Genomic DNA, 237,818 nt, shown 5'->3' with positions numbered 1-237,818 from the left:
GTGACCATTTCCCCCTGGTCGCACCCCTTCTCAGTGAATGCTGAACACCACAGAGAAGCCAACAGAGACAGATCTGCTGTGAATTGAGGGGAGAGTAGAGCTAGGGATTGTAGGAGGAAGAAGGCGCTACAGTGGAAAGAGCACAGGCTCTGCAGGGTGAGGCCCTGGGTTCAAAGCTTACCTAGATAAGGGCTCTGTAATTTCTTTGGCTGCATCTGCCACTTATTGCAGTAGGACCATGGATGTTTATGTTAACTTTGCTGGGCCTCAGTTTCCTCATTTGTAAAATGAGGGAGGTGGAGTGGATGACCTCTGAGGACCCTTTGTCTGAGAGGCTTGGACATGGCTCAGCCTGGCCCTTCTCTCTCCAAGCCCTAACCCTTGGGGGTCTCATCCCAGGCTGTGGGTTCCAGTCCTGCAGCTACAACTTTTAAAGCAGGATGGCCCCTGGGCCTCCCCAGCTCACCATATCCCAGGGTAACTCAGCATCTCCCCCAAACCCTCCCTGATTCTGAACCCAGCTCCTTCTGTGGAGGAGACCACCCTGCTCCAGGTGCCCCAGGCTGGCACCCTCACTCTTCCCTGTGAATGCTCCCTCCCTCTCTCAGGCAGGGACTCCCTGTTCCTTTGAGGATTAATACCCCTGCTTTCTTCTTCTTCTTTTTTAAAGTGAGGCAATTGGAGTTAAGTGACTTGCCCAGGGTCACACAGCTAGTAAGTGTTAAGTGTCTGCGGCAGGATTTGAACTCAGGTCCTCCTGAATCCAGGGCTGGTGCTCTATACACTGCACCACCTAGTGGGCCCCTTTTAAGAGGTAATTGGTGGATCCTTTCAATGACAGTTATCCCTTTCAGACCTTGGCATTTAGGGTTTTGGTACCCCCTCAAGCTAGAAAATCCAAGTAGAATTTTTAGTCCTCTCATCATACCAGAAAAGTCTGAATTATTATGATATAAAAAGAAAAAATGTTTATGTTGTATAATACTATACATATATTTTATGCATTTCTGAGTTTCTACACTTTTTCTGTGTTGTCTGCTGGCCTGCGTGTTATCTACAGTTTCCAAAACTTCCCCCCCCAAATTCCCATTTAATTTTTTAAGTTGACTCATGATATATCAAAACCAAGGTGCATAAAGTCTCGATGTGAAGGGAATAACTGTACTGTTTTAGCCCCTGGTTCTAGGATGTCAGGGCAGTTTTCCTTCATAATTTCTTCAAAGATGCTGTCCAGGGGCAGTTAGGTGGCGCAGTGGATAGAACACCAGCCCTGGAGTCAGGAGTACCTGACTTCAAATCTGGCCTCAGACACTTAACACTTACTAGCTGTGTGACCCCAGGCAAGTCACTTAACCCCAATTGCCTCAAAAAAACCAAAACCAAAACAAAACAAAAAAAAGGATGCTATCCAAGGGGTAGCTAGGTGGCACAGTGGATAAAGCACCAGCCCTGGATTCAGGACGACCTGAGTTCAAATCCAGCTTCAGACACTTGACACTTATTAGCTCTGTGACCCTGGGCAAGTCATTTAACCCCCGTTGCCCTGCAAAAAAAAAAAAAAAAAGATGCTATCCAGGTTCTTTTTTTGATTGTGCTTTTCAGGTAGTTTGATAATTCTTAAATAAGCTGTTCTGGTTCTATTTTCAATGTCAATTGTTTTTCCAACAAGGGATTTTACATTTTCTTCCATGTTTTTTATTCTGATTTTGTTTGATTGATACTTGATATCTCATAGAGTCATTGATTTATATTTGCCCAATTCTAATTTTTAAGGAATTATTTTCTTCAGTGATCTTTTATACCTTCTTTTGCATATGGCCAGGAATTCTTTCCTTCAGTGGATTTTTGTACTTCCTTTTACATTTGAACAATTCTACTTTTTAAAATTGTGTTCTTTTTTCAAGCTGTTGACATTTTTTCCATGATTCTCTTATATCACTCTCGTTTCTTTTCCCAGTTCTTCATCTACCTCTCTTCTTTGATTTTTAAAATCCTTTTTAAGCTCTTTTAAGAGGACTTTTGAGGCTTGAGGCTTTTCATGTAGATATTGTTATTGTTTAATATCAATAGGTACAGAAAAATCTATAATAAAGTACAATACTCGTTTAACATTTGGTTTCAGGACCCTTTACTTTTTTTTTAATGTAGTAAAAATTTTTATTTATAATTTTGGGTTCCAATTCTCTACTTTGATCCCTCCACTCCCTGCTGCCTCCTACATTGAGAAGACAAGCCATTTGACATAGGCTATACATGTGCAATCCTGCAAAACATATTTCCATGTTTGATATGTTGTGAAAGAAAAAAGACAAGAAAGGAAAATGTATGCTTTAGTCTTCATTCAGGCACTATCAGTTTTTTCTCTGGAGATGGAGAGCATTTTTCATCATAATTTCTTCAGAATCTTCTTGGATCTTTGCATTGCTGAGAATAGCTGTCATTCACATTTGATCATTGTACAATATTGCTGGTATTATATACAATGTTCTCCTGGTTCTACTCAATTCACTTTCCATCACTTCATGTAAATCTTTTCAGGTTTTTCTGAGAGCATCCTGCTTCTCATTTTTTACAGCACATAATGTTTCCATCACAATCAAATACAACTTGCTCAGCCATTCCCCAATTGATGGACATACCCATAATTTCCAATTCTTGGGCACCACAAAAAGAACTGCTATATGTTTCTACAAATAGTCCCCCCCTCCCCCCTTTTTAATCTCTTTGGAATATAGACCTAATAGTGGTATTGCAGGACCAAATGGTATACACAGTCTGATTGTCCTTTGGGCATAGTTTAAAGTTGCTCTTCACCATCAAGCCCCCAAGGAGCTTACAATCTAATGTGAGAGACAGGTGAACAAATATACACAAAGGAAGCTTTATACCGCATAAACAGAAAATAAATACACAAAGGACATCATCTCTCTTGATCTGGTGGTCAGTCCCAAACTAAGGAAATTTCCACCGTCAAGTTGGGCCTAATTCCAGAGACGCTGTTAGAACATTTATCTGTACTTTGTGTTACACAACAGAGACCTCAGTGCTGTAAGCATCCCCAGGAATGAGGTCACTCAGGTCCTTCACTGAAACAGGACTCTTAGTCACCTTAGCAGACTACAAGATCCATGGGCTTCCTGGCACAGACCAGATCAATGGGGATGAGTCAGCCTTCCACTTAAGACACAAAGGCACTGAGATAATGGGAAGCAGTGTGGATGCTTGTCACAGACAAGATTTGGGGACGTTTTGGAATTCTGCAGAGCATATGGATCCAAGGGGAAACCATGTGCCAAACATTGTGCTAACTCCTGGAGAAACAAGGACAAAAAAGAAAGTCAGTGCCCCTAAGGGAGCCAGGCATTTTATTCTTTCTTTCTGGTCCCATAGCCTATCATAGTGCTTGGTACATATCTTGGCTTAATCAAAGTCTGACTGAACAACATTCTATAAGGGTGAGAAGCTATACACATATTGGAATGTACAAAATGAGTACATCCACCACAAAGTATATTTTTTGAACAGACCTGTGGATTTGTGCTAAAGAACTTGATCTGCTGATACAGGTAACTCCGTGCTCTGCACACTTATCCTCTGAAACTTGCTTGGGGCCTTTGAGGTGTTCAGTGACTTCTCCACACTCACAGAAATTGGAGGTGTCAGAGATGGAACTAGAATGGATTTCTCTACCTACTCTACCACACAGTCTCTGCCACAGAGAATATAGCATTCTGAGCTTTCGGGAGGCAGAGATGTAGAGCGGAATTGCTCTTTCTTAAACACAACATCCCATAGCCCTCTGTGTGTTTTCACTGGATGTCATCCATCATGCTTTCTCTTAGCTTCCTCTTCCCTATCTTCCTGGAAGCCTCAGGTCACATCCTGCCTTCCACAGTGTTAAGGACTAAAATTCTAGCTAGTCTGTCTAAAATCTCTAATGAATGGTCGCCGATAAATTATAAGCTTTAGCAAGAGTTAGACTTTTTTTTTCTTTTAAGTAAGGCAATTGGGGTTAAGTGACTTGCCCAGGGTCACACAGCTAGTAAGTGTTAAGTGTCTGAGGCCAGATTTGAACTCAGGTACTCCTGAATCCAGGGCTAGTGCTCTATCCACTGCACCATCTAGCTGCCCCAAGAGTTAGACTTTTAAGCATTTATTAAGAAGAATAAGAATTTTGTAAAGAGAGAGAGAAAGGCCTAGATTCCTCTATCTATTAAAGGGAGAGCACATTTGTAGCTCCCTTCTCCACCAGAGTCCACAGGAAAGAGTGTCAGCCAGCGCGCCAGTCTCTCCCTTCTTCCTCCCACAAGCAAACGTCACTTCCTGATGCCAAAGAAAAGATGTATGGTCTTGCCCTCAGAGACCTTCACCTTGTGGCAAAGCTTTCCTACAGTAAGTCTCCAGTAGGTGGCGTCATTCCAATCTGCTCTGTATCTATCTTTTCTGCATCTAACTAGTTTCAGGTCACCTGCCAATTATACTGTAAGATCCTTGAGGACAGGGAGAGTTTTTGCTGTTCTTTCTACTTCCTGCCCTTAACTCGTGGCTAAATGCTGGGTAAAGACTTGTGGTCTAATTCACAGAAGGCATGGGGCATACCAAGACAAAATATACAGCCTCAAGGAGATTTCATTTTCCTGGCAAATGTAATCAAAATACAGATAAATCAAAGATGATTTGTAAATGAAAAGAAAGGACTATAGGCATTGGGAAATGTGTCCAGGTAGGTCAGCTTTGAAGCCCTGTGCTCTGGGTCAAGACTTGGACTTGTAGTGAAGAATACCCAAGTTCAAATCTGGCCTCAGACACTGTGTGACCCTGTGGAAGTCACTCACCTCTCTCTGCCTCAGTTTCCTTAATTTCACAGTGGGGGTCATCATGGCACCTAACATACTATTGTTGGTAAGGATCAAATGATATCTGTAAAGCCCTTAGCACAATACCTGGCACATAGTAGGTGGTTAAAAATGCTTGTCATTTGCCCCTAACTCCTGTGAGGAAAGCTCAGGATGTTCAGAGGGGAAGGGGAGGAGGGTATGCTTTTCAAGCTTGGAGAATAGGTGGGACCTGAAGTGTCCTCAGGGTCAGTTTGACTGGGAGGCAAGGCCTCCTGATGGAGATAGGGGGGTTGTATTGAACAGATACAGAGGTAAAGAAGGTGAGGGGGATGTAGACAAACAAAAATCAGTGTAATACATATGTTAAGGGCTAAAATTCTAGCTAGTCTGTCTAAAATATCCAATGAGTGGTCGCCAATAAATTATAAGCTTTAGCAAGAGTTAGACTTTTAAGCATTTATTAAGGAGAATAAAAATTTGGTAAAGAGAGAGAGAGGCCTAAATTCCTATCTATTAAAGGGAGAGCACATTTCTAGCTCCGCTCTCCACCAGAGTCCCAAGGAAAGAGCTCGAGACTGAGCGCCAGTCTCTTCCTTCCTCCTCCCACTAGCCCGCGTCACTTCTTTTCCAAAGAAAAGACTCCTGGTCTTGCCCTCAAAGACCTTCGCTTCATGGGTGGAACTCTTCTACAGTAAGTCTCCAGCAGGTGGCGTCATTCCAATCATTACACATACATGGGAGATGAGGGGGTGCTTGAGCAGCTGTAGGGTTTCACTTTGTTATTGTTCATTACTGAAGAGGACCATGGCATCAGGATGTCTTCAAGAGAGAAGGACAAACAAGGGTCTCACCTTTTCTTCCCTGTCCTGGGGAAATTGGAGACATGACAAACCCCAATCCCATCTGTGATACCCAGACAGCCAAGCACCTTCCTCCCCCCACACACACACCCTCCCCAGTACCTCAGTTCACTTCCCAGAAGGTTTTGCAAAGAACACCCTGTTATTCTTTTCTTTCAGGTCAATGTACCCTCACCTTCCATCAGTAGCTGGAACCTCTCCTAAGTCCTGATCCATCAATAAATGTAATATGCTTATTTATCTATGCCTTTAATAATGAGATTACATGTATATGGTGCTTTAAACTTTACAAAGGGTTTTATCTCAAGCCATTGGTAGATTTTCACAAGAGCTTAATAAAAAAAGGAACAGGGCTAAGCACAAATCCATAAGTGACTTCAGTGCTGATTTCGTTTTTTTAGCTTATATATGTACAATCACATCAAACATATTTCCACATTAGTCAGGTTGTGAAAGAATTAGAACAAAATGGGAAAACCATGAAAAAGGAACACCAACAAAAGTGAAAATAATATGCCTCAATCTGCATTCACCTGCAATATTTCCTTTTCTGGATATGTATAGTATTTTCCATCATGAGTCTTTGGGTATTGTCTTGGATTATCGTATTGCTGAGAAGAGCTAAATCTATCATAGTTGCTCATTATGCAGTGTTGCTGTTCCTGTGTACAGTGTTCTGGTCTCCTCACTCCACTCAGTATCAGTTCATGCAAGTCTTTCCAGGTTTTCCTTAAATCTGCTCAGGGTCACACAGCTAGTAAGTGTCAAGTGTCTCAGGCTGGATTTGAACTGAGGTCTTCCTGAATCCAGGGCCAGTGTTTTAACCACTGAACCACCTAGCTGCCCCTAAGCCTTTCTTATAAAACTGATCCCACAAAAAGAGCTGGTATAAATATTTTTGTACATATGGGCCATTTTCCTTTTTTATGATCTCTCTGCAATAAAGACCCAGTAGTGGCATTGCCAGGTTAAAGGGTAGGCCAAGTTTTATATTGTTCTCCAGAATGGTGTTAAGGGCTAAAATTCTAGCTACTCTGTCTAAAATATCTAATGAGTGGTCACCAATAAATTATAAGCTTTAGCAAGAGTTAGGCTTTTAAGCATTTATTAGGGAGAATAAGAATTTGGTAAAGAGAGAGAGAAAGGCCTACATTCATCTATCTATTAAAGGGAGAGCACATTTCTAGCTCCCTTCTCCACCAGAGTCCCCAGGAAAGAGCATGAGACCAAGCGCCAGTCTCTTCCTTCTTCCTCCCACTAGCCAACGTCCCTTCCTGACGCCAAAGAAAAGACTCCTGGTCTTGCCCTCAAAGACCTTCACTTCATGGGCGGAACTCTTCTATAGTAAGTCTCCAGCAGGTGGCGTCATTCCAATCATTACAGTTCCCCGCTTTGTTTCCTCAAGAAACAGTATGTTTCCTTGATGAAACAGTCAAAAATAACAGAATATAATAACCTATGCTAACTAACAATATGTTAATAACAATATAGAAAAAGGAGAGAGGAAAGTTATGTCCAGAGGGGTGATTTTTTGTCCTCATGAACCGACGCTTTGACATTGGTCTTGCAAAGGGAGGGCCTCTGCAGAGAATACATGTTACAGATGGTGTATATTATAACAGAAAGAGAAAAAAACAACAAAAACAACAAATCAAAACTGTTCATTTAAAGTCTCTGAAAGTCTTTTCTCAGATGTCCTCTAGGTGTAGTTGTGGAATGGAAGTCTTTTCAGGGGTTGATGTGTGGATGCTGGTAATCAGCCAGGAAAATTTCCTACAAAATTGAGCTTAACACAACTTTAAAATAGCTTTGTCAATAATCAAATCAAACAATGAAAGTTCTCAAAAACATGTGTCAGGTAATTCAGAATCTTAGTTGTTACACATGAAACATAATAAAACAAAAATTGAAACATTCTTTAAAATTACAATATTACTATAGTCCCCCCCCCCTTATGGAGAGTAATTGAGAAGACAATTGCTGTGATATTAATTTTTAAAAATAATTTTTATCTTTGTTTCATCACTTTTTGCATCATCTGCCTAATTATCCTCATGCCATTATGAGAAATTTAAAAATCTAATATAATCGGTACACCTGAGATAATTATGGGGGTTACCATAAAAGAACAGAGAAATGATGGGATATGAGCATTCCCACACTTGAGCAATATGTACTGCCCATACAGTATGCCAGGCTTAAAATAGATGGATGGAATATATGTCCATGCCACTGAATATATTGGAGGAAACTGAGTCAGACTTAATCAGATGCATGGGATTCAGATGTCCATGGCATCAGGCATATAGGAGGGGCCAGGTGTAGAAATGAGATGGGTGGGATGAATACTTCCAGCCATCTGTACAATATTGTGGGGAAAAAGAGAATAAAATATTAAACCAAGAGAATCCAACCTCAACATTTGTCAAAAGCCATTCCCTCGGCCATACCTTAACTTCATGCATGTCTCCCCTCATGTGACAGTTCAGTGTCTGCTCTTGCATGTATTCCTCTTGTGATTGGATGGCATCTTGGCCAACTGGCATCTGATAACTCAGAATAAAGGCAATTAATGTCTTAAATGATAAGTTCCCATAATTCAAGTCTCATATGGATTTAAAAATTGAGGATAATAAATGATTGCAAAAAATACGAATACATCTTGGACTCAGAATATAACATATAATTATGCAACAATTTCAAATAATAACTTTTTTTTTACTTAGTATACAATTACTTTTGTGAACAATCTGAACATATTTAAATACAAGTTAAAGCACAACACAATCCTAAAGAAAACTTTTTTTGAAAAAAGAAAACTTTTACAAACATTCCCCTTTTTTTTTTAATATGCTTATCAAAAATAATACTTCTATTGAGGGGGTGCCCATCCATTGGGGAATGGCTGGACAAGTTGTGGTATATGAATACAATGGAATACTATTGTGCTATAAGCAACGATGAGCAGGAGGAGTTCAGAGAAACCTGGAGGTTCTTGCGTGAGCTGATGATGAGTGAGATGAGCAGAACCAGAAGAACATTGTACACAGTATCATCAACATTGAGTGTTGATCTACTGTGATGGACTATATTCTTCTCACCAATGCAATGGTACAGAAGAGTTCCAGGGAACTCGTGATAGAAGAGGATCTCCAAATCCAAGGGAAAAAAAAAAAAACTGTGGAGTATAGATGCTGATTGAACCATACTATTTCTTTTGTTTTTGATGCTTTTTTTTTTCAATTTTGAGGTTTTTCATCATTGCTCTGATTTTTTCTCTTATAACATGACTAATGCAGAAATAGGATTAATGTTATTATGTGTATATATATATATATATAACCTATATCAGATTACCTGCTGTCTAGGGGAGGGGGGAGGGAGGGGAGGCAGGGAGAAAAATCTGAAGTTGGAAAGCTTGTATAAACAAAAGTTGAGAACTATCTTTACATGTAATGGAAAAAAATAAAATACTTTATTAATTAAAAAAAAATACTTCTAGAATCAATTTACACTTGCCATGGCAACCAATTTGCCAAAGAAATGCTTTAAAGAGTTTGATCAAATAATCAGTTGAGAGAAAAAAAAATAGCAAAAACAAACAACTCAGAATATGGGAGCACAATACTCCTAGAATTAACATTGTATTATGAAATCAAAACCATATTTCAAAATTAGATAGATGAATGAATAGAAGAAAATACATGTGGAATAATAAAAGACAATGAAATTCAAACTAGGGAAATCTAAATGAATATGAACTTAATAAGAGTCTTATAAAATATAAACTTGATCACATGACTATAAAAAGCTTTTACAAATACTCTCCTTGTTTTAAAAACTAAGCATAAGACACAATCTCAAAAGCATGAAAATCTCTATGAAAATAAACCCATACCATTAATTCCAAAATGTAGATGTAATAGCATAGAAATCCTATGTAACCTCTTAACTGATACTATTACTCTGAGTGAATTCAGAACACTTTTGATTCCGATTTCTAAAATCCCCAATACTCATTCTAAGGTTGTCTCAGAAGCACAGCCAGGCTGGGGAAGGGCTGAGCCTGAAGCTGCAAATGTAGTTAGAGAAAGTTGAGCATGCGCATCAGATCTCTGGACTTCCCAGGCAGGGGAAGCAATGGGCTTGGCCATGGGAGGAGTAGAGGGTGGGGTCTGGAGAGGAGGGGAGGGACCAGCGCAATTTGAATGAGACTTGATTTTGAACTCAGGCCTGGATTCCTCCTCCCCCACTTGGCCTCCAGGCGCTAGGGGATTAAAAGCTTCTAAAGGGTGGGTCCTTGCCTCCAGGCATGCAAAATTAAAGCAACAATTAGTGTTAGGACTGGGAAAAGCACAGGAATCTCTTCAGGTTTCTCTGAATAAGCATGGTTGGGAGAGAGGGAGTACTTTGCTGGCTCTTCTAACAAAAAGAAAAAGAAAAATAGAAAATCCACAAAAACAAAGCATTAACATGATCTTATCCCCCATTTGTCTGGTTAAACAGACTAAAATAAAAAATAGGGTAATTAGGGAGTTTAAAAGGTCCATTTGAAAACATTTTAAGGGAAAACACCCTGCAATTCAGCAGTACTTTGGATTTAAGGGGATAGGGTAGGGGAAATTTCTTACCCAACCAGAAGATCAGAAGACTGAGGTTTAGCTTTCCTCTTCATGGTCACCATCTGTTAAGGGCTAAAATTCTAGCTAGTCTGTCTAAAATATCCAATGAGTGGTCGCCAATAAATTATAAGCTTTAGCAAGAGTTAGGCTTTTAAGCATTTATTAAGGAGAATAAGAATTTGGTAAAGAGAGAGAAAGGCCTACATTCATCTATCTATTAAAGGGAGAGCACATTTCTAGCTTCCTTCTCTGCCAGAGTCTCCAGGAAAGAGTGCGAGACCGAGCCCCAGTCTCTTCCTTCTTCCTCCCATTAGCCAGCCTCACTTACGCCAAAGAAAAGACTCCTGGTCTTGCCCTCAAAGACCTTCGCTTCATGGGAGGAACTCTTCTACATTAAGTCACCAGCAGGTGGCGTCATTCCAATCGTTAGAATGGTTGAATCACATATTCTCCAACACTTATCAGTTTCCTTTTTTTGTCATATAAGCCAATCTGACAGGTGTCAGGTGGTACCTTACAGTAGTTTGGGTTTGCATTTTTCTTATCAATAGTGATTTAGGATCTTACAGTGTAATAGTCAGGCAACCTGAAACTAGTTAGATAGAGAAAAGATAGATACAGAACAGAGGGAAGACCAGCCCCTGAATGTGCCTGGAAAACCTGCCTATGGAGAGCAGGATGTGACCTGGGGCATTCAGGAAGACAGGAAAGGGGAAGCTGAGAGAAAGCAGTAAAGACAGCAGTAAACACATGTAGGAGGACCATGGGATGTTGTGTTTGAGAATAGAAATGTGCAAGTATTGTCTAAGACATGACTTGTGGTGGAAGGTCTTTTCATATTCAGTGCATTCATAGGGTTTCTCTGCAGTATGAACTCTGTTGTGATCATTAAGAGTACATTTCTGGGAGAAGGCCTTCCCACATACACTGCACTGATGAGGTTTTATTTCTGGGTGAGTACTCCGGTGCTGAGCAAGGTTGGAGCTGAATCAGAATGTCCTCCTACATTCACTGCATTCATAGGGTCTCTCTCCAGTGTGAGTTCTCTGATGTCAAGTCAGTGTCGTACTATGGGGAAGGGCTTTCCCACCATCACGGCATTTAAGATGTTTTTCTCCAGTGTGAATCTTACAAGATCTTCTAAGATCTTTCTTCTGATGGAAGGACTTGCCATACTTACTACATTTGAAAGGTTTCCCTCCATGAATTCTATAGTGCTGTGTGAGATTTCCTGACCACTGACAGACAAGGTGGAGACAACACTGTCCTCACAACCACCTTGGGAAGACCAGGCTTCTTCCTTCCTACTGTATAAATGATCAAACTGAGGCCAGGAAAGGTTTCCTGGATTGCTCAGGGTCACACACACAGGATCAGAGCTGGGGCTCCCATCCCTGTCTCCAGACCCTGACCAAGGTCTCTCCACCAGACCATGAGGCCTCCTACTCAACAGCTCAGGGTCCCCAGTGCCAGTCTTCTCCCAGAGGCCCCAGAACCCAGCAACAGGCCTTTGTTAAGGGCCATCTCTGTGCCAGGCACTGGGGTCCATGGTGGGGGGATGCAGAGGAAAAGCCCCAACAGTCCTCAGGGGGCCAGCAAGGCACCAGCAGCTGAGGGGCCAGGAGTGGGCCCCTGTAAAAGGCTGGGCTTGAGCTGAGCCTGGAAGCAATAAGCCAGTGACTGCAGGAGGGACAAGGGGAGGGGAAAAGAGCATTGCAGGCAGGGAGGAGAGATGGGGGGTCAGGTGTGAGTCAGAGCAAACAGGCCAGGCTGGCTGGAGCACAGGAGGCATGGAGGAGGTTAAGCCACAAGACAAGGGGAAGGCAGGAAGTGCTCAGTGTATGCAGAGCATTGAATGCCAAAGGAGGGTTTTATCTCTGATCCTGGAGGGAATAAGGGAGGTAGAGCTGACATGGGGGAGAAAAGCCACAAAATTTCCTGAGCTCTCCCCAGTTTTCCTCAGAAACAAGTTTAAATCAAGCATTTGGGTAAATTCTGAGGCTATAGAAACAAAACAAAACCAAACCTGTGTGAAACAATTTTCCAGCCCAAGAACACACAGAAAAGTCTGCAGGAAACACTGAACTCACTTGGTTAAAAGGAGAGTGCAGACTAGCACAGGCAGTTTCTGGGAAGCCAGTGGAAGCCTCTGTATGCCAGCACACATGATCAACTGGGGCCCCAAGGTCCTACCTGGCTCAGCAGGCCAACTGCCAGCCCCAGAATCCATGGCATAACAGGGAAAAGTAGGCCAGGCCACCCCAGTGCAGTCAACAACTTGGCACAAAAGCCAGTGACCAGCTCTCTCACCCCCAGTTTGAGAAGCATGAGACGGTGCTCCCTGTACTCCAGGAGCAGAGTACAACTTTAAAAATCACAAAATAGGCTGGAAAATAAGCAAAAAAGAAAAAACCCTGACCATAGAAAGCTACTATGACAACGGGGAGTATCAACACAAACTCAGTAGAGGACAACAATATCAAAACAGAAACAAGAATAATGAAGTAAGCAGAAGCAAGAGAGCATTGTGCACAGAGACAGCAATATTGTTTGATGAAGAATTGTGAAAACCTTGACTATTCTCAACAATACAATGATTCAAGACAATCCCTAAGGAGTATCAATAAACATACTATCCTCTTCCAAAGAGGGAACTGACATTGATGGGACACAGATTGAAGCTATTTTTCACTTTCTTTCTCTTTTTTTCAAGTTTCCTCATACAAAATGACTAATAGGGTAATATTTTTACATAATCATACAGTAGAACACATCTGATTGCTTACTGCTTCAGGGAGGGGCAGGGGAGGGAGGGAAGGATAAAAAATGGAACCCAAAATTATAAATAAAATTTTTTATTACATTAAAAAAGTAAAGTGTCCTGAAACCAAATGTTAAATGAGTGTTGTAGTTTATTATAGATTTTTCTGTACCTATTGATATTAAATAATAACAATATCTACATGAGGTATAAAAGATCACTGAAGAAAATGATTCCTTAAAAATTAGAATTGGGCAAATATAAATCAATGACTCTACTCAAGTATCAATCAAACAAAATCAGAAGAATGAAAAACATAGAAGAAAATGTGAAATTCCTTGTTGGAAAAACAATTGACATTGAAAATAGAACCAGAACAGCTTATTTAAGAATTATCAAACTACCTGAAAGCCATAATCAAAAAAAGAACCAGGACAGCATCTTTGAAGAAATTATGAAGGAAAACTGCCCTAACATCCTAGAACCAGGAGCTAAAACAGTAGTTATTCCCTCCACATCGAGACTTTATGCATATTGGTTTTCATATATATCATGAGTCAACTTAAAAAATTAAATGGCAATTTGGGGGGAGTTTTTGGAAACTGTAGACAACACACAGGCCAGCAGAGAAAACAGAAAAATTTAGAAACTCAGAAATGCATAAAATATATGTATAGTATTATACAATATAAACATTTTATCTTTTTATATCATAATAATTCAGACTTCTCTGGTATGATGAGAGGCCTAAAAATTCTACTTGGTTTTTCTAGCTTGAGGGGGTGCCACAACCCTAAATGCCAAGGTCTGAAAGGGATAACTGTCATTGAAAGGCTCCACCAATTTCTTCCTAAAAGGGGCAGGTAGGTGGCTCAGTGGATAGAGCACTGGCCCTGGATTCAGGAGGACCTGAGTTCAAATCCGGCCAAATCCTTTGTCATACCAAGGAGATTGGTCCTTCAGCCTGGAGTGCCATGGTAGACAGGGCCCAGGCTCAGCCCCCCAAGGGGGGTGTTCTAGCCCAAGCAAAATAGCCCACCTACTCTTGTCTCCCAGACCCTTCTTACTTCCAACTGATCTGGAACAAGGGTTGAAAGGGTCCTCAGAGGTCATCCACTCCAACTCCCTCATTTTACAAATGAGGGAACTGAGGCCCAGCAAAGTTAACATAAACATCCATGGTGCTACTGCAATAAGTGACAGATGCAGCCAAAGAAATTACAGAGCTCTTATCTAGATAACCTTTGAACCCAGGGCCTCACCCTGCAGAGCCTGTGCTCTTTCCACTATAGCGCCTTCTTCCTCCTATAATCCCGAGCTCTACTCTCCCCTCAATTCATGGATCATCTCTTATTCAGGCCTTTCCAGAAACAGCAGATCTGTCTCTGTTGGCTTCTCTGTGGTGTTCAGCATTCACTGAGAAGGGGTGCGACCAGGGGGAAATGGTCACAATCAGGATAGCTCAGTTACAAGCAGCCCCCATCCCCCTTTCCGGTCTCTGCAAATAATCAGCAATGGGCACAAAAGACTCTCTTGCATCATTTCAACTTAAAATATAAAATCTAATTTAAAAGATCCTGTAAATACAAGCCAGATTTCTAAGTAAAAGACAACACAAGGGGGCAGCTAGGTGGAGCAGTGTATAGAGCACTGGCCCTGGAGTCAGGAGTACCCGAGTTCAAATCCAGCCTCAGAAACTTAACACTTACTAGCTGTGTGACCCTGGGCAAGTCACTTAACCCCAATTGCCTCACTAAAATAAATAAATAAATAAACAAACAAACAAACAAACAAACAAACAAATAAATAAATAAATAAAAGACAACACAAGCCTCTGTACTGGGAGCCATCCCCTTGCTTCACCCACAGTCCTGCCCTGCCTCTAGCACCATAAGAGAGTGGGAGTTAAAGAGCAGATTTGCATGAAGGGTTGGGGGAGGAATATGGGAGATAAGAGAGACCTGGCAGGCCCAGCTCCAGCTCAGGGGCCTCAGGGAGCACAGCTGGGGGAGGGGGGGGCAGGGGTCTCCACCATGGCCTGGACTCCCCTCCTGCTCAGCCTCCTCACTCACTGCCCAGGTGCCAGCCTGAGGGGTCTCAGAGGAAGGGGCTCCCAGGGCCCAGAGGGGAGAGGTGGGGGGTCCCTGGCCCCTGACTCACAGCTCTCCCTCTCTGTCCTTCTAGGTGCTTGGGCCCAGCATGTGCTGACTCAGACAGCATCAGTGTCAGGGTCTCTGGGTCAGTCAGCCACAGTCTCCTGCACCAGAAGCAGTGGCAGCATTGGAATGGACAGTTTGCAGTGGGACCAACAGCACCAGGGCCAGGCCCCCAAGCTCACCATCTATAGCCCTAATGGCTGACCCTGGGGGTTCCAGAGAGATTCTCTGGCTCTAGTGACTCTGCCTCCCTGACCATCTCTGGTCTGCAGCCTGAGGATGAGGCTCATTAGGACTGGCCATCTAATGACTATAATCATGACCCCCACATACACAGTGGCCAAGGCTTGTACAGAAGTGAGACTAAAACCCCTGAGCTTCCTTGGTCTGGTCCTTCACTGACCCAGTCAGCACCAGGGTCTGAGAGCTGCTCCGTGTCCTGGTGTCCTGGGGGCATGTGAAAGCCTTTCCACAAGGATTACATCCATAATTACTGGAGAGAACAGTGTGGAATCTCTGATGTTTATCAAGACAGGAGCTGTGTGTGAAAGTCTTTCCACACTGTTTACATAAATAAGGTTTCTCTCCAAGGTGGATTCTCTGATGTGCAGCAACATCAGAATGCTCTCTGAAAGCCTTTCCACACTGATTATATTCATAAGTTTTCTCTCCTGTATGGAATCTCTGATTGGAGCTGTGGGTGAAAGTCTTTGTACACTGTTTACATTCATAAGGTTTCTCTCCAGTGTGGATTTTCTCATGCTTAGCAAGATGTGAGCATTGTGTGAAAGTCTTTCCACACTGATTACATTCATAAGGCTTTTCTCCAGTGTGGATTCTCTGATGTGCAGCAAGACTGGAGCTTTGTGTGAGTCTTTTCACACTGTTTACATTCATAAGGCTTCTCTCCAGTGTGGATTCTCTGATGTGCAGCAAGATTGGAGCTGCGTGTGAAAGTCTTTCCACACTGTTTACATTCATAAGGTTTCTCTCCTGTGTGGATTCTCTGATGTTCAATAAGACTGGAGCTGTGTATGAAAGCCTTTCCACACTGATTACATCCATAAGGTTTCTCTCCAGTGTGGATTTTCTTATGTGCAGCAAGACTGGAGCTTTGTCTGAAAGTCTTTCCACACTGTTTACATTGATAAGGCTTCTCTCCAGTGTGGATTCTCTGATGTTCAGCAAGATGGGAGCTGTATATGAAAGCCTTTCCACACTGATTACATTCATAAGGTTTCTCTCCTGTGTGGATTCTCTGATGTGCAGCAAGGTAGGAGCTTTGTGTGAAAGTTTTTCCACACTGTTTACATTCATAAGGTTTCTCTCCAGTGTGGATTTTCTCATGCTTAGCAAGATGGGAGCTCTTTTTGAAAGTCTTTCCACACTGATTACATTCATAAGGTTTCTCTCCAGTGTGGATTCTCTGATGTTCAGCAAGATGGGAGCTGTATATGAAAGCCTTTCCACACTGATTACATCCATAAGGTTTCTCGCCAGTGTGGATTTTCTGATGTGCAGCAAGACTGGAGCTGTGGGTGAAAGTCTTTGTACACTGTTTACATTCATAAGGTTTCTCTCCAGTGTGGATTTTCTCATGCTTAGCAAGATGGGAGCTGTGTTTGAAAGACTTTCCACACTGATTACATTCATAAGGTTTCTCTCCAGTGTGGATTTTCTCATGCTTAGCAAGATGGGAGCTGTGTGTGAAAGCCTTTCCACACTGATTACATTCATAAGGTTTCTCTCCTGTGTGGATTCTCTGATGTGCAGCAAGACTGGAGCTGTGTCTGAACGTCTTTCCACACTGTTTACATTCATAAGGTTTCTCTCCAGTGTGGATTTTCTCATGCTTAACAAGATTGGAGCTGTGTGTGAAAGTCTTTCCACACTGTTTACATTCATAAGGCTTCTCTCCAGTGTGGATTCTCTGATGTGCAGCAAGATTGAAGCTGTGTATGAAAGCCTTTCCACACTGTTTACATTCATAAGGCTTCTCTCCAGTGTGGATTCTCTGATGTGCAACAAGATGGGAGCTTTGTGTGAAAGTATTTCCACACTGATTACATTCATAAGGTTTCTCTCCAGTGTGGATTCTCTGATGTGCAGCAAGATTGGAGCTGTGTATGAAAGCCTTTCCACACTGTTTACATTCATAAGGCTTCTCTCCAGTGTGGATTCTCTGATGTGCACCAAGACTGGAGCTGTGTGTGAAAGCCTTTCCACACTGATTACATTTATAAAACTTTTTTCCATTGTGAATATTCTGATGCCTGATAAGATCTGAGTTCCATGTTAAGGCCTTTCCACAGTCATAAACTGCATATCTTTTCATTCCATGGTAAATTTGAGAATGGCAAGGAAGAGATGAGTGTTGGGATGTGGTTGCTTTAAATTCATTATATTCAACACCCTCCTTTCTAACGTGAATTTTCTGAAGACTAATGAGTTTAGAGTTCTGACTGAAGGCTTTCTCACCTTTGTTACTTCCACAAAGCATTTCTCCTGTATTACTTTTCTGATAGCCAATGAGATCAGAATTCAAATTCAGCACCATTTCCAGATGATTCCCTTGACATATTTGCATTTCATGTGACTTCTCTTGAGACTGAAAAGGCTCCACTTGTTTAGGAAACCATTCATGATCTTCAGTGTCCTGAAAAGACTCATTCCATGAAGTCACTCCCTTACTGTGATTTAGGACTGAGGACTCTATGAATCCCTTTCCAATTTCACCAAACTCATAGATTGTCTTAGGATTTTTCTCCATCTTGGTAGGAGAGTCACAGATTTCTCTTGTGTTGTCACAGGCACCATCACTCTCAAATCTATGTTGGCCAAATTCTTCCACAAAAATGTTCACCTTTGTAGCCTTCACCTCAAGCTGGGTCTCTCTACCTGAAGAAAACAATTATGTATTAATAGAAAGACACATACACATAAATATATATTCTTTTCCCTAGTGGCATAATGTAAACTGATGCATATTCTATTTCCTCAGTCAAAATGAAGAATGTTCACATTAAAAGAGGCACAAACAATCTTTGGAAACACCTAAAAGATGGCTTATTTTATTTTAGGAGTGTTTTTTTCCAATTTCATGTAAAGATAGCTTTCAACATTCATTTCCCATAAGATTTTAAGTTTCCAAATGTTTCTCCCTCCCTTCTTTTCCCTGCCCCTCTCCAGGATGGCAAGCAATCTGATATTGCTTATACATGTGGAACCATGTATATACATTTCTACATTTGTCATATTGTGAAAGAAAGGGAAAAACTTAAAGAAAAAAACAGAGTCTCCAAGCCAAAAGAAAGTAGGTTTATTGAGAGAGGGATCCTGCCTCACAATAAAGCTGCTATCACATCTAAGACCTGTGGGGGCCAAATTTAATATAGGGAGAGTTAATTGAGTGGCTCACCATAATAACGGCATCCTGGAAATAATGAGGTACCTCTAGTTCCAAAGCTCCCTCCCCTCTAAGCTCCCTTTTTAGATATTTCTCCCAGGCCAATAAGAAAGGAGCCTAATAGTCTCTTTTCCCCAAATGAATCAGATTTTACTAATGGGAATAAAATAAACAGCAAAGGTGAAATTAATAAAATCAAAGCCAAGGGAATAGTGAAAAAGAAATACAGCTAATCCCCCTAACTCTAACCTTAGTCTATACAATCCCCAAAATTGCTTCCAGTTCAGCTAATTCAAAAGAGCAGGGCTTGTATGTTAACTCACCACCTGGGGTCCATAGCTTCAATGGTAAAACACCTTTGCAGCCAGTACCTACAGGACTCATCTGCTCCTGCGGCTCACACAACCCAAAAATAAATGACTCTGGAAGATCCTGAGCTCCCCTCAGCGAGCGTTTACTCTCCCTCCCCCAAAAGGGGAGGTCCTTCAGAACTGCCTGTGGAGAGTGGTTTCTCCTGCAGACATCAGCAGCACACATCACTCAGGACAGGACAGGTGTGGCCCCTCCCAATCAGTCTGCCAAATACCAATAATCTTACCATAGACCCAAATAACCCAAGCCTCAGGATTTAGGGATATTTATACACAATGGCTCCTTCCACTATTTAACATAATCCAAGGGGTACAAATACAGTAAGGATGGAATAGGAAGAAAGAAACCATCAGTCAGACACTAGCATAGTCCCTTGCCATTCTATATATCCTACTTAAAATAATCTTATTACTACTTAGCAGGCTCATGTAACATAAGAAGCCATCTACTGGACTGTGTCTTTCCCATCTTGCATGCAGCCTCTCTGGCCTATATCAAGACTTTCTACCATATTGGTTAAGCTTGGCTTTTCAACTTGTATCCAGCTCTGACTGGTCCCTTATACCTCAGAAGTTACTTTTAGGTGTCTGACCTTTATGTTGATTGGTGGGTATACCTAACCACTGTTAAGGCTAAAATTCTAGCTAGTTTGTCTAAAATATCTAATGAGTGGTCACCAATAAATTATAAGCTTTAGCAAGAGTTAGACTTTTAAGCATTTATTAAGGAGAATAAGAATTTGGTAAAGAGAGAAGAAAAGGCCTAGATTCCTATCTATTAAAGGGAGAACGCATTTCTAGCTCCCTTCTCCACCAGTGTCCTCAGGAAAAGACCCAGTCAGAGTGCCAGGCTCTTCCTTCTTCCTTCCACTAACAAACATCACTTCCTGATGCCAAAGAAAAGACTGATGTCCTTGCCCTCAAAGACCTTCACCTCATGGGTGGAGCTCTTCTGCACCACAATTGAAGTCAGGCAATTGAATCTTTGCTTAAGCTTGTAGAGTAGGCAAGTTTGCATTTGCCTTAGCTCCTGGATCCAGGGCTGGTGCATTGTCCACTGTATGACCTAGCAGACCCATGATGACATTTTAAAAATAAGCTTGAGGGGTAAGAGAAATTCACTGGAGGAAAAGGAGAGGTGGAAGGGTGTAAAAAAGCTAACATAGGGGCAGCTAGGTGGCACAGTGGATAGAGCACTGGCCCTGGAGTCAGGAGTAGAAGAACTGTGAATGACTTAACCATTCTCAGCAATGCAATGATCCAAAACGATCCCAAAGGACTGACTAATGATGAGGCATACTCTCCACCTCCAAAGATAGAACTGATAGTGAGTGAACACAGACTGAAGCAGGTTACATTTAACTCTTTCATTTTTTTTGTTTTGAGTTTTCTTATACAAAATGGCTAATATGGTAATGTTTTACATAATTGCACACGGATAACATATATCCGATTGCTTTCTCCCTCTGGAAAGGGGTAAGGAAAAAGGGGTAGGGATGGAGGGGTACCATTTGGAACTCAAAACATTCAATAAAATGTCTATTCCAAATTATTTAATGGCATTTTATGCAGGAAAAACCTGCCAAGGTTTGTTTCCAATATGTAGAGATGCATGTTTGAAGCATTAATATGGTTCATTGTGTAGTGATGCCCAATGATCATCGTTAGGCATAAAATGATGCTATTTAAAGGGAAAAGACTTTTGCTCGCCATCGATGCTCCAAGTCTCTCACCAATCCACGTAATCCCCCACCCACTGTCACATTCATCTACTCCAGGACACCTCTGATCCTGTCACTGCCCACTCAATAAAGCCTCTTTCTCTCGACTCCCTATTACCAGGATCAAATAGAAAGTCCTCTGCTTGGCTGTGAAAGCCCTTGATGATCAGCCCCTCTCCTCCCTTCCCAGTCCTTGTTCACCTTCCTTTCCCTCCACATGTGTGAGAATCAGTGGTACAGGTTTCTTTGTTTCTGAGCCCCAGTTTCCTCTTCTGTAATACAGGGGAGCAGGTCAAACTCCTTGGCCTTTAAGTAGCCTTGTAGTGATAGAACTTTGGTGCTATAAGAAGTCATCCTTTTGAGCTTTGAGGCATAGAACACTCCTGAAAGCCTCTAAAATGGGCAACATCTCCTGACTCCATGTTCTCTCTGGCTGCCCCGAGGTGCTGCCTAAAATTCCTCCTTCGACTGTAAGGCTTCTCCAATCTTCCTTACCCTTGCAGCCTTCCCTCTCTCCATTAGCTCCAATTTATCCTGAATATAGTGGGTTTGTAGATGATTGTTTACATGTTGGCTTCCACATTAGACTGAACTCCTTGAGAGCAAGGCTTATCCTTTGCCATTCTTGGTATTCCTGGTGCTTAGCATAGTGTCTGGAACAGACTAGGTGCTTAATGTTTATTGACTGGAATAAAGACTAGGAAAGAGGAGCAGCTAGATGGTGCAGTGGTTAAAGCACTGGCCCTAGATTCAGGAGTACCTGAGTTCAAATCAGGCCTCAGACACTTGACACTTACTAGCTGTGTGACCCTGGGCAAGTCACTTAACCCTCATTGCCTGCAAAAAACAAAACAAAACAAACAAACAAACAAAAAGACTAGGAAAGAATTCATCTTGGACACCCTCAGCCCACTTTAGAGGCTTTCAGGAGAGTTCTATGCCTCAAACCTCAAAAGGATGACTTTTTGTAGAATCAAAGTTTTATCTCTACAAGGCTACTGAAAGGCCAAGGAGTCTGACCTGCTCCCCTGTATTACAGAAGAGGAAACTGGGGCTCAGAGGATCAGTCACTTGCCTAGGATCCCACTGATGAAATGTGTCTAAAAACAAATTCCAAATCAGACCTTCCTGCCCTCAAGTCTAGCCCTCCCTTGACCACAACACTTAGAGACCTCTCATGATAACAGCCCTCAGACACATGCTTTTACGTCACTCACTTGGGCAGGAGTTCCTTGGACCTTTTTGTTCTGCCATCCCTGCTAGTTCCCCTTCCTGGAAAGGGGAGCTCAAATCTTCTCTTGAAACTGGAATTCCTGGGAATATAGAATAAGGAAGGGATGAGGATAGAGAGAAATATACAAGTTACTCCTCTTTAGGGAAAGGAGACATGGAAGCAAAGATGACAGGCTGTTTCCCATGGTATTGAATGCTGGGATCTTTGGAGGTGGGCAGACATCACACAGCCCATTTGGAATCAGAAACCTTCACCTTTATTCACCTCTTTCCCAGAAGGATGGGCACACAGTGCCTACCTTCCAGTACCTAGAAATTGGAGGCTGCTGGTAGTGCAGTGGTACCAGGCCTGGGCCTGGAGTCAGAAAGACCATTTCAAACCAGTGTCAGACACATGGTAGCTATGCCCTCCTGGACAATTTACATAACCTCTGCTTGCCTCAGTTCCCTCAACTATGAAATGGGGATGACAATGGTAGGAAAATCATAGGGATGTTGTGAAGATTAAATGAGAATAAGTAGAATACACTTTGTCTAGTGCTGGATATAAAGCCAGTATGTATGAATGCTTATTCCTTTCTCTTCTTTTCCCAACATTTGGATGGGAATTTGAGGGAACAAAAGAACAAAGAATCAGGATGAACTCACTATGCCTTGGCAGGATGAGGAGCAATGAGTTACCATGTTAGTAGCTCAGAGTCACCAGAGGCAAAGGTCCTTACCCACAGAGAGCAGGTTCTGGGCATTCTCCAGCATGACCTCCTTGTACAACTCTTTCTGAGAATGGTCCAAGAGGTGCCACTCCTCCTTGGTGAATTCCACAGCCACATCCTTGAATGTCACCAACTCCTAAACCATCAAAAGTCACATGACTTAGAGCTGAAAAAGACTGCAGAATTCATCTAGTCCAACCTTCATCAACTTAGAGAAAGAAACTGTAGCCCAGAAGGGATTTGCCCCAAACTCCTATAATCTTGATGAGGGTCAGAGACAGCACTTGAGACCATATCCCATAAGAGTCCAATGCAATATTGAGAAAAACATTTTGTATTTGAAGTGAGAATCATTTTGGAATTTGGAATAATAAAAGTTGGAGAAGTGTCTTACTATTAAATGCTTCTCCCCATAGACTCAGACAGAAGGTATGGGCTCTAAGAGTGAGGTATGAGAGTCTATGGAGAAGAAAGCAAGGTGATATGAAGTTTGTCCTCACCAGAAGGGATGTTACATGTCACAAAGGGAGTGTCAAGAAATTTTATAAAAAGGTTGTGAGAAATTATCAAATGCTGCATCCTCTGGGGTGAAACACATTACTAGTCATCACTGAGAAGAGAGGAAAGAAAAAAACCCTAGTTAATTTCCTAAAATGCTAAAATAATGTCCTACACAATTATGAAGGGGATTTTCCCCCCTTTTTTGCAGTGCAATGAGGGTTAAGTGACTTGCCCAGGGTGAAACAGCAAGTAAGTGTCAAGTGTTTCTGGCTAGATTTGAACTCAGATCCTGCTGAATAATGGCCAGTGCTTTATCCACTGTGCCACTTAGCTGCCCCCCTATGAAGGGGATTCTTAAGAAATATTGCTTACAGGGCAGCTAGGTAGCACAATGGATAGAGCACTGGCCCAGGATTCAGGAGGACCTGGGTTCAAATCTGGCCCCAGAACTTGACACTTACTAGCTGTGTGACACTAAGTCACTTAACCTTCATTGCCCCTATATACATATATGTCTGTGTATGCATACACACACACACATACACACATACATCTTGTGGTCTGTGAAGAGAGAGTTAGGGGAATGTTTCCAGAATAGTGAAGAAAAGTTATCTATTGTAATACTGAGGGTGTAGGGTAACACGGGGTATGATGTGTCATAGCCAAAAACATCTTATGTCTTTGCTTTATGACTGCTTTCAGTAGGTAATGGAATATATTCTTTCATTTTAATATTTAGTTATACAGAATTAAAAATAACTATAATGGGGAAAGTAGAAATCATTCATCCATTAAAAATAATTTTTTATTGACTGGGTTTGGAGATGGCGCCAATCCATAAGACACTGACAATTTGTTTAAGAAAAACAAATGATCTCAACATGCCCCTAAAGCTATAAAACATTTGGGACCAAAAGTCAAGACAAAGAGTTGAGAAGCAGACTGATTAATAACATGAGAGCAACTCAATCTGCAAATCCTTTGATACTTGGGCAGGGCCATCTGTTTTTCCAATTGGCTACTTTCAGAACCTGAGTTTGGCCAATGCACCTGGTTTTTGATGCTCTTCCATGTCAATCAGAATGTTATGATCCACTCTTTGAGGTTCTGTTATTTTGGAACAATCCTTTTTTTTTCTTCTTAAATAATCCTTATTAAAATAAAATATTTACTTATTCAACCTAAATTTTTCAATTTCTATTTGTTTAATTATTTATTTAATGGAGCTTATTATCGTGGAGCTTAGCATCTTTATTTAAACATCTGAGTTCCAAGTTCTTCCCCTCCTTGCTTCCCTCCCTCCCTGAGGAAGCAAGCCATCAGATATAGGTTATACATGTGCAATCATGTAAAGGATTACCATGTTAGTCATTTTGTATAAGAAAACAGGAATAGGGTCAGCTAGGTGGCCCAGTGGATTATGCACCAGCCCTGGATTCAGGAGGACCTGAGTTCAAATTTGGCCTCAGGCACTTGACACTTACTAGCTGTGTGACCCTAGGCAAGTCACTTAACCCTCATTGCCATGCTAAAAAGAGAAAAAGAAAAAAAAAAGAAAACATGAATGAAAAGAAAATGAAAGTGAAAAATAGCATTTTTCAGTCTCTGTTCAATCAATATGATTCAGTCAGTTTCTTTTGAGGTGGAGAGTACTGCTTTATCCTTAGTCCTTTGGGACTGTCTTGCATCATTGTACGCTGCAATTCTTTTTCACACAGATAAACATATATTTGTGCTTTTTGCCATTTTAATTTTTTCCTCAAAATACGTAATTGTGGCACAGTTGATAGAGCACCAGCCCTGGAGTCAGGAGGACCTGATTCAACTCCAGCCTCAGACTCTTGACACTTACTAGCTGTGTGACCCTAGGCAAGTCACTTAACCCTACTTGACCCACAAAGAAAACAGCCAAAAATATATGTAATTTATGTCCTACTTGGAACCTACATTTCCCATTGTTTCCTTTCTTTCTATTATTGAAAACTAGAGCAATTAAGGAAGCGTCTTTAACCATTTTTTAGCTTGCCCACAAAATTACCAATTTTCCTTTTCAGGCGGAGTCCTGTGACATAGTTGTTCACACCAGTTATGAACAATCCTGTAGGAACGCCACCCTTTTATAGATTGATAATTAATGGAAAACCCATTAATCTATCCAGTCCCTCTTTAAATCCATTAAATCCCTAACTTGTTTTTTCAGAAGATCTTCCACATCTTTTTCATTCTCCCTCCTCTCTCATTCTCCCTTCTCCACCATGAGGGGAGGCCATGTACTCCAAACCTCCACAGATTGGGAGGGTCAGCTCACCATCTCCCTATTTCTTCCCTGGGTGCACTACTTTGGGACTAATGACTGACTTCCCCATGTCCCAGTGTGTGGTGTCTTTTGCCAAAAATTGGTTCCTTTTTCTGTTGGCTTCCCCATGAAAATGAAAACTCCTTAAATACACCAGAAGAAAGACTGCCCTGTGCTTAACTCCCCAGGCCTTAACCCAGGGCCTGGCCCAGAGATGGGGCTTCAGAAATGCTTCTTGAACACTGATGACCCAATCACACTCATCTGAGTAACAGATACAGCAATATTCTTTGATGAAGAATTGTGAAAGACTAAAGTATTCTCAACAACACAATGATCCAGGCCAATCCCAAGGACTCATGATGCAGCATACTCTCCTCCTCCAGAGAAACAACTGAGAGCGATGAAGCAAAGAAGAAGGTGATTTTCCACTTTCTTTCAGTTTTTTCTTTTATTCAGTTTTCTTATACAATGAGTAATATGGTAATGGTTTATATAATTGTACATGTATAACCTATACCTGATTGCTTACCACCTCAAAGAGGGGAGGGAAGGAGGGATAAATATTAGAACCCAAACCTGTAAAGAAAAATGTTTACTACTTAAAGAGAAAAAAAAACTTTTGTGATGAGGCTCCAATGCTTTGGGTGAGCTAGCCCTCTCCCCCAATCTAGGTCACAAGTCCCCCAACACTCATGGTGCCAAAACCCAGGAAAAGTCATCAGACAGGTAAAAAGGAGGGCTGCTCATTTGGCTCTTAGTTTCCCAGGTGGGGTGTACACTGTGTTTTCTCCTGCTAGGAACCTCACTCTTGGTAAACAGCTCCCACTGTCTCAGGTTTGCATAGCCAGGCTACTTCTGGATTCTCTTTTCTCTACAGTCAGATGACTCCCTGATTTGAGAAACTCTCAGCTTCTTGTTGGCACCCACTTGGAGAAAGGTGTGGTCCTCACTCCCTGAGCTCTGGCCCAACCCCCATGATAAGGGACAAGGAGAAAGCATTCCCTGTGACCCTCCCTCCTTGCATATATCCTCAAAACCATGGACAAAATTGGACTGAGGTGAAAAGAAACAAATCATTTTCTATTTTACCACAAGATTCGTGAAGAGCCTGAAATTCTTTGGGTGAGCTAATCCACAGATCCAGGTCACAAGTCCCCCCAACACTGGCTTCCTTCACATCTCAGCAAAACCCTCACCTTCTGAAAAGCTTTTCCTGGTCCCTGACACTGCTAGAGCCTTCCCTCTGAGGGGGCCTCCCATCTATATGGTGGAGACACCTTGTGTGCACCCAGCTGCTTCCATGTCATCTCCCAAGTAGACAATAAACCCCTCCAGGGCAGGGCCTGTTACTGTTTAAGCCTCCCTTTGCATCCCTAGTATTTGGCACAGTGCTTGGCACAGGAGCCACTGTCTAAATGCTCACTGACTTGACCTAAGAATAACAAAAGAGGCATGATTCAGAGAGACCAGGGAAGACTGGGGTGGTCTGAGGCAGAAGGAAATGAGCAGATCCAGGGGGACCATGTCTGCTCTGCTGACAGCACTGCAGAGGACAGCCTGTGTCTAACAGGGTAAAGCTTCCTGGGCTCTGTTGGATTCCACCTTTGCTGAGGCTGGTCAGCTCTGTGGATGGGCTACTCTCACCTGGGATGAGGGTGTCTGGGTCCCAGGGACCATTCTCTCTGGCTCCAGGCTCTCTCTTGGAATAGCCTTTGGTTATCTGCAAGCTGACCTGGGGAGGGAGAAGGATCTCAGAGTGAGGGAGACATTGTCTTTGCCATTTTCCTCCTAGGATGGACACTGGGCAACATGGAATTACAGAGCTTGAAGTCTCTGAGCACTTACAAAGGCCCTGTCCTCTGGGGAGAGACTCTAACCAGAACGGGAGGGCAGCAGAGAGGGTCAGGCTTGGAAGTGAACTTGGTCTGAACAGGAAGGGGACTTGACCCCCCCCCCTTCCTGTTGCCCTCATGCCCCTCCCCCATCCTCCTGCAGAGACCCAGGAGGCAGGAGGGGCTTGGGATCCCAGATCGAAGAGACCCGGCAGTGCCCCATTGACCCCAGACCTAGAGCTCTACCTCCATCTGATACCGGGGTGAGATATGTAGGTCAGGCAGCTGTGACCTGTGGCATTTAAAATTACATGTGGGCACCTTATTTCTGTCCCAAGGTTAGGGAAAATTGCTACTTATAAATTAGAAGCTTTAGCACCATTTTGGGGCATTACACATTTATGAAAGCATGCCAAATATTAGTCGAGAGAGATCACTTGGCTCAGCAAGTTAAGCAGGCCTATCTAGCCCAGAGGAGAGAGAGCTCCACCTGGCCTCCTTCTTCCATGTCCTCCACCATGAGCCCATCTGAGAGCCTCACTACCTCCCTCCCACTCTGAAGCAGAGACGGTCCTTCCATACAACTCCAAGCTAATGGGCTAGCATCCTTCTAATCTACTGGTTTACTAGACTTGAGGGTGGTCCATGAGCAGACCTTGCTGAGGTCAGAATTCAAAGAACACACACTCTGAGGGCAAGGCTTTCAGGTAGGTGTGGTTTTAAGTGATTTCACCAGCAAGGTTAATCCAATTAATCCTTTTTTTTTTCAATACTCAGTGACTCAGTTTCCCAAATTTTGTCTTTGTTTTGTTATTTTGTTTGTTTTTAATGAGGCAATTGGGGTTAAGTGACTTGCTCAGGGTCACACAGCTAGTAAGTGTTAAGTGTCTGAGGCCAGATTTGAACTCAGGTACTCCTGACTAGGGGGCTGTGCTTTATCCACTGCACCACCTCACTGCCCCTTTTTGTTTGTTTTTAGTGAGGCAATTGGGGTTAAGTGTCTTGCCCAGGGTCATACAGCTAGTAAGTGTTAAGTGTCTGAGGCCGGATTTGAACTCAGGTACTCCTGACTAGGGGGCCCTGCTCTATCCACTGCGCCACCTAGCTGCCCAAAACCAATTAATCTTTTTTGTTTGTTTGTTTTTTAAATAGAATTTTATTTTCCAAAATATATGTAAAAACAAAATTTTAACATCAATTTTTAAAAAACTTTGTGTTCCAACTTCTTTTCACCCCTCCATTCACAGCCCCCTCCCACAAGAACTCAAGCAATTCAAAATAAGTTATACATGAGTAGTCATGGAAAAATTCCCATATTAGCTAGTTGTGAGAGAAAACAGTCAAAAAACCCAAAACTTCATATTAAGGAATTGTCAAAGAGGAAAAGAAAAAATTTTTTTTAAATGTGTTTCCATCTTTTTTCAGATGCTATCAGTTCTTTCTCTGTAGATGGGCTGCAATCTTCATAAGTCTTTCAGGGTTATATTGGATCATTGCCTTGCTGAAAATAACCACATGCTTCCCAGCAGATCGTACCCCACTATTGCCATTATTTTGTATACAGTACATTTCACTCTGCTTCAGTTCATGTAGGTCTTTCCAGGTTTTCCTGATAGTATCCTGTTCATCATAACCTGTATATAGTACCTTAAGCTTGACAGAGAATTTTCTTCATAAAAGCCCAGCAAAGTAGGTACCATATGTTTTGCCATTATAATCAATCATCATAACTATTTCCCTCCATCCCACTCCCTTCAAATGACATTTACTGTATCTTCTTTTTACCTATTCCTCCTCAGAAGTGTTTTACTTCTGACTATACTCTCCCTAGCTCTGCACTCCCTTTTTTCACCCTTCCTTCCTTATCTTCTTCCCCTCCTACTTTCCTTTAGGGTTAAATAGATTACTCCTCCCAATTGGGTATGAAAGTTATTCCCTCCATGAGCCCACTCCAATGAGATAAGTGTCCCCGAGCTAATTCTGTTTTCTAAATTTTTCTTCCTCCCTCCCTCCTCCAACCCTCCCTATGAGATCAAGAAATTCCATATGTCATACTGGTGCAGTAATGCAGAACATCTTCATCTTCTTTGAAAGTGTTTTGCTTTTTACTGCTTTCTCCCCCAATCTGCCCTTTCCTCCTTCTCTTCTTACCCTCTTCCTTTTTCTCCCTTCCCCCCTCCCCTCAGGGCAAAAATATATTACTCTACCCACTGGAGTACCCCACTGGGGTGGGACAGTCGAATCCTTCCCTCCAGCCCACTGGTACCCCTGCACTTACACCCACCCCCGACCCTGGCCAGCCGTTCGGTCCGACCACGCGCTCAGTTCCAGAAGACTCCACTGCTGCAGCTGATGCAGAGGTACTGGGGCAAATTCCTATGGCGAGTGTCTGGTGTCGGCCAGATTTTGGGGTTAGGCTTTATTGGTGGCCCAGCACAGCCCCCTGAAATTTATCTATAGGTAGAGAAAATTCTTAGCCTATATTTTTGTGTGTTTTTCTGCCCCAAGGGTTCTTTTATTGCTATTTTTGGGGTGATTCTTTCAGGAGCCCTGTGGGTTTAATATCTTTCCCCCGCCATCTTGGCTCTGCCCCCAAACCAATTAATCTTAATATTAATTCCTCAAATGGGGGCCTCTGGGCATCCCAAAACCCGTTATTTGTTCACAACCCCCCTGTGCTTTGTTAAGAAACATGGTTTCCTTAAATGAAGCAATAATATTACAAAGACTTATAAAGGGTTCTGTGATGACTAACAATGTCAAGGGGAATGAAAAGAGAAGAAAAGAGGCAGTCCCCTTCAGTAGGTGGATATTACAAATAATGTATACAATAGAAAAAGGAAAACAGGAAAATGCCCATTTAAGTCTTTGGAAGTCTTTTCTCAGATGATTCTTGGGATGTCAGTTGGGTTTTGGCACTTCACTACCTCCTTTCTTTCTTTCTTTTTGGTGAGGCAATTGGGGTTAAGTGACTTGCCCAGGGTCACACAGCTAGTGTTAAGTGTCTGAGGCTGGATTTGAACTCAGGTCCTCCTGAATCCAGGGTCAGTGCTCTATCCACTGCGCCACCTAGCTGCTCTCTGTCTCCTTTAAAAGTGGATTTTCTTCTGTAGTTGGGGTAGACGAAATAGAGGGAGAAGGTGGGGTCTCCTCCTGTGTAAACTCCTTGGCACACTCTACTCCAGAGTTCACAAGAAGTTAAATCTTTGGGACACATAAGGTAAAGGATTAATGGCAAATCTCTCAAAGTTTAGGGATCAAAAGACCCAGACTCTGGCCACTGGTCCCCTAATAAACTAAAATATACTTCATGCCACCTAAAGCAGATTTTTCTCCCTCCCTCCCCCCTCCCCTAGACAGCAGGTAATCTGATATGTGTTTTATATATATATATATACACATACATATATATATATACATATATATATATAGTAACATTAAACATATTTCTGCATTAGTCATGTTATAAGAGAAGAATCAGAACAATGAGGAAAAACTTCAAAATAGAAAAACAAGAGCACCATAAACTAAAGAAATATTATGGTTCAATGAGCATCTATACTCCATAGTTCTTTTATTTTTCTGAATTTGGAGATCCCCTTCCATCATGAGTCCCCTGGAACTCTCCTGTACCATTGCATTGGTGAGAAGAATCTAGTCCATCACAGTTGATCAACACACAATGTTGATAATACTGTGTACAATGTTCTTCTGGTTCTGCTCATTTCACTCATCATCAGTTTATACAAGTCCTTCCAGGTTTCTCTGAACTCCTCCTGCTCATTGTTTCTTACAGCACAATAGAATTCCATTACATTCATATACCACAACTTGTTCAGCCATTCCCCAGTAGATGGGCAACCCCTCAATTTCCAATTCCTTGCCACCACAAAAACAGCAGCTAGCTATAAATATTTTTGTACATGTGGGTCCCTTTCCCCTTTCCATGATTTCTTTGGGAAAAAGACCCAAGAGTGGTATTGCTGGGTCAAAGGGCATGCACAACTTTATACCCCTTTGGGCCTAATTTCAGATTGCTCTCCAGAATGGTTGGATCAGTTCACAGCTCCACCAACAATGCATTAGTGTTTCAATTTTCCCATAGCTGCCCCAACATTTATTTTCCTTTTTTGTCATATTAGCCAATCTGATAGGCATCAGGTGGTACCTCAGTGTTGTTTTAATTTGCATCTCTCTAATCAATAGTGATTTAAGAGCATTCTTTCTTAAGTCAATAGATAGCTTTGATTTCTTCATCAGAAAACTGCCTGTTCATATCCTTTGACCATTTCTCAATTGGGGAATGACTTGGATTCTTATAAATCTCTATCTCCTTTCATCCTGTCCCTCCTCAAATGTGTTTTGCTTCTGACTGCCCTCTCCCTCAATCTGCCCTACCTTCTGTCACACCCGCCCCCCCACCCCCCTTCCCATTTCCCTCCTATTTTCCTGCAGGGTAAGATTCCTATACCCAATTGAATGTGTATGTTATTCCCTCTGAGCCAATTCTGATGAGAGTAAGGTTCCCTCACTCTCCAGCACCTCCCCCATCTTCCCCTGCACTGTATAAGCTTTTTTTGTATGAGGTACTTTACTCCATTCCACCTCTTCCTTTCCATCTCTCTCGGTGCATTCATCTCTCACCCCTAAAGAGGATGTTCTCCTCACTCTCACAAAGTGGACAACCTTCCCCACCTAGCATGGGACCCAGAATGGTGTTCCCCTCCTTGTCTCTCTTCTTCCCTTCCAGTAGAGGTGGCTCTTGCACACTGATCAAAGCTAATTGGCTAGATTCATTCAGTTTCATTGGTTGATGTGACCTGAGGGGAGGCCATGTTAAAATGAGCTCTAGCATGATATCAGGATCCAGTGAAAGAGAGACCTACTGAGGGCAAAGGCTCTTTCAAATAGGTGTGGTTTTCATCTCCATTTCTATTGATTGGAGACATGATAAACACCAGTCTCATCTGTCATACCCAGACAGTCAAATACCACACACACACACACACACACACACACACACACACACAGACACCAACCTCCCCAGTACCTCAGTTCACTTCCCAGAAGGCTTCGCAAAGAACACCCTGTTATTCTTTAATTTCAGGTCAATGCAATCTCACCCTCTGTCAGTAGTTGGAACCCCCTCCAAGACATAGTACCCTAGAGGACATGTGTATCTCACCTACTCCCCATGCCTGAAACACTCTCCTCCCTTTCCCTCTGAGAATTTCAAGCTTCCTTCAAAGTTGTTGAGGAGAAAGGGACAAAAGCAAGTTACCTTTCTCCTGATCCATCAATAAATTTTATATGCATATTTATCTAGTTATCTATGTACAATCATATTAAACATTTCCACGTTATGTTGCAAAAGAGAATTAGAACAAAAGGGGCAAACCATGAGAAAAAAACAACAAAAGTGAAAATAGTCTGCCTCGATCTGCATTCAGCTGCCATAGTTCTTTTTCTGGATGTGTTAAATTTTTTCCACCGTGAGTCTTTGGGTATTGTCTTGGATTATTGTATTGCTGAGAAGAGCCAAGTCTATAGTAGTTGCTCATTATATAGTGTTGCTGTTCCTGTGTACAGTGCTCTGGTCTGCTCACTTCACTCAGCATCAGTTCATGCAAGTCTCTGTAGGTTTCTCTGAAGTCTACCAGCTCACCCTTTCCTATGTGCTTTCCACAGAACAGGAGGACTCGCTGGGCACCAGTTGGTTTTCAGAAATGCTAGGCTCCCTGGCCGGGCTGGCTATTGAGGTTCTTGCCAGTCTTCCCATAAAAGTTTAGGAAGGATTTGATTGGCACAATCTGAGGGTCTGGTGACCATTCACCACGTGGCTTAGAGACGAAGCCAGGACCATCATCAGCCTGGAATGACTTGGGAACACCAAAGGTAGGAATTATTACATGAGAAGGGCTTTTATTACATTCTGCCCTTTTCTGTTTTGCTGAGAAAGGCTTCTGCCCATCCAGTCAAAGTATCTACAAAGGACCCTATCCATTTTGTAAGGTGGTAAGTGAATAAAATCTGCCTATCTTCCCCTGGTAGTTCCCATGTCTTTGGATTGGCTTTAGGAGAGGGGAGGTTTGAGGGTCCCAATGGGATTAGTTTGGGTGCAGAGGGCACAGGAATTGCAGACATCTTGGATGGTCTTAGAGATGCCCTTGCCTGGAAAGAGAGACTTTACTAAAGTGGTTGGGTCTGCTCTGGGACAGCCTCAGCTGACCTGTACTCCACTCTCACCCCAGTACAACAGACCTTTCCTGCCAACCCTCTATGTGGTCTTTGGCTGGAAAACGATTTCACTCCATCCTTTTGTGGGTTCTGCTGCTCCAAGAGTTGTCTTATGGCACTATTTGAAGGTATGTGAAAGGGTCTTGGGGAGAGCTCAGGCAAACCACTGCCTTTGCTCTTCAGTCTTGGCTCTACCTCATCCTGTTGCTCATCGTTTCTTACAGCACCATAGTATTCCATTACATTCATATACCATAACTTCTTAGCCATTCCCCAAATGATGGGTATTTCCTCAATTTCCAATTCTTTGCCACTAGAAAAGAGGAACTATAAATATTTTTGTACATATGGGTCCTTTCCCCTTTTTCATGATCTCTTTGGGATATAGACCTAGTAAAAGTATTGCTGGGTCAAATGGTATGCACAGGGGGGCAGCTAGGTGGCACAGTAGATAAAGCACCGGCCCTAGATTTAGGAGTACCTGAGTTCAAATCTGACCTCAGACACTTGACACTTACTAGCTGTGTGACCCTGGGTAAGTCACTTAAAACCCCACTGCCTGCAAAAACCCCCCCAAAAAACCAAACAAAGGGTATGCACAGGGGCAGCTAGATGGTGTAGTGGTTAAAACGCTGGCCCTGGATGCAGGAGTACCTGAGTTAAAATCCAGCCTCAGACACTTGACACTTACTATCTGTGTGACCCTGGGCAAGTCACTTAACCCCCAATGCCCTGCCAAAACAAAACAAAACAAAAACCCAAAAACAAACAACAAAGGGTATGCACAGTTTTATAGCCTTTTGGGCATCCCATGGTTTATTCTGCAACAAATATGTTGGCATTTGCAGTGATGGTGCAGAATCAATAGCAGGTAAAACTTCTGGTGCTTTAGCCAATCAAGGCAGTGGAACCAAATCTTCCTAGTACTTCACTGCATTATACGTGGAGTTTTTTTAAGTGGCCATTTCCCTTAAGAATGTCCTGGGTAGAGCAGTGAAGATGATTCATTGAATTAAAGAGAGGGTTCTCAGTGCCTAGGGGGGCTCTTAGCCTGTCATCTAATTTAAAAGAACCTGTAAATACAACAAGCCTGATTTCTATGTAAAAGAGGACACAAGATTAAAAAAAAAAATGCAGTGGTAACCTTGTAGAAAAAAAACCAACAAATTACAAGGAGAATCTTGTGAGGTTTTGGCACCTTGAGAGCAAGCACAAAAGCACTTTGACCTTGGTGCCCTTACCATTCATAGCAGTACTTGGACCAGAAAGGGAGCCATCTGGGAGCGGACCACCAGCCCTGATGGAGGCTGAGAAAATGGCCAAATATGTTCAGGTACTCCACAGTTTGCTTATGATGGTGACTATGTAGACAACTGCTGGACATAGTCCAGTTTCTTCCTCTCTCCCTCCAAAAATAGCCTGGTGTCACAAAAGCTCTAACATATATACCTGGTTTAACTTAACTTCTTTTCTTTTTCTTTCACTCAGTCTGATGGCATGGTCAGAATCCATCTACCTGGGGCCTAGCACAATTACTGGATGTCTCGGAACCATGAGATGTGGTATGGTTACCTTTCCATATTTTCAGGTGTCATCATGGACACATTACTAAATTTGGCCTTGATCCAGACGCATGGTGGTAACAAGTGTTATAGATTGCATAACTACCTCAACTCTGTATTATATGGGCATAAGTCCTCCAAAAGGGGTGTGTGTGTAATATGCTGTATATAACAAGTTTAAATGAATTATATTTTGAAGAACTCTGTTTAATTTGATCACTGACAATGCTATACTAAGGATTAGTGAAAATCCAGCAGTTCAAAAGCTAAAGAAGTAAAAGAATCCAGAGACAATCAGTCAAGACCAGAGTCCAGTTTCCCTGATGATATCTCAACACTCAAAGAAGACAAGATTTTGTAAAATAATGGGATTTAGCAGATACTTGAAGGACTACAATATGACTGCTGCCTATTCTCCAAATATGCTAGATATTTAAATTTCCCTCAATTTGTTCACTGTTCCTTATGCCTACTATTTCAGCGCTTAATGCCCAAAGGCTGGTGCTAAAGCTTTTAATTTAAGGTGACCACACATTTAGATTTTAAACATCACAATTTCAAAGACTTTAAATGAACAGGGTTTTTTTCCTTCTGTTATTATATACATCATTTGTAATATGTATTCTCTGCAGAGACCCTCCCTCTGTAGACAGTGTCAAAGCACAGGTTCATGAGGGACTAACCCTCTGGATAAAATTTCCCCTTTCTCCCTTTTCTATATTGTTATTAACATATTGTTTGTTAGCATAGGGTATTATGTTGTTATTTTTTTACTGTTTTATCAAGGAAACACTCCATGTTCCTCAAAGAAACAAAGTGGGGAATGTGGTAAAATAATGGAATTTGGCAGACTGATTGGGATGGGCCACACCTGGCCTGTGCCAATGACATATGCTGCTGATGTCAGCAGGAGAAACCACTCTCCACAGGCAGTTTGAAGGACCTCCCCTTCTGGGGGAGGGAGAGTAAATGCTTGCTGAGGGGAGCTCAGTCTCTTTCTGGTCCTAGTCTCTTCCTTGGCGGGTGAGCTGGCAGGAGCGGACGAGATAGAGATTTTTCCTGGCAGTTTGTCCTCGGGGGCCCTGGCTGCATAGCTGTTTCCCATTGAAGCTATGGACCCCAGGTGGTGAGTTCATAAGCCTGGCTCTTTGCAATTAGCTGAGCTGGAAGCGAGTTTGGGGATTATATGGGCTTTTTGTTATAGTTAGGGGGGTTATCCATTTGTCTTTTTCCTTATTCCCTCATCTTTGATTTTATTAATTTCACCTTTGCTGTGTATTTTATTCCCATTAATAAAACCTGATTTGTTTGTGGAAAAGAGGCTGTTAAGCTCCCTTCTTATTGGCCTGGGAGAAATATTTTAAAATGGCAGTTTGGAGGGGAGCAAGTTTCAGACCTAGAGGTCCCTCATTATTTTCTGAACCCCAATATTAAGGCAAGTCACCCAATTAACTCCCTACATAATAAATTTTGCCCCCACAAAGTTCTTGAAACAAAAACTGCTGGGAAAACTAGAAAATAGCATGGAAGAAAAAAGGTATAGAACATCTCATTCTGCTTAGTAAAAGGAGGTCAAAATGGGTACATGATTTACACATAAAGGGTGGTACAATAAGCAAATTAAGAGAGCATGGAATCTGTCAGATTTATGGATAGAGGAAGAATGTAGAACCAAAGATGTAGACAGTGATATAAAATGTAAAATAGATCATTTTAATGATATGAAATTTAAACGTTTTTGCCCAAAGAAAACTAATGTAACCAAGATTATAAGGGAAGCAGAAAACTGGGAAGTACTGAAACAAGTATCTGTGATAAAGGCCTCATTTCTCAAATATATAGAGAACTGAGTCAAATTTATAAAAATACAAGTCATTCCCTACTTGATAAATGATCAAAGGATTTGAACAAGCAAGTTTTCAGACAAATCACAGCTTGGGGATGGGGAATGGAAGGGAGACAGACAAATTTGAAAATCAAAATATGATAAAAACAAATGTTGAAAACAAGCTTTACATGTAACTAGAAACTTATTAAGATTTTTAAAAAGCAAAGGAAATTGAAAAGAAAAAAATCAAAGCAATCTACAGTTACATGAAAAAAATCCTCTAAACCACTATTGATCAGAGAAATGCAAATTAAAACAATTCTGAGGTATCCCCTCATAAGTATCAGAGTGGCAAATAAAACAAAAAGGGAAAATGTTGGATGTTGGAGGAGATATGGGAAAACTGGGACACTAATCCATTGTTGGAGTTATGAATAGATCCAATCCTTCTGGAGAGCAATTTTGGAAGTATGCCCAAAGGGCTACAAAACTGTGCATACCCTTTGATCCAGCAATACCACTGCTAGGTTTATATTTGAAAGACATCCCCAAGAAAAGAAAAAAAGAATTATTTGTACAAAAAGATTTCTAGCAGCTTTTTTTTTTGGTGGCTAACAACTATAAATCAAAGGAATGTCCATGAACTGTGGAATGGCTGAACTAAAAAATGACAAGCAGTGTGATAAAATAATGGGATTTAGAAGATACTCAAAGGCCCACCTGGAGATTAAACTGATTGAATTAAGTGAGAGTGATTGACTCTCAAATTCCAAAGGACTAATGATGAAATATACAATTCACCTCCAAAAAAAGAAATGATATGGACTGAAACACAGAAGGAAGCATGCTATTTTCACTCTCTTATATTTTTTCTTTTATTCAAGTATTTTTGTAGAAAATGACTAATATGGTAATGTTTTACATAATTGCACATGTGGGGCATCTAGGTGGCGCACTGGATAAAGCAGCAGCCAGGGATTTAGGAGTACCTGAGTTCAAATCCTGCCTCAGACACTTAACACTAACTAGCTGTGTGACCCTGGGCAAGTCACTTAACCCCCATTTCCCCACAAAAACAAACAAAAAAAATAATTGCACAAGTATTACCTATCTGATTGCTTACTGCCTCAGGGAGGGGAGAGGGCAGGAAAGACAGGAGGGACCAAATTTGGAACTCAATCCTCTAAATAAAATTGTTTATTTTAAAAGTCATTCCCTAGTTCACAAATGGTCAAAGGGTACGAAGAGGTAGTTTTCAAATGAAGTAATTCAAACTATAAACCGCCATGTTGGGGTGAAATGCTACAAATATTTAATAGAGAAAGCCAAATTAAAGGAACTGAGGCTCTACCTCATACCCATTGGATTGGCAAAGTTGACAAAAAGGAAAATGACAGATGTTCGAGCATATAAATGCACCACTGATGGAGCTGTGAATAGGGTTAGTGATTCTGGAAAGCAATTTGGATCTATGCCCTGATAAGCAGATTTTAATAAACTGACAGAAAGTGATTTAAGCACAACCAGCAGAATAATGTATACAATAAAAACATCATAAAGAAAAATAATTCTGAAAGATGTAAGAATTCTGATGAGTGCAGTGACCACCATAATTGCAGAGGATTAATGATAAAACATGCTTCCTTTCTCTTGGCAGAAAGTTGCAGGGTTCAAGGGGCAGAAATATGAATGCTTTGAGGCATGAACTATGCAGTTTGTTACAAGAATTTGGGGGGTTTTCTTTTTCAATTGTGGGGGGGATGTGCTAAAGATGGGAAGGAAAGAAAAATATCTGTTAATGGAAAAAATAAAAATTTTAAAACAATCTATTCAATGACAGAAAAATTTACAAAGTGTTTTACAGATTATCTCTACAGGTATAAAAATGTTCAGCACAAATCCCTTAAGTATTTGAATGCTGACCACTTTCCAAGCTACAATTAAACCATACATAACTAATCAAGCAGCAACTAAACTGTTCTAATCTCATCTTCTTTACTATGCTATTGTCTCCCCTTCATTCCTCTTTCACATTGGAAGCAGTAAGATATTTAGGAAGTTCTGTGCTTACAGGTTTCCTTTTATTAATGGTCCCTTTGCTTTTTGGATACATTGCTGTCACTACAGAATCTCCCCTTCCCAATCAAGAGTTCCCTTGTAGACCCTGGCCCTGGCCCGTCTGCACTGATCCCTCTGAGTCCACCAGCTCCTCCCAGGAACTCAGCTCTCGGGCTGTGCCCCTCACACACCTGTGCTCTGTGTGCCCCGGGGCAGGCCCAGGACTGGAGGTGAAACATGACCAGTGTACAGTCCAGCGAAGGCACCATACTGGTGCAGGGACAGAAGCTCTTCTACCGGGAGGCTCGGCCTGCTGGTGGGCAGACCCCTGGCCTCTCTGTGCTCCTCCTCCATGGCATCCGCTTCTCCTCTGAGACTTGGCTCAAGCTGGGCACACTGGACAAACTGGCCCAGGCTGGCCACCGGGCCGTGGGCATTGATCTGCCAGGTCTAGGCCACTCCAAGGAGGCATCTGCCCCCACACCCATTGGGGAGCTGGCTCCCAGCAGCTTTCTGCAGGCTGTGTTGGAGGCTCTGGAGCTAGGGCCCACGGCCCTGGTCAGCCCATCTCTAAGTGGAATGTATTCACTGCCCTTCCTCACAGCACCTAACTCCCAGCTCTGTGGCTACGTGCCCGTCGCCCCAATCTGCACAGATAAAGTCAGCCCTGCTGACTATGGCCGTGTGAAGACCCCCACTCTGATCGTGTATGGAGACCAAGATCCCATGGGGGAGTCAAGCCTCAAGCACCTGCAACAGCTGCCTAACCACCAGGTGATGGTGATGGTGGGCGCAGGACACCCCTGCTACCTGGACAAGCCAGAGGAATGGCACTCTGGACTCCTGGATTTCCTGAATGGGCTGTCATAAGGGCCTAGGCCAGTCCCGACCCTGCCCCTACTGATTGGGGGGAGGGGAGGGCACTGCTAGCCACATAGCCCAGCCCCCTTTACCTGGCCTCTTACCCTTCTTTCTGGCTGGCCTGTCTGTCCATCTCTCCACCTGCATGGCCATCTGTCTATCTCTGCACCTGTCTGTCTGCTCAGGGAGCTGTCTGCCTAGCCTGCTCTGTCTTTCTTTCTCTCTCTCTCTCCTCAGCATACAGGTGGATAAGCAGAATCAGGAGAATTAAGGAGGTGCAAACCTGGGATCTCATCCACATGGAGGGTAATTTATTAGAAACCTCTGTCTCATGGTGCTTCCTCTGCTCTCTCCCCACCCCCCAGCTATAGCCTTTGCTAGGTCCCTTCTTGTAGGCCTCTCCATACCCCCTCCCTTTTCCTGTCTTTACCCACATAGGATTTCATATGTGCGTGCACGCACACACACACACACATACATTTTTCAGCTGAGATCTCATGGGACAAAGGAACTCCTTGGGATGCTGGGGAAGGTCCTGGCCCCATGGGGTTCTGGGAGTGTGCAGCTCTAGGGTTCAGGTGCCCTGGAGTGGGGGGTAGGGGCTCAAACCTCCATAAGTGCTTCTTTCTGGCCTCTGTCGAGGGAAGGAGGATACTGTAAACAGTTGTTGAGGGGATCTCCTTCCTCTTTCTATTCTGACCCCTGAGTCCCTGGCGCCCATAGTGACCACCTCTTCCTGCCCTTCAATCACAGGGGCTTAGGAGAGAAACAAAAGAATAAAGAAATCAGACCCTCAAAAAAAAAAAAGAGTTCCCTTGTAACAAATATTATCAAGGTAAGAAAATAAGTGAACATGTTGGTTACTTGTGAAAATATATTCCTCACTTGCATCTCTAGTCAGCGACCCATCTACTGAAGAGAGATGGTTAACCACCATTAAGAGAAGGGCTTTCCACATGCACTGTATGTCTATGGTTCCTATCCAATATTAAGTAAATTTGTCAAGAAGTCTCTTCCAGATAAAAGTATGGTTTCCAGGATTTTAATGATGAGGTTTCTTATCATCACAAATTCTATAATGTTAGGTTAATCCTGTGATTTCTGGGAATGGCTTCCCACATTCATTACATTCCTAGGACTTCACTCTAGCATGTATGCTTTTAATATGTAATGAAAGACCTTTCTGAGTGAAAGTCTTTCCACATTCATTGCACTCATAGGATTTATCTCGTGTGAGTTCTCTGATGACCGGTCAGTGTTGTGCTCTGTTCAAAGGCTTCACCAAAATCACTGCACTTAAGTTTTCCCTTGGGGCAGTTAGATGGCCCAGTGGATAGAGCACCAGCCCTGGAGTCAGGAGGACCCGAGTGCAAATCTGGCCTCAGACATTTGACAATTACTAGCTGTGTGACCCTGGGCAAGTCACTTAACCCTAATTGCCTCACCAAAAAAAAAAAAAAAGTTTTCCCTCTAGAATGAATGTTGCGGTGTCTTATGTGACTTTTGATAGAATGCCTTTCCACATACTCTGCATTCATGAGGCTTTATTCCTGTATTAATTCTCTGGTGCAAAGAAAGTTTGGAGCTTGATCTGAATGCCTTCCTACATTTATTGCATTCATAGGGTTTCTCTCCAGTGTGAGTTCTCTGATGTACTGTCAAGGCTGTGCTCTGGGAAAAGGCTTTTCCACAATCACTGCATTTAAAAGGCCTCTCTCCAGTATGAATTCTGTAATGTTTTGCAAGGTTTGATTTTGCAGAGAATGCAAAAAATGTACTGCACTCATAAGGTTTTATTCCTGTATGATTTCTCTGGTGCAGAGAGATCTGAATGTCTTCCCACATTCATTGCACACATAGGATTTCTCTGCAGTGTGAGTTCTCTGATGACGAATCAGTGCAATGCTCACTTCAAAGGCTTCACCACAATCAATGCACTTAAAAGTTTTCCCTCTAGTGTGAATACTGTAGTGTCGTATAAGATGTGACTTTCGAGAGAATGCCTTCATGAGGTTTTATTCCTGTATGAATTGTCTTGTGCAGAGAAAGTTGAGCACTTACTACAAATGCCGGCCCTTGCATTTAGATAGCCAGCCAGGATTCCACAGATTTAGTCCCCACTCAGTTAATAATATTTTTACATTTGAATGGCGACCCAGATGGGACTTACAACCCAAGTATAATTTTTCAGCTATAGCTATAATTTTTCTTATGGATATAGTTTATCATATAGCCACAGTTATAATTTTTTCAGATTAGTTATAGTTAAATACATTTTTTTTACAATTGAATGCCAAAGGGAGAGTTTTATCTCTGATCCCAGGAAGAACAGGGAGCCCCTGGTAGAGAGAGGGAGGGAGCAGTTACAGGGAAGAGTGAGGGTGCCAGCCTGGGGCCCCTGGAGGAGGGTGGTCTCCTCCACAGGAAGAGCCAGGTTCAGAATCAGGGAGGGTTTGGGGGAGATGCCCTGGGATATGGTGAGCTGGGGAGGCCCAGGGGCCATCCTGCTTAAAAAGTCCTATTGTTGTAGTTGTAGCTGCAGGACTGGAACCCACAGCCTGGGATGAGACCCCTGAGGGACAGAGCTTGGAGAGAGAAGAGAGAAGGGCCAGGCTGAGCCACGGACAAGCCTCTCAGCCAGAGGGCATGGCATGGATGGGGACCCAGCCAAGGAGACAGAGAAGGGAGGAGGGCCCCAAGAGGGAGCAGGGTCAGGACCCTGAGCCAGGGGAGAGAGGAGGAGGCCTGAGAAGAGGCCACTGCATCTGGACATTTGGGGAGAGGGAGGGAGGGAGCAGTAACCATGGGGAACCTCAGGCAAAGTCTCCCAGGAGATGCCTCCTCTCAGGGCTGCCCCAGCTGCTGAGTCAGGTCGGGGAAACCAGCATTTATTAAGTGCCTCCTGGATGCCAGGCAGCTTGACTGTGTGACTGAGTGGCTGCTGGGCCCAGGTGCCCTGATGACAGAGAGCACTGGAGAGAGGAGCTGTCTGCTCCCTGTGACACCATGTCAGGGAGAGGCCAAGGCTGCTTACCTGGGGGGCTCTGGGGGCCAGGAGCCTGGGGCCCATTCTTCCCTCCTTCCTCCTCCTTGCTCTGACTTGTACCCAGGCCCGTGGGGTCTCAGGGGGCTGAGCTAGAAAGGAAAAGGGAGCCGTGGGGAGGGGTCGGCCCTTGCCCCCTCCCAGCTCCCAGACCTCCCTGGGCCTTGGAAATGCCCACAGTCCTCCCTGCTCCAGGGGACACCAGGAGGAGCTCCTCTATTTCCAGGGCTTGGGGCAACTCAACGTGCATTGATGAAGCGCCTACTGTATGCTTCACTGCATTCCAGGTGCCAGAGATGCCAAGGAGAAGGAAAAGCCCAGACTGCGGTGGTCCCGGCCCCGCCTCCCCCAGCCAGGAGTCTTGGGAGATGCCTGGTCATATGAGGAGGGAGGGGCAGTGACACCTGGGGGAGGGGGTGAGGAGGGGGCCTTCGGCGGAGGCTGGGGGGGTCCTTTCCTGAGGGAACAAACCCTAAGAATGCAGGGGGGCAGGGGCGTGTGAAACCCAATAAGAAGGGGGGAGCCCCAGGGCATTTGGGGAGTAGGGGAGGGGGAGATAGGAGGGGAGGAGGCGGAATAGAAGGGGTAGATGGGAGGGTAGGAGGAGCCGGGGATGGAGGGAAGGGGCACAAAGAAAGGGGGAAGGGGAAATAAGGGAGGGGGGCATCCTCACTCACCCCCGCCAGGGTCCACGAGGCTTCCCCCCATGTCAGAGAATAGCCAAGGAGCGGAGGGGAGACGCTGGGAAGGGCAGGGGGCCAGGCGGGGGGTCCCCGGCGCCCCCCTCTCCTCCCCTCCTTCCCGAGCCAGGACCAAGAGCCAAGAACCCAAACCACAGCTCAGGAACACAGAAGTAAGAAGAAAGTTCTGAGTCTGCGCACTCTCTTACCTCACCTAGGGAGGCGCCCATTGGCTGGATCAGGGAGGGGGCGGAGCGTCAGCCAAGGTTTCCCTCTTCTCCAATGGGGAGGGGGAGGCCACTCTAGAGGCGCCTGCGCATTCTACACCTCCCTCCTTGCCCTCCCTTCACTAGACCCTGGATATTTAAGCCAATCAGAGGCGTTGCCCTGGCTCCCCCCCGCATCAGTGGCTCCCCCAGGCCTGCACTGCTGCTGGTCCTCCTATGGCGTCCTCTGGGGGACCCAGGTGCCCTGCCTCGCCGCCCCTTTGGCTTTGCGGGTGTTCTCTCCAAGAGCACCCCCTTCCAACCTGTGGAACTAGGTAGCGCCTCTCATGGCCCCCTGCTCCTCCCCAGAAAAGACCCCTGCTTTCCCCAAGTGGGAGGGGGACAGGAGAACAACGAATGACCCCTGACCTTCCCCAACCCCAGGGACATGGGACCCTGGTCCCTCCTCCGAGAAGAGTCACCTCTGGGGAATATGAAGAAGTCAGGGCTAGGTCAGTAATCGGTAAAAAATCATTTGATCTCCAGAGAAAGAACTGAAGGTATTTGGATACAGATTGAAGCATAAATTTTTTTAAAGTTCCTTTTTTCTGAAGTTTTTTTTTTGTCTGTTTTCTTTCATAACCTGACTAATGGGGAAATGTTTTGCACGACTGCACATGTAGAACTTAGACTGAATTGTTTGAGTTCTTAAAAGGGGGTGGTGAAGGGCAGCTAGGTGGCGCAGTGGATAGAGAACTGGCCCTGGATTCAGGAGGACCTGAGTTCAAAGCCAGCCTCAGACACTTGACACTTACTAGCTGTGTGACCCTGGGCAAGTCACTTAGCCCTCAAGAAAAAAAAAAGAAACGAATGTGATCTTAGGGTACACTGACATGGCCAAGGCCTGATGAGATGTGACAGGCCCACTGCCTTTTTTCCTACTGAGTTAAGATGGAGAGCACTGCGTTCAATTCTGCAGGTCACATTTTAGGAAGAGAAGGACACAGGGAAGATGAATTATACCCAGAGGGGAGGGGAATATGTAGTTACATGTATTGGAAAATGACCAACTTTAATGAAAGCAAGACTACAGAAATTATTAGAATGGGAAAGATCAATAAAACAGAAGGACAATCAAAGTGATAAATAAAAGAACTTGGAAAACCAAAAATTACTGATAAACTATTAGTAAAATCTGATTTTTAAAGAACCAGCAGAAAGCCAAATGATCAGAATCAGAAATGAGAACACGGAGATCGAAATGAATGCAGGGGCAGCTAGGTGGCGCAGTGGATAGAGCACCGGCGCTGGAGTCAGGAGGACCTGAGTTCAAATCCGGCCTCAGACACTTAACACTTACTAGCTGTGTGACCCTGGGCAAGTCACTTAACCCCAATTGCCTCACTAAAAAAAAAAAAAAAAGAAGGAATTAAAAGCCAAGAAATAGGCAGCCAGAACCCCTCAAAAAGAGGGGAGTCCAGGGCCTCCAGGGTACAGTAGAGAAATCAGGGGCACCTCCAAGGTACTCCCTCTCCCCCAACACAAGCCAGCCCCATGTCTTTGGCCTGGGTCAATCCATGCCACTCCCACCACCATGCTCTGTCTCAGGGAAGGACTCCAAGGGCCCAAGGGCCCCCTGAAACTCATGGTGGACAGGGGATCTAGACCATCCCTCAGCCATTAACTTATAGTAGAATCAGTATTGTCTGAGCAAATCAGTCACTAGCCCTAACTGGGGCCTCAGTTTCCCTTGAAAAACAGAGACACTAGACGAGGGCAGGAGTGGAAAATAAATACAGAAAGCTTTACTCTTCCAGATCCTGAATTTGTGAAACCCCTTGTACCAATCCATTCACCTCCCCAGAGTAACGAACCCCACATAACCCTCAAAGTTGGGGACATGTATTATGATTGTCTGTTAGATACAGGAGCCTCTACATCAGCCTTAGTGCATAAACCAGACCCTGGATGCAATGCTATTGGATCTTTAAATGTGGTAGGAGTCTCAGGTAAGGCCCAAAGAGTGGGAGAATTAACCCTTTGCATGGTATCTATGGGGCCTTTAACTGTAGAACATTCATTTTTACTTATGCCGGATGCCCCTGTAAATTTATTACGTCATGATCTCCTTTGTAAACTTAGAGCAACCATATCTTGTGCTCCATATGGGGCTGTCTCTCTGTGATTGCCAAAGGATACTGTTCATTTATTACCAATTTTGATTGCAGACGCTCAAGGAGCAATAGGGGATACATCCAAAATCCCCTGACATTCCTGAGTCCCTATGGGCCTCATCCACTACTGAAGTGGGGCTCCTTAAATCTGCTATGCCTGTTACTATTTAAGTTAAAGGGGGAACACCTCCATCCATTCCACAGTATTCATTGTCTAAAGAAGCTATAGAAGGAGTGGATAGAGCACTGGCCCTGGATTCAGGAGTACCTGAGTTCAAATCCAGCCTCAGACACTTAACACTTACTAGCTGTGTGACCCTGGGCAAGTCACTTAATCCCAATTGCCTCACTAAGAAAAAAAAAAGAAGCTATAGAAGGGATCACCCCTATAATTGAGGCTCTGAAAAGTCAGGGTATTATTGTCCCATGCCATCATTCTCCATGTAATACTCCCATTTTGCCAGTTAAAAAACCCAAGCCTGGGGGCAGCTAGGTGGCATAGTGGATACAGCACTGGCCCTGGATTCAGGAGGACCTGAGTTCAAATCCGAACTCAGACACTTAACAATTACTAGCTGTGTGACCCTGGGAAAGTCACTTAACCCCATTGCCTCACCTAACAAAAAAAACAAACAAAAAACAAACAAACAAAAAAACCCAAACCTGGCCCAGATGGCAAACCTGTTTATCGTTTTGTACAAGATCTTAGAGCAATTAACAATTATGTTATTCCAAGACATGCTATAGTCCCTAATCCTGCCACCATAGTTTCTCCAATCCCATAAGAGGCTACATGCTTCAAAGTGGTAGACCTCTGCTCTGCCTTTTTCTCTATAGCAGTGCATGAGGACTTCCAGTATTTATTTGCCTTTACCTTGAAAAATACACAGTGGACCCGGACTAGACTCCCACAGGGATTTGTGAACAATCCTACATTATTTTCTCAAATTTTACAACAGGACCTGGCCTCTATTACTTTTTTTTTTTTCCAAAGAAGAGAAGGTAGAACTAGTCACCTTTTTCTTTTCTTTTTCTTTATTTTTGTGAGGCAATTGGGGTTAAGTGACTTGCCCAGGGTCACACAGCTAGTAAGTGTCAAGTGTCTGAGGCCAGATTTGAACTCAGGTCCTCCTGACTCCAGGGCTGGTGCTTTATCCACTGTGCCACCTAGCTGCCCCATCTATTACTTTTAAAGGTTCCACTTTAATGCAGTATGTTGATGATTTACTTTTAGCCTCCCCTGATGCTGACACCTGTCAGGAAGACAGTCGTCATTTATTATTAGAACTATACAAGACAGGCCACAAGGTCTCTAAGTCAAAGGTGCAATGGTGCTTACCTCAGGTAGAATATTTGGGCTTCATTCTGGCTGCTGGAACTCGCTCTATCTCTCCTAAGTGAGTCCAGGCTATTTGACAACTTGCTGCTCCCTCTATTAAGAAACACTTAAGGGCCATTCTGGGAGCAGCTGGGTATTGCAGACAATGGATACCCTCTTTTGGCGAAATTACTAAGCCTCTTATAGCTCTAACTAAAAATTCTGTCCCAGAACCTTTACAGCTGGATTCCCAGCCTCTCTCAGCTATATCAGAATTGAAGCGGGCATTGTTGTCAGCACCTGCACTAGGACTCCCAGATTACAGTAAGTCTTTTACTCTTTCTATGCATGAACAGAAGGGAGTGGCTTCTGGGGTCCTGACACAATCATTGGGACCTGTCCAGCATCCAATAGCTTATTATTCCAGCCAACTAGATTCTGTGGCCTCTGAGGTGCCACCCTGCCTCAGGGCAGTGGCGGCTACAGCCCTTTTGGTAGAAAAACCCTCTGATTTGGTCCTAGGTAATCCTCTTACAGTACAATGTCCCTACGAAGTAGAGGCCCTCTTACCACGCCATAGAACCCAAGACTTTTCAGATCAAAGGCTGGCTAAGTATGAAGAAACCCTGCTAGGTCATGAAAATATCACTTTAAAACACTGTACAGGGGCAGCTAGGTGGCGCAGTGCATAGAGCACCGGCCCTGGAGTCAGGAGTACCTGAGTTCAAATCCGGCCTCAGACACTTAACATTTACTAGCTGTGTGACCCTGGGCAAGTCACTTAACCCCAATTGCCTCACTAAAACACTGTACAGTCCTTAACCCAGCAACACTGCCCCCTAACTTACCACTCTTGGGGGAGCCATTGCATGACTGTGCCTCTTTAGTTGATATGGCTAAGAAACCCCGTGATGACCTTTTGGATACACCTTTAGAGAATCCTGATATTGTCCTCTATACAAATGGTTCTTCGTTCACCCGTTTCACTGGAGCTTTTGTAGTCTCTGATTATGATATTATCTGGGCAGCTTCTCTGCCTTTACATTTTAGTGCACAAGCTGCTGAACTTGTGGCTCTTACACAAGCCTGTGACATAGCCAAAGGGAAGAGCGCTACCATTTATACAGACTCCAGATATGCCTTCGGTGTATGCCATGCTGTAGGCATGCTTTGGCTACAGAGGGGGCTTTCTAACATTCTCTGGCAAAGCTATTGCTAATGGAGACCTTATCAAGGACCTCCTATCTGCCCTGAAACTTCCCTTTGCTCTAGCAATTGTACATTGCCCTGCCCACACAGGGAATAATGATCCTGTTTCAAAGGGGAATGCACAAGCTGATTCGGCAGCTAAGCTTGCTGTTTTAGAAGCCCCTGAACATGTATTTAACCTCTCACCTTCTGAGGATGTTTCTCTCCACCTAACTTATGATGATTCTGAAGTAGAAAGGTGGAAAAGGAGATTCAAGACTAAACAGATCAATGGAGTCTGGATGTCTTCGGAGGGAAAACCACTTCTCCCCCGGAAATTCTATCACCAGGTATGCCTCTCTATTCACAAGAAAGGCCATTTTGGCACACGGGACATTGTGGACTCAGTTAGAAGAACCTGGTTAGCACGAGGTATAACTAACACAGCATCTCGAATCTGCTCAGGCTGTTCCACATGCCAGTCTTACAATCAACATGCCTTCTATGCTAAAACATATGGAGGACGCCCTTTGACATATACACCTTTTGAACACCTACAAATTGACTTTATTTCTATGCCCAAAGAAGGACAATATAAATTTTGCCTTGTTATTGTTGACTAGCTCACTTGATGGGTAGAGGCTTTTCCTGCCCCACGAGCAACTGCTGGCTTTGTGGTCAAAGCTCTCCTTAAAGAGATTGTTCCCCGCTTTGGGCCACCAGCATGCATTGACTCTGATAGAGGTACACATTTTACAGATTCAATTCTCTCCCAGATTTATTCTTTCTTGGGAGTAACCCCTAGATTTCATACTTCTTACCACTCTCAAAGCTCAGGCCAAGTTGAACGTATGAATAAAGAGCTTAAGAGCATGACTGGCAAATTATGTACTGAAACCCATTTAAAATGGCCTGATGTTCAACCATTGGCATTATTCTATCTGTGCAGTGGACCAAGAGGTGAACTCCACATATCTCCTTATGAGATGCTTTTTGGTCAGCCTCCTATCCAAGCTAAAACTTTTTCCCCAGTCTATACATCACTGGTGGGAGGTGATACTTCTGTTGCTTCCTATATACAGGAACTACAAACTAGGCTACGTGAACTCCATGAAACAGGAGTTGCTATACAAGCTGGTCCTTTAGACTTTTCCTTGCATGATTTAAGTTCTATAGATGATGTATATATTAAGAATTTTCAGTGGACCAGTGGGACCCAGCCCACTTGGGAGGGACCTTTTCAGGTATTATTGACAACTCCTACTGCTATTAAAATTGGAGAAAAAGAATCTTGGATTCATTGTTCCCACATGAAACCCGCACCATTCGTGGGTAAAGTAATTTCAGATAAAACTCAACCAGCTGCTAAAGAGCAAAGAAACTGAACAGAGCCCAAGGGTAATAGACAGTTCCAATTTGCAAGCATTATTACTCAATTTTAAACCCTGGGACTCAAACTCTGTAAGGTATCAGGAGATGGAAATTGTCTTTTCAGAGCCCTCGGAGACCAGTTAGAAGGTCATTCCAAAAACCATCTTAAACAAAGGCAAGAAACTGCTAATTATATGCTCAGTCATAAAGATGACTTTGGGTCTTTTATAAAAACAGATATTCCCTTTGAATACTATGTTGCTGATTTGAAAAAAGCTGGTACTTGTGCTGGGAATGACGCCATTGTAGCCTTTGCCAAAATAACCAACTGAATGTAATCATTCACCAGTCGAATGAACCTCTATGGCAAATTTGTGGCACAGAAAAAGCCAACGCTAAAGAACTCCATATTTTCTACCATAACGGTCATTATAACAGCATTAGAAGAATCAATGATAATTCAGAAACCCCTGCCACTTTGGCATGCAGAGAATTGGGGAACCAGGTTAAAAAATGTGGTGTACCCCAAATTCTAGCATTATAAGCTCTAACCTTAAACAAGCTTTTCCTCCCACAAGAACTTCTTCACCAAGTGCACATGGCTCTGTCTTCTAGAAAGGGTTATTGAACCTTATTGCTTGATTTATAAGACAATTAATGAACATATTGAGTCTCGCTGATGTTTTATTTCCTTTAGATAAATTGTTTATCACTTCAAGTATCTGTTATTGTCATTGTACCAGATAGAGAATTCATGGACAAGATGATGTAGTTTACTTGCTTAATGAAGATTCTATAATAATGTTTAATAATATCAGCCATTTACATCCATTTATCACTTGTATGTCATTCTGACTATGTATACTCTGGGTATTGTTTGGAATTATATATACATATTTCAAGTATATCCTAAATTATGCAGTGTAGCACACATTTTTACCATCATATTATCTTTGGTGAAATTAATAAGAGATTTATGATTTATGGAAACTTACCATTTCAGAGACTAATTGCTCTTACAATGAGCTTGATGGAGATGGTTCAATTCCACATTGCAGGCCCTGGAAAGAATATATGTACAACAGGAGGAGAGACAGGTACATGTAAGATACCCTGATGGAGGCTGAGAGAACAGCCAAATACATTCAGGAAGTCCATAGTTTGCTTATGAGAGCAACTATGTGGAGCACAATTGCTGGACATAGTCCAGTTTCTTCCTCTCTCACTCCAAAAACAGTCTGGTGTTATGTTAGCCTTAACACATGTACCTGATTTAGCTTAACTTGGCTTTTTCACTCAATCTGGTGGCATGGTCAGAATCCATCCACCTGAGGCCTAGCACAATCTATGCACCACGAGATGTGGTATGGAAACCTTTCCATAACATTTCCAGGTGTCATCACACCATAGCAGGTCGGATGCTGGGGTCTCTTAGAAATAGGTTTTTACCTTTCTCTCTGATCATTAGATCCTAATGCTCTTTAATAAATACTTAAATACTCTTGCTAAAGCTTATAATTTATTGTTGACCACTCATTAGCTATTTTAGACAGACTAGCTAGGATTTTAGCCCCTTACACTCTCCACTGTGAGTTCCTTGATGTAGAGTCAAGGCTGTGTTGTGGGAAAAGCCTTTTCCACAATCACTGAATTTAAAAGGCTTCTCACCCATATGAATATTGGAGTGTCATATAAGATGTGACTTTACAGAGAATGCCTTTCTACATACTGTGCATTCATATGGTTTTATTCCTATATGAATTTTCTTGTGCAGAGAAAGTTGACAATTCTGTCTGAATGCCTTCCCACATTCTTTCTATTCACAGTATTTCTTTCCAGTGTGAGTTCTCTGATGTAGAGTCAAGGTTGTGTTCCTAGTAAAGGCTTTCCCACAATCACTGCATTTAAAGGGCTTCTCTCCAGTATGAATATTGTAGTGTCGTATGAGATGGGACTTTACAGAGAATGCCTTCTTACATACTGTGCATTCATGAGGTTTTATTCCTCTATGAATTCTCTGGTGCCTAGAAAGTTTAGAGCCTTGATTGAATGTCTTCCCACATTCTTTACATTCATATGGTCTCTCTCCAGTGTGAGTTCTCTGATGTAGAGTGAGGGTTGTGCTCCGTGGAAAGGCTTTCCCACAATCACTGCATTTAAAAGGTTTTTCTCCAGTGTGAATCCTGAAATGTCGTATAAGGTCTATCTTCTGGCAGAAGGACTTTCCACAGTCACTGCATTTGAAAGGTTTTTCTCCACTATGAATTCTGAAATGCTGGGTAAGACCTGTTTTAAGGTGGAAAGCCTTTCCACACTCACTGCATTCATAAGATTTGGTTTTCCTCTGACTACCAGAATGTTGATTAAGATCTGCTTTTTGAGAGAATGTCTTCCCACATTGAGTCAATTCATAACACGTTTCTCCTGGATCAGTTCCCTGGGGTAGATTAAGTTCATTATACACTATGAAAGAATTCCCACTTTCATAAAGTCCCTCTTCACCATGAATTTCTTGTTTGTCAATGAGGTCAAAATCATAAGAGAAGGCTTTCTGACATTTGTTAACCTCAGAATATTTCTTCTGTGAATAGATCTGATTACAATATCTTTGGTCTGACTCCATGGTGAAGCTCCTTCTCTGATCAGCACCTTTGTGGAGATTCATTACTAAAGACACTCCCTGCTGTGGCAAAAGGACTGGCTTTGGGTTAGAAGTTTGGTCATATTTACTGTAATCAGAAGCTCTGACTTCACCACCAGTTTCTGTCTGGATTACTTTTCCTTGCCTAGAAAGTTTCTCCTCATTGCTCTGATCTCTCTTTATTCTGTCATAATAATCCCAGATTTGTCCCATCCTGGAGATGCATGGGTCATCCCACAAGGTCTTTTGCTGGGATAAGTCTTCCACAGAAATGCCCATCTCTGGAGAAGACTCCTTGGTCTGAGGCCTGGCATCCCAATCTGAAAGAAAGAAAAGTATAAATATCTCTTTCCCATGGATGAATAAGCTTTGCCTATGCTTTTATAAGCAAGGTACATATTATTTTCATCAATTCTTCTTTCTTTGAAAATATTTTTGCATTCACTATATATATACTTTAATGTAGCGCAATAATAGTACATAGGTTAATAGGCCAAAATTGATAAGAGATGGGGCAGCTAGTTGGCTCGGTGGATAAAGCACCGGCCCTGGATTCAGGAGGACCTGAGTTCAAATCCGGTCTCAGACACTTAACACTTACTAGCTGTGTGACCCTGGGCAAGTCACTTAACCCTCACTGCCCTGCAAAAAAAAAAATGATAAGAGATGATACACAATTAACGGAAACATGGAAGATTGCTGGCCCCCCTGAACCAATACAATGTGCTGTGAAGTATTTTTTTTTCTTTGGTGGAAAATTCTTCATCTGAATATCACCCTTGGGGAATCTTACGAATGTGATCAGGGTCTAAGAAGGGGAAATGATGTGGCTCCTACACTGCAGAATTCTGCCTTGCTCTCCCAACAGATAAGTCACAGTTCCCCCCACAGTGGAGCAGCGCTCCTGCATCCTGAAGCAGCAGCATAATCTGGTCATTTCTAGCTGTCTACACCAACTGATCCTGGTGTAAAAGTTGACCACATCTAAATACAACAGAAGAGTTAGGAAGAAATGACCTGTAAGATCTACAGCTGGGAGAAGGGTTCACAATGAAAAAGTCTTTGAAAGGATCACCAATGCCCATTTCCCAAAGGCCCACAGATGGATGACCAACTCAGCACTGGGGTGTCATGTACTCAAGGGCCTGACACTCACTCACCTGGCCTGCAGGTGTTGAGGACACTGTCACTTAGACTCCAATGTGCTTCCCCTGGCTCCAGCTGAGAGATCACATCCATGCTGGAATCTACAAGGCCTAGTCATAGGAAATGGCAAAGTGACAGAAAGGGTGAGTCACCTCAGAACTCAACCCTCATAGGCCCCTAGGGGTAAACTAGGAAGGTCCAGGAAGACTGGGGGCATGCAGAATGAAACAGAAAATATCTGAAGCATGATCTGATTTGTTTTCCTGGGAAGACACAGGAATGGGACAAAGAACAGAGTTGGGTTCAGAAAGACTAGGAGTCTTCTGGCCCCTTTAAACTAAAATACATGGGACTTTCATGAGTTCCCGTATTCGCTGTGGGACTTTAGAAAGCCCCACTGGCCTGAGAAAGCAGAGCTGGGGGTCATTCAATGAAGCAGCCAGATCCCAGACATACAAAGCCAGAGCCATTCAGATGGGACCAGGGAGAGCACAGGGCCCCCCTACCTTGGGCCTCACTGGGATAGACAAGGCCTTGGGTTTACCAGGCCTTCCCAGAGGAGCCTCCTCACCCAGGCTGACCAGGTTCCTGTAGTTCTCCAGCATCACCTCCCAGTAAAGCTCCTTCTGGGAAGTGTCCAGGTAGCCCCACTCCTCCCAGGTGAAGTCCACAGCCACATCCTTGAACTGCACTGAGTCCTGAAACGACAAATATATTTGTGCTCAGCCAGGGACCCTAACAGGGGCAGGAATGAGAGGGACTGATTGCTCCTACATTCAGGTTTCCTTGTCCCAAGGCAGATCTTTGGGGGGAGCTCCTACATGCCTCAGGCTGTGCCAGATGGGAATCATGTAAGAGAAGAACAGTCATCCTCCAGGCAATAAGCATTCATGGAGGGTCTACCCTGTGTCAGGCTCTGTGCTGAGCCTGGAGATACAAAGCAGGACAAAAACAGTCCCTGCCCTCAGGGAGCTCACAGTGAAAAGGGGGAGACAAGAGGCCCCTGGCCACTGACAGACAAGGTGGAGACAACACTGTCCTCACAACCACCTTGGGAAGACCAGGCTTCCTCAGCCCTACTTTACAGATGATCAAACTGAGGCCAGGAAAGGCTTCCTGGATTGCTCAGGGTCACACACACAGGATCAGAGCTGGGGCTCCCATCCCTGTCTCCAGACCCTGACCAAGGTCTCTCCACCAGACCATAAGGCCTCCTACTCAACAGCTCAGGGTCCCCAGTGCCAGTCTTCTCCCAGAGGCCCCAGAACCCAGCAACAGGCCTTTGTTAAGGGCCATCTCTGTGCCAGGCACTGGGGTCCATGGTGGGGGGATGCAGAGGAAAAGCCCCAACAGCCCTGACTTTGGACTGGAAAAAGCCTCCTGGAGGAGGCACAACTTGCTCTTGTTTTGAGGCAGGCAGGGCCTTTTCACTCCCTGAATTTCCAGTTAGGTCTTTCAATGGAGTCAAGGAGCTTGGCTCTCTATGTGAGATGTTAGAAACACAGCTAACCATTCTTCGTGTTGGTCATCTCTAGTGTCAGCAGCTCAAGTGTTGGCAGTCCTAGGGTTGCTAGCAGGTTGCTGTTCAAAAATCCCAAGTGGGCAGCAGTTGGTGAGTGAAGGCTTTATTCATCTTTGAAAAGATGGGCCCTCTTCTGAATGTGTCGGAGAGTGCCCTGAAGTGAAGTCCCTCACCTCTATTTATACCCCTCAAGGGGTCCCTCCAAGCAATCACATTAAGGCCTTCTGATACCCCTCATTTATATTTCAGTTATTACAGTTATTATAGTTGCTATTTATAAAGAATAACAGTAACAGTCTAAGAACCGATCAGGTGGTACGAGTTAACCAATCAGATTTTACAAACTACAATACCGGCCTTAACCTATACTGGGAGTGTCACCCCCCCCCACCCCCCAGAACAATACCATGTTAACATACATAACTCTTCAAGAAAGAAACATGTCTTGGGGTTTGACCAATCAGATTGTTCCATTTACTGACCAATCAGATTGTGACTTTAGGTCCCAACCCTATGCTGGGGTAAGAACGTCCCCATTCCCCACTAAACAGTGCTTGTATAAACATAGTTTTTCAAAACAAAACTCGAGTCAGGGCTTGAGCTCCAAGTCACGTGGGGATCACCTGGGGTACCTCAAGGTGCACTCCCAGCCCAGCCCTACTCCCACAAAACCTAGGCCCTTCTTCAGGCCCCGCAGCCTTGGCTGGAAGCCTCCTGTGCTGAGCAGGGAGGTGGGGAGGGGGGGCACAAAACTGGTGGGCCTGAAACTGGACTCACTCTCTGCCTTTAGGGCTCTGAGAAAGGTCCAAATAGGGTCTTTTCTCTCAGTGAGCACTATGACAATCTCTCCTTACAGCATGAGGCCAAATTAGCTGTGATCTGAATTTTTGCTTACGAAGCATTTTCTACAAAGTGTTCGTGAAGTGCCGGTGCTGGGATCCGATTTCAGTGCCCTGGACACAAGTTAGGGAATGTGCACGGCTGGAAATTTCACGGGAAGTTCAAGCAGAAATGTTAGGAAATGCCAGTTTTCCTGAAGATGCCAGAGAAGGGAAAGCAGAAAACCCCATCTGGAGAGTAAGGATTCTAAATCTTAAATGAAGTAGTTTGAATTTTTTTTTCATTTATAGAAACCCAACACAGGCTTTGGTTTTGTTTTGTTTTGTTTTGGGGGGGGGCAATGGGGGTTAAGTGACTTGCCCAACGTCACACGGCTAGTAAGTGTCAAGTGTCTGAGGCCAGATTCAAACTCAGGTCCTCCTGAATCCAGGGCTGGTGCTTTATCCACTGCACCACCTAGCTGCCCCCAGGCTTTGGTTTTAATGAGAAAATAATCATATACTTGCATTGTTATGTCTCACGGTTACTATAAAACAGAAGCAGAATAATTACATTTAAGAAGTTAACATACACAAAAAGCCAGGTATACAGTATGATTGACAGGTCATAACAGGTCATAGCCAGCTGCTCAGGGCTGTTTTGTAGAACAAAAGTATTGTTCCTCTTTTTTTTTTAAAGGTTTTTTTTTTCTTTTTTTAGTGAGGCAATTGGGGTTAAGTGACTTGCCCAAGGTCACACAGCTAGTAAGTGTTAAGTGTCTGAGGCCGGATTTGAACTCAGGTACTCCTGAATCCAGGGCCGGTGCTCTATCCACTGCGCCACCTAGCTGCCCCTTTTCTTTTCTTTTTAATGTAATATGAATCAAGAGCAAGACAAAAATCAAAGTTTGGCAGCTCCATGAGTAACAGTTAAGGAAATTAGTGCTGTAACCAAAACTGGATATATTTACTCATTAACGCTGAACCTATTTTTTTTCCCCAATGCAATTTCATTACATGCATCTTTTGGCTAGAGAAAGGTTTTATTTTTCCACAGAGACAGTATTAACCTTGTAATAGTATTCCTTCTTGGAATTTCATATATATGTATGTGTGTGCGTATGGATGCATACATGTATGTATATATATACACACATACATACTATATGTATGTGTATACACACACACACACGGACACTTATGTGAGAACATGCAAGTGATACTGACAAGGAAAGTAAACTGCATGGCTTGATCCAAGGGGCACACAGCCCATGCCTCCTACTGTGAACAAAATCTTGTTTCCATAATTTCTGGATGAAAAAACAAAAGGTAAAGAGGCAAGAGTCCCATCCTGTCCCATCAATAACTAAACTGATAGCCCATCAGAGGATTCAGTTTTTAAGTGACTTGTTTTAGGGTCACACCAAGTCATTCAGAACAAAGGCAGGATTTGAACTCAGGTTCTCAGATTCCAAAATATGTGTTCTTTCCACTGTGTACTTGGAGGGGGAGAGGAAAAGACTGCTTTGATTTCATCAACAATACAAATATTCTATATTGTCATGGGGAAAATGGGGTAGGTATTTGCAGTATGGCTTAGGGGTTTGGGGTAAGGGTAGGGGTTCGGGGTCCTTAGGAATTCCTCTTTAAAGAATTACACCCGGGGGCAGCTAGGTGGCACAATGGATAGAGCACTAGCCCTGGAGTCAGGAGTGCCTGAGTTCAAATCTGGCCTCAGACACTTAACACTTACTAGTTGTGTGACCCTGGGCAAGTCACTTAACCCCAATTGCCTCACTAAAAAAAAAAAAAAAAGAATTACACCCTCTTGCACACAAAAGCAGTTAGAATAAGATAGTAGTTTATTTCAGGCTGAGGAAGGGAAGGGAAGGAAAACCATGAAAAATCCTTGGACTTCTCATGGGGAGAAAGGCATGGCACAGAGGTGGCTCTGAGATACCAATCTCCTCGAGCAGGAGACAGGCAGGTACTTTTTTTTTTTTTTTTAGTGTGGCAATTGGGGTTAAGTGACTTGCCCAGGGTCACACAGCTAGTAAGTGTTTAGTGTCTGAGGCCGGATTTGAACTCAGGTACTCCTGACTCCAGGGCCTGTGCTCTATCTACTGTGCCACCTAGCTGCCCCAAGGCAGGTACTTTTATAGAGGACTGATGGGGGTGACCATCTGACTGTGGAAAGTTCCTTTAGTGAGGGAGGACCATCCCCCACTGGTGATGGCTGGAGGAATTGGGTGAAGGGTGGCTGCAGATCTCTCAACACAAAGGAAACAGCCACAACTAATTTTATAGTCCCAGGGTTGAGGAAGACTAGAATGAAAGGTGGGGGTTTCGGAGCTAGCTCAGTCTGATCTGGTTCCACTTATCTCTCCAGGTGTGTCTGTCTTCTGGTTTAGTTTCTCAAGGAGAAGGTTCTTTGATGTGCCCCAGAGAACTTCTGGGGTGCTATGGACCCATAACATATATACTTGAGTATTTTCCTGTGGGTATTTAGAGAAAAGATAAGAGTTTGGGGTGGGGAAGGGAGAGCAAGCAATTCTTATCCTTTTCACTTAAAAAAGTAAAATAATTTATCTTCCTCAGTGACCAAATCTCCCCCTGGGGTTCTTACTGATGGAGCCTAGTCTGGAGCTATGCAAACAACAGGTGCTCAAGAATGCTTAATTGCAAAATGAATAAATATTTTGGAAAATCCAGATTCTCTAAGGGAACTCTAATTTGCAGTCCTCCCAGAAAGGATATTTTTGGGTGAGGAAAGAGAACAAATAGCCAAAAAGGCAGCACTCAGAGCAGAATATATGCTGGATAAGGAATCAAGAACTTGAGATTCAAATTATGAACCATTTGGTATAATTCTGGGCAAGCCATTTTAGCCTCAGTTTTCTAATCCATCAAAGGAAAGCATTAGCCTAGATGACTTCCTCCTTTTCTTTTAGCAATAAAATTCTGTGGCCCTTGGAACAAGAAATGTCTTCTGAAGGATTTCAGGCTGTTAATGCAAACCCAGGTGCATTAGGCCTGTTTAGAAGCTTACCCTTCTACCTGTATATTTTCTCAGAAATAGTCTGAATGTGTGCATAGGTTCTTTTGAAAGAAAGAAAGGAAGGAAGAAAGAAAGAAAGAAAGAGAGAGAGAGAAAGAAAGAGAAAGAAAGAATGAACACCACCAAAAAATCCAAAAATTCAACTCAAGTTCAAGCCAGTCTTAAAAACATCCAGTAGGTGCCTAATTGATACACTTAGGAATTGTTTGCTGATTTCTATGGACAATGTAGGACTCAAAGAGATTTCACTTTATTACTCATAGAAAACAAAACAATACAAAATCCACAGGTCCAGATACATCAGGCACAACAGGTGCAATTTTTGGTTCACATTTCTAAAAATTGGCTTCAAACAGACAGCTCTTTAGCAGTCTACTATTTCCATCCCCTTTGCTAATACCATTTTTGCTTACATTCCCCGCCTTCCCCCTCCACCAAGTCAATACTTATATTATCTACTAAAAACAAAACAAAATAAAAATGAATACATTGTGGAATTTACCATGTGCTTTAAGTGGAAATTGCTCCCTGTTAGAGCAACACATGTCATATCATGTGACATACCAGGAACAATGTAGGAGTGAATTGTAGCGAGACTAAATTTAAGTGTTGCCTTCAAAAAATAAAAATACTAGTTATGAAGAAAAGGAAGCAGGTTATAGTTTCCTCATTGTCAGATTAAAAAATCTCCAGATATTATGACCCCAATTAGAGAATATCATGATTATATAGCTTTAAATGAAAGAGTAAAACCAGCATTCTCTAGTCTACCTGTGAATACAATGCACAAGAATAACTACCGCAATCCTTTTCCTACCATTGCAATTGGGCTTCATGCAAATACCATGTTGGGTGAATTTAATATTACAAATACTGCCTCGACTTGGTGCCTTTATATTCCTTTTCATAAAAAAGAAATTCTCAATCATTGAGCAAACAGCTCAGGAGAAAATAATTTTCATTCTGGAATTTTAACACACACACACACCTGAGCCAGGGGAGAGAGGAGGAGGCAGCTGCTGAGTCAGGTCAGGGAAACCAGCATTTATTAAGTGCCTCCTGGATGCCAGGCAGCTTGACTGGGTGACTGGGTGACTGAGTGGCTGCTGGGCCCAGGTGCCCTGATGACAGAGAGCACTGGAGAGAGGACCTGTCTGCTCCCTGTGACCTGAGATACCAAGTCAAGGAGAGGCCAAGGCTGCTTACCTGGGGGGGTTCTGCGGGGCAGGAGCCCAGGGCCCATTCTTCCCTCCTTCCTCCTCCTTGCTCTGGCTTGTACCCAGGTCTGTGGGGTCTCAGGGGGCTGAGCTAGAAAGGAAAAGGGAGCCGTGGGAGGGAGGGGTCGGCCCTTGCCCCCTCCCAGCTCCCAGACCTCCCTGGGCCTTGAAAATGCCCACAGTCCTCCAAGCCCAAGGGGACACCAGGAGGAGCTCGTCTGTTTCCAGGGCTTGGGGCAATTCAACGTGCATTGATGAAGCACCTACTGTGTGCCTCACTGCATTCCAGGTGCCAGAGATGGCAAGAAGGAAAAGCCCAGACTGTGGTGGTCCCTGCCCCGCCCCTCCCCAGGAGTCCTGGGAAATGCCTGGTCATCTGAGGAGGAAGGGGCGGTGACACCTGCGGGGGGGGGAGGGGGAGGGGGGGGGGGGGAGGGGGAGGGGGGGGGGGGGGGAATCCGGGCAGGGGATGGTGGGGAGGCCTGCAGAGCTGAGGCTGGGGGCTCCTTTCCTGGGGGAACAAACCCAAGGAATGCAGGGGGGCAGGGGCGTGTGAAACCCAATAAGGGAGATGGGGGGAGCCCCAGGGCATTTGGGGAGCAGGGGAGATAGAAGGGGAGGAGTGAGAATAGAAGCCGGGCATAGTTGGGGGGGCAGGGGGAACGCGATCCCTCCTGACACTCGCTCCCTCCTCCCCTTAAGGTTCTAGGAGGCTTCGCCCCATTTCAGTGAATGGCAAGTGAGGCAAGAGAAGCGGGAAGAGGCCGGCAGGGGTCCCAGGGCCTGTCCTCTCCTCTGCCCACTCCCCGGCTCCCCTCCCTCACCTCCTCCTGCATTCAGGACAACTGTCCAGGAAACCTGGGGCCGAGACACACGTGGGAGAGGAAACTCCGGCGTCTGCGCAGTCGCTCTCTCACGGGGGGGGGGGGGGGGGAGGAGGGTAAGGGGGGGGGGAGGAGGGTAAGGGGGGGGAGGAAGCGTCCATTGGCCAGGCCGCGGGAGGCGGGGCTCCTTCTCCGAAGTCAGCTCCCGACGCGCCTGCGCGCTCTGGCCACGGCCGCCTAGAACTTGCAGCCAATCAGAGGAGCCGCCCTGGCGCTGCCCCGCCCCGCAGCCGCTTCCTGGGTGCTCTCCTGGTACCTTCCTGTCCAGTCCACACTGGGTGCGAGCCGTGCTTCTCCCCAGGCTGTGGTCTCAGTGTCTCTCTCAGGGAAATGGGCCTAGGCTTGCCCCGGATCGGCGGTGGCTGGGTCCCCTCGGTATCTGGGCGCCTGGGGGGACCGCCCGGGGTCCTGGCGCTGATTCCCGGGGACCCAGGTTCTCCCCACCCCTGCCGCAAGCACCCCTTCCCCCTACGGAACCGGGCTAGCCCCTCCTGGGAAGCAGGGAAGAGGGTCCCACGCTCCTGGTGCAGAGGGAAGGTTCCCCTTCAGCCTCTGGGGGGGGGGAGCATGGGGCTGCTTCTGCAGGGTTTGAGGTGTCCAGTTGATGGAGGCAACCAAAAGGGGTTAAGCGATAACCCGAGGACATTTTAGTCCCTGGCTCATGCTCTGAGAGGAATGGTGTGTCCTCCTCCCTTGGCAGGGAGAGAAAAGGCCCAACAGCTTTGTGGCCCCAACCTCCCAGCAGGGGGCCGCCCACACAGGGGGCTTCCAGCCTAGGCTTCTGGGCCTTGGGCCTGAGCTGGGCTCGAAGTTCAGTTTGAGGTGCCCAAAGTGATCCCCCCATTACTCAGAGCTCAAGCCCAGACTATTTTGAAAGGTTATGTTTACACAAGTTTAGTGGAGAATGGGGACATTCTTACCCCAGCATAGGGTCCTCGCCTAGTCACAATCTGATTGGTCAAACCCCAAGACAGGTTTTCTTTCTTGAAGAGTTATGTGTGTTAACAGGGTATTGTTCTGAAGGGGGAGCCCACACTCTTGCCCAGTATCATAGTTTGTAAAAGCTGATTAATCAACTGGTACCTGACTAGTTTCTAGCACTGTGCCTGGTCCATTTGGTACAATCTGATTGGTTCTTATTGTTATGCTGTATATTGATGGGGGGGTATGTAAATGAGGAGCATTGAAATGCCTTAATTTGACTGGTCCAAGGGGAGGGACCTCACTTCAGGGCACTCTCCGGCACATTCAGAAGAGTGCCCATCTTCCTGAAGATGAATAAAGCCTTACCTCACCAACTTCTGCCTGCTTGGGATTTTTGAACAGCAGCCTGCTAGCAACCCTAGGGCTGCCAACACTAGAGCTGCTGACATTAAAGCTGTGCAACACTGTGTGGTTAGCTGCCTTTCTACCAGCAAGACACAGTATTCAAGTCCTGGAGGCTTCTTCTCCACCCCCATCTCCCCCATTCCTTTCTTTTTCCTGCTGAGTTAACAGTTAACCAGTAGAGCATGTTCCTCTCAGATAAGAACAAACTACATAATTCACCATTCCTCTCCCTCAAGGTGCTACCAGGTCAAGACCCCTCCTTTCTGCACCAGGGACTGGAGGAGGAGGAAGACTCCCTTGAAGAGGCAGAGCATCCTCCACCCCTCACCCATCAGGCCTGTGGCTTTGAAACAACGTTGCCCTCTAGATTGAATTTCCTTAGCCATTCAAACAATGTTTCCCTAAACTCATGGATTAAGGCCTGGCACTAAGACTGAAAGAAGCCATCAGGGATAGCAAGGTGGCCCAGTGGATAAAGCACCAGGCCTGGATTCAGGAGGACTTGAGTTCAAATTCAGCACTTACTAGCTGTGTGACCCTGGTGTGGTAAAAAGTTTTAACAGTTGGTTAGCGATAATGGAGAGATACCAGTTTTTGAAGGACCACCCTTTCGGGGAGGAGACCGACGGCCGTGTATGGGCTACGCACGTCAGCCCGGCTGCTAGCACTCCACTTCTGGGGTGCGAGCTTAAAAGGCAAGGAGAGAACGGAAGTGGGATCTCTTTCCTGCTCCCCTGGTCCGAGGACTGGCGCGACACACAGACAGATGCTGACTGGAGTTGGACGCGGCCCGGCTCGCCGTTAGCAACACGTGCCTGACGCGGCTCTCCTCCCTAAAGGTGGCCTTGGGCTTTTGGTGAGTTTTATACGGAACATAGACTAAGCTTAGACTTAAGACTATTTGTTTTGTATTTCTACTTTCCTATCCCTCTAATCAACATCACCTTGTAACTACCAAACAATAAAAGCTCTAACTAGAGACCAGAAGCTTCTTCCATTTACTAGTCTGGGAGATCAATTAAGGGAAAGGTTAAACAGGGGAGATTAATGCTCTAGTATCCAATTTTAAATCTCACACTGGTGAAGTCATTTAACCCTCATTGGCCATCAAAAAAAGAAAGAAAGAAACCTTCCCTGCCCTCCTGGTCTAAAGGGGGAATCTGTGTGCAAACAACTATCTGAGAGCTAGCTCTAGGCCCAATAAGTAGGAGGTAGTTATCAGAGGGATGGGCAAGTCTTCCACTGGGGGGGGCGGGGGAGCGGTATGTTTAGTTGGGACTTAAAGGAAGAGGGTCTGAGGAACAGCCAGAGAAAATGTCCCGAGCCGAGAGATGGTGGCGGAACAGCCTGGAGGCCGGTGTCACTGGATGGAGTCCTGTGTTAGGGAGGATTGGGAAGAGGATAGGACAGGCACTAGGGAGCCATGGAGCTTACTGAGAAGGGAGATGTGCTTGAGAAGAATCTCTTTAGAGGCTGAATGAGGGGGTGCATTGGAGGGGGAGAAGCTGGAGGCAGGCAGACCCCCAGACCCCCAGCAGCTACTACAAGAGTCCAGAAGGGAGGTGATGAGGAACATAGGACCTGATGAGATCCCCAAGGAAAGATCCTTCATCCAATCCACCTATTGGAAATGGAGGACAGTCTCCCCACTGGTGATGGCTGGGGGAGGTTGAGTGAAATGATCTCTCTCTCTCTTTTTTTGGTGGGGCAATGGGGGTTAAGTGACTTGCCCAGGGTCACACAGCTAATAAGTGTCAAGTGTCTGATGTGAGATTTGAACTCAAGTCCTCCTGGATCCAAGGCTGGTGTTTTATCTGCCATACCACCTAGCTGACCCCCAGTGAGACGATCTCTCTAGCCATATCCATCCCTCACTCAACTCAGGCCATAGCCTAATGGTCTAATCTCTCTTGATTCAAGGTGTGTGTCAAGGAGAAGACCCCTGTCAGCTGGCCAGGTTAGACTTTAATAGTCCTAACTCTATAACAATTCCAAAGGTAACACGGACTGCCACTCCCTCAGCGATCTTTGTAAAGTTGGGGTTTCTGTAGTCGTTTGTTTCATCTTCATTAGGTTGAGCTGAAACACACTGTAAGCCCCCCACCCAAAGATTTTACCTTGTAAAGGGATCTACCTTAAGCTGGATCCTTCCCCTCTGCAGCCCTGCCTGGGACACCTCACAGGAACAGCAGGGAAGCCCCTTTGCCTCTGTGTATTCCAGGCTGTTCTGGTGCCAGACTTCCTGGTGTCACAGGGCTTAGACTTCTCTCTCCTCCCCTTGAGCCCAAGTCTTCCTACTGATCTTGGCCTTCTTGGCCTTTAGCTCCTTCTTACGGTGAAGCTGCTTCCAGGACACAACGCTGGAGCTACAGAGAGACCCAGGGGGTCATTGGGCTTCTGCTCAGCCTGCCTGGCCTGTGAGTGACCACGGCCGCTTTCTGAAGCTAAGGCTTCGACTTGTCTCTCCACCACTTTCTATAGCGCCCAATAAGGGTCAAGGACCATTTTAATTCTAATTGGACTGTGTGACAGAGTGTAATTCTTTATCGAAGGACCCCCACCATCTATTTCCCCATGATGCTAGGGTTTGTCTTTGCAAATGTGGTGAGAAAAGCACTTTGTAATAGGGGAAAGCTGAAAAAAGGATCCCAAGACTGGCCATGGGAACATATCATCTCCAATGCCAGGCCACCCAGCACCAAGTCCAGAGCAGGAAGGAGCCCTGAATGTTGTGATCAGGCTATGAAGGGGGCGAGGGGGAGCAGGGGGACAGGAGGGAACCCTAAGTAGGGATGGCATCAAGGCCAGGAGGCTCCCTAGGGAGGGGCATGAGGGGCAGCAGGGGGAGTGCGGGACCTAAAATCACCTCCATCCCCACACACTCTCCATCAAGGATGCCTCAGTTTTCCCTCTGTGCAGTGAGGGCAAGGAGAGCTCCGACGTGCCCCAGTTAAGGGGAGGGCACAAGGACACAGGGCATGTACGGAGCTTGGCAAACCAATGCGGTCACCCGTGACCCTCCTGGGAAGGGGGAAAGACGGTTCCACGCTGCTGGGAGAGGGGCGGTTATTGGGGTCACTTCTTCTGCTCTTCCGCTCCCCCTTGGGGAAGACAGGGGCTTCGAAGGCGGCTAAGGAGAGGTGCTAGCCCGGTTCCGTAGGGGGAAGGGGTGCTTGCGGCAGGGGTGGGGAGAACCTGGGTCCCCGGGAATCAGCGCCAGGACCCCGGGCGGTCCCCCCAGGCGCCCAGATACCGAGGGGACCCAGCCACCGCCGATCCGGGGCAAGCCTAGGCCCATTTCCCTGAGAGAGACACTGAGACCACAGCCTGGGGAGAAGCACGGCTCGCACCCAGTGTGGACTGGACAGGAAGGTACCAGGAGAGCACCCAGGAAGCGGCTGCGGGGCGGGGCAGCGCCAGGGCGGCTCCTCTGATTGGCTGCAAGTTCTAGGCGGCCGTGGCCAGAGCGCGCAGGCGCGTCGGGAGCTGACTTCGGAGAAGGAGCCCCGCCTCCCGCGGCCTGGCCAATGGACGCTTCCTCCCCCCCTTACCCTCCTCCCCCCCCCCTTACCCTCCTCCCCCCCCCCCCCCCCGTGAGAGAGCGACTGCGCAGACGCCGGAGTTTCCTCTCCCACGTGTGTCTCGGCCCCAGGTTTCCTGGACAGTTGTCCTGAATGCAGGAGGAGGTGAGGGAGGGGAGCCGGGGAGTGGGCAGAGGAGAGGACAGGCCCTGGGACCCCTGCCGGCCTCTTCCCGCTTCTCTTGCCTCACTTGCCATTCACTGAAATGGGGCGAAGCCTCCTAGAACCTTAAGGGGAGGAGGGAGCGAGTGTCAGGAGGGATCGCGTTCCCCCTGCCCCCCCAACTATGCCCGGCTTCTATTCTTACTCCTCCCCTTGCACCTGCTCCCCAAATGCCCTGGGGCTCCCCCCATCTCCCTTATTGGGTTTCACACGCCCCTGCCCCCCTGCATTCCTAGGGTTTGTTCCCCCAGGAAAGGAGCCCCCAGCCTCAGCTCTGCAGCCCTCCACCAGCTCCTGCCCAGGGTCCCCTCCTCACCCCCCCCCCCCAGGTGTCACCGCTCTTCCCTCCTTCCCAGGACTCCTGGGGGGGGGTAGAGGAACAGGGACCACCAGTCTGGGCTTTTCCTTCTCCTTGGCATCTCTGGCACCTGGAATGCAGTGAGGCACACAGTAGGCGCTTCATCAATGCACGTTGAGTTGCCCCAAGCCCTGGAAACAGACAAGCTCCTCCTGATGTCCCCTGGAGCAGGGAGGACTGTGGGCATTTCCAAGGCCCAGGAAGGTCTGGGAGCTGACCCCTCCCTCCCAGGGCTCCCTTTTCCTTTCTAGCTCAGCCCCCTGAGACCCCACGGGCCTGGGTACAAGCCAGAGCAAGGAGGAGGAAGGAGGGAAGAATGGGCCCCAGGCTCCTGCCCCCCAGGACCCCCCAGGTAAGCAGCCCTGGCCTCTCCCTGACATGGTGTCTCAGGTCACAGGGAGCAGACAGGTCCTCTCTCCAGTGCTCTCTGTCATCAGGGCACCTGGGCCCAGCAGCCACTCAGTCACCCAGTCACCCAGTCAAGCTGCCTGGCATCCAGGAGGCACTTAATAAATGCTGGTTTCCCTGACCTGACTCAGCAGCTGCCTCCTCCTCTCTCCCCTGCCTCAGGGACCTGACCCTGCTCCCTCTTGGGTCCCTCCTCCTCCCTGTCTGACCACTCCTCCCTTCTCTGTCTCCTTGGCTGGGTCCCCATCCATGCCATGCCCTCTGTCTGAGAAGCTTGTCCCTGGCTCAGCCTGGCCCTTCTTCTCTCTCCAAGCTCTGTCCCTTAGGGGTCTCATCCCAGGCTGTGGGTTCCAGTCCTGCAGCTACAACTACAACAATAGGACTTTTTAAGGAGGATGGCCCCTGGGCCTCCCCAGCTCACCACGTCCCAGGGTAACTCAGCATCTCCCCCAAACCCTCCCTGATTCTGTTTTTGTTTTTGTTTTTTTAGTGAGGCAATTGGGGTTAAGTGACTTGCCCAGGGTCACACAGCTAGTAAGTGTTAAGTGTCTGAGGTCGGATTAGAACTCAGGTACTCCTGACTCAAGAGCCAGTGCTCTATCCACTGCACCATCTAGCTGCCCCGCCCTCCCTGATTCTGAACCTGACTCTTCCTGTGGAGGAGACCACCCTCCTCCAAGTGCCCCAGGCTGGCACCCTCACTTTTCTCTGTGACTGCTCCCTGCCTCTCTTTCTCAGCCCCCAGATGAAATCAGCTGTCACCTGAAGGGATTTCTTAACCTCCTGCCTGCATACAGCACCTCTCCCCTGTGAGGGTTGAAATTTAATATATGGAGCGTTAATTGGGTGACTCGCCAAACTATTGGGGTCCCAGAAATAGTGAGGGACCTTTAGATTCAAACCTCCCTCCCTTCTGAACTGCCCTTTTAAATATTTCTCCCAGGCCAATAAGAAAGGAGCCTTTAAAGCTTCTTTTCCACAAAAGGATCACATTTTATTACTTTGAGAATTAATTAAACAACAAAGGTGAAATTAATAAAAATCAAAGGTAAGGAAGTAGGAAAAAGAAAATACAGATAAATTCTCTTAACTCTAAACTTAGCCTATGCAATCCCCAGATCCTTTCCAATTAAGATAATTCAAAGGAATTTGCTTTCACTCACCACATTTGGGATGTCTCCAGTTGCTGGTGCCACCAGAAAGGCAGAAGCCTGAGAGAGAGACCTAACATTCTGGAAGCACCTCCTCCTCTCTTCAGGGAGCGTTCAATCTTCCTCCCCCAAAAGGGGAGGTCCTTCAAAAACTGCCTATGGAGAGTTCTCCTTCTGACCTGAGTAGCATACCTAACTTCAGGGTGGGCCAGGTGTGGCCATTCCCAAATGAGTCAGCTAAAACTCCCAATAATTTCTTACCACAGATAATTTATTATTATTATTATTATTTTGTTGTTGTTGTTGAGGCAATTGGGGTTAAGTGACTTGCCCAGGGTCACACAGCTAGTAAGAGTCAAGGGTCTGAGGCTGGATTTGAACTCAGGTCCTCCTGAAGCCAGGGCCAGTGCTCTATCCACTGCCCCACCTAGCTGCCCCTTTCCACAGATAATTTTTACCACACTCCAGTCACACATCCTTCCCCCAGTGCAGGCCCTGGCCCTGGTCCCCGGGGCTCTTGTTTGAGTTTGAACCTTGGTCTCCCAGCCTCCAGTCTCTTCCCACACTCATTCAACCTCCACTGACCGGCCTGTCATTGTCGTTTTTCTTTATTAAAATTCAAACTACTTCATTTAAGATTTAGAATCCTTACTCTCCAGATGGGGTTTTCTACTTTCCCTTCTCTGGCATCTTCAGGAAAACTGGCATTTCCTAACATTTCTGCTTGAAGTTCCCATGAAATTTCCAGCCGTGCACGTTCCCTAACTTGTGTCCAGGGTACTGAAATCAGATCCCAGCACCGGCACTTCATAAACATTTTGTAGAAAATGCTGCGTAAGCAAAAGTTCAGAAGTTCATGAAGTTTGAGCAGCTAATTCTCCTCTTGATGTAAGGAGAGATTGTCCTAATGCTCACCTAGAGAGCCAAGCTCCTTGACTCCATTGAAAGACCTAACTGGAAATTCAGGGAGTGAAAAGGCCCTTCCTGACTCAAAACAAGAGCAAGTAGGGGCAGCTAGGTGGCACAGTGGATAGAGCACTGGCCCTGGAGTCAGGAGTACCTGAGTTCAAATCCAGCCTCAGACACTTAACACTTACTAGCTGCGTGACCCTGGGCAAGTCACTTAACCCCAATTGCCTCACACACACACAAAAAAAACCAAGAGCAAGTTGTGCCTCCTCCAGGAGGCTTTTTCCAGTCCAAAGTCAGGGCTGTTGTGGCTTTTCCTCTGCATCCCCCCACCATGGACCCCAGTGCCTGGCACAGAGATGGCCCTTAACAAAGGCCTGTTGCTGGGTTCTGGGGCCTCTGGGAGAAGACTGGCACTGGGGACCCTGAGCTGTTGAGTAGGAGGCCTCATGGTCTGGTGGAGAGAGACCTTGGTCAGGGTCTGGAGACAGGGATGGGAGCCCCAGCTCTGATCCTGTGTGTGTGACCCTGAGCAATCCAGGAAGCCTTTCCTGGCCTCAGTTTGATCATCTGTAAAGTAGGGCTGAGGAAGCCTGGTCTTCCCAAGGTGGTTGTGAGGACAGTGTTGTCTCCATCTTGTCTGTCAGTGGCCAGGGGCCTCTTGTCTCCCCCTTTTCACTGTGAGCTCCCTGAGGGCAGGGACTGTTTTTGTCCTGCTTTGTATCTCCAGGCTCAGCACAGAGCCTGACACAGGGTAGACCCTCCATGAATGCTTATTGCCTGGAGGATGACTGTCCTTCTCTTGCATGATTTCCATCTGGCACAGCCTGAGGCATGTAGGAGCTCCCCCCAAAGATCTGCCTTGGGACAAGGAAACCTGAATGTAGGAGCAATCAGTCCCTCTCATTCCTGCCCCTGTTAGGGTCCCTGGCTGAGCACAAATGTATTTGTTGTTTCAGGACTCATTGACGTTCAAGGATGTGGCTGTGGACTTCACCTGGGAGGAGTGGGGCTACCTGGACACTTCCCAGAAGGAGCTTTACTGGGAGGTGATGTTGGAGAACTACAGGAACCTGGTCAGCCTGGGTGAGGATGGCTCCTCTGGGAAGGCCTGGTAAACCCAAGGCCTTGTCCATCCCAGTGAGGCCCAAAGCAGGGGGCTTCTGCTCTCCCTGGTCCCATCAGAAGGGCTCTGGCTTTGTATGTCTGGGATCTGGCTGCTTCATTGAGTGACCCCCAGCTCTGCTCCCTCAGACCAGAGGGGCTTTCTAAAGTCCCACAGCAAATACTGGAACTCATGAAAGTCCCATGTATTTTAGTTTAAATGGGCCAGAAGACTCCTAGTCTTTCTGAACCCAACTCTGTTCTTTGTCCCATTCCTGTGTCTTCCCAGGAAAACAAATCAGATCATGCTTCAGATATTTTCTGTTTCATTCTGCATGCCCCCAGTCTCCCTGGACCTTCCTAGTTTACCCCTAGGGGCCTATGAGGGTTGAGTTCTGAGGTGACTCACCCTTTCTGTCACTTTGCCATTTCCTATGACTAGGCCTTGTAGATTCCAGCATGGATGTGATCTCTCAGCTGGAGGCAGGGGAAGCACATTGGAGTCTAAGTGACAGTGTCCTCAACACCTGCAGGCCAGGTGAGTGTCAGGCCCTTGAGTACATGACACCCCAGTGCTGAGTTGGTCATCCATCTGTGGGCCTTTGGGAAATGGGCATTGGTGATCCTTTCAAAGACTTTTTCATTGTGAATCCTTCTCCCAGCTGTAGATCTTACAGATCATTTCTTCCTAACTCTTCTGTTGTATTTAGATGTGGTCAACTTTTACACCAGGATCAGTTGGTGTAGACAGCTAGAAATGACCAGATTATGCTGCTGCTTCAGGATGCAGGAGTGCTGCTCCACTGTGGGGGGAACTGTGACTTATCTGTTGGGAGAGCAAGGCAGAATTCTGCAGTGTAGGAGCCACATCATTTCCCCTTCTTAGACCCTGATCACATTCGTAAGATTCCCCAAGGGTGATATTCAGATGAAGAATTTTCCACCAAAGGAAAAAAAATACTTCACAGCACATTGTATTGGTTCAGGGGGGCCAGCAATCTTCCATGTTTCTGTTAATTGTGCCTCAAATATCAATTTTGGCCTATTCACCTATGTACTATTATTGAGCTACATTAAAGGATGTATATGGTGAATGTAAAAATATTTTCAAAGAAAGAATTGATGCAAATAATGTGTACATTGCTTATAAAAGCCAGAATATTGGGGAAAGTGAAGCATAGTTAAAACTTATTCATCCATGGGAAAGAGATATTTATACTTTTCTTTCTTTCAGATTGGGATGCCAGGCCTCAGACCAAGGAGTCTTCTCCAGAGATGGGCATTTCTGTGGAAGACTTATCCCAGCAAAGGACCTTGTGGGATGACCCATGCATCTCCAGGATGGGACAAATCTGGGAGTATTATGACAGAATAAAGAGAGATCAGAGCAATGAGGAGAAACTTTCTAGGCAAGGAAAAGTAATCCAGACAGAAACTGGTGGTGAAGTCAGAGCTTCTGATTACAGTAAATATGACCAAACTTCTAACCCAGAGCCAGTCCTTTTGCCACAGCAGGGAGTGTCTTTAGTAATGAATCTCCACAAAGGTGCTGATCAGAGAAGGAGCTTCACCATGGAGTCAGACCAAAGATATTGTAATCTGATCTATTCACAGAAGAAATATTCTGAGGTTAACAAATGTCAGAAAGCCTTCTCTTATGATTTTGATCTCATTGACAAACAAAAAATTCATGGTGAAGAGGGACTTTATGAAAGTGGGAATTCTTTCATAGTGTATAATGAACTTAATCTACCCCAGGGAACTGATCCAGGAGAAACATGTTATGAATTGACTCAATGTGGGAAGACATTCTCTCAAAAAGCAGATCTTAATCAACATTCTGGTAGTCAGAGGAAAACCAAATCTTATGAATGCAGTGAGTGTGGAAAGGCTTTCCACCTTAAAACAGGTCTTACTCAGCATTTCAGAATTCATAGTGGAGAAAAACCTTTCAAATGCAATGACTGTGGAAAGTCTTTCTGCCAGAAGATAGACCTTATACGACATTTCAGGATTCACACTGGAGAAAAACCTTTTAAATGCAGTGACTGTGGGAAAGCCTTTCCACGGAGCACAACCCTCACTCTACATCAGAGAACTCACACTGGAGAGAGACCCTATGAATGCAAAGAATGTGGGAAGACATTCAGTCAAGGCTCTAAACTTTCTCGGCACCAGAGAAATCATAGAGGAATAAAACCTCATGAATGCAGAGTGTGTGGGAAGGCCTTCTCCCAGAAGTCTGATCTCACTCGTCATGGTAGTGTTCATACTGGAGAGAAACCATATGAATGCTCTGAATGTGGAAGGTTCTTTCGCCAGAAATCAGGTCTTAAACAACACTTTAGCATTCATAGTAGAGAGAATCCTTATGAATGTATCTATTGTGGTAAAGCCTTTCCCCTTATTGCAGAATTAGCTAGACATCAAAGAACTCACACTGGAGAGAAACCCAATGAATGCATAGAACATGGGAAGACATTCAGTCAAGGTTCTAAACTTTCTCAGCACCAGAAAATTCATAGAGCAATAAAACCTCATGAATGCAGGGTATGTAAAAGGGTTTTCTCTCAAAAGTCACATCTTACACAACACTACAACATTCATACTAGAGAGAAACCTTTTAAGTGCAGTGATTGTGGAGAAGCCTTTGCACAGAGCACAACACTGACTCAGCATCAGAGGACTCACACTGCAGAGAAATCCTATGTGTGCAATGAATGTGGAAAGGCCTTCACTCAGAAAGGTCTTCCAGTACATATTGCAAAAATACATCCTAGAAAGAAATCTTAGGAATGTAATGACTGTTGGAAGGCATTCTCAGGGATCACAGCATTAACTTAACCTCATAGATTTTGTTATGGTGAAAACCTCATTAATAAAATCTTGGAAAGCATACTTTTATCTGGAAGAGACTCCTTGAAAAATTTACTCAATATTGAACAGGAACCATACACATTTAGTGCATGTGGAAAGCCCTTCACTTACTGGTGGTGAACAGTTTATTTCTATTCAGCAGATGGGTCATTTGACTAGAGATACAAGTGAGGAATATATTATCACAAAGTAACCAATGTGTTGACTTATTTTCCCATCTTTTTTTTTATTATTATTTTTGGGGGGTGGGGCAGTGAGGCAATTGGGGATAACTGACTTGCCCAAGGTCACACAGCTAGTAAGTGTCAAGTGTATGAGGCTGGATTTGAACTCAGGTCCTCCCGACTCCAGAGCTGGTGCTCTATCCACTGGACCACCTAGCTGCCCCCTTATTTTTCTTTCTTGATAATATTTGTTACATGGGAACTCTTAATTGGGTAGGGGAGATTTGGTAGTGAGTGACAGCAATGTATCCAAAAAGTAAAGGGACCATTAATAAAAGAAAACCTGTAATCACAGAAGTTCCTACATATCAGATTTCCAATATCAAATAACATAGATAAAGGGGACACAATAGTATAGTAAAGAAGGTGAGATTAGAACAGTTTAGTTGCTTATTGATTAGTTATGAGTGGTTTAACTTGGAAAGTGGTCAGCACTTAAGTACTTTAGGGATTTGTGTTGAGCCCTAATCCATTGAACATTTTTATCAGTCTTGAGAGAACCTGTAAAACACTTTGTAAATTTTTCTGTTGTTGAATGAATTGTTTTAAAATTTTTATTTTTTGAATTAACATTTTCTTTTCCTTCTCAACTTCTCCCCTTCCCAATTGAAAAAGAGAAGAAGAAAATACAAAATTCTTGTAGGAATTTGGATAGTCAATGAAAACAAATTCCCACATTGGCCATGCCTCAAAACATTCAGATTTCTGCACCTCAAATCCTACAATTTTCTGCCAAGAGAGGGGCAGGATGCTTTATCATTAACCTCCTGGAAGTATGGTGGTCCTTGCATTGATCAGAATTCTTAAATTTTACAGAATTGTTTGTCTTTACTCTGTTATTATTTACATTGTTCTCCTGGTTCTGCTGAATTCACTGTTTTTTCTGCATGCATACCTTAATTTTTTAAAAGAATTTTATTTTCCAAAATATATGTAGAAACAAAATTTTAACATCAAACTTTTTAAAACTTTGTGTTCCAACTTCTCTTCCCCCCTCCATTCCCACCCCACACCCACAAGAACTCAAACAATTCAAAATAAGTTATACATGAGTAGTCGTGGAAAAATTCCAGTCAAAAAAACCAAAACTTCAGATTAAGGAATTGTCAAAGAGGAAAACAAAATAAAAATTTTTAAATGTGTTTCCATCTGTTTTCAGATATCAGTTTTTTTCTGCAGATGGGCTGCAATCTTCATAAGTCCTTCAGGGTTATATTGGATCATTGCCTTGCTGAAAATAACCACATGCTTCCCAGCAGATCGTACCCCACTATTGCTGTTATTTTGTATACAGTACATTTCACTCTGCTTCAGTTCATGTAGGTCTTTCCAGGTTTTTCTCATAGTATCCTGTTCATCATAACCTGTATATAGTACCTTAAGCTTGACAGAGAATTTTCTTCATAAAGCCCAGCAAAGTAGGTACCATATGTTTTGCCATTATAATCATTATAATTATAATCATTATAATTATAATCATTATAATCAATCCTCATAACTATTTCCCTCCATCCCACTCCCTTCCCATGACATTTACTCTATCTTCTTTTTACCTATTCCTCCTCAAAGGTGTTTTACTTCTGACTCTCCTTTCCCTAGCTCTGCACTCCCTTTTTTCACCCTTCCTTCCTTATCCTCTTCCCCTCCTACTTTCCTGCAGGGTTAAATAGATTGCTCCTCCTAATTGGGTATGAAAGCTATTCCCTCCATGAGCCCACTCCAATGAGATAAGTGTCCCTGAGCTAATTCTGTGTTGCAAATTTTTCTTCCTCCCTCCCTCCTGAACCCTCCCTATGAGATCAAGCAATTCCATATGTCATACTGGTGCAGTAATGCAGAACATCTTCATCTTCCTTGAAAGTGTTTTGCTTTTTACTGCTCTCTCCCCCAATCTGCCCTTTCCTCCTTCCCTTCTTCCCCCCTCCCCTTTTCTCCCTGCCCCCCTCAGGGCAAAAAGATATTACTATACCTACTTGAGTATGTAGGTTAGTCCTTCTTTGGGCCAGTTCTGATGATATTAAGGTTCACTCATTCCCCAATTCCTTCCCCCTCTTCTACTCTCCTCCATAAGCTTTTTTCTTGTTTCCTTCATGTGAACTACCTCTCCCCAGACCATCTCTCTACTTCTCCCTCTCCCAGTTTATTCCTTCTACTCTTCAACCCCATTTTAATGATGTCATCATGGATTAGTTAGATGGCACAGTGGACAAAGCACCAGCCCTGGATCCAGGAGGCCCCAAGCCCAAATCCAGTCCCAGACATAAGACACCTCACCCTGTCTGCCCCACAAAAGACAAAACAAATGCTTTACAGATATCATCCCTTCATATTCAGTTCAGACCTGTGTCTTCTGTGAATTTCTTACTGAGATATTTCTTATGATTTCAAAGTATTATCTTCCCATGTAGGAATGTAAATGGTTTGATCTTTTAATAACCCTCATGAAGTCTTTTTCCTGTTTACCTTTGTATGATTCTCCAGGGTCATGGGATGCTTATTAGAAAAATTATTGAGCATTTTATCTAACTCAAAATTACTTTGGTATTTTTCTTTTTATATTGAACTTTTCAATTTTTTTTCAAGTATATGTATTTTTTTATTTTTGGAATAAATTTTATTGATATATTTTTTAAAAAACATCATCTAAATTTCCCCCTGTATCTTCTCTGTCAGTGATCCATCCAACAGAGATTTCAAATTAGACGAGAAAAAAAGTCAGCAAAACTAATCAATACATTGAAAAAAATCTTAAAACATACACAATGTCCCATGGACCACCCTGCCTCCCCACTTGTGCAAATGAGTCAGGTAAATTGTCTTCTTATAGTTCTTCTCTGGGACCAAACTTGTTCTTTGTAATTTATAATATTCATTTTTTGGTTCTTTTGCTGTGGTTTTCTTTCCTACATTGTTGTACTCATTGCATAGATTATTTATCAGGGTCTGATTTCTTCACTTTGCATCTGGCCATGTAAATCTTTCCATGTTGCTTTGTATTAATTACATTTGTTATTTCTTATAACACAATGACAGTCCATTACATTCACTTTTTGTTTTTTACAAAGAACTAGAAAAAAATAGATTCCCCTCTATGGGAGAATGGTTAAATTTAAGTATATGTATTTTTTTTGGGGGGGGTGGCGAGGCAATTGGGATTAAGTAACTTGCCCAGGGTCACACAGCTAGTAAGTGTTAAGTGTCTGAGGCCAGATTTGAATTCAGGTACTCCTGACTCCAGGGCTGGTGCTCTATCCACTGCACCACCTAGCTGCCCTAATCAATCTTATTGTTAACCCCTCAGATGGGGGCATCTGGGCATCCCAAAACTCATTCACAAACCCCCTTTTGCTTTGTTAAGAAACATGGTTTCTGGGGCAGGAGTATTTGGAAGTATAAAGAATTAATTGTTATTTAATGTTTTTATGACCCCATCTTTTGACTAGAGTTTTAAAAAAGCCTCAGTGCTCCACTCACCGGTTGAAGCCATCACCATGGCGCTGGCACCTCATGTCATCGCCACTCCCCGATGCCTACACGGGCCTGGCAAAATTATAATGATTGGAAGCCCAGTGAGGGCAGTCATGTGATTGTCAGAGCAGCCAGCCAATTGGTTGGGGGCTGTGTGTGGTCAGCCCGGGGTCTGCTGGGAAGAAGGGAGGTTTTTTGCCATTCTAGCTTGAAGCTGGAAGGCAACAGGATGCTGCTGTGTTCTCAGCTGATTCCTGGGTGGTGGTGGTGTTCAGGATTTATCATTTCCCTTCCCCCATTTTATTTCCTTTCCCTTAATCCTACTGATCCTGTTTGTGTTTTTTTTTTTTTAATTCTTTCTTGTTAAATAAATCCTGCTCTGTTTTGAGGGAGGCTGTTTGTCTCCTTCCTTGCCCTAATATTGCAGTGAGCCACCTGGCTAACACTCCCTAATTAAAAATTGGTTCCTGTAGTTTTGGTGAGCCAACCAGGTATTGATTAACCTAGTGAATGTCTTTAACCCACCCCCCTTCCCTCTTATTTGGCCAGGAGACAACTAAGCTGGGGGACCTTCTTGCCCCTCCCCCACTGCCCCCTGAGGCAAGCTCCCTTGCTCTTAAAAAACCATATTGTTTTTCTTGCTGGTCAGAAAAAAACAGGTCCATTTTGAACTGCACCATGATTGAATATTTGGCTCCCCCCTTGTATATTCTAATTGGCATACTTTGGGACAGCATATTGTCCTGATTTAAACTATTGGCCTGCTCAATACTTATTCATACCATTACTGGTTTCCTCCTCACAAACACGGTAAAAAAATCTTTGCAACAATGGTATGGGAGATGGGGCAGCTAGGTGGCGCAGTGGATAAAGCACCAGCTCTGGATTCAGGAGGACCTGAGTTCAAAGCCAGCCTCAGACACTTGACACTTATTAGCTGTGTGACCCTGGGCAAGTCACTTAACCCTAATTGCCCTCAAAAACAAAAACAAAACAAAACAATGGTATGGGAGAGTTTATCTTTCCCACTGAGCACATATCCAATATTACTGGAAGCATTACAACTAAATTCAAACTTTACTACTATAATCATAGCTCAAATGGCTATATTTTTTATTCTTGTTATTATCATTATTGCAATGTGATGTTTTTTCCAAAAAAGCTGTAAAGAGAGGAAGGGATATGACTATAATAGACCACGTGTTCAGAGGGATACCAGAACAGCTCCCTTTATTGGAGATGACCTGAGTTCAGAAACAGATTTAGACCAATCTTTAGAATTAGATCAACAGAAACTGCCCCCCCTGCAGGATGTTACAGACCATACTCTCAGAGGAGCACAGAGTAAAACATATAGCCCATTCAGTCCAAAGGATCTGAGTGCATGGAAGAAACTTATACCTAGGTTTGATCAGAATCCGAAGTCAGTAATTTCACAGTTAAAGTCTATATTTAATACACATCAACACACCTGGGCTGATGTCAATTGTCTTATGGAAATTACACTATCCCCAAGTGAAATTGCAGATATTGTCACAGCAGGAAATTTCTTAGTTGCTTCCAGGGAAGCTTCTACAGAATGGCCTCTCCAGGAGCCAAACTGGGATTATAACAATCCACAGCAATTCCCAGAATTAAAAAAATGCTAGGAAAACACTACTGAAAGGAATGGAATCCTGTTCTAAGAAATCTGACAACTGGCAAAATTTTTTAAAACTCGCTCAGCAGCTTAATGAACAACCTACTAGATTTTATGATAGACTTTATGAAGCTGCTAGGCAATTTATAAGACTGGACCCACTAGACTCAAAAGACTCCTATATTGTTCGTAATACATTTGTACATCAATCCTTGCCAGAAATCTGTGAATTTTTTATGACACAGTGTCCAGGCTGGAAAGATATGGGTATAGAAAGGCTTAAAGAAATTGCCACCTATATCTTTGAGGCGAATGATGACAATACGGCTAAGCAAAGCATTTTGGCACCAGCACTTTCAGGTCAGGCATTTAAAGGTCAGCACAAAACCCCTAAGGTGTGTTGGTACTGTGAAAAACAAGGACACTCATGGAGAGAATGTAGAATTAGAAAGCGAGAACTCAGGTGGGCAGTAACTGAGGGTCTAGAATATTTTCTCAGGAGAAACCAGAATAATTATGGAAATTTTTACCAGAAAGGAAACAATCAAAATAATTACAGGCCTTATTACAACCAGAATCAGTAAAAAGGTAGACTCTATCAGCGAGGTACAGAAGGACAGAATCAGAATCGGGGTAACTCTAGAATCCCTCAGAGGGAGACATACGACTGATGGTGTCCAGGGCAGGAGTGGAAAATAAATATACAAAGCTTTACTTTTCCAGATCCTGAATTTTTGAACCCCCTTGTACCAATCCATTCACCTCCCCAGAGTAACGAACCCCATGTGACCCTCAGAGTTGGGGACACGTATTATGATTGTCTGTTAGATACAGGAGCCTCTAAATCAGTCTTAGTGTGTAAACCAGACCCTGGATGCAATGCTATTGCCTCTTTAAATGTGGGAGGGGTCTCAGGTAAGGCCCAAAAAGTAGCAGAATTAACCCTTTGCATGGTATCTATGGGGCCTTTAACTGTAGGACATTCATTTTTACTTATGCCGGATGCCCCTGTAAATTGATTAGGCCATGTTCTCCTTTGTAAACTTAGAGCAACCATATCTTGTGCTCCAGATGGGGCTGTCTCTCTGTGGTTGCCAGAGGATACTGTTCATTTATTACCAATTTTGATTGCAGATACTCAAGGAGCAATAGGGGATACATCCAAAATCCCCTCTGACATTCCTGAGTCATTATGAACCTCATCCTCTACTGAAGTGGGACTCCTTAAATGTGCTATGCTTGTTACTATTAAAGTTAAAGGGGAGACTCCAATATGTTGTATATATCAAGTTTAAATTTGTGTTGTATATTTTGGAGAACTTTCATTATTTAATTTGAACATCTTTGGACAATTCTATGCTAAAGAATAATGAAAATCCAGCAGTTCCAGAGACAGCCAGAATCCAGGCAGAGTCCAGTTCCCCTGATGACATCTCAACCCTCCTTTGAAGACAAGATTTTAAGGACTTTAATTGGACATTGTTGGGTTTTGTTTTTCCTTCTGTTACTCTATACATCATCTGTAATATGTATTTTCCCTTTCCTATATTGTTATTAGTATATTGTTTGTTAGCATTGGTTATGATACTCTGTTATTTTTAAAATTTATTTATTGTTTATTATTTATTGTTCCATCAAGGAAAACTCCCCGTGTTTCTTGATGAAACAAAGGGGGGAATGTAAGGAATTAATTGTTATATGAGGTTTTTATGACCCCATCTTTTATTTCCTTTCCCTTAATCCTACTAATTCTGTTTGTGTTTTTGTTCTTTTTTTTTTTTGAGGCAATTGGGGTTAAGTGACTTCCCCAGGGTCACACAGCTAGTAAGTGTTAAGTGTCTGAGGCCGGATTTGAACTCAGGTACTCCTGATTCCAGGGCCGGTGCTCTATCCACTGCGCCACCTAGCTGCCCCTGTTTTTGTTCTTGTTAAATAAATTCTGCTCTGTTTTGAGGGAGGCTGTCAGTCTCCTTCCTTGCCCCAATATTGCAGTGAGCTGCCTGGCTAACACTCCCCAATTAAAAATTGGTCCCTACCAAAGCCTTTTCTCAGATGATTCTTAGGTTGTAATGTGTTGGGGCTTCTCTGTCTCATGTAAAAGTGGATTTTCTTCTGTGGTGGGGATAGAGGAAATAGAGGGAAAAGCTGGCGTCTCCTCCTGTGTGAGCTCCTTGGCTCACTCTACTCCAGAGTTCCCATGAAGTTAAATCTTTGAGACATATAAAGTACAGAATTAAATGCAAATCTCTCAATGTTTGGTGATAAAAAGATCCAGACTATGGTCACTGGTCCCTCAATAAGCTAAAATATACTTCATGCCACCTAAAGCACAGTTTGGTAAGCTTTCTTTTTCCCATGCCTGTCTGAATCGGTAGCTTATATGAATCCCATGCTGTGAGTATCTTTTCCAAGGGAGACCCCCGCATTCTATAGTAAGGTTTGGTATTTTTGGTCCCTATATTATAATTCAAAATTTGTCTTACTAAAACAAAAATAAAAATAGAAAATGCACAAAAACAAAGCAGGAATATGATCTTATAAAATTACAGCCTAAAATTGTCTCAAAAAAATTTTTTTTCCTCTTGTGAAAAGGTGGTTGGGGAAAGAAAATTCCTGAAGGAATAGCAGGAAGAAAAGGCCTTTGGAAATTTAGAGAGACACACTCATAAATTCAGTGAAAATATGAGAAACACACAAACATAGAATTTCGTACCTAGATGTTTTACAGAGAAGATCAGAAGGTTTCAGCATCCAACACACCCTTTGTGGTGAGCCAAACTATGGCATTTTAAATTTTATGTGGTAGCCTTATTTCTTTACTTTTCTTTTTTTGTGTGGGGCAATGAGGGTTAAGTGACTTGCCCAGGGTCACACAGCTAGTGTCAAGTGTCTGAGGCTATATTTGAACTCAGGTCCTTCTGAATCCAGTGCCGGTGCTTTATCCACTGTGCCACCTAGCTGCCTGTATAATGGTGGTTGCCTTATTTCTGTCCCAAGTGTAGGGAAAATTAGGTGGGGGTTTCTAATATAGTTTTACTAGTTATAGTTTTGGCGACTAAGAAAGAGGATACCAGGGCAGCTAGGTGGCGCAGTGGATAGAGCCCCAGCCCTGAGTTCGGGAGGACCTGAGTTCAAATCCGGCCTTAGACACTTGACACTTAACTAGCTATGTGACCTTGGGCAAGTCACTTAACCCCAATTGCCTCACACACAAAAAAAGAGGATAATGAACCCCTCAATCTTCTGATCTTCTTTGCAAAACAAGTTGGGTAAGTAATTTTATGTTTGTAAGGTTCTCATTTTTTCATTGATTTTATGTGCCTGTCCCTTTCAATTTTCAAATGGGTTTCTTCTACCTGCCAAGTACCTGCTAAGTACCTAAGTACCTCTTAAGAACCTGCTTTTCTCTAACTTTAGTCCAGAAACTAGGAATGAGGAATTTTTTCTTTTTTGTGAGACTATAGTGGGCTGTGATTTTATAGGATCATGTTAACACTTTGTTTTTGTGAATTTTGTATTCTTATTTTTATTTTTACTTTTCTTTGTGTTATAGTGAAGAAATTTTTGAATTCTGGGAAGGGGTTTAGAAATCGCATACCCCACAATAGTCCCCAGGACTCTGCATTAGGAAAGCTACTCATGGATTGGGATGAGGGAAAATGTACAGTGAAATCAGACATGACCAAGGGATAGATTATCTGACTGCTTTCTGTGGCATAGCTTATTAGAGACACAGTGGCCACAATATGGGTCATCTGATCCCCAAACATTGAGGAATTTGCAAACAATCTGTTCCACGCATCCCCCAAATATTTACTTTATTGAGAACTCTGGAGTAGGGTGAGTAAGAATTCACACAAGGGGATACACCAACTTGAGTTGCCCCAAGGCCAGGATATAGACAAAAAGCCTTCCCAGACCAGGACCCAGAAACCCAAACCTAGGCTTAGAAATAGAGAAGAGGAAAGTTCCGCGTCTGCGCAGTCTCTTCTTCAGCCAACGAGGTGCCCATTGGCTGGATCAAGGAGGGGGCGGAGCGCAAGTCACCGCCCCTTCTAAACCAGCTGGGGGGGGGAAATCCGCTTCAAAGGCGCCTGCGCATTCTGCACCTGCCTTCCTCCGGCTCCCCGACCCCCAGTTCAGGAGGCCGCTGGAATTTGAGCCAATGAGGAGCGCCGCTGCTGCTTCTTCCCTCCCCCACCCCACCCCCTACGGCCCCCGCAGCGGCTCGTCCCCTAGGCTGGGCCCCGTCTGAACCCCGGGCTAGCCCTTGCTCTACATCCCCCTTCTCCCAGGCCCTCGGGCCGCTCCCGGGGGTCTCTCCCTCCGACCTCTCGACTCCTGGCCCCTGCCGGGGTCCGTCTGGCTCTGCCCAGGGCCCCGGAGCTGGTTGTGGGGGGCCCCGGAGCTGGTTGTGGGGGGCCCCGGAGCTGGTTGTGGGGGGCCCCGGAGCTGGTTGTGGGGGGCCCCGGAGCTGGTTGTGGGGGGCCCAGCCTCCTTTGGCCTTGGGGGTGCCTCCTCCAGGCGGAACCGCGCGGTGACGTGGTCAGACCTCCCCTTTAGGAAGATGAGTCTGGGGGCTGATGGATTGAATGCAGAGAGACTTGAGGCAGGCGGCCCCCCTCCCCCAGCGGCTACTGCAGTGGTCCAGGTGTGAGGGGAGGGCGATTTCCTGAGAGCCCATTGAGAAGCCTTAACGTGCAGCGCAAACGGGAGGGAGTCAGGGTATTTTGTCGGGAGGGGGGGTGAGTAAGTGTGGGGGAGGCGGGGGGGGGGGGGGAACAGGCTAAAGGTCCCTGTCGCCTCCTCCCAGGCATGGAAGGGTCACTGAGATGTCTCTGGGGAGTCCTAAACCTGATTCCCTTTGGGGGAGAGGCACCTGGGATCACCCCCCAAGCCCAAGGAAGGAGGGGTCTGCTTGGAGACAGGTCCGCTTTTCTGGGGCAGGGGGGGCAGGGCTGAAGCCAGGCCACCAGACTAACCCAGGCTGGGTAAAGGCAGCTTTGGACATTCTGCCCTCCCCCCACCTGGGCTAGGAGGAGGCTGAGCAGGGTGGAGCCAAGTTTGGCCTTGAATGGCCAGGAAGGGTGAGGGGGCGGGGCAGAAGAGATGTAGATAATGGGAGGGTTGGGGGAGAGATTTCTGGAGCAGCCTCCATCTACCTTGTTTCAACTCTGGCTAGACCAAGAAGACACCAAAGAAGCCGGAGTCCAAGGCCAGGAAAAGTAAGTCTGGGTCTCAGGTGCTCCCCTCCCCCTCCCCATCTCTGGTGCTCACAGCCCCACCAGTATCTGCCCTCCTCCACACCCAGGACCCGGAAATGAAGCATTTTTCAGAATCTTTTTAGTCTCTGTGTCTTCCCTCCCTGAGAAGTCCTCACTTCCTCCCATGAGAGAACTCTTCTGAGGCCTGCCCCTTCCAGCCATGATAGGAGACCCTCTGGTAGAGTGAGGGCAAGAGTGCTGCATTTGGAATTGGGCCCTGGGTTCAAATTCAGCACCCCTGGGCCCCTCTTCTGGACTCTAGTGGTAATACAGTGCTTTCCACTTGTGATCTCCTTTGATCCTGACAACAACCCTGCCAGGTCGGGGCTATTATCTCCACTTTACAGATGTAGAAACTGAGGCTTGGGGTTGCAGTGACTTTCCTAGCACCTTATCTAGGACATGTCTGAGGGAGAATTCTTACCTGGGTCTGACTGACTCCAGACCCACCTAGCTCTGTCCACTTAGCCTTGGCTGCTAAGTCCCTGAACCTCAGTGTTCTCACCTCTAAAATGAGGGGGCTAGACATGGTGACCTCTGACTAAGCCCCTGTCAGGTCTCAAATATGCCTGGATTCCTGTGATCGGCTCAGAAAAACAACTACTCTCATGGATGTTCTGAGTTGGAAAGACGGCAGAAGATGATCTTCACATTCCCTGCTGGCTGTAAATCTGTGACCCAAGCTGGAATCTTGGCTGATCCTTAATGCCCCTGTGACCCTGGGTAAGTCACCAACTACTCTGAGCCTTGTTCCTCTAAGGCAACAGGAGGGCATGGAGTTCTGAGGTCCCTTCTGGCCCAGGGTCCTCTGACAGCTGGGCACTTGAAAAGAGGCCTCCAGCCTTGGACACCATCTCTGGCCCTACTCAGTTCCCTGCTTTCCTGCTACTGTCTGCCCTTGGGCAGCCAATCTGCCCCTCCCCACCAGTCCAGCCCTGGCTGGGCCCAGCTCACCTGGGAGAATCCTCCAGACACATTTAGGGGACCTGAATGAAGCCCAGTCACAACCACCAACTTTCTCCCTTGCTCCAATTTTCCCAGGCTGAGTAGATTCCTCTGGGGCTTTGTTCCCCATTCATCTATGCTCTGGCCTTCTCTCAGGGACTTTCTCTGGTCTCCAAGTCATTGTCTCTCTGCCATCTTAAACAAACAAACAAGAAATACCCTCTGCCCCTCGCCCTCGTACTGGCCCATTAAAAAAAAATTGCTCCAAGAAGCCTTGTTGGCCTTAGCACAGGGCCTGGCACAGGGAAGATGCTGTTTTCTTGTTTTCAAGGTTTTCAGGAGCATCTGACTCTTCAGGAACCCTTTCAGGGGTGTCTTGGCAAAGGTGCTAGAGTAATTTGCCATTTCCTTCTCCAGCTTATTGTACAGATGAGGAAACTGGGGAAAACAGGTTAGGTGACTTGCCCAGGGTCACACAGCAAGTAAGTGTCTGAAGTTGGATTTCAACTGGGGTCTGCCTGACTGCAGGCCAGGTTCTCTATCCACTCAGTGCACCACCTAGTAGGTGCTTAATTCATGTTTATTCATTGATTGGCCCATTCAGGAAAAAGAGACATGTCACTTAACATCTGGTCTCAACTTAATTGCTGCATCCTGTGCTGAGCCCTGTCCTTTCTTCTTGAGTATTGAATTGGTGGGCAAACTCCCTGACCCACTCAACAGGGACTGGGGTTCTGACACATTCTGAGCAGAAGTAAAAATACTGTTAATTGGCAATAAAACTTAAAGGAGACAGTGAGAATTTGACAAGCAATAAACTTCTAAACGAACTATACTGGGGCAGGGCTGGGTACCTTCCAGACCCCATCCTCAGAGTTTAATCTGACTCAAATCCATAATCATCTCATGCATGGATATTGGGGAGATCTCTGGGGCATGGAGTGCCCTGACTCCTGGGAGGTGGTGCCAGATCCTTGAGTGTCTGAGCTAGCCCGGATTCTGGAAATATTCCAGACCCTTAATCTTTTCTCTGTGACTGGGGAAAGTGTCCCTGACAGCCTGGGTCTGAGGCAGGGCTGGGATCCAAGCCTTCCTGAATCTGGCTCTCTATTGAAAACATGGAAAGAATTCCACAGATCAAGCCTGTAGAGAGGACACAGATGGAAGGTGATCTCTGAGAGGAAGGCACTAGCAGCTGGGGAGGGAGGAAGTAAACCAGGGCAGGCCTTCAGAAGGGGAAGTTTGAGTAGAGGAGGGGGGGGGCCCCTCCAAGCAGGAGGGAGCAGAGCTTGGGGGTTGTTTTGTTTGGCAAAGGGAGGGAAAGGCTAGTGAGTGTAGGAGATGCCTGGAAGGGGGAATAATGGGAGAAGGATAGGGAAGTCTGCAGCAAACCTGTATTCAATCCTATGGCTGAGTTTTCCAATTTGTGGAATTGGGGGCTGGTTTGCATGCCATAACATCCCATTTATATGGGGCATGGGGTTTTTAAAAGCCTTTGTTTCTGTGACAAAAGCCATACTATTAACTTCTCCATCATGAACAGTGTCAGGGTAGATTTGAACTCAGGTCTTCTTTTCAAGGAGGCAGCTAGGTGGTGACAGGGTGGGGGGAGCACCAGGGCTATGGTGCTGAGTTCAAATGTGGCCTCAGACACTTTCCAGCTGTGTGATCCTAAGGAAGTCACTTAACCCTGTTTGCCTCAGTTTCCTCATCTGTAAAACAAACTGTAGAAGGAAATGGCAAACCACCCTGGTACCTGTACCAAAAAACCCCCAAATGACTGAAAATGACTGAGCAACAGCTTCTTTTCAGCACTCAATCCCCTCAACTAACATTGAAAAACATGCAATGCCCAGACCTTCCTCATTCAAAAAACAAAACAAAACAAAAACCCTCCTCTTAACCCTATCATCCTTAAGGTATTCATCCTTTTCCCGCCTTTTCACAGGTGATTTCCTAGAAAAGACTCCCTGTATGGGATTGTCCTTCCTTTTTCCACCCCCTACTTTCTTCTCTACCTCTTGGAAATCACATCTCCTTTAATCAGATAAAAACAGTGGTGTCATTGCTAAAGACCCAACCCCTTTGAATGGCTTTTTCCTGACTTCTCTATAGCAATGGTTGTTGTCAAGTATCCTCAGCCATTGGATAAATACTTGTCCTTGGAGACTGGCCCCTGTCCTGGTTCTCCTACTGCCTGTTGGACTGATAACCAAGGGATCCATAAGTCCTCCCTCTGCTCTGATTGGATTCCCTTTTCTCCCTGACCACCTCTCTCCCCTTGTGGGTAACTCTCCCTCAGTCCCAGGCCTGCTTTTCTAAAGTTGCTCTCAGTCATCTCTCTGAAGGGAACTAGCTGGCTGATTCAGTGCAGTGAGTAGTGCTAGAGCTCAGTCAGTGTGAGAAAATCATGGATTTGGGGACTTCCAGGGGCCCCTGCTCCAGGGCCTAACCCAGAGAGCTTTGCCTGACCTTTCTTAAGGTCAGCCCGGTCAGGAGAATTTCAAAGGAAATATAGATTGACCTTGCTGATGTCTTGCTGATTAAGTGAACTCACTTGAAGCCACACCTACCTGAAAGCCTTGTCCCTCAGAGGGCCTGTCCTCTGAACTCTGACCGCAGCATGTTCTGCTCATGGACCACCCTCAAGTCTAGTAAACCAGTAGATTGGAAGGATGCTAGCCCATTAGTTTGCAGTTGTATGGAAGGACCGTCTCTGCTTCAGAGTGGGAGGGAGGTAGTGAGGCTCTCAGATGGGCTCATGGTGGAGGACATGGAAGAAAAAGGAGGCCAGGCTGAGCTCTATCTCTCCTCTAGGCTAGATAGGCCTTAACTTGCTGAGCCAAGTGATCTCTCTCGACTAATATTTGGCATGCTTTCATAAATGTGTAATGCCCCAAACTGGTGCTAAAGCTTCTAATTTATAAGTAGCAATTTTCCCTAACCTTGGGACAGAAATAAGGTGCCCACATGTAATTTTAAATGCCACAGGTCACAGCTGCCTGACCTACACATCTCACCCCTAGTATCAGATGGAGGTAGAGCTCTAGGTCTGGGGTCAATGGGGCACTGCCGGGTCTCTTCGATCTGGGATCCCAAGCCCCTCCTGCCTCCTGGGTCACTGCAGGAAGGTGGGGGAGGGGCATGAGGGCAAAAGGAAGGAATTGGGGGGGGGGCAAGTCCCCTTCCTGTTCAGACCAAGTTCACTTCCAAGCCTGACCCTCTCTGCTGCCCTCCCGTTCTGGTTAGAGTCTCTCCCCAGAGGACAGGGCCTTTGTAAGTGCTCAGAGACTTCAAGCTCTGTAATTCCATGTTGGCCAGTGTCCATCCTAGGAAGAAAAGGCAAAGACAATGTCTCCCTCACTCTGAGATCCTTCTCCCTCCCCAGGTCAGCTTGCAGACAACCAAAGGCTATTCCAAGGAGAGAGCCTGGAGCCAGAGAGAATGGTCCCTGGGACCCAGACACCCCCATCCCAGGTGAGTGCAGCCCATCCACAGTGCTGACCAGCCTTAGCAAAGGTGGAATCCAACAGAGCCCAGGAAGCTTTACCCTGTTAGACACAGGCTGTCCTCTGCAGTGCTGTCAGCAGAGCAGACATGGTCCCCCTGGATCTGCTCATTTCCTTCTGCCTCAGACCACCCCAGTCTTCCCTGGTCTCTCTGAATCATGCCTCTTTTGTTATTCTTAGGTCAAGTCAGTGAGCATTTAGACAGTGGCTCCTGTGCCAAGCACAGTGCCAACTACTAGGGATGCAAAGGAAGGCTTAAACAGTAACAGGCCCTGCCTTGGAGGGGTTTACTGTCTACTTGGGAGATGACATGGCAGCAGCTGGGTGCACACAAGGTGTCTCCACCATATAGATGGGAGGCCCCCTCAGAGGGAAGGCTTCAGCAGTGTCAGGGACCAGGAAAAGCTTCTTTTCAGAAGGTGAGGGTTTTCCTGAGATGTGAAGGAAGCCAGTGTTGGGGGGGCTTGTGACCTGGATCTGTGGACTAGCTCACCCAAAGAATTGCAGGCTCTTCACAAATCTTGTGGTAAAATAGAAAATGATTTGTTTCTTTTCACCTCAGTCCAATTTTGTCCAAGTTTTTGAGGATATATGCAAGGAGGGAGGGTCACAGGGAATGCTTTTTCCTTGTCCCTTATCATGGGGGTTGGGCCAGAGCTCAGGGAGTGAGGACCACACCTTTCTCCAAGTGGGTGCCAACAAGAAGCTGAGAGTTTCTCAAATCAGGGAGTCATCTGACTGTAGAGAAAAGAGAATCCAGAAGTAGCCTGGCTATGCAGACCTCAGACAGTGGAAGCTGCTTAGCAAGAGTGAGGTTCCTAGCAGGAGAAAACACAGTGTACACCCCACCTGGGACATCCAAGAGCCAAATGAGCAGCCCTCCTTTTTACCTGTCTGATGACTTTTCCTGGGTTTTGGCACCATGAGTGTTGGGGGACTTGTGACCTAGATTGGGGGAGAGGGCTAGCTCACCCAAAGCATTGGAGCCTCATCACAAAAGTTTTTTTTTTTAAGTAGTAAACCTTTTACTTTATAGTTTTGGATTCCAATATTTATCCCTCCTTACCTCCCCTCTGTGAGGTGGTAAGCAATCAGATAGACTTTATATATGTACATTTATGGAAAATATTACCATATTACTCATTGTATAAGGAAATTTGAATGAAGGAAAGTTAAAAATAGTCTACTTCATCTGTGTTTCATCGCTATCAGTTCTTTGGAGGAGGAGAGTATGCTTCATCATGAATCCTTTGGGATTGTCTTAGATCATTGTATTGTTGAGAATGATTAAGTCTTTCACAATTCTTCATCCAACAATATAGCTTTCTCTCTGCACATTGTTCTCTTGCTTCTGCTCACTTCACCATCCATCACTTCATAAAAGTCTTTCCAGGCCATTATCAGGATGTTTTCATCCTGATAATGGGCATCCTTGCTTCACTCCTGACCTGGCTGGCACAATTCTCTTTGCCACCTAAGTGCATCTTTCTTAATTTCTAACATCAGAAACAGGATGTTTTCCCTTCAAAAGGTATTGAGACTATCCTGCAGGCTAGGCAACTCAGGCAACTAAAGCCTGGGGCTCTTGTTTTGCTTCATGCTTTCCTGCATTTCATAGTAAGACACTTCTTCAACTTTTATTATTCCAAAATGATTCTCACTTCAAATATAAGATGTTTTTCTCAACATTCCCTTGGGCTCTTATGGGATATGGTCTCAAGTGCTGTCTCTGACCCTCATCAAGATTATAGGAGTTTGGGGCAAATCCCTTCTGGGCTGCAGTTTCTTTCTCTAAGTTGATGAAGGTTGGACTAGATGAATTCTGCAGTCTTTTTCAGCTCTAAGTCATGTGACTTTTGATGGTTTAGGAGTTGGTGACATTCAAGGATGTGGCTGTGGAATTCACCAAGGAGGAGTGGCACCTCTTGGACCATTCTCAGAAAGAGTTGTACAAGGAGGTCATGCTGGAGAATGCCCAGAACCTGCTCTCTGTGGGTAAGGACCTTTGCCTCTCTGAGCTACTAACATGGTAGCTCATTGCTCCTCATCCTGCCAAGGCATAGTGAGTTTATCCTGATTCTTTCTTCTTTTTTCCCTCAAGTTCCCATCCAAATGTTGGGAAAAGAAGAGAAAGGAATAAGCATTCATATGTAACGGTTTTATATCCAGTACTGGGCAAAGTGTATTCTACTTATTCTCATTTGATCTTCACAACATCCCTATGATTTTGCTACCATTATCATCCCCATTTCATAGTTGAGGGAACTGAGGCAAGCAGAGGTTATGTAAGTTGTCCAGGAGGGCATAGCTACCATGTGTCTGACACTGGTTTGAAATGGTCTTTCTGACTCCAGGCCCAGGGCTGGTACCACTGCACTACCAGCAGTCTCCAATTTCTAGGTACTGGAAGGTAGGCACTGTGTGCCCATCCTTCTGGGAAAGAGGTGAATAAAGGTGAAGGTTTCTGATTCCAAATGGGCTGTGTGATGTCTGCCCACCTCCAAAGATCCCAGCATTCAATACCATGGGAAACAGCCTGTCATCTTTGCTTCCATGTCTCCTTTCCCTAAAGAGGAGTAACTTGTATATTTCTCTCTATCCTCATCCCTTCCCTATTCTATATTTCCAGGAATTCCAGTTTCAAGAGAAGATTTGAGCTCCCTTTTCCAGGAAGGGGAACTAGCAGGGATGGCAGAACAAAAAGGTCCAAGGAACTCCTGCCCAAGTGAGTGACATAAAAGCATGTGTCTGAGGGCTGTTATCATGAGAGGTCTCTAAGTGTTGTGGTCAAGGGAGGGCTAGACTTGAGGGCAGGAAGGTCTGATTTGGAATTTGTTTTTAGACACATTTCATCAGTGGGATCCTGGGCAAGTGACTGATCCTCTGAGCCCCAGTTTCCTCTTCTGTAATACAGGGGAGCAGGTCAAAATCCTTGGCCTTTCAGTAGCCTTGTAGTGATGAAACTTTGATGCTACAAGAAGTCATCCTTTTGAGTTTTGAGGCATGGACATCTCCTGAAAGCCTCTAAAGTGGGCTGAGGGTGTCCAAGATGAATTCTTTCCTAGTCAATAAATATTAAGCACCTCGTATGTTCCAGACACTATGCTAAGCATCAGGAATACCCAAGAATAACTAAGGATAATCCTTGCTCTCAAGGAATTCAGTCTAATGGGGAAGAGAACATGTGAACAACCATCTATAAACCCACCATATTCAGGATAAACTGGAGCTAATCGAGAGAGGGAAGGCTGAAAGGGTAAGGAAGACTGGAGAAGCCTTACTGGAGAAGGAGGAATTTTAGGCAGCACCTCAGGGAAGCCAGAGCAAGCAGGAGGGGCGGCAGCCAGAGAGAACATGGAGTCAGGAGATGCTGCCCATTTTAGAGGTTTTCAGGAGAGTTCTATGCTTCACAGCACAAAAGGATAACTTCATATAGCACCAAAGTTTTTATCAGTACAAGGCTACTGAAAGACCAAGGAGTTTGACCTGCTCCCCTGTATTACAGAAGAGGAAACTGGGGCTCAGAAACAAAGAAACCTGTACCACTGATTATCACACATTTGGAGGGAAAGGAAGGTGAACAAAGACTGGGAAGGTAGGAGAGGTGCTGATGATCAAGGGCTTTCACAGCCAAGCAGAGGATTTTATATTTCATCCTGGTAATAGGGAGTCAATAGTTCCCTGTTTCAAGCTTCTTGTGCTGGGGTATAGGGGCTGTGTCACTGGCTTTCTACACTGAGGCATCTATGGCTTGTGGATTTCTCACTGCCCTGGGCTTGCTCCCAGCATGCTGGGCTGAATGGCCAGGCCTGGTCACACCTGTCCTGTGGGTGGCCCTCTAGCTGGTAGCTTGCCCTCTTGGCTGGTACTGGTGGGTTTCACCACTGGCCTGCTACACCACCAGAAGTCTTCTAAATTATCTCTGGTTGGAACACTGTCTCTCTCTGTCTCTTTGCAAGTTCTGTAGTTTCAGAATCTGTCTAGAGGCTTGATTTAATGTTCTTTTTGAGGGAACCCAAAGGCAACTCTCTGGCTTCTCTCTACCATCTTGGCTCGACCTCCCTCAATTCTGATTCTTAAGGAATTATTTTCCACAGGCAGCTCGTGTACCCACTTTCCATTTGTCCAACTGTATTTTTAAGGCATTGTTTTCTTTTTCCCAGCTACTGACTCTCTTGCATAACTCTCATTTCTTTTCCAATTTTTTCTTCTACCTCTATTGTTTGGTTTAAAAAATCCTTTTTGAGTGCTTTCAAGACGACTTTTTGGTCTTGAGACAAATTTAGCTTCTTCACCATTAAGGCTTCACATGTAGGCATCTTATCTTTTTTGTCCTCTGAGTTCTTGTTTTTTTCCCCCTATTGCTATAGTGATTTTCAGTTTGTGCCTCTTTTTTTTTTTTTTTTTTTTTTTTTTTTAGTGAGGCAATTGGGGTTAAGTGACTTGCCCAGGGTCACACAGCTAGTAAGTGTTAAGTGTCTGAGGCTGGATTTGAACTCAGGTACTCCTGACTCCAGGGCCAGTGCTCTATCCACTGTGCCATCTAGCTGCCCCTTGTGCCTCTTTTAATGTGAACATTCTTCATTTTGACTGAGGAAATAGAATATAAATCAGTTTATATTATGCCACTAGGGAAAAGAATATAGATTTAGGTGTATGTATCTTTCTATTAATACATAATTGTTTTCTTCAGGTAGAGAAACCAAGCGTGAAGTGAACGAGATGGCTACAAAGGTGAACATTTTTGTGGAAGAATTTGGCCAACATAGATTTGAGAGTGATGGTGCCTGTGACAACACAAGAGAAATCTGTGACTCTCCTACCAAGATGGAGAAAAATCCTAAGACAATCTATGAGTTTGGTGAAATTGGAAAGGGATTCATAGAGTCCTCAGTCCTAACTCACAGTAAGAGAGTGACTTCATGGAATGAGTCTTTTCAGGACACTGAAGATCATGAATGGTTTCCTAAACAGGTGGAGCCTTTTCAGTCTCAAGAGAAGTCACATGAAATGCAAATATGTCAAGGGAATCATTTGGAAATGGTACTGAATTTGAATTCTGATCTTATTAGACATCAGAAAAGTGATACAGGAGAAATGTTTTGTGGAAGAAACAAAAGTGAGAAAGCCTTCAGTCAGAACTCTAAGCTCATTAGTCTTCAGAAAATTCACATTAGAAAAGAGCTTGTTGAATATAATGAATTTAAAGCAACCACATCCCAACACTCATCTCTTCCTTTCCATTCTCCATTTTACCATGGAATGAAAAGTTATGCAGTTTATGACTATGGAAAGGCCTTAACATGGAACTCAGATCTTATCAGGCATCACAACATTCACATTGGAAAAAAGTTTTATAAATGTAACCATTGTGGAAAGGCTTTCACACACAGCTCCAGTCTTGCTGCACATCGGAGAATCCACACTGGAGAGAAACCTTATGAATGTAATCAGTGTGGAAAGGCTTTCACACAGAGCTCCAATCTTGCTGCACATCAGAGAATCCACACTGGAGAGAAACCTTATGAATGTAACCAGTGTGGAAAGGCTTTCACACACAGCTTCAGTCTTGCTGCACATCGGAGAATCCATACTGGAGAGAAACCTTATGAATGTAATCAATGTGGAAAGGCTTTCACACAGTGTTCCCATCTTTCTGCACATCAGAGAATCCAAACTAAAAAGAAATCTTATAGATGTAAACAGTGTGGAAAGACTTTCACACACAACTCCAGTCTTGCTAACCATCAGAGAATCCACACTGAAGAGAAACCTTATGAATGTAACCAATGTGGAAAGGCTTTCACACGCAGCTCCAGTCTTGCTGAACATCAGAGAATCCACACAGGAGAGAAACCTTATGAATGTAAACAGTGTGGAAAGGCTTTCACATGCAGCTCCAATCTTACTAAGCATCAGAGAATCCACACTGGAGAGAAACCTTATGAATGTAATCAGTGTGGAAAGGCTTTCACACATTGTACCAGTCTTGCTGTACATCAGAGAATCCACACTAGAGAGAAACCTTATGAATGTAAACAGTGTGGAAAGACTTTCACACAGAGGTCCAGTCTTGCTAAGCATCAGAGAATCCACACTGGAGAGAAACCTTAGGAATGTAAACAGTGTGGAAAGGGTTTCACAAGGAACTCCAGGCTTGCTAAGCATGAGAGAATTCACACTGGAGAGAAACCTTATGAACGTCACAAGTATGGAAAGACTTTCATGTTGAGTTCCATTCTTCTTGTTGTTAGCTCCAAGGAACCTGCACCTCTCCCACCTGGGCCACTACTACTCAAGCCTACTTCCTGGTTCCCAGAAGGGGTAAAACACCCAAGTTCCACCTCAGCTCTAGTAGTGAACACTGTAATCCTCCCCCTGGCTAACTGCTCAGCCTCTGGACAAGGCCAGGAGCTTAGTTACAGTCACCAGCAGTGCTGTAGATGATTCAGAGGCTCTGGGTCTGGCAAGGCCTGCTTGGTACTGGATCTGTGTCAGCATGACTATGGGGTTGTATTCCACTCCCTCCCTGGCATAGCAGCCCCCTCCTGCCAACCTTTGACCTAAATCCAGGGCCAGTATTTTATCTACTTTGTCATCTATATCTGCCCCAGCCTGGGAGTATTATGGCAGGTTAAATAAAGGGAAAAACAATGAGGAGAAACATTCTAGATAAGCAAAAGTAATCCAAGCAGAACGTGCCTACAAAATGAGAGCCTCTGAACACAGTAAATATAGTCAAACCTGTAGCCCAGAGCCAGTCAGTTTTCTGCATCATGTAGTGTCTGTAGTAATGAAATGCCATAAAGGTGCTATTAAGAGAAGACCTTCACCACATCTTCAGCCCAAAGTTAGTGTAAACTAATGTCATATCAGAAGAAGTATTCTAACATTATCACATGTCAGGAAACCTTCAGTTATGATTTCGACAGCCAGAAAAAATATGGAATTCATGCTGAAGAAAAACTTCATGAAAGTAAGAATTCCTTCCTCCCTAATCAATATAGGAGAAATAAAGTCTTTAATCGGGACAGAGGAGCTATAACTCAGAATATTGCAAAGCAAGATTGCTAGGAATAATACCCAAAGATGGGGACTGAGAACAGGGTTTATATGGGGTAACAGAACTACCTTTGGGAAAAGTAAGTTTCTCACAGATAGAAACTGCTTAATGTAAATGAGTCTCTTTGCATAGTAACCTAAAGTCCAGGAAGTAAGCTTGGGAATCTTTGGGAGGGGATCATTTGTTTGGGGGAGATCCATACAACACATCAAGAGTCTGAAATTGACAAAGGTTGGTCAGCCCAAGGTGACTCTTTGGCCTGGGAACGGTGAAGATTAGTCAGATCTCAGTAAATTGTGGTTATCACATCTTTGATTTTTTTCCCATTAAAGTATTTTATTGTTTTCTAGTTACATGTAAAGATAGTTTTCAACATTCTTAGTGAATTTCTAGTTCTTTTGTTTTGGTTCTTTTTTGCAGGGCAATGAGAGTTGAGTTGCCCAAGGTCACACAGCTAGTAAGTGTCAAATGTTTGAGGTCGAATTTGAACTCAGGTCCTCCTGAATCCAGGGCTGGTGCTGTATCCACTGTGCCACCTAGCTGCCCCATAACATTGGTTTTTATAATATTTCTAGTTCCAAATTTTTTCTCCCTCCTCCCTCCCCAAGACAGCAATCTGATATAGGTTTTATATGTACAATCACATTAAATGTATTTCTGCATTAGTCAAGCTGTGAAAGAAGAATCAGAACAAAAGGGAAAAACCACCAAAAAAAGTAGAAAAAGTATGTTTCAATCTGCATCTAGATTCCACAGGCCTTTTTTTCTGGATTTCAAGAGCATTTTCCATCATGAGTCCTTTGGAATTATCTTGGACCTTTGTTGATACTGTGGGAATTTATTGTGATTTGGGGACCCTGCCTTTGGGCTGAGATTAAAAAGCCTTAGGCCCTTGGGTGTTGTCTCTCTGTAAGAGGGAATGGTGCCCCTCCCCCTCTGCTTCAGCCTAGGGGAGAAGCCACAGGCCTTAGGGAATGCCATCTGGGCAGATAGCTGGGGAAATCCCCATCTCCCTCTGCCCTAATTGGAGCTGTCCCAGAGATCCCAGTCTTGTCTTGTCAGGCTCTGAGTGTGGAGCTGGCGAATTAGCTTGGTGTGTGAGGGGGCGTAGGGAGCCTGAGGTTTGAGGGGAAAGAAGGAAGATATATACAGGGGAATTAGACAAGGAGGGGGATGGAGAAAGTGAGAGAGGGCTGACCGGGAGCAGGGAGGCTGCTACAAGGACGCTAAGGAGGCTGAGGCTACATAAAGAGAGGGGCTGACAGATGGAGTAAGAGTACAGAAAAGATGCTGGGGAAAAAGGAAGGATGCCGGAGGACTAAAAACACAAGGAGGTCTGTGAGAGAGATGCAGGGGTTCAACACGGCAGTACAGAGAGGAAAGTTAGACGGTAAGGGGGTACACAAAGTGAAAGGGGCTTGGAGTTAGAAGAAAGGAGCTGAGCAGTAAAAGCACAGGGGTACTGGAGTGTAGGTTAAAAAGTGAAAGTTGGAGAGGACTGGAGGCAAACTGGTCCAAGCAGCATACCCTCAGGCAAGAGACAGCAATGGCCCTTATATTAAAAGCAGACAGGTTGGATAATTTGCATTTCTTTACCCTTTTCTTTTACATTGATTTTTATAAATAAACTCTGCTTTGATTATTTAATAAGAGGCTTCTTAATCTTTTTTTTTTTAATTATTTAGTGAGGCAGTTGGGGTTAATTGCCCAGGGTCACACAGCTAGTACCTGTTAAGTGTCTGAGGCCGGATTTGAACTCTGGTACTCCTGAATCCAGGGCCGGTGCTTTATCCACTGCACCACCTAGCCGCCCCTGGCTTCTTAATCTTTTGCTTGTCAATTTGGGAGAGGAGCAGTGTGGAGAAATTTTTAAAAGGCCCTAACAGATTATCATAGGAAATTAATAGTAGTCAGCCACCCAGTCAAACATCCACAGATTAGGACCCCAGTAAGTCAGTAAAATATTTTTACAATACTGTGTACAGGGGCGGCTAGGTGGTGCAGTAGATGAAGCACCGGCCCTGGATTCAGGAGTACCTGAGTTCAAATCCGGCCTTAGACCCTTGACACTTACTGGCTGTGTGACCCTGGGCAAGTCACTTAACCCCCATTGACCCGCAAAATAAAATAAAATAAAAACAAAAAAAATACTGTGTACAATGTTAGGGGGATAAAGGTTTCTAGAGGAGGCTGGGTCATGCCTCGAGGCATGCAAAAGAAAACCTTGAGTATGGATTGGAGAAATGTAAAGCTGTAGGAGTCAGAGGTTTCTCTGAAAAGGCATGGTGGGGAGAGGGGGAATGTTTATATTCACTTGTGTGAGCTCCTTGCTCACTCTTCTAACAAAAATCATGAAAATAGAAAATCTGAAAAAACAAAACAGTAACATGATCTTATCCCCCATTTGTCTGATTAAACAAACTAAAATTGGAAACAGAGTATTTTGGAGATACTAAGCTCCTTAGCAGGTAAGAGAAACCCAAATGAAAATTTAAAGGGACAGGCTCATAAGGAAAGTTTCTTACCCAACTTGAAGATCAGAAGATTGAGAGGTTCAGCACTCTTGGCTGGCTCACCAAATGTGATGATTAATATCTAATCTGTGTGTCATTTTACCTGCACCCCAGCATGTGTGTGTGTGTTGGGGGTGGGTAAATAGCTAAGGTTTACTTATAAATTCAGCAACAGTTTAGGCTTTTAAGCATTTATTAAAGTATATTGGGGTTAGCAGAGACACCACGATGACCTTAGAAACCTAAGAAAGGTCATTTCATGTCTTTTTCAACAGGAGATGGTGCCCAGGTTTTCACAAGATGGCAGCTGATTTCATCTGGGGGATGAGAAAGAGAGGGAGGGAGCAATCATAGGGAAGAGTGGAGGTGCCAGCCTGGGGCACCTGGAGCAGGGTGGTCTCCTCCACAGGAAGAGCCAGGTTCAGAATCAGGGAGGGTTTGGGGGAGATGCTGGGTTACCCTGGGATATGGTGAGCTGGGGAGGCCCAGTGGCCATCCTGCTTTAAAAGTCCTATTGTTGTAGTTGTAGCTGCAGGACTGAAACCCACAACCTGGGATGAGACCCCTAAGGGACAGAGCTTGGAGAGAGAAGAGAGAAGAAGGGCCAGGCTGAGCCAGGGACAAGCCTCTCAGATAGAGGGCATGGCATGGATGGGGACCCAGCCAAGGAGACAGAGAAGGGAGGAGGAGGGCCCCAAGAGGGAGTAGGGTCAGGACCCTGAGCCAGGGGAGAGAGGAGGAGGCCTGAGAAGAGGCCACTGAGTCTGGACATTTGGGGAGGGAGGGAGCAGTAACCATGGGGAGCCTCAGGCAAAGTCTCCCAGGAGATGCCTCCTCTCAGGGCTGCCCCAGCTGCTGAGTCAGGTCAGGGAAACCAGCATTTATTAAGTGCCTCCTGGATGCCAGGCAGCTTGACTGGGTATAACTGAGTGGCTGCTGGGCCTAGGTGCCCTGATGACAGGCTGCTTATGGGGGGGGGGGGGCGGGAGCCCTGGGGGGCAGGAGCCCAGGGCCCATTCTTTCCTCCTTCCTTCTCCTTGCTCTGGTTTGCACCCAGGCCCGTGAGGTCTCAGGGGGCTGAGCTAGAAAGGAAAAGGGAGCCCTGGGAGGGAGGGGTCAGCCCTTGCCCCCTCCCAGCTCCCAGACCTCCCTGGGCCTTGGAAATGCCCACAGTCCTCCCGGCTCCAGGGGACACCAGGAGGAGCTCGTCTGTTTCCAGGGCTTCCAGGGGCAACTCAACGTGCATTGATGAAGTGCCTACTGTGTGCCTCACTGCATTCCAGGTGCCAGAGATGCCAAGGAGAAGGAAAAGCCCAGACTGTGGTGGTCCCTGCCCCTCCCCTCCCCAGGAGTCCTGGGAAATGCCTGGTCATCTGAGGAGGGAGGGGAGGTGACACCTGGGCGGGGTGAGGAGGGGACACTGGGTGGGGGCTGGTGGGGAGGGCTGCAAAGCTGAGGTTGGGGGCTCCTTTCCAGAGGGAACAAACCCAGGCAGCTAGGTGACACAGTGGATAAAGCACCAACCCTGGCATCAGGAGGACCTGAGTTCAAATCCAGCCTCAGACACTTGACATTTACTAGTCGTGTGACCTTGGGCAAGTCACTTAACCCTCATTGCCCAGCAAAAACAAAACAAACAAAAAGCCTAAACTGTTACTGAATTTATAAATAAACCTTAGCTAGTTCTCCCCCACACTGTGGGGCAGGTAAGGTGAGCACATATTAGATTTTAACCATCACAAATCAGATATAGGTTATACATGTGCAATCATGTAAAACATTACCAGAGTAGTCCTTTTGTCTATGAAAACTGAAATAAAAGGGAAAAAAATGAAATAAAGAGGAAAATCGCATGCTTCAGTCTGTGTTCAATCATTATCAGTTCTTTCTTTGGAGATGGACGGTATGTTTCATCATTTTCGTCTCCAGCTGATTTTGCAGAAGATACTGAGGGAAAGAAGGTTAAGGAAATTGCCCAGGGTCACACAGTTAGGAAGTGTCTGAATCTGGTTTTGAATCCAGGTCTTTCTGACTCTAGCCCCAGCACTCTATTCACTATAACACATAGCTGCCCAAGTCCTCTGGAAGGATATAAAAAAGAGTGAAGTTTGCCAGTGCCCCCCTCGACAAGTTGGCAGCAACAACACGGCCCCGGTCGTCGTCGCCTTAACGGAGCGTCCCGGGTGGCGGAGTCTGTGCTCCAGCTCGTTCTCCTTCCGAGGTCTCGGCCGCCGCCCGGGGGGCGGGAAGGGGTGGGCTTCGCTACGGGTGAGCGGAGTGCGGTGCCTTCCTGGGAGAGGCCCCCTCCGCGGGTCGGCCGCCCGGGAGCCCGAACCGGCCCGGCCCGTGAGGAGAAGGGGGGGCGGCCCGGCCCCGCGTAGGGGCAGTGGGGCCGGGGGCCGAGGCGGCCCGGCCCGGCCGGGAGGGATCCCGCTGCGCGCCCTGTACCAGGCCGCGGCCGCGGCCCAGCCTTCGCCCCAGCCCAGGGGCGGGAGAGGGCCGCCGCCGCCTCCTGCCCGCGGCGCCCCGAACCCAGGAGAAGATGTGGAAGCAATAGAGTGGGGAGCATCTAGTGACAAAAAAATGAAGCCAGCTATATCCTAAGAGGTTATCGTGTATACCACATGTCTGTAACCGTTTTGCCTGTGGGCAGTATTGGGATTTGTTCCTGGCTGCCTGAACAATATCGACATTGCTCTAGGAATTTTGGACTTAATTGGTTTAAAAGAAAAAACGGTAACAAATGGACAATATGTCTATCACTAACACACCCACAAGTAATGATGCCTGTCTAAGCATTGTTCATAGTTTGATGTGCCATAGACAAGGTGGAGAAAGTGAAACATTTGCAAAAAGAGCACTTGAAAGTTTAGTAAAGAAACTGAAGGAGAAGAAGGATGAATTGGATTCTTTAATAACAGCTATAACTACAAATGGCGCCCATCCCAGCAAGTGTGTTACAATACAGAGGACATTGGATGGCAGGCTTCAGGTGGCTGGTCGGAAAGGTTTCCCTCATGTGATATACGCTCGTCTCTGGAGGTGGCCTGATCTTCACAAAAATGAACTTAAACATGTGAAATACTGTCAGTACGCTTTTGACCTAAAATGTGATAGTGTCTGTGTGAATCCATATCATTATGAAAGAGTTGTATCACCTGGCATTGATCTCTCAGGATTGACACTGCAAAGTTCTGCTCCATCAAGTATGTTGGTGAAGGACGAATATGTTCATGACTTTGAGGGACAGCCATCATTGTCCACTGAAGGACATTCAATTCAAACCATCCAGCATCCACCGAGTAACCGTGCATCTTCAGAGACATACACCAACCCAGCCATGTTAGCTCCATCTGAATCTAACACTACCAGCACCACGAACTTTCCCAACATTCCTGTGGCTTCTACAAGTCAGCCTACCAGTATATTGACAGGCAGCCATAGTGAAGGACTTTTGCAGATAGCTTCAGGACCTCAGCCAGGACAGCAACAAAATGGATTTACTGTTCAGCCAGCTACTTACCACCATAAGAGTACTACCACCTGGACTGGAAGTAGAACTGCAGCATATCCGCCTAATATACCTCACCACCAAAATGGTCATCTTCAGCATCATCCGCCTATGCCACCCCATCCTGGACATTACTGGCCAGTTCACAATGAGATTGCATTCCAACCTCCCATTTCTAATCATCCTGCTCCTGAATATTGGTGTTCAATTGCTTACTTTGAAATGGATGTTCAGGTAGGAGAGACATTTAAAGTTCCTTCAAGCTGCCCAATTGTTACTGTCGATGGATATGTGGACCCATCTGGAGGAGACCGCTTTTGCTTGGGTCAGCTCTCCAGCGTTCACAGAACTGAAGCCATTGAGAGAGCAAGGTTGCACATAGGCAAGGGTGTGCAGCTGGAATGTAAAGGTGAAGGTGATGTTTGGGTTAGGTGCCTCAGTGATCATGCAGTGTTTGTGCAGAGTTACTACTTAGACAGAGAAGCTGGGCGAGCACCAGGAGATGCTGTTCACAAGATTTATCCAAGTGCATATATAAAGGTATTTGATTTACGCCAGTGCCACCGTCAGATGCAACAACAGGCTGCCACTGCACAAGCTGCAGCAGCTGCTCAGGCCGCAGCAGTAGCAGGAAATATCCCTGGACCAGGATCAGTAGGTGGAATAGCCCCTGCTATCAGTCTGTCTGCAGCTGCTGGGATTGGTGTGGATGACCTGCGCCACTTATGCATACTCAGGATGAGTTTTGTAAAAGGCTGGGGCCCTGACTACCCAAGGCAGAGCATCAAAGAAACACCTTGCTGGATTGAGATTCATTTACACCGTGCCCTCCAACTCCTAGATGAAGTACTTCATACCATGCCTATTGCAGACCCACAGCCATTAGACTGAGGTCTTTGTGCTGTGGCCATGTGTCAGGATGGTGGACTGTAAAATACAATCCTGTTTATAACCTGAAGATAGATTTTACTTTTGTTCTGCTTAATCTTTTCATAAAAGGTTGGAAAATGTGTTTGCTGCCTTGCTCCTAGCAGACAGAAACTGGATTTAAAAACTTTCCCCCCATTTAGAAACTTGTTTCAGGTGTGAGGCATGACTCAGAGCTTGAAATAGGGGAAAACATATCCAGATGGAGTCCTTACTAGCTATATATGAAGGAATCATTCCAGTGCTGAAAATGTAACCTTTAGCACATACTAGAGCCTTTTGTGTGCAAAACCTATATACATAATCTTAGATGTTATTCTGCAGAATAAATTCAACATTGCTAATGTTTAAATGCAGAGAAAGTTCTCAAAGAGAATTCACCTCTATCTCATTCTGTATGTGAGTGGTTACTGTTAATCATATATCTTAATCAAAAATACTGTGCCATGTGGGTGAGTTAATATTATTAAGAGCAACTTGACTCTGCGGAGATTTGGTCACAAAAATTTCAGTGGAACCTCTTCCCAAAGTAATTTCTTTGAAACTTGAACAAGTGAAGACAACATTTTAATTCCTATTGTAGCTTGCAGCTTCGATTTTACATTTGCCAAGGCTAATATGTATATATTTTAAAAATCCTTACCGCTAGACAAAAACTTGTTTTAAATTACATTTTGCTCTCTGTCTGATAACTGTGATTAAGAAGAGGTATTTCTCTGCCCTGGTGAAGAATAGTAGTATTCTTTCTAAATTTCTGGGCATTGGGTCTGGTTACTAAAAAGCCTGGAATAGGGATTGCTTTCCTTCATTAATTCACAGGGAAAACTTTTGTATTTTTAAAAACACTAAAAGGAGTATTATCACTCCACTTAAATGTCACACTGTTCTGCAAAGCTGATAATGCTTAAACTAAATAATGAACAACTAGTATTTTGGAAACTGCTAAAAATCTGTGTTAAATACTGTGCAGAATAATGGAAACATTATAATTGTTCATAATGGGTAGTTTAACTATTTTTGTACTTGATTTGATGTGTGATTTTTCGTAGACAGTTTAAATCATGTATGTCATGACATTGTTTGAAATTCAGTTTTTGTATCTTGGGGCAAGACTGCAAACTTGTTTTTTATACCTTTTGGTTATTCTAAGCCCTATGCCATCAATGACCATATCAATTGGCAATGACTTTGTATAGAGAATTTAAGTAGAAAAAGTTGCAATTGTATTGACTGTACAAGAGAAACAATATGTATGCTTTTTATCTCGCTAGTGGTATAAATAAAACTCTGAAAATCTCAGTATACAAACTTGGAATCTAGGTTTGCTTTTTAAAAAAAGATCTTTTGCACTCAAGTCCATTAACTAAATGGTAAATCAATTTTCTACTAAATGACAGGCAAAAATACAGTAGTAAGCAAGCAACCGTGGTTGTTAATACTTTATACGAGACTTCTTCACTGTTCATTATGTCTAATGTGTAGAAGTTCAAGATCTTCTGTGAACTTTTTGCAGTAGCAGAAAAAGGCCTGGTTGTCTACAAGATAAATAATGTGAAATAAAATATAGTATCACTCACATAAAAAAAAAAAGAGTGAAGTTTTGAGCAAGTATGGATGAGAGGAAGAATGGGTGAAAAGTTAAAAAAAAGTTGTCATATCTTTGCAATGACAGTGTGAATGGAGGGTTAAAAAGTAGTGTTTAAGGGGCAGCTAGGTGGTGAAGTGGATAGAGCACCGGCCCTGGAGTCAGGAGGACCTGAGTTCAAATCCGGCCTCAGACACTTAACACTGGCTGTGTGACCCTGGGCAAGTCACTTAACCCCAATTGCCTCGCAAAAACCAAACAAACAAACAAAAAGTAGTGTTTAGAGTTTGGAAGGCATTTTGAGGAATGTTTTTGATCTCACTGAGATCATAATGATGTGAGAAACTTTTAAAAAAAATAAATGGGGGCAGCTAGATGGCACAGTGGATAGAGTACCGGCCCTGGAGTCAGGAGGACCTGAGTTCAAATCTGGCCTCAGACACTTAACACTTACTAGCTGTGTGACCCTGGGCAAGTCACTTAACCCCAATTGCCCTGCAAACAAAAGAAAACAAAAAACCAAAACAAAAATGCCTGTTTTGGGAGTATTTTATCCAGTTACAACATTTACCAAATGGAAGCCAGAGTGATAAATTTTCAGCATGGAATTATTTAAGGATACTGTGTTAAAATTCTGAACTCGAACGACCACTAGAAGGGCATATAGTAGTCATTATGTGAGGAATAATCATTCATGATTTCATTGCTACAATATTGAGGTCAAGTTTGCAGTTTCCATGTTTCAGAATAGTGTCATGGACCCTGAAAGGGGGTAGGTGGAGAACATACAAGACTGCTGCTTGAAAGCTTTGGGAGTAGACTAACTAACAGTAGCAGGCCATGTCATTGAAAGTGATGACAGTAGGGGGCAGCTAGGTGGCACAGTCGACAGAGCACGGGCCCTGGAGTCAGGAGGACCTGAGTTCAAATCCAGCCTCAGACACTTAACACTTACTAGCTGTGTGACCCTGGGCAAGTCACTTGACCCCAATTGCCTCACCAAAAAAAAAAAGAAAGAAAGAAAGTGCTGACAGTAAATGGCCCTTGGAAAAAATGGAGATTCTGAATGATATAATTGGTGAACATAGCTCTAGATGTGACTAGAATATAATTCAGTCCCACTTTAAGTGAGTTTTATTATCAAATTAGGGTAATTGTAATCTTCAATCCTCTTTAAGTTGATATAGTTAATGAAAAATGCACTGAAATTTGGCACTAAAGGCAGTATGATGTCCAAAAACTGGAAAAGAAACATTTTGTTAAAAAAAAAAGTATAAATGGATAAAAATTACTCTAGAGATGTCCCAAATGCAATCAGTATAGAATGCCCAAACAGTCAAGCTAAATGAAGTGATTTTCTAGGTAAGACAATTTGGAAATGCATTCTACTGAATCAATGTCATTTAACTCCATCCTATTGTATATGTTATTATTGTGTTCCTAAATTGTCTTGTCTTGTGAATTTTGGGGAACCATTGCATAAGAAATATTGTTAAGGGCATGAGGAATCTGTATCATTTATTTTTTTTATTTGAATACTATGAAATTATTAAGTTATTAGTAGCTATTGTCATAATGTTGAAACCAATCCAATACTTAATTGGCTTTATTTTCTTTGAAAAGGAAGAATAGGGGCAGCTAGGTGGCATAGTGGATAGAGCACTGGCCCTGGATTCAGGAGTACCTGAGTTCAAATCCAGCCTCTTAACACTTAACACTTACTAGCTGTGTGACCCTGGGCAAGTCACTTAACCCCAATTGCCTCACTAAAAAAAATAAAAACAAAAAAAATAAAATAAATTAGAAAAGAAAGAATAAAAAAAAAGAAAAGAAAAGGAAGAATAATATTTACTGGATGGGAAAAGTTAAAAAACAAGGCCTTGTAAAATTTCCTTATCTGGAAACTTCCCAAGTTCCTCATGACCTTCTACTTGGGTAATGTCAGAAAATTTTACTGGTTTTGTGACAGAAGTCACTAAAGGTCATGGAATTCTAAAATAATGAAATGATTTTTAGAGAAACTAGAATCCTCTCTTTTATCAGAAACACTCATGGCCAAAATGGGGTCAGGGTAGACTTAGAAACTGGCTTTTTGTCTAGAAATAATGATGATTTGTGACAATACAAATTATGAAATGACATCCAGAGTTGTATATATTGAAATTACATCTTTAGCCAACTTAGTCTTCACAGAGTCCAGTCTTAGAAATTTGTTTTTGCCTTAGGAGATTAAAATACCTTTACAGATGGATGACTACCTCTTGTTTTTTTCATCCCTTAATTTTTTGTGTTTTCGGGGCAATGGGGGTTAAGTGACTTGCCCAACGTTTCTTGCAGACTTTTCTATGTGTTCTTGGGCTGGAAAATTGTTTCACACAGGTTTTGTTTTGTTTTGTTTTGTTTCTATAGCCCCAGAATTTACCCAAATGCTTGATTTAAACTTGTTTCTGAGGAAAACTGGGGAGAGCTCAGGAAATTTTGTTCCTTTTCTCCCCCATCTCGGCTCTACCTCCCCTATTCCTTCCAGGATCAGAGATAAAACCCTCCCTTTGACATTCAATACTCTGCATACACTGAGCCCTTCTTGCCTTCCCCTTGCCTTGGTGGGTTAACCTCCTCCATGCTTCCTGTGCTCCAGCCAGCCTAGCCTGTTTGCTTTGACTCACACCTGATCCGCCCCCCCCATCTCCTCTCTGCCTTTGCTTCCCCTCCCTGCCTGCAATGCTCTTCCTTGTCCCTCCTGCAGTCACTGGCTTATTGCTTCCAGGTTCAGCTCAAGCCCAGCCTTTTATAGGAGCCCACTCCTGGCCCCTCAGCTGCTGGTGCCTTGCTGGCCCCCTGAGGACGGTTGGGGCTTTTCCTCTGCATCCCCCCACCATGGAGCCCAGTGTCTGATGGCCCTTAACATTTTGCTGAACATCAGAGAATCCACACAGGAGAGAAGCCTTATGAATGTGAACAGTGTGGAAAGACTCACACAAAGCTGCAGTCTTGCAGTTAGGCATTGTCTTTATATCCATTACGAATCACATAACCAGGGTAACTTGACTTAAAATCACACAGCTAACATTTTCCTGATAGAGTATAATAATAATAAAAAATAATAAATTCTCTTAACACCTGGATCTATTTTCCAAACGATGTCATACAGAACCTCAATGTATTCCAACTATTTGGTATTAGATTTTACACAAGGGTTATTTCATCAGTAATTCCTATTTTGGGATTTACTGTTGCCAGGTAAGCCACTACAAAAGATTTTAAAGTGACAATGTATAGCAGATTTTAAGTGTAATAAATCCAATCACACTTAGGAAACTCTTGTGATCAGATTCCTGCTTCTCCCCCAGGACAGAAACTTCTCAGTGGAACAAGAGAGGCTTAGGACATGTGGCTTTTGGGGGCCTTTTCCCCCTCCTCCAATCCCAGGTGCAGAAAGGAGAAGGGGTCCAAGAGCGTCCCCTCCTGGCCAATTCCCCCCACCCATCAAGTAGGAGGGAGAGCAGAGAAGCAGAAGCTTCCCCTTCAGCCTGGGGGATGGCTGGGGGGGTAGGGAGGGGGGTGTCGCTGGGAGGAGGAAAGCAGCTCCCACAGGGTTTGAGGTGTCCAGTGCACAAGGGAGAGGTGGGGCAGGGCACCTCTGAGCCCCCTCCTCCCTCCCAGGCTCCTTGTCCCTTCTCCTTCCCTCAGGTGACCAGTCTCTGAAAGGGGGGAAGGATCCTGAATCCTTACTGGGGCTGGGGCTGGGGGCGGGTCAGGGAGGCAGAATCGACCCACCCCCTCCTTTTTCTTCTCCTCCTTCCTCCCCCCACCCCCATTCCAGGCTCCTCCTCCATTCCCCCCCCTCCCCTTACATTTCCCTTCCCATCTTCCCCTCCCCGTTCCCCAAATCCCCTGGGGCTCCCCCTCCTCCCTTATTGGGTTTCACAAGCCTGTGCTCCCCTGCATTCCTAGTGTTTATTCCCCCGGGAAAGGAGCCCCCAGCCTGAGCTCTGCAGGCCTCCCAACCAGCCCCTGCCCAATGCCCCCTCCTCAACCCCCCTCAGTTGCCCCTCCCTCCTCAGATGACCAGGCATTTCCCAGGACTCCTGGGGGGGGGGCCAGGGACCACCACAGTGGGCTTTTCCTTCTCCTTGGTATGTATGGCACCTGGAATGCAGTGAGGCATACAGTAGGTGCTTCATCAATGCACCTTGAGTTGGCCCAAGTCCTGGAAAAAGACAGAGCTCCTCCTGGTGTCCCCTTGGGCAGAGAGGACTGTGGGCATTTCCAAGGCCCAGGGAGGTCTGGGAGCTGGGAGGGAGCAAGGCCTCCTTTTTCCTTTGTAGCTCAGCCCCCTGAGACCCCACAGGCCTGGGTACAAGCCAGAACAAGGAGGGAAGAATAGGCCCCAGGGTCTTGCCCCCCAGAGCCCCCCAGGTAAGCAGCCTTGGGCTCTCCCTTCTTTCTTCTTCTCCTCCTCCTCCTCCTTCCCCTCCCCCTTCCCCAATCCCCATCCTCCTTCTCTTCCTCCTTCATTTTTTAACTTCAGCTGAAGCATAATAGATTCTGCTCCAGCCTTTTACCTTTACTCCATGTATGTCTTTGCTTCAAAGTGCTTCTTGTAAACAACATATTTTGTAGGATTCTGATTTTTAATCCACTCTGCCATCCACTTTTGTTTTATGGGAGGGTTCATCCCATTTACATTCACATGTGTAAGTGTATTTCCTACTAACAGGGTTTCCCCCACCCCCATCCTATTTTTCCCCTGTTTATACTTTTTCAGTCTTTCTTTCACCCTGTCCATCCTCACCAGTGTTTTGCTTTTGACCACTGCATCCTTCAGTCTGCCCTTTCTCCTATCAGTCCTCCCTACCTTTTCTTTTCCCATTTCCCTCCTTCCCCATAGGGTAAGGTACATTTCTATAATTGACTGAGTGTATGTTATTCTCTCCTTGAGCTGCTTGCAGTATTTGCTCCTTACCAGGAAGTTCTGTAATTTAGCTATAATATTCCTGGGAGTTTTCATTTTGGGGTCTCTTTCAGGAGGAAATTGGTGGATCCTTTCAATGACAGTTATCCCTTTCAGACCCTGGGATTTAGGGTTGTGGCACCCCCTCAAGCTAGAAAATCCAAGTAGAACTTTTTAGGCCTCTCATCATACCAGAGAAGTCTGAATTATTATGATATAAAGAGATAAAATGTTTATATTGTATAATACTATACATATATTTTTCTGAGTTTCTACACTTTTTCTGTGTTGTCTGCTGGCCTGTGTGTTGTCTACCATTTCCAAAAACTGCCCCCAAATTCCCATTTAATTATTTAAGTTGACTCATGATATATCAAAACCAAGATGCATAAAGTCTCAGTGTGGAGGGAATAACTGCACTGTTTTAGCCCCTGGTTCTAGGATGTCAGGGCAGTTTTCCTTCATAATTTCTTCAAAGATGCTGTCCAGGTTCTTTTTTTGATTATGGCTTTCAGGTAGTTTAATAATTCGTAAATAAGCTGTTCTGGTTCTATTTTCAATGTCAATTATTTTCCAACAAGGGATTTTACATTTTCTTCTATGGAGGGGTGGGGATACTGCCTTAGATTGATTAGCCAATTCCATGCAAATTGTTACCCTTGAAAATGGGAGTGGCCATTTCCCAGGAAGGATGGGAAGAGATAAAAGGCCTGTGAGCCTCCATTTTGGGGTTCATTCCACAAGGGGTGGCCCATTCTCAGAAGAATCACAATAAATGGGCCTTTGATACATCACCAACACTGAGTTCCAGAAGTTATTGGAGTGATTTTTCTCATAGTTGGGGATGAGGTTCTTAGGAATTCCTCTTTAAAGAAGTACACCCTCTTGCACACATATCCAATTAGAATAAAATAATAGTTTATTTAGGTGCTAGGGAAAGGAAAGCAAGAGAGAAATCCTTGGACTTCTCATGGAAAGAAGGCAAGGCTCTGAGATATCTATCTCCCTGAGCAGGAGACAGGCAGATACTTTTATAGAAGTGTGAAATGTTTTTTTTTTCTTTTTTTTTTTTTGTGGGGCAGTGGGGGTTAAGTGACTTGCCCAAGGTCACACAGCTAGTAAGTGTCAAGTGTCTGAGGCCAGACTTGAACTCAGGAACTCCTGAATCCAGGGCCGGCGCTCCACCCACTGCGACACAGTGTGAAATGTTTTTGACTTGACTGGGCCTAATTTGGGGGGACTGATGCTATGGATGACTAAACTGGGGACTGTTGACTATTTGGCTACCTGAATTCGTTAATTTAATGTGGGCCGTTTATAAAGTTCCACCACACTGCTCCACTCCCAAATCGATAAGCACAGGATTAAGAAGCCTCTTAACTAAAATAATCCAAGCAGAGTTTATTTATGAGATACTATTTGAAATTAAGAATACAGGAAAATAAAATGTACAACCTGACTGCTTTCCTGTGGTCTCTTTCCCACCTGCTGTGCTTCGAATTTCTTTTTTTTTTTTTGCAGGGCAATGGGGGTTAAGTGACTTGCCCAGGGTCACACAGCTAGTGTCAAGTGTCTGAGGCCGGATTTGAACTCAGGTACTCCTGTATACCTTTTCTTCTCTCCACTCAAATCTCGGGGCTTCCTTTGCCCCCACAAACCAAGCTAAACCACCAGCCAGGGCTGTGGCTGGTTGGGGGGGCAGGTGCACTCCCACTTCACGTGCCTCAGCACAGGCTATCCGGGATCTTTTAGATAGCTCCGCTCAGGTTGGAGGGAGCTGGGGGCTTTTTTCCCCCCCAGCTGTCTGACCTGGCATCTTGTATAGCCCACGGGGCTTTTTTGCTCAGCTGAAGCTGAGGAGGAGGGGGAGAGACCCTGAGGGCCTAAGGCTTTCTAATCTCAGCCTAAAGGTAGGGTCCCCAAATCAAAATAAATTTCCACAGAAGACTGATGGTGGTCTGATGGAAGTGACCATCTGACTGTGGAAAGTTCCCTAATTGGGGGAGGACCATCCCCCACTGGTGGGGGCTGGAGGAAGTTGGGTGAGGGGTGGCTACAGATCTCAAGACATCCCTGTCCTCCTCATGCCACAAAGGCAGCAGCCATATCTAATCTTATCTCCCCAGGGGTGGGGGAGATTGGAATGAAGGGTGGTGGTCCTGGAGTCAACTCAGTGCAGATCCAATCAGTGCCCCTCATCTCTTTACATATGTCTATCCTTTGGTTTAGTTTCTCAAGAAGGATCTTTTGATTTACCCTACAAGTTTTTTTTGGTTTTACTTTACCCAGGAGCCCATACCACTGCGTGAAACCCTATTTATGCTTCTACTTTCCCTTGTTCTCTTGAGATGCTCCCCACAGGGCAGGCTGCCAGGGAGCTGAGGCTTCTTTATCTTCTGGGAGGGATTCCAGCTAGGTGGGCCTGGAGGCAGAAAGAAGAGTTCAAATCCAGCCTCAGACACTTTTCTCTGTGTGACTACCCCAAAGGCTTCTGAGAGGATTCCACTTTTCAAGTGCTTAGCAGTGCCTGGCACCTGGGTGATAAAGACTAGCTTTTTTTTTTTTTTTTTTTGAGGAGCAATGTGGGTTAAGTGAATTTCCCAGGGTCATAGAGCTAATAAGTGTCAAGTGTCTGAGGCTGGATTTGAACTCAGGTCCTCCTGCCTCCTGGGCCAGTGCTTTATCCACTGTACCACCTAGCTGCCCAAGGCTAGCTCTTATTTTTTTTTTTTTTGGTGAGGCATTTGGGGTTAAGTGACTTGCCTAGGGTCACACAGCTAGTAATTGTTAAGTGTCTAAGGCTGGATTTGAATTCGGGTCCTCCTGAATCCAGGGCCAGAGCTCTATCCACTGTGCCACCTAGCTGTCCCCTGCTCTTATTATTCTTATTGCTGTCCAGGTTTCACGATCTCTAGGCTGAGGAATTCCCAAACACTGACCTAAACTTGCTGAAGGAAAAACACTGATTCTCCTTTACAGCCCAGTGCAGTGTCTGGAATACAGAAGGCAAGACATCAAGTCACTAGAGAGGTGACAGGAACCTGAGGGACGTTTGGACTCAGGTCTAGCTGACTGAGGTCCAGCACTACCCACTGCACTGCACCACCCAGCTAGTTCCCTTCAGAGAGATGACTGAGAGCTACTTCACTCTTAAAAGAAACTACTTAATGTATGTAGGGGGACCCTTTTACATAATAACCTAAAGTCCAGGGAGGAAGGTGGGGAGAATCATTGGGAGGGGATGGTTTTCTTGGGGGAAGTCCATAAGTCCATCAAGAGGCTGGAATTGACAAAGACTGGTCAGCCCCAGGCAATTTCCCTGCCTGGGTGGGGACCAGTCAGTTCTTAGTAAATTTGTAGTTATCACTGCAAAGCCTGGAGTCTGTTAGAATCTGTTCATTAGAGCTGGAGAAATGACTTTTCTTTCATTCATCCAGACATTGGGAGAGGTGAGAGGAACTGAAAATTGTTGAAAATTCAATGTTTCTATTGCCTGTCTCCTAAAAAAAAGATATTTAATAGATTAGAGAAATTAATTGTATAATATCTCCTACAAAAAAACCTCCTGCCTCATGGAGTTCACTTAGCCAAGTTTGTAATTTCTGTATGCCTCTTATGAGGCAACAGAAGTATCATCTCCCACCAGTGATGTATAAACTGGGGGAAAAGTTTTTGCTTGGATAGGAGGGTGAACAAAAAGCATCTCATAAGGAGATATATGAAGTTCTCCTCTTGGTCTATTGCGTTGATAGAATGCCAATGGTAGAACATCAGGCCATTTCAAATGGGTTTCAGTACATAATTTGCCAATCATGCTCTTTATTCATATATTCAACCTGGCCTGAACTTTGTGGTAGGGTGTATGGAATTTTGGAGTTACTCCCCAAAAAGAGTATATTTGGGATAAAACAGAATCAGTAAAATGTGTGCCTTTGTCAGAATCAATGTAGGTTGGTGGGCCAAAGCAAGGAACTATCTCTCTAAGGAGAGTCTTGGCAACAAAAGCAGCTGTGGCTTGGGGACTGGGAAATGCCTCCACCCACTGAGTGAGTGGTTCAAATATAACAAGGCAAATTTTATAATGTCCTGCCTTTGGCATTGTGATATAGTCAATTTGCAAAGTGCTCAAAGGGTATATATACTAGAGCACATCCCCCATAAGCTTTGGTCTTGAAAGCATGTTGATTATAAGATTGACATGTGGAAAAGCCCGAGCAGATTTGAGATGCTATGTTAGTCACACCTGGTGCTATCCAGGTCCTCTTAATTTTGTCTACAATCCCTTGTGTGCCAAAATGGCCTTTTCTGTGAATAGAGAGGCATACCTGGTGATAGAATTTCTGGGGAAGAGGTGGTTTACGTTCCAGAGACACCCAGACACCATTGATCTGTTTTGCCTTAAATTTCTTTCTCCATTTTTCCACTTCTGAATCATCATGTTAGGTTGAGAGGAACATCTTCAGAAGGTGAGAGGTTAAATATATGTTCAGGAGCTTCTAAAGTAGGGAGTTTGGCTGCAGAATCAGCTCCTGTATTCCCCTTTGAAACAGTATCATTATTCCTTGTGTGGGAGGGGCAATGTACAATGGCCAGAGCAGAGGGGAGTTTCAGGGCACCTAGGAGGTCCCCATAAGGTCCCCATTAGCAATAGCCTTGCCCCAGTATGTTTAAAAAAACCCCTTTGTAGCCAAAGCATATCCACTGAGTGGCATATTCCAAAAGGATATTTCAAGTCAGTAAAAATGGTGGCACTCTTCCCTTTGGCTCTATTACAGGCTTGTGTGAGAGCCACAAGTTAAGCAGCTTGCGCACTAAAATAGGAAGGCAGAGAAGCTGCCCAGACAGTATCATAATCAGAAACTATAGCGGCCCCAGTGAAACGAGTCCCATCTTTCAAAAACGAAGACAGGACAATATCAGGCTTCTCTCTAAAGGCATTTTATCAGCCATATTAATGAAAGAAGCAGTCATGCAAAGGATCCCCTGAGAGTGTAATTTTTCTAATAAACTAGCATCCAAAAATAATTGAATTAAGCAGAACCAGCAAAATAATGCAAATAATAACATAGTAAAGACAAACAATTCTGTAAAATTTAAGAATTCTGATCAATGCAAGGACCACCATACTTCCAGGAGATTAATGATAAAGCATCCTGCCCCTCTCTTGGCAGAAAATTATAGGATTTGAGGTGCAGAAATCTGAATGTTTTAAGGCATAGCCAATGTGGGAATTTGTTTTCTTTGACTATCCAATTTGTTACAAGAATTTTGTTTTTTGTTGTTTTCTTCTCTTTTTCAATTGGGAAGGGGACAAGTTGGGAAGGAAAAGAAAATGTTATTTCAAAAAATAAAAATTTTAAAACAATTCATTCAACAACAGAAAAATTTACAAAGTGTTTTACAGATTCTCTCAAGACTGATAAAAATGTTCAATGGATTAGGGCTCAACACAAATCCCTAAAGCACTTGAGTGCTGACCACTTTCCAAGTTAAACCATTCATAACTAATCAAGAAGCAACTGTTCTAATCTCACCTTCTTTACTATACTATTGTGTCCCCTTTATGTTATTTGATATTGGAAACCTGATATGTAGGAACTTCTCTGTTTACAGGTTTTCTTTTATTAATGGTCCCTTTACTTTTTGGATACATTGCTGTCACTCACTACCAAATCTCCCCTACCAAATCAAGAGTTTCCATGTAACAAATATTATGAAGATAGGAAAATAAGGGGGGAGTGGATAGAGCACCGGCCCTGGAGTCAAGAGGACCTGATTTCAAATCTAGCCTCAGACACTTGACACTTGCTGTGTGACCTTGGGCAAATCACTTAAAACCCCATTGCCTTGCAAAAAAAAATTATAAAAATATAGGAAAATAAGTCAACATATTTGTTGCTTTGTGAAAATATATGCCTTCCTTGCATCTCCAGTCAATGACCCATCTGCGGAATAGAAATAAATTGTTCTGTACCAGTAAGTGAAGGGCTTTCCACATGCACTAAATGTGTATGGTTCCTGTCCAATATTGAGTAAATTTGTCAAGGAGTCTCTTCCAGATAAAAGTATGCTTTCTAAGACTTTATTAATGAGGTTTTCACCATAACAAAATCTATGAGGTTAAGTTAATGTTGTGATCCCAGAGAATGCCTTCCCACATTCACTACATTCCTAAGACTTCTCTCTATTATGCATTTTTGCAATATGTACTGGAAGACCTTTCTGAGTGAAGGCCTTTCCACATTCATTGCACACACAGGATTTCTCTCCACTGTGAGTTGTCTGATGCTCAGTCAGTGTTGTCCTCCTTGCAACGGCTTCTCCACAATTACTGCGCTTAAAAGGTTTCTCTCTAGTATGAAGGTTAAGGTGTTGTCCAAGTTCTGACTTCTGGTGAAAGTACTTTCCATATTCAGAGCATTCATACGGTTTCTCTCCAGTATGAACACTATCATGATGAGTGAGATCAGACTTCTGGGAGAAGCCCTTCCCACATACTTTGTATTCATGGTGTTCTATTCCTGTATGAATTCTCTGGTGCCGAGAAAGTTTAGAACCTTGACTGAATGTCTTCCCACATTCTATGCATTCATAGGGTTTCTCTCCAGTGTGAATTCTTTGATGTCTAGCTAATTCTACAATACGGGGAAAGGCTTTACCACAAGCACTGCATTCATAAGGTTTCTCTCTACTATGAATGCTAAAGTGTTGTTTAAGATCTGACTTCTGGCGAAAGAACTTTCCACATTCAGGACATGCATATGGTTTCTCTCCAGTATGAACACTACCATGATGAGTGAGATCAGATTTCTGGGAGAAGGCCTTCCCACATATACTGCACTGATGAGGTTTTATTCCTGTGTGAGTACTCCAGTGCTGAGTACGGTTAGAGCTGGATCGGAATGTCTTCCCACATTCTTTGCATTCATAGGGTCTCTCTCCAGTGTGAGTTCTCTGATGTAGAGTGAGGGTTGTGCTCCGTGGAAAGGCTTTCCCACAATCACTGCATTTAAAAGGTTTTTCTCCAGTGTGAATCCTATAATGTCGTATAAGGTCTGTCTTCTGGCAGAAAGACTTTCCACAGTCACTGCATTTGAAAGGTTTTTCTCCAGTATGAATTCTGTAGTGCTGGGAAAGACTTGTCTTAAAGTGGAAAGCCTTTCCACACTCACTGCATTCAAAAGATTTGGTTTTCCTCTGACTACCAGAGTGTTGATTGAGATCTGCTTTTTGAGAGAATGTCTTCCCACATTGAGTCAATTCATAACATGTTTCTCCTGGATCAGTTCCCTGGGGTAGATTAAGTTCATTATACACTATGAAAGAATTCCCACTTTCATGAAGTTCCTCTTTATCCTGAATTTCCTGTTTGTCAATGAGGTCCAAATCATAAGAAAAGGCTTTCTGACATTTGTTAACCTCAGAATATTTCTTCTGTGAATAGATCAGATTACAATATCTTTGGTCTGACTCCATGGTGAAGCTCCTTCTCTGATCAGCACCTTTGTGGAGATTCATTACTAAAGAAACTTCCTGTTGTAGCAAAAGGACTGCCTCTGGGTTAAAGGTTTGGCCATATTTACTATAATCAGAACCTGTGATTTCACCAGCAGTTTCTGTCTGGATTACTTTTCCTTGCCTAGAAGGTTTCTCCTCATTGCTCTGATCGCTCTTCATTCTGTCATAAGACTCCCTGGCTTGGTCCATCCACGGGTCATCACACAAGGACCTTTGCTGGGATAAGTCTTCCACAGAAATGCCGATCTTTGGAGAAGACTTCTTGGTCTGAGGCCTGGTATCCCAATCTGAAAGAAAGAAAAGTATAAATATCTCTTTCCCATGGATGAATAAGTTTTAACTATGCTTCATTTCCCCCAATATTCTGGCTTTTATAAGCAAGGTACATATTATTTTCATCAATTCTTCTTTCTTTGACAATATTTTTACATTCACCATATATATATCCTTTAATGTAGCTCAATAATAGTACATAGGTGAATAGGCCAAAATTGATAGAGATGATGCACAATTAATGGAAACATAGAAGATTGCTGGTCCCCCTGAACCAATAAGAACAATGTAGTCTGACCTACTTTTTTTCTTTGGTGGAAAATTCTTCATCTGAGTATCACCCCTGGGGAAATCTTGGGAATGTGATCAGAGTCTAAGAAGGGGAAATGATGTGGCTCCTACACTGCAGAATTCTGCCTTGCTCTCCCAACAGATAAGTCACAGTTCCCCCCACAGTGGAGCAGCGCTTCTGCATCCTAAAGCAGCAACATAATCTGGTCATTTCTAGCTGTCTATACCAACTGATCCTGGTGTAAAAGTTGACCACATCTAAATACAACAGAAGAGTTAGGAAGAAATGACCTGTAAGATCTACAGCTGGGAGAATGGTTCACAATGAAAAAGTCTTTGAAAGGATCACCAATGCCCATTTCCCAAAGGCCCACAGATGGATGACCAACTCAGCACTGGTGTGTCATGTACTCAAGGGCCTGACACTCACTCACCTGGCCTGAAGATTTTGAGGACACTGTCACTTAGATTCCAATGTGCTTCCCCTGCCTCCAGCTGAGAGATCACATCCATGCTGGAATCTGCAAGGCCTAGTCATAGGAAATGGCAAAGTGATAGAAAGGGTGAGTCACCTCAGAACTCAACCCTCATAGGCCCCTAGGGGTAAACTAAGAAGGTCCAGGGAGACTGGGGGCATGCAGAATGAAACAGAAAATATCTGAAGCATGATCTGGGAAGACACAGGAATGGGACAAAGAACAGAGTTGGGTTCAGAAAGACTAGGAGTCTTCTGGCCCATTTAAACTAAAATACATGGGACTTTCATGAGTTCCAGTATTTGCTGTGGGACTTTAGAAAGCCCCCCTGGTCTGAGGAAGCAGAGCTGGGGGTCATTCAATGAAGCAACCAGACCCCAGACATACAAAGCCAGAGCCATTCAGATGGGATCAGAGAGAGCACAAGCCCCCTGCCTTGGGCCTCACTGGGATGGACAAGGCCTTGGGTTTACCAGGCCTTCCCGGGGAGCCATCCTCACCCAGGCTGACCAGGTTCCTGTAGTTCTCCAGAATCACTTCCCAGTAAAGTTCCTTCTGGGAAGTGTCCAGGTAGCTCCACTCCTCCCAGGTGAAGTCCACAGCCACATCCTTGAAAGTCATTGAGACCTGAAACAACAAATACATTTGTGCTCAGTCAGGGACCCTAACAGGGGCAGGAATGAGAGGGACTGATTCCTTCTACATTCAGGTTTCCTTGTCCCAAGGCAGATCTTTAGGGGGAGCTCCTACATGCCTCAGGCTGTGCCAGATGGAAATCATGCAAGAGAAAGACAGTCATCCTCCAGGCAATAAGCATTCATGGAGGGTCTACCCTGTGTCAGGCTCTGTGCTGAGCCTGGAGATACAAAGCAGGACAAAAACAGTCCCTGCCCTCAGGGAGCTCACAGTCTAAAGGGGGAGAAAACAGGCCACTGGCCACTGACAGACAAGGTGGAGACAACACTGTCTTGACAAAAGAAAAACAAAAACAAAAAACCCCACAACAGACTAGGCCAATTGGGTAGAACAGGCACAAAAAGCCAATGAGAAAAAGAATGCTTTAAAAGCCAAATTGGCCAAATGGAGAAGGAGATACAAAAGCTCTCTGAAGAAAATAACTCCTTAAAAGTTATAATTGAGCCAACGGCAGCTAATGACTTTATTAGAAATCAAAAAACAATAAAGTACAACCAAAAGAATGAAAAAATAGAAGGCAATGCGAAATATCTCACTGGAAAAACAAATGACTTGCAAAATAGATCCAGGAGACATAAACAGAAAATTATTGGACTACCTGAAAGCCATGATTTAACAAAGAGCCTAGGCATCATTTTCCAAGAAATTGTCAGGGAAAATTGCCCTGATATTTTAGACCCAGGAGGTAAAATAAACATTGAAATCACCTCCTGAAAAAAATCTGAAAATAAAAACTCCCAGTAATACTATAGTATCTTATTTTTTTTTTTGCAGGGCAATGAGGCTTAAGTGATTTGCCCAGGGTCACACAGCTAGTGTCAAGTGTATGAGGCTGGATTTGAACTCAGGTTCTCCTGAATCCAGGGCTGGCGCTTTACCCACTGTCCCACCTAGCTGCCCCTTTCAGGCATTCTTGGTGAAAAGACCTGAGCTGAATAGAAAATGGGACTTTCAAATAAAAGACTCTAAAGAAGCATAAAAAGGTAAACAGGAAAAAGAAATCAAAAGGGCTATTAAAAGGTTAAATTGTTTACATTCCTACAAATAGAACATTCCTATTATTAGGGAGGCTAGATGGAGTTTATTTGGGCAGAGGGCACACCTGTGAGTTGAATATGAAGGGATGTCTTTAAAAAAATAAATTTAAGGGATGTGAGGAAGTAAATTATTAATGGGGTTTTGGGGGGACCCAGGGACCCCACTTCAGAAAGTGTAGTTCTTAGAAACTTTAGCTAATCCCTTCTGGGACCAGCCCAGAGGTAAATCAATAGAAATGGAGATGAAAACCACACCTATTTGAAAGAGCCTTTGCCCTCAGTAGGTCTCTCTTTCACTGGATCCTGATATCATGCTAGAGCTCATTTTAACATGGCCTCCCCCCAGGTCACATCAACCAATGAAACTGAATGAATCTAGCCAATTAGCTTTGATCAGTGTGCAAGAGCCACCTCTACTGGAAGGGAAGAAGAGAGACGAGGAGGGGAACACCATTCTGGGTCCCATGCTAGGTGGGGAAGGTTGTCCACTTTGTGAGAATGAGGAGAACATCCTCTTTAGGGGTGAGAGATGAATGCACCGAGAGAGATGGAAAGGAAGAGGTGGAATGGAGTAAAGTACCTCATACAAAAGAAGCAAAAAAAGCTTATAAAGTGCAGGGGAAGATGGGGGAGGTGCTGGAGAGTGAGGGAACCTTACTCTCATCAGAACTGGCTCAGAGGGAATAACATACACATTCAATTGGGTATAGGAATCTTACCCTGCAGGAAAAGAGGAGGGAAATGGGAAGGGGGCGGTGAGAGAAGGTAGGGCAGATTGGGGGAGAGGGCAGTCAGAAGCATAACACTATTTGGGAGGAAAAGGATGAAGGGAGATAGAGAATAGAGTAAATGTCATGTGGAGGGAATAAGATGGAGGGAAATACAGTTAGCAGTACTAATTGAAAAAATTTTGAAGCAAGTTTGTCTGACAAAGGTCTCACTTCTCAAACACATAGAGAACTGAGTCAATTTTCTTTAGTTTTTTTTGGTCTGTTTTCTTTTACAAAGTGAATAATATGGTTCATAAGAGAGGTATGGGGGAAGAGAATTTGGAAAACAAAGTTTTGAAAATGGATGTTAAAAATTGTTTTTACATGTAACTGGGGGGGGGGGATACAAATTCTAGATCTATTCCCCCTCCCCTGTTATAAGACCCATGTCTTATGACAATGTTAATGATCCACCCAGGGGTGTGTTATAGAATGTGCATGAGGCTCACTGATGTTCATTAAGTAAGCCCAGTAGCATTTTGGGGACAACTGGAGAGTACCAAGAAACCAGTGTGGGCTGGTACGCTAGTCTTCCTGATTCTGGGGAGAAATCATCCTTGTGAGACAAGGACTGATTCCAGGGCATCTTGTGGTTGTCCCGTGACCTCCTTAGGTAAGGGTCAGATTCAGCTCAGCAGGACAGAGGCCGCAGGGGCTTGAGCAAAGTGACCTGCTGGCTGAGAATGTTTTATTTCTCTCACCTGAGATACCATGTCAGGGAGAGGCCAGGGCTGCTTACCTGGGGGGCCCTGGGGGGCAGGAGCCCGGGGCCCATTCTTCCCTCCTTCCTCCTCCTTGCTCTGGCTTGTACTCAGGTCTGTGGGGTCTCAGGGGGCTGAGCTAGAAAGAAAAAGGGAGCCGTGGGAGGGAGGGGTCGGCCCTTGCCCCCTCCCAGCTCCCAGACCTCCCTGGGCCTTGGAAATGCCCACAGTCCTCCCTGCTCCAGGGGACACCAGGAGGAGCTCCTCTCTTTCCAGGGCTTGGGGCAACTCAATGTGCATTGATGAAGCGCCTACTGTGTGCCTCACTGCATTCCAGGTGCCAGAGATGCCAAGGACAAGGTCCCTGCCGCCCCCACCCTCCCTAGGAGTCCTGGGAAATGCCAGGTCTTAGGAGGAGGGAGGGGCGGTGACAGCTTGGGGGGGGGGGTGAGGAGGGCACCCTGGGCGGGGGCTGGGGGGGAGGGCTGCAGAGCTGAGGCTGGGGGGCTCCTTTCCTGGGGGAACAAACCCTAGGAATGCAGAGGGGCACAGGCGTGTGAAACCCAATAAGGGAGGGGGAGCCCCAGGGGATTTGGGGAGCAGGGGGGGGAGATGGGAGGGGAGGAGAAGCCTGAGATGGGGCGGGGGCGCAGAGAAAGGGGGAGGGGGAAATAAGGGAGGGGGCAGGGCAGCCGCACTCACCCCCGCCAGGGGCCACGAGGCTTCGCCCCATGTAAGTGAGTAGCCAGGGAGCGGAGGGGAGACGCAGAGCAGGGCAGGGAGCCAGGCGGGGGGCCGCGGCTCCTCGCCTCCTCTCAGACCCAGGACCAAGGGCCGGATGTGATACCTGGGCCTCAGGAACAGCGAAGGAAGAAACTTCCGCATCTGCGCAGTCTCTCTGTCTGGCTCTGTTTCTGTCTCTGCCTCTCGCGCTCTCTCAGCGAACGAGGCGCCCATTGGCTGGATCACGGAGGGGGTGGAGCGTCAGCCACCAACCCATTGCAGGGAGGGAGACCTTGGTTCACGCTCCGCCCCCTCCCTGATCCAGCCAATGGGCGCCTCCCTCGGTGAGGTAAGAGACTGCACAGACCCAGAGTTTTCTTCGGTGCTCCAGGGCCCTTGGTCTTGGTTCCTGGCTCTTGGTCCTGAATCTGGGAGGAGGCGAGGACGGGGAGGGGGGCGCCGCCCCCCCCCAAACGCCCCGCCTGGCCCCCTGCCCTCCTCCGCGTGTCCCCTCAGTTCCTTGGCCAATCTCTGAAATGGGACGAAGCCTCATGGCCCCTGGCAGGGGTGAGTGAGGCTGGGCCACCATTCCCTTCTTTACCCCTCACCCCCTCCTCCTCCCCCCATTCTCTGCATCCCCTCCCCCTTCCCCGGCTCCTCCTCCCCGCCCCTTGCAATTCCTCCCCTCCCATCTCCCCCTCCCCTGCTCCCCAAATCCCTTGCTCAGACATCTCCCCCCTCCTCCCTTTTTTTGTGTTTCACACACCCCTGGCCCCCTGCATTCCTAGGGTTTGTTCCCTCTGGAAAGGAGCCCCCAGCCTCAACTCTGCAGCCCTCCCCACCAGCCCCCGCCCAGGGCCCCCTCCTCAACCCCCCAGGTGTCACTGCCCCTCCCTCCTCAGATGACCAGGCATTTCCCAGGACTCCTTGGGGGGGGGGCAGGGACCACCACAGTCTGGGCTTTTCCTTGGCATCTCTGGCACCTGGAATGCAGTGAGGCATACAGTCAAGCTGCCTGGCATCCAGGAGGCACTTAATAAATGCTGGTGTCCCTGACCTGACTCAGCAGCTGGGGCAGCCCTGAGAGGAGGCATCTCCTGGGAGACTTTGCCTGAGGCTCCCCATGGTTACTGCTCCCTCCCTCCCTGCCTCTCCCCAAATGTCCAGATGCAGTGGCCTCTTCTCAGGCCTCCTCCTCTCTCCCCTGGCTCAGGGTCCTGACCCTGCTCCCTCTTGGGGCCCTCCTCCTCCCTGTCTGACCACTCCTTTCTCCTTTACTTCCAATTCCTTTAATCAGTGTATGTGTAATGTACAGCCCTTCAACATGTCAGCCATCCTCCATAAAGGGTCCCTCCTCCCTTCTCTGTCTCCTTGGGTGAATCCCCATTGATGCCATGCCCTCTGTCTGAGAGGCTTGTCTCTGGCTCAGCCTGGCCCTTCTTCTCTCTTCTCTCTCCAAGCTCTGTACCTTGGGGATCTCATCCCAGGCTGTGGGTTCCAGTCCTGCAGCTACAACAATAGGACTTTTTAAGCAGGATGGCCACTGGGCCTCCCCAGCTCACCATATCCCAGGGTAACTTAGCATCTCCCCCAAACCCTCCCTGATTCTGAACCTGGCTCTTCCTGTGGAAGAGACCACCCTCCTCCAGGTGCCTCAGGCTGGCACCTTCACTCTTCCCTATGTGAGGTCTAAAATTCTAGCTGTGATATCTAAAATCTAATCTGTGGTCTCCTTAGATTAGAATCTTTAGCAAGAGTTTAGGCTTTTAAGTATTTATTACAGTATATTAGAAATTAGAGAAGATAAAGAAAGATTGAGAACAGATTCCTTATATTATGGGAAATCCTAGTTTAGATCTACTGGGTATAGGCAGAGAGAAAAAAACCTTCCTTTCCTAGCTGCCCAGTGGCCCAGTGGTTAGAGCACCAGGCCTGGAGTCAGGAGGACCTGAGTTCAGATCCTGCCTCAGACACTTAACACTTACTGGCTGTGTGACCCTGTTCAACTCACTTAACCCCAATTGCCTCACCAAAAAACCCAAACAAACAAACAAAAAAAACCTTATGGGTGCAGTATATGTAGGAAGGCATTCTCTGCAAAATCAAACCTTATAAAACATTACAGAATTCATACTGGAGAGAGGCCTTTTAAATGCAGTGATTGTGGGAAAGCCTTTTCCCAGAGCACAGCCTTGACAGTACATCAGAGAACTCACACTGGAGAGAAACCCTATGAATGCAGTAAATGTGGGAAGGCATTCATTGTAAGTTCTCTACTTTCTCTGCATCAGAGAACTCATACAGGAATAAAGCCTCATGAATGCAGAGTATGTGGAAAGGCATTCTATCAAAAGTCACATCTTACAATACACAGCAATATCCATACTAGAGGGAAAACTCTTAAGTGCAGTGATTTTGGTGAAGCCTTTGAACAGAGCACAACACTGACCCGTCATCAGAGAACTCACACTGGAGATAAATCCTATGAGTGCAATGAATGTGGAAAGACTTTCACCCAGAAAGGTCTTTCATTACATATATTTTTTTGTTTGTTTGTTTTTTTGGGTTTTTTTTGTAGGGCAATGGGGGTTAAGTGACTTGCCCAGGGTCACACAGCTAGTAAGTGTCAAGTGTCTGAGGCCGGATTTGAACTCAGGTACTCCTGAATCCAGGGCCAGTGCTTTATCCACTGCGCCACCTAGCTGGCCCCTCATTACATATTAAAAGCATACATGCTGGAGAGAAGTCTTAGGAATGTAATGAATGTGGGAAGCCATTCTCAGAAATCACAGGATTAACCTAACATTATAGAATTTGTGATGATAAGAAACCTCATCATTAAAATCCTGGAAACCATACTTTTATCTGGAAGAGACTCCTTGACAAATTTACTTAATATTGGATAGGAACCATAGACATACAGTGCCTGTGGAAAGCCCTTCACTTAATGGCACCTACCTCAGGAGCCGCCTCCTTGACGTCACAGTACTCCACCCACCATTATTAGAAACCTGGTGCGGGCAGTCAGGTGACCTTAGGCATCTGGAAGCTGAAGGGGGGCTGGCACTTGTTAATTCTGTCAATCTGTGCTGCCATTCAATTAGCTAAGGGCTTCGTCCAGATGGCCCGAGGCGGGGGTTTCCTGTTGGCAGTCGGTTTTCTGGGAAGGAGAAGGGAAGAGACTCTCCATTCTGACAGGAGAGAGGGAGAGAGATGGGGCTGAGCATAGACGGTACTGTGATTGCAGGTCATATAATTTTCCTTCCCCTATTCCCTTTTTTCCTTTGTCCCTCGTTCTACTGACCTTACCTGTGTTTTAAATTTGTTCCTGTTAATAAACCCTGTTTGGTTTTTTGAAAGAGGCTGTTAATCTTCCTTACCCCAATATTACCCCAATTAACTTTCCTTGTCTTAAATTTGGCCCTTACAATTGTCAAGGTTAAAGTCAATCTTGTGTTTATCTAACAACATTTTATAAGGACCACTGCCTTATTTGTTGTATAAGAAATATGTAAACTAGTTAAATCACAATTTATCCACTATATGTTGATTATTACATCACAACTTGTAGTATGTGGGGGCAGCTAGGTGACTCAGTGGATAAAGCACTGGCCCTGGATTCAGAAGCACCTGAGTTCAAATCTGGCCTCAGACACTTGACACAGACTAGCTGTGTGACCCTGGGCAAGTCATTTAACCCCAATTGCCTCACCAAAAACAAAAACAATGTGTAGTATATGATACTGATTAGATCATTTATACCTAAAGAGACAAATCATACCTCTAAAGGTTGGGAAAATCTCATTTTATGATAAGCTTCAAGTCAGCTTTTACACTCCTCTTTCACCTTCATTAGTAAGGAAACTTATTTTCTCTCCACTTTCTGCCATTAGATTGGTATCATCTGCATATCCATGATTGTTATTTTTGTTTCTGGCAACCTTCATTCTTGCATCGTAGCCACCAGGTTAATTGTCCACAGTGCCTCCTAAGGCCCATTTGACTTCATTCTCCAGAATGTCTGGCTCTCCATCAATAACCGCACCAACATGGTTGTCAGTGATGTTAAGCTCTTTCTTGTATAGTTCTGTATATTCCTTTAACCTCTTTTAAATCTCTTCTGCTTCTGTTAAATCCCCACTATATTTGTCTTTGCCCATTTTAGGGCAGCCAGTTAGCTCAGTGGATAGAGTGCAGGTCTGGAGTCAGGGAGACTCATCCTTATGAGTTCAAATCTAGCCTCAGACACTTAATTCTGTGTGTCTCAGTTTCCTCATTTGTAAAATCAGCTGGAGAAGGAAATGGCAAACTACTCTATTATCCCAAATCTTGAGAAAAATAATATGTTTCTGTTCTTCAGTTGTTTCAGTCCTGTTAGACTCTTCATGACCCCATTTGGGCTTTGCTTGGCAAAGACACTGAAGTAGTTTGTCATTTCTTCAGGGCCAAACATGTTGAATAATCCCATTATTATTATTATTTTTTTTTTTGCGGGGCAATGAGAGTTAAGTGACTTGCCCAGGGTCATACACCTAGTAAGTGTCAAGTGTCTGAGGCTGGATTTTGAACTCAGGTCCTGAATCCACCCCATTATCTTTTTTTTTTGTGTGAGGCAATTGGGGTTAAGTGACTTGCCCAGGGTCACACAGCTAGTAAGTGTTAAGTGTCTGAGGCCCGATTTGAACTCAGGTACTCCTGACTCCAGGGCCTGTGCTCTATCCATTGCACCCCCTAGCTGCCCCCACCCCATTATCTTTTGATTTCCTACTTTAGTATTTCAATTTTCTATGATGGACCCTGGCACCCTCCCCCCTCCTCTTTCTCTGTGTCCTCTCCATCCCAGGCTCCCCTTCCCTTCCCATCTCCCCTTCCCCTTACATCTCCCCTCCTATGTTTCCCTCCCCTGCTCAGATATCAATGACCTGGGGCTTCCCCCTCCTCCCTTCTTATTGGGTTTCATAAGCCCCAGCTCCCCAGCATTTCTAGGGTTTGTTCCCCACTAAAAAGGAGCCCCCAGCCTCAGCTCTGCAGCCTTTCCCAGCAACCATCACTCAGGGCCCCCCTCCTCATCCCGCCCCCCCAGTGTGACTGTGACTGCCCCTCTGGCCTCAGATGACCAGGCATTTCCCAAGACTGGGGAGGTGGGGGAGGCAGGGATGCACATAGTGTGGGCTTTTCTTTCTCCTTGGCATCTCTGGCACCTGTAATTCAATAAGGCACACAGTAGGCACTTCAATGCACGTTGAGTTGGCCCAAGGCCCAGAAATAGACAAGCTCTCCTTCCCAGACCCAGGACCAGGACCCAGAAACCCAAACCCAGGCTCAGAAATACAGAAGAGGAAAGTTCCATGTCTGGGCAGTTTCTCCCTCCAAGGTGCCCCTTGGCTGGATAAGCGAGGGGGCGGAGCATAAATCATCATGCCTTCTGAACCAGCTGGGGGGGGGGGCAAAATCCTCTTCAGAAGTACCTGTGCATTATGCACCTCCCTCCTTCCTGCTCCCCGACCCCAGGAGGCCCTAGGAATTTGAGCCAATGAGGAGTGCCTTTGCTGCTTCTTCCCTCCCCCACTCCACCCCCATTGGCTCCCTCTCTTTTTTTTTTCTTTTTCAGGGCAATGAGGGTTAAGTGACTTGCCCAGGGTCACACAGCTAGTAACTGTCAAGTGTCTAAGGCTGCATTTGAACTCAGGTTCTCCTGAATCCAGGGCGGCTGCTTTATTCATTGCACCATCTAAATGCTCCCCCTCCCACAATGGCTCCCATGCAGCTGGTCATCCTCTAGCCTGGGCCCTGTCTGAACCCTGGGCTAGCCCTTTCTCTACATCCCCCTTCTCCCAGGTCTTTGGGCTGCTCTTGGGGGTCTCTCCCTCCAACCCCTGGACACCCAGCCCCCGCCAGGGTCCCCCCAGCTCCGCCCAGGGTCCTGGAGCTGGTTGTGGGGAACCCAGTCTCGTTTGGCCTTGGGGGTGCCTCCTCTAGGTGGAACTGGGCAGTGACTTGTTCAGACCTCCCCTTTAGGAAGATGAGTCTGGGGGCTGATGGATTGAATGGAGAGAGACTTGAGGCAGGCGGCCCCCCTCCCCCAGCAGCTACTGCAGTGGTCCAGGTGTGAGGGGAGGGTGTTTTCTTGAGAGCCCATTGAGAAGCCTTAATGTGCAGTATAAACGGGAGGGATCATAAGTTGTTATGAGAGGACTATGGGCCCCAGTTAACCCCAGAAGTTGTCTGGGGAGGTCAAGGAACTTTTCCCTTGAAACCCCAGGAGTTTTCTCCTGAGATCAGGGAGGCCTCTCCTTGTGCTCAACCAAGGACAGACACATCCAAAGGAGACAAGCAACACCTGATCAACCTGAGCCAGCTCCAGGACCACCACCCTGCATTCCAGTGCTCCTCACCACCTGGATGACATAATCCTGTTAGGCGGGGCTACACCTGGAGAGGACACAGGAACCGCCCAGAGCAGACTGCTTGGACCCACTGGGATGGAGTTAAAGCCCATCACCAGATTGCTCAGCACCCATCATCAAACTACCCCAACCCAGCGCAAGAGGACTTCCAGCCCATCGCCCGGTGAAGGGCACTTTACACAGGACATCTTGGCCCCATAAAGGAGCGCTCCCCAAGCTAGTGGCGGGGGAGAGTTTTTTAAACCTTTCTCCCAGCCAGTTTCTCTTATACCCCAAAAACCTGTTCTTTTATTCCTAAATAGGACTTGGGCAAGAGTGTAATTCTCTACAGAGGAGTCCTAAGGACCCATGTGCTTTCTCCCCATATCATAATTCACAATCATTTTGTGGGGAAGGAGGGAGGTTGAGTAAGTGTGTGTGTGTGTGTGTGTGTGTGTGTGTGTGTGTGTGTGTGTGTGTGTGTTGGGGGAGGGGGGGGACAGGCTAAAGGTCCCTGTCTCCTCCTCCCAGGCATGGAAGGGTCACTGAGATGTCTCTGGGGAGTCCTAAACCTGATTCCCTTTGGGGGAGAGGCACCTGGGATCACCCCCCAAGCCCAAGGAAGGAGAGGTTTGCTTGGAGACAGGTCCCCTTTTCTGGGGCAGGGTGGGCAGGGCTGAACCCAGGCCACCAAACTAACCCAGGCTGGGTAAAGGGAGCTTTGGACATTCTGCCCTCCCCCCACCTGGGCTAGGAGGAGGCTGAGCAGGGTGGAGCCAAGATTGGCCTTGAATGGCCAGGAAGGGTGAGGGGGTGGGGCAGAAGAGATGTAGATAATGGGAGGGTTGGGGGAGAGATTTCTGGAGCAGCCTCCATCTACCTTCTTTCAACTCTGGCTAGACCAAGAAGACACCAAAGAAGCCTGAGTCCAAGGCCAGGAAAAGTAAATCTGGGTCTCAGGTGCTCCCCTCCCCCTCCCCCTCCCCATCTCTGGTGCTCACAGCCCCACCAGTATCTGCCCTCCTCCATGCCTCCTTTGGGAGAAAAAACACCCCAGGACCCAGAAATGAAGCATTTTTCAGAATCTTTTTATTCTGTGTCTTCCCTCCCCAAGAAGTCCTCACTTTCTCCCATGAGAGAACTCTTCAGAGGCCTGCCCCTTCCAACTGTATGGAGCAAACTGCTTCAGTTTTACCCAAATAACTCGAGGAGACCAGCAAGTCAAGCAGAGACAGATTTATTACATTCCCATGGGAATGGGCAAACTCAATACCTGAGCCATGCTAGCTAATACATGCCTTGACGTTTTATAGGGGAAGTCCCCACACACACTAGGTCGAGCTCACAATCTAACATCCAATCCTGTCTCACCCAGGGTGTGTGTTCAGCTCGTGATCAATGTATGGAGACATGCATACATGTTCCAGGAACAAGGGGGAAAAGGGGAGGGGGAACAAGGTCAAACCTAAAGGAAGAGGAAACAGGGGAGTGACAGTCAGATGTTTCAGATCTCACAGTTCCCACTGACTCCCCTCTCCTGACCCCTGTCTCTAAAGATACTCAACCTGAATAACAGTGTATGGAGCAAACTGCCTCAGTTTACCCAAATAACTCGAGGAGACCACCAAGTCAAGCAGAGACAGATTTATTACATCCTCATGAGGACGGGCAAAACCCAATTACACATTGAAGTCTTGCAAAGATATGCCCAATCCTCTAGGTTTTTATAGTAATCTTGAAAAGGACTCCCCACGTACACCTAGGGTGGATGAGCTCACAATCTAACATCCAATCCTGTCTCATCCAAGGTGCGTGTTCAGCTCGTGATCAATGCATGGAGACATGCACACGTGTTCCAGGAGCAAGGGGGAAAAGGGGAGGGGGAACAAGGTCAAACCAAAGGAAAAGGAAACAGGGGAGTGAGAGTCAGATGTTTCAAATCTCACAGTTCCCACTGACTCCCCTCTCCAGGCCCCTGTCTCTAAAGATAAGGATGACAGGGTTAAAATCCATCTTCGGGTATGTTGGGAAAAAAAGAAATAATTGGCAATTAAACTTAAAGGAGACAGCGAGAACCTGACAAGCAATAAACTTCCAACAAACTACACTGGGGCAGGTCTGGGTACCCTCCAGACCCCATGGTCAGAGTTCAATCTGACTCAAATCCACAATCATATCACACAACAGGAAGAGTCACTCCAGTGCTTCAGCATTGTTTCTGTAGTCCTGTTAATTCCAGAAAGACCACAGGGTTAAAATTTATCTTCGGGCTATGTTGGGAAGAAAAGAATAATCCATTGTTGGGACCCCAGGGCCAAGGGGATTCTGCTCTGAGAAAAAGAGACATGTCACTTAACATCTGGTCTCAACTCAATTGCTGCATCCTGTGCTGAGTCCCGTCCTTTCTTCTTGAGTCCCGAGTATTGAATTGGTGGGCAAACTCCCTGACCCACTGACTGGGGTTCTGACACATGATGGATTGCAGACAAAACTAAGATGTAGCTGACAAGTGGGGAGACTGAGCAGAAGTAAAAATACTGTTAATTGGCAATAAAACTTAAAGGAGACAGTGAGAATTTGACAAGCAATAAACTTCTAAACGAACTATACTGGGGCAGGGCTGGGTACCTTCCAGACCCCATCCTCAGAGTTTAATCTGACTCAAATCCATAATCATCTCATACACAGGGAAGATGCTGTTTTTTTGTGGTTTTCAAGCTTTTCAGGAGCATCTGACTCTTCAGGAACCCTTTCAGGGGTGTCTTGGCAAAGGTACTGGAGTAGTTTGCCATTTCCTTCTCCAGCTTATTTTATAGATGAGGAAACTGAGGAAAACAGGTTAGGTGACTTGCCCAGGGTCACACAGCAAGTAAGTGTCTGAAGTTGGATTTCAACTGGGGTCTTCCTGACTGCAGGCCAGGTTCTCTATCCACTCAGTGCACCACCTAGTAGGTGCTTAATTCATGTTTATTCCTAGGGGCACCTAGGTGGCACACAGGCCCTGGATTCAGGAGGACCCGAGTTCAAATCCAGCCTCAGACACTTAACACTTACTAGCTGTGTGATCCTGGACAAGTCACTTAACCCCAATTGCCTCACTAAAAAACAAAAGTTTATTCATTAATTGGCCTATTTAGGCTTATTGACTGGGCTGTCCATGGAAGTGGATGAAGTCTAAGGTTCCTTCTTAGTCAGGAGAACCAGGAGCCAGGCACTTGCTTCTCAATCTCTCTTACCTCTCCCAGCCTGTGGGTGAATGAAAGAGAAGTCATTGCTTCAGGCCTAATGAATAGATTCCAGGAATTGCCCAGAGGAGCCTACCTGGTTACAGGTGCTGGCCACACTTCCCAGAAATCCCAGTCATTTGGATGACTGACCCAGCCCCAGAAAGCAGATGGAATTGGAGTGTGAGGGTTGGCTCCTCACCCCTCCTCCCATCTCTGACCCTTGCTCCATTCAAGTGCATTAGCATTCCTTGTTCCTTCATCCCCTCCCACTCCTGGATTCTGGAATCCCTTTGAATTGTCCCTCCTTCTTCTGGGTCTTCCTTCCTCCACCCTGCTAGCCGCTCTGCTAGGAGGGACTTGGGACTAGAACAGGTCCACTGAGAGGGCCTCCCTGGCTATAGGAGGCAGAGCCAAGATGGCAGAGAGAAGCCAGGAAATTGCCCAAACTCTACTAAATTTCCCTCTGAAACACCATTAAATTAAGCCTCTAAGCAGACTGTGGAGCTACAGAACCTAAAAAGGATGGAGTGAAACAATCTTCTAGTTTAAGGTGACCCAGAAGGTCTTCAGGAAAGGTCTGTCTCACCGGGGTAAAAGGGTGAGAGGGAGGACCAAAACATGAAGGCAGAGGAGGACAACTGTGATGAAACAGCTGCGTGTGAAGCCTTAAAAGGGAAGAGGGGTTGGTCCTGAGACCAAAAGGCCTCTTGGAAGAGCTCGACAAGGATGTGATAGAGCAAATACAAGGCAGAAGACAAAGTGGGTAGACACTGCTGCCCAGGTATTCAGTAAGCTTCCCCTAGCATCCCCCCTTACTTCTTCCTTGTCTGGAAGCCTAATTCCCCTCTTGTGTTCATCCATAACAAACAAGGAGCCCCTTCCCTTTAGGCTTCTTCCCTGGGGATCTGGTGGGAGTCTGACTTTCAAAAACTTTTGAAATGCTAATGACTGTCCCCAGAATCTATCCCGCCCAAGTCCCACCCATTCCCCTTCTCCAACCCCCTGTTGGGAGTTTTTCCATTTGTTTCTCATCAATAGCCCCATTGATCTCTTTCTGAATCCATAGCTCTTAGAAGTTCCAGTCTGCTAATTACAGGAGATTGTAAGACAAAAAGGGTCCTTATCCTGGGGAGTTTACACTCTAATGGGATGATATTGGAGTTGCCATGGTTGTGGGCCCAAAATACCCCAGAAGTTCTCTGGGGCACATCAAGGAATCTTGTCCTTGAGAAACTAAATCAGAGGACAGATACACCTAGAGAGATAAGTGGTACCAGATCTGACTGAGCTAGCTTCAGGACCATCACCCCTCATTTTGATCTCCCTCACCCCTGGGGAGATAAGTTTGTTTGTGGCTGCAGCCTTTGTGTCCTGAACAGAGAGGTGGCTGGAGAGATCCATAGCCACCCCTTACCCAATTCCTCTAGCCACCACCTGTGGGGTAGGGTCCTCCCTCACTAAAGGAACTTTCCACATTCAAATGGTCAAACCCCTCACCACCACCCCCCCCCCCATCGGTCCTCTATAAAAGTACCTGCCAGTCTCCTGCTCCAGGAGATTGGTACCTCAGAGCCATGTGCTTTGTTCCATGCCTCTCTCTCTGTGAGAGGTCCAAGGATTTCTTTCATGGTTTCCCTCCCACCCCCCCTTCCCTTCCCTTGCCCCTAAATAAACTACCATCTTATTCAAACTGCTTTTGTGTGCAAGAGGGTGTAATTTTTTTTTAAGTTTTATTGATGCTATGTGTTTCTCATATTTCTTTCTTTTTTTTTGGCAAGGCAATTGGGTTTAAGTGACTTGCCCAGGGTCACACAGCTAATATGTGTTAAGTGTCTGAGATAGGGGTGTAATTCTTTAAAGAGGAATTCCTAAGAATCCCAACCCCTAAGCCCAAACCCATACAATTTTAGGCTGTAATTTCAAAAAATCATGTTAGGGCTTTGTTTTTGGTTTTTTGCATTTTGTATTTTGATTTCTCTTTTTGGTTTAGTAAGGCAAACTTTGAAGTACAATGTGAGGGCTAAAAATGCCAAACTGTACTAAATAAGGGGTCTCCCCTAGAAAGGATACTGGGAGCATGGGATTCATATAAGCTACCAATTCAGCCAGGAATGAACAAAAGAAAGCTTATTGAACTGTGCTTTAGGTGGCATAAAGAATATTTTAGCTTATTAGGGGACCAGTGCCCAGAATCTGGATCTTTTGATCCCCAAACATTGAGAAATTTGCAAATAATCCTGTGCCTCAAGTCCCCCAAAGATTTAATTTATTAGGAACTATGGAGAAGAGGAAGAGGGCCCACCTCCCCAAAGCTCAGGCCACGACTAATGCAGAAATATGTTTAATGTTACTATATATATATGTGTGTGTGTGTGTGTTTATATATATATATATATATATATATATATATATATATATATATATAACCTATATTAGACTACCTGCTGTCTAAGAGAGCGGGGAGGGAGGGAGAAAAATCTGAAATTGGAAAGCTTGTGTAAACAAATGTTGAGAACTATCTTTACATGTAACTGGAAAAATATAAAATACTTTTATCAGAAAAAAAATACCAAACACTACTATAGAATGCAGGGGTCTCCCCTGGGAAAGATACTCACAGCATGGGATTCATATTAGCTGCCAATTCAGCCAGGCATGGAAAACAGAAAGTTTATCAAACTGTGCTTTAGGCGGCATGATGTATATTTTACTTTATTAGGGGACCAGTGGCCAGAGTCTGGGTCTTTTGATCCCTAAACTTTGAGAGATTTGCAATTAATCTTGTACCTTAACTTCTTGGGAACTATGGAGTAGAGTGAGCCAAGGAGCTCACACAGGAGGATACATCAGCTTCTCCCTCTTTCCTCTACCCCAAACACAGAAGAAAATCCACTTTTAAAGGAGACAGAGAGAGCAGCTAGGTGGCACAATGGATAGAGCACTGGCCCTGGATTCAGGAGGACCTGAGTTCAAATCCAGCCTCAGACACTTAATACTAGCTGTGTGACCCTGGTCAAGTCACTTAACCCCAATTGCCTCACCCAAAATAAATAAATAAATAGAGACAGAGAAGCCCCCAAACCCAACTGACATCCCAAGAATCATCTGCGAAAAGACTTCCAAAGACTTAAATGGACATTTTCCTGTTTCCCTTTTCCTATTGTATACATTATTTGTAATATCCACCTACTAAAGGGGACTGCCCCCTTTAGTTGTTTTGTCAATGCATTGCTCAAATTTTCTTCTCTCTTTTCATTCCCCTTGACATTGTTACTCATCACAGAACCCTTTATAAATATTTGTAATATTATTGCTTCATTTAAGGAAATTATGTTTCTTTTTTTGTTTGTTTTTAGTGAGGCAATTGGGGTTAAGTGACTTGCCCAGGGTCACACAGCTAGTTAAGTGTCAAGTGTATGAGGCCACATTTGAACTCAGGTACTTCTGACTCCAGGGCTGGTGCTCTATCCACTGTGCCACCTAGCTCCCCCTGAAGCCATGTTTCTTAATAAAGCACAGGGGGTTTGTGAGAAAATAATGGCTTTTGGGATGCCCAGAGGCCCCCATCTGAGGAATTAATATTAAGATTAATTGGTTTGGGGCTAGGTGGTGTAGTGGATAGAGCACTGGCCTTTGAGTCGGGAGTACCTGAGTTCAAATCTGGCCTCAGACACTTAACACTTACTAGTTGTGTGACCCTGGGCAAGTCACTTAACCCCAATTGCCTCACTAAAAAAAACCAACCAAACAAAAAAAAACAAAGGCAAAATTTGGGAAACTGAGTCACTGAGTATTGTTAAAAAAAAAGATCAATGGGATTGACTTTGCTGGTTAACTCACTTAAAACCACACCTACCTGAAAGCCTTGCTCTCAAAGGGTGTGTTCTCTGAACTCTGACCTCATCAGGGTCTGCTCATGGACCACCCTCAAGTCCAGTAAACCAGTAGATTGGAAGGATGCTAGCCCATTAGTTTGCAGTTGTCTGGAAGGACCTTCTCTGCTTCAGAGTGGGAGGGAGGTAGTGAGGCTCTCAGATGGGCTCATGGTGGAGGACATGGAAGAAGGAGGCCAGGCTGAGCTCTCTCTCCTCCGGGCTAGATAGGCCTTAACTTGCTGAGCCAAGTGATCTCTCTTGACTAATATTTGGCATGCTTTCATAAATGTGTAATGCCCCAGACTGGTGCTAAAGCTTCTAATTTATAAGTAGCAATATATTAGAAACCCCACCTAATTTTCCCTAACCTTGAGACAGAAATAAGGTGCCCACATGTAATTTTAAATGCCACAGGTCACAGCTGCCTGACCTACATATCTCACCCCTAGTATCAGATAGAGGTAGAGCTTCTAGGTCTGGAGTCAATGAGGCACTGCCAGGTCTCTTCCATCTGGGATCCCAAGCCCCTTCTGCCTCCTGGGTCACTGCAGGAGGATGGGGGAGGGGCATGAGGGCAAAAGAAAGGAATTGCAGGGGGGGGGGGGGGGCCAAGTCCCCTTCCTGTTCAGACTGAATTCAATTCCAAGCCTGACCCTCTCTGCTGCCCTCCCATTCTGGTTAGAGTCTCTCCCCAGAGGACAGGGCCTTTGCAAGTGCTCAGAAACTTCAAGCTCTGTAATTCCAGTTTGGCCAGTGTCCATCCTAGGAAGAAAAGGCAAAGATAATGTCTCCCTCACTCTGAGATCCTTCTCCCTCCCCAGGTCAGCTTGCAGATAACCAAAGGCTATTCCAAGGAGAGAGCCTGGAGCCAGAGAGAATGGCCCCTGGGACCCAGACACCCTCATCCCAGGTGAGTGCAGCCCATCCACAGAGCTGACCAGCCTCAGCAAAGGTGGAATCCAACAGAGCCCAGGAAGCTTTATCCTGTTAGACACAGGCTGTCCTCTGCAGTGCTGTCAGCAGAGCAGACGTGGTCCCCCTGGATCTGCTCATTTCCTTCTGCCTCAGACCACCCCAGTCTTCCCTGGTCACTCTGAATCGTCCCTCTTTTGTTATTCTTAGGTCAAGTCAGTGAGCATTTAGACAGTGGCTCCTGTGCCAAGCACAGTGCCAACTACTGGGGATGCAAAGGAAGGTTTAAGGTTTAAACAGTGACAGGCCCTGCCCTCAAGGGGCTCACTGTCTACTTGGGAGATGACATGGCAGCAGCTGGGTACACACAAGGTGTCTCCACCATATAGATGGGAGGCCCCCTCAGAGGGAAGGCTTCAGCAGTGTCAGGGACCAGGAAAAGCTCCTTTTCAGAAGGTGAGGGTTTTGCTGAGATGTGAAGGAAGCCAGTGTTGGGGGGACTTGTGACCTGGATCTGTGGATTAGCTCACCCAAAGAATTGCAGGCTCTTCACAAATCTTGTGGTAAAATAGAAAATGATTTGTTTCTTTTCACCTCAGTCCAATTTTGTCCAAGTTTTTGAGGATATATGCAAGGAGGGAGGGTCACAGGGAATGCTTTCTCCTTGTCCCTTATCATGGGGGTTGGGCCAGAGCTCAGGGAGTGAGGACCACACCTTTCTCCAAGTGGGTGCCAACAAGAAGCTGAGAGTTTCTCAAATCAGGGAGTTATCTGACTGTAGAGAAAAGAGAATCCAGAAGTAGCCTGGCTATGCAAACCTGAGACAGTGGGAGCTGTTTACCAAGAGTGAGGTTCCTAGCAGGAGAAAACACAGTGTACACCCCACCTGGGAAACTAAGAGCCAAATGAGCAGCCCTCCTTTTTACCTGTCTGATGACTTTTCCTGGGTTTTGGCACCATGAGTGTTGGGGGACTTGTGACCAAGATTGGGGGAGAGGACTAGCTCACCCAAAGCATTGGAGCCTCATCACAAAAGTTTTTTTTTTAAGTAGTAAACGTTTTTCTTTACAGGTTTGGGTTCTAATATTTATCCCTCCTTCCCTCCCCTCTGTGAGGTGGTAAGCAATCAGGTATAGGTTATACATGTACAATTATATAAACCATTACCATATTACTCATTGTATAAGAAAACTGAATAAAAGAAAAACTGAAAGAAAGTAGAAAATCGCCTTCTTCATTCTTTGCTTCATCGCTCTCAGTTGTTTCTCTGGAGGAGGAGAGTATGCTGCATCATGAGTCCTTTGCGATTGGCCTGGATCATTGTATTGTTGAGAATACTTTAGTCTTTCACAATTCTTCATCAAAGAATATTGCTGTATCTGTTACTCAGATGAGTGTGATTGGGTCATCAGTGTTCAAGAAGCATTTCTGAAGCCCCATCTCTGGGCCAGGCCCTGGGTTAAGGCCTGGGGAGTTAAGCACAGGGCAGTCTTTCTTCTGGTGTATTTAAGGAGTTTTCATTTTCATGGGGAAGCCAACAGAAAAAGGAACCAATTTTTGGCAAAAGACACCACACACTGGGACATGGGGAAGTCAGTCATTAGTCCCAAAGTAGTGCACCCAGGGAAGAAATAGGGAGATGGTGAGCTGACCCTCCCAGTCTGTGGAGGTTTGGAGTACATGGCCTCCCCGCATGGTGGGGAAGGGAGAATGAGGGAGGATGGAGAATGAAAAAGATGTGGAAGATCTTCTGATAAAAACAAGTTAGGGATTTAATGGATTTAAAGAGGGACTGGATAGATTAATGGGTTTTCCATTAATTATCAATCTATAAAAGGGTGGCGTTCCTACAGGATTGTTCATAACTGGTGTGAACAACTATGGCACAGGACTCCGCCTGAAAAGGAAAATTGGTAATTTTGTGGGCAAGCTAAAAAATGGTTAAAGACTCTTCCTTAATTGCTCTAGTTTTCTTTTCTTTTCTTTTCTTTTTTTTTCTTTTCTTTTCTTTTCTTTTTGTTTGTTTTTGCCGGGCAATGGGGGTTAAGTGACTTGCCCAGGGTCACACAGCTAGTAAGTGTCAAATGTCTGAGGCTGGATTTGAACTCAGGTCCTCCTGAATCCAGGGCCAATGCTTTATCCACTCTGCCACCTAGCCGCCCTCCTCTAGTTTTCAATAAGAGAAAGGAAACAATGTGAAATGTAGGTTCCAAGTAGGACATAAATTATATATTTTTATGGCTCTTTTTTTGTGGGTCAAGTAGGGTTAAGTGACTTGCCTAGGGTCATCCAGCTAGTAAGTGTCAAGAGTCTGAGGCTGGAGTTAATCAGGTCCTCCTGGCTCCAGGGCTGGTACTCTATCCATTGTGCCTCTATTACGTATTTTGAGGAAAAAATTAAAATGGCAAAAAAATACGAAGGTATGTTTGTCCATGTGAAAAAGAATTGCAGCATACAATGATGCAAGACAATCCCAATGGACTAAGGATAAAGCAGTACTCTCCACCTCAAAAGAAACTGACTGAATCATATTGATTGAACAGAGACTGAAAAATGCTATTTTTCACTTTCATTTTCTTTTTATTCATGTTTTCTTTTTTTTTCTTTTTCTCTTTTTAGCATGGCAATGAGGGTTAAGTGACTTGCCTAGGGTTATACAGCTAGTAAGTGTCAAGTGCCTGAGGCCAGATTTGAACTCAGGTCCTCCTGAATCCAGGGCTGGTGCATAATCCACTGGGCCACCTAGCTGACCCTATTCCTGTTTTCTTATACAAAATGACTAACATGGTAATCCTTTACATGATTGCACATGTATAACCTATATCTGATGGCTTGCTTCCTCAGGGAGGGAGGGAAGCAAGGAGGGGAAGAACTTGGAACTCAGATGTTTAAATAAAGATGCTAAGCTCCACGATAATAAGCTCCATTAAATAAATAACTAAAGAAATAGAAATTGAAAAATGTAGGTTGAATAAGTAAATATATTATTTTAATAAGGATTATTTAAGAAGAAAGAAAAAAAAAAGGATTGTTCCAAAATAACAGAACCTCAAAGAGTGGATCATAACATTCTGATTGACATGGAAGAGCATCAAAAACCAGGTGCATTGGTCAAACTCAGGTTCTAAAAGTAGCCAATTGGAAAAACAGATGGCCCTGCCCAAGTATCAAAGGATTTGCAGATGGAGCTGCTCTCATGTTATTCATCAGTCTGCTTCTCAACTGTTTTCTTGACTTTTGGTCCCAAATGTTCTATAGCTTTAGGGGCATGTTGAGATTATTTGTTTTTCCTAAAGAAATTGTCAGTGTCTTATGGATTGGCGCCATCTCCAAACCCAGTCAATAAAAAATTATTTTTAATGGATGAATGAATTCTACTTTCCCCATCATAGTTATTTTTAATTCTGTATAACTAAATATTAAAATGAAAGAATATATTCCATTACCTACTGAAAACAATCATAAAGCAAAGACATAAGATGTTTTTGGCTATGACACATCATACCCTGTGTTACCCTACACCCTCAGTGTTATAATAGATAACTTTTCTTCACTATTCTGGAAACAGTTCCATAAGTCTCTCTTCAAAGACCACAAGATGTATATGTGTATGTGTGTGTATATGCACACACAGACATATAAATATATGTATATAGGGGCAATGAAGGTTAAGTGACTTACTCAGTATCACACAGCTAGTAGGTATCAAGTTCTGAGGCCATATTCGAACCCAGCTCCCCCTGAATCCTGGGCCAGTGCTCTATCCATTGTGCCACCTAACTGTCCTGTAAGCAATATTTCTTAAGAATCCCTTACATAGGGGGGCAGCTAAGTGGCACAGTGGATAAATCACTGGCCCTGGATTCAGCAGTATCCTAGTTCAAATCCAGCCTCAGACACTTGACACTTACTAGCTGTTTCACCCTGGGCAAGTCACTTAACCCTCATTGCACTGCAAAAAAGGGGGGGAAATCCCCTTCATAATTGTGTAGGACATTATTTCAGCCTTTTAGGAAATTAGCTGGGTTTTTTTTCTTCTCTTCTCAGTGATGACTAGTAATGTGTTTCACCCCAGAGGATGCAGTATTTGGTAATTTCTCACAAATTTTTTATAAAATTTCTTGACACTCCCTTTGTGACATGTGACATCCCTTCTGGTGAGGACAAACTTCACATCACCTTGCTTTCTTCTCCATAGACTCTCATACCTCATTCATAGAGCCCATACCTTCTCTCTGAGTCTATGGAGAGAAGCATTTCATAGTAAGACACTTCTCTAACTTTTATTATTCCAAAATGATTCTCACTTCAAATACAAAATGTTTTTCTCAATATTCCATTGGGCTCTTATGGGATATGGTCTCAAGTGCTGTCTCTGACCCTCATCAAGATTATAGGAGTTTGGGGCAAATCCCTTCTGGGCTGCAGTTTCTTTCTCTAAGTTGATGAGGGTTGATGAATTCTGCAGTCTTTTTCAGCTCTAAGTCATGTGATTTTTGATGGTTTAGGAGTTGGTGACATTCAAGGATGTGGCTGTGGAATTCACCAAGGAGGAGTGGCACCTCTTGGACCATTCTCAGAAAGAGTTGTACAAGGAGGTCATGCTGGAGAATGCCCAGAACCTGCTCTCTGTGGGTAAGGACCTTTGCCTCTCTGAGCTACTAACATGGTAACTCATTGCTCCTCATCCTGTCAGGCATAGTGAGTTCAACCTGATTTTTCCTTCTTTTGTTCCCTCAAATTTCCATCCAGATGTTGGGAAAGGAAGAGAAAGGAATAAGCATTCATACATACTGGCTTTATATCCATCACTAGGCAATGTGTATTCTACTTATTCTCATTTGATCTCCACAACATCCTTATGATTTTGCTAGCATTTTCATCCCCATTTCATAGTTGAGGGAACTGAGGCAAGCAGAGGTTATGTAAATTGTCCAGGGGGACACAGCTACCATGTGTCTGACACTGGTTTGAAATGGTCTTTCTGACTCCAGGCCCAGGGCTGGTACCACTGCACTACCAGCAGCCTCCAATTTCTAGGTACTGGAAGGTAGGCAGTGTGTGCCCATCCTTCTTGGGAAAAGGTGAATAAAGGTGAAGGTTTCTGATTCCAAATGGGCTGTGTGATGTCTGCCCACCTCCAAAGATCCCAGCATTCAATACCATGGGAAACAGCCTGTCATCTTTGCTTCCATGTCTCCTTTCCCTAAAGAGGAGTAACTTGTATATTTCTCTCTATCCTCATCCCTTCCCTATTCTATATTTCCAGGAATTCCAGTTTCAAGAGAAGATTTGAGCTCCCCTTTCCAGGAAGGGGAACTAGCAGGGATGGCAGAACAAAAAGGTCCAAGGCACTGCTGCCGAAGTGAGTGACGTAAAAGCATGTGTCTGAGGGCTGTTATCATGAGAGTTCTCTAAGTGTTGTGGTCAAGGGAGGGCTAGACTTGAGGGCAGGAAGGTCTGATTTGGAATTTGTTTTTAGACACATTTCATCAGTGGGATCCTGGGCAAGTAACTGATCCTCTGAGCCCCAGTTTCCTCTTCTGTAATACAGGGGAGCAGGTCAGACTCCTTGGCCTTTCAGTAGCCTTGTGGTGATAAAACTTTGATGCTACAAGAAGTCATCCTTTTGAGCTTTGAGGCATAGAACTCTCCTGAAAGCCTCTAAAGTGGGCTGAGGGTGTCCAAGATGAATTCTTTCTTAGTCAATAAACATTAAGCACCTCGTATGTTCCAGACACTATGCTAAGCACCAGGAATACCAAGAATGGCAAAGGATAAGCCTTGCTCTTAAGGAGTTCAGTCTAATGGGGAAGAGAACATGCGAACAACCATCTACAAACCCACCATATTCAGGATAAACTGGAACTAATGGAGAGAGGGAAGGCTGAAAGGGTAAGGAAGACTGGAGAAGGAGGAATTTTAGGCAGCACCTCAGGGAAGCCAGAGCAAGCAGGAGGGGCGGCAGCCAGAGAGAACATGGAGTCAGGAGATGCTGCTCGTCAATCAACAAAGAAACCTGTACCACTGATTCTCACACACGTGGAGGGAAAGGAAGGTGAACAAGGACTGGGAAGGGAGGAGAGGGGCTGATCATCAAGGGCTTTCACAGCCAAGCAGAGGACTTTCTATTTGATCCTGGTAATAGGGAGTCAATAGGAAGAGGCTTTATTGAGTGGGCAGTGACAGGATCAGAGGTGTCCTGGAGTAGATGAATGTGACAGTGGGTGGGGGATTACGTGGATTGGTGAGAGACTTGGAGCATTGATGGTGAGCAAAAGTCTTTTCCCTTTAAATAGCATCATTTTATGCCTAACGATGATCATTGGGCATCACTACACAATGAACCATATTAATGCTTCAAACATGCATCTCTACATATTGGAAACAAACCTTAGCAGGTTTTTACTGCATAAAATGCCATTAAATAATTTGGAATAGACATTTTATTGAATGTTTTGAGTTCCATATTCTACCCCTCCATCCCTACCCCTTTTTTCCTTACCCCTTTCCAGAGGGAGAAAGCAATCAGATTTATGTTATCCATGTGCAATTATGTAAAACATTACCATATTAGCCATTTTGTATAAGAAAACTCAAAACAAAAAAAAAATGAAAGAGTTAAATGTAACCTGCTTCAGTCTGTGTTCACTCACTATCAGTTCTATCTCTGGAGGTGGATAGTATGCTTCATCATTAGTCAGTCCTTTGGGATAGTTTTGGATCATTGCATTGTTGAGAATGGTTAAGTCATTCACAATTCTTCATCAAATGACATCACTATCACTCTGCACATTGTTCTCCGGGTTCTGCTCATCAATTCTTGGTTTAGGTTTTTTTGTTTTTTTGTTTTTGTTTTTGTTTTTTTTGGCAGGGCAATGAGGGTTAAGTGACTTGCCCAGGGTCACACAGCTAGTGTCAAGTGTCTGAGGCTGGATTTGAACTCAGGTCTTTCTGAATCCAGCGCAGGTGCTTTATCTACTGCACCACCTAGCTGCCCTCTGCTCATCAGTTCTTAAAAGACTTAGTAGATGTTAGTGAATTCATCTAGCTTGTGATTTCTTCCCCCCCACCCCAATTTCTTTTTGTTTTTTTTGCAGGATAATGAGGGTTAAGTGACATGCCCAGGGTCACACAGCTAGTAAGTGTCAAGTGTCTGAGCCTAGATTTGGACTGAGGTACTCCTGAATCCAGAGCTGGTGCTTTATTCACTGCGCCACCTAGCTGCCTCTGGCTTGTGATTTCTTAAAGGACAATAATCCATTACAATCCCATACCACAGCTTGTTTATCCATTTTCCAATTGATGGGCATCCATTTGATTTTCTTAGCACAAAAAGGGCTGTTATAAAATTTTTGGTACAAATAAGTAATTTTCTCTTTTTGTGACTGTCTGGGATAGAAACCTACCAGTGGTAGTGCTGGATAAAATGGTATGCACAGTTTTATAATCCACAGGCAGTTTTGAAGGACCTCCCCTTTTGGGGGCGGGAGAGTAAATGCTCACTGAGGGGTGCTCACTCTCTTCCGGAGTCACTTTTTTTCTGGTGGTGTAAGCTGCAGGAGCAGATGAGTCCTGTGGGTCCTGGCTGCAAGGCTGTTTTTCCATTGAAGCTATGGACCCCAGCTGAACCGGAAACCAGTTTGGGCATTGTATAGACATAGCTTAGAGTTAGGGGGATTATCAGTATTTCATTTTTCCCTATTCTCTATTCCCTTGTCTTTGATTTTATTAATTTCACTTTTGCTGTTTATTTTATTCTCATTAATAAATCCTGATTCATTTGTGGAAAAGAGGCTATTAGGCTCCTTTCTCATTGGCATGTGGGAAATATCTAAAAAGGAAGTTTGGAGGGGAGGGAGCTTTGTACCTACAGGTTCCTCATTATTTCCAGGATGCCAATATTACAGTGAGACACTCAATTAACTCTCCCTATATTACATTTGGCCCCCACAGATCCTAGATGTGATACCAGCTTTATTGTGAGACAGGATCCCTCTTTCAATAAACCTACCTTCTTTTGGCTTGGAGACTGTTTTTTTCTTTGTCTAACACTACAACTTAGAAATTACAACAGAAAAACAGAAGTTTTTCCCTTTTGTCCTGTTTCATTCCCAATATGACTAATGTGGAAATGGATATACATGGTTCCACATGTATAAGCTATATCAGATTGCTTGCCATCCTGGAGAGGGGGAGGGAAAAGAAGGGAGGAAAAAACATTTTGAAACTTAAAATCTTATGGGAAATGAATGTTGAAAGCTATCTTTACATGAAATTGGAAAAAAACACTCCTAAAATAAAATAAGCCATCTTTTAGGTGTTTCCAAAGATTGTTTGTGCCTCTTTTAATGTAAAAATTCTTCATTTTGACTGAAGAAATAGAATATAAATCAATTTACATTATGCCCCTAGGGAAAAGAATATATATTTAGGTATATGTGTCTTTCTATTAATACATAATTGTTTTCTTCAGGTGGAGAGACCAAGCTTGAAGTGAAGGAGATGGCTACAAAAGTGAACATTTTTCTGGAAGCATTTGGCCAATATAGATTTGGGAGTGATAGTGCCTGTGACATCACAAGAGAAATCAGGCCTCAGAACATTCACATTGGAAAAAAGTTTTATAAATTTAATCACTGTGGAAAGACTTTCAGAGAGCATTCTAGTTTTGCTGCACATCAGAGAATCCACACTGGAGAGAAGCCTTATGAATGTAATCAGTGTGGAAAGACTTTCACACAAAACTCCAGTCTTGCTGCACATCAGAGAATCCACACTGGAGAGAAGCCTTATAAATGTAATCAGTGTGGAAAGACTTTCACACACAATTCCAGTCTTGCTGCACATCAGAGAATCCACACTGGAGAGAAGCCGTATGAATGTAATCAGTGTGGAAAGACTTTCACACAAAACTCCAGTTTTGCTGCACATCAGAAAATCCACACTGGAGAAAAACCTTATGGATGTAATCAGTGTGGAAAGACTTTCACAAAGAGCAGCAATCTTGCTGCACATCAGAGAATCCACACTGGAGAGAAACCTTATGAATGTAATCAATGTGGAAAAACTTTCACACAAAACTCCAGTCTTGCTGCACATCAGAGAATCAATACTGTAGAGAAACCTTATGAATGTAAACAGTGTGGAAAGGATTTTACAAGCAGCTCCTATCTTGCTAAGCATGAGAAAATGCACACTGGAGAGAAACCTTATGAATGTAAACAGTGTGGAAAGACTTTCACACCAAGCTCCAGTCTTGCTGCACATCAGAGAATCCACACTGGAGAGAAGCATTATGGATGTAAACAGTGTGGAAAGGCTTTCACATGCCCCCAGGACACCAGGACACTGATCAGCTCTCAGACCCTGGTGCTGACTGGGTCAGTGAAGGACCAGACCAAGGAAGCTCAGGGGTTTTATTCTCACTTCTGTACAAGCCTTGGCCACTGTGTATGTGGGGGCCATGATTATAGTCATTAGATGGCCAGTCCTAATGAACCTCATCCTCAGGCTGCAGACCAGAGATGGTCAGGGAGGCAGAGTCACTAGAGCCAGAGAATCTCTCTGGAACCCCCAGGGTCAGCCATTAGGGCTATAGATGGTGAGCTTGGGGGCCTGGCCCTGGTGCTGTTGGTCCCACTGCAAACTGTCCATTCCAACGCTGCCACTGCTTCTGGTGCAGGAGACTGTGACTGACTGACCCAGAGACCCTGACACTGATGCTGTCTGAGTCAGCACATGCTGGGCCCAAGCACCTAGAAGGACAGAGAGGGAGAGCTGTGTGTCAGGGGCCAGGGACCCCCCACCTCTCCCCTCTGGGCCCTGGGAGCCCCTTCCTCTGAGACCCCTCAGGCTGGCACCTGGGCAGAGAGTGAGGAGGCTGAGCAGGTGGGGAGTCCAGGCCATGGTGGAGACCCCTGCTCCCCCCTCCCCCAGCTGTGCTCCCTGAGGCCCCTGAGCTGGAGCTGGGCCTGCCAGGTCTCTCTTATCTCTTATCTCCCCCAACCCTTCATGCAAATCTGCTCTTTGACTCCCACCCTGTTATGGTGCTAGAGGTAGGGCAGGACTGTGGGTGAAGCAAGGGGATGGCTACCAGTGCAGAGGCTGTGACTCTGTACCATGGGAGGGGCTGGGGAGGAAGCAGCTGCTGGACCACATACAGCCCAGTGAGCAAGTATCAGGTCCAGGGCTGCCCTTAGTGTGGTTTGAGACCCACCAGTCCCTAGCCCCACACTGCCCCCCTGGTGGTCAGCTCTCAAATGTCACCCTCTCTGGTCCAAGTACTGCTCTGACTGGTGAGGGCACCAAAGTAGAAGTGCTTTGATGATCTCAAGGTACCAAAGCCTCACGAAATTCTCCCTGTAATTGCTTGTTGTTTTTCTACAAGGTTCCCACTGCATAATTTTTTAAAAATCTTGTGTCGTCTTTTACATAGAAATCTTGCTTGTTGTATTTACTGGATTTACAGCAAGTCCCAGTGCCCCAGGCATTGAAGAGGGAGCCACAAGTACCCTGGCTCTTGGGACCCCAGTCTCTGACCACAGGGCACTTAGAAGGAAAGCTGAGCAGGGTCAGAAAGGGGGCCTCCAAGGCTCCTGGCCTGAATGGGCCAATCAATGAATAAACATGAATTAAGCACCTACTAGGTGGTGCACTGAGTGGATAGAGAACCTGGCCTGCAGTCAGGAAGACCCCAGTTGAAATCCAACTTCAGACACTTACTTGCTGTGTGACCCTGGGCAAGTCACCTAACCTGTTTTCCTCAGTTTCCTCATCTATAAAATAAGCTGGAGAAGGAAATGGCAAATTACTCCAGTACCTTTGCCAAGACACCCCTGAAAGGGTTCCTGAAGAGTCAGATGCTCCTTAAATCCTTGAAAACAACAAGAAAACAGCATCTTATATTTATATTATTATTATCTTAATATATCATATATTTTGTTATTTCCTTAGTTTCTAGCTTACATCCTGCCAGGGACAGGATAGCTATGCCATAAATCTTAGCGTTGCCCTCCCCACCCCCAGCCCAACTTGAGCTCATTGTCAGCTCTTGATCAGAGTATTCTATAAGTCATGCCATTCTATGATTGGGTTAGATGTCACTTATAGATTCTAAGTCCTGATGACCAACCAGTGGAAGTCAGTGTGATGAAATAATGGGATTTAGCAGATACTCAAAGACCCACCTGGAGATTAATCTGGACTGATTGAATCAAGTGAGAGTGATTGACTGCTGATTAGCCTACTTCAAGTTGACTGGATTGTAATCACACCTGGCTAGCTCTTAAGAAGGTATTGTTCTCAGAAACTAGACTGTGAACTCAATTTGAGAACACCTTCAAAGCCAATGGATTTGGACAATGCCAACCAATCAGCTTGAAGCAGTGTGTAAGGACTGCCTCTGTTCCAGACCTATAAAAAGCTTCCACAATCAGCTTGCTAGAGTTCCTGATTAAAGCAGGCTCCTGGAGGAGGACTTCAGTAAGAACCCAACCAGGCTGGAACTCTAGGCTAGACTGGTGCTGAAGCTTCTGATTTAAGGCGACCACAATTTAGATTTTAAACATCACATCGGACAGAGGTGGGAAGGGATATTGCGTTAGGATCTGTCGAATATTAAAATATAGTTTTTGTATCTGCCTGTCTCATACAAATAGATCATAGAAATAATCTTTAATCTCTCCTACAAAATGAACAGATCAGAGAAATTACAATATCTTATAATATCTCCTACCAAAATCACATCAGAGAACATGATACCTGTCCTCCTATGAAACAGATCTGAGACAGAGAGAAAAACAATATCAATTTAATATTTTGTCCCATGATCATGTGGAGACTTCCCTAAGAGAGAAGCTCAAAGCTCCCCCTTCTTTCTAAGGGTTTTTAAGGTTTATTGGTTCACTGGTTACAGAATAACTTCCTTGGCATGATACAGATCAACCCATTAGAAATGTAAATCAGTTAAACAATACAAATCAGTGTAACTGCTCAACTTAAAGAAGATGCTATGGATAGACAGGTGGAAACCAGATGGGTAGGTCAGAGACAAGGAGGTCTCTCTTCACTTCCTGGGGAAAGAAGATAGTAAATGGGAGTTTTAAAGGGGCATTTGACTTTGTTTATTCTCTTGGAGAAAGTAAATAGGAACCCTCTGGTTCACTTTGAAGTCTTTGAGCGTTGTGCTCCCATTAATCCAGGGTCTCATAAAATCCTTTTGGATAGTCAGGTACCTCCATCAAGTCCAGGTGATTCATATATTCATATTAACAGATCCTATGTAATACTTTGTTTCTGAACTGGTGCATGCACACCCACCATACACTGGTATGTGCCTCTTTCTCGGGAAAGAAATTCAACTTTTTTTTTCTTTAACTCTCCGACTCCAGGTATTTATTTTGAGTAGGTGGTCTTTTCTCCCACACAGGTATCTCAGAGAACTACACCTCTGTGCCGTGCCTTTGCCCCATGAGAAGTAGTTCAAGGATTTCTCTCTTGGTTTCCTTTCCCTAGCGCCTAAATAACATATTAATTTATTTTATTTTATTTGTATTTATGTGCAAGAGGGTGTAATTCTTTAACGGGGAATTCTTAAGAACCCCAACCCCCCCACCAATTTCCCACATAACAGGATTCATGGCATGAGGGACAAAACAAGCAGAAAGAAGTGGCATTCCTTACCACTGGGGTCTCGTGAGCAGCCCATGCTACCTCATACTCCTCCCCCCACCCCTCTTCTCTAAACGTAGAAGGAACCTTTCCTGGGTCTCTTGGGAAACCAGGAGGGCAAGATAAGCAGGAAGAGAATTCCAGGCATGAAGGCAGCTTATCAAAGTCATTTGTCAAAGGCTCTAAGTCCCCTCTGCAGCCCTGCCTGGGACACATCATGGGGACAGCAGGAAAGCCCCTTTGCCTCTGTATAGCCCAGGATGTTCTGGTGCCAGACTTCCTGGTGTCACAGGGTTTAGACTTCTCTCTCCTCCCCTTGATGCTAAGCCTTTGACTTGCCTCTCCATCACTTTCTCTAGTGCCCAATAAAGGTAAAGGACTTTTAAAATTCTAATTGGATTGTGTGCCACCGTGTTATTATTATTATTATTATTATTTGGTGAGGCAATTGGGGTTAAGTGACTTGCCCAGGGTCACACAGCTAGTAAGTGTCAAGGGTCTGAGGCCGGATTTGAACTCAGGTCCTCCTGAATCCAGGGCTGGTGCTCTATCCACTGTGTAACCTAGCTGCCCCTACAGTGTAATTCTTTACAGAGGAATACCTAAGGACCCCCACCACCTTTTTCCCCCCACGAAACTGTCGTGGTCGTCGTCGTTGTTGTTTTGCGGGGTAAAAAGGGTTAAGTGACTTGCCCAGGGTCACACAGTAATTAAGTGTCAAGGGTCTGAGGCTGGATTTGAACTCAGGTCCTCCTGAAAGCAGGGCTGGTGCTTTATCCATTGCACTACCTAGCGCCCCCTGGGGTTTGTTTTCTTTGCAAGCTGTGTTGAGAGAAGCCCTTTGTAATAGGGGAAAGCTGAAAAGAAGGACCCCAAGACTGGCCCCGGGGAACATATTATATCCCCTGCAGCCCACCTGGCACCAAGTCTGACCTAGAGCATGCAGGAGCCCTGACTGTTGTGATCAGGCTATGAATCGTGGGGCAGAAGAGAGGGGCAGAGGGGAACCCTTAGCAGGGATGGCATCAAGGTCAGGAGGCTCTCTGGGGATGGGCATGGGGGGCAGCAGGGGGAGTGCGGGACCCGAATTCAGGTGTAGCCACAGACACTCTCCAGCAAGTGAGCCTCAGTTTCCCCTCTGGGCAATGAGGGCAAAGAGAGCCTTGATTTGCGAGGGTAGTGATTAGGGTCCAAGGACACGGGACAGGTACAGAGCTTGGCAAACCAATGCCAGTGACCAGTGACCCTTCTGGGAAGGCAGGAGCGGGTTCCCACGCCTCTGGGGGAGGGGCAGGTCTGGGGAGGTCAGGGGTCATCCTGATGTGGGCTGGAATTTTGGGTCAAATTGATTGTGAGTCGTCCCAAAAGAATTACAAGACTCAGTTTCCTAAGTTTTATTGCAATATTGTGGGTGACCACAGGGAGAGAACCAGAATATTGGAAAGGTATCTCTCCAATAAGGAGAGGAAAGACAGTTACATTTATAGTATGGATAAATTGATTATCAGTCTCATTATGATAATCTCCACCTTGGGGAGGTACAAGGGAGGGTCTGTTCTACTCATTATAATATTCTCCACTTAGGGGTGTTTCAGGGGAGGGCTTATCCTAATTTGGAGTTCCTGGGGTCCTAAGCCAACCCCGAGGTGGGTACCTTTTTCAGTGGAGGTGTGTTTTGGGGTTTACGCTTCTTGAGGTGAACCTGGGGGCAAATTTGGCCTTTTCTGCGCATGTCTCTTTCCGATTCCCATGGCTAGTTTCAAAATAGAATCATTTTTCATTAGAATTTCTATGGGTTTTCTTTTTCCTTTATTGTTATTTTGACCTGACCCTTCTGGTCTCTTACGGATGTTGATCACAATGGGTACGAGAACCTGACATAAGTTATCCATTAACTGGGATCTGACTCCCTTTTAGAGCTAATGTCTGTACCAGAGCTTGGGTCTTAGGATTTTCTATTAACTCTTTTTTTGCCTCCTACATCAGTCCCTTCCTCTGTGTTCTACACCCCAAACCCCTCTGGGAAGGCAGGGCCCGGACTCCCAGGCAGAGTTGGGGAGGAGAGGGGGGCGAAGCAAGTTCTGCCTGGAGGAGGCAACCGCAAGGCCAAAGGAGTCAGGGCCCCCCACAACCAGCTCCGGGACCCTGGGCGGTGCCCGAGGGACCCCAGCGAGGGCCAGGAGGCGGGGGATTAGAGGGAGAGACGCCCGCAAACAGCCCAAGGGACTGGGAGAAGCAGGACCTAAAGGAACGGCCATCATGCGGTTCCCACAGGACCAAGCCTAGGGGATGAGGGCTGCGGCCCGCGGGAGCCAATGGAGACGAGGAGGGGGAGGGAAGAAGCAGCAACGGCGCTTCTCATTGGCTAAAATTCCTAGGGCCTCCTGCACCAGGGGTCGGGGAGCAGGAGGGAGAAAGGTGCAGAATGCGCAGGCGCCGCTGAAGCTGATTTCTCCCACCCCCCCGTCCCACAAGCTGTTTCCGAAGGGGTTGGTGGCTGACGCTCCGCCCCCCTCGCTGATCCAGCCAATGGCCGCCTCGCTGGCTGAGGGAGCGACTGCGCAGACGCGGAAATTTCCACTTCTGTGTTCCTGAACTGGTTCTGCCTTATTAGCTCTTGGTCCTGGGTTTGGGAAGAGGCGGAGAGAGGTGGGGGGCCACGGAGACACCCCCCCCGCCCCCGCCCTGGCCTCCTGTCCTTCTCCGCGTCTACCCCCCCGCTCCTTGGCTACTCTCTGAAATGGGGCGAAGCCTCGTGGCCCCTGGAGGGGGTAAGTGAGGCTGCGCCGCCCCGTCCCTTATTTACCCCTTCACCCCGCCCCCTTTGTCTGCTCCCCGCCCCCCCTCCCCTTGTACCTCCGCCCCTCCTATCTCCCCTTCCTCTGCTCCCCAAATCCCCTGGGGCTCCCCCCTCCTCCCTTATTGGGGTTCACATGCCCCTGCTCCCCTGCATTCTTAGGGTTTCTTCCCCAGGAAAGGAGCCCCCAGCCTCAGCTCTGCAGCCCTCTCCCTAACAAACCCCCACCCAAGGCTCCCTCACCCCCCCCCCAGGTGTCACTGCCCCTCCCTCCTCAGGTGGCCAGCCATTTCCTCGGAATCTGGGGTGGGGGGAAGGGGCAGGGACCACCACGGTCTCGGCTTTCCCTTCTCCTTGGCATCTCTGGCACCTGGAATGCAGTGAGGCACACAGTAGGTGCTTCATCAATGCACGTTGAGTTGCCCCAAGCCCTGGAAACAGACGTTCTCCTCCTGGTGTCCCCTGGAGCAGGGAGGACTATGGGCTTTCCAAGGCCCAGGGAGGTCTGGGAGCTGGGAGGGGGCAAGGGCCAACCCCTCCCTCCCACGGCTCCCTTTTCCTTTCTAGCTCAGCCCCCTGAGACCCCACGGGCCTGGGTACAAGCCAGAGCAAGGAGGAGGAAGGAGGGAAGAATGGGCCCCAGGCTCCTGGCCCCCAGAGCCCCCCAGGTAAGCAGCCTTGGCCTCTCCCTGACATGGTATCTCAGGTCACAGGGAGCAGACAGCTCCTTTCTCCAGTGCTCTCTGTCATCAGGGCACCTGGGCCCAGCAGCCACTCAGTCACCCAGTCAAGCTGCCTGGCATCCAGGAGGCACTTAATAAATGCTGGTTTCCCTGACCTGACTCAGCAGCTGGGGCAGCCCTGAGATGAGGCATCTCCTGGGAGACTTTGCCTGAGGCTCCCCATGGTTACTGCTCTCTCCCTCCCTCTCCCCAAATGTCCAGATTCAGTGGCCTCTTCTCAGGCCTCCTCCTCTCTCCCCTGGCTCAGGGTCCTGACCCTGCTCCCTCTTGGGACCCTCCTCCTCCCTGTCTGACCACTCCTCCCTTCTCTGTCTCCTTGGCTGGGTCCCCATTCATGCCATGTCCTCTGTCTGAGAAGCTTGTCCCTGGCTCAGCCTGGCCCTTCTTCTCTCTTCTCTCTCCAAGCTCTGTCCCTTGGGGGTCTCATCCCAGGCTGTGGGTTCCAGTCCTGCAGCTACAACTACAACAATAGGACTTTTTAAGCAGGATGGCCCCTGGGCCTCCCCAGCTCACCATATCCCAGGGTAACTCAGCATCTCCCCCAAACCCTCCCTGATTCTGAACCTGGCTCTTCCTGTGGAGGAGACCACCCTCCTCCAGGGGCCCCAGGCTGGCACCCTCACTCTTCCCTGTAACTGCTCCCTCCCTCTCTCTACCAGGGGCTCCCTGTTCCTCCCTTTGGCATTCAATGCTCTGCATACACTGAGCACTTCCTGCCTTCCCCTTGTCTTGGTGGGTTAACCTCCTCCATGCCTCCTGTGCTCCAGCCAGCCTGGCCTGTTTGCTCTGACTCACACCTGACCCCCCATCTCTCCTCTCTGCCTTTGCTTCCCCTCCCTGCCTACAATGCTCTTCTCCCCTCCCCTTGTCCCTCCTGCAGTCACTGGCTTATTGCTTCCAGGCTCAGCTCAAGCCCAGCCTTTTACAGGGGCCCACTCCTGGCCCCTCAGCTGCTGGTGCCTTGCTGCCCACCCTGAGGACTGTTGGGGCTTTTCCTCTGCATCCCCCCACCATGGACCCCAGTGCCTGGCACAGAGATGGCCCTTAACAAAGGCCTGTTGCTGGGTTCTGGGGCCTCTGGGAGAAGACTGGCACTGGAGACCCTGAGCTGTTGAGTAGGAGGCCTCATGGTCTGGTGGAGAGACCTTGGTCAGGGTCTGGAGACAGGGATGGGAGCCCCAGCTCTGATCCTGTGTGTGTGACCCTGAGCAATCCAGGAAGCCTTTCCTGGCCTCAATTTGATCATCTGTAAAGTAGGGCTGAGGAAGCCTGGTCTTCCCAAGGTGGTTGTGAGGACAGTGTTGTCTCCACCTTGTCTGTCAGTGGCCAGGGGCCTCTTGTCTCCCCCTTTTCACTGTGAGCTCCCTGAGGGCAGGGACTGTTTTTGTCCTGCTTTGTATCTCCAGGCTCAGCACAGAACCTGACACGGGGTAGACCCTCCATGAATGCTTATTGCCTGGAGGATGACTGTTACATGACTTTTACATGACTCCCATCTGGCACAGCCTGAGGCATGTAGGAGCTCCCCCTAAAGATCTGCCTTGGGACAAGGAAACCTGAATGTAGGAGGAATCAGTTCCTCTCATTCCTGCCCCTGTTAGGGTCCCTGGCTGAGCATAAATGTATTTGTTGTTTCAGGACTCAGTGAAGTTCAAGGATGTGGCTGTGGACTTCACCTGGGAGGAGTGGGGCTACCTGGACACTTCCCAGAAGGAGCTTTACTGGGAGGTGATGTTGGAGAACTACAGGAACCTGGTCAGCCTGGGTGAGGAGGCTCCTCTGGGAAGGCCTGGAAAAACCAAGGCCTTGTCCAGCCCAAAGCAGGGGGCTTCTGCTCTCTCTGATCCCATCTGAAGGGCTCTGGCTTTGTATGTTTGGAGTTTTACTGCTCAGTTGTGTGATCCCACTGCATCTCTGTTGTCCCTCAGCCCAGACAGGCTTTCTAAAGTCCCAGGGCAAATATCTGAAGCCAAGAAAACTCCCTGGTACCTCAGTATTGAATGGCTCAAATGAACTCATTGTTGTCCTAAATCCAACTTCATTCTGTTCCCATTCCTTTCTCTTCCCAGGAAAACAAACCAGATCATCCTTGAGATGTTTTCTATTTGGTCCTCTTATATCCCCCAGACTAAGTGGGCCTTCCTAGCTTGCTCCTCTCAAGCTTGCTTAACTCACCCTTCCCATCACTTTGTCATTTCCCATGACTAGGCCGGGCAGATCTCAAAGTGGATGTGATCTCTCAGCTGGAGGCAGGAGAAGCACATGGGATTCCAGTGGATAGTGTCCTAAGAACCTGCTGGCCAGGTGAGTGAGGGACTGCTGGGGAATTGAGTACATGGCACACACCCCTCTGCTCCTCTCCATCATTCAGTCCACTCAGAATGGGCCCATTGGTGATCAGCTGCATGACTTTATGCTCATGAAGTCTTCTCCCTGCCATACATCTTTTTTTTTTTTTTTTACGGGGCAATGGAGTTAAGTGAATTTCCCAGGGTCACACAGCTAGTAAGTGTTAAGTGTCTGAGGCCGGATTTGAACTCAGGAATTCCTGAATCCAGGGCTGGTGCTTTATCCACTGCACCACCTAGCCGCCCCATCCTGCCATACATCTTACAGATAATTTCTTCCCTACCCTCCAGTTTGTTTAGATGATGTCCTTCCCCTATTATGCCAAAATCACTTGGTATAAATAGAAATGATCTCATTTTCTTGGTATTTTCAGAATTCAGAAGTGTTTTTACGCTTCAGATGGAACTTGAATTTTTCGGTTTTTGTTTTTCAGTTTTGGAAAGCCAAATGGACTCATTTAGAATGGGAGGTATAGAAAACCACCTGTTCTTTGACCCAGGAATCATACTCCCATGACTCTCACAGGTGTAATATTTAATGCTGAATTTTCCTCAAAACCAAAAAAAAAAATTAAGCTAAATTGTCCACATAGTTGTAGGAGTCAACAATTATCTGCATTTCCATTGATTGTTCATTATTTGGCTCTATTTCCCCCTCTTTAGCTAAGAATATTAATGGACCTAATGACAGTTTAAGCTTGGTGAATTCAAAGACATTTCTAAAGACCTAAGAATTTGTTTTTTTTTTCAAGTGAAAACAATATGTACATTCCTTATAACACCAGAATGCTGGGGACAGGGAAACACAGAGCAAAGCTTATTTATCAAAGGAAAAGGATTCTTTTCACTTTTTCTGTCTTTCAGATTGGGATGTCAGGCCTCATACCAAGGAGTCACCTCCAAAGTTGAGTGTTTCTGTGGAAGACTTATCTCAGCAAAGGTCTTTGTGGGATGATTCATGCAGCTCCAAGATGGGAAAAGCCCAGGACTATTATGGCAGGTTAAGGAAAGGGCAAAGCAATGAGGAGAAACATTCTAGACAAGGAAAAGCAATTCAAGCAGAACCTGCCCAAGAATTGAGAGGCTCTGAACATAGTAAATACAGCCAAACCTGTAGCCCAGAGCCAGTCAGTTTTCTGCACCAGGGAATATCTGGAGTAATGAAATTCCATGAAGGTGCTATTCAGAGAGAGACCTTCACCATGTCTTCAGACCAAAGTCAGTGCAATCAAATGTCTTCTCAGAAGTATTCTAACCTAATCAAATGTCAGGAAACCTTCAGTTATACTTTAGACAGCAAGAAAAAATGTGCAATTTATGCTGAAGAGAAACTTCATCAAAGTGGAAATTCTTTCCTCCTTAATAATGAAATTACTCCACACCACAGAACTGATACAGGGAAAAAGTCTTGTATGTTGAGTAAATGTGGGAATATAGATCTTAACCAACATTCTAGTATTCATGATGAAAAGAAAGTTTATAAATGTAGTGAATGTGGAAAGGACTTCCAGCATAAGGTAAATCTTAAACAACATTGCAGAATTCATACTGGAGAGAAACCCTATGAATGTAAAGAATGTGGGAAGACATTCAGACAAAGTGCTCATCTATCTCTGCACAAGACAATTCATACAGGAATAAAACCTCATGAATGCAGAGTATGTAGAAAGGCATTCTCTCGAAAGTCACATCTTATACGACACTACAATATTCATACTGGAGAGAAGCCTTTTAAATGCAGTGATTGTGGGAAAGCCTTTTCCCGCAACACAGCCTTGACTCTACATCAGAGAACTTACACTGGAGAGAAATACTGTGAATGGAAAGAATGTGGGAAGAAATTCAGACAAAGTTGTCAATTTTCTCTGCACAAGAAACTTCATACAGGAATAAAACTTTATGAATGCACAATATGTAGAAAGGCATTCTCTGGAAAGTCACATCTTATACGACACTACAATATTCATACAGGAGAGAAACCTTTTAAATGCAGTGATTGTGGGAAAGGCTTTTCCCGCAACACAGCCTTGACTCTACATCGGAGAACTCACACTGGAGAGAAACCCTATGAATGCAATGAATGTGGGAAGGCATTCATAGTAAGTGCTCAACTTTCTCTGCACAAGACAATTCATACGGGAATAAAACCTCATGAATGCAGAGTATGTAGAAAGGCATTCTCTCGAAAGTCACATCTTATAAGACACTACAATATTCACACTAGAGGGAAAACTTTTAAGTGCAGTGATTGTGGTGAAGCCTTTGAACTGAGCATAGCACTGACTCGTCATCAGAGAACTCATGCTGGAGAGAAATCTTATGTGTGCAATGAATGTGGGAAGACATTCAGATCAAGCTCCAAACTTTGTCTGCACCAGAGAAATCATACAGGAATAAAACCTTATGAGTGCAGTATGTGTAGGAAGGCATTCTCTGCAAAATCAAACCTTACAAAACATTACAGAATTCATACTGGAGAGAGGCCTTTTAAATGCAGTGATTGTGGGAAAGCCTTTTCCCAGAGCACAGCCTTGACAGTACATCAGAGAACTCACACTGGAGAGAAACCCTATGAATGCAGTAAATGTGGGAAGGCATTCATTGTAAGTTCTCTACTTTCTCTGCATCAGAGAACTCATACAGGAATAAAGCCTCATGAATGCAGAGTATGTGGAAAGGCATTCTATCAAAAGTCACATCTTACAAGACATAGCAATATCCATACTAGAGGGAAAACTCTTAAGTGCAGTGATTTTGGGGAAGTCTTTGAACAGAGCACAACACTGACCCGTCATCAGAGAACTCAAACTGGAGATAAATCCTATGAGTGCAATGAATGTGGAAAGACTTTCACCCAGAAAGGTCTTTCATTACATATTAAAAGAATACATGCTGGAGAGAAGTCTTAGGAATGTAATGAATGTCAGAAGGCATTCTCACAGATCACAACTTTAACTTAACCTCATAGAATTTGTGATGGTGAGAAACCTCATTGTTAAAATCTTGGAAACCATACTTTTATCTGGAAGAGACTCCTTGACAAAATGACTTAATATTAGACAGGAATCATAGGCATATAGTGCATGTGGAAAGCTCTTCACTTAATGGTGGTCAACCATCTCTCTTGAGTAGGTGGGTCACTGACTAGAGATGCAAGTGAGGCATATATTTTCACAAGTAACTAATATGTTACCTTATTTTCCTACCTTGACAATATTTGTTACAAAGGAACTCTTGATTGGGAAGGGGAGATTCTGTAGTGACAGCAATGTATCCAAAAAGCAAAGGGACCATTAATAAAAGAAAAACTGTAAGCACAGAACTTCCTAAATACCTTATTGCTTCCAATGTGAAAGACAGATGAAGGGGAGACAATAGCATAGTAAAGAAGATGAGATTAGAACAGTTTAGTTACTGCTTGATGTCTTATTTTTCTATCTTGATAATACTTGTTAGAAAGGAACTCTTGAAAAGGGGAGATTCAACAGTTTATCTAAAAAGTAAAGAAACCATTAATAAAAAGAAAATTAGTCCTTTAGCCAGAGCATAGTGTTGAATTTGAAGGCAGATTTAGTCTATTCTATTGGTAGTGTGGGGACCAATTTTTAATTGGGGAGTGCTAGCTAAGCGGCTCGCCGCAATATTGGGGCAAGGAAGGAGACCAGCAGCCTCCCTCAAAACAGAACAAGATTTATTTTAACAAGAACGAACTTTAAAAAAAAAACAAAACACAAACAGGATCAGTAGGATCAAGGGAAAGGAAATAAAATGGGGAAAGGGAAATTATAATACCTGAAAAAATACCATCTCCCAGGAATCAGCTGAAAATACACAGCAGAATGCCTGTCGCTTTCAAGCTTCCACCTAGAATGCCCAATTCTCCACCAAACCTAGAAACACCACACATAGCCCCAGCCAATGGGATGGCCGCTCTGACAGTCACATGACTGCCCTCTCTAGGCTTCCAATCATAATTCTGCCAGGCCCATGTAGGCATCGGGGGAGTGGTGATGACATGGGGTGCCAGCCTTGGCAAGGGCTACAACCAGTGGGTGGAGCACCATGCAGTTTTCGGAGCCCCAGGCCAGTGCGTGCTGAGGCATAAAAACCTCAAATAACAATTCTTTGTAGTAGTAACTGCCAGTTACCCTCTTAGAAAATAGGTAATTGTTCCAGAGGAGCTGCCTTTTACTGTATATTCCTAATACCTTTTTCAGTTGCATTTATATTTAGAAGCCCTACATAAAACAAAATGTACATAGAACTGTTAGTTCTTTATTATTTGACAACCATATGGAAATTCATAAATTTATCTTTGGACACTCTAAAAGAGGCAAACTTTTCCATTTCATTGTCAAGTTTAAAGTAAGAATTCTTCCTTTTCTGAATGTTTTCTTGATGCAAATGAAATGATAGCCTAACGTCGACAGGAGGGAGCAATGACTGAGATGAATGACTTTACTAAAATGCCAATAAGTTTGTGAAACTCGAAATTGTTTGTCTTTACTATGTTGCTGTTCTTGTATATATTATTCTCCTGGTTCTCCTTAATTTGCTTTTTTTTTTTTTTTGCGGGGCAGCGAGGGTTAAGTGACTTGCCCAGCGTCACACAGCTAGTAAGTGTTAAGTGTCTGAGGCCAGATTTGAACTTAGGTCCTCCTGACTCCAAGGCCAGTGCTTTATCCACTGCACCACCTAGCTGCCCCATTAAATCATTTTCTATCAGTTCATAAAAGTCTTAAGTTTTTTCTGAAACCTTCCCTTTCATTTATGAAAGCTCAATATATTTTATACCATAATTTCTTCACCTATTCCATAATTGATGGACACTACCAACCACTTGTTTTCTACTTCTTTGCCACCTCCAAAGACGAAAATTAAATATTTTTTTCTATATGGGTTTATTCTTATTTATTTTTTCTGATAAAAGTATTTTATTTTTTTCCAGTTACATGTAAAGATAGTTCTCAACATTTGTTTATACAAGCTTTCCAATTTCAGATTTTTCTCCCTCCCTCCCTCCCCCCTCCCCTAGATAGCAGGTAATCTGATATACATTATATATGTGTATATATATATATATATATATATATATATATATATATAACATTAAACTTATTTCTGCATTGGTCATGTTATAAGAGAAGAATCAGAGTAATGAGGAAAAACCTCAAAATAAAAAACTGACAGCACCAAAAACAAAAGAAATAGTATGGTTCAATCAGCATCTCTATTCCACAGTTTGTTTTTTTTTCTGGATTTGGAGATCCTCTTCCATCATGGGTCCCCTGGAATTCTTCTGTACCTTTGCATTGGTGAGAAGAATCTAGTCCATCACAGTAGATCAACACACAATGTTGATGATACTGTGTCTTCTTTTTTAAGTAATAAAATATTTATAGTTTTGGGTTCCATTTTTTATCCCTCCTTCCCTCCCTGCCCTCTCAAGGCAGTAAGCAATCAAAATATGCATTATATATGTATACTTATGTAAAACATTACAATGTAAAGGGGGTGGGGGCAGCTAGGTGGCGCAGTGGATAAAGCACTGGCCCTGGATTCAGGAGTATGAGTTCAAATCCGGCCTCAGACACTTTACACTATCTGTGTGACCCTGGGCAAGTCACTTAACCCCCATTGCCCTGCCAAAACAAACAAACGAAAACATTACAATGTTAGTTACTTTGTATAAGAAAATTTAAATAAAAGGAAAAAAATGAGAGTGAAAAATAGCATGCTTGAGTCTGTGTTTCATCAACATCAGTTCTTTCTTTGGAGGTGGGTGGTATGTTTTATCATTAGTCTTCTGGAATTGTCCTGGATCATTGTATTGTTCAGAAGTTAAGACATTCACAGTATTTCAAAAAATATTGCTGTGTGCACAATGTTCTCTTAGTTCTGCTCACTTTACTATATATCAGTTTATGTAAGCCTTTCTAGGCCTTTCTGAAATCATCCTACTTGTTATGGCACAATAATATTCCATCATCATCATATACCACAGCCTGTTTAGTCATTCCCCAATTGATGGGCATGCCTTTGATTTAAAATTATCAGCCCCTACAAAAAAGTCTATCCAGTATTCATCACCATGTTAAGTGCAGTAAGTAGTACAGCAAAAACATTCCCTGCTCTCAAGGATCTTACAGTATAATAGGAGGGGCAAGCTGAAACTGCTTAGGTCCACAGAAGATAGATACAGACCAGAGGGGAGGTCATGCCAAGTCATTGGCCCCTGAAGGGTACAGTACTGTCCTAGTGGAGGGCAGGGATGTGCCCTGTGAGTTCAGAAAGCAGCTGTGAGAAAGCATGGCAATTGGCATCCAGTAAAGATAGACAGGTGGGTCATGGAGTGTTGTGTTGAAAAAATAGCAAGGCAGCTGGTCATAGCTGTGTCTTGTTGAGAATGCTGTGTTATCTGTGGCAGGGATTGTGGCAGAGTAGATAAAGACAACCATTCAAGTTCCAACTCCTTATTTCTGTGAGTATGGGTAACTTAACACTTCAAAGGCTCCAGGCAAGTTTAAGAGGATAAGTGTGCAGAGCAGGGAGTTATCTGCATTGGCACACCAAGTTCTTCAGCACATGCTTAATATTCTGAGGAATTCACAGTTCTTTTCAAAGAATATCAATTCTGAAAGACTTTAGAATTATCAATGCAATAACCATCATAATTCCAGATTTATGATGAAGCATGCTGCCCCTCTCTTGGCAGAAAGATGTAGGATTCAAGGTGCAGAAATATGAATGTTTTGCAGCATGGCCAATGTGGTAATGTTTTGATTGACTATCCAATTTGTTACAAGAATTTTTCTTTTTCAACTGGGAGCTGGGGAGAAGATGGAATGGAAAGAAAATAAATAAAACCATCTATTCAGCAACAGAAAAACTTACAAGTATTTTACAGATTATCTCAAAACTCATAAAAATGTTCAATGGATTAGGGCTCACCACAAATTCCTAAAGTACTTGAGTGCTGACCAATTTCCAAGTGACAATTAAAATATTCATAGCTAATCAAGCAGCACCTAAACTGTTCTAACCTCACTTTCTTTACTATATTATTGTCTCCTCTTTATCTTGAAGCACCATGATATTTAGGAAGCTCTGTGCTCTGGCTGAAGGACCACACTTTTCCTTTCCTTTTAGATACACTGTTGCCATCCAATACTGAATTTCCCCTTCTCAGTTAAGAGTTTCCTTCTAACAAATATTGTTAAGATAGGAAAATAAAGCAACACATTGGTTACTTTTGAAAATATATACCTGACTTGCAACTCTAGTCAATGACCCATCTAATGAAGAGAAATGGTTCACACCACAGAGTATGTGAAGGGCCTTCCACAAGCATTATATGCCTATGATTTCTGTCTAATATTAAATAATTTTGTCAAGGAGTCTCTTTCAGACAAAAGTATGGTTTTCCAGGATTTTATTAATGAGGTTTCTCATCATCACAAACTTTCCCACATTTATTACATTCCTAAGACTTCTCTCTAAAATGTGTTCTTTTAATATGTAATGAAAGACCTTTCTGGGTGAAGGCCTTTCCACAGTCATTGCACACATAGGATTTCTCTCCAGTGTTGAGTTCTCTGATGCTTAGTCAAGGTTGTGTTCCTGGTAAAGGCCTTCCCACAATCACTGCATTTAAAAGGCTTCTCTCCAGTATGAATGTTGTAGTGCCTTGTAAGATGTGCCTTTCGAGAGAATGCCTTTCTACATACTGTGCATTCATGAGGTTTTATTCCTGTATGAGTTCTCTGGTGCACAGAAAGTTTGGAGCTGGATTGGAAAGTTTCCCCACATTCTTTGCATTCATATGGTTTCTCTTCAGAGTGAATTCTCTGATGTAGAGTCAAGGTTGTGTTCCGGGAAAAGGCTTTCCCACAATCACTGCATTTAAAAGGCTTCTCTCCAGTATGAATGTTATAGTGTCTTGTAAGAGTTGACTTTTGAAAGAATGCCTTCCTACAAACCGTGCATTCATGAGGTTTTATTCCTGTGTGAATTGTCTTGTGCAAAGAAACTTGAGAACTTTTTCTGAATGTCTTCCCACATTCTTTGCATTCATAGGGTTTCTCTCCAGTATGAATTCTCTGATGTACAGTCAAAGTTGTGTTCAAGGAAAAGGCTTTCCCACAATCACTACATTTAAAAGGCTTCTCTCCAGTATGAATTCTGTAGTGTTGTATAAGATGTGACTTTAGAGAGAATAGCTTTCTACATATTGTGCACTCATGAGGTTTTATTCCTGTATGAATTCTCTTATGCACAGAAAGTTGAGAACTTTCTCTGAATGTCTTCCCACATTCTTTGCATTCATGAGGTTTCTCTCCAGTGTGAATTCTCTGATGTCCAGTCAATGCTGTGCTCCAGGAAAAGGCTTTCCCACAATCACCGCATTTAAAAGGCCTCTCTCCAGTATGAATTCTACAGTGTCTTCTAAAATCTCCTTTTTGGTGGAAAGCCTTTCCACATTGATTGCATTCAAAAGTTTTCTCTCCAGTATGAACTCTGCAGTGTTGCCTAAGATTGACCTTATGCTGGAAGTCCTTTCCACATTCACTGCATTTATAAACTTTCTTTTTATCTTGAATACTAGAAGGTTGATTAAGATCTATATTCCCACATTTACTCAATATATGACACTTTTTCCCTGTATCACTTCTCTGATGTAGAGTATGCTCATTTTTAGGGAAGAAAGAATTCCTACTTTCACGAAGTTTGTCTTCAGCATGAATTGCATATTTTTTCTTGAAGCTTTCCTGACATTTGATAAATTTATAATACTTCTTCTGAGAAGACATTTGATTACACTGACTTTGGTCTGAAGACATGGTGAAGGTCTTTTGCTGAATATCACCTTCATGGAGTTTTATTGCTACAGATACTCCATGTTGCAGAAAACTGACTGGCTCTGGGCTACAGGTTTGGCTGTATTTACTGTGTTCAGAGGCTCTCATTTCATTGGCAGGTTCTGCTTGAATTGCTTTTCCTTGTCTAGAATGTTTCTCCTCATTGCTTTGCCCTTTCCTTAACCTGCCATAATAGTCCCGGGCTTTTCCCATCTTGGAGCTGCATGAATCATCCCACAAAGACCTTTGCTGAGATAAGTCTTCCACAGAAACATTCAACTTTGGAGGTGACTCCTTGGTATGAGGCCTGACATCCCAATCTGAAAGACAGAAAAAGTGAAAAGAATCCTTTTCCTTTGATAAATAAGCTTTGCTCTGTGCTTCACTGTCCCCAATATTTTGGTTTTATAAGCAATGTACATATTGTTTTCACTTGAAATGAAATAAATTCTTATGTCTTCACGTGGACAATAAAAATGTTGCTGAATTCTGAAAGCATGAAGAGAATCAGATCACTTCTAGTTATCTGTAAGATGTATGGGAAGGAGAAGAATTCATGAGCAAAAATCATGCAGCTGATCACCAATGGGCCCATCCTGAGTAGACGTACAGATGGAAAACCAGGTGAGCAGAGGGGTGTCATGTACTCTGTTGGCTAGTATTCACTCACTCACCTGGCCAGCAGGTTCTTAGGACACTATCCACTGGAATCCCATGTGCTTCTCCTGCCTCCAGCTGAGAGATCACTTCCATTTTGGAATCTGCTAGGCCTAGTCATGGGAAATGACAAAGTGATGGAAAGGGTGGGTTAAGCAAGCTCCTCTGGGAAGGCCCAGGTAATCTGGGGTCTGTAAGTGAAGCAAATAGAAAACATCACAAGGGTGATCTGGTTTGCTTTCTTGGGAAGAGAAAGAAAGGAATGGGTCGAAGAATAAAGTTAGATTTACAAGACAATAAGTTCATTTGAGCCATCTTTACTGAGGTACCTGGGAGTATACTTGGCTTCAAAGAACAGACAGCTAAAATGGGATCACACAACTGGAGCAGTCAGTATCCAGACATACAAAGCCAGAGCCCTTCAGATGGGACCAGGGAGAGCATCCGGCCCCCCTGCCTTTGGGGTCACTGGGATGCACAAAGCCTTGGTTTTTCCAGGCCTTGCCAGAAGAGTCTCCCTCACCCAGGCTGACCAGGTTCCTGTAGTTCTCCAACATCACCTCCCAGTAAAGCTCCTTCTGGGAAGTGTCCAGGTAGCCCCACTCCTCCCAGGTGAAGTCCACAGCCACATCCTTGAAAGTCATTGAGACCTGAAACAACAAATACATTTGTGCTCAGCCAGGGACCCTAACAGGGGCAGGAATGAGAGGGACTGATTCTTCCTACATTCAGGTTTCCTTGTCCCAAGGCAGATCTTTAGGGGGAGCTCCTACATGCCTCAGGCTGTGCCAGATGGGAATCATGTAAGAGAAGAACAGTCATCTTCCAGGCAATAAGCATTCATGGAGGGTCTACCCCGTGTCAGGTTCTGTGCTGAGCCTGGAGATACAAAGCAGGACAAAAACAGTCCCTGCCCTCAGGGAGCTCACAGTGAAAAGGGGGAGACAAGAGGCCCCTGGCCACTGACAGACAAGGTGGAGACAACACTGTCCTCACAACCACCTTGGGAAGACCAGGCTTCCTCAGCCCTACTTTACAGATGATCAAACTGAGGCCAGGAAAGGCTTCCTGGATTGCTCAGGGTCACACACACAGGATCAGAGCTGGGGCTCCCATCCCTGTCTCCAGACCCTGACCAAGGTCTCTCTCCACCAGACCATGAGGCCTCCTACTCAACAGCTCAGGGTCTCCAGTGCCAGTCTTCTCCCAGAGGCCCCAGAACCCAGCAACAGGCCTTTGTTAAGGGCCATCTCTGTGCCAGGCACTGGGGTCCATGGTGGGGGGATGCAGAGGAAAAGCCCCAACAGTCCTCAGGGTGGGCAGCAAGGCACCAGCAGCTGAGGGGCCAGGAGTGGGCTCCTGTAAAAGGCTGGGCTTGAGCTGAGCCTGGAAGCAATAAGCCAGTGACTGCAGGAGGGACAAGGGGAGGGGAGAAGAGCATTGCAGGCAGGGAGGGGAAGCAAAAGTAGAGAGGAGAGATGGGGGGTCAGGTGTGAGTCAGAGCAAACAGGCCAGGCTGGCTGGAGCACAGGAGGCATGGAGGAGGTTAACCCACCAAGACAAGGGGAAGGCAGGAAGTGCTCAGTGTATGCAGAGCATTGAATGCCAAAGGGAGGAACAGGGAGCCCCTGGTAGAGAGAGGGAGGGAGCAGTTACAGGGAAGAGTGAGGGTGCCAGCCTGGGGCCCCTGGAGGAGGGTGGTCTCCTCCACAGGAAGAGCCAGGTTCAGAATCAGGGAGGGTTTGGGGGAGATGCTGAGTTACCCTGGGATATGGTGAGCTGGGGAGGCCCAGGGGCCATCCTGCTTAAAAAGTCCTATTGTTGTAGTTGTAGCTGCAGGACTGGAACCCACAGCCTGGGATGAGACCCCCGAGGGACAGAGCTTGGAGAGAGAAGAGAGAAGAAGGGCCAGGCTGAGCCAGGGACGAGCCTCTCAGACAGAGGACATGGCATGGATGGGGACCCAGCCAAGGAGACAGAGAAGGGAGGAGGAGGGCCCCAAGAGGGAGCAGGGTCAGGACCCTGAGCCAGGGGAGAGAGGAGGAGGCCTGAGAAGAGGCCACTGAATCTGGACATTTGGGGAGAGGGAGGGAGGGAGCAGTAACCATGGGGAGCCTCAGGCAAAGTCTCCCAGGAGATGCCTCCTCTCAGGGCTGCCCCAGCTGCTGAGTCAGGTCAGGGAAGCCAGCATTTATTAAGTGCCTCCTGGATTCCAGGCAGCTTGACTGGGTGACTGAGTGGCTGCTGGGCCCAGGTGCCCTGATGACAGAGAGCACTGGAGAGAGGAGCTGTCTGCTCCCTGTGACCTGAGATACCATGTCAGGGAGAGGCCAGGGCTGCTTACCTGGGGGGCTCTGGGGGCCAGGAGCCTGAGGCCCATTCTTCCCTCCTTCCTCCTCCTTGCTCTGGCTTGTACCCAGGCCCGTGGGGTCTCAGGGGGCTGAGCTAGAAAGGAAAAGGGAGCCGTGGGAGGGAGGGGTTGGCCCTTGCCCCCTCCCAGCTCCCAGACCTCCCTGGGCCTTGGAAATGCCCACAGTTCTCCCTGCTCCAGGGGACACCAGGAGGAGAACATGTTTCCAGGGCTTGGGGCAACTCAAAGTGTATTGATGAAGCGCCTACTGTATGCATCACTGCATTCCAGGTGCCAGAGATGCCAAGGAGAAGGAAAAGCCCAGACTGTGGTGGTCCCTGCCTCCCCCCCCTCCCTCCAGGAGTCCTGGGAAATGCCTGGTCATCTGAGGAGGGAGGGGCGGTGACACCTGGGGAGGGGGGTGAGGAGGGGACCCTGGGGGGGGGGTTGGTGGGGAGGGCTGCAGAGCTGAGGCTGGGGGTTCCTTTCCTGGGGGGAACAAACCCTAGAAATACAGGGGGGCAGGGGCGTGTGAACCCCAATAAGGGAGGAGGGGGGAGCCCCAGGGGGCAGGGGTGTGTGAACCCCAATAAGGGAGGAGGGGGGAGCCCCAGGGGATTTGGGGAGTGGGGGAGGGGGAGATGGAAGGGGACGAGAAGTAAGGGGACTGGGAGGTAGTAGGAGCCGGGGATGGGGGGGGGCACAGAGAAAGGGGGAGGGAAATAAGGGAGGGGGGCATTCTCACTCACTCCTACCAGGGTCCACGAGGCTTCGCCCCATTTCAGAGAATAGCCAAGGAGCGGAGGGGAGACGCTGGGAAGGGCAGGGGGCCAGGCGGGGGGGGGGTCCCCGGCGCCCCCCTCTCCTCCCCTCCTTCCCGAGCCAGGACCAAGAACCACCAACCCAAACCACAGCTCAGGAACACAGAAGTAAGAAGAAAGTTCTGAGTCTGCGCACTCTCTTACCTCACCTAGGGAGGCGCCCATTGGCTGGATCAGGGAGGGGGCGGAGCGTCAGCCAAGGTTTCCCTCTTCTCCAATGGGGAGGGGGGAGGCCACTCTAGAGGCGCCTGCGCATTCTACATCTCTCTCCTCCCCGCCCCCCACCCCCGCTCCTCGGGAGCCATTCAGAGGCGCTGCTGGGGCTCATCCCGCCGCTCCCCAGTGGCTCCCCCAGGCTTGGACTGCTGCTGGTCCTCCTATGGCGTCCTCTGGGGGACCCAAGTTCCCCGCCCCGCCGCCCCTTTGGCTTTGCAGGTGCTTCCTTCAGGAGCACCCCCTTCCTCCCTGCGGAACTAGGTAGTGCCTCACCTGGCCCCCTGCTTCGCCCCAGGAGAGACCCCTGCCTTCCCCAAGTGTGAGGGGGACAGCAGAGCAAGGAATGACCCTTGACCTCCCTCAACCTGCCCCCCCAGGGGCGTGGGACCCTGGTCCCTCCTCCCAGAAGAGTCACCAGGTCATTTTCATTGTGTCCTGTGTCCTTGGACCCTCAACACTGCCCTGGCAAGTCTGGGCTCTTCTTGCCCTCATTCCACAGAAGGGAAACTGAAGCATGGCTTGTTGGAGAGTGTGTGAGATTGGACCTGAATTCGAGTCCCGCATTCCCCCCCTGCTGCCACCCATGCCCATCCCCAAAGAGCCTTCTGACCTTGATGCCATCCCCTAGTAATGGTTCCCCCTTCTCTTCTCCCCAAACATATATTAAGATCAAGGCTTCAGAATTTGAAAAATCCAGCAATATTGCAATCAGGTTCAAGGAGTTTCCATTCTTTTGGGAGTTCCAAAATGAATGAGTAAAGCATTTATGTGTTCTTATTATGTGCTGCTCACTAAGCATACAAACAGAAAAGTAATGGAAACCTGTACAATCCCAGTGAACTTAAATGGTTGGGAACAGGTGAATTTAATTCATGGGATCACTACATGCACTACTGGGGACAAGAATCCCTTAGAAGAAATGTAGCCCTCACAGTCAATAAAAGGGTCAGAATAGCATTCCTGGGACATAATATCAAAAATGACAGATTGATATCTGTTTAAAGCCAAGGCAAATTCTTCAGCATCACAGTTATACAAACCTATGCTCCAAACACTGATACTGAAGAAGCTAAAAGTGATCAGTTTTCTGAAGACCAACATCTTTTAGAAATAATACTAATAACATCATAGAGAATTGAAATACTACAGTAGGAAATCAAAAGATAACTGGGAGGGCTGCTAGGTCGTGCAGTAGATAAAGCACAAGCCCTGGAGTCAGGAGGACCTGAGTTCAAATCCGGCCCCAGGCACTTAACACTTACTAGCTGTGTGACCCTGGCAAGTCACTTATCCCCAGTTGCCTCACTGCCCCCCCCCCAAAAAGATAATTGGGGAAAAAACAAAAAAAATTAATAATTTAAAATTTTAAAAAATAAATTAAAAAAAAGATAATTGGAATATTTGCCATGTTTGGCCCTGGAGAAAGAAATGACAAACTACTTCAGTGTCTTTGCCAAGCAAAGCCCAAATGGGGTCATGAAGAGTCTAACATGACTAAAACAACTGACCAACAGCAACATATCATCATTATTTTTTCTTAGGATTTGGGATAATAGAGTAGTTTGCCATTTTGTTCTCTAGCTCATTTTACAGATGAGGAAATTGAGATGAACAGAGTTAAGTGACTTACCCAAGGTCATGCAGCTGCTAAGTGTATGAGGCTGGCTTTGAACTCATGAGGATGAGTCTATTTGACTCCAGACCTGCACTCTATCCACTGAGCTAACTAGCTGCCCTAAAATGAGCTTAATCAAAGGCAAAGATAGTTGGGATTTAACAGAAGCAGAAGAGATTAAAAAGAAGTTGCAGGAATATACAAGAAAGAGCTTAACATCATGGACAACCGTGTCGGTGTGGCTACTCATGAAGAGGCAGACATTCTGGAGAATGAAGTCAAGTGGGCCTTAGGATGCATTGTGGACAATTAGCCTAGTGTCTACGATGCAAGTCCAGCTGAAGTATTTAAAACCCTAAAAGGTGCTGTTAAAGGGCCGCACTCATATGGCAGCAAACTTGGAAAACCTGAGTGGCCACTGGATTTTTTAAAAAAATGAGTTTTCGTCCTAATCCTAAAGAAGGGCAATGCCAAAGAGGTTCAAATGACTCAAAACAGCACCCATTTCACCCACCATCAAGGTTGTGTAAGCCAGACTTCAGCAATAGGTAAACCAAGAATTACAAGAAGATCAGACTGTTTTTCAAAGAGGCAGAGGAATTAGGGACAAAATTCCTACCATTAGCTGGATTTGGGAGAAATCAAGGGAATTCCAGAAGAACATCTACTTCTGAATTTCTGTGGATCACAACAAATGTGCTGAGTCCTCAAGGCAATGGGAGTGCCAGATCATCTTATGTCTCCTGAAGAACATGTGTGTGGGTTAACACAACATTTAGAACTGAACATGACACAACTGGTTGGTGTAATATTAAGAAAGAAGTCCAAAGGCGTTGGGGATGCCAAAGCCCCCAAGCCCTCCCCCCTCCAATTGATTGGATTTACTGACTTTGCTGATAAACTTACTTAATTCAGTTAAAACCAGACCTGCCTGGTGTGTTCTCAGAGGGTGTGAACTCTGACCTCAATATAGGACCCCCCCCCTCAAATCCAGTGAACCAATGTATTTGGTTGATGCTATTCAATTAGCTTGAAGCAGTGTGTAAGGATCGCCTCTTCTTTGGACCCATAAAAACCTATACTCAGTTAGGCTCTGAGGTGCTCCTGGTGGCAGAGGACATGGAAGAAGCAGGCCAGGCTGAGCCCTATTCTCTCCTCTAGGCTGGATTGGCCTTTTCTTAACTTTCAGAGACATGTGTGCTCTCTTTACTACTACTTCATATACTTTAATAAATGCTTAATGCCCAAAACTGGTGCTAAGGCTTCTAATATATAAGTAACTATATATTAGAAATCCCCAGGGCAGCTAGGTGGCACAGTGGATAGAGCACCAGCCTGAAGTCAGGAGGACCTGATTTCAAATCTGGCCTCAGATACTTAACACTTACTAGCTGTGTGACCCTGGGCAAGTCACTTAACCCCAATTGCCTCACTAAAAACAAAAAAAAAAGACCCCCCCACACTTAATTTTCCCTAAACTTGGGACACAAATAAGGCAACCACATATAATTTGAAATGCCACAGTTTGGCTGATGACAAAGGTCATGTTGGATCCTGAAATCTTCTGATCTTCTCTGCAAACAAGCTGGGTAAGAAATTCTATGTTTGTGTCTCTCCTATTGTCACTGATTTTATGTGCCTGTCTCTCTAAATTACCAAAGGCCTGTTCTTCCTGCTTTTCCAGCAGGTGTTTTCTTTCCCCAGTGGCCTTTTCTCAGGAGGAATTTTTTTTTTAAACGGGGCAATGGGGTTAAGTGACTTGCCCAGGGTCACACAGCTAGCAAGTGTCAAGTGTCTGAGGCCGGATTTGAACTCAGGAACTCCTGAATCCAGGGCTGGTGCTTTATCCACTGTGCCACCTAGCTGCCCCCAGGAGGAATTTTTTAAAGACAATTTTAGGCTGTAATTTTATAAGATCATGTTCATGCTTTGTTTTTGTGCATTTTCTTTTTTTATTTTTGTTTTAGTAAGGCAGATGTTGAATTACAATATGGGGACTAAAAATACCAAACTCTACTATAGAATGCGGGGATCTCCCCTGGAAAAGATACTCATAGCATGGCATTCGTATTAGCTACCGATTCAGCCAGGCATGGAAAAAAGAAAGCTTTTCAGCCTGTGCTTTAGGTGGCATGAAGTATATTTTAGTTTATTCGGGGACCAGTGGCCAGAGTCTGGATCTTTTGATCCCTAAACTTTGAGAGATTTGCAATTAATCCTGTACCTTATGTGTCCCAAAGATTTAACTTCTTGGGAACTCTGGAGTAGAGTGAGCTAAGGAGCTCACACAGGAGGAGACATCAGCTTCTCCCTCTATTTCCTCTACCCCAACCACAGAAGGAAATCCACTTTTAAAGGAGACAGAGAGAGCAGCTAGGTGGTACAGTGGATAGAGCACTGGCCCTGGATTCAGGAGGACCTGAGTTCAAATCCATCCTCAGACACTTAACACTAGCTCTGTGACCCTGGTCAAGTCACTAACCCCAATTGCCTCAGGAAAAAAAAATAACAATAAATTTAAAAATTAAAATTAAATAAATAAATAAAGGTGACATCTCATCTGAGAAAAGACTTCCCAAGACTTAAATGGGCATTTTCCTGTTTTCCTTTTCCTATTGTATACATTATTTGTAATATCCACCTCCTCAAGGGGACTGCCCTCTTTAGTTCTTTTGTCAGTGCATTGCTCAAATTTTCTTCTCTCTTTTCATTCCCCTTGACATTGTTAGTCATCACAGAATGCTTTATAAGTATTTGTAATATTATTGCTTCATTTAAGGAAACCATGTTTTTGTTTTTGTTTTTGTTTTTTTAGTGAGGCAATTGGGGTTAAGTGACTTGCCTAGGGTCACACAGCTAGTAAGTGTTAAGTGTCTGAGGCCAGATTTGAACTCAGGTACTCCTGACTCCAGGGCCAGGGCTCTATCCACTGAGCCACCTAGCTGCCCGAAAACCATGTTTCTTAATAAAGCACAGGGGCTTTGTGAAAAAATAATGGGTTTTGGGAGACCCAGAGGCCCCCATTAGAGGTATTAATATTAAGATTAATTGGTTTGGGGCAGCTAGGTTGCACAGTGGATAGAGCACCAGCCCTTGAATCAGGAGTACCTGAGTTCAAATCTGGCCTCAGTCACTTAACCCCAATTGCCTCACTGAAAAACAAACAAACAAACAAAAAAGACAAAATTTGGGAAACTGAGTCACTGAGTCTTGTTAAAACAAAAAAGATTAATTGGATTGACTTTGCTGGTTAACTCACTTAAAACCACACCTATCTGAAAGCCTTGCCCTCAGAGTATGTGTTCTCTGACCTCTGACCTCAGCATGTTCTGCTCATGGACCACCCTCGTCCAGTAAACCAGTAGATTGGAAGGATGCTAGCCCATTAGCTTGCAGTTGTATTTATGTTAGTATACAGTGTGAGATGTTGGTCTATATCTAGTTTCTGCCATTCTCTTTTCCAGTTTTCCAAGCAGTTTTTGTCAAATAATGAGTATTTGTTCCAAAAGCTTGGATCTTTGGGCTTATCATATACTAGTTTACTATAACCAATTACTATACTGAAATTTGTACCTCTTTCATTCCATTGATGCACTACTCTATTTCTTAGGCAGTACCAGATTGTTTTGCATTAAATAATTTTTAGCTAACGCCCCTAGGACTTCATCATCATGAACCTCTAGAGAGTTCATAAACCACTCAATGGGATGCTGTCAGAGGACCGATAGAGAATCATGCTGATAACTTCCTAATAGAAGGTTGTTGGATTCAAGATATAGTTTGACACATAATATAAATATGGAACTGAAATGACTATTTAGTATATGAGCAGGAAGTGGCATGATATCTTGGGATCAGAAAAGAAAGTAAGAAAAGTTGGATATAACACTGAAATCAATACATGGGCATTTAGAGAAAGAATGCATGCACAGTCACAGACAGGGTTGGTGTTCTAGTGTCAGTGGCAGATATGCTGGAAAGGTTACTCAGACATTTCAGCTCATGGCCAGAGTTGTGAAGGCTACTAAGAATGCCAGGCTTTCCTGTGTAACAGGTTTGTTGTGAGGATTCAACGGTATTGGATGTTAAGCTCTTTCAAAAATCAGCCATCTTGGGGATGGAGTGAAGATATCAGAGAGAAGCTGGGATATTGCCTCCAGTTTCACTCAGAAATGTCATAAATTAAATCAAGCCTCTAAAAGAATCCTGGTGGGAAAGAATCTACAAAAAGATGGAGTGAAATAATTTTCTAGCCCAAGAAAACTTAGAAGGACTTCAGAACAGTTCTGTTTCACTTGCATAAAAGGGGAGGGAAACCCAGGAGAAACAGTGCCTGAGAAAGTCAGCAGGAGGCTTTTAGCCACAGCACAGATCAGCAACCAAAGCCCAACCCTCCTGAGCCAGAAGGTCAGTGGCACAGCAGGCTAGCTGTGAGAACTGCAGCCCCAGCACAGCAGACAAACTGCTAGCCCTGGAAATCCAGCACACCAGCCAAGAGTAGGCTGGGCCACCCTAGAACAGAGGCCAAGCTGCCAGTCCCAGAAGCCCCATTCCAGAAAGCCAATGACCAGACCTCTGGCCACCAGTGCAAAAAGCTCAGGACAGTGCCCTCTATGGCCTAAGAGCACAGCTCAACTTTTTTTAAAGTATTTTTTTTTTTAGTGGGGCAATGAGTGTTAAGTGACTTGCCCAGGGTCACACAGCCAGTAAGTGTCAAGTGTCTGAGGCCGGACTTGAACTCAGGTACTCCTGAATCCAGGGCCGGTGCTCTATCCACTTTGCCACCCAGCTGCCCCACACAGCTCAACTTTTAACAAATTTATTAAAAAAAAAAAAAGAACCTTTACTACAGAAATCTCCTATGGCAAAAGGGAAGATCAAAACCCAAACTCAGAAGAGAACAATGTCAAAATGGCTACATGTGAAGCCTCAGAGAAGAGGAATTGGTCTCAAGCCCCAAAAGTCCTCTTGGAAAAGTTAAAAAAGATTTAAAAAATTTAAAAAAGTGGTAGAAGGAAAATTGGGAAAAGGAATGAATTTTGCCAGAGAATTACAAAAAACAAAACAAAACAAGTCAACTTGTTGCAAAAGGAAGCACAACAATCTGATGAAGTAAATAATTCCTTTAAAGGTAGAAATTCCCAAATGGTAAAAAAAAAAAAGTACAAAAGCAAACTGAAGAAAATAATTTCTTAAAAATCAGAATTTAAGAAGTGGAAGGACTCTTTTAGACATCAAGAATCAGTTAAATAAAATCAAAAGAATGAAATAATAGAGGAAAATATAAAATACCTCTTTGAAAAACACCTGACCTAGAAAATAGATCCAGGAGAGATAATTTAATTATTGGATTACCTGAAAACCATGATAAAAAAAAGAGCCTGGACAGCATTTTTCAAGAAATTATCCAGGAAAACTCCCATGATATCCTAGAACCAGAGTGTAAAATAATCATTGAAAGAAACCACTGATCACCTCATGACAGAGATTGCAGAATAAAAACTCCAAGGAAAATTGTAGTCAAATTCCCATATTATCAAGTCAAAGAGAAAATACTGCAAGGAGCTATTCAAATACTAAGGAGCTACAGTCAGGATTACACTGGATTTAGGAGCTTGTACATTAAAGCATCAGAGACCTTGGAATATAATATTCTGGAAGGCAAAGGAGATTAAATTACAACCAAGAATCAAATACCCAGCAAAATTTAGAGATATAAAATTTCCCCTGTAAGGGGCTAAAATTCTAGCTATACTATCTAAAATCTAATGAGTGGTTGCCAATAAATTATAAGCTTTAGCAAGAGTGTAGACTTTTAAGCATTTATTAAGGAGAATAAGAATTTGGTGAAGAGAGAGAGTAAGGTCTAGATTCAACTATCTATCTCGGGGAGCTACAGTTCTCCTGCTCTGCTCTCCATGAGAGTCCTGGCAAAAGAGATCAAGAGAGCCAGCCTCGCCCCCTCTTCCTCCCACAAGCAAATGTCACTTCCTGACGTCAAAGAAAAGCTGCATGGCCTTGCCCTCAGAGGCCTTCTCTTCATGGCGCAGCTTTCCTACAGTAAGTCTCCAGCAGGTGTCATCATTCCAATTGTACACCCCTAATAACTGCTTTGGCTGCATCCCCTAAGTTTTGGTATGTGGTCTTATGACTGTCATTCTCTTGGATGAAGTTATTGATGGTTTTCATGATTTGTTGTTTGACCCACTCATTCTTTAAGATGAGATTATTTAGTTTCCAATTAATTTTTGGTCTATCTTTCTGGTCCTTCAATACACAGAATTTTTATTGCATCATGATCTGAAAAGGATACATTTACTATATCTGCCTTTGTGCATTAGAATGTGAGGGTTTTATGCCCTAATACATGATCAATTTTTGTGTATAAGCCACTGAGAATAAGTTATATTCTTTTCTTTCCCTATTCAATTTTCCTCATTCTTTCCCTATTCAAATTTCCTCATTCCCCTTTTACTTCCATAGAGGATAAGATAAACTCTATACCCTATTCAGTGTGTATCTTATTCCCTCTTTGAGCCAAATCAGATGAGAGTAAGGTCAAAACAATGCTCAACCCCCTCCCTTTTCCCCCTCTATTGTAATGGGTCTCTTATGCCTCTTCTTGTGATGTGTTTTACCCCCCTTATACCTTTTCTTTCCTTTTCTCCCACTATACTCCTTTTTGTTACCCCTTAAGGTGTTTTTTTTTTAATATTATCACATCAGAATCAATTTATACCCACACTTTCTCTCTCTGTGTACTCCTCCTATCTGCCTTGATAAAGATACAGTTTTCAAGAATTATCTTCTTTCTGTGTAGGGATGTAAACATTTTAACCCTACTGAGTAACATGTTTTGTTTTTTCCCCTTTTTACTTTTTCATGCATCTCTTGAGTCTTGTATTTATAGAATGAATTTTCTGTTCAGTTCTGGGCTTTTCTTTAAGAAAGTTTTAAATTCCCCAATTTCATTGAATGTCCTTCTTTTGCCCTGAAAGATTATGCATAATTTTGTTGGGTAGTACACTCTTGGTTGTAATCCCAGTTCCTTTGTGTGAGGGCCAAATTTAATATATGGAGAGTTAATTGGATGGCTCACCAAAATATTGGGGTCCCGGAAATAATGAGGGACCTCTAGGTTCAAAGCTCCCTCCCCTCTGAACTGCCTTTTTAGATATTTCTCCTAGGCCAATAAGAAAGGAGCCCTATAGTCTCTTTTCCACAAATGGATCAGATTTTATTAATTGGGAATAAAATAAAAAGCAAAGGTGAAATTAATAAAAATCAAAGATAAGGGAATGGGGAAAAAGAAATACGGATAATCCTCCTATCTCTAAATCTATACAATCCCCAACTTGCTTCCAGTTAAACTAATTCAAAAGAAAGCAGGGCTTTTATGTTAACTCACCACCTGGGCATTTACTCCTGCTGTTCGCACCACTGGAAAGAAACTCTGGCAGAGACCCAGACTTCCCTCAGCGAGTGTTTAATCTTCCTCCCCCAAAAGGGGAGGTCCTTCAAAAACTGCCTATGGAGAGAGGTTTTCTTCTTCTGACCTCAGTAGCATATGTAACTTCGGGTGGGCCAGGTGTGGCCCCTCCCAATGAAACAGCCAAATTCCAACAGTCTTATCACATCCAACTTCCAGAATATCACATTCCAAGCCCTCTGATCATTTGATGTTGAAGCTGCCAGGTCCTGTGTAATTCTGATTGTGGTTGCTTGATATTTACACAAAGCCCCAGTCTTGTTGCACATCAGAGAATTCACACTTGAGAGAAACCTTATGAATGCAAACTGTGTGGAAAGACTTTCACATTGAGTTCCAGTCTTCTTGTTGTTACCTCCAAGGAACCTGCACCCCTCCCCCACCTGGGCCACCATTACTCAAACTTACTTCCTGGTTCCCAGAAGGGGTAAAACACCCAAGTTCCACCTCAGCTCTAGCAGTGAACACTGTAATCCTCCCCTTGGCCAACTGCTCAGCCTCTTACCAGACAGCGAGCTTAGTTCCAGACACCAGCAGTGCTGTAGATGATTCAGAGGCTCTGGGGTTCTCTTTCTATGGCAAGGCCTGCCTGGTACTGGATCTGTGTCAGCATGACTGTGGGGTTGTACTCAACTCCCTCCCTGGTGCAGCAGCCCCCTCCTGCCAACCCTTGACTTAAATCCAGGGCCACTACTTTGTCACCTATCTGCCCCAGCCTGGGAGTATTATGTCAGGTTAAATAAAGGGCAAAACAATTAGGAGAAACATTCTAGACAAGCAAAGTAATTCAAACAGAACCTGTCTACTGTGAGGGCCAAATTTAATATATGGAGAGTTAATTGAGTGGCTCACTGTAATATTGGGGTCCCGGAAAGAATGAAAGACCTCTAGGTCCAAAGCTCCCTCCCTTATGAACTGCCTTTTTAGATATTTCTACCAGGCCAATAAGAAAGGAGCCTAACAGCCTCTTTTCCACAAATGAATCAGGTTTTATTAATGGGAGTGAAATAAACAGCAAAGGTGAAATTAATAAAAATCAAAGTCAAGGGAATAGGGAAAAAGAAATACGGATGGATAATCCTCCTAACTCTAACCTAAGTCTATACAATCCCCAAACTCACTTCCAATTCAGCTAATTCAAAAGAGCCGGGCTCCTATGTTAACTCACCCCCTGGGGTCCGGAGCTTCAATGGGAAACAGCTTTTAAGTCAGGGCCTGCAGGACTTGTCTGCTCCTGCTGCTCACACCACTGGAAAGAAAGTGACTCCGGAAGAGACCGAGCTCCCCTCAGTGAGTGTTTACTCTTCCTCCCCCAGAAGGGGAGGCCCTTCAAAACTGCCTGTGGAGAGTGGTTTCTCCTGCTGACATCAGCAGCACACGGCACTCGGGGCAGGCCAGGTGTAGCTCATCCCAAAAGTCTGCCAAATTCCAATAATCTTATCATACTACAATATGAGAGCCTCTGAACACAGTAAATACTGTCAAACCTGTAGCCCAGAGTCAGTAAGTTTTCTGCAACATGTAATGTCTGTAGTAATGAAATTCCATGAATGTGCTGCTTCACCACATCTTCAGCCCATAGTCAATGTAATCAAATGTCTTATCACAAAAAGTATTCTAACCTTATCACATGTCAGGAAGCCTTCAGTTATAATTTTGACAGCAAGAAAAAACATGGAATTTGTACTGAAGAGAAACTTCATGAAAGTGGGAATTCCTTCCTCCCTAATCAATATAGGAGAAATAAAATATTTAATCAGGGGGAACTTATAGGGACTCTCTTTGGGAAGTGTGACTAGAGAGATGATAGAGCTCTCTCTTGAGGGTAGATCTGAGATAGGGTTTTTCTATCTTTTTACAGGCATGTGTTCTTTCTCCCTTTACTAACTTCTAATATATTTTAATAAATGCTTAAAAAAGGCTAAATTGTTGTTGAATTTATAAGTAAACCATAGCTAGTTCTCCCCCACACTGGGGGGCAGGTAAGGTGACCACAGATTAGATTTTTTTTTTTAATTAGTGAGGCAACTGGGAATAAGTGACTTGCCCAGGTTCACACAGCTAGTAAGTGTCAAGTGTTCTGAGGCCGGATTTGAACTCAGGTACTCCTGACTCCAGGGCTGGTGCTCTATCCACTGTGCCACCTAGCTGCCCCCACAGATTAGATTTTAACCATCACAAATCAGATATAGGTTATACATGTGCAATCATGTAAAACATTACCAGAGTAGTCCTTTTGTCTATGAAAACTGAAATAAAAGGGAAAAAATGAAATAAAGAGGAAAATCGCATGCTTCAGTCTGTGTTCAATCATTATCGGTTCTTTCTTTGGAGATGGACAGTATGTTTCATCATTTTCTTCTCCAGCTGATTTTGCAGAAGATACTGAGGGAAAGAAGGTTAAGGAAATTGCCCAGGGTCACACAGTTAGGAAGTGTCTGAATCTGGATTTGAATCCAGGTCTTTCTGACTTAGCCCCAACACTCTATTCACTATAACACATAGCTGCCCAAGACCTCTGGAAGGATATAAAAAAGAGTGAAGTTTTGAGCAAGTATGAATGAGAGGAAGAATGGGTGAAAAGTTAAAAAAAAGTTGTCATATCTATGCAGTGACAGTGTGAATGGAGGGTTAGAAAGTAGTGTTTAGAGTTTGGAAGGCGTTTTGAGGAATGTTTTTTATCTCACTGAGATCATAATGTGAGAAACTTTTTTTAAAAAAATAAATGCCTGTTTTGACAGTATTTTATCCAGTTACAACATTTACCAAATGGAAGCCAGAGTGATAAATTTGCAGCATGGAATTATTTAAGGATACTATGTTAAAATTCTGAACTTGAATGACCACTAGAAGGGTATATAGTAGTCATTATGTGAGGAATAATCATTCATGATTTCATTGCTACAATATTGAGGTCAAGTTTGCAGTTTCCATGTTTCAGAATAGTGTCATAGACCCTGAAAGGGGGTAGGTGGAGAACATACAAGACTGCTGCTTGAAAGCTTTGGGAGTAGACTAACTAAAAGTAGCAGGCCATGTCATTGCTGACAGTAAATGGCCCTTGGAAAAAATGGGGATTCTGAATGATATAATTCGTAAATATAGCTTGAGATGTGACTAGAATATAGTTCAGTCCCATTTTAAGTGAGATTTATTCTCAAATTAGGGCAGTTGTAATATTCAATCTTCTTTTTTTTTTTTTTTTTTGGTGAGGCAATTGGAGTTAAGTGACTTTCCTAGGGTTACACAGCTAGTTAAGTGTTAAGTATCTGAGGCCGGATTTGAACTCAGGTCCTCCTGACTCCAGGGCCAGTGCTCTCTCCACTGTGCCACCTAGCTGCCCCCTTTTTTTAAAATTTAATATTCAATCTTCTATAAGTTGATAAACTTAATGAAAAATGCACTGAAATTTTGCACTAAGGTAGTATGATGTCCAAAAACTGGGGGAAAAAGTTTTGTAAAAAAAAAAAAAGTATAAATGGTTAAAAATTACTCTGGAGATGTACCAAATGCAATCAGTATGGAATGCCTAAAGGGTCAAGCTAAATGAAGTGATTTTCTAGGTAAGACAAGGCCATGGCTCTGCCCCCAGGACACCGAGCAGCTCTCAGACCCTAGTGCTGACTGGGTCAGTGAAGGACCAGACCAAGGAAGCTCAGGGGTTTTAGTCTCACTTCTGTACAAGCCTTGGCCACTGTGTATGTGGGGGCCATGATTATAGTCATTAGATGGCCAGTCCTAATGAGCCTCATCCTCAGGCTGCAGACCAGAGATGGTCAGGGAGGCAGAGTCACTAGAGCCAGAGAATCTCTCTGGAACCCCCAGGGTCAGCCATTAGGGCTATAGATGGTGAGCTTGGGGGCCTGGCCCTGGTGCTGTTGGTCCCACTGCAAACTGTCCATTCCAACGCTGCCACTGCTTCTGGTGCAGGAGACTGTGACTGACTGACCCAGAGACCCTGACACTGATGCTGGCTGAGTCAGCACATGCTGGCCCCAAGCACCTAGAACGACAGAGAAGGAGAGCTGTGAGTCAGGGGCCAGGGACCCCCCACCTCTCCCCTCTGGGCCCTGAGAGCCCCCTTCCTCTGAGACCCCTCAAGCTGGCACCTGAGCAGAGAGTGAGGAGGCTGAGCAGGTGGGGAGTCCAGGCCATGGTGGAGACCCCTGCTCCCCCCTCCCCCAGCTGTGCTCCCTGAGGCCCCTGAGCTCCTGGAGTTGGGCCCCCAGCTCTTCATGCAAATCTCCTACTTCCTGTTTGCTCAGCCTTCTTAGGACCCATCAAAGGGGACTAGAGTCAGGGCAGGACTGAGGAGGAAGCAGCTGCTGGGCCACCATACAGCCCAGTGAGATCAGTGCCCAAACATAGTCTTACAGTGTCTCCTAGTGGACCACAGGCAGATGTCACCCTGAGGCTGGGGGAAGCCCTGACAGTCACCTGGCAGCTCAGACCACTGTGTCAAGATAATGGAATGTGATAGATGAGATTTAGCAGATACTCGGGGGCCCACCTGGAGACTGGTTTAAACTGATTGGATAAGGCAACTGACTACTGAATGGTTACCTGCTGACTTCTAGTTAAGCACATCTGGCTGGTACTTAAGGGTACTTAATGAATTTGAATGACACTAGCCAATCAGCTTGAAGAACCTCCCATTTCTGGGAGGGGAAGATGAAGCAGGAAGCAGAGATTGGGGACTGGCTCCTGCCTCTTTGGCTGTGAGACATTGTTGTGGTGGCAGAGAACTTCACAGGGGAGTTTAGGAAGGTGAGGATTTCAGACTATAAGAAATCTGTTCAGGGTGGCTAGGTGTCACAGTGGATAAAGCACCAGCCCTGGATTGCCTTGGGCAAGTCACTTAACCCCCACTGCCCTGCAAAAAACAAACAAAAAAACCCCAAAGAAATCTGTTCTCAGTCTTTTTCTTTTACTTTCTTTCAATAAACCCTTAAAAAAACCTAAACTCGTTTGTCAGTGATTTAGTCAGTTTCCCCCCAAAACTGGGGGGATGGATTAGAACCCACATTTAGAATTTTAAATTACACACCACTAAGGCTTTGTGGACCTTTCTCTGTGACTTAGGTTTGTTTGTTTTTTTTTCATACTGCAAAGGCTCTATTATCCCACTGATTTGGACACTGCTTCCCACCTCATAACTCACTTTCCCTGCTCATCCTCTGGGCCCAAGGGCTGTTTACCCACCCTCGCAGTGATTTCCAAACTAACTTCCTATTTCCTGACAATTGAAACCAACACCTGTGTCTCCTGGTGACTTTGGACATGTAGGAGACCCACGAACTGTGACGATTAAAAAATTGGAGACACGTAATTTCTGGGTCATTTAATCATTTTATTAATATGGCCATCAGGTTATTAATGAAAGGATGGTCCTTTGACTGTCTCTCTCAGACCAAAGACAATCATGGCAGTTCTCACAGTTTATGCACCCATCAAACAATAGGTAGTTAATGAGGCTCAAAAATGACCCTTGAACAGAGAAATTATCTCTACTCAGACCACCCCCAGCTATACCAGAACATTCCCAACCTTGGGCCAAGTAGAGAAAAGGATCTATCTCGACCCAAGCTTCAGTAGAGCACAATGGGATTTGACACCCTAGATTAAATTCCTTGCAAGGCTGGGTGGGGTCTGAACAAGATAGAGGAGTGTTAATTAAGTCTCATAAACAGCAATGTCATACAAGAAAACTGAACTTAAAAGTCAGGATTTTAGAAGAAGGGGAGATCTAAATCTCCCTAAGATTTTAATTATCGATATTAATTTCTCACATTCCTCCATTTGAAAGATGGAAGAGCACTGTGACAATGTCAAAGGCAGCAATCCCCTTTGATGATTAGACCTTAAAGATAAAAGGCACAATGGGAAAAAGCAAAATAAAATTCTTAGATGTTTCTCCTTCTGTTTCTTTGAGAACCTCTGATGCAGTCCTGTGGTTCAGGTCTGGTCTCAAAGCAATTCTTCTCAAGCTCCAGATCTCCTATAGAAATTCTCTTCTCTGCTAAAATTTCCTACAAAATTGATCTTCACATAGATTTAAATTTACCTTGCCAATAACCAGATCAGTTAATGAAAGTTAGCTCAGACTTTATGTCTCTATTGTTATAAAATCAAATTTGGAACCTTTTAGACCAGGAATTTTACATTTTTAGTTTAGACAATTGTCATGTTCATATACCCAATGTGAGGAATTGGAGGATGCATTGAATCCTCTCAAAATGAATAAAGATATCTGCCAAAAAAAAAGTCTGTAAGAATCCACTACCGGGGCAGCTAGGTGGCCCAGTGGATAAAGCACTGGCCTTGGATTCAGGAGGACCTGAGTTCAAATCCAGCCTCAGACACTTGACACTTAACTAGCTGTGTGACCCTGGGCAAGTCACTTAACCCTCATTGCCCTGCAAAAACAAAAACAAAAAAACAACAACAAAAAAGAATCAACTACCAGGGCAGCTAGGTGGCACAGTGGATAGAGCACCGGCCCTGGATTCAGGAGGACCTGAGTTCAAATCCGGCCTCAGACACTTAACACTTACTAGCTGTGTGACCCTGGGCAAGTCACTTAACCCCAATTGCCTCAAAAAAAAAAAACAACCAACTACCCAGCAAAACTGTATATAACCCTTCAGGAAGAAAAATGAGCATTCAAGGAAAGAGAACTTTCAGGCATTCTTTTTTTTTTTTTTTGTGGGGCAATGAGGGTTAAGTGACTTGCCCAGGGTCACACAGCTAGTAAGTGTCAAGTATCTGAAGCCAGATTTGAACTCAGGTCCTCCTGAATCTGAGGCCAGTGCTTTATCCGCTGCACCACCTAGCTGCCCTGACTTTCAGGCATTCTTAATGAAAAGACCTGAGCTGAATAGAAAATTTGACTTTCAAATATAAGACTCTAGAGAAACATAAAAAAGTAACCAGGAAAAAGAAGTCATAAGGGATTTGAAAAGGCTAAATTGTTTACATTCCTCCATGGAAAAATGCCTCCAAGAGCAGCTGAATAGAGTATATTTAGACAGAGGGCACAGATGTGAATTGAATATGAAGGGATGACATCTAAAAATAATAAAATTAAGGTATAAGAGAAGAATGCACTAGTAGAAAGGGAAAGGGAGATGTGGGATGTGGCAAATTATCTTGCAAAAAAAAAGCTTATATAGTGGAGGAGAAAATGGGGGACGTGAGGGGAAGTGAATGAACATTGCTCTCATCAGAATTGGCTCAAAGAGATAATAATATACACACTCAATTGGGTATAGTAATCTATCCTTCCCTGAAGGAAAATAGGAGGGGAAGGGGATAAAGAGGGAGGGGTGATAGAGGGGAGGACAGGTTGGGGGAGGGGGCAGTCAGAAGCAAAACACTTTTTTTTTTTTTTTTTTGCGGAGGGCAATGGGGGTTCAGTGACTTGCCCAGGGTCACACAGCTAGTAAGTGTCAAGTGTCTGAGGCCGGATTTGAACTCAGGCACTCCTGACTCCAGGGCTGGTGCTTTATCCACTGTGCCACCTAGCTGCCCTGAAGCAAAACACTTTTGAGGAGGGGCAGGGTGAAAGGAGATAGAAAATAGAATAAACAGCATGGGGAAGGAATAGGATTGAGAAAAATATAGCAATAATAACTGTCAAAAGACTAAAGATATAGGCTAACAATCAGGAATAGTTCACTCAACAAAATTGAATCCAATATTACAGAGGGGAAATGAAATGGAGAACTTCCAGGAATTCCTAGTGAAAATACTAGAGCTGAGTAGAAACTTTGCAATACAAGCGTTTGAATCAAGGGAAACACAGAAACAAGTATATGAGTAAGCAAATCAAATGGAGTCAATGGGATTGAAATGTCTACATTCTAATGGGGGAGATGGTGTAGGTTTTCCCTTATAACCCTAATATCCTCAGGGGTTATTGCAAGAATTAAATAAGACAGAGGCCTAAAGAGTAGTTCTGTTAAGCTTTGATGACTTTAAAAGAAGAAAGTAAAGGGAGGTGTAAGGAATTCCCTAGAGAAAATAATAAGGGGGGGAAAGTAGGGGAAAAACACAAAAGAAGCACAAAGAGTGATTTTTTTTTAAAGTGAGACACTTGGGGTTAAGTGACTTGCCCAGGGTCACACAGCTAGTAAGTGTTAAGTGTCTGAGGCTGGATTTGAACTCAGGTACTCCTGACTCCAGGGCTGGTGCTCTATCCACTGTGCCACCTAGCTGCCCCACAAAGAGAGATTATTAAAACAGGGAGAAAAGAGTAGGGGAACATGCAAGATTTGAAACTCACTTTCATCTGAACTGGTCAAAAGAGGGTGGAATATTATACACAGAGCTAATAAGTATTTGAGGCTGGATTTGAAGTCAGGTCTTCCTGATTCCAGGCCCAGGACTCTATCCATTGTACCACCTAGATGCCCCAATAGAGTTGGATACAGAAATCCATTTCATGCAACAGGGAAGCAGGAGAGAATAGGGAGAAGAAAGTGAGGGAAATAAGATGGTGAATTCAGGAAAGTTTTAGGCCTAAGCAAAACAAATTCTAACCACAAAGTGTGGATCAGAAAAAAAGAGTATGGAAAGAATAAAGGGAGGAATGAAGGAAGGGAGAGAAGAAAGTAAAAGGAGAAGAGAAGAGAAGGGGAAAGAAGATAAGAGACCTGTAATTGGTATCTGGGAAAGAGAAAGAGAAGAAATACAAGACTGGAGCAGAACACAATCCTCACCACTCCTTTTTTGCAAAGACAAAGTGGGAAGCAAAGGGAAGAAAAAAGTATAAAACAGAATAGAGGAAAATGCACAAATAATTCTCATATCTGTGATTGTGATGAACTCACCCAAAGAAGGGAAGAGGATAGAAGAATGGATTACAAAACATAATCCAAATATGTGTTGTTTACAAGAAACAAATTTGAAATGTGTTTCATAGAGTTCAAATGTGATGCTATAGCAAAATCTACTATGCTTCAAGTTACATTAAAAAAAATAAGACAATGGTAGCAATGATGGTCTCAGACAAGGAAACAGCATAAATATAGCTGATTAAAAGACATAAGTAGGTAAACTACATTGTGTTGAAAAGTATTGCAAATGTTAATATCAATAGTGTATATATGTACATATATACATATATATGCTCTCTCTCACACACACACATATATATATATATACTGAATAATATAGCATTTAAATACTGAAAAGTTAAGTGGGGGGCAGCTAGGTGGCACAGTGGATAGAGCGCTGGCCTTGGAGTCAGGAGGACCTGAGTTCAAATCCAGCCTCAGACACGTGACACTTACTAGCTGTGTGACCCTGGGCAAGTCACTTAACCCGAATTGCCTCACCAAAAACAAAAAACAAAAGTTAAGTGAACCACATAGAGAAACAGATAGTAGAATGTGAGGGACAAGTTAAAGATCTGAATAAAATTTTTATCAAGGCCAGATCTGATAGCAGTAGTAGTAGGCCTCCACCAGTCGTGGATGACCTTGGATCAGTGCCTTGAAGAGCCACAGATCACAGTGTGGCTGTGTGTTGTATCTACCCCTTGAGGAGTCGCTGGAGTGTCCTCTCCAGGGCACTGGCCTGAGCAGATCAATATGGAAAACAAGCTGTTGCCCATGCAGCAGGTTTTCCCTCTCCCCGACATTGGTGGATCCAAAGGAGAGGCAGAGGCAATACAGTTTGGCACCAGTGCCACTACAGGAGTTGCCAGAGGGTTGTGATGTCCAACATCCAACTACCTAAGGGACTCTGACTCCTGATTTTTCCTTGGGGTTAACTCCCAAAGCTTTTCCCATATATGGGTATAGCCACAAGGCAGCAGAGGTTTAAAATCAGGGTTTTCCTTCCCCTAGGTGAGTTGCCTACCAAGGCTGACGAGCCCTACCTGCCCGAAAAAAAAATTAATGTAAGTTGAAGCATAGTAGATTTTGCTACAGCATCACATTTGAACTCTATGAAACACATTTCAAATTTGTTTCTTGTAAACAACACATATTTGGATTCTGTTTTGTAATCCATTCTTCTATCCTCTTCCCTTCTATGGGTGAGTTCATCACAATCACAGATATGAGAATTATTTGTGCATTTTCCTCTATTCTGTTTTATACTTTTTTCTTCCCTTTGCTTCCCACTTTGTCTTTGCAAAAAAGGAGTGGTGAGGATTGTGTTCTGTTCTAGTCTTGTACTTCTTCTCTTTCTAGATATGATAAACATCTGAAAATTGTTGAATAGAAATACAAAGGAGTATACATAGTCTTAGTTGTGTATGGCACCTATAAAAATTGACCATTTATTAGTCCTTAAAAAGCTCACAGAAAAGCAGAAATATAAAACACATCTTTTATGGACTCCAGTGCACTAAAATTTATATTAGATAAAGGCAATCAAAGAAAGAAAAATTAACTGGAAAATGTAATAAGCCTTTCTCTTCCCTTGGGCCAAATCTAATCAGGTGACATTAATTGAAATAAATGTAAATAAAGTCTTATTCAACTTCACAAGTACAACATGGCATTAGGTGACAATTTATCTGAAAAAGGGTTGGGAATTTTAGTGGACTGAAAGTTTAATATGAGTATAGAGCAACCAAAAAAGTTAATTCAATTTTGGGCTTCATTAAGAAATTCATAGCTTTTAAGATAGGGAGAGGTGCTAAAATAGCTAAAGGTCTTGACTCATGGCATAAGTTTATGTCATGTAAAAATCAGTTGAAGTAACTGGGAAGGTTTAGCTTAGAGAAGGGTAGAGGGAGATATGATTGTTGTCTTCACATATTTGAAGGCTGTCATGTGAACAAGTTATATCTTGTTTTGCTATGGAAGGCAGAACTAGGCGCAAAGGGGAGAAGTTACAAAGAACTAAATTTAGTCTTGATATCAGGAAAAACTTGATCATTTAGGTGGTGCAGTTTAGTACCCTGGGCCTAGAGTCAGGAAGGTCTGAGTTGAGATCCAGCCTCAGATACTTCCTAGTTGTAAGACCTTGGTCAAGTCATTTAACCTCTGCCTCAATTTCCTCATCTATGAAGTGGGGGCACCAAAAGCACCCCCTTTTCTAGGGTTGTTGCGAGGATCACATGAGGTAACTATAAAGTGCCTGACACACAGTGAATGCTATATAATTGTTAGTATTAAAAATATAATTGCTATACCAAAATGGGATAGATTACATCAAGAGGCAGTGGGTTCTCACTGGGGATTAAGCAGATGATCATTTGCTGGGTAGGCTGTAGCAGGGATTCTTTTTCAGCTTTGGGTTGGACTAGATATCCTTGTAGATTCCTTCCAAATCTGAAGTTGTGATTTGCTTTTAGCAAAGCACCGCAGTAATCAGTCATTGTCAATGGAGGAAGGTAGCCCCACTGCAGTTGAGACTTATGAAATGGTGTGAGCTGCTAGGGCCAGATAGAGGTGGGCTAGACCCTCATACCCTTTGTGATTCTTGCCTCTGCTTGGCCATGCCATCAGAGTCATCAGAGTAAGTATGTGAGGGTTCATATCTGACCCCAGACACTGTGTGGTCTTGGGCAAGTCATTTAACCTCAGTCATAATAGCACCTACCTGCTGCAGTGCCTGGCACATAGTAGGCACAGTGCACATGCTTATAATTCCTTTCCCTTCCCATTAGGCTTTGGAGAGCCCTAACTAGAGGCATCAGAGGGCCAGGCCCCCAATCCAGATGAACATGAGCCCCCCCTTTTCTTATACTGCACATGTGCCTACAACCTCCAGTGGGAATTACCTCATGCTCTTCTCTTCTGCATGTTGTTGGGTGTGGGATCCCATGACATCCACAGGCCTCCTCTTCCTGGCTCACTTCTCTACTCCAGAGCAGAGCACCAGAGAGAAATGATAGTCAGGGTACCATGGTTTACCATGTCATCTCTAACTCTATCTCCATCCATCTACCCACCCACCCTTTTCTCTCTGTCTTTCTGTCTCTCTCTATATATACATATGTGCATATATGAATATTCTCTCTATATTATAAAATCTATCCATCCATCCACCCACCCGTCCATTCATTGATCCATCCATCTATATCATCCATATCTACATCTGTATTTATGAGCAGCTAGGTGGTGCCATAGTGCTTAGAGTGCCAGACTTGGTGTCAGGAAGACTAGTCTTCCCAAATTCAAATATTATCTCAGACACTTACTTGCCGTGTGGCCCCAGACAAACCACTCCACCCTATTTGCCTCAGTTTGTTCTCCTGTAAAATCATCTGGAGGAGGACATGGCCAAGCAGTCCCAGTATCTTTGCCAAGAAAATCCCCGATGGGATCATGGAGAGTCAGACAGGACTGAAATGACTGAACAACAACAACATATGTCGTTATCATCTATGGCCATGCCATATACATATATGTAGATCTACATACATGAATAGAAATATATTACATGTATAAAATAACGTGGGACTCCTTTCAGCTGTGGTTCCATCCTAAGGTACAAATGGCGAGGTCCTCCCACCCTCTGAACACAAAGGCTTCCTCCTGGGTCCACAATTCTCTTTCATCCTTCTGCAGTGGCTAGAACAAGCTTTGTACATCTTCTGCTCTTGCAGACAGGACACATTTCTGGTCACATCCCCAAACCAAATGTCAGCTCACTTACCTGTGTGGCCTTGGCTCAACATAGGGTACAGAGCGTGGTGTCAGCCTGAGCCCTGGATGGTGACGCCAAACCCCCAAGACCCAATCCCACTTTTCTACTTGTTTGCTGAGCTTGGGTAACCATCACTTAAAATCCCTGTGCTAACAGCTTCCTTGTCTGTGGAATGGAGTAGGGAGCCATACTTGTGCTACTTAGTTGCCACGCTTCATTTGAGGAAGAAACAAAGAAATAACGTGGATCTCATGCTCTGTCCATCTGACTTATTCTAGCTAGCAGAACAGCCTAGGCAGTGATGCTAAAAGCAAATCATACTTAATCAGCACCTTTTAACTCATGTGAACAAAGGTGACCAGCAGGGATGGGAGCACTGTGTGCAAGGCAGGGCTGACCAGGGCACTCACAGCCAGAGCATCCAGTGACCTGGGGTAGGACAAAGCACAGGAGTCCTGAGAAAGGGTCTCCCTGAGTTTGGTTTTCCCAGCTTCTGCTCTTGGGGTAACTCCCTTTTCACCCATCAGCTGAGGTCTCATCTCCTCCACCAGGGCAGGAGCCCAGACCTCGAAGAGTAAGGGGAAAGTAGGCTCCGTGTGTATTCTAGCTTGGCCCCTCCTGGGACAACCTTGTGACAGGTCAGGACCAGGATTACAAGGAGAAGCAGGGCCTCTCCTGGACTTCTCGGTTTCCTGTTTCTGGTGTCATAGCCCACGGTTCCACTCACTGGGGCTGCCATCAGGTACGAACGTTTCTAGCATGGAAAGTTCCAGGCAAGGGAAAGAAGAGAGAGGTCCAGAGCAGAGACAGTCCAGTTTGCTCAGGTCGGATCGTATTAAGGCTCTGCTGGGTTGGACACTTGGCACTGAGCACTAGTCCCACAAGCCAAAGAAGTTTCAGGTAGGCCACTGTTAGGCAGTCTCTGTGTCCAGGCAAAGAGAACACACTCCCAGGTGTGTAGATTGAAGGTGATCTGAGGAAGGAGCAAGCATTGACAACTGGTGGGACCCAGAAAATATCACAGTAGACGTGCAACGTTTATGTGGGATGTGGGGGAGTGGGCCTGAGGAAGGCAAGGGTGATGGGAGACAGCGTGTCAGACTCAGGGAACAGCTGGGCATCCCTTTGGCTCGGAAGCACCACTGAGGCTCTTCTGTGCTAGGCTGAGAGCAGTGGTTCTTTGGATCATAGTTCTGGATGACCAGCAGGTCTTGGCCAAGAGCATGGCACCTGCCCAGCCAATAGAGGTCGGCCTCTCTCACCATTTGCCGGGACATCTGCAGGTTGTGACCCCTGGGTAGAGGAGGCGGGACACGGCAATGGCCAGCCCGAGCATCCCACCAGAGGTCACCAAAGGCTCACACCCACATCAATTCAATTAAATCCAACAAGCTTTTATTTAACCTCTCGTCTGTGTTGGGCACCGTGCCAATGCTGGGGGTACAAAGACAAAAATTAAATAGTCCCTGGCCTCGGTCAAACAACTGCCATTTTCCTCGTGGCTTCTTCATCCCCCTCCTATTACCCAACTTCTTTGAGCCACAGGGACCATCACCAGGGCTCTGGCTTCTGGTCTAGAGATTCTAGCCTTTGATCAAGAGCCAGAGCCCCCAGCCAGCCGACCCTGAAGCCAGGAGGCTCATGCTGAGCCATGGATCACTGCCCTCAGACCAGATATAGCCCCAGGCTCCAGCGGCAGGGCCCCCATCCCCATGGTTCCCTTTGTGCAGCTGTCTTCAAGCACCATCTCCCTAACGGGAGGGAGGAGAGAACATTCCAAGCAGGGCCCGTGGCCAGCCCATCGGCACGGATTCTTCTTCAGATCATATCATGAGAGATCACAGATGCCAGGTCTGGAGGGCTCCAGACAAGGGGTGAGGCAGAGCAGCTGGTGCCCACCAGACTTATGGATCTCAAAGAGGCTGGAAGAGAGCAGCGTTACAGGAATCACCAGGCTCTCCGCTTTGATGAGCCCGGAGAGCCCCTCTCCCGAAGGCCTGCTTGCCTTCTGTCCTGGGGTGCCTGGCTGCTCACCCCATGGAACAGGCCACCTTCTGCTATCACCCTGTCCCCATTTGGGGATGGCCCAGCTTGGAACTCCGGCCTTTTGAGGACCCTCCTAGGCTCTGGCCAGGAGGCAAGGCTGCACAGGCTTCTGACCGCCATCTTGAAATTCCACAAAGACCTGAGGATGGAGGACACCGGGTGCCATGGGTGCCCTGCCCTGGCCACCAGGAGGAGGGGGCAGGCTCTCCACGCTCTGGCTAATGACTGGGCCAAGGCCACACCTGTAACACCATCATCCTACTATCACCAGATCATAACTCCCGAATAGTGACTTGAGCATGTAGCCTGGCTCTTGGACCAAGGCTGCAGCTAGACAACCTTCAGCAAGCAGCAAGGGCGGGCAGTATATGTACAATAGGAACTAAAAGGCAATGAGCCCAAGGTCCTAGTGGACTGTGAGCACCAGCACCCAAATCCCCTGCCTTTGGGTCCCCACCAGACCTCACTACAGTGAAACCTGGAACCGGTGGGACCTAGAGCCGAGCCCCGCTGAGCCCGGAGCCTTAGGCTGAGGATGCCCCAGGCCTCACCATCTGAGGGGCCTACATATTAAAGCCCATTCTCAGCTCCACAGGAGACAGAAGGCTGAGGTCACCCTGAGCCCACTCCTCGGGTAGACTGACCATTGTTGGCCGCCAGTCCCCTCTCCCCGGTTTTATCAGTCTGAGATAACAGGCTTAATGTACTGGGAGGCCTCAATGCCCAGCTCACACCATCCCTGGGAAGCAGGCTCCAATGATGGCCAGCAGCCCCTTAGCATAGCTAAGGGAGGGTGGGAGGAGGGAGGGGCCACAGCCCACCATGTTATTTACCAGTCGGGCGCCTGGATTCCAGCTGAGGGTGTGGCTGTGTCCTCCTGTGGCTCAGTCACAGACCAGAGCCATCCTCTACCGGCAATGCCCTGGATACCAGTTCCCATTTTCCCTTGGCCACAGACAGCCATCCCGAAATTCCCCAAGGACTCAAGCCCCGGGCTGAGGAGGTACAAGGTCTCAACCACAAATCCACATCTTGGCCATGCCCCGAGCATAGGGACAAGCTCTGTGACTCTGCCCTTCTCCCAGGAGACCAGGCACAGCTACAGACCCCCCCACCCATTTCCCTCCCCACACCTTCAGCCCCAGGTCCAGGGTATCTCCTCTACCTACAAGAGAGCCAACAGTTCACCATGACCCCACTGCCCCCTCACCTCTTAGCCAGAGCTGCCCTGTCCTGTGGTCACACCCCAGACCAAGGAGCCAGCACTCCACCAGACAGTGACCAAAAAGCAGGAGCTGCTTTGAGCCTCGCCTGAGTCAGGGGCTCACATCTTGGGGAGGGCCCACTGCCACCCTGACCTTGTCTGCAGGGTGGTCGGGGAGGGACAGGCTGGCCTCACCAGTGCCCGGCCCTCTGTGCCGCTCATTCCTGCCTTGAGGCTGAAGTCCATCCTGCTCCCAGGCCAGGCCGAAGGTGCCCAGGAACCTCCCTGGGGGCCACACGGCCCCTGGTCCCCAGCCCATGATCGACACCGGGGGGGGGGCCAAAAGCAGGCACAGAGTCAGAGAGGCCAGTCTGAGCGGGTCAGTCAACAAGCATTTATTAAGCGCTTACTGTGTGCCAGGTACTCTGCTAAGCCCCAAGACCTCCCCCTGCCCAGGGGGAGGCGGCCTCCAAGTAACTGGGTCGGCTGGAGATCTCTTTGGAGCAAATAGAAGGTTATCTGACAAGGCCCCAGCTATGCTCGGACTGCTCGTCTGTGCCAGTGGGGTGCCCCACCCTGTGGCCGCCCTGCCCCCCACCCCCAGCCCGTGGTTTGGCTGACTGGGAGAGGGCCCACCGAGCTGAGGCCCCTGACCCACACTGTGTCCCTGTGGCCTGAGCCCTGGGGCCAGGGCAGCATCCTGAGGAAGGTCCCCACCCCCGGCCATGGCTACGGCCGCCCCACAGCCACCAGAGTCCCCTGGCCTCAGGACCAAGACAACAACCAAAAAGGAGAAAACGTCATGGCCCCAGGTCGCAGGGACGAGTAAAGAAGCGACGAGCCCAAGGCTCTAGCAGACCTGGGCCGTTAAGCCACAACTTCACTGTTCTTGGATCCTGAGGACAAGACAGCATTCGTCCTCAGGCCGCCTTGGAGCAGGGGTGCAAGGGGACTCCTCCCTCCCTGAGCAAGGCAACAAGGCAGCACCCCACCCCCCAACCCGGCTAAGCCAAAGGCCATCCACCCAGTGTTGAAACCAGAACAAAAGGTAGGACACATTCCAGAATGATGGGGGGAGGGGGGGGACGGGGTTAAACTCTTTCCCGTGGCTTGACTAGAATTCTGGCCACCAACACCATGCACAGTCTGGACCAGTCTGGACTGATGCAGCCGTGGTGAGGCATAGCCACCCACCACCCACAGGGCCTGGACCAAAACGTGGGCGCTAAGTATCCCCAAACCCCAGGGAAGGGCTTCAAGCACCATGATGTGCCCTGTCACCCAGCAGGGGAATGGCATGAGCCTGGGCATCAGCCCACCTCGCCAACTGTACGCTCTGCAAACCAGAAGCCAGACAAACCATTTAGCCACCCGACAAGCAGACTTGTAGGATTGGGCCAGACCCAGAGCCGCCCGCCGTCCAGTCACTGAGGGCCCCGCTTACTGGGTGGGGGGCAAGACCCTCCCTGGGATCCTGACAGCTTCCCCAAATTACCTGAACATCTGCCCCTGGGCCCTCCACTCCCAGCTCCGGGCAGTGCCAGGCATCAGAGCTGCCCTTCTCTGATAAACAGGCCAAGGCCCTGCTAGGACCTGGTGCGACTCCGATGTGCCTCAGAATAGAGTCACAAACTCCAGATCCTGATGCTGCCTCGCCAGAGGAGACCACCCCCCACTCCCCACCTCACTCCAGGAGCCTCGGCCCTCTCCTGAGTCCGTGGGTTTTGGCATTTATTTCCCCATCACCCCATGATCATCAGATGATGGCCCCAATACCGGATGCATTGCCTGTTGGCTAGGCCTGTCATGTGCTAAGCCATGTCCTGAAGGTCAAGCGCCATGCTCCACTGTCCTTGGACAGCACTCTGGGAGGAGGCCCATGGCAGGGCCGATGCCCTCTGTGCCCTCTGTGCCCTCTGGAGGCTGCTCCACCCAAGAGCAACAGCATTCCTGCACTGGGGCTGGCTTCAGAAGCTCAGGCTGAAGGGGCCAAATGTCTCCACTCCTGGGCATTCTGGAAGAGGAGCTTGGGAGCCTAGAGGACCACCAGCCCACATGTTCACCATGCCCTAATCATCAAGATGAGGTACTACAGTGCCCCTCCCCCAAGAGCGGATCCAGTGCTATGGATTTTGTAGGGTCTGGTTAATGGGCCAAGGCCACGTCCGTAACACCATCATCCTACTGCCACCAGACTGTGGCTCCATGGCTCCCAGCAAGAGCAGGGATCCAAATTCTGGTGATATTTGTAGGGGGGAGCCCAAGACAGGCCATCCCCTGAAGGAACCCTAAGTACTCATTCTCTCACTCCCCAGATCGACGTCCCAGCTGGGCTGCCCAAGTCCCCGGTCCTCTTCAGGCTTCTCTGGAACCCGACCCACCCCCAAGCCTCCCCCCTCCCCCACCTCAAGAAAATATCACCAAAATTTGCCCCCCCCTTCCAGGACTGAGAAGCTTCTGTGGAGCTAAACGACTTCTGCCCATCCCCCCAACCTCCCACACTCCCCCAGCTTGGAATTCCAGCGGGGCCTATTCTCAAGTGACTTTCAATCCATTTAGGTGACCCAGTCCAAGTTGGCTGCTCACGCCCTGGGGACTGGAACCTCAGCAGGCATGACAGCTGCTACCCTGGGCCATAGCTGACCTTTAACCCCCCTAGGTAAAAAAATCAGAACTGCCAGGATCCCATCATCAGCTGCAACTTGGGCCTGCCCAGAGCAGGGGTCCAGACTGGCCATGGGCCCCCAGGCCGATGTGCCCCAAGGGTCTACCCCGTGGGATCATTGTGGCCTGAGGCCCACGAGCCTCCCTCAGAACCAAGGATGGGCGTGCCCTGGTCACGTGGTGCTGGGGTCACCACTGTGTCACCACCATCCTGTGGCACCGAGCCATGCTTCTCTGGACCGTCAGCCCCACCCTGGGATCTCAAGTGCTTGATTCAGGAGCCAGCCAGAGTTGGGTCATCACCCTGCCAGGCTCTGGGGCCTGTGGACCTACCACACCACACAGGCAGTCTTCCTCGGGGCCCAGGATGCAGGGCTAGCAGCTTCCCAGGATGGTGAGCTGTGTGGGGAGGATGGAAGCCAACGGTAGCCTGGTGTGCTGCGCCCAGGCCCTGGCAGACCCTGCCCATCAGACCACGAGCTCACTGTCCTCGGGTCCTTGAATGAAGCCTTTTGGCCTTGTGTCCCCTCAGCACTTCCCTAGGATATGACAGAAGCAGGTCCAGGGCCCCAGGCAGGGGGCTGGGGGCCAAGTCAGACCACCCCTGCCTGCCCTGCCCCAAGTCTGAGGCCCACCCTTCCAGGCCAAGGCCTTCTAGGTCTGGAGCCCCCCCCCCCCCCAGTCCTGGAGAGAGACTCTGCTCCTCCCGGGCATGTGCTGCCCACCAGGCCTGGCTCCCAGGGGAACCTCAGCCCCACACTCTAAGCCTGGGGACCCAAACCCAAATGGCTACAATGCCACAGGGCAGAGCCCCTCCTCTTTTCACTCCTTCATATGTCAAACACCATAAGACCATGGGCCACAGACCACCCGAGTGGCTGTGAATAGGAGGCCGCAACCCTAGAGGGTCAGGGAAAGCCACCCCCCAGCCTGGCTTGGGCCCCATGTCCCCTTGTCCCTGTAATGTCTGCTCCACATGCGGGGCTTGGGGCCCCATTATCTTAGGGTAGGCTAAGCCAGCTGACACACCACTGCATCCCCAGCCTCCCCCAGCACAGACCCACCATCCAGGCCCAAACCCTGACAGGGCTCACTGGAAGTGGCCCCATGATGGTGAGGAGCTCAGAACAGCCTCTCTTCAGGGTCCCAGAACAGAAGTCTGAGGTTCCTCTAACCCTTTCACGCCCATCCAAGGCTTCTCCAAACCCTGAATATAATGAGATACTTGGGCTAGGACTCTAAGAGTGGGCACAGGCTGTGGGAGCTGGGCGATTCCGGCCCCAGGTGGCATGGGTGGGCTCCCACCAGCCAAGCCTGTGGGCGGTCACCACCGTCCTCTGTCCCCCTGTCAAAACCTGGGGCCTGACAGCACCATTGACTCTTCAGGACTGCCCCCCACAGCGGAAGGGATGAGCCACACCATCCCCAAGGACCAAACCTGGGACTGGAGCCACGTTCCGCCAGGCTCCCCTCTCAATGCCCAGGGAGCACACTGGCTGCACCTCAGGCCTGCCCAGAACAGTGCCCAGCAGGCTGCCCTGGCCCTGGCCCTGAGGCCAGGGGGACACCTCGGACGCTGACTGCCTTCCTGATATTCCCCAAGGATTTGCCCAGTGGGATCACTATGGCCTGATCATCAGAGCAGGGCGGCCCATGACCCCGCACCCACGCCCAGGGACAATGACACTGATGATTCTGTAGTTACAGGGCCAAGGCTAAATCTGTAACACCATCATCCTGCTCTCACCAGACCATGGGCCACGGGCAGCCCATCCTCCCCTACCTCCCTGGTCAGAGATCAGAGTTCCTGGGCCAACACCAGCCACCCTGACTGGTCCAGTCTACGGAGTCAGTGCTCCCCAAGACTGTGAGCAGGAGGTACAAGCGACGCCCAGATGGAGACTGTAGTGGGCTGTGCCTGCTGGACCCTTCCTTCACCGTGTCTGTAGCCCAAGGAGACAATATTGAGCCCCGAGCTCCTAGGCTCACTCCCAGAGGTGCTGGCAAGGAAGCTGGGACAGAGGACAGAGTCCCTACCAGCTCCCACCAAGACCCCAGACCAAATACTATCTCTGAAGGAAGTCCCAAGTTCCTTCCTGGTCTAGCCTCTGGAGGAGGCCTGAATAGGCTGGGAGACCAGGCCCAAGGCCCCCCAAGACCCCATAGCCAAGTAACCGTAGGATGACGTAGCCCTGTGCTCAAGAAGCCACAATGGTAGATTGGGCCTGAAGCCCCTGACCCCAGGATGCTCATCAGAAGCACCCAACCCCTTAATCCTGGGTCAACCTTCCAATATGTTAGAAGCACAAAAGTTGGGCACAGGTAGTGTGTGCCAGTGCATTCCAGGCTGCCTGCCCTGAGCCATGGCTGACCTTTAACTCCTTGCAAAAAATCAGAACCAGCTCTCCTCCCATCCACAAGGATGTTTCCACCAAGAGGCCTGGTCCTCGTGGGGAGGGGTCCCCTCCAGGGATCCCCAATGCTTGAATCCATGGGTGTGGCCACATCTGTGTCACCATCATCCTACCATCAACAGACCGTGGCTTCCATGGGCCTCAGCCCCTGGGTGAGGACCCAAACAGGGTCCTGATTCAGAGGTCTCAGTGGTCCCAAGTCAGTGCAGCCCTTGGATGAGGCCTGGCTACACCAGGGGGGGCTCTGGCTTCTGGGCAAGAGAGCAGTGTGAAGGCTTGGGGCTCTCCGTGCCATCTCAAGGCTTCTCCGGGTCAGGCCACAGCTCACCCAGACTTCCAGTACCACCCAAGAGAAGCAGCATTCCCACACTGGGGCAAGTGGCTCACCAGTGGCACTTTGGAAGAGGAGCTGGGGGGCACATAGGATCCTAGCCAATGGTCTGCTCCATCCTGGGATTCTAATGGAGCAGAACACCACCTGCCAGAGTTTCTCCTGGGCACCGACCACCCCAGTATCCCTGGTGGGGCTGTCAAAAATGAACCTTGGGAAGCACAAGGTTCTGAATGTCATCCCCAGGCCCAGGGATCTGGGAGAGGAAGCCACACCCTAAATCAGGGGGCATCTTTGCCCCATCATCCTGACCAACCTGGCTCTTTGACACCTGGTCTGCTGTGGCCGTCCAGATACGGGGATCAGGGCACCTGCTGAACACCTTCTTTTTCCCTTCTCCTTGGTCCTGAGCCAGGCCCTGCTGCATCCTGGCTTCCCTCACCCTAGGGATGGTCATTTCAGTTTCTGGTCTCCACAATGGCCACCACTGTGTGTTCACCATGACCACCTGTGGCTGTGACCCCCCACAAGACCAGGGCCACTGCTATGAATTCTTTGTGCCCTGCTGATCGGCCCCCAAGCATGCTGCTAACCCCCTCCTCAAAGCAGAGTCACCAATGTCCTGTGGCCAAGCTTTTGGGCCATCATCAGCAAGTGGTCTCCTGCACCCTGAGGACAGGTGGGCTTGTGCCCCTGGCCTTCCCATTGTCTGGTCCTGGCCCTTGCCAGGCTCCCGCCCACAGGGCCACTTTTCCTTAAGACAAAATCAGAGACCTTAAAGACTTGTCTTTGGCCCAGGAGCACAGCTTTCAAGTAGTGCCTAACCCAAAGCAAGGTGCCTGAGGCCCTAACCCGAGGCCCTTGTACTTGTATCCTGAGGATGAGACTGTGTTTGGCCCTGAGCTGGCCTGGCTTCCCCCATGCCACGCCCAGGGAGGTCCAGTCACTGGGCCCCACCCCGAATCCAGGCGAGGCTTCCCTCAGGTGAGGTTTCCCACAGAAACATCCTTTGCACTTGGGGTCTGCAAAAAAAGGCTGAGCTTCTCCGGGGACCCAAGCCCAAGGATTCCAAACTGGCCCAGCTCCTGGGTGGGGGGGCTTCTTCTGTCTGGGAACACGCACCAGATGGTACGGAACAACAGAGGAGACCAACCGAGGCCCACATTACCCCGGGGACGTGGAACAACACCAACGAGCCATCCACCAGGAGCATCTGTCCGAGTTTTCATCAGACCCTGAATACTGCAGTATAACTGCAGTGTGCTGGACTCTGAGGCTGGGGGTAGCAGTCTGTGCAGGGCAGGCCCCCAGGCACAAGGATCCTGCTCGGGGCCACAGCTGGACTTGGACATTGGCAGTGCCTGGGATTCCTTGCCCAGAAAACAACCGTTAAGGGGGTGGTCGTGCTATCCTGGGAGATGCGATGAGCCCTGGATTGTTCACCTTGGCCAAGACCCAGGGCCAAGTCACCATTGGAGCCTCAATGCTTTCTTGATATTCCCCAAGGATTTATTTGACCACAAGTTGAGGATGTGTGACATCTCAACCACCAGCCCACACCTCGGCCACACCTCAATTAGCACCATCCCCTCCCTCCTCTCCAGGAGGGCCCACAAACCACTCCCACTTCTGCCCGAGGGGCTGGGGCCAATGGGCCAAGGCCACATCGGTAACACCATCATCCTACTGTCACCAGACTAGGGCTCGTGGGCTTTACACAGATGCCCAATCAGCTGTAGGACGCAGTGTCATCAGGCCAGGCCCTGAACCCCCAGGCTTACCCCCTATCATCAGGTCAGGGTCAGCAACTGTAACAGGGCATCTTATGGCACAGAGCTCAGGCAGAAGTGCCTCTGGCTAAGAAATGGGCCCCCCATTTGTCAGAAACAAGGGACCCCACTCGGAGCCCAAGGACAAGATGGGCTTCATACCAGGCTTGCTTCCCCCGGGCACTGACCAGAGAACAGAAGTCTTACAGGACTCGGGGCCCAGGCCCAGGCCCAGCTAGGCTCAGAGTGCCAGGCTGAATTTGCCTGGACTAAGAATTAATTGTGTGAGTGCTTCCCTGCCCTGCCCTCCCAGATCAGATTCTAAGAAGTTGTGAAGAAGAGTTGCAGACGGAGGCAGCCACAAGCCCTCAAACAGAACCTCATTCCTGTATGGGGAGGCCAATTCTTCCAGCCATTGAGTTTGAGGCTCACAGGGAGCCAACCCCAGAATCACGCCCCGGGGGGGGGTTGTCTTCAAATCCTACTCCAGGCAGAAGCTCACCCAGACCCAACACCACAAGACAGTTAGATGGGGACCACAAAAGAGGGCCCAGCACATCGGAGTTGAGAATCCAACTCCAAGGGGTCTGGAAAGGCCACCAGCCAAGGCCTGTGGGTGAAAAGCAGCCACAGCTTCATCCTGCCCAGAACCGTGGCCAACAAGTTGACTTGACCCAGTGGGATCACTATGGCCTGATCATCAGAGCCAGATGGCCCGCTCCCCTCTCAAAGAACCAACCCCCAGGCCAGGGTCTCTCTGGGCTTGAGCTAGCAATTCCAGTCCCCATTTGGGTAGTCATCCTACTGTCACCAGACCATGGCTCGATGGGCACCTGGCCCCATGACAGGGAGAATGCTGGGCCGGGCTGGGCTAGGCTCCCCACCTCGAATCATCAGCTAGACTAGAGAGTGAAGCCCTTGTGATGAGAGATCGTTTCATTCTTTGTATTGGGATTCCAGTTCGGAGCACAGGGCCTGCCACATTGTAGGCGCTTAATAAATGCTTGTTGATCAACTTACTGGTGCAGTAGGCTAGAAGCATCTATCCTGGGAGCAGGGCCCAGGCCATGGGGCCAATTGTCCCCCAGATAGATGGTGACTCGAAGGCAAAAGTCATTTTGGATCCAGATAACGGGGCACCTGAAACAATGCCCAAGCTGCTAACGGACCCTGATCTTCAGGCCAAAATGTCATGATATTTGGATCCTGATGCCTGAGGTTGTTACCTTTGGAATATAAAACATCGACACTAGCAGGGGCGGGCAGAGCACTGATCCAGGCCCATTTTTCCATGGGCCATGAGAGCTGTGTTGACTGGCCCCTTCCCCCACGGTCCCGTATAGTCAGCCCAGACTGCCCCAATCCCCACACACAGTATCATTCTTAGACTGGGCCTGTGCTAAGCAGGCAGGTTTGTCTTGGAATCCTTCTGAAACTGTAGCCTGGGGTAAGGGGCAGGATGAGCAGGCTTAGTGTCTCCCCAGTCCCCAAGGGCTACAGTCTTTGACTGGACTTGGGACCCAGGAGTGAGATCCTGTGGCTCCCATCTGTGAAGCCCGGCAAAGTCTAGAAAAGCAGGGCGTTGACCACTGTCCTGGGCCACGAAGCCATGGCCCTCCCTGTCCAGGACGAAGACAGGGCTCCGTTGGCTCTCCCTGAACAGCTCCAGGTCTGGTTGCTCCATCGCAAAGGGTCAAGGGTGGAGCCCAAGAACAATCCCCCACAGCCATATGCTGGTGATTGGGGGAGGGTGACTGCTCAGGCCTTGTCATGCTTGCCCAGTACATGGGTAACTAGTGTTCCTGGGCCCTGACCCAGGACCCAAAGCATCATGGGATCCTGACTGCCTTCTTGAGATTCCCCAAGGATTTGAGCTCTGGGGTCATTATGGCCTGATCATCAGACTGAAGCAGCCCCCACCCCCACCCCCAGACCAGAGACACTGGCCTGGGCCCCCTGGGCCATCTGTGGTCAGTGCACTAGGTCTCTTCTGTGCCATCATCATCCTACTGTCCCCAGCCTGTGGCTTCCCTAGGCTGACAGGCCCACGAGAGTCACAGTGTCTGATTTACTGGGGTAGAGCCAGACTTGTGTTATCCCTAAATCACACCCCAGATCTTTGGGACAAAACTGTGTAGTTCTCAGCCTCTCAGGCACCAGAGTTACACTCCCACAGTGTCAGTCCAGGCCGGCTTCTGACCCTGACCACAGGGGCAACGTGCTCCCAGAGAGCAACCATCAAGGAGAAGCACCTTTGGGCCAGATAACAAGGCTGAAATTGCATTTCACCCAAAGCAATGAGCCTAAGGTCCCAGTGGACCTCTGAACACCAGTCCACAAAGTCACTGTCTTTGATCAACAATGCTGATGAGATGGCAGTTGACTCTGCCCACTCAGCCTCACCACCAATGAATATTAAATAGTGGAATAGAATTGGATGGGTTTGGAACATGGGATCCAAGGCCTGCCAGCAGCAGCACCCCAGAGTCCAGGTCTCCTGAGCTGAAGAAGCCTCCCCGTCCTGGGCCTGCACGGCAGTGAGAGGCTAAGCTCGACTCCTGTAGAGGAGCGTCAATCCTGGGTCTCCATCCACAGTCTTCTGGGGCTTCATCCAGGGCCACGGCAGCCCCAGGCCCGACACGGAACTAGTAGAACAACACGGAGGCTCCGTGGACCCTGTAAACCCCACCAGAGCTTTACCAGAAACCAGGTGCCACAACATAAGTGGTGAGGGGAGCTGGAGCCTGGCTCTACTTTGGCCCCTTGTTAAGAACCGGGGCCTGACAGCACCACGGACTCTTCAGGACTGCCCGGCACAGCTGAGGGGATGGGCCATACCGTCCCCAAGGATCAAGCACGGGGGCAGAGCCACATCCTACCAGGATCCCATCTCAGTGCCCCAGAGGAGGAGGCCGGCTGCAGCTCGGGCTTGCCTGGAGCGGGGGCCCCCAGGCCTGACGTACCCCAAGAATCTGCCCAGTGGGATCACTATGGCCTGATCATCAGACTGGGGCGGCCCACAACCCTCCCACAGAACCAAGGACATGGGGACCCCGGGCGCTTGGTGCTGGGTCACCGCTGTGTCACCATCATCCTACTGTCACCAGGCCGTGCTTCCCTGGGTTTCCGAAGCCCCGAGATAGGCTCAGAAGTGCCCCTTTCTGGTGCCTCATCTGCTCCCCTGAGTCCCTGGCCCCTGAGGACACCCCGCATTATCAGGTCTCTGCCGACATCCCCACTCACTGTGCAAACCCAGACAGGCAGGCACCAGGGGCAGGGAGCCCCCAGCCCCCGCCGCCTCTGAACTGCATCCTGAGGAAGAATGTGTGTGGAGGTCACTTAGTGGGCTCGGACACTTTCCCAAGCCCAAACACAGGATGTAGGTGCTACAGCATCCAGAGTGCCCGGTTGCCCATGCCTCACTTGGGCTTTCCCACCATCCACCGGAGCAGAGCTGGGCTCAGAGAGCACATCCTCCCTGACAGGCATGGGCCTGGGGTAGGCATGGTCTACGTGGGTCTGGGATAATGAAATGAACTGAAAGGCTCCTACCCACTGGGTTCAAAGCTAGGACATTAGGGCATTCTGCTAATCTTCTACCAGGGCCCTCTTAGAAACTCCTCCGTACCCCAAACACCACAATAGAACTGGCCCAGGACCCTCAAACTGGGCTCAGGTTGCTCAACTCTGTGAAGACCGAGTCCTAGCCCCAAGGAGGATGGCAAGGCAGTGCCCGCCCCCAACCCCAGTCCCAGTGGCCCTAACCCATCCCCTTCAAAACCAAGACTCCTCCGCCCTCAACTCCAGAACTGCCCTGCCACAGCAGGGCCAGACGGGAAGCCAGGGCCACCTGCGCCCAGGCTCCCATCTCCATCCCTGGGGAGAACACTGGCTGCAGCTTGGGCCTGTTCAGAGTGGTGGCCGCCAGGCCAGCCTGGCCTTGGGCCCCCAGGCTGGGCTCCCTCAGACTCTGGCTTGTTTGCCTGACACATGCCCCAAGAATCTGCCCAGTGGGATCACTATGGCCTGATCATCAGACCGAGGCAACCCACAACCCTCCCACAGAACCAAGGATGTCCATGTTCTGGTCACTTTGCTCTTAATAGGCTAGTAGTCACATCTGTGTCACCATCATCCTACTGTCACCAGACTATGGTTCACTGGGGTCTTCTTCACCCAGCCACGCCCTGGACCCCGAGGACAAAGCTAGGGTGTTCTCACCCCAGCTCCCAACAACAATTCTAGGCTGTATCCTCATTTGCATCCCAGGGCAGAGAGCCAATGATCTCCCAGCCTGTGACCAAAAGGCAGATGCAGATCTGAATCCAGATAACAGAGCACCAAAATCAATGAGCTCAGGGCCCTAGTGGACCCTGACTTTCACCCAAGAACTTCATTGCACTTGGATCCTGAGGATGAGACTACATTTAGCCCTGAATACATTGACTCACTTCCAACAGTTCTTAGCCAGTTTACTAATATTTTAGGGGACCTGGAGCCCAAAGAACATGAGGGTATCAGAGTATGATGCTCCTGTGGGATCTGCCTGGCACCCTGACATCTCCCAGGCTGCACCAGGCCCCAAATAGAATCTTATCTCTGCCCTGAAAAGTCTTGGGCTACGGGGGCTAAGACATTTTTCTCACCACTGGGATGCAAAATTCTAGCCAGACCCGGTTTCAAGGCAGAGTGCGTTCAAGGCTGCCCAGAAGTCTGGCACCCAAGTCCCAAAGAAGAGAACATGACCGAGGACCTTCAAGTCCTGTCCTAGAGCCTCTAGTACCCAGAGTGTCCCAATACGACTCAGGGAGAGCCTGAGATTGGGCTCAGACCGCAGATGTCTTTGGAGTTCAGACCTTGGCTCTGTGGTGTTTGTCAAAGCCCATGGGGGTTCTTGGACCCTTCTCTTAGAAATTAGGACGTGAACTCATTCTGCCTGGTGACAGCTGAGGGTATGACCTCTGGTGACCCGGACTCCCATATTGGCCAAGAGCCATCATCTGCCTTTATCATCTGGTTACTGATGGGGGGGGGGGCTGGCAGCTCCTATAGCCTTATCCTGCCCTCACCCCAGGCCAATAGCTCTCTTTGACTGAGACTCAGGGGCCGCTGTTTCTTTGGATCCTGACAACCTTCATCCGGATCCCCCAGGATTTCATCCCTGAGCTTAGGATGTATGACATCTCAACCACCAGCTGACCCATTCTCCATGCCTTGATGGTTGGAGCGAGGTGACCCTCCAAGAAGACAAGCTCGAAGGCATGTCTTCTGTATCTTCTCATGCCCATTACTAGCCAGAGGTCTCTCATCACCACCCAGGGCTTCCCCACGCTGGGATTCAATACTACCAAGTGTGTTCTCTATCCAGAACAATCGACCAAAGTCCCCGTGTGTGCACATCTCAGCCAGGCTGTTTGTTTGGGCATCCTGAGATGATTATGCCAGCCCCTGTCACTATCCAGCCATATCTCCTGTCTTCTAATACCATTTCTTCTTTCTGAGTTGGAATTAGGGTGTGAACTTGGTCCTTGTCCTGACCCTTAGGAAGGATTCTCACCCTCCATAAGGAGAGCTAATTGTGAAAGAAATGCTTTGTTTCTAAGGCACAAGCTGAAAAGCTTAGCACCTCACCCCTTCCCACCCCCCTCTGTTCATGGAAACATTGACAATCACTCATTCCCAAGGGAACTCTTTGGGTTGGTGATGGAAGCAAGCTTTTTAGCAATGGGAATCCATCCTAGTTTTGATTTTATTAAAGTTCTGGAAAATAGCCTGGGGGCTAAAGTTGAGTTTCCTTTGCCTCATTTTCCCCAAAGAAAACCCTCCAAGTTCTCTAGCCCCCATCAATCCAGGAACCCAAGGACCCACTGTATTCTTCCAAGGTGCATGGGCCCCTTCCCCTGCCCTTGAGACATCTGATCATTTCCTGCTCTCTCTCTCTCTCTCTCTCTCTCTCTCTCTCTCTCTCTCTCTCTCTCTCTCTCTCTCTCTATCTGCTTGAGCAGATTATGAAACCTTGTGGGAGGGCAGTTGAGTGAAAATAATAAGCTGAGTCATCAAACCTAGGTTCTCATGTTGCCTGTGAAGCCAACAAGGCAAAGGTCAACCCAAATAATTTCTTCATCTGTAAAATAAATATCCCTTCCCTTGCATGGTTCTTAAAAGATTCCCATTGGGAGAGCCTGGCCAAAAAACCTTTACAAATACAACAAGCCCTATACAAATATTCCATAACTATTCTTATTGGTGGCCTTAGGAGTAAGGAAGACCTGAATCTGAATCCTGCCTCAGACACTTACTAGCTATGTAACCCCGGGCAAATTACTTCAGCCCTTTGGTCCCCAGTTCCTCATCTGTAAAACAAGGGGGTTGGATGCAATGACTGTCAAGTCTCAGGCATTTCTTGTGCCCAGTGTGTGTGAGGCACCATGCCAACCTCTGGGGATACAAAGAAAGACAAAAACCAGCGCCCATCCTCAAGGGGCTCCCAGTCCACTGTTGGAGACAACATGCAAACAGCTGTGTACAAACGACATACACACAGAGTAAGCTGGGGATGGGCTCGGAGAAAAGTTCTGAGATGGAAGATAACAAGGAAAAGCTTCCTGCAGAAGGCGGCACTTGAGTTGAGCCCTGAAGGAAACCAGGAAGCAGGGAGGAGCAGAGTCCAAGTCCCAGCCATGGGACACAGCCAGGAAAGGTGCCAGAGGTGGGAGGCGGAGGGGCTTGTTGGGGAACAGCCAAGAGACCAGTGTCACTGGGTCACAGAGGGCCCGGAGGGCAGTGAGGTGAGAGAAGGCCCCTTCCCGCTCTGAGCCATCACCCCCTGCCCCCCCCCAACTGCCTGGAATGATTGGGACAGAGGCAAAGGCATAAGCACACATGTGTGTGCTCACCCACAAGCCTTTATTAAGCACCTACTGTGGGCCGGACGCCCACTCCAAAAGGAGTGGATCTGGGAAGTCCCTCTCCAAATCAGCTTTGGCCATTTTCTCATGATGGCCCCTCCAGCCCTGGCCTGCACCCTGAGCTTCTTATCATTCTCCCCATTGGCCTTTATTCCTCCTCAGTGGGTCCCTCTCACCACATCCTTCTATCCAATCTCCCCATCGGCTGAATCATGAGGTGCAGCCATTTCAACCTTTCCAGATCTCTTGTAACAGTCCCTTCCTATATCAGGCCTTTCCCCCACCCTCTCCTCGCCCACTTTGGCTCATAGAAAGACATCTGAATGGTCTTCCTTCCTCCATTTCCCCCAAACCATCCTATACAACACTACCCCACTTAGGCATGGAGCTGCCCATGGCATTCTGCTCAAAATGGCACAGGGCTTCGGTGTTCTCTCTCCTTTACCTCACGACCTTAACAGCTTGCTCTAAGCTGGCACCTTCCTATCCAGGCTGCTAGGTCTCACAGCCTTCCCCACCACAGGTAGAGAATGCCAGCCAGCTTGGAGGCCTCTCCATCTTCTACAGATGCCCCATGCCTTCCCTTCAGAATCCCCCACTTTCCCCAAACTGCTCTAATTCTACCCATCATTCAAAGCTGAGCTCACATACCACCTTCCCACCATAAGACCTTCCTGGATCCTCCCATTAGGCCGAGATCCGCCCCCCTCCCTTCTACCACCACCATCCCAGCCCCTGGGCCCATACAGAACCTCATCTTTGAATTATCATTATTTTGGTATTCTGTTACCTCTTTACTAGACTCTAAGTGGCATGAGGGCAAAGCCTGTGACTCTGCTTTGTTTCACAGGTTGGGCGGAAGCCTTCTGGGGGACCTGGGCAAGAGTTCCTCAGGTTAGGCAGGCAGGGTTAAACTGCCCATTGGATCCCTGCTCCACTGGACTACTGAGGCGATTGCTAACATCAACATGAACACTTATGATTTACCGAGCTCTCTAAGTGTCCCTTTTGAGCCTCACAACAACCCTGTGAAGTAGGTACTGCAGGGATCACTGACCCCATTTTTACAGATCAGGTAACTGAAGCTCATGAGCAGTGTGTGTGTCTAGGTTAGGATTCAAGCCCAGTGTTCTTCTGGGGTCAATCTGGGGCCAATCTGGGGCTCTCTCTGTGGTCCTGTGTTGCCAACAGTAGGCGTTCCATGTTTTCTGCATGGCATTTTTGCTGGTGTTTTCTTCAAGAATGCTAGTTGGCAGGGACCAAGGAAAGATGATTCTTTGGGGGAAGATGTTGTGAATGTATTTAAGGTCAAATCCTCCTTCCACTCAGGCTGAGCCTAGGGGCCAACATTATGGGACATCCTGGACTGGGGTTGTAGACATGCTGGGGACATAGATGTATTTTCTGTGAGACAAATAGTCCTCCTCACTGAGCTCTGGGGGACTCTGAGGCAGAGTCTCAGGACATCTAGAATTGGATTCAGGAGCCTGGAAGGACACAATCCTCCACTCTTAGATGGTTAGGCTAGGGGAAGTAGCTTGGGGCAAGTTCTCCAATACAAAATCCACTTCCCATGCTGCTTTGTATTCTCTGAGTCTGTCCCATGGAACTAAAAATTTTTGTATACCCAAGTCCCTCAGATACCACACCTTTGTGCTCTTGTAGGCTACCTGTGGCCTGCACTTGGTTGCCACCCCAAGGGTCACTTGTCCTTCTGTGGCAGGGAAGACCCTTATCGCCCACCCACCTTTCTCCCCAAGGCATGGTAGCTCTGGGGGTAGTAAGAATGACGCGGGGGGCTGGGGTTTTTGCCTTGGAAGTGAGAGGAAGGAAAAAAGGGAAAGAATTCCCCCAGCATGAAGTGGGGGAGGGTAGAGAAATGATCAGAAGAATGTTGCCATCTGGTGCCTCACACTTAGGGAAAAGGGACACTAAGAAGTTGGGGTCCCCTATTTTCAGCATCGCTTGAATGAGTGAATGAAGAAGCATTAATTCAGCCTTTACTCTGTGCCAGGCATTGTGCTAAGCCACTGGAGGGTCAGATACAAAAGGGAAAACAGCCCCTATCCTAAAAGGGTAGAGAATACAAGAAGGAACATGCCAGAGAGGGGTATTTTGGTTCAGAAAGTTGCAGGAATTGTAACCAGTCCAAAACTTCACAAAACTCAGAACCAAGTAGAAATGGGGGGCACTCCTCTGAAGGTAAGGGACATTGATATTTGGTGTGTGAAGTCTTGTGATCAAAGCTGGCCTGGGGACTTAAAGGGAGGAATGTACATTTATTAAGCACCTACCATGTACCAGGGACTGTGCTAAGCATTTCTATAGCTATGATCTTATTTGATTTGGACGAAGGAAGGGGACAAGTTTCTTCCTGATTCTCTAGTTGAGCGTCATGGATATTGGGAGACAGCGAGCAAGCTCATCAGGCACCAGATCTAAGGGACTGACCCAGTTTCAAATAAGGAGCTTGTCCATTCTCAGATGGGGACTCAGACCTTCCATTCCCTTCCTTATCCTCCTTCCTTCATGGCTCAGCTCTGACGTTGCCTCTTCCACTTAACCCTTTCCACTCAGTAGCTCTCTTCTGCCCGCCCCCACTGTTTTCTATTTAACATGCACATGAGGTCTGTAAGCTCTCCAAGCCTTTAAACACTCATAGCTGAGCAAAGGCTGAGCACAGAGAGGGCTTTTGGATTAAATTGCACCCCTGACCTCCCCGATGTGCCAAGCCCAAGGTAAATAAATGGCCTGTTCTGGGACCAGTGTACAGAGTTGCAGAACAAATCTGATCAGAGCAAAAAGGCTCCCTGCAAGATGAAAATGTTAGACACAAGGGAGAAAAACCAGAGCTTTGGGTAGAGTTGGCCCAGAGAAAATGAGGTCAAAGTTTTTGAGTGTTCTCCAAATTCTTTCTGCACCTGCCTCCCAGACTGCACAGCCCCAGGTCCCCACCATGCTGTGGGAAAGTAAAATTCAGGTCAGTGTTTCAATGTGTGTTATGAGTAACCTTTAGGAATCCATTTCTAACAGTGGAGTTTCAAGAAACACAATGGCAGCTGGGAGAGGAAGCTATTGGGAGGTAAAGGTTTTCTAAAGGTTAGATAGAGGAGGTAGGGGCAGGAAATGACCAAGAAAGCAAAGAGAAGGGACAAGGGAGGAAGGGGGCTGGACTGGATGACCTCTAGGGGGGGCTTCCAGTTCTCAATCTCTGACCCTCTCTTCCTTACACAGACACTGAGCATCCTGAGCTAGCGCTGACAGAAGCAAGGAGGAGACAGTTGGTTGCTGGATTCTGTGACTGTTGGAAGCCAGAGAACTTTGGAAATTCCCTCTGGGAAAAAACCAAAGAAAAACCTGAATTTCGATCCTCATTTCCCTGGCCTGTCTTTAGTGACGTAGAGACAAGATGTTCCCTTCCCCTTCCTTGGAAGTCATGGTTTGACTTTCTCTAAGCACTTTTCTAGGGTGTGATGGCGAATTATATGTATTTCTTGAAAGAGAGTGAGGAAGTGAGAGAGGGAGAGAGAGAGAGAGAGAGGGAGAGAGAGAGAGAGAGAGAGAGAGAGAGAGAGAGAGAGAGAGAGAGAGAGCATGCATTCATTCATTCTCCATGTTTTAGCTTTCATTCTGGCTTTCCAAAGCTCACTTTCAACCTTAATACTGTAGGAGGCAAGGAAGGGGCCAATTCTTGGAACAAAAATGGTTCCAGGTAGAGCAGGGCAATGGACCCTCTGTTTTCAATTTCAACCAACAACAGTCAGAATTGCTAACATTTGTATGGTTCTTTAAGGTTTGCAAAGTGCTTTATATCTCACTGGAAGAGACAAGTGAGAGGAACACACAATACTGAGTCTGGGGAAAGTGCCCTATACTGTGCCAGGCCCTGCCTTACTAATCAGCGAGTAGAAGGAATGGTCAGAGTCAAGGAGCCAAGATCTTTAATATCCTCTAGGAGGAAAATGATTTCAGACAACTTCTCCCATTAAGGTTAGGGAGCTAGGAGAGGGTGATATTTCACTCAATCCATTACCACACATTCATTAAGCTTCTACCATGAGCCAAGTGGCTATGGGTAAAATACTGGGCCTGGAGTCAGGAAGCCCTAAGTCCAAATCCAGCCTCAGACAATGAATAACTATGTACGATTCCTGGCAAGTCAGTTAGCCTCTGTTTTCCTTCACTGGAGAAGGAGATGTCAGACCACTCCAGTATCTCTGCGAAGAAAATCCCATGAACTGAACAAAAGTCACAAATGAGGCAGGCACTGGATTACTCTCCCTCATGAAAAGAAAAAAGGTGAAATAGCCCGTCCTTGAGAAGTTCATATTCAGAGGAGTCAGCTTGTACCCAGATAAAGACAATCTACAGTCTCATTTGGGGAGAGGCAAGGAAGGGATGCTGAAGATGCCAACCACAGCCAAGGGGATGTGGCTTGGATTTGTACCTGGGGTTGGGGTAGGGAGGACATGCCCAAGATTCGGGGCTTTCCCTCCCACTTGCCAATAGGAGATGGTGGGAGTTGGTAGTTCTGGGAGGAAGCCTGGGAAAGCTAAAGTGGGTGGTGGAGGCCATGGCTGACTTGGTAAGCCTTGGCAGGGGCTGGTGAGTGCAAAGAGGCAAAAATTGGGGAAGGTGGGAAAAGCCAGCAGCTAAGAAGGAAGAACTGGAGCCTCCCAGAGATCTGTTTCTAAATTGCTTTAAGGGCTTCATGACAAGTGCTGCTGGTACATTGATTTGTCCTTTGACTGTCTAATGCAGAATAACTTTAGGAAAGAGCCAAGAAGGGTTGTTGAGAGGGAAGGGGTCTGAGGCAGAGGAGCAAAAGGTGCGTTGTCTCTTTCAGGAAGCCAGTGTGCCCCAGCGAGCCAGGAAAAAGGCTAGGAGATGGGAGAGATAGCAGGGGAAGAGGTGTTCCTCCTAGTGTGAAGGGGTGGGGGGGCGATGCCCTCAGATAACCTGGCTCCCCACTGCCTAGAAGGACCTCGTGGTTAGAAAGTCAGACTAGATACTGGGCCCGGGCTTGAGAAAATGGCGATTCCATGGACACAAAAGTGAATTACACAGGGTGAGCTGAGGGCACAGCTGGGGTTAGATACAGGGAGAGGCTGCTCCGGGAAAGCTCAGGGAAAACAGTGGGCTTCATCTGGAAAGAAAGAAGGAGAGAGAGAGAATCCGATTGAGACCAGGGGCCGCGTGGGCCGTCAGAAGGCAGGGGAAAGGGCACAGATGACAAAGCTGGGGGTGGATGCAGAGGTGGGCTCCGAGGGGAAGGGAATAGGTATTTAGGAGGATGAGTTCGGGGGGCAGTCCCAGCAGCGTGGAAGGGAGGGGGGGGGCACCTCTGAGCCGCTCGACAGTTAGGGAGCCGCTCGAGGGGGATCGTCTCGCGGGGAGAGCGGCGCGGGCGCAGGGCGGGCCGGAGCGTGCGGTTGGCACTAGGACCAGGGCTGAGGTTGGAGGAGGGCGCGCGCAGTGCCCGGGAACTGGGGAGCACTGCGGATGGCCGTTGGAGCGGGGCGCGAGCGAGTGGTGGGCTGTGGGGAGGAGGTGTGTGTTTGGGGGAAGGCTTAGACCAAGCTTTACGTGGAATAGCTGCACCCGTCCCGAGGGCTGTCATTAGATCGCTGACCGGGATCTCAGATGCCTCTACAGGCTGCCGTATTGCCCTCTCCACTTGACAGCTGAGGGCAATGAAGCCCAGAGAAGTTCCTCCTCAGCTAGTAAGGTTTCGAACCCAGATCTTTTGGCTCCCAACTCCAGTCTGCGCTGTCACAACACGTTTACCTAGATTGTTCCTCATAACAACTCTGGGACCTGCTGCTACGTGGTCTGTTTAGCCCCTTTTAAAGATGAGGAAACCGATTCGAAGATATTGACTACAGTCACCCTGAGTGTCATGGGCTTCCAGCCCGACTCAAGGGAAGGGTGGAACATTCCTGTGTGCCAAGGCCCTTGGGCATCATGGGACAGAGTCCTAGTCTGTAGTTAGAGAGGACCCAGGTGCCAATTAGATTTCTGCTGCTTACTCTGCCTGACCTTACTCAGGTCAGCCCAGGCCCTAGCTTCAAATTTCCTTCTTGGTAAAATGAAGGGCACAAGGGTTCCAATCCAGCTCTAAAGCTCTTCGCTCTGCCCCCAGTCCTCCCCATCTCACCAGGTCAAGAGATGGACTTAATAAACTAAAGTTCCAGGAGGGAGGCTTGAGAAAGGGTGGAGGCAAGAGTAAATGGATGAAGAGGGGGAAGAGGCCCTAGCCTCTGAACAGCTTCAGGGAGGGACCTGGGAGCCCAAACTTTTTCTTTAGGCTGCAAACCCTAAGTTCTAACTCTGTCTTTTACTACCAATTAAGGGGAAGGAAGGAAGGAAGGAAGGAAGGAAGGAAGGAAGGAAGGAAGGAAGGAAGGAAGGAAGGAAGGAAGGAAGGAAGGAAGGAAGGAAGGAAGGGAAGGAAGGGAAGGAAGGGAAGGAAGGGAAGGAAGGGAAGGAAGGGAAGGAAGGGAAGGAAGGGAAGGAAGGGAAGGAAGGGAAGGAAGGGAAGGAAGGGAAGGAAGGGAAGGAAGGGAAGGAAGGGAAGGAAGGAAGGAAGGAAGGAAGGAAGGAAGGAAGGAAGGAAGGAAGGAAGGAAGGAAGGAAGGAAGGAAGGAAGGAAGACTTGAAACACCTAGGGGCTGAATCTTGTCTGGCCTCTTCCTGAAAACGGGTGGCATACGTCTTGGATGCAGACTAGAGAAATGGAATTGGGAGATCCAAAACAAGACTGGGAGAAGGATAAGGGAAGAGGAGGGGAACAGAGGCTGGTACACAAGCAAGCTAGTGGGAAATCCCCTTCAGCCCCTGAATTTGTGCCAGTGTCACACACTAAGTTTATTCCAAGGTTTGCTTACTTCTAGTCCCCAGTCTTCCTTCATGGGGATCCCATGCTCCCTGTCATGGTAACTAGAATAAATAACCTACAGCAATTTGTAAAAAGGAAATAATCCATTATGATGAAGTTTGATTTGTACTAAGGATGCAAGGATGGCTCAAGATTAGGAAGGCAATATAATTAAGAACAAAAATAGCCAAAGTCATGATTATCTCAAAAAGTGCAGAAAAAAGCCTTTGACAAAGTACAATGTTCACTTATGCTTTACAAACAACCCAGGAAGGATAGCCAGAAAACTTTTTTTCTTTAACATTAATATCTAAAACTAAAAACCAGTATCTTATGCTATGGGGATACACTAGAAACTCTTCCATCAAATCTAATAATGAATCGAGGATTCCCACCTTCCCCACTGTTATTTGATCTAGTTCTAGAAATTGCAGCAGTAGTATTTTGTTCCTCTTTTTTGAAAATTTTCCCTTGTTCTCTGATTCTTATTTCACAACATGACTAATGCAGAAATCTGTTTTATATGATTTTATATCTATAACCTATATCAGACTGCTTTCTGTCTTGGGGAGAGGGGAGGGAAGGGAGGAAGGGAGAAAAATTTGGAACTGAAAATCTTATGAAAACAAATGTTGAAAACTCTCTTTACATGTAACTGGAAAATAATAAAATACCTTTATGATTAAAAAAATAGTAGCAGTAGTAATAAGACATGAGAAATTCAAGGTACAAAGTTAGGGAAAGAGATAAAAATGTCCCTATTGCTGATGACATGATGATTTATTAAAAATGATAGAGAATCAACAAAGAAATCAAGATGATAACTTTAGAAAAATTGTAGGCCATGAAATAAACCCATAAATAAATATCAACAGAATTTCTCCATAATAATAAAAGCCAAGAGGCAATACTAGACAAATTCCACTAAGGTAAATACATCTTATATATAATATTTGGAAATCAACCGAATAAGGTATGCTTAATAATTGTATAAATTTAAATACAAAATTCTCCTTAAATAACAATTCTAAATACTCTATCTTGGCCATGCCAAGATATTGAAAATGATGATATCACCAAAATTAATTTATAGTTTCAATGCTATATCAAACTTACCAAGAACTTGATAAAATAATGACAGAATTCACTTCAGAAAAAAATATCTAGAATATCAAGGAAAATAAAGAGAAAACGTAGGAATCATGGAATAGCTCTTCTAAAGCTCAAACTATATTCTAAAGCAACAATCATCAAACCCATTTGATATTGGTATAAAAAATAGAAAAGTAGGTCAAGACTAGACAAAGGAGAATCTATGATAATAGAACCCAGTAGGTTACTAGTGTTAATAAACCCTATAGCACAACTTACTTAGGAAAGAACTCTATTTGATGAGAACTATTGGGGAAACTGGAAAACAATCTAGCAGAAATTAGGCTTAGACTAGCATATTCTACAATAATTTTTTTTTTTTTTGGCAGGGCAATGGGGGTTAAGTAACTTGTCTAGGGTCACATAGCTAGTAAGTGTCAAGTGTCTGAGGCCGGAATGACCAGGTTAGGCTAGTCAGGGCAAGTAATGAAATCTTATGTGCCACCTACTCATGAAAAGGAAGGAAAGAAGGAAGGCTTAATCTACTATGTGTCAAGCACTGTACTAAATTCTTTATGGATATTATCCTCACAGCAACCCTGTGACATTGCTACTATTATCCGCATTTTACAGTAGAGGAAACAGAGACAAACAGGTGAAGTGGTTTGTCACACACACATCTAGGAAGTGTCTAAGTTCAGATGTGGAATCAGGTCTTCCAGACCCCAGACCCAGTACTCTATCCACTGTGTCACCTAGCTACCCAAGCTATGGGACCTTCCAGGACAGGAGGTGCTTCCCAGCATAGAGAAGGTACACACAAATTTCAGAGTTGTAAGGTTTCCATAGAGGTCATAGGGTCTAACCCTGTATGTGAAAAGGAACCCTAGCTGCAGCTTCTCCAGCAAGTAGGTACACAATTTCCAATCTAGAAAGAGTAGTTCATCATTAATGAGGAGATATTAGCTGGTGTAGCCCAGGAGTAAACAAAAGAAAAAGAATCAGACCATAGATAGCTGCTGTGGTGATAGAGATTTGGGTTCAAGCTTAGAAAACAGTTAAGTGAAAACAACAACTTTTAAAGCTTCAAAATGGTCACAACCATAAAAAGAGTTCTTGGAAGAGCTTAAAAGGGACCTTAAAAAATCAAATAAAAGAGGCTGAGGAAAAATTAGGAAAAAACGTTGTGAAAAGTCAACCAATTAGAAAACGTAATCCTAAAAATCTCAATAGAAAATAATTCCTTACAAATTAAAATTGGGCAAAGGGAAGCTAATGACTTCATTAGGCACCAAGAAAAAAATTAAACAAAATCAAAAGAATGAAAAAATTAATGAGAATGTGAAAGATCTCATTAGAAAAACAAGTGACCTGGAGGACAAATTGAAAAGAGAAAATATAAAAATTTTTGGACTACCTGAAAGTTATGATTAAGTCTAGATACTGTAATTCAAGAAATTATTAAGGAAAATTGCCCTGAAGTTTTAGAACTAAGGGGAAAATAGAAATTGAAAAAATCCACTGCTCACTACCTGAAAGAGATGCCAAGGTGAAAACTCACAGGAACATTATACTTAGGTTTCAAAGCTCCAACGTCAAGAAGAAAATACTACAATCAACTAGAAAGAAATAATTTAAAGATTATGGAGCTATGGTCAGGATAATATAAGATTTAGCAGCTTCTACATTAAAAGACTAAAGTACATGGAACATGACAATCCAAAGAGAGAAGAAGCTGGGATTTAAAAATTAGGTGTGAATTGAAGAACTGCTACAACAGAGGGCAGGAGGGGATAGAGGGCTGGTAGTGCTAGAACTTTATTCTCAGCAGAATTGGATTAAAGAGGGAATAACATACATCTGTGTGTGTGTGTGTGTGTGTGTGTGTGTGTGTGTGTGTGTGAATATAAAAGTCTTCTTACAGAGAAATAGGAGGAGGGCAGCTAGGTGGCACAGTGGATAAAGCAATGGCCTTGGATTCAGGAGGACCTGAGTTCAAATCCATCCTTGGACACTTGACACTAGCTGTGTGACTCTGGGCAAGTCACTTAACCCTCATTGCCCTGGAAAAAATAAAAAATAAAAAACCACCACCAACAAAAACAGAGAAATAGGAGGGCAGGGATATAGGATAAGGGTGAGACTCTTCAAAGGGTGAACAGATTAAAGAAGAGGAGGGAAATGGGTGAGGATGAGGAAGGGATTCTTAGAAGAGGTACAGATTTGGAGGGGCAATGGTTAGAAATAAATTTTTGAGGAGGGATAGGGTAAAAAGAGAGGGAAAGAAAGATAAATAGTGAGGAAAATAGGTAGGAGAGAAATATACAACTAGTAATTATAACTTAAAAGTGAATGGGATGAACTTATCCATAGAAGGATAGCAGAATAGATTAAAACCCCCTACTCTGACAATATTGTTTACAAGAAACAGATTTTAAAATGAGAACTACACATAGGGTAAAAATAAAGGGCTGGAATTTATCATGCTTTAGCTGATGCAAAAAAAAAGCAGGGATATCAATCATGATCTCAGACAAATTTAAAGTTAAATATATTTTAATTAAAATAAACAGGGAAACTACATTATGATAAAAGATACCATAGAAAATGAAGTAATATCAATACTAAATCTATATGCACCAAATGCTATAGCATACAATTTTTTTTTTTTTTAGGCAATGGGGGTTAAGTGACTTGCCCACAGTCACACAGCTAGTAAGTGTCAAGTGTCTGAGGTCGGATTTGAACTCAGGTACTCCTGAATCCAGGGCCGGTACTTTAACCACTGCGCCATCTAGCTGCCCCTATAGCATACAATTTTTAAGATTTTTTTTGTTTTTGGGTGAGGCAATTGGGGTTAAGTGACTTGCCTATGGTCACACAGGTAGTGTCAAGTGTCGGAGGCTGGATTTGAACTCAGGTCCTCCTGACTCCAGGGCCAGTGCTCTATCCACTGTGCCACCTAGCTGCTCCTATAGCATACGATTTTTAAAGGAAAAGCTAAGTGAATTGTAGGTGGATATAACAAAAATAAAAATAGTGAGGGACTTCAATCTTTCCCTCTCAGAACTAGATAAATCAAGCCAAAAATAAATAAGAAGTCAAGGAGATGAATAGAATCTTAGATAAACTAGATATGATAGGGGGCGTCTAGGTGGCGCAGTGGATTAAGCACCGGCCCTGGATTCAGGAGTACCTGAGTTCAAATCCGGCCTCAGACACTTGACACTTACTAGCTGTGTGACCCTGGGCAAGTCACTTAACCCCCATTCCCCCGCAAAAAAACAAACAAACAAAAAAACCCAAAAAAACTAGATATGATAGCTATCTAGAGAGAATTGAATGAGAATAGAAAGGAACATACCTTTTTCCTTAGTGATATGTGGTACCTTTATAAATATTATTAGGGCATAAAAATTTCATAGTTAAATGTTGAAAAGCAGAAATATTGAACATATCCTTTTGAGATCATGATGCAATAAAATTATATTCAATCAAGGACCATAGAGAAACAGATCAAAATTAATTGGAGCAGGTTAAAGAACAAGTCATAGAAACAATAAAAAGTTTATTAAAGAGAATGATTGTTGTTGGTTTTTCATTCTCGAAGACAACCATGACATCAGGGTGATATCATGACTTGTACTGAATTGAATTTAAGTGAGGGATGGCTGTGCAAGGTCACCAGCCTCACTCTCTGGACCCAGTGGCAAGATATATATCATGATGACTGGAGATGGCCCCAAATGTTTAAGGCAACTGGGGCTAAGTGACCTGCCTAGGGTCACACAGCTAGTAAATGTCTGAGGTGAGATTTGAATTTGGGTCCTCTTGACTCCAAGGCCAGTGTTCTATCCACTGTGCCACCTAGCTGCCCCAAAGAGAATGATGATAATGAGACAACATATGAAACCCTATGGGATATAGTAAAAGCAGTAATCAGAGGAAAATGTTTGTCCATAAATGCTTATATCAATAAAATAAAGAACAGATCAATGAGTTAGATATACAATTAAGGAAACTAGAAAAAGAACAAATTTAAAATCCTCAAACATATGCCAAATTGGGAATTCTAAAAATTAAAGGTGAGGTTAATAAAATTGAATGTAAGAAAACCACTGATTTAATAAATACAATTAGGAGTTGGCTTTATGAAAAAAACAAACCAGTAAATTAGATGTGATTTTTAGGGGTTTTTTTGTTTTGTTTTGTTTTGTTTTTACATATAAGGTATTTTATTTTTTCCGTTACATGTAAAGATAGTTCTCAACTTTTGTTTATACAAGCTTTACAATTTCAGATTTTTCTCCCTCCCTCCCCTCCCTCCCCCCTCCCCTAGACAGCAGGTAATCTGATATAGGTTATATCTATATATCTATATATCATATACATATACATATAGATAGATATATATACACACATAATAACATTAATCCTATTTCTGCATTAATCCTGTTACAAGAGAAAAAATCAGAGCAGTGATGCAAAACCTCAAAATAGAAAAAAAAAAAAACAACAGCACCCAAAACAAAAGAAATAGTATGGTTCAATCAGCATCTATACTCCACAGTTCTTTTTTTTTTTTCTTGGATTTGGAGATCCTCTTCTATCATGAGTTCCCTGGAACTCTTCTGTACCATTGCATTGGTGAGAAGAATCTAGTCCATCACAGTAGGTCAACACTCAATGTTCATGATACTGTGTACAATGTTCTTCTGGTTCTGCTCATCTCACTCATCATCAGCTCACATAAGACCCTCCAGGTTTCTCTGAACTCTTCCTGCTCATCATTTCTTACAGCACAATAGTATTCTATTGTATTCATATACCACAACTTGTCCAGCCATTCCCCAATTGATGGGCACCCCCTCAACTTCCAATTCCTTGCTACCACGTAAAGAGCAGCTATAAATATTTTTGTACATGTGGGTCCCTTTCCCCCTTCCATGATTTCTTTGGGAAAAAGCCCTAAAAGTGGAATTGGTGGGTCAAAGGGTATGCACAGCTTTATTGCCCTTTGGGCATAATTCCAAATTGCTCTCCAGAATGGTTGGATCAGCTCACAGCTCCACCAACAATGCATTAGTGTTCCAATGTTTCCACAGTTTCTCCAACATTTATTATCTTCCTTTTTTGTCATTTTAGCCAATCTGATAGGTGTCAGGTGGTACCTCAGAGTTGTTTTAATTTGCATCTCTCTAATCATTAGAGATTTAGAGCATTTTTTCATATGGGAATAGATAGCTTTGGTTTCTTCATCAGAAAACTGCCTGTTCATATCCTTTGACCATTTCTCAATTGGGGAATGACTTGGATTCTTATAAATATGATTTAATTCCCTATATATTTTAGAGATGAGGCCTTTATCAGAAGTACTGGCCTCGAAAATTGTTTCCCAGCTTTCTGTCTCCCTTCTAATTTTGGATGCATTGCTTCTGTTTGTACAAAAATTTTTAAATTTAATATAATCAAAATCATCCATTTTGCATTTTATGATATACTCTATCTCTTGTTTGGTCATAAACTGTTTTCCTTTCCAAAGATCTGATAGGTAGACTATTCCTTTCTCTCCTAATTTACCTATGGTATCACCTCTTATGTCTAAATCCTGTATCCATTTTGACCTTATTTTAGTATGAGGTGTAAGATGTTGGTCTATGCCTAATTTCTGCCATACTATCTTCCAGTTTTCCCAGCAGTTTTTGTCAAATACTGAGTTCCTATCCCAGAAGCTGGAGTCTTTGGGTTTATCAAACACTACATTACTAGTGTCATTTACTACTGCATTTCCTGAGCCTAGCCTATTCCATTGATCTATCACTCTATTTTTTAGCCAGTACCAGATAGTTTTGATGACTGCCGCTTTATAGTAAAGCTCCAGGTTTGGTACAGCTAACCCACCTTCCTGTGAGTTTTTTTTCCTTATTTCCCTGGATATTCTTGATTTTTTGTTTTTCCAGATGAATTTTGTTATTATTTTTTCTAGCTGTATAAAATAATTTTTAGGTAGTCTGATTGGTATGGCACTGAATAAGTAAATTAATTTAGGCAGTATTGTCATTTTTACTATATTAGCTCTGCCTATCCATGAGCAATTGATATCTTTCCAATTATTTAGATCTGATTTGATTTGTGTGAAGGGTGTTTGGTAGTTGTGTTCATAGAGTTCCTGGGTTTCTCTTGGCAAGTAGACTCCCAAGTATTTTATATTATCTACTGTTACTTTAAATGGAATTTCTCTTTCTATCTCTTGCTGCTGGACTTTGTTGGTCATGTATAGAAATGCTGATGATTTATGTGGATTTATTTTATATCCTGCTACTTTGATAAAGTTGTTAATTGTTTCAAGTAATTTTTGAGTTGGTTCTCTAGGATTCTTTAAGTATACCATCATATCATCTGCAAAGAGTGATAGTTTTGTTTCCTCCTTGCCTATTCTAATTCCTTTAATTCCTTTCTCTTCTCTGATTGCTAAAGCTAACATTTCTAGGACAATATTAAATAATAGGGGTGATAATGGACATCCCTGTTTCACCCCTGATCTTATTGGGAAGGCCTCTAATTTATCTCCATTGCATATAATACTTGCTGATGGTTTCAGGTAGATACTGTTTATTATTCTAAGGAAAGCTCCACCTATTCCTAAACTCTCTAGTGTTTTTATTAGGAATGGGTGCTGTACTTTGTCAAAAGCTTTCTCTGCATCTATTGAGATAATCATATGATTTTGGTTGATTTTCTTATTGATGTGGTTGATTATGTTAATAGTTTTCCTAATGTTGAACCAGCCCTGCATTCCTGGTATAAATCCCACCTGGTCATAGTGTATTATCCTGGTGATCACTTGCTGTAATCTCCTTGCTAATATCTTATTTAAGATTTTAGCATCAATATTCATTAGGGAAATTGATCTATAATTTTCTTTCTCTGTTTTTGCTTTGCCTGGTTTTGGTATCACCACCATATTTGTGTCATAAAACGAATTTGGTAGAACTCCTTCTTCACCTATTTTTCCAAATAATTTGTATAATATTGGAATTAATTGTTCTTTAAATGTTTGGTAAAATTCACCCGTAAATCCATCTGGCCCTGGGGATTTTTTCTTAGGGAGTTCATTAATGGCTTGTTCAATTTCTTTTTCTAATATGGGTTTATTTAAGGATTTTGTTTCTTCTTCCGTTAACCTGGGCAGTTTGTATTTTTGTAAATATTCATCCATTTCATTTAGATTGTCAAATTTATTGGCATACAGTTGGGCAAAATAATTCCTAATTATTAACTTAATTTCCACTTCATTGGTGGTAACATCACCCTTTTCATTTTTGATACTGGTAATTTGGTTTTCTTCTTTCTTTTTTTTAATCAAATTAACCAATATTTTATCTATTTTTTTGGTTTTTTCATAAAACCAGCTTTTAGTTTTATTGATTAATTCTATAGTTTTTTTCTTTCAATCTTATTAATTTCTCCTTTAATTTTCAGGATCTCTAATTTAGTGTCTAATTGGGGATTTCTAATTTGTTCTTTTTCTAGCTTTTTAAGTTGCATGCCCAATTCATTAATCTCCTCTTTCTCTTTTTTATTCATGTAAGCATTTAGAGCTATAAATTTTCCCCTAAGCACTGCTTTGGCTGCGTCCCATAGATTTTGGTATGTTGTCTCATTATTGTCATTCTCTTGGATAAAGTTATTGATTGTTTCTATGATTTCTTGTTTGGCCCATTCATTCTTTAGAATGAAATTATTTAGTTTCCAATTGATTTTCATTCTACTTTTCCCTGGCTCTTTCTTACATGTAATTTTTATTGCATCATGATCTGAGAAGGATACATTTACTATTTCTGCCTTTCTACATTTGAGTATGATGTTTTTGTGCCCTAATACATGGTCAATTTTTGAAAATGTGCCATGTACTACTGAGAAAAAGGTATATTCCTTTCTATCCCCATTCAATTTTCTCCAGACATCTATCATGTCTAACTTTTCTAGTAATCTATTCACCTCTTTCACTTCTTTCTTATTTATTTTTTGGCTAGATTTATCTAATTCTGAGAGGGGGAGATTCAGATCCCCCACTAATATAGTATTACTGTCTAATTCCTCTTGTAACTCATTTAACTTCTCCTCTAAGAACTTGGATGCTATACCACTTGGCACATACATATTTAATATTGATATTGCTTCATTATCTATAGTACCTTTAAGTAAGATGTAATTTCCTTCCTTATCTCTTTTAATGAGATCTATTTTTGCCTGCACTTTGTCTGAGATAAGGATCGCTACCCCTGCCTTTTTTACTTTAGCTGAGGCATAATATATTCTGCTCCAGCCTTTTACCTTTACTCTGTGTGTATCTCTCTGCTTCAAATGTGTTTCTTGTAAACAGCATATTGTAGGATTCTGGTTTTTTATCCACTCTGCAATTCGCTTCCGTTTTATAGCAGAATTCATACCATTCACATTCACAGTTATTATTACTGACTGTCTATTCCCCTCCATTCTATTTACCCCTTTGTACTTTCCCCCCCTTCTTTCACCCTATTCCTCTTCACCGACGTTTTACTTCTTACCCCTGCCTCCCCCAATCTGCCCTCCCTTTTTATCACCCCCCTCTCTTTTCTTTACCCTTTTCTCCCTTGCTTTTGTCCTCCCTTCTACCAGTCCCCCCCTTTCCCTTCCCCTTTTGCTTCCCTAAAGAATGAGTTAAGTTTCTTTATCCCAATGAATGCATATGTTATTCCCTCTTTGAGTCAAATCTAATGAGAATAGGGTTGAAACAATGTTCCCCCCTCCTTTCTTTCCCTCTATTGTAATAGGTTTTTTTTCTGATGTGATTTTTAAAAGAGAGAAGAAAGGGGGCAGGTAGGTGGCACACTGGATAAAGCACCAGCCCTGGATTCAGGAGGACCTGAGTTCAAATCCGACCTCAGACACTTGATACTTACTAGCTGTGTGACTCCGGACAAGTCACTTAACCCTCATTGCCCCCCCACCAAAAGCAAACAAACAAAAAAGCAACAACAAAAAGAGAGAAGAAAATAAAATCATTAGTATCAAAAATGAAAAGGGTGAGGGGCAGCTAGGTGGTACAGTGGATAGACTCCACTGGCCCTGGAGTTAGGAGTACCTAAGTTCAAATCCGGCCTCAGACATTTGACACTTACTAGCTGTGTGACCCTGGGCAAGTCACTTAACCCCAATTGCCTCACCAAAAAAAAAAAAAAAGAAAAGAAAAGAAAAAAGGGTGAATATACCACTAATAAAGATGAAATCAAAGCAATTATTAGAAGTTATTTTTCCCAATTATATGCTGACAAATTTAAAAATGTTAGTGAAATGGAAGAGTACCCGCAAAATTTTAAGCTGCCTAGATTAACAGAAGAAATAATAGATCTAAATAAAACTATTTTAGAAAAAGATATGGGCCAGACTCAGAGTCCCTGTAGCCCTGTTCTCACTCAGAAGCACACACAAATATCTCAAATTGAAAAGGGATCACTAAGACTCTAAAGTTTCACCCATTCTGTGAGCTCTTCTGGCAAGTGGTAGGTAGGGGTCAAAACATATTCTTCTTCTTCTGTCTTCCCCTTGGATGCAGAGACACAGGTGGAGATGCCCTAAGCAAGGACAGTCCCAAAAGTTCCAGATGATCCCAGATGTCTCTATGGAGGTTGGGGGAAGGGGCAAAGGAGGGGCTCCTTCCTTACTGAAAGGTAAATGAATATTAGAAGATTATCCAGGTATAGGCCTAGCTTATAAGCCTGTGTTTGTCTTCTCTATGAACTCCCAGATGTTTTCTTTGAACTCTAGCTATATAGTTTAACGTGGGAAATTGCCCCAGTTTTGACCAAGAGTGGGAATGCAAAGGAGGATACCCTGCTGGGATCTTGGCCAGGTCCCTTCTAGGCATCATAACTCCCTGATTAACTGCCTAAGGTTCCTCGTAACTAGCCATTCCTAGGGACCATAAACAATTCCAGAAGTAGTCCTGGGGGGTTGGCTCCCCCTCAGGAGTATGTCCGGAGAAACTAAATGTTTATTCCAACTTCTCTAGCAGTGATCCTGCGCAAACTCACTTGGTGTCAATCATAAAATTAGCTTATCATACAAGCCGCTATTGGTGGCTTCAAGCCACTTTTGTTTAAGGTACTATATAAGTCAAAGTAAGCCCCCACCTCTTTGGAGTCTCACCCGTGGAGAGGATGCTCTGCCCAGGATATTCCCAGTCGGGACTCTAGGAGGCTGTACCGGGACCCCCAGCCAATTGGACCCTGGAGTTGGTGCTTCCCCAATTTGGTGATATATTTCTCTTTAAATCTCTACATAGTGGTCACTTTTGCTTTAATAGTTACATTGTTAGGCTGCCTACTTTATTGCTGTTGCAAAACTAATATCTCTTTTCCTGTACTATAATACTCATTAAATTTAATTTTCTTCACCTGGTATTGGAGTGTCATTTTTGTAGGAGCAAATCTGAACATTATCCTTAACAATACACTTACCTAACTACAAGGGTATTGAGGGACAAGAGTGCTGCCAAATAGCCAGAGGAACCTTATGGTCTGTCCTTGTCTTATATCATTCTTCTTGTCCTGGACAAGGCCCTGACTCATGTTCCTTTTTGTCTTCTCAGACAGAGATGGAGGACTCAAGACTAGACTTTAGCAATATTTCAGTTGCTGGACAGTTCCCCATAAGTCAATGACACGAGCAATTGACTTTGCTCTGGTCCAGGCAGCAACTTGGATCCTCCCAGGTTTGGGAGATGGTGTTTCACATTCAGAGAGATAATTTCTGGCTGCTTCCTACCATACTCTTCACACTGCTCCTGCAGCTTCCTGCTTCAGTGCACAGGAATGAGCAGCCCCCATGCTTCTCCGAAATCACCCCCAGCCTCAGCAGAGACAGGGATCTGGTGGTTGGGAGCTTTCTCCCTCTGTATGCAGTGAAAGTGAATAGTTTCACAAGGACAGAAGATTTTACAAGTCAGCCCAATAAGGAGTGTAGGAGTTATCAGTAAGTGCTTGTCTATATGAAAGTTAATTTTATCTTAATTGATTTGTCAAAGCATCCTCTTATTAAAAGAAGGATAAAAAGGGAGGCCCCAGCTACTATGCCCAGTGAGACTCCTGCCCTCCTTTCTCCAGTTTTTACTCCTATAAATTAGGTTTTGTATCCTTGATTGTTTTACAAAGCTGAAAAAAAGAATAGTCATATATTCTGCCCCTATTCCTCTGTTGTCTCCCCGCCTGTATCACTGTCTGTTTTGTCTCTGTCTCTCTCTGTTTCTCTCTGGCTTTGTCTCTGTCTCTATCTCTATATTTTCCTTCTCTCTTTAGCTCTGTCTCAGTCTCTCTGTATCTCCTGCACTTCTCTCCTTCCTTCCATGGTGGCCATGACTCTGAGAAGATCTAGAGATGAGAGTTACTAGCATTTTCTGTCATTTATTCCTCTATTTTCCATATCCTGACCCTCAGTGTCCATACTGACACTGCACAACTGTGGATTTGTCTTCCAGACCAGCGAAGCCTTAAAAGTGTGGGGTGGGCTGCAGCTGGGAACTGGGGGATCATTAGTGTTGCATTTTGGGGGGATGACAGAAATATTTAGGGGCATCAGCTATAGTAAACATGAATCCTTAGGGATCTGAAAAGTTGATGATGAAATACCTGTGATATTTAGAAATAGGTGAAGTGCTCTGATTTTCCCTTGAGTGATATGTAGGGGTTTAGTGTTTGTTCCTGAAGGAAGATTCTGCTGAGCTCAAAGCAGGAATTGGCTTGTTCTTTCAGACCTTTATTAGAATATGTGAACACAATGCTAGGCCAAGACTAGAATTTTGTCTGGGCTCTGCTCCTGGCACATACTATGAGTAAATAAAGCAAGAATTCTATGTCTAGCAATGCAGGCTGAACTGTAAGCCTCTATCATTCTGCACAAGGTGACCCAAGATCGTGGGGATGGGGTCCAGACTTAAATACACACACACGCGCACGCGTGCGCACACGCGCGCGCACACACACACACACACCTTCTCCAGAATATTTCTTTCCAAGGTGCTTCTCTCTGAGGTGACTGAAGAGTTAAATGTTGGCAGAGGATTGGGGGGTGGTTTATGGGAGATGGATTATGGGATAAGGCAGATGGTCCTTGTCAAATGGGCATTCTGACCTCTTCCTCTGAATCTCTCTCTGTCTGCATGTCTCTTGCATCTCTCTATCATCTTCTCACTATTGAGTTCCCTTTACATTTCTCTATATCATTTCAACCCTCATTCCTCTTCTCCATTATTATATCTCTTATTAATTGTCCAAAATAAGGAAAAAAATTTTGTTTCTTAGAGTCAAAAGAATCTGAGTTAAATCCTTTCTCAGACACATCCTAGCTTTGTGATGACAACAAAATCTTAACCCTCTATGTGCCCCTGGGTGCATAGTAATAGCACCTCCTTCCCAGGGTTGTTGTGAAGATCAAATGAGATTCCACATAGAAGTCACTTTGTGAACCTTAAAGCACTGTATGACTGCTGGCTCTTATACCCTTAATCACTTCTGTTTCTCCAATGGTATAAGATGTTCACTCTCCTTTTCTTTTATTATTCTGCAGCTGACAGGCTTGGTGGTGACTGGCTTTGGAGGGGAAAATGTTCTTGGCCTCTCTGTAGCTTTAGACTAAGGTGCTGCTATGAAGCAAACTTCCTTTTGATCTCTAGGTGGCCTGGAAGTGACTTTCTTTGTAGCAGTGGTCCCAGATGAAGACAAAAGAGCTCATTCCACAGAGCCTCATTCTAAATTCAGAGAACATGAGGGACTTAGAAAGAAACCGTTCAATTCAGTTGGCATTTATTAAATACCTACTGTGTGCCAGGTCCCGTGCTACATACTGGGGATAAAAAGATAAGATTTTCATAGTCTGTTCTCAAGGATCTTAAAATCTAATTGGCGGAGAGTTCCTGTTCACATATAAATGCACAGAGAGTATGACCAAAATGAATCTACCAGGCAGGCCCTTGTGGCAGAGAAGGACTAGCTACGGTGGCTAGGACTTTTTGCATGAGGGATAGGTGACAAAAAGGTAGGGAAAGAATGGATACAGCTTCTCAAGTCCACACAGACATTTCAGGCAACTTCTCAAGAGGGAAAAAAGAGTTACTTTTTACAGGTAAAGTCATTTTGTATGTGAGCACAAGAGCGACAGGGCACGCTGAGGGATTCTCTTTGCCACAGCATCTGCCTCTCAGAAAACCTCTCTGGGTTTTGTGTTATTTGAAATATTGTGGGACTAGACTGAGATTTTCTAAAATATCGCTACTTATAAATGAAAGGCTACTGCAGTAGTTTGGGCAGTAAGCATTTATTATTAATTAAAATCACATATGACTAAAGTATTGACCACGTGTCTGACTGACTTCCCCACTAGTTACAGGCCTTACAGGCCTGAACAGTTACATACCCAGCAAGAAGAGTCCCAGGAAGGCGGCCAGGGAGAGCCGAGCTCAGGGTAAGAGAAGAGCATAAGAGCACCAAAGACCCACCCTCATGTCCCCAGTGATTTTTATCCTCTTTCAGGTAGAGGTGGGTCACCACACATCCATCTAAGATAATTGGTTGGCCTCATTCAGCTCCAGAGGACAGTGGAAAAACCTACCTGCACCGGCCGGGAGGGCCAGGAACAGGTCAGGTGGGAACGGACGCTGGGGTCTGGCGCCTGGCTGGCGGAGCGCACTCAGACAGGAAGTGCAGGGCGGGGGATCTCCACACACCATAAAGGCCTCAGAGTAAAAACCCGGTCACACAGCACCTATACCCCTGCACAAGAAGCCCAAAACAGGGACCCTGGTGCCCCCAGAGCAGACCTCAACTTAAAAAATAAGTAAGCTGCAATAATGAGTAAGAAGCAAAAAAGAGCCCTCTCCATCGAGAGCTTTCTGTATCAATAGGGAAGAAGCCAACACAAACTCAGATGAGGACAATAGCCTCAAATTGCCTACATCTGAAGCCTCACCAGGCAAGGTGAATTGGTCTCAAGAACAAAGAGCCTTCCTGGAAGAGCTCAAAAAGGATTTAAAAAATCAATTGAGAGAGGTAGAAGGAAAAAATGGGGAGAGAAATGAAAGCAAAACAAGAAAACTATGAAAAAAGAAACAGCAGCTTGGAAAAGGAAGCACATAATTTCACTGAAGAAAATAATGCCTTAAAAAATTCACTTGGCCAAATGGAAAAAAAGGTGCATAATCTCACTGAAGAAAACAATGCCTTAAAAATTAAAATGGGACAGTTGGAAGATAAGGAATCCATGAGACACCAGGAATCAGTCAAGCAGAATCAAAAGAATGAAAAAATAGAAGAAAATGTGAAATACCTCATTGGAAAGACAACTGATCTGGAAAACAGATCGAGGAGAGACAATTTGTGAATCATTGGACTGCCTGAAAGCCATGACCAGAAAAAGAATCTAGACACCATATTCCAGGAAATTATTAAGGAGAACTGCCCTGATATCATAGAATCAGAGGATAAAATCATCATTGAAAGAATCCACCTATCACCTCCCAAAAGAGACCCCAAAAGGAAACTCCAAGGAATATTGTAGCCAAATTCCAGAATTATCAGGTGAAGGAGAAAATACTCCAAGCAGCCAGAAAGAAGCAATCTAAATATCATGGAGCCACAGTCAGGATTGCCCAGGACCTGGCAGCTTCAACATTAAAGGACTGCAAGGCTTGGAATATGATATTCCGGAAGGCAAAGGAGCTTGGATTGCAGCCAAGAATCTATTACCCAGCAAAAATGTGCATTTTCTTTCAGGGGAAAAGATGGACATTTAATGACATTGGGGGCTTTCAATCTTTCCTGGTGAAAAGACCAGAACTGAATAGAAAATTCAATCTCAACATACAAGACTCAAGAGAAGTTTAAAAAGGTAAACAGAGGGGGGGGAAAAGGTTACCCTATTAGGTTAAACTGTTTATATCCCTACACAGGAAGATAATACTCATAACTCTTAAGAACTATAAATATATTTAGGCAGAGAACTTTACATAGAGGGTATAAATATAAATTGTCTTTGATGTGATGATACAAAAAAGAATTAAGGGGTTAAAAAGGGAGTCTATGGGGAGGAAAGGAAAGGGGAGGTGGAATGGGATGAATTATTTCATATGAAGAGGTGGAAAAAAAACCCTATTACAATAGAGGGAAAGAAGGGTGAACAGTGTTTCAACCCTATTCTCATTAGATTTGATTCAAAGAGGGAATAACATATACATTCATTGGGATAAAGAAACTTTACACAGAGGGTATCAAATTTATAAGAATCCAAGTCATTCCCCAATTGAGAAATGGTCAAAGGATATGAACAGGCAATTTAGCTCCCTATATATTTTAGAGATGAGGCCTTTATCAGAAGTACTAGCCACAAAAATTGCTTCCCAGCTTTCTGCCTCCCTTCTAATTTTGGATGTATTGCTTCTGTTTGTACAAAAATTTTTTAATTTAATATAATCAAAATCATCCATTTTGCATTTTATAATATACTCTATCTCTTGTTTGGTCATAAACTGTTTTCCTTTCCAAAGATCTGATAGGTAGACTATTCCTTTCTCTCCTAATTTACCTATGGTATCACCTCTTACGTCTAAATCCTGTATCCATTTTGACCTTATTTTAGTATAAGGTATAAGATGTTGGTCTATGCCTAATTTCTGCCATACTATCTTCCAGTTTTCCCAGCAGTTTTTGTCAAATACTGAGTTCCTATCCCAGAAGCTGGAGTCTTTGGGTTTATCAAACACTTGGCGCATACATATTTAATATTGATACTACTTCATTATATATAGTACCTTTCAGCAAGATGTAGTTTCCTTCCTTATCTCTTTTTATGAGATCTATTTTTGCCTGTGCTTTGTCTGAGATAACGATTGCTACCCCTGCTTTTTTTTACTTTAGTTGAAGCATAATATATTCTGCTCCAGCCTTTTACCTTTACTCTGTGTGTATCTCTCCGCTTCAAATGTGTTTTTTGTAAACCTCCCTTCACTTCTTATATTTTTGAAGTTAACTTTTTGGAACTCAAATCTAAGACTTCATATTGATATGCTCTATTTCATTTGTTAGATTTAGCCCAAGGGGCAGCTAGGTGGCACAGTGGATAAAGCACTGGCCCTGATTTCAGGAGGACCTGAATTCAAACCCGACCTCAGACACTTGACACTTACTAGCCATGTGATCCTGGGCAAGTCACTTAACCCTCATTGCCCTGCAAAAAAAAAAAAAGAAACAACTAGATTTAGCCCAAGGTCCTAGCTGATTAAGCTCTTTTTGGAGCCTTCTTCACTCCACTGTCTATGTCGAAGCTAGCACTCTCAGCTTTTTGTTATTTGCACATTTAGTAAATGCACCATCATCTTGGAGCATTCTACTGGAGACTGCCTTCCAATGTGACCTTTTACCATTAATGACCATGCTCTAGGTCTAAACATTCGACCATTTCTATATTGACTTAATTCCCAGTGTGATTATTTCATATTTTATTATTTCATATATAATTAGTTCACATTTCCTCACCTTTTCCATAGGAATAGCATAAAGTAGCTTAGTACAGTAGAAAAAACCTTTGTGCTTAATTCAGAGGATTGGCTTCAAATCTTACCTGTTCCATTTACTACTTGTTTGACTTTAGACAAGTCAAAACCTCCCTGAACCCTTGGTTCCTTGCCAGTAAAACAAAGGAATTTAATGGAGTGTCCTCTCTAGTCCCTTGTAGCTCTGGATCTCTGAAACTATGCTGTGACATCTTGTCAAATGTTTTGCTCCAATATGGGTAAATTATATCTATGGTTTTCTTATTGTCTTGCAATCTGTGATAAGGGTTATTTAGATTTGACTTCTCATTGAGTCTTCTCACATCCTAATAATTATATTCATCACATTCAAAAACTGTCTGCCAGTTCAAATTATTATCTACTCAGTGACAATGTAGTCATGGAAGACATTCTAGCTGAATATATAAATAAATCAGCAATAAAGCAGATGTAAGTAAGGCATTAATCAATTGGAAAAGACCATAGGGGTTTTGGATCATTAGATGATGTACATAAAATAAATTTTCTTTTAATTAAAAAGACCTACTTCTAGGCATTTTTGCATTACATAAGATACCAGTGCATAATTGTGCATTCTAGCAACAGGCCAGTTAAATTGTGTTTGAATCCAGGTGTGAGGGACTCCTGAGAGGTAATTGCCCTTAAAGGGGAAAGAAAACCATTACACATTACAACCTTAGAACCTTTGAAAGTTCAGAAGAGCTGGAGTTCCCATCATGAGTAGTATTGCACACTGGAGACAATAGCAGTGACTCTGTCAAGCAGTAGCAGACTTTAACTTTTGCAATGAGAGGTGAAGAAACACTAAGGACAAATGAGAAACACAAAGAAAGGACTGTAACAGGGCACCAATCTTTGGGGCCCAGCAGAGGGCCACCCTGAAGAGGAATTTCATGAGGACACCATAAAGGGAGAAAAGCATTTCTAGGAACCCAGAGATGTGAATTTACCTTTTAGCCATATGTATTCTCTAAATTTAATCCAATTCTCTTCAGGGACCCTGAGTATAAGTGAACAGTGTGCCCATGCTTGGGGAATGTTTTAGTAGGAACTATACCTGCTTAGGAAATACCTTTTCTGGAAGCTGATTAAATCTAGCTGATAATAAGCAACATACCATTTGGGGAACTAGAAACCTACAGAACCTCTTCCTTGGCACGTCCTTCTTAGAAGATGAGAGAGACAAAGAGACAGACAGAAAAACAGGAAGAAGGGAGACAGAGAGAGACAGAGAGACAGAAAGAGACAGAGAATTTAGTAGCAGCCGCCATTTTGAGAACCAACTTAACGGTTGAGTGGGAGTTGGAGAAATGGTATCTGAGCAGGTGCTAAACAAATGTGCTTAAATGTGTGGTCTAGTCCTTACATCATGGATTATGATTTTGCTCCTTTTAGCATCCACTATGGTCACAGTGTAACACCACAAAATGGAAGCTGAGCAATACTGTTCGCATGGCCACTATTCCCATGGTGATAACTTTGTTTTTCATGCTCCCTAAGATCCATGTACTTTGCATCTGATTTGGTAGTATATGTGTTGGAGTGATTGTGAAATTTAATCATTGCACAGGAAGTTATCCCCATCTCGACCAGTGTGATTAATATTTGATGCTTACAAATAAATGCTCTGAATAAGAATATATTAAATAGTATTTGAAACATCAAAATGACTACATTTGTTTATACCATAAGACTTAAATATTTATGATTTCCAAGCATCTGAACAAAATATATATCAGAAGTAAAAATACATATTTCTTTGTCAGAGGATGCCATCAAATTGTCTGATTCTATATTATTTATAGAATACAACAAGCATTTCTACAACATAGCACAAGAAAAAATATGATTGTACATGAACCTGCAAATCCACCAGCACAACATTCACTTCCAACACATAAGAAAGTTATTTGTAATTTTTTTTCTTCCCTCCCTCGTCCAGGTCATCATTAGACACAAATAGATATAGCTATAGACGTGCGCGCGCACACGCGCACACACACACACACATGTAAAATTATGCTACACATCTATCATTTCTTTCTCTGGATACATATAGTGTCTTTCTTCATATGTCCTTCATAGTAAATTTGGGTTTTTATAATAGTCAAAATAACTTATTAGCCAAAAGGAATTCTTATAAAAAATATTGTATACAAGGTTTTCTTGGTATTACTCATTTCACTCTTCATTATTGCATGTAAGCCTAATCTTTTTTTTTTTTCGGGGCAATGGGGGTTAAGTGACTTGCCCAGGGTCACACAGCTAGTAAGTGTCAAGTGTCTGAGGGCGGATTTGAACTCGGGTACTCCTGAATCCCCGGCCAGTGCTTTATCTACTGTGCCACCTAGCTGCCCCAGCCTAATCATTTTTTATAGCACAGTAGTATTACACTACATCATATACCACAACTTGCTCCTTTAGTCTTACTGATCTATAAAAATTTCATAGCAATTTTTTGTCTGTGTAGGAAATCTAGAGAGCCTGGAGATCTCTGCCCTATTCTTCCATCTTCCCAAAATGCACCCTCAATTTGTCTGATTTTAGTTTTTGTTTGTTTGGGGTTTTTTTTGGTGAGGCAATTGGGGTTAATGAGGCTGGATTTGAACTCAGGTCCTCCTGAATCCAAGGCCAGTGCTCTATCCACTGCACCACCTAGCTGCCCCTAGTTTGTCTGATTTTAAACACAACTTTTATATACAAAAAAGTGTAGCAGTTATGCTTCAGGCCTCAATAAATATGTGCAACATACATCATTTGAGGTTTTTAAAATTTTCATAAAAAATAATGCCACCACATGATAAAAACCTAATAAATATATATAACATCTAATTCTAGAACAAGAACAAATATATCTTCATATATTTGGGAAGGAGGGAGAAGACTTTATAGCTGAAGCAGTGATAACTGAAGAATCAGAAAATTCTTTATTGAGCATGTAACTAAATGAGGGGGATAAGAATGGAGATCTGAATTGGTTAAAATTCTCCTGTCACAGGGAGTGTATTGTAAAAGCCACAACATTTATTCACACAGAGAAAGGATGCCTTGATGAGAGTTTGTAATTCCCCACAGTTCTACCATTACTACCACGTTCATGAATTTAACATTTCCCATGTTTTTTCCTATCCTCCAGCTCAGCTTGGTCCCTTTTGATCCCATTCTGAGTGACAAGGCCCAATTTCCTTCTCTCTATCAGATGGCTCCCAGAGAGTCCTCCTTGCATCAAGGTATGGTCCGATTACTGCTGCATTTTAAATGGACCTGGGTAGTTTGGGTGGCCACAGATGATCTGAGGGGTGAGGAATTTCTTTGGGAAGTGAAAGGGAAATGGCAAAGTATGATGTCTGTGCATCCTTCACAAAGAAGATTCCTGTTAGTGAGAGATGACGTGAAGAATCAAAGCTGTATTTTATCCCCAGGATTGTCAGATCTTCAGCTAAGGTAGTTGTGATTCATGGTGATACAGATTCATTAATGGTACGGAGACACTCACAAATGCCATTTGTTCCAACAAATAAGTTGTGGATCACCACTTCTCACTGGGACATCACCATGAGACCCCACTATTCTGATAGTTACACTTTTAGTGGAGCTCTCACATTTACATACATAACCAGTGAGATTCCTGGGTTTAAGTCTTTTCTCAGGATGGTGAACCCTAATAAAGGCCCAGAGGTCATTGTCCTTAAGGAGTTCTGGTTCTCAGCTTTCCATTGTGAGGATGAATATGCAAACCTGGAGCTAAATGCTGCATTGGAAGCTTTGCCCATATTCATTTCTGACATGCCTGTGTCTGGTGTCAGTTCCATAATCTACAATGCAGTGTGTGCTGTGGCTTGGGCTCTTCATGCAAAGCTTCTGATTATATCAGAAACTGCATCTGAAGAAGGTGGAAAAAGCTGGGTGCCTCATCCTTGGCAGGTAAGTTTCCTTTAGGAACTGGTTTTGTCTGTTGCTGATTCTTGACAGTTTGACCATGGAACTTACAGCAAGGTCTTCTCTCACAGAATTTTCTGAGCTTCACAAGTGATCTGACCAAGGCAGCACGCAGTGGTGCTAGCACAAAACTTTGGAAATTATGTTTTCCTTTACTCAGCTTGTGTTTTCATTCTTGGGGACTTTATGCTCACAATGTTAAAATGTATTGAATTTCAGTCAACTAGAACTGGATTTTTTTTCAGATGAACCATTACTTAGCTGTTTAAAATTGCCTCAGCTATCTTATACTTGTGAAGATGACTTTTTGAACCCATGAAACACTTTTTCTATCTATTACAATCCCTTTTATTACCCTAACACCAATTTCTCACTTTCACTTCTAGGATCAAGTTGAAATCCTCTGTTCTGCATTCAAAGCCCTTCAACATTGTGCTCACCCTATAGTTTTCTAGTCTTCTTATACCTTAAACCCCACTATCATGTACTTTGAGATTGAGTGATACTGTACTCTTCCTTACATTTCCTCACACAAAACACTCCATCTCCCTACCACAAACATTTTCATTGGCTGTCTCACAAGCCTGATATTCTTTCTGTCCTTTTCATCTGCTGTCCCCTCTGGCTTCCTTCAAGTCCAGACTAAGATCCCACTTTCTATGAGAAGCCTTTCCTTATACCTCTTAATGCTACTCACTTATTATCTCTGTTTCTTTCTTATAGCTTTTATAGCTTTATAGTTTTTCTGCATAGTTGTTTCCATGTTTTCTCTTCCCAACACTGTGATCTCCTTGAGGAAAAGGACTGTCTTTTGCTTTGCTGAGTAACCACATTTATCACAGTTTCTGGCACATCATAAGTGTTTAATTAATGCTTGTAGATTGGTGGTGCACTGACTGATTTGACCCATCTTTAAAAATTCTACAGACTTTTTGGGATATTTCCACTGTGCTAACCTTGGGTATCCCCAGGTTCTGTCCTTAGCTTTCCTCTCTTCTCTCCTAAAACCCTTCACTTGATAGCTCCTATGGTTTTGATGATCATCTCTATCCCAATGATTCTTGAATCTTCTTAAACCAGCTCTAACCTCTCTGTCACATGTGAAATGTCAAAAAAGTAAATGGGAAATTCTCTGAGCAAGATAATAGTTTATAAATAGGTCACCAAACATATTAATAAAGAATGGGTTAAATGGAACTGCCTCTGATGAAAAGACCCTGAATTTAAGATCCAAATCATTTTCATATAGATAGAAGAAAGAAAGGAACAAAAATTGCATACTTGGTTATGGGATAGGCAACATCATTGTTTAGGACAAACTGCCTCAGTTTACCCAAATAACTCAAGGAGACTACCAAGTCAAACAGAGACAGGTTTATTACATCCTCATGAAGACGGGCAAACTCAATCCTGAGATCAAGCCGCAATAATTAATATATACCTTGAGTTTTTATAGTTAATTCGAGGGGAGGGGGAAACCTTCATATGCACATTGTGAGCTCACAATCTAATATCCAATCCTGTCTCATCCAATATGCATGCTTAGCTTGTGATCCATGTATGGAGACATGTCCAAGAACAAAGGGGAAAAGGAGAGGGAGTAACAGGTCTGTGGAATGTCAAAGAAAGAGGGAGGCAGAAATCACTCCCTTATCTTACTACAATTAATCCATGACAGGGACTGGGATTTTGACATGTGAGAGGGGAGTAAGCCAACTATTTTGTGACATGATTTTTATTACAGGCCATAAACCAAGGTGTAGCTGGCATGTGGGAACTAAGCAGAAGTAAAGTAAATAGTGCTAATTGGTAGAACTATGACAAGTAATAAAACTTACTGGGGGACTGGATATCTCCCAGACCCCATCCCCAAAGTTTATGGAACTGACTCAAGTCCATTATCTCATCAATAAAACTTAAAGGAGACAGTGAGAAGTTAACAAGCAATTAACTTTTAGGCAAAGAAGGAGGCTAGTTATATTGGGCGGGGGGGCGAGAGGGAGGTGCTAGGTATCTTTCAGGCTCCATCCTTAGAGTTTAATCTGACTCAAATCCATCATTATCCCATACAATCATGGAGTTTGATAATCATGATTGTTACACAAAAGTGGACATGGCCCACAGGTTGGATGAAGACCACCTCTTTATATCTCTAAGAACTGCCCGTCTAAAAATCCATCGAATGATTGCCATAAATAAGAAGCTTTAGCAAGAGTTTAGACTTTTAAGCATTTATTAAGGTGCATTAGGATCTAGTGATCAGTGAGAAAGAGGCCAAGATTCCTTCATCTATCTATCTCAGGGAGCCAGCATCTCAGCTGCACTCAAACCGAGGTCCCAGGCAAAATAGAGCGCTCCCTCGCCCCTTCCTCCTCCACACACAGCTCCAAGCTAATTGGTTGGCAGCCCTGACTGACAGAAGTAACAGGTGGCTCTACATGATGCAAGTTTTGGGACAATGGCCTGGATGCTAAAGCCACATGGCTCGTAAATCATACGCCTTCTCCTCATGGCAGAATTTCTGTTGGTGACTCTGTGGATGTGGGTAGGCTCTCTCCCTGTTCACAACAGTTGTCCACTCCATGAGAAGGCTAAGTGGTTTAAGTTTTAGAAGTCTCTTTGATGCATTTCTGAGTTTTAGTGAACAAAGCGATTGGCTTAGTTCCATCAAGCCATCCGTTTCTTCATTGATTTCTATTCAGCAAACGAAATAATTCTTTCATGTGGACAACCCAATGGATAGCTCACCTTTTTGAGGAGCACATTTTCCAAATAGTCTCAAGGACCCCCAGTGCCACTTTATCCATTTTGGGGAAAAAACTCCAAGATGTTACCTGCCATGTGGCAGAAAGGTGTTCTGCCCTTGCTTATACCATGGAGGTACATACTCCCTTCTCATCAGGAGTAAATGGTTTGCATTGAGATCCAGCTGCCTAGGCTAGTCCAGTGCAATCTTCTGACTGCCTCATTCATCATAGTGAAAGCTGCCTCACAATTTCTTGGATGGCAGTTTTCCTATTACCAAAGGAGTGGCCAACTCTGGAGGGGCTCCAGGCAGCTTCACCCTCAGTGATCGGGGGTGAGTCAAGGCTTTCTGAAAGCCCCTTGTTTACTTTGAGCTGGAGCCCAGAGACATGTGTCCAAACCGTGGCTTGTCAACCTTTGAGGACCTGGAGCTGGCTCTGAAAGAATTTATTCAGCTGCGAAGTTTGCCATGTTCTGAGTTGGGTACAAAGAGTGATGCAGCAGAACCCCAGAACGGCCACCATGGAGACCTTTTCTGAAAGCCTCCCTGGGGTGCGAGG

The 237,818-nt window shown here is 45.1% G+C and overlaps 10 protein-coding genes and 1 pseudogene across 17 annotated transcripts; 7 read left to right on the top strand and 4 right to left on the bottom strand.

Moving 5' to 3' along the window:
• Positions 1-13,152: 13,152 nt before the first annotated feature.
• On the bottom strand, positions 13,153-43,739 carry LOC122736260 (zinc finger protein 345-like). Of its 3 annotated transcripts, XM_043978397.1 has the most exons (6): positions 43,580-43,651; positions 42,894-42,989; positions 27,126-27,213; positions 22,691-22,817; positions 21,953-22,048; positions 13,153-18,135 (listed from the first exon to the last, which is right to left on the bottom strand). In XM_043978397.1, the coding sequence occupies exons 3-6, from the start codon at positions 27,156-27,158 to the stop codon at positions 16,049-16,051; spliced, it is 2,343 nt and encodes a 780-aa protein (XP_043834332.1). In that variant the 5' UTR covers positions 27,159-27,213; positions 42,894-42,989; positions 43,580-43,651; the 3' UTR covers positions 13,153-16,048. The 3 variants fall into 3 exon arrangements, with proteins under 3 accessions (XP_043834332.1, XP_043834329.1, XP_043834331.1); XM_043978394.1 differs by lacking the exon at positions 27,126-27,213 and having other exon boundaries at positions 42,894-42,994; positions 43,580-43,739; XM_043978396.1 differs by lacking the exon at positions 27,126-27,213 and having other exon boundaries at positions 43,580-43,645.
• On the top strand, positions 39,121-40,324 carry LOC122736261 (protein ABHD14B-like). Its single transcript, XM_043978398.1, has one exon. The coding sequence runs from the start codon at positions 39,236-39,238 to the stop codon at positions 39,866-39,868; it is 633 nt and encodes a 210-aa protein (XP_043834333.1). The 5' UTR covers positions 39,121-39,235; the 3' UTR covers positions 39,869-40,324.
• Positions 43,740-50,560: 6,821 nt separating the features above from the next.
• Positions 50,561-61,146, bottom strand: LOC122737762 (zinc finger protein 501-like). Of its 3 annotated transcripts, XM_043979939.1 has the most exons (5): positions 61,066-61,146; positions 60,231-60,332; positions 54,198-54,324; positions 53,641-53,736; positions 50,561-52,800 (listed from the first exon to the last, which is right to left on the bottom strand). In XM_043979939.1, exons 1-5 carry the CDS (start codon positions 61,075-61,077, stop codon positions 51,656-51,658), a joined length of 1,482 nt encoding a protein of 493 aa, XP_043835874.1. In that variant the 5' UTR covers positions 61,078-61,146; the 3' UTR covers positions 50,561-51,655. The 3 variants fall into 3 exon arrangements, with proteins under 3 accessions (XP_043835874.1, XP_043835875.1, XP_043835876.1); XM_043979940.1 differs by lacking the exon at positions 53,641-53,736; XM_043979941.1 differs by lacking the exon at positions 61,066-61,146 and having other exon boundaries at positions 54,133-54,324; positions 60,231-60,246.
• Positions 61,147-61,455: 309 nt separating this feature from the next.
• On the top strand, positions 61,456-73,093 carry LOC122734378 (zinc finger protein 454-like). The gene is made up of 8 exons (XM_043975156.1): positions 61,456-61,662; positions 61,826-61,947; positions 64,796-64,871; positions 65,637-65,826; positions 66,807-66,907; positions 69,983-70,109; positions 70,570-70,665; positions 71,362-73,093. The coding sequence occupies exons 1-8, from the start codon at positions 61,456-61,458 to the stop codon at positions 72,918-72,920; spliced, it is 2,478 nt and encodes an 825-aa protein (XP_043831091.1). The 3' UTR covers positions 72,921-73,093.
• Positions 73,094-82,493: 9,400 nt separating this feature from the next.
• Positions 82,494-95,528, top strand: LOC122754071 (annotated as a pseudogene).
• A 4,691-nt stretch (positions 95,529-100,219) lies between these two features.
• Positions 100,220-103,375, top strand: LOC122754078 (mothers against decapentaplegic homolog 4-like). The gene has a single exon (XM_044002098.1). It carries the CDS (start codon positions 100,373-100,375, stop codon positions 102,029-102,031), a length of 1,659 nt encoding a protein of 552 aa, XP_043858033.1. The 5' UTR covers positions 100,220-100,372; the 3' UTR covers positions 102,032-103,375.
• A 10,607-nt stretch (positions 103,376-113,982) lies between these two features.
• Positions 113,983-121,325, bottom strand: LOC122733762 (zinc finger protein 260-like). Its single transcript, XM_043974490.1, has 4 exons — positions 121,071-121,325; positions 117,665-117,791; positions 117,123-117,218; positions 113,983-116,411 (listed from the first exon to the last, which is right to left on the bottom strand). The coding sequence occupies exons 1-4, from the start codon at positions 121,323-121,325 to the stop codon at positions 114,778-114,780; spliced, it is 2,112 nt and encodes a 703-aa protein (XP_043830425.1). The 3' UTR covers positions 113,983-114,777.
• A 6,967-nt stretch (positions 121,326-128,292) lies between these two features.
• LOC122732544 (zinc finger protein 69 homolog) lies at positions 128,293-143,121 on the top strand. Its single transcript, XM_043972804.1, has 5 exons — positions 128,293-128,420; positions 135,401-135,489; positions 140,000-140,126; positions 140,761-140,856; positions 143,054-143,121. Exons 2-5 carry the CDS (start codon positions 135,457-135,459, stop codon positions 143,119-143,121), a joined length of 324 nt encoding a protein of 107 aa, XP_043828739.1. The 5' UTR covers positions 128,293-128,420; positions 135,401-135,456.
• Positions 143,122-143,996: 875 nt separating this feature from the next.
• On the top strand, positions 143,997-144,974 carry LOC122731620 (zinc finger protein 2 homolog). The gene has a single exon (XM_043971884.1). The coding sequence runs from the start codon at positions 143,997-143,999 to the stop codon at positions 144,972-144,974; it is 978 nt and encodes a 325-aa protein (XP_043827819.1).
• A 5,863-nt stretch (positions 144,975-150,837) lies between these two features.
• LOC122754066 (zinc finger protein 260-like) lies at positions 150,838-157,747 on the top strand. Its single transcript, XM_044002073.1, has 5 exons — positions 150,838-150,934; positions 151,528-151,628; positions 153,342-153,468; positions 153,912-154,007; positions 154,916-157,747. Exons 1-5 carry the CDS (start codon positions 150,904-150,906, stop codon positions 156,958-156,960), a joined length of 2,400 nt encoding a protein of 799 aa, XP_043858008.1. The 5' UTR covers positions 150,838-150,903; the 3' UTR covers positions 156,961-157,747.
• Positions 157,748-161,468: 3,721 nt separating this feature from the next.
• LOC122734563 (zinc finger protein OZF-like) lies at positions 161,469-166,825 on the bottom strand. Of its 4 annotated transcripts, XM_043975466.1 has the most exons (5): positions 166,666-166,825; positions 165,911-166,011; positions 164,090-164,216; positions 163,584-163,679; positions 161,469-163,229 (listed from the first exon to the last, which is right to left on the bottom strand). In XM_043975466.1, exons 1-5 carry the CDS (start codon positions 166,694-166,696, stop codon positions 161,608-161,610), a joined length of 1,977 nt encoding a protein of 658 aa, XP_043831401.1. In that variant the 5' UTR covers positions 166,697-166,825; the 3' UTR covers positions 161,469-161,607. The 4 variants fall into 4 exon arrangements, with proteins under 4 accessions (XP_043831401.1, XP_043831402.1, XP_043831403.1 ...); XM_043975467.1 differs by lacking the exon at positions 166,666-166,825 and having other exon boundaries at positions 163,584-163,757; positions 163,896-164,216; positions 165,911-165,928; XM_043975468.1 differs by lacking the exon at positions 166,666-166,825 and having other exon boundaries at positions 163,896-164,216; positions 165,911-165,928.
• Positions 166,826-237,818: the final 70,993 nt, after the last annotated feature.

Source organism: Dromiciops gliroides, chromosome 1 (genome assembly GCF_019393635.1).
Source record: "Dromiciops gliroides isolate mDroGli1 chromosome 1, mDroGli1.pri, whole genome shotgun sequence".
Classification (NCBI taxonomy): domain Eukaryota; kingdom Metazoa; phylum Chordata; class Mammalia; order Microbiotheria; family Microbiotheriidae; genus Dromiciops; species Dromiciops gliroides.
This window is presented reverse-complemented; position numbering and strand designations above follow the sequence as displayed.

What these genes read in the sequence shown, in the direction of transcription:
- LOC122736261 (XM_043978398.1), top strand. Translation starts at nt 39,236, where the DNA reads ATGACCAGTGTACAGTCCAGCGAAGGCACCATACTGGTGCAGGGACAG.
- LOC122736260 (XM_043978394.1), bottom strand. Translation starts at nt 43,610, where the DNA reads ATGGGGGGAAGCCTCGTGGACCCTGGCGGGG. An exon ending in CCTCGTGGACCCTGGCGGGG is followed by an intron (nt 42,995 to 43,579) that starts GTGAGTGAGGAT and finishes TTTCCTTTCTAG; the next exon opens with CTCAGCCCCCTGAGACCCCA. An exon ending in CCAGAACCTGCTCTCTGTGG is followed by an intron (nt 22,049 to 22,690) that starts GTAAGGACCTTT and finishes CTATATTCCCAG; the next exon opens with GAATTCCAGTTTCAAGAGAA.
- LOC122737762 (XM_043979939.1), bottom strand. An exon ending in GCCCCGCAGAACCCCCCCAG is followed by an intron (nt 54,325 to 60,230) that starts GTAAGCAGCCTT and finishes TTGTCGTTTCAG; the next exon opens with GACTCAGTGCAGTTCAAGGA. An exon ending in CAGGAACCTGGTCAGCCTGG is followed by an intron (nt 53,737 to 54,197) that starts GTGAGGAGGCTC and finishes TCCTATGACTAG; the next exon opens with GCCTTGTAGATTCCAGCATG.
- LOC122734378 (XM_043975156.1), top strand. Translation starts at nt 61,456, where the DNA reads ATGGGCCTAGGCTTGCCCCGGATCGGCGGTGGCTGGGTCCCCTCGGTA. An exon ending in GCTCCTGGTGCAGAGGGAAG is followed by an intron (nt 61,663 to 61,825) that starts GTTCCCCTTCAG and finishes CTCCCTTGGCAG; the next exon opens with GGAGAGAAAAGGCCCAACAG. An exon ending in TGCCCCCCAGGACCCCCCAG is followed by an intron (nt 66,908 to 69,982) that starts GTAAGCAGCCCT and finishes TTGTTGTTTCAG; the next exon opens with GACTCATTGACGTTCAAGGA.
- LOC122754078 (XM_044002098.1), top strand. Translation starts at nt 100,373, where the DNA reads ATGGACAATATGTCTATCACTAACACACCCACAAGTAATGATGCCTGT.
- LOC122733762 (XM_043974490.1), bottom strand. Translation starts at nt 121,325, where the DNA reads ATGGGCGCCTCGTTCGCTGAGAGAGCGCGAGAGGCAGAGACAGAAACA. An exon ending in CCTCGTGGCCCCTGGCGGGG is followed by an intron (nt 117,792 to 121,070) that starts GTGAGTGCGGCT and finishes TTGTTGTTTCAG; the next exon opens with GTCTCAATGACTTTCAAGGA. An exon ending in CCTCAAAATCTTCAGGCCAG is followed by an intron (nt 116,412 to 117,122) that starts GTGAGTGAGTGT and finishes TCTTTCTTTCAG; the next exon opens with ATTGGGATACCAGGCCTCAG.
- LOC122732544 (XM_043972804.1), top strand. Translation starts at nt 135,457, where the DNA reads ATGGCCCCTGGGACCCAGACACCCTCATCCCAG. An exon ending in CCCAGACACCCTCATCCCAG is followed by an intron (nt 135,490 to 139,999) that starts GTGAGTGCAGCC and finishes TTGATGGTTTAG; the next exon opens with GAGTTGGTGACATTCAAGGA. An exon ending in TCCAAGGCACTGCTGCCGAA is followed by an intron (nt 140,857 to 143,053) that starts GTGAGTGACGTA and finishes TGTAAGCTGCAG; the next exon opens with GAGCAGATGAGTCCTGTGGG.
- LOC122731620 (XM_043971884.1), top strand. Translation starts at nt 143,997, where the DNA reads ATGGCTACAAAAGTGAACATTTTTCTGGAAGCATTTGGCCAATATAGA.
- LOC122754066 (XM_044002073.1), top strand. Translation starts at nt 150,904, where the DNA reads ATGGGGCGAAGCCTCGTGGCCCCTGGAGGGG. An exon ending in CAGGAACCTGGTCAGCCTGG is followed by an intron (nt 153,469 to 153,911) that starts GTGAGGAGGCTC and finishes TCCCATGACTAG; the next exon opens with GCCGGGCAGATCTCAAAGTG. An exon ending in CCTAAGAACCTGCTGGCCAG is followed by an intron (nt 154,008 to 154,915) that starts GTGAGTGAGGGA and finishes TCTGTCTTTCAG; the next exon opens with ATTGGGATGTCAGGCCTCAT.
- LOC122734563 (XM_043975466.1), bottom strand. Translation starts at nt 166,696, where the DNA reads ATGGGGCGAAGCCTCGTGGACCCTGGTAGGA. An exon ending in CCTCGTGGACCCTGGTAGGA is followed by an intron (nt 166,012 to 166,665) that starts GTGAGTGAGAAT and finishes TTTCCTTTCTAG; the next exon opens with CTCAGCCCCCTGAGACCCCA. An exon ending in CCTAAGAACCTGCTGGCCAG is followed by an intron (nt 163,230 to 163,583) that starts GTGAGTGAGTGA and finishes TCTGTCTTTCAG; the next exon opens with ATTGGGATGTCAGGCCTCAT.